At 42.7% G+C, this 286,089-nt stretch overlaps 10 protein-coding genes and 1 non-coding gene across 20 annotated transcripts in view; 2 read left to right on the forward strand and 9 right to left on the reverse strand.

Moving 5' to 3' along the window:
* The window catches only part of LOC118781774 (transcription factor SOX-6-like), a 169,655-nt gene extending 156,514 nt beyond the window's left edge, over positions 1-13,141 (reverse strand). For 4 of the 6 annotated variants that reach the window (XM_036534835.1, XM_036534834.1, XM_036534833.1 and 1 more), the window contains exon 1: positions 9,212-9,501. The gene's annotated coding sequence lies outside the window, so the exon portion shown is untranslated. Of the gene's footprint in view, positions 1-9,211; positions 9,502-10,268; positions 10,325-13,109 lie in introns of those variants that run through there. The other 2 variants (XM_036534832.1, XM_036534831.1) reach the window with 2 other exon arrangements.
* Positions 13,142-34,900: 21,759 nt separating this feature from the next.
* LOC118781655 (pleckstrin homology domain-containing family A member 7-like) lies at positions 34,901-135,534 on the reverse strand. The gene is made up of 28 exons (XM_036534663.1): positions 135,452-135,534; positions 135,272-135,348; positions 135,051-135,108; positions 75,635-75,718; positions 66,850-66,961; positions 64,117-64,221; positions 63,495-63,567; positions 62,501-62,601; positions 57,045-57,220; positions 53,086-53,574; positions 51,671-52,211; positions 49,863-49,946; positions 49,326-49,448; positions 47,845-47,898; positions 45,935-46,003; positions 44,837-44,917; positions 44,457-44,606; positions 43,621-43,722; positions 43,398-43,509; positions 42,990-43,195; positions 42,628-42,819; positions 42,416-42,533; positions 41,887-41,978; positions 41,134-41,349; positions 37,430-37,612; positions 37,039-37,172; positions 36,161-36,303; positions 34,901-34,998 (listed from the first exon to the last, which is right to left on the reverse strand). The coding sequence occupies exons 1-28, from the start codon at positions 135,532-135,534 to the stop codon at positions 34,901-34,903; spliced, it is 4,056 nt and encodes a 1,351-aa protein (XP_036390556.1).
* An 11,781-nt stretch (positions 135,535-147,315) lies between these two features.
* Positions 147,316-151,284, reverse strand: ppp1r15b (protein phosphatase 1, regulatory subunit 15B). The gene is made up of 3 exons (XM_036535382.1): positions 150,903-151,284; positions 148,955-150,459; positions 147,316-148,107 (listed from the first exon to the last, which is right to left on the reverse strand). The coding sequence occupies exons 1-3, from the start codon at positions 151,066-151,068 to the stop codon at positions 147,877-147,879; spliced, it is 1,902 nt and encodes a 633-aa protein (XP_036391275.1). The 5' UTR covers positions 151,069-151,284; the 3' UTR covers positions 147,316-147,876.
* Positions 151,285-155,959: 4,675 nt separating this feature from the next.
* On the reverse strand, positions 155,960-160,173 carry LOC118781970 (40S ribosomal protein S13). Its single transcript, XM_036535148.1, has 6 exons — positions 160,089-160,173; positions 159,316-159,364; positions 159,115-159,193; positions 158,442-158,611; positions 157,890-157,990; positions 155,960-156,158 (listed from the first exon to the last, which is right to left on the reverse strand). Exons 1-6 carry the CDS (start codon positions 160,109-160,111, stop codon positions 156,125-156,127), a joined length of 456 nt encoding a protein of 151 aa, XP_036391041.1. The 5' UTR covers positions 160,112-160,173; the 3' UTR covers positions 155,960-156,124.
* LOC118782505 lies at positions 158,162-158,373 on the reverse strand. Its single transcript, XR_005005147.1, has one exon. It is a non-coding gene; the product is annotated as a small nucleolar RNA SNORA73 family (small nucleolar RNA).
* A 1,230-nt stretch (positions 160,174-161,403) lies between the features above and the next one.
* Positions 161,404-192,900, reverse strand: LOC118782064 (phosphatidylinositol 4-phosphate 3-kinase C2 domain-containing subunit alpha-like). Of its 2 annotated transcripts, none has more exons than XM_036535306.1 (33): positions 192,836-192,900; positions 184,617-185,829; positions 180,378-180,478; positions 179,474-179,634; positions 176,626-176,746; positions 175,464-175,575; positions 175,309-175,388; positions 175,130-175,193; positions 174,694-174,840; positions 174,424-174,457; positions 174,054-174,273; positions 172,362-172,484; positions 172,047-172,214; positions 171,774-171,882; positions 171,277-171,419; positions 170,342-170,530; positions 169,694-169,787; positions 169,220-169,314; positions 168,824-169,004; positions 168,565-168,669; positions 168,187-168,279; positions 167,491-167,620; positions 167,093-167,229; positions 166,594-166,763; positions 166,083-166,239; positions 165,826-165,935; positions 164,978-165,185; positions 164,637-164,761; positions 164,421-164,538; positions 164,206-164,287; positions 163,949-164,058; positions 163,737-163,862; positions 161,404-162,320 (listed from the first exon to the last, which is right to left on the reverse strand). In XM_036535306.1, the coding sequence occupies exons 2-33, from the start codon at positions 185,730-185,732 to the stop codon at positions 162,138-162,140; spliced, it is 5,112 nt and encodes a 1,703-aa protein (XP_036391199.1). In that variant the 5' UTR covers positions 185,733-185,829; positions 192,836-192,900; the 3' UTR covers positions 161,404-162,137. The 2 variants fall into 2 exon arrangements, with proteins under 2 accessions (XP_036391199.1, XP_036391200.1); XM_036535307.1 differs by lacking the exon at positions 192,836-192,900 and adding an exon at positions 186,565-186,610.
* A 2,434-nt stretch (positions 192,901-195,334) lies between these two features.
* nucb2b (nucleobindin 2b) lies at positions 195,335-202,991 on the forward strand. Its single transcript, XM_036534940.1, has 13 exons — positions 195,335-195,468; positions 196,855-196,995; positions 197,700-197,807; positions 197,919-198,051; positions 198,589-198,692; positions 199,319-199,504; positions 199,848-199,938; positions 200,062-200,120; positions 200,220-200,312; positions 200,476-200,565; positions 200,743-200,913; positions 202,194-202,254; positions 202,532-202,991. The coding sequence occupies exons 2-13, from the start codon at positions 196,855-196,857 to the stop codon at positions 202,627-202,629; spliced, it is 1,335 nt and encodes a 444-aa protein (XP_036390833.1). The 5' UTR covers positions 195,335-195,468; the 3' UTR covers positions 202,630-202,991.
* Positions 202,992-204,466: 1,475 nt separating this feature from the next.
* si:dkey-10o6.2 (uncharacterized protein LOC100124608 homolog) lies at positions 204,467-209,176 on the reverse strand. The gene is made up of 8 exons (XM_036534941.1): positions 209,089-209,176; positions 208,214-208,392; positions 207,815-207,939; positions 207,636-207,702; positions 207,211-207,367; positions 206,210-206,355; positions 205,140-205,250; positions 204,467-204,903 (listed from the first exon to the last, which is right to left on the reverse strand). Exons 1-8 carry the CDS (start codon positions 209,153-209,155, stop codon positions 204,724-204,726), a joined length of 1,032 nt encoding a protein of 343 aa, XP_036390834.1. The 5' UTR covers positions 209,156-209,176; the 3' UTR covers positions 204,467-204,723.
* A 451-nt stretch (positions 209,177-209,627) lies between these two features.
* On the reverse strand, positions 209,628-221,357 carry nat10 (N-acetyltransferase 10). 2 transcript variants are annotated; one of them, XM_036534908.1, is made up of 29 exons: positions 221,315-221,357; positions 220,733-220,869; positions 220,526-220,617; positions 220,197-220,368; positions 219,958-220,080; positions 219,596-219,657; positions 219,261-219,375; positions 218,905-219,012; positions 218,483-218,616; positions 218,290-218,383; positions 218,047-218,145; positions 217,360-217,496; positions 217,146-217,270; positions 216,738-216,888; positions 216,452-216,548; positions 216,193-216,309; positions 215,992-216,093; positions 215,443-215,517; positions 215,130-215,246; positions 214,720-214,853; positions 214,551-214,599; positions 214,237-214,333; positions 214,021-214,131; positions 213,761-213,933; positions 213,523-213,642; positions 212,936-213,034; positions 212,448-212,521; positions 212,058-212,138; positions 209,628-210,083 (listed from the first exon to the last, which is right to left on the reverse strand). In XM_036534908.1, the coding sequence occupies exons 2-29, from the start codon at positions 220,844-220,846 to the stop codon at positions 209,975-209,977; spliced, it is 3,081 nt and encodes a 1,026-aa protein (XP_036390801.1). In that variant the 5' UTR covers positions 220,847-220,869; positions 221,315-221,357; the 3' UTR covers positions 209,628-209,974. The 2 variants fall into 2 exon arrangements, with proteins under 2 accessions (XP_036390801.1, XP_036390800.1); XM_036534907.1 differs by lacking the exon at positions 221,315-221,357 and adding an exon at positions 221,194-221,302.
* A 3,763-nt stretch (positions 221,358-225,120) lies between these two features.
* caprin1b (cell cycle associated protein 1b) lies at positions 225,121-241,808 on the reverse strand. Of its 3 annotated transcripts, none has more exons than XM_036535346.1 (19): positions 241,728-241,808; positions 239,362-239,541; positions 236,604-236,666; positions 236,378-236,464; positions 235,757-235,995; positions 233,356-233,438; positions 231,888-232,037; positions 231,749-231,801; positions 231,486-231,566; positions 231,188-231,364; positions 230,984-231,092; positions 230,654-230,715; positions 230,438-230,548; positions 230,071-230,217; positions 229,266-229,419; positions 227,999-228,187; positions 227,668-227,774; positions 227,204-227,264; positions 225,121-225,253 (listed from the first exon to the last, which is right to left on the reverse strand). In XM_036535346.1, the coding sequence occupies exons 1-19, from the start codon at positions 241,734-241,736 to the stop codon at positions 225,189-225,191; spliced, it is 2,127 nt and encodes a 708-aa protein (XP_036391239.1). In that variant the 5' UTR covers positions 241,737-241,808; the 3' UTR covers positions 225,121-225,188. The 3 variants fall into 3 exon arrangements, with proteins under 3 accessions (XP_036391239.1, XP_036391240.1, XP_036391241.1); XM_036535347.1 differs by lacking the exon at positions 241,728-241,808 and adding an exon at positions 240,935-241,212; XM_036535348.1 differs by lacking the exon at positions 241,728-241,808 and adding an exon at positions 239,736-240,219.
* Positions 241,809-246,565: 4,757 nt separating this feature from the next.
* On the forward strand, positions 246,566-248,445 carry lmo2 (LIM domain only 2 (rhombotin-like 1)). The gene is made up of 3 exons (XM_036535336.1): positions 246,566-246,762; positions 247,680-247,895; positions 248,095-248,445. Exons 1-3 carry the CDS (start codon positions 246,722-246,724, stop codon positions 248,312-248,314), a joined length of 477 nt encoding a protein of 158 aa, XP_036391229.1. The 5' UTR covers positions 246,566-246,721; the 3' UTR covers positions 248,315-248,445.
* Positions 248,446-286,089: the final 37,644 nt, after the last annotated feature.

Below are 286,089 nucleotides of genomic sequence, written 5' to 3' on the forward strand. Positions count from 1 at the left end.
ACACACACACACACACACGCTTTATCCCACAGGAGACTGGCCTGCTTAGTCACAACTTTGGAGCATATTTTACATCTCACATCAGATTACGCTGACAGACACCAGCAGAGCTGTCAGGTTCCCTTCACTGGCTAATTTCGAATCTCTGCATGTTTTCAGCAACCAAGAGACTCCCAGTTTGTGAGAGAGAGAGAGAGAGAGAGAGAGAGGGTCTTTAGGTGAAAATAAATCCTTTCTGCTCCGAAGTGCTGAATTATCAGAGCGCTTGTTGCTGAAATGCAATACTAAAGCAGTGGTCGGCTGGGCTGGATGGTTAGCGGGTGGACTTTGTCGCTAAAAAGGAGACCTCAAAGTAACATCGTCTAGAGCTGAGCCATGACTGCGGATCTCCTAGTACCCCAGCCGTTCCTTTACAGTATCTGAATCTTCATTCCACGCTCACAATAGAACTGTATCAACTACGATCTTTAAGTACACCTAACAATGCAAAAACAGCTGCACTAGCTAAGCCACTCAGTGAGGTATAGAATTAAGTGAATCATCATAGGCCATACAAAAAGTCAGAACACCAATCAGGCTTTTTTATTTTTGAACACTGCTTAAATTTTATGTTTCATAAATGGTTAAAAAAGGATTGATGTTACATCCCTCAAGTCTCCTGATATTTTTGATATGCCAGACACTAAATATGATTATTGCTTGTTGGTGAAAGCCATACCATTCTTCACCTCCCTGTTGAATGCCACAGTTTGAGGTTATGTTGACCAAAATTATCTCTGGACATCATTGTCCAAACAGAGTCTGACTCTGGAGTGACCAAAGCTCAGTGCATGTTTTTTGACACCTGAAAAAATAAGATACACACATGTCAGTTTCCAGTGTGAAATTTTCACAGCATGTACTTGTGTTAAGCCCTTGGCAATGCCCATCTCAAGAGAAGGGACTGTCTGAAAAACCAGAGAGATCACAAGGAGAGAGTCACTCCAGAGGCTTTGTCTTTGAGCGGCACTGAGACCCACGCTAGAGTAATCTTGTTTCCCATTCTCTCACAAGACCCAACGGTACATCTTCAGAGCCACAGAATTCAGAAAGGACAAGGCCTGCAAACCACTCGACATCCAGCCAACAAGGCAATGCTGAACCTTTTCTTTCTAGCTCTGAAGCAAGGTCATTATAAAAATTGGTAGTATGGACAGTTTTGGGTAAACTACAGAACTGTCAGTATCAAAGCTTCTAAGTGTTCATGTAATGAGGAAATCATTGTCATCACTGTAGTGCTCTTATTTATTCCCATAATAAATAAATTGTCATACCCTGAGAGCAGGGTATGACAAATCTTACTTTTATAGACAGTAATCACAAAAGGGATACAAAAACATAAGCCATAGCGAGAGGTTAGCAAAAGAAAACTTACTTTGTCTTGAATTGGTTTTGGCCAAGAGACAAACTCCACAGAGGAGCGTGGAGTGGCATAAACATTTGGACAAAATTATAAGTGTATTTGGAGAGGCATGCAGGAGTCAACCGCCTGCACGCCGTTCGAGATCCTGACAGCCCTCCCCATTGGCGCGCTCGCACGCGCTCCAAACCGCTGCATTTTAATTACCGCGTGGCTGCACGCTGGGGCTCTTTGATATGGAAATAGACCCCGTCATCTTCATATTCACCACAAGATCTTCATCTCACTCGTAAGGACAATGGGGCAACACTAATTCCTACACCTGATTGCGCTGATTACAGCAAGGCAAAAGTGAACCGTGTCAAAAACATATGACAACCAAGGATCCGCGCATTTATTTTAAATTGTGAATATTCTCTGCATGTGTAAAAAATAATTACAAATTCAAAAATTGTGTGGATGTGTGTGGTAATCTGTGGTTGTGTGTGGCAATGTGTGAGAAGCAGTAAGATCCAATCTGAGGCTGCATCCCTTGTATTTTGGGCATAGATATATTCTCTGGATCATGGGAAAAAATTGCATTGCATTTTAATTATTTCTGCTGTCTTACTCAAACAATTTTAAGTAGTGTGTACCATATAGCCAGGCAAAAAATGGACATTACATCTATTCTTTTCATTCTCTGGAATTGCCCTGCTAATGTCATCTTAATAGGTCCATACCTATGCATGCATAACACAGTCACATACCCAGTTAATGTAGAACATATGCAATGCATGGACCTTTCATTGAGATATATACTCCAGTATACACACTACACTGTGGTGATCATTACACTGTGGAATGTCCAACATTAAAGCAACATGCTTATTATATATTATCTGTAATTGTTAAAAAAATGGCACCCTTATAACTGTTTTACGTTAAAGTTGTCACATATTACACATTGAGTTACAACCATGTACAGTAATACTATATTTACGCATTACTGAAGCATCACATCACCCACCAAACTGACTGTACTCATCCCTTTCAGTTGCTCTATACCATGCAGTGGGGCTCAGGTGTGGGAGCTTTTCTCAATGTTGAGAAAAGGTTATGCTCTCCATTTAAAAAATGGAACACAAGAATTACATGTTCAATGTTCTGTTCTTAGAAAAGGGGAAATCTAGTTCCAAGGTTGTAAAGGAAAAAAAAAACATGAATTCTGTTAAAAAGAAACAATATATCCCAGCTTGCATTGCGATTAAAAGATTCCCCAAACTGTGAGGATTTTATTCACTTGGTCACCAAGTGGGCTGAAAATGAGACTTGTTTTGCTCCCTTTGTTTCCCTGACTCCCCTGTCACATTTATAGAATGGGGAAGGTGTTGTGCAGAGGGGAGCTGGAAGATAAAACGCAATACAACATTCAGTGGTGTGAGCAGGGGTCAGCTATGTCATGTGTGGACTCAATCAGGTTGACTGTATTTCTTATCAAAATGTTCAGATTCATTTTGTGTAAAATACTTACCATAAGTACCATAAGACCACAGGCACAATATATGCTACATACAGACAGCAATAAATAATGCAGCATGTTTACAAATTACACCAGCTAGTTGACTATAAAGTGTGAATGACAGTTAGAAATAGGTCATTTGAATATTCCATTGCTGAATTGAGTGACACTGTAAAAAACACAGAACAGGCCATGGTTCAAACTAAGTGTCCATGTAAATACTGTTTTAAACAATCACTGCTGGCCTACATGACATGAAACTTTAAATAAAGTGAACCAGCTTTATCATACAGATATTTCAGCTTGCTGCTAGAATAACCCTGACAATTTGGCATTTAAATTAATCCTGGCTACACTGCTAATTTTATGTTTGAAGTCTAGACACATCCCTTAAATCCTGTTTTCATTTTTCAGAATAAAATAGAAGGAAACAAACTAGATGTATAGCTGCTACACTCCCCCCTCTATGGGTCTCTGTGTAAAACAATAAAAGAAAGTCTTGAAAATTACATATTCTTTATCAAGAGTCAGTTACAAAGTTCCAGGTAACAGGCCAAGCAATTTTTGATACAGCAGAGCCGGACACAATGCTTGAAAACTTTAATGATGAAACTCTCTATCCAATAACTTCTGCTGGGTTGACTCTGGAATTTCCATATGCTGTTCATTCCATTGGCCAATTACAGATGAATCTGAATGAAGAGCACCTTGTAAATGTCATGTCCAGCCATTCATTTAGTTGCCGTGCTTCATTTTCGGTGTATTGGGGCTGCCAGTGTGAATAAGGCCCATTGCAGTGTGAAGAATATGCCAGTGCTGTACATTCAGGCTTTCTTCTACCAATAGACTGCAGTTTGCTGCAGCTAAAAAAGCTAAATTAAATCGTCTATTTGTACAACAGAAGTCCGTCAGTTGATTTATTAACCTATTTCAAATGGTTACACAGTAAATGCATACAAAATCAACTTAATGTTCTGTCCAATAAAAGCATTGCATTTGTGTCTATATCTTCTTAAGACTGCTACACAACCAATGCCCCCATTGTCTACAGCCAAAGTCTCAGATAAACCTCTGGCTTCATCAATATTTCAAAGTGAAGTTGCACTTCGGGGTGACAATGACTCTGACTCAGTGGCCTAATTTCTCCTTAGCAGCACAAGTGACGTTTAGTCAGATTGGTTAATTGGTTCATCAAATAACACATTTATATCCAGAGCTCCAGGAGATGTGCAGCAATGGGGCCATGGGGTGCATCAGCATCCAGAATGCTGGAAAGTGGTGAGCACACTTTGAGGGTTCCTGTGCAACAAAGCTCTTATTTTTCACTATCTACAATTTGTAACTGGCCACCACTTGCATGATACAACGTGCTAAATTCAGCACAGTGTCCCAGATAAGAGTTGAAGGAATACACTTAGCATGTTGGCTGTTATTTGACACTCTGGTTATTAAAAAAAACACTGCATGTTGCACAGCATAAGTTTTTCCCCTTCTCTTCAATTAGCCTCAGATGGACCTGACAGCTTGTCTTACCGGATGTATATAAAGCAAATACACGCAAGTGAACAATAAAACCTTCACTGGACACTTACAGGAAAGGGGTCTGAGTTACCTGATTCCGCTGCACCACTGGGTAGAATATTGACACTACAATTGCACTAAGATCAAAAGGCTTAAATAATATATTTTGGCAAGCTCAAGAGATTGCCGATCATCACAAAAGGAAGTTGCCAAATAAACATGTTGCCATTGGTTTTGATCATTGTTGAAATATTCTGTGGCGTATTAGCAAACACTAATAAAGACAGATGTCAAAACATGTGTTCCCCTATTTATTATCCCTGCCGCCCTCCCTCGCTTCTGTCGCTCCCCTTTACCTTTACCAGACCTGCTGTTGTTTACCTCCTCTCATCTTGTTTATCATTAGGAATCTGTCTGTTTGCACTCCAGTAATCCTCGAATGGGACAAGGGCGAAATCAAACTGCAACCCGCATGTCAACTGCACTGCTTACTCTGACCATTCATTTGAGGTGTGATGTGGTTTTTGCACCACCTTTCCCCCCTATTGTCACATCCATTATTTTTTAATCAAATAAACACAAGGTGCAACCAGAATTAAACAATATTTGCAAAACTGACAACAAACATCCATTGCTGTTTTCTTAGGGTGCTGAGTGGCAAAATGAGCAACAGGGATTTCAGTGAAATGATAATCCAAATAATGTGAAGAGAAAATGAAAATACAGGTGTGGTTAAGACAAATTAGTGGCGGGGAATCTGGGCCCTTCCTTTGGGACTCAACATGGCTGGGGGAAACTCAGGCACATGCAGCCACAGAAATGTGCTGGCGGTCCTCAAATGTCAGAGGATTTAAACAACCCAAACGATTCCTGTGTCTCATTACTTTGCTTCTGTTGGTTCATTAATATAAAATGCACTTGTTTACATTCATTTAGTGTTCCCCACAGTGATTTGATGCATACTAAAAATAGGTTAATAACTATGTAACAATCAACACTTTAGCGTTAAAATTTTAGCGTTAAAATCTCTATAACTGTAGCCCAACATGCCTTTACTGTTAAACTACTAAGACAACAGTAGTTGTCTTAGTAGGATGCCATCTTACATACAGCTTTTTCTCCTGGTTCCTGGTCTTGGAAGGACTGTACCGAAAAATAAACTTGCATGTGATATGCTGCTTACAATGTGATTTTGATGAAAAATATTCTATTTGGCAAGAAAATTTGCTAAAAACAAAATGGTAACCAGAGAGGGAGGCTACAGCTTTACTTAATTTGTCTCTAAGTCCTGAAAAGCATTTTCACTGACAACACCAAAAGCAATAGTGCCGACTAGCTGAACTGTCGGGAAGAGGGACTGCTAATTATGGTTTACTAATTTACAATAAAGCAACAACGGCTTCTTCAGATTTGTCCATTACATAGGAAAATGTCTTTAATTTTCTCATTATGTATATGATATAAGATTAAGATGCATGGTGACATGGCTTTAACCATTCGACCCAGATTTCCTGATTGCATCTACTTTTCCTGCTTTTTTTTTTAATCAGTATTTCTAACTACAGCAATGTACACCTTAAAAACGAATAGTGCAATCTTGAAAAGGTGACAGCCACAAGACTCACAGGTCATTGCAAATTAGTTTTCTAATACTGTATCTGTAATTATCATACCATGTGGAAAAAAACATACACATACAAAATCCATCACACTTGATGTGTTATGACCTATATATAATTGCTTGCTTTCAAAGACGAGAAGATGTATTAGGGTATAAAGAATTGTATAGTATATAGCATATATAAAACTGTACAGTATATATAAAAATGCATATACATACATATACATATATACATATAATAAAAGTACATATAAATATATACATACATATCAATTACCAATTGAAAGAAAATTATTCAGGTTCATTTAACATGTGAATTTTACACTGATAATACATTCTGCTGATGCCGGTCAGGCACGGCAGGTCCCAGGAGAAGTCATCAACATTCAATTAGCTTAAAAACAGGCATAAAACCAACCCGGGCTCCCCACCTGGTATGGCTCATTGCCATGTATGATATGCTAAGCATAAAATATTTGACAAAATATCAAAACATGCTGATTAAGTCCAACAATGGCTTGACATGAAATAAAACACTACCTGTTATCTTGCTGTGATCTTGAACAACACAATTCGTCAACAGTTTAAACCTCACTACATTGCTGTGTACCTAACATTTAACAAGAACCTCAGCTGCAGTACAGGAAACTTTGTAGTCTGGCATTCCATAGATCACTACATTTAACAGGCAAAGCACACTGAAAATTTTATCATATGAAAAAAATCCGCATTTGATAACAGCTGAAAATGTATCTGTTGTTTTCTTTTGGTCGGACTTTTTTCCCAGTAAATCAAGTCATAATTGTGACCACATGGCTGCCAAATATGTTTGCTTCAATAAAGCACAAAGTATAAACTTTTAGCAGCGTTTAACATAAACAGTCTTATATTATTCCACCTCAAAATACATCATTGAACTGAATTACCCGACACGTGTCTTCGAATGAATGAATAACTGTATAAATGATAGCAAAATTATTACATATTAATATAACGCATTGTGTGTAGATAGCGATTCGTTTTTAATTTTGTAGTAATAAACTACGTCTCTGGGCAAGTTTTGTTATATTAAAATGATCGCTTTTAGATTTGTTTGTTTATTGTCAGGAGGGTTCTTAACATGACAAAATGAAAGATCCCGTTAAAAAGTTAAAGTTTCACAATCAACAAACACACGGCTCATTGGTCTCGAGTTGCAATAAGGGATCTATTTAGAAAAGTTAGCCACCGAGCAGCCTGTGGAGCATGCGGTTTCAGTATGCCAAAATGTTCTCCTAAATCTCTGAATTTACTGGCACCACATGCGGCAGCGAGTCGATATCTCTTATGTCCGGACTCAGTTCGGAAATACACTTTACTCCAGCAAAACCACAAGTTCCTCCACATATCCACGTGCAGATAACACTGAGACAGCGGTGGCGGATTGCACATGTGCACGCTCAAAACTAATAATTTAATACAGAGGTTTTAATATCTTAATTTCTACAAAGTACATCAAAGCAGTTCCCTTTAAGTTTCATAAACACTAGGCGGAAGACTCACATAACGCATGTATTTCAGTAAGGCGTTCAACTGAATAGAGCGAAATAATTTAAATTTCAACATTCAGTGTGGTAATTCTGTCTGCTGCGAAACCACAGAACAGAAAGGACGAGTGAAAGTTTTCTGGCTGCACAGCTCTCTAAGATTAACGTATTTTGTAACATAAAGGTTTATTTTGGGGAAACATTGTGGTAAATATTACATTATAACTCAACCATTTCTCTGTTTACACTTTATTACCACGGTGAACTCAGTCTAATTAAACAACAGAACAAGAAAGTAACAGAATAAGTGATAAGTAAAGAACGGGTTAGGCAGTACAATCAGGTTAATGTCATCCCTTATGCAGAATGCGAGGTAAAGCGATTGTCCACTGCCTATCAAAACACCGCTTCAATCCACTGTTGTAGACTCTGTTCCAGTAGCTGAGAGTGAATAAAGTCCTTCTATTGAAATCCCAGACAGTGCACTGTATCCCTGTATAGCAATCGGGACAATGTGCTGAATTGGCAGTCTAATTATAAATGTGCCATTTGGACTTGCATTGGGCTCCGGTGCCACCTTACCTTATGAGGGAACTTCTACTCAGAGCTAACAGCAACTGTTCAAAACAAAATACCATTAGGGGATCAAACTTCACCCCAACAGTGGGACAAGCCAGAGGATTGTTTTTCAGACAGCCTCTCTCACTTAAGACAAGAATGTAGGCCTATTATAAGACACTCCGTTATTATTACAAACTGGACACAATTAAAAAAAGAACAGAGAAAAGTTAAGCTGTGTTTAATTAAGGTTCAGAATCCGCCTATTGGTTAGGAACAATGAGCCTATTGTCTTTTTTAAAGGTTTGGTAAAAATATAATCGGAGGCACACATAATTTGATATTGATACGGGTTGTAGAAAGAAATACATACCAGCGGCTAATTATGTCCAGGAATCCCACCATATAAATATTCTCAACTTGATATTTTTATAATTTACATTTCGTCTTTATCTATTTTATAACTTGATAATATAGGCTTATATTAATTGAAGTCTTCGGCAGCACACAAGGTTTCTTATTAAAATGTTATCGCTGCACATGCAGCGTTCAAGTGCAAGCTTTATCTGAAAAAGTGTGTGTCAAGTTTAGGGAAACACCCTTAAAATTATGAGCTATCTGCGTTCACCAGGCAAAGTTCCCCAGAACTGCGTCCTCTGAATACCCTCACACACAAAATCGTCTTTTTGGTTCTTCAAGCATCACCCAAACGCACTACCTTAAGAAAATGATCAACCAAATGAAAGTACTCGGACTCAGAAGGAACGGTTTTAGAATAGTCTCAAAAATGAGACGGAAAATGTAGCCTACAGCACAATCAAAAACAGATTCACTGTTTTCTTATATATCTATATTTCTCTCAAATGTATTAGAATTTAGAGGGTTATATTTATCTTTAATCAGCCTATGGTCTAAATGCTAAGCAATGCGTAAGATTCGGTTGTTTCATAATTACCAGTATAATGTAAAGCCTTAGTCCAGAATAAGGTTCAATAAATTTTCTATTTATCTTTAAAACACTTAGGCTAATGATGCCCAAACCCGACACCGGTTATTAAATGATTTCAGCGGAGTGCAAGACTTACTTTGTCAAGTTTCCTCTTTCCCGCACTGTACACCGTCTTGTCAGATAGTGAAGGAAGCCTTGTTTGTCCAGGTTGTGTATTGTCTCTCAATGGATCAGCCTTTGGATGAGGGGTTATTTTAATTTATGCCTTATGCATTCTTTTAAGGTCAATTTTCGTGACCTCCAGCGAAAGTTCAGTGCACGAGGATTCCCAGGCTATTACGACAGGGAAACAAAACTCCCACTTTTGTTGTGATTCTGAAAAAATTGTATAAATCTAACTCAAAACACTAACATCGTCAATTTTAAACCTCAACCCACTTAAATTAAAGGATGAATCGCACTCTTACTTTTATATAAACTCTTTAAAGCCCCAAACGATCTTACACGGAGTTGGATACCTAGCAATAGCCTACGTACGTCATCGTCAATGAATAGTACCGCTCTGTGGACAAAAGTGAAACTGCTTCCCATGGAAACAAGACATACAGAAAGCCGCATGACTACTAAACCAAGGCAATACTGTAGCAAGGTAACTTTTGTAAGATAGTCGATGTTGCCTGGACATTGTCAACATAATACATATGCAGCACGCAGCGCAAACGCCTTTTAAAAAAAGCCTTTTTACCAAGGATCATTGTGTCCTCTGAATGAACGAAATGTCTAAACTAAAAAACACGAGCTGCGTCTGAGAGTAACACAGAAAACCAAAACAAATGCACATGCATCAAACTTCCGTACAATTTAATAAAAGTATCTGTATAAATCAGTGAAAACGAGAAATCGACTCAACTAAACCGCGAGACAAGTTCAAACGCATCGACGTGTTACTTTAATCCTCGTGGAAACGTCTCTCGTGAAAATATCGCAATTAATACCAAAACAACGGAGTTCCCCAAACAAAACACAACCCCCTGGTATCGTCCCGTTTTAACTGTCAAGTTCTAAAGGAAGAGAAAGCGTATAGATGATGGATATGCTTACTGATGGCAAAGACTATTACCACGAAGCAAAAAATCAACAAAAATACTGACGAAAGTGCAAGATGAAAGAACAGGTTTAAATCACACTGTTACCTTAACGTTGCCAGTCTGACAAATGCAAACGGTGGTCCTCGGGGTATCCCGTCCCGGTTTTTGTAGCTAATTAAAAAATGACTACTGCTATTTAGAAAAAAATAAACTAACGACTTCTGGTGTTTCCACGGGCCATGGAGAGGGAATCCCGTTCTTTTGGGGAAGTTCAACTGTCAGAACTGCAAGCAGTTTTTGCTGTGATCTATTATTTTGTTTCTCTTCTTGTTCCTTAGAATCAAGTGAAGGCGATGGTTAGTGCTGTCAATCTTGGCAATCAATGTGAGCGGCCATGTCGCAAGTATTCAAAGCATTTCCCGTCGTGCAACATCAGAAAGTGAGTGGTCAGGGCATTGATCTGAGGAAAGCAAAGAGGCAGGGCTCCCCCTCCCAGACAAGACAGGGAAGAAAGAGAGCGCGAGGCAGCGAGAGAAGGAAGAGTGCTGAGTATGGAAGAGAGTGAGTGTAAGTCAAAGAGAGAAGGAGAGAGAGAGAGAGGGAGAGTGAGAGAGGGAGAGAGAGAGAGAGACAAAAGACGAGGGGCGATAGCTGGAAGCGGATATATATCGAGCGAAAATAAGGCCAAATTACATGGAAAAATAATAACGCAACAAAACGGCTGACTTAAAAGCTGCATCCGAATAAGACATGCTTTCTGATGAGGTTCTCACACATATTTAAGGCATACTGATACTTTAGCGAGTAAAGATTTTGGCTGATAAAGTTAACAAGGTTGTGCTCAGTAAGCCTGCCGTGCTCGTATCAATCACGTAGTAAACAGAATAGAATGAATACAGTAGAATAAACATGTTCCCTATAAACTACGAAAAAGAATAAACCTCAAACGCGCCGTAAATTTGATAAACGGCACGTGTAGAGAATTTTCGACCCTTAGGTAACATTATGCATGACACAAGGGGTAGTATCAGACAACACAGCATCCTTTAAAATAAATGGCTGAAGAATGTGCAACGATTGGTGAAAGTGGAAGCTTGAGATATTTTGCACACACTGGACGCCTGTACATTGCAACGGATTAACAGCAAAGCTATAAAAAGCCCCTTCACGTCCTTACGTGAGCCTTGACAACGGTTGCATGTGGGAACAGGACGGTGCAATTTAGACCATCTGATGATAACAAGCCACAGCCAGCTGCACAATTCAACTAGACGATGCAATAAGAGACACCGTGGTAAAGGATTAGTCTACATATACAAGAAACAAGTTTATTCCTGCAGTAGTCAATTGACAGTGAATTGAACATATGAACAGACTGAAGGGTTTGCACCGAATGATCTTCGATAACGACATATACTGTTGCAAACTTTTTCAACGTTTGAAACTCGTAACTTTGAATATTCATAAAAGTTAGTTGTCCTTAGAATGCACGAAGAAACGAATACGCGTAAAAACAAGGACTGTACAAGTTATCTCGCTGATATTGACTTCTGTGTGATATTCACCTAGTGATTACTGATTTAACATAGTGAAGCTTTTAAAAATTATATACACAACGTTAAAACATTTGTTATTGCTAAAATAATTAAGGATATAAATACATTTGTGCCACTTCCTTTATTGCATTGGGTAGTAAATTGCAGTACTTGAGTGAACATCCTGGGGCAATGCCTAGGAGTACAATCAAGTATTGTTTAGTCTAATGTAATTCAATAGCATGTTTGAAACCACAAATGTCACATTATTGGCGTAATATATAGTCGGACTTAACACTGTGAACACACAACGAAGTACATTCAACGTAAAGATGATACCATCGATATGAGCGATCTAAGTAAATATCAAGTATTTTAAAATCTTGGAACTGGAGATCATTCTCAGTCCAGCTGACAGCTCTGTTGTACCTTATGGCCAACAGTGCATATAACTTTAATAACACGTTTACTCTTTGTCATGGCGATCTCAAAAACCGATGTTAATACGTTATAGGCTATTCATTGCGACTTCATTACGTTTGAGTTGTAATGGAAAGATGTACGTTTTAATGTCAACGTTTAGCGTCTGACACATTCGGTGCAATGTAACGTCAAAAGACAGGTAATCCGGATCCGGACATAAAGATTATCCGGAATGACACTTGTCTTCTACCCTATAAAAAGATGAACATGCTTGAAATGAATATAAATGCTTGCGAGCGAAAGTCATATAGTAACTCGTCAATGTATATTAGACCCATTCAAGTATGGTGAATTAATTTGAAACAGTATCACGATTAGCATTAAGGACATGTAGATAACGGTGACAAACATTCTATAATAACGTCAACAATTAAGTTTCTTGAATCAATTTGTAGTGTGCAGTTACATTTCTTCACACGTCTGTCAAAGTCCGGTTAATCACAGGTTGCAGCTCAATCAGAAAAGATTAAAAGCTGATTTCAGTAATCTCATACATTAAACACCTCTTAAATAACACTGAATTATGTATTTGGTACAAAGACACCGGTATTTGTGTTGTAAAATTGTCCCTCACTAAACTGAAAATAATTTTTTAAAACAACCGTTTTCACATGTTTGATGTCATCCTCAGATCTATAAAACTAAGCCTGATTTATGTTCAGATCAGTTCAGCAAGAACTTTGAGGCCTTATGACTACACTTTAAATGTAAATAAGTTACTAAGGAGGAAACACAAGAAACGATCTGAAGCCAGAAAACGTCTCATTCTCTTTGGAAATAAAGGCAAGTCAGAAAGATTTTAGTTTCTTATCATAAGTACATGTCAGAAATTATAACACCATCCACCTAAATTTAAACAATTTGTATAAACATAAATGAAAACAATCTATTCATTGAGTTTTTGCTGATTATAAAATGTTGTACTTACAATGACAGGGCAAGCTGCAGTAGGAAATGCTGTTTGTTAAGAGTGAAACAAGGCTATAGAAACAGGAGAGAGAGAGAGAGAGAGAGAGAGAGAGAGAGAGAGAGAGAGAGAGAAACAGGGGGTGAGAGAGAAACAGGGGGTGAGAGAGAAGAGAATGAAGGAGAGAGGGAGGGAGAGAGAGGGAGTGCCAGCATACTCCTTCACAACATGTCATCACATCTGCCTGGCTCTTGTCTGTCTTTCATTTTCACATTCCCTTTGTTCCTGAGATAATCATATCCAAACGTCATATCTTTGTCCTGACAGTCAAGTCTGCACCAAAGAGATTAATAATTAAAACATAAAACGCAATAAACCCCTTACACTTAGAAGTTGGTGTACATATATATATATATATATATATATATATATATATATATATATATATATATATATATATAACATTTTTTCTTCGAGTTGTCAGAAGGGGGTATTGTAACTATTAGTTTATTGAGAAACGCAGCAAAATGAACCTGTTCTTGGGCAAAATGAATGAAGCAAAAAGTTATACTGGGAGGTGAACAGATGGAGTAAGTCTGAATCGAACTGAATCGCAACTTCAATGAAAATATTAACTTCTTTATGGATGTAGCAAAGCGTTCTCGCAACATCATATGATGGAGGGTTTGTCTGACCATATATTCCCTACACGGTTTAAATCCAGGTTTTAAAGCTGCGAAATATAAACCTTCATGAAGACCAGCTCTTTTTCTGCTTCTCCTACCAGTAGTGTGTTTTTTTAGTGTGCTGTAATGCGCTTTTACACAGGAGTACGCCGCGCGTGAGGCACACATCCTAATATCGACTCCTGGGACGCAAGAATTTACTCAGGTAAGATGTATTAAATACATATTGTTTAAAACTGATCAACCAGATGTCACTGATAAAGATTACCTGGTGGAACTAACCTCTGAAAATGACAACTGACGAATGCTGGTTGCAGGCGATTTGAAAGTAAAGCAGTGCGATAGCCTGCATTTTCAAAGTATTATTGCGCTGTATCGATTAAATAAAATTACATCCCCGAGCATGTTTGGTTTCTCTGAACAAATATAGATTATATGGGTTATACACTGAATATGTAATTTAATAATGTATTCTTAAAGGTGCTTATAAAATGCTTTGTTATCCCAATCTATTGCGTGTAGATCTGTCGCAATACCTCAGGAAAATCGCCGCTGTAAACCCCTAAACGTGGACAGGTATATTACTGACAAGGTGTACTTCTCCAGTTCAGTGCGTGCCTCACACGCCACCCTTCGATGAACTTGAGAATTACCATTCTTGCGTTTATCTAATCGAGGAGATACTATTGTGGGTAATTACATACCGTGTAATACGGGTTTAATTAGTGAGAGAAATTGTGCATTTAACGCAGATTATTTACCGTTTTCGCAGTTTCGCAGCTACCTGTGCTTTTATATATTTAATACAATGAAGTTAATCTTTGTTAGCAAAGCAAATAGAACAGGCATCGTGGAGGCATCGTATCAATGATCTAAACATTTTAAATGAAACTATGTAAAAGAAATTCAAAGGCAATGGCCAACACATGAATAAAGGCTACAGGCTGAACATTCAAATATGTGTCAGGAGAGTCAGTCTCAGGTTCAATATAAATACACACTGACTTACAGTAACCCTACGCTGTAAATTCTTAAGATATCAAAAATACATGTATGTATACTTAATACATTCGTAGCTGAAATGTAATTCAGTACACTTTCTGTGTGAAGAACGTATAGCGCTGTGTGATGCAGAAAACAAGAATATCATTCGGATACTATTCCTTTGAATTTGATTATGGTTTGACAGAAGCTGTGGATAATATAATATGGTGTGCTCAGGTTCGATCACCTATGTTAGGAAGGACAGTACACCACTGGTACGTGTCACTACGAAAATTGGCATCGGAAAACTAAGTGAGGTTCAGACAATGGGGTGCCAATTGTTGCATTGATTGTTGATACTGTCCAGAATGGTTCACTCTCGTATTTTTTGTGAGTTGCTAGTATGCAGTTGTATTGAATTCCACTAGTACTTCGGTTACTGGCTACTATCTTTTCAGAGCTTGCAAAAAGTTCCATTTATTCCTCAGTTATTCATATTTATTCAATAAAGGGTGCGATTCATTTAATATTTTTGAGTCGTTCAGGACTTTGGTCGGATGTTGGATGACTCATTCTAAATATGCTTAGATGCTTATCGCTTAGATGACGACCCATTCCATGTGTCACACTAAGTATGTATAATCATATTCTTATATGTATGCGAGATAATTGAGAACATTCACCTACATTATATTAGAGATTAACTACTTATGGGGATAGGTTACTATTCGCTTGGTTCGAATGTTTAATTCTGAGTTTAGTGAAGAACTGCACTGAAAATTACAGTCCAGCTGAAGGTTCATTTGTTGAAAAAGATTTTCACGTAAAAGGTAAAAAATACCCTTTTGTTGCATGATCTAATATTTGAAGAACCATATTCATGAAATTGAGAATGTTTATTCCCCGGTAAAAACAAACCGCACGTTAAAATGGGTTTTAGGAAAAGATAAAAACGAGTCAAACGAGTCAAATGCCTTTTAATGTACTTTCATGTCAACCAGCTGACACTCGGAGTTGTATAATAAAACATTTATGTGCGGCCTTTTGAAAATTATTTTAGAGACATTTTCCTTGCTTTGGAAAAAAAAAACTTTCGATGATTCCAATTGACCCCACCCTTTTAGCACAGTAAATGAATAAAAAATCGATGACGCCTGGATTACTGAAATGATCCGCCTACATCACCTCACTTATTTTAAATTCTGTACCGTTTTCAGAAAGTAGGTTTGTCTAAATGATGTGAAGTATCTTCTATGCCTCTTAAATTATATTTAAAAACTGAATGTAAGGTAAAAGGAACAAATTATAATATAGTTAGAAGCAAAAGTCCAGTGTTTTGATCGTGACTGTCAAACATTAACAAGAAAATAAATGTATGGCGATTGTGTCGTGGGAGATGGATAGACCAAAATTACTAACAATGAAAGTTACTTAAGCATTCATCGATAACATCCATTCATTCAGATTGCATTTTTAATGAATATGACATTGTATGCAAGGTATGGTGATCGATTTTCAGCAAATAAAACACTGCTTTACCCACGACATCGTTTATGAATATTATAAATTCTCTGCTATAATCAGTGCTTTTTGCTCCATGTTCTTGAACAAAGACGCATGTGCTCGCGAGTTACAACATTTCCCCAAGTCCCCAGACCTACTAATACGATAAAAATGAGGAGGGCGCATGTACAGAGGTTCTCTGCATCACAAGACCTTAGTACAGCCTGAGTTAGGAGGAAATAACATTCGAAGTAACCACTGCATTTCTGAAAATAATAAACAACTGATTTCGATGCGATGTGGGTCTATTCATTCATGAAGGCTTAAACAGTATACCAACAGTATATCTTTGCATTTTATTTTATTTTATTATTATTATTATTATTATTATTGTATCTATTTGTCTTTACAGAGTTTAGCTGGAAGTTGGCTTTGACACGAGTGTACAAACAAAGTTCTTAGTAGAGGTAGAGCAAAATGATTTAAAAGCAGAACAAGCACATTAAAGAGGCTTTTTGTCTCTTTTCCACACCATGATTTATTTTTTATGAACTTGGGGGTTCAGACTATATTCATAACTTATACATTTTTTTATCACTGCTTTGCTGTGAATGTGAAAATGAAAGCCATACATCAGTGATGGTGATTTAATGATGTATCTTCCACTCTTCAAGTCTTCCAGAGTGTTTGTCTTTCATATCACTGTGCTTACATAGTCTTTTTTAGGCAATTCAAATTCAATTAAAAAGGCTGTGTCTGCAAATAAACAGCCAAACTACTAGCAGGCCCTTTTTTTAAAGAACGCATCAGTCCAGCCTTGGAGGGAAATGGCAGCTTAGATCGAATTTGCATATCGTGAGTTGCTTTGATGCATCTTAAAATGCAAGTCTACTCAATAAATATTTAAAAGGAAAGTGCATGAAAATCCACATTTTTGTTACATTAAATTAACATGTGTTCTTGTTTCATTCTGAATGTTTAATTAGGAAACACAACGGTGTCAGAAAAATATGGAGATGGTCACGTGACTGGTTGTGATTAGGAGGCCAGCAAGCAGTCTTTTACAACAGATTTTACTGCCAAGTATATGTCTTTGACTTAGATATATCATTCTTTGCAAGGAAACAAACCCATACTGTATGTGTGTGTGTGTGTGTGCATGTAGATGTAGATATAGATTCTAGTAACTACAGTGGCATCTTGAGTTCTTTTCCATTAATATGTTAAATCAATGAGATCCGTGGAGATACATCTGTAAAACATGGTTAAATATAATTCAAATATAGGAAAACAAGTGATATCACATCCATTACTCAGCAGGTCAGACTGAGCAATGACCATCACCCTGGGTATGGCATGAGTAAGACATTTCTGTTGTTCCAGTACTTCTAAATCGATGACAGAAAATGCATGGCATGTTAGAGAGACAGTTTTAGTGTTAGTGTTTGCATTTCAGTTGAGCTCATCAAACAGGGAAACCAAACCTCAAAGTTAAAACAGTTGAAGGAACAGACATAGTGCACAGTTAAGACAATAATCACATAGCTATGAAGTAAATTTAGCATCTGTGAACAGGAAAATAAAATGTCAAATTACTTTCTGTCAGCAGACCCCAGTGCAAGCTGTCACAAAGTAATCTTGAAATTCAGATTCCATCTTTAGGGTCTTTTAACATTGCAAAGAAGACTTGTAAAGAGAGAAAATGACAAACTGCAGGCTATTATGTGGCAGGAAACAGGAGAGGGGATCATTTTAACTGCTAGTGGCAGGAAAACCAATTCATTATGACATTTTGTGTCGCTTTCAAGACCTTTAAGCATTTTAATTATAGATAATTGCTTCAGGGGAGGGACATGTGTGCAGTATGTTTCATCTTTGAAATAAAATTATGATCGGAAAAAACAATTGCCTGCGTGAGGCTACAGGGGCTGTAACGTGGCCATTTGTGTTTCTCATTATACATGTTTACTAAACTAGCTAGTACTGTCTTTTGAGCTACTGACAGTTTAGCTGTGGATGCTTTGGTGTGCTACACAGAACACTCCCCAGACAGCTTAGCTTTTCCACAACAGGTATACTATACTTCACAGTAGTGAGCCTGGTTGCACATTTTCTACAACAGTAAAAGGTACACCAGTGTGTGCTGTCATTCAAATAAAATGTAAACAGAAAGCTATTGCAATATTTGTGCTCTTTGGTATTTAGTGCGAGTAGCATTTTAGAGGGATGCTACACAAAAACCATTATCAGAGAAAAGGCACAAACTCTCTGGTTCACTGAAAGTGTATTGGTTCTCACATACAATTTTACATAACAAGATATTCATACATTTTATTTACCTGACCATTTTTTTATCATTTTCTCCTTAAATGCAGCTGACATGAAAGGAGTGAAGGAAATTTCTTATCATTCATTTCCTTGCTAAGTGCCTGCACTTGTCAGTGCGGATGTATTTTACTCTCAAATAACAGTGGGTGAGTGAAGTGAATTTCATTTCTGGAGTGCCATAGAAAAATATGTATTTATGCTTTCACCAACATTAAAATGTGAGCTTATAAAAATTGCCCTCCTCTTGACTTAACCACAATCCTTCAAAAATGTAGGAAAATAAATGAAATACTCCATTACTGTGCATTTGGCAAGGTGTTGAATGCTGAAATATGAACAAGGGTAAACTTAGCTGTGTTCAGAAAGTCATAGTGCATTTATGAGCATAGTGCTAATTGCTAATTACACTGTGTAACAAATCTTTACTTTTTTTGTTCCTGGGTAGTAAGTGTTATTTCCTAATTGCTTATGCTTAAAAAGTATAGAAAATAGCTATTATTCCCTTCAAACTTTGCTTTTGTGACCAGCACAGTCATATTTTGAAATTTACCTATTTCCAATGGTAAAACGGGCGAATTTGCACATTTTCATTCACATAATGTCAGAAAAAAACAACATATGAATCAAAATGAACATGTATTTATACTAAAGTTATACAAAAGTGACCACAAAAGATTTAGAAGTGAGTAGTTTTTCGAGACTTACAATTATACTGTAAATCACTTCCACGAATCAGCAACCAAATATAGTCTCCCATCATGTTCTCGTTATATGCTCCCTGGTAGCAGTGTTCAAAGTCCAGTATATCCTGGTGGAAGTGCTCGCCTTGCTCCTCCGAGTACCCATGCTATCCCAACCAAAAAGACCTCAACGACTTGATCAGAGATCTTGTTTTCACAAAGTCCAATGCTGAGCTTTTGACGTCTAGGCTCAAGTAGTGGTACTTGTTAGATAAAAGTGTGCAAGTCGCAGATTAGAGATCACCAGATCACCTAGCTTTTTCCAGCTTCTTCACCCGTCAAGATGTGCTCTGCTTCTGCCACAATGTGACCAGTCTGTTTGAGGCAATTGGAATTGCCTGTAACCCGAATGAGTGTCTCCTCTTCATTGACAGCTCATCCAGGAGCCTCAAAGCCGTGCTGCTCCATAACGGGAACAAGTACCCTTCTCTTCCCCTGGCTCACTCGGTGCACCTCAAAGAGGAATACAACAGAGTCAAGACCTTGCTAGATGCCTTGAAGTATAATGAGTATGGCTGGGGGGTCATCGGAGACTTCAAAATGGTGGCATTCCTGATGGGTCTCCATGGCGGTTTTAACAAGTTTCGCTGCTATCTTTGCCTTTGGGACAGTAGGGACACAGCGGAGCACTACCACAGGCGATACTGGCCACAGCGAACCGAGTTCTCTGTGGGGAGGAACAACGTCAAGTGGGAGCCACTGGTGGACCCCCGGAAGGTGTTGTTGCCACCACTGCACATAAAATTGGGTCTTATGAAACAATTTGGCACAGCTCTAGAGAAGGAGTTTGCAGCCTTCAAGTATCTTCATGACTTCTTCCCTAAGCTGTCTGAGGCAAAGGTCAAAGCCGATGTCTTCATCGGACCACAGATGAAGAAGATCCTTGAGTGCAAGGAATTCCCCAAGAAGCTCACTAGGACAGAGAAAGCAGCTTGAGACAGCTTTGTCGCAGTGGTCCGGGAATTCCTGGCCAATCACAAGGCCGAAAACTATGTGGAGCTGGTAGAGACTCTGGTGAAGAACTACGGCAAAATGGGCTGCAGGATGTCCCTCAAAGAACATAGCCTTGACACTCATCTTGATAAATTCAAGGAGAAAATGGGAGCGTACTTGGAGGAGCAAGGTAAGCGCTTCCACCAGGATATACTGGACTTTGAACACTGCTACCAGGGAGCGTATAACGAGAACATGATGGGAGGCTATATTTGGTTGCTGATTCGTGGAAGTGATTTACAGTATAATCGTAAGTCTCGAAAAACTACTCACTTCTTAATCTTTTGTGGTCACTTTTGTATAACTTTAGTATAAATACATGTTCATTTTGATTCATATGTTGTTTTTTTTCTGACATTATGTGAATGAAAATGTGCAAACTTGCCCATTTTCCCATTGGAAATAGGTAAATTTCAAAATATCACTGTCCAGGAACAAAAATTGTGTTACATAGTGAACATATTATGATTTACATACAAATGCATTACATTCATAAAAAACTTCTTTTCTGACTGACTTTTCAACAACCAAAAATGTATGGTGAGAACAACACTCCACTCCTCATAATCTCAATGTAATCTCTACATTTTTGTTGTTATGTAAACAAAAATGCATTTGAGTGGCATATATCCAGGATATGAAATGTCCCGTTCAGGATTTCTGATTTGTTAATAAGCTATGCTTATATACTGAAGTATATTTTTAAGTGTGGGCCCTTAGATTTAAGTACTCTTATATGTGTAATTTAAAATGTTACACGCAAGTGTGAATTCAGAAAGCAATGTAAAGCAAGTGATTGCCAAGCATTGTGTTTTTAGCCTTGTGAATATCCTGCTAAAATAGATATGGTATGTTTAAATTCTCACTGGGCCAAGAAGTTTAGTAAAGTCATAGTGAGAAGTCAATCTCTCTCCCTCTCACAAACAAATGCACAAAAACATGAACACACTCTGGCCCACGGGATCAGGGATCTCTGTATTAACCCATTCAGAATGCACTGCAGCCAGAATCATTACTGTTAATTTTTAATGAAAATTTTGTTATGTAATTAACTGAATCATCATTTGCATACATGCTAATTATCCTAATCCCATTTGGAAATGTAAAGTGGGACACTGTGTTCTCATTAGTTGGCCTAAACTTCCTACTTGTTACTCTAAATTTCATCAAAGTTTAGTTGGGATCTAATAAATCCTTTTAAGCTAACAGGGAAAGTCTACTTAATTAAGTCTATTAAAGTGTTAAATACATGTTATTCATAATTACATAATAGAGAAACCTCCACAATTAGACTTTGATTGTGAGTTAATTTTGGTAATACATTCATCACTTAATTTAAAATAATCTGCATATTATATAATATTAATGAACCAAAGTAATAGTTATATTTACAAAGTTCCACTATGGGGTTGTCTTTTCCAATTGCCATGTGAATTAAATTGCCACAGAGCTATATTTATAACAGAAAGTTATCTGTGTGTGTCCACATTCAAATAATAACTATACAGTGTACTGTAGATTCAGGTAGACAGGAATATAGAAAACCAAACACATAACACACTGGCAGTTCAAATAAATGGATAAATGTCCCTTGCATTTAAGATTGTGTTTTGAGAGATAATAGGGTGAGAACTTCATATTACAGTTGGATATTGCCAATACATCATCAAAAATGACAAACCATTTTACATAAATGTGAAGTATTTTCAATCTAAAACCAAGGCCTTTGGTAAATAAATAAATACATAAATGCTGAAATTAACAGTATTCTTGACAGATGAAGTCACACCTCAAAACCAAACTGTCATAGTCCAGATCTGATGATACAAAGCTGGTGATGGTGTATTAAGAAAATCACACTATATCATAGCATACTGCAACATTCATTAATAGCCATTAGAGATTTTCTGTTTCTTCCACTGGTAGCCAGAGAACGATGTGTTTCCTTCACACTGCTTGGAGCATACTCAAAGGCTCAACAAAGCTGCTTTTTCTGAACCCACTGAGAGAGACTTTGACTTTTAAGCTTCCTTTATTCAAAACAGTAAACCACAGTAAGAGAGAGAGAGTGAGTGAGGGAACAATGACCAGCCTCTCATCTCAGGTGCAGGTAAGCCTTCACCATCTGCAGTCTCCTACACAACCAGCACTCCAAACCAAAAACAACAGAGTATTCAGCACCAGCCTGCTCATTCGTCCAGGCCCCCTGTTGCCACAGAGACGCGCTGAATGATAATCTGGTGGGGCACACCACTGCAGGATCCAGATGTCCAGCAGATCCATGACAAAACCAAGAGCCAGCAAGTTGAAGAGGGAGTGTGATGGAAAGGAGCACTGTTCAAACAAAACACTGCATCCACATTGTGACCTCCAGTGTTGCCAGAGAGCAATGGTTTGTGTAGATGTTTTTGGATAGATTTGTCACATTTTAAACAGACATGTTTTATCACTAAAATCTAATTATAAGGTGATGGTTCTATATTAGTCTTTCTACTGGGGAATAAACCACTTAAACTTTACAAACAGACCCACTGTAATGTCACTCCATGTGAAATGAGACCCAATTTTGTTATCAACCTCTCAGATTTTCCTGAAAATTGGAAAATACTAATGTATACGTTTATCATGTGGAACACAGGACAAGTCCAAATTCATTTCATGAAAAATTTTGAGATTTGGTTAGATGAAGAAGTCATCATGTGTCCTTTTGTGCCTGTCCAAGTCTCCTGTAAAATAATCTCATTTTAAATCTACACAAGATGCAGTCACTACTTTAATGTCATGGTGAAGACCCTGGTGTGCTTGATTGTCAACGGACTGTACAAGTTCTCTCTGGATCTTTGTGAACTCAAGCTGCAGTCCAAATGCACAAAACATGTGAATCTCTATCCATGTCCTCTTGAGAAATATGGCAAGTTCCCCCTGTTGCTGTTGAAAGGTCTGTGTTTGTCAAGACTTGGTTTAGACATGTCACAAGGATATCATCAGTGCTTGGATATGAGAAAGAATGAGCTGGTCCAGCTGGATGGATTTCACTTCTGATGTGTTCTGGAAGATGTCCAGTACTCAGCCAATGCACCATTTTGCATCATATTCTTCTGTGACAAAACCCCTGATGTGTTCAAAAGCTGCCTTTTCTGGGCCAACAGTGGTCACCCAGGCAAACTTCCATTGAAAACTTTGATTCCAAGCTATTAAGGCCTTGCTTGCAGCACAGTTTTTGACACTGGGACATATGTATGTAACTTTTGGGTTCCTGTGATTGTTTTTCAGCCATCCAGTCTGCCCTTGTCACATCAATCTTCACAGGCTTTCGCTCTGGAATATATGTATGCTATTATGGGTGTTGGATTCTCTTTTCCAAAGTTAAAGAGTCTTTTTGGTGTTATGATTTGTTTGGTTTAAGGCCTCTGGGACTTGTCTTTTTTGCTTCAGTTCTCTTCTCAGTTCCCTAACACATGCATTTTTGCCAAGAGATGTGGCAAACAACTGCCACTCTGCCTGGATGCCTGGATGCCAAAATCCTCTTTGTGGTGACACAAATTTGTGGTAACACAAGTTTTTACAGTTTACAAGCTGCAAGTAAAGGCCTGTTCAAATAGCTTGGAATCCTAGTTTGCCTGGGTGGCCACTGGTTGCCTAGAAAAGGCAGCTTTTGAAAACATCAGGGGTTTGCCACAGTAGAATGTGATGGAAAATGGTGGCTTGGTTGTGTACTAGAGATTTTCTAGAACACACTGGAGGTAAGTCTGAGCTTCCTCCATGTAGCAAGTCCATCTGACTCATTCCCATAATGACCTTCTTCCTTTCACCTCTGCTGATAACCCCTCTTGTCACACAATGTACATTCATTTGACAGTCCTAGTCCCTCCTGCTCAGTTAGAGGCAGCATGACATACAGCTCCAATGAGCGTAGACATCCACTTCACCGAGACCTGTTGTATTCCTTTAACAGCACAGAGCAAAGTTTATTCCTCTAGGCCAGTGGTTCTCAATCCTACTCCTGGACACCCCCCTAGCATATCTTCTATCTGTCTTTGCTCCAAATGCACCTTATTGAAATGACTAACATGCTCTTGATTAAATCAGGTGTGCTCAGCTAATCAAAAGTGCCACTGATGAGTTCAGTCAGGTAGGTAGAGCAGGGAAAGATGGAAAACGTGCAGAGCAGGGGGGCCCCAGGAGCAGGATTGAGAATCAGTGCTCTAGGCATATACACGCGTCACTCAACCATATCATGTTGTAAACTGGGCTGCTGTGGATGCTGATGTCAAACATATGACAACATCCTGTAATGTGTGCCATATTTAGTCATTCATTGTTGGGATAAAAGAATTAAATTTAGGATGACATTTTTTTGGTTAAGAAAGGTCCTTCTTTTCAACCAATAGGGAACTGGTCTGGAGAATTCCGGAGAATTATGTTATATATATAAATATATATATATATATATATATATATATATATATATATATATATATATATATATATATATGTAACTATATATGTATACATACATATATAGTTACAAATATATATATTTCTGGCCATCTTCAGATGCAGACTGAAGACCCACCTCTTTAGACTCAGTTCCTCCTAAATCCCCACCCACTAACACCTGCTACTTGAATTCCTTCTTCTACTTGCCGTTTAGTGTAGCATTACAATGCGTTTTGGATTCTGTGATCTTGTGATTGTGATGTATGGTAGTGTTTGTACTTGGCTTGCCTTAGTTGATGTCCCTTAGGCTGTCTAGTCAAGTAATCACAAGTTAACTTAGGGTAGGGCTTGAATAGTGTTATGCTCACACTGGTCTGGGAGGGTTGCTATTAGTCTGGTCTGTAACTGTTGCTCATTCAACTTGAATGGACACATTTCTGTTCTTTTGTGTTGGAAGTCACTCAGTCACTCAGTTCCGAGCATCTGCTAACTGAATGAAATGTAATGTAATGTAATGTAATGCATGTAATTACAAGTTTTGTGCCCACCAGTAAAAACACACATAAAACCATTGAGCAGTAAGCTACCTTTAAGTTTAAATGTTTTTGCAGAAATGTCATAAATGAAGTAAATGTAAATCTGTTAAATAATTATTAAAGATTAAATAAGATTCATCTTTTATTTTGGTGTTTCAGAGGAAAGGACCCAAATAACAACTTAAGATGAAGAAAGGAAGGGGATCTTCCAGGACTTTTCGTTGATTTCCATGATTGCCTAGTAATACGTTGCATGTTATAAAGCATGCATAACCCCTATGATAAGTAGTAAATAAGAAAAAAGACTTAAGTCTTTAGAAATTAGTGACCGGTGGACATAAAAGTATGGAGTAGTACACGATTATTTTGGTAATTTAGAGTCAGAAGTTAAATATGCTGTCATTATTCATTGCTTATCCACTGGTGAAAACATAAAAAAATCATTCAGTTGCTCATTTCAAGTGTTTTTGTGAACCTTTTTGTTTTTCTTGTCAGCTGCCAACCACAACATAGAGTGCTGTTAAGTAATGAGAATGAATGCTTATCTTCCAGAAGACACATCTTGTCTTGAAAACATTAACAAGCAATGCTAGTTAGCAGCAGTGTCAGAGATGCAGTTGTCCCTGCTGACAAAAAAGAAGGGCAGGCTGGAATACAGAATTTGGTGGTGAAAGACATTTATATAACTTCAAGTATTTTTCCAGGTACAAAAAAATTTATAATGTTGAACATAGCCACTCATTCATACAACCCCACAGAGTAATCATCCTCTGCTGTATCATTGCTGACAGTTTGGAAGGAAATGTGACAGAACTGCAGTATAAGTCCCACATATGCTAACTTGCTTGCCAACAATACACAGGTTTTCTGAAGTGCAATTTCAGTGTCTAACTTGAAATTCTGCTCACTGTCTGTTCTATCCAGCAGTGGATTCCCTCAATGGGAACCTAGAGCTCAGCAAAGATGAGACAAGTTCTTGCACCTGATGGGCAAAAGGGGGAATAAAATATTTGTCTATTTGTCTTTTGTCTCCGAGCCCTGGAGTTCACATCATTCGCGGCACTTTCCCTGAGGTGGCATTGTAGATGTTAACGTGGGCACAGCATCCAAATTGATGGTGAGCCTTATTAAATGTGCTCATTAATGTTTCATTCCCAGTTTCTCAGACACGGCAAGAAATTGAGGCTTGCAATCTGCATTCACGGCCTTAAGACTGGGCTTGGCGTTAATTTTAAATGAGAGGTGCCGCTACAAGGCTTCCAAAGTTAAATTAATTGTTAGATCTAACAATAAGCCCAAGGACATGTGTTTCATTTATGTATACAAAAAGTCAAATCTCTGAAGGTATTCTTAATGGCTACCGTTTACTGAACATAAAAGGAGAGTGCACAAAAAAATTCTGCCTTAAACACAATAGTTTAAAAGCATGTATTCTTAGTCATCTGTGTCTGGGACTACTACTATTTTAGCCACACAAGCATTTGGTACTGATATGAAGCCACCAGGTCACTTCATGAGGAAAACGGATGAGTTGATGTAAGTTAATTCTGACTGTCAATCTTCTTGTGTTGATGAAATATAACACTTCAGACATTCCAATACACACAGTGATAGTTACGCCACATTGGACCCCCTGCCAGTAGGGATCACAAATCAACCTGGTACCTGGGGACAGGTAAGATTCTCTCACCCATCTGTTTTTGGAAAGTTCTTTAAGCAGCTACATAGTGTTTGCACAGAATCTGAAGAAACACTTTCAAAGAGCGTTCAATGGTTCGGCACAGTCCTCTTCAATAATTAAACACCAGCACGGCTCTTGTTAAAAAATGTACATTGATGATGAAAGAGCATTTGAGAATCAAAGCACTTTTTGTATCGGGTCCCTCTCCTTCCATTCAGCGAATGCACAATTGGAGCAAAAAATAATTATCAGGATGCCTGTGATGAAGGAATATGATTCAGAGACAAAACACTCTCTCTGCACTCAAAACTAAATATTATGGGTGGGTTTCTGTGTAGTAAACAAGGAGTGAGCTATCAGAACCACAGCTTGCATTGCAGGCAAATGAGCCATGCGATTTTGATTTTCACAATTATTATCATATAGGTAATAACAAGGTTTATGCTGTGGGCTAAAACAGCCTCATCAACAATGGTTCATCATTTTCATGTAGCACCAGCTGCACTTGAAGTTAATAATGCTAATTGTATTCTGTCTATGATGCGAATCAGCAACTGGACTTCTGCTTTCAGGGCAAAACGGGTCCTTTTTTTGGTATTTTCACAAAAGTAGCTAATGTAGACCTAACTGTGGGCCTTAAAGGAATCCTGTAGTTTGGCCTTGAATTACAGATTCAGGGTAGTGTTTCTCTTTTGGTGTGATACCAGAGCTCAACTGTGTTTACCCATGAGGTTGTTTGTGTTTGTCATTGGTTTGGAAGGGGTTTTATTTCGGTGCAATGGCTAATCCAGCAGGGGCAGGGGAGGAAGAGGAGAACCGTTCTGAGCTGGAGCCTGGGCCTGAACAGGAAGCACAGGCAGGAATGCAAGGCAAGAGATTCAGTGAGGTGAGTGGAGCCTGCACTCCAGAGGCCGCTAGGGCAAACCACGGTCCACCTCTCAATGTCGGGTGTCTTGATTAGGAGGTGCCCCCATGAAAGGGAGCAAAGGAACATCTCTTCCTTTCCACAGCTCTGAAAGGTGGCATGTGCACCTCACATCATGAAGGGACAAAAAGGTCTTTAGATCTAGCTGATAAAATGGGCTACTGTGAAATTTATGGTTGAGAAGAATTTATGATTTATGACCATTCTTCTCAACCATAACCATTATGTTTCCTCCTCTCCCATCCCACACCACAAGAGCTGTGTAAGTGGACTTTAGTTGCCACTCTCTGGATTATACATTGCTAGGTCAGGTTGTACAGTAAATGCAATGTCCAGAACCATGCTTTCAACCACTGGTCCTATAGAGCAGCTCTCAGTGAGGGGAACAATTGATCCCAATGCCTGATTAGTGGAACCATAAATTATACAGGTACCTGATGGGGATATTATTTTGATAATGACAGGGCTGACCACAGACTCCGCTGGGCAAACTCCTTATTCAGCATGATCACTTTAGATCCCTCCTACTTCTAAATTCCCACTTCAGCACTAATTTGTGAGTGTGGAAATGCAGTGAAAGTCTTGCTGCTTACCCCCTTTTGCTTACACTGATCTGTGATCAGTGAACAGTCACTGAACAGCCTATCTACCAAGATGATTGTTCAGGGAGAATGGGGAAGGTGAGAAGTTTAGAATGCTGTAGACATTGTTATTATTATTCAAAATAAATGTATTGATTGAACTGGTAGATGCCCTAGTCCAGGGCAACTTGGAAATCAACCATAAGAAGACTAGTCAGGGGCATAGCAACAATTAGCTTTGTGCTACCTATAGCATAATTCTCAAATATAAGTATAATATATAAGTAAAATATATTAATGCAAATGTAAGTGATAAACAATGCAGGGAGACAGATTAAACATGTTGCTAAGCACAATAACTCCCATGGTGCATCATGGTTACTGGTACACTTGTTGATTTTATGTTGCACTCCCCCATTGACACAGCGTCTCAGCTAAAGAGCATGTGAGTACTGAACAGAGAAATCCACAAGCCAGTATGGAATCAAAAGACAAGATGTCCTTGCAGCACCGGAGCCTGTGTATCAGGAGCCTCAGCTACACAGACAGCAAGAAGGACAAGAGCTTTGAAATCCAATTTGTAATGTCCTTACTCACATTAAAAATTACTTGATTGTCCTGCCATGATTATTGGCTGTATGTACATTTAGTCTTGGACATGTCCCCCAGCGATTTACAGTCAGCTCTCTTCATTGTAAGATTAAATAAGGGCTTGTTCTTTTAATGTTTCAGTAATGAGTAAACTGGCTTGCATTCTTAAAGGTAATTATTTCCCTAGTGCCTAACTATTTAGGCCTGTGTCTCAGTTGGGAAAACAGGAAACTATGTATACAGTATATGTATACACTGATGAGCCAAAACATTATGACCACTCACAGGTGAACCGAATAACGTTGATCATCTCCAAACAAGGGCACATGTCAAGGTCTGGGTAGATTAGATGGTAAGCGAACAATCAGTTCTCGTAGTCAACGTGTTGGATCCAGGTGAAATGGGCAGGAGTAAAGACCTGAGCAACTTTGACAAGGGCCAAATTGTTATGGCCAGACGACTGGGTCAGAGTATCTCTGAAACAGCAAGGCTTGTGGGGTGCTCCCAGTCAGCAGTGGTGGGTACCTACCGACAGTGGTCTGAGGAGGAACAAACCACAAACTGGCGACAGGGTGTTGGGCGCCTAAGGTTCATTGATGCACAAGGGCAAGGAAGGCTATCCCCTCTGGTCCTTTCTGTGGCACAAGTCACAGAAAATTTTAATGATGGTTACGGTAGGAATGTGTCATAACACACAATGCATCACACCCTGCTGCATATGGGGCTGTGTAGCCACAGACCGGTCAGAGTGCCCATGATGACCCCTGTCCACCGTCGAAAACGCCGGCAATGGGCGCCCGAGCGTCGGAACTGGACCTTGGAGCAGTGGAAGAAGGTCGCCTGGTCTGATGAGTCCTGTTTTCTTTTAGATCACGTGGATGGCCGTGTACATGTGCACCATTTACCCGGGGAACTGATGGCACCAGGACGCACTGTGGGAAGACGGCAAGCTGGTGGGGAGTGTGATGCTCTGGGCAACGTTCTCCTGGGAAACCCTGGGTCCGGCCATTCATGTGGACATCAGTTTCACATGTGCCACCTACCTAAACATTGTTGCAGACAGGTACACCCCTTCCTGGCAATGGTATTCCCTGATGGTAGTGGCCTCTTTAAGCAGGATAATGCGCCCTGCCACACTGCACACATTGTTCAGGAATGGTTTGAGGAACATGATGAAGTGTTCAAGGTGTTGCCCTGGCCTCCCAATTCTCCAGATCTCAATCCGATTGAGCATCTGTGGGATGTGCTGGACTGACAAGTCTGATCCACGGCGGCTCCACATCGCAACTTACAGGACTTGAAGGATCTGCTGCTATTGTTTTGCTGCCAGATACCACAGGGCACCTTCATGGGTCTTGTAGTACATGCCTCGGCAGGTCAGCACTGTTTTGGCAGCACCAACAGCATATTAGGCAGGTGGTCATAATGTTTTGGCTCATCAGTGTATGTTGTTCTTAAAAGCCATTTCTAGAATGAGTGGAAAAGCATTTTGTAAAGGATTAATGCGCCTAGTGTTCATTACATACAACAGAAAAGGATGGAATTAGCATAATAGGCCTTTTGCATTCTCTTTGAAGTCCAGAAAGGAGAATAACAAACGTATACGAGCTACCAGCCAAATATCAATAAATGGATAAACCACAACTCTCCAAGGACAATACTTGGTGAATTCTGAAAAGGGAGGAAAAAATGCCCATTTATAGGAAAATGAGTAAAATAAGATGGTATGAATTCTCACAATTGTACCACCCAGACTGATTAGAGCAAAAAGGATATCAACCCTGCCTTACTCTTACGAAGCAGACAGAGCAAGAGAAGACACATGAGAAGGGGTGGTGAGGAGCCTACCTCTGTGTGGGCTCTAATGCACAAAATTTTAGGGACCTGAATGCATAATTAATCTAGAATCAAAGTTAAAGACCTAATGTGGGTAGGCTGGTGTGTGTACATGCAGTACATGTTTGTTCAGGTAGTATGTTTCAAGGACCTTAAATTTGTTCTCAGTGTCATACTTCCTCTGTGTGTGATATTATACCTGAATTGTACAACAACTGTGGTGGTTTGTTACAAGAGCTAGGTAAAATATGTTATTTATTCCTTGTTGCAAATATACCAACAATGATTACCATGCCTTCACGGTGGGAGATGCAGAAATAATTATAACTTCTTAAAACAAAAAAAGAACTTCTTAAAAAAAAAAAAAAAACATTTCAAGCTTTTTAACTGCCCCCTCTACCACCTTTTTGGTAACAACAGATCAACTCTTTTGACAGTAGTCTAGTCCACTAAAGTTAGACTTGCTTTTTGGTATGGGATGCAAAGAGGACAAAGCAATCAATAGAGATGTTAAAAGAGAATCCTTGAAGCTGTGATGACTGCACAATTTGTATTTCCTTTGTACCTACTGGGTTACTATGGAGAAAAGGTTACCCTAGAGGGAAGAGGGAAAAAAAATATTTTTTAAAAATTTAATATTGCCTCAAAATATTTGCAGTAAAAACTCTTTAAAAAAAAAAACAGTAAACCAAGCACAATCTATAACTGTCTCTTCAGAATTATTTTGATTCAAGTTGTTTTTGACTGCGTTTCAAATGTTTTGGCCAGAGTCGATTGCTGACATGGATGTGAAACACATTCAAACTCAGGCTTTTCTTCCTTTCCATTTAGTGTAATTCCCTGTGAATGATGAGATGAAGTCCCATCCAAATACACAGTCATCCGAAACACTCAGTTCTAACTCCGAGAAATCCAATCAAATATGACACCACACAAATCTGTCAATATAAAAGGTCAGTAACGCACAGAATACACAGAGATTTACATTTATACATTTTTAACAGTGACATAAAATTAAGAAGGTTGAATCTATACTCCCATTTATAATATTCCAAAAACCACTAAAAACATAAAGCTCTTCCCCTGGTAGCCAAACTCCATTCAACCATTGCAGCGCTACTGACAAGCATTATGGTGAACAGCACATCTCTTCACTGAATCAAACACAACACATTTAATTCAGATTTAATGTCTTTATTTATTTGTTATCTGAAAAAGTTGGTATCCCTCTACACAAGTCATATACAATTGTTTACAAAGTGTCAAATTCATAGAATAACTTCTATATTCCCTTTCAAGGCCAGATTTGTGGTTTGAGGACATTATGTACTATGACAAAATACTTGATGAGGCAATGGTTGATTGATGTCTGGTTAATATTTTTAATATTTACATATTTTAAAAAAATCACATCATGTATGTTTACTTTGCAATGTGTTTTCCAGATATATTAAAAATTAAAAGTTTTTAATATGATCAATTTTGTAAGCAAAAATAAAATTCATATGGCAAGCTAAGACGAGGATTCAACTGGCAGTGTGAATTACACAAAAATAATGTATTTATGTGATTTGGTGCTAGAATATCATTGTGTTTTGAAAAAAATACAATCAATATCTGTTGCAAAATATTCCGTACCTCTTAATATCTTCACTCCTGCAGTCATGTATTACATTAGAATTTCACTGAATTAAAATTTCCCTCAAGATTCAGTTCTCACTGCAAATCATTCTCATTGTGAGTAAACTCCATAAGCATTGCAAACCATCACTATGAAACAGTGTGTATTAAAAGTGCAGCAGCATGTATAAAACATTTTCTAGTACAATATTAACATTGTTAGACACTTTTTAGTTAATATTTTCAAGGCTGCCTCCACTGCAAAGATTTCAATTCCATTTACAAAATAAACCTCATTTTAGATCTACTAAAAAGCATTAGAAAATGAGTCTTACATTTAGCACTAAATACTGAGCAATGAAAGATCCACATTACATGGTTTTTAATATGTAAGCCAAACAAAGCACTTCTGTCTTCAAGAATTCAGGTCTTTGTCACTCTTCAGCTTGTGATAGCACTTCAGTATTGTGTTCAGACACAGCTTTGGCTGAGGGAGAAATGCCACAGTAAACAAGGGGTCAGGGGTCAGAGGTCAGCATATCATAGCACACAGCATACCTTCATGGTAACAGCATGTAGGCACTGGATAGAGATGAGCTTCATATATGGGCAGCATGCATTTTATTCTCAATGGGAGAAATATGTTTGACTAGGTAACTATATGCATGACAGGACTGCAGTATGAACTCTGTTCATAAGGTCTGATAAGTAAAAGAATTAAATTGGATTTTGTGTCACATTTTCATACTGCAAGAAAATGTAGGCTAGATTTTTGTCTATTTCCCATACCTGTATTCATTTTATTTGATAAGACCTTACAATTGTGAAGAATGTTAGCTGTATGTCCACAATCATCAAACTGTGTATATCACAGGATGTTTAAAATCAAAGTTAAATCTAAAAAATTCTATTTAGCTCACTTTCTCACAAAGCATTCATCTAACCTTCTCTAATGTTTTATGATTAAGGCCTAATGTCCCAACTTGGAAAATGTACTGTGACAGAATTCATTCACAAGCTTCAAGGCAAGAATAGTTCTTGATCATAAAGAGTAAACACAGTGGGATAAGCAGAGAGGAAATCGGGAAACAAAACAACAAAGGCAACTCCTAAAGAATGGTTTGTTGAGCTTCTGTAGAGTGCCTTAATGCATTCAAGTTTGAAGGTAAATAGTGCCCCTAACTTGTATCCAGATAGATTTGATTAAATAGGCCTGTCAGTGGTTTATGTAGGCACACAAATAGACCAATGAAAGCTTTAACCAAGATTTAATTCAAATCCTCAAATTTGTCCTTGACACATGTATCAATATATCTTTGAATATTTGTGGCTTGTTTTCATTTCTGAATCCATGAACCCCAAAAACGTGCTATCCTTCCATTATTCTTGTGATTGCCTGATATCTACACTCATAGAAGGGCAAACACAGAAAAGAGGAAAGCTGGCAAGGATTAGAGATAGACTGTGATGCTATGCAGCAGAGGAAAGACCAATGTGCAGACACGCAGACACACATACACCTGAAGATGACTTTCTTAGCAGCAAACACACTCATAGCAAAAACTAAAGGATTAAGCCACGTTCAATTTAGTGATCACTAAGCCCCCCCAAAGGTACACCCCTAAGACAACCCTAGGGACATCACTTGGAGGAGTCACAGTGATTGTGTAAATGAGTGAGTGGCAGGAGGCAATGATAGTTTAATCAGGCAGCTGGCATTAGTGGTTTGAGTCAATCTCATCCCATTTCAAAGCCTAGTCAAAATTTTCAATAGATGTATGCCTGTGTTCTTTAATGACTGAAAATTATGACTGTTAATAATCTTTGCCTGTGTGGATTTGAATTCCTCTCTCTTGCTCTCTTTCTTTCTCTCTCTCTCTCTCTAGCTTCAAGCTTTTAAATTGAATTACACTAACAATGCCTGCATGGGAGGGGTCAGTCCCATTCGCAGTGCACAGCTGGTGGAGTAATTACCATTTTGGAATGCAGCTGTGATATCTGTTTCTCAGTCTAGGTGTGGAAGCGAGGGGGTGCCACTCTTTGTTAATTAGACACAATGCAAAAAGGAAACATTCCCTGTCTCTTTCATTCACTTGTTCTTCTTTTTTCCCCCCAGTGTTGGCACCATAACAAAACCAATTTGCACACAATTCACACTGCCTGGTTAACTTGAAAGTAATGATAGGATGCCATTTGCTTTGCTTACAGTCCTTTTGTCTAAATTAGCCTTTTAAAATCACAATTTTGCAATGAGCATGGCAGTGGTGAGGTGCAAAGCGTTAGCACAAAGATGTTAGAACAATTAGCCAAGCTCCAAGCACATTAGCTGCATAACATAAGCAGTTAGTCCTTACTTTGTTTACACTTATTAGACAAACGTGTAGTGAAATCCATTGCTCAGAGGTGGGTGGGGTGCCATAGCAACAGGAGAAGTGGGGGTGGTGGGATCATACACCTGCCGTGATGCTGAGAGGGGTGGGGGGGGGGGGCACACAGGAACACAGTGCCATTAGTTGGGGTAGGGGTAGGGAGGAGACATACAGCTACAAGAGGGCAGTAAACCTGCAAATTGGCTTGTGTCCCACCTCTGCAGAATGTACCTTCTGGCCTACCAGCATACTGCCCACTGACAGACATAATGACAACGCGTACTTCATACATATGCTGGTTGGCTGTGGCCTGATCAACTGCTGTTTCTCCACTTTATTTATTTGCAGAGAGTTGGCTTCCACTCTCACATGCACCCATGAATTTAATACATGAACCAGTCAGGCTTTCTTGATCGTTTGTTTCATGTAAATGTTTGGCTTTTTTTTTTCTTTTTGAAGCAGAAATACATTATTATTATTACTACGACTGCTGATGCTGTTGAATTGGAGTCAGTCACATCACAATGATTTGAATATAAATGGGTGTGACAGAAACTGTAGAAGCAGCTGTTCTCTGCAACTCCTCTGTCTGGATGCAGGAGGAGCAAGCCTTGCTCTCTCTTTGCATGGGAAAGATGAAAAGTACTCTGGTTGTCTTTCATGCCCAGTTCAGAAACCTGTTCAAAGAGCAGTTACAGGATGTCAGAGCTGGCCAGAGCAGATTTTAACAGGCCAATGATCACTCCTGAAAACGACCTCATCAAGATATTCCTCCCAGTCCAAGTTTTGACACAGCTTGCAATTAGGGTTGCCTTTACACACAAGATCCCCACTAATAAGGAATAATGTGGAGTTATTAAGGGATGGGGATCCTGGTAACTTCTTGGCACATTTTGCTTCTAAATCCAGAGCTCATCAAAGGGAGCTGCTTTCCCTTTATCATGTCTGCAGCTAACTTAGAGCTGTCAGCCCGACGCCAGAGAATTGAATGATATTGTCAGACACACCTTTTTAAATGAGTAATTTCAGAGGGTTTTCTTGTTTTAGCTATGCTCTCTGATAGCCTGCATGGAATGGAGCTATCAGTAACTATTGATGTGAACAAAGGAAGAGAAATTAGCATTTACCTATGAACAGAGATGGCTGACAGGACATCTTTCCAGGTGTATTACTTCTCTGTGGACAATCCTGACAAAGTGTGGTAAAGTGAAGCAGGAGCAGCCACAATACAGTGGACAGGTGAGGGACTATTATTTTACCTGCCACCTCCCTGCTCCTCTGCGAGGCCTCCGAAGCCAGAGCCTGGGACATGGTGATGATCCGCTCCTGCTCCTGCAGGGCTGAGTCCAGGTCTGAGAAATCTGGTGTATCCAGGGCAATGGGTGGCTGCATGTTCTGAACACTGAGATGCACACACACACACACACACAAACGCGTACACACACACACACGTACACACACATGCACACACACACACACACATACACACATACACACACAAACGCGTACACACACATGCACACGCGCACACACAGAAACACACATGCACACACGCACACACACACACACACACACACACACGCACACATACACACACACACACATGCACACGCACACACACAGAAACACGCACACACACAGAAACACACATGCACACACGCACACACAAACACAAATGCGTACACACACACATGCACACGCACACACACAGAAACACACAGGCACACACACACACACACACACACACACACACACACACACACACACACACACACACACACACACGCACACACAAATGCACACACAAAGGTCAGTCTCTGGAGTCCCCAGTGCTGAGGAAAATATCACTGGGATTTTTCTCAGATTTATTGCCAGTAAAGCTCTACCTGTATATAGCTAAACAGAGGACAGTAGACCCAGCTTGCCGCTTTAGTTCAAAATTAGGTCTTTCTCCAGCTGCCTCTGTGACTTTGAACTCTTCAGAGGAAACTTAGTACCTGTTTCATACATAATATTTGTATAATCTCAGTTTGTAAGACAGAGTGTGTAAAACCAACCAATTTATTACTTGGCTTTGGACCATAGTCTGTATAGAATGTCTCTATCTCATGGCACTGTCAGTGGACCAGGGCAGTACCTGGACCGAGCCAGCACGCTCTTTATTTGCTCTGCTTTCCTCTGCCGTGCCTCTCTCTCCTCCTGGCTGAGTGGCTCCTCTGGCTCTATGTCCACGTAGCGCTCTGGGATGGACACCTTCTCAGGTGGGGAGAGCTGTGAGGACACAGCCAAGAACATACAAATCAGCTCCAAGCACTCTGGAAACTGTGCAGCATGCCACTTATTCTGTTTTTGAGTGCACTTTTCTCATACATTTAAAAATGCCTCTGCTGACTCAAGTCTGACAAAGCGAACAGGTAAACTGGCCCAAAGTAAAAGGAACATAAGAGAAAGGACTCATTTCTTTCTCAGTCTACCACATTGGAGGGCTTTTCAAGAAGAGACTTGACGTTATAAAATGCTGAGTTCACCTCGCGGCTGAGATCTAGGTCATAGTCCAGGGGCTCCAGTTCTGGCTCCTGCACAGGCGTGGCCTGAGCGGTCAGCCACTCATCAGACCAGGGCCGTGGGGTCTCCACATACTGGACGGGCCGCTCCTCTCCGGGCACCGCTTGCTCCAGCAGCTGCAAATCAAAGGCCTGCTCTCGCCTCCACTGGCAGGGGGGCACAGAAACACAGCAGGGTCACTCCACCTCCACACTTAGCCTGCTCAGACACAATGTTGCTGCAACATTCTGAGAATGTCTTGTGGTGAAGGAAGCTGCAATTTGTGCTCTCTATGTAATTGGTCAGATCCTAAAAGCTGGATTCCAGCAGCATACAGATAAGGGTCCTAATCTGGCCTGTCCTCTAGGTATGAGTTACGTGGGAATGCCTGAGAAGCCACTGGCTTGGCTTCTGTCCCTTTCTAAGCAGGATATGAGAGCACCCTTCTAGACCTGTCAATCAGGTTTCCCAGCTCTGTTCAAAATCACTACCGCTCTCAGAACTGCAGAAAACGCTGCAGTTCAGCCAATATAGTGCTAGGTTAAATCATGCAGTGCAGTGACAGGCTGGAACAAAACACTCCTGACATTGAGGCCTTCTGTGCTTCTATGTCCAGTCTGGTCACTCTTCTCTCCAGGGTTAGTATTATGGTCAATAGGAGCCGGGCAACACTGTGGCCTGCAGTGTCACATACAGTCCACTTGAAGGCAACCCAGAGTCATGTCACCACCACTAACATTCATTCTTACAAGGCTAGTGAGATCCAACAAAAAGGCTGCTCTATGATTTTTTTTATATGTAAAGCTGATGTAAAATACAGAGATGAACCGAAGAGCAAAGTCACTAAGCAATGTAGTGCCCTCACAATCACAGCTGCTGAAAGGCACAGCACCCAAGTGCCAACCCTGAAGATGTGTGTGTGTGTGTGTGCTTGTGTGTGTGTCTCAGATCCTAGGCACAGACAGTTAAGATTACTACTGTGTGTTCTATTTAATTAGAAAACTACAACTTTTAATTAAAACAATACTTTCTCAGGAAGAACTTGCCCTGTGCAAGCTACAGTATAAAATATTCATCTCAGACACAACATTCCCATATGACATGAGAGGCAGGTGTAAATCACATGAACGTATGCATGAGCTGGTATAAATATACAGTCCTCGGTATATTTAAAGCAACTGAGATCCATGGACTAGAACACATAAGCACTGAATATCTGGGGTAGCCTGTCTTAGCACAGAGAGTCTGCAGAACCCCCAGATATGCATTGCCTGTACATGTGTTTATCCTCAGATGCCATTTCCAGAGTCAAGAATATATAGCATTTGTATATTAAATTACAAATGTGGCACATGTTAGCTCAACCATCCATAACAAAGCACATCAATGCACATGCAGACAGACACAGACCACAAACACATGTGACACACACACAAGAACACACACATACACATACACAGACACACGCACACTCACATACACGCAAATGCAGCAATCACGTCTTCCCCATTTTATGGCAAACCAGGCACAGTGATTGGAGTGTGAACTGTGGAGTCTCCCAAATGTGAGCATGCATTACTCCAACAGGCAGGGTCAAACTAAGGTGAGTGAAAACACGATCCATATCCAAATGATCCCAGGCATCATTGTGCTTACACAACAAAACGACTACACACTACAAGGGGGCACCATGTATACATATTCATAAAACACCAACAATGAAGAAGGCGGCCAGCATTTCTTTATTAGCAAATTGTTTTATTTATTTCTTAAGTGCAAACCTCTACATTAAAAAAACTGAAGTTTTGAGTTGTCCAGTTGATATTCAATTTGCAGAGTAATGGAAAATTAGTTGTCTTTTCAAACTGTTAATCACCGTATGCAGTCAGGATCATTAGTAGCAAGTTCCAGGAAGTGAAACACTACAGACTCTGCTGACGCTACAGGCAGTTCACAAATAATTCATTCCTCTGTATAGCACTGTATACAAAGCCATTCCCCCCTCTGCTCCGGTAACTTTCCTGTGACCATCGCCAAATAGATGAAACAGGGTAACGTGCTCATATATAACCTCCATTATGGCAAATGCTAAGCAGAAAAAAAGAGTTTCTCAATGGAAAACACAGTACGAACTCATGTAGCAAATTGTATGAAAGAGCTTGATTAAAAAACAAAGATACAGTTGTGTGCGTTTTTTAACAGTGTGACACTAAGTGTGTGAAAAGGGATTGTGCATTATGAACAGACACATATCATTTATTCCGGGCAATCGGTGTGCTTTTCTCCAGCTACAAGAAGAAGCCAGCAAAGGGAGTACACTGTGTTCTCCTGTATTGGTATCTTTAAGAATACACACATAAAAAAGTCAAACTGAAGGCACTGCAGTCACAGAACTACATCTGAGCAACACAATGAGGCCTGGTGAGAGTGGGATCTGGTTAGAGGTTACCACTGCTTGCTCTGATTACTACAGGCAGAGGGTTAGAGTGGCTGGGAATGGTGACTATGTGGGATGAACAACTGGGAAAGTGGAGACCCTGCACCGTGGTTTAGGGTGAGGGGGGATGAGGGCTCTGCGTGAGGAGGCCCACAGCAGCAGGGAGAGGCACAGCTGACGCTCATGTGGTGCTGTCAGGAGGCCTCAGAGTGTTAAGGACATGTTGCGATAATGTTTCCTCTGAGCTGGGGAAAAAAAGGAGAGGGATGGGTATGAGGAGAAGGGCCAGGGTGGAGTGGAGCACCTGAGGTGCACAAATCACCCTCCAGGTCACTGGCACTGCCAGCCCACAGCAGCCAGGATGACTTACAGACACAGTGGGGGCATGTTATATTCAGAATAACAAGCATGTCACACATCCATCACCCAGCCAAGCCCATCTGAGATGGACCGGTATGGCAGGCTTTGCTCCTGTTACACCAGTATCCAAGTGCTAATACAGAGCACTGATTTACTGGCTAAAATGTGTTTCAGCACAGGAAGTTAGGAAGCAGCAATAGCAGTGGTGTCATCTGGATCACATGGATGGGGCTATCCTGTACTCCATTCATGACAACTCATAACATGACAACTATATCATGACTGTTACATTTTCTGGTGAGGGCATCATACAAAAATGTGTCAACGTACAAATGATCTTTGTTGTTTCTGAACCTTCCCATACTGTCGACCTGCTCAATTTGGGTTGTTAGAGTGAGGTAAATCACACAATTCAAATTATACTTCCCACTATATATCAAATTTATATAAAATATAGCTCTACAAACGCAGTTTGAAAATAGCATTCAGTGATTTTATAAATAGCAATGTACATTGTTTTGTTTCTTTTTCCTTGTGATGAAAAGAAAAGCAAGGTTGAACAAGGCTGAAAGCCCCTTCCTCTTCTATTTGCAATACATTCAAGAGTCTTTCAAAGACATGAGATAACATACAGTTTGCCCTGCATTTACACAGTACCCAACTCCACTCACGCTACAGCTAACACACTTCACGAGCCCACTTACCTGCAGCACCAGCTAGCTAAGTTCTACCCATAACGTGTTAAAAACCATTGTGCTGTTGTAACCAATTACACCGGACGCATTAACTCAATTAATATGTTACGTCATTTAAACTCGGGAAGGTGCTCTGGTCTTCTGGTCTATGTCTAGAAGAAGGTGTTAGTTTTTTTTTTTGGCAGTTCTAACGTACTGAGCCCAGGTCTGCTGAGAGGGGCCGGGAGGTGGAGGAGGAGGCACGGGAAGAGGTGGAGTGGCGCTCGCCCTGACTCAGGGTTCTCTTGCGCTCTCGCACCAGCGCCTTCTGGTGCCTCTTCATGCGCTCCAGCTGCTCCTCAGCACTCATTCGGCCTCTCTGTGGCTGTGGCTCCCCAGAGTACAGCCGCTCCAAGGCACTCTTTGGTCTTTCCTGAGAGGACCGGGGGCGGCACCACGGGGACGAAAGGAGGGAGAAGAAAAGGAGGTGCAGAAAGGGTGAGAGAGGAGAATGAGAGAACAGAGGAGAGAAAGGAATGGGAAAGTGGGACAGAAGAAGGAAAAAAGAGAAAGAAAAAAGAACAGCCATAGTAAGAAGAAGCAAGAGAGGAGAGAGGGATGGTTTAAAACCGTCCCTCTGGTTAATTCATGTGTTTCTCATTTGAAGACAGCGTAAAAGGCAAAAGATCCACTGGGTGTGTTCTAAACCCCCATGGTAACATTAAAGCAGTAATCCATTAACATGCCAAATTCTCACACACTCAGAAGTGCTGAGGAGCTGGTTTTTGGGCTCAGCGTTTTGTCCTGAGCGCTGCATAATATTAGTTTCTGTTAGCTCTTCACATGACCAAAGGTTTGGAGTGAGTTTCAGACAGGCCACACCATGAGCATGTGCTGCTGCCTTTGTTCTGCATCTGCAACAGACTTCAAGCACTCCTTTTGGTTGCTCTGGATTTGTTCACAGCAATACCTTCAGGCCAGAAGCAGTGACTCCTCTTCTGAGAGTAACATATGACGAAATGTTTGAGGACTGGTTCAGTCCAGAAGTTGAGCCAGCCAGTCCTGAGTTAAAGTCAGAAAATGAAAGTCATTTGCCCCAACTTTGCACCAAGCTGCAATGAACTGCAGATACAGTGTGTACAGAGTGAATTTGCATACTGAAATTTGTCTACATTCTTACTTTTTGTCTTTTTTTACATTTGTTTATCACACAGTCTTTTTTATCCATAGTGACTCATATATATATAGCTTATAATTTTTACATATCCATTTATGCTGCTGCATATTTGCAGAGGGAATTCAAGTTCAGTACATTTCCCAAGGTTACAACAGCAGTGCCATCCCTGGGAATTGAACTAGCAACCTTTGGCCCATGAGCTGTGCTCCTTACCACTGTGTCAGGCTGCCATCTCTTCACAGCATGCAATATTTAGCTTACCCAGTGGAGTAAAATGACACAAAGAAGAAGCAGTGTTGATGCTGGGGGTGTGGTCCCTTACCTCTGCTTGGTAAGGTCTGGTAGCTGCTGTCGGGCCCCATGGCCCCCACATACAGCTGACCAGGCCGGTTCCCCAGACCCAACAACTCAGGCTCGCTCAGGCACGACCGCAGCTCCATCTGGGACAGAGGAACAGAGGCTCGGTCAGCGCACTGCTGAACAGAGCTGTCATAATCTGGCTCCGATTGCCTTAGCCCAGCACACTGCACAGACCCTGTAGTCGCCGTTGATGCTGTGGCCGATTTCCCTGTCGCGCTTCCTCTCATCTGACTGGCGCTTCAGGCCCCGCACAGATGTGTGTCGGATGACTGACGCCTCCTTGGGCAGGGGGGGCACAGCAGGGGGTTGCTCTTCAGGACTGTAGAGCTGGGGGAGGGGCGGTCTGGGAGGGGCATCATCCTCTTCCTGCAGCCAGTACACAAATAGCCACAACGCGCTAATCCAATACAACTATGGAAGCTCATTTCTGCTCAGAAGACCAGGGAACAGCTTTTCTCAATGAATTGATTTGTTTCCCACTGCAGTTGGGGTATTCTTACACTGACAATTTTACTAGAGATTTTATCCCCACTCACCCACTTTGGCACAGACTTCTGGTGTGTGGGTACTTGGAGGGCCTGGGCTGGCTGCTGTAGGGGCTGCTGGGAAGGCCGGCTGTCTGGGGCTGGCTGTCTGGGGCTGAGGTGCGGGCTGCGCTGGGCAGGCCTCGTCTCTGCAACAGACGTACTCGCCAACAGAGAAGGCACCACGGACAAGGACACTGAAGGCACGAGTTTCCTCTCTAGACATACACATGCCCATACACACACACACACACACACACACACACGTGAATACTATATACTATATACACTATACAATGTATACACTGTAATATACTACTATAGTGCAACATCCCTGTGTCTAAAGAAAGAGGACATGTGCTGCTATGCGTGCCTACACTCCTAACATCCTGTGCAGGTACAGGTAAAGCCCCTTCTCACCTGGGTTCTTCACAGAGTCTATGGTGATTTCATAGTTGGCTTTGCTGGAGCTGAGTCCTGCCATCACATCCTCAATTCTCCACAGCTCTCTCCTGGTCAGAGCTTTGTCCTGCTGGAGGGACAACAGAGGCAGTAGATAAGCCTCAGTACATCACAATGTCCAGGTTGCTTACAGGTGATCTGAGAATTTAGGCTTTCAGATGTGAGTGAGGTCTGTTCTTACCTGAGAGAGGATGCTTCTGGTCATCTGTTCCTGCAAGGCGTCTCTCAGCTGGACCAAATCCATCTCCAGTCGGCCATACTCATCCCAGGCCTTCTCCATCTCCTGCAGGACACAATGCAACACAACACATCTCTTCAGTCACACTGTAAAAGCTATGCATAGCCAACTGAGAGCTGCACCTCAAACCTACACACAACACTAACACAATCCTGTCTGGATTACAGTATTATATAAAGTTGGTCATTCACTGTAACGAGTCATCAGATGTTTTAGTACAGTGAATATTCCTGTTGTCAGGAAGTGGCATGTAAAAAGGGAATACACTACTTGGGTTATTTACTTAATGAAGCACTAATCATCAAATCAGGGCTGGACATCACATCTGAGTACAGTCTGTGTTAGGTGGTGATTTTAGTATGAAATAACCAGCTAATGTTTGACACAAAGGAAACAGGTACAAGTATAGCCTGTACATGTACTGTCACAGTAGAAACACTGCTTTCATGCAGCCCCTAAGAACCAGATGCCCCAATTATCAGCCTATCAATCGATCAAGGGTTGAGAGGTAGCTGTGGTCTTTCCTTGAATGTAAAACATATACATTCATTTCAGTTTTACCAAACTGTATACAGTCTGTTGCACCATAAGACCTACTGTAACCCACTATAAGACATATTGGCAAATTTAAAATTACATAATAATAATATTAATAACAACAACAATAATAATAGAAGAAGAAGAGTAATAAGAAATGCAAAATATCACTGAAACACTGCATGACAAGTGTTAAATTCTGGCATGGTGACCCATCTGGAGCAGGGTTAGGTAGGGCTCACCGTGGAGACCCGGGAGAGCTCGGCCCGGATGTGCACCACATCCTCCTGCAGCAGCCTCTGCTGGTAGGCGATCTTTTCAGCATGGGTCGGCTGGTCCCGGTACTGCTCCATCTGCTGGTGGGACACGTCCAGCACCGACTCCAGCTTGTCCTGGACGGGGGTAGGGGAACAGGTCACATGCAGACAAGCACAGCCCATCACAGCACCTCAGCAACCTCAAAACACTCCTCACTCTTAGCATTTAATACATTTACCCCAGATGACTCCCAGAGTCGTCTTAATTTGCAGTCAGCAGACGAGGAGACATCATCAGGATAACCACTGTTATCAGTGTGTATAAGTGTGTGTAAGTGTGTATCAGAGGAATGCACTGTCTGTACCTTGTCCTCCTTCAGTGTGCGCATCCTTGTCTCTAGCTCTTGAAGAATCTTGTCTTGTTCACACAACCTGCTCAGCTTTACCTGTTACAGGACACAAAGCACAAAGCCCAGGCTTGGCCCATTAATATGTTTGTACTTCAGACAACATATTCTGTTGTAAATAATTCATAAGGTAACTGTTTTCCCTTTTGAGTTAAAAGCACCTGTGTATCACGCCCCCTTGTGGTTCATTAGCTGGTAATTATGTAAATATGAAACATCCCACCTTTTCTTCTCCTTGGAAACCCCTCAGCTGTTTTGTAGTAGATAATTAATTACATGCTTTGAAGATCTAATAATGCTAAAGATCTGTGTTTTCAAGTGTGCATTGATGGCCTTCGCTCTCACTGGATGTTACAGAAATGTTTCCTATTTTTCCAAACAAAAAAGGAGTTAAATTTGTTTAAAAACAAAACCCAGATCAAGACAGAAAAAAATGCCTCAGCGCCTCACTGTGTCGCTTACAGACTTTCACACACATCAAGTTTTTTCTTTTTTCTTCTCAGCTCGAGTTATCCTTCTGTTAAATGAATAATTAAGTTGTTTTTATTTTGCTGCAGTAATATTGTTGTTTTAATGACATCAAATATTCATCATCCAGACAAATAAACCAGCAATCTTATAAATTGTTAAACTGGAACAATGTTAATGATGAAAAGCCAGAGCTCTCAACTTATTTACCTCTGATAACGTGCAAAAAAGGCAAAGTTTTTCAAAATCAAACTGAAAAATTTAAGATCTCAAAATATAAAATCCCATTGCATGTATTTTTCTCTTTAAATTGAAAGCTGGCAAGAAAAGCCCTCGTCAACTGTCTCTCAATCGCTCAATCCTCTGTTCAATGTCTGATGCTCTCTGTCCCTAAAGTATCTCTGTTTATGCTTGTTTGGTTTTTGGCTGATGTTTACAACTGTAACCATAGATAAAACCTGAATCCTCGCTTTTGGCAAAGCCCTTTGTGAAAAGAAAAAAACAAATGATATTTATCTCCAAGAGTGTATCTATTGGGTGTGAGCGTATCTATTGGGTAAGCACGGTAAGCAAGAATTTCATACTTACATCCACGTCACTTTCGGCAATTCTGAGCGGTTTTGCTGATCTGTCTTTTAAAGTTTCCCGTCCTGTTACCTAAAAAGTGCCGACATATAAAAATGCACAAGTGTTTCTTTCTGTATTTGGCTAAATAAATGACCAAGCACACAGTATAATCATAATATACAGCAAATATATAGTCTCACATCCCTTTTGAAATCAGCTACATCTGATCATGTATAAAAATCAATCTTCCTGACAATCTTCACATGGTGAAAACAAAAAAAAAACTTAGAATACTAAGAAAATAATACTGAGAAAACTATTCACAACATACAAAAAAATATTTTAAGAAGCTGCATGAATTTTTAATATGCGAACATCTTTCAGTTTTGGGAAAGCATGAAAGACTCATAACAACATAGCAGCTATTTTCCTAGAAAGGCCTCAACACTTTTGATGACTGCTTTAAAATGAACCCTGCAAGAAGAACACAACAAAATACAGCAATGGCCTCTCCTTAAAATACTCCCAGTTACAGCTGTTACTCTGAGAACACCAAGGGAAATTTCACAGGAGTCAGGGAGCATGGCAGGCCAATTAGTAATGTGGTGCCCAGACAGACAAGCCATTTCCACTGGGATATATCAAGGAGGCCTACCCAATGGTGTTTATGGTTCGCATTACACCATCAAACATTTACCAGCAAAACAAAAAAGGTTCACAATTTATGTCAAAGCCTTGCACATGCACTGGAGCATACTCTAAGAATGATAGCCAGAGCAAACTGCCACTCGACCACACGTTGGAACAGTACAATGTTATGCACAGAGAGCGGGCCCAGTGCCCACACAAAGCTCTGTCGCTGTTCTGAAACGGGCACACCTCACACGGTTATGGGGCTGGAGGGCAACGCATCACGTTTTCTCAAGAAAGCAATGGAATGGTCACACGTCGTATGCACAATCCTTACGTTAAGACTGGACCGAAAACCTTGAGTGGTCGTTTGTAACACATTGTGAACCAAGAGGATCAATGGTTCAATACTTTTGATCTGTTTCAGATGGAAATAGAAAAGGTCTAGTTACAGACTGTATGTAAACTGTTTGTAACCCCACAACAAACAGAATGCTCCTTAAAGTATGAGGTGTTTTCCTTTCACATTACTTACTGTTCAAATGCTTTATGCTCTTCACATACATTGTAATAGAAGCATACTACTGCAGTACTAAGCAGCATTATTTCTGAAATGAACAGCTCTGCAAACCTAAAGGAGAAGCTGGCATTTTCTGTAGGCTTTTGCAGCAGTTCTATGTGGAAAGAACCACCAGACAGCTCTCCTAGCAGTTCTTCCCTGATGGGTCATAGGAGCATGTACCATGCTCTACAACTTGTAGCTCTGAACTTCAACTCCCATCACCACCATTGCTTACTAAACCCGCCCATTGGTATTTGCACAGTGATCAAAACTATTGTGCTTTGATCTGCAACATTGCCACTGGCCACAAAATTAAGCCATGCAGTCTGTGCTGAGGTAAATCTAGTTCACCAGCGAACACTGTACACCCAAAGTGCTACAGTTTGAGAGTTGATCCTGAAAACTTTGACTTTGTCAAATCACTTTGTAACATCATAACATGCTTTCGCTATGCTTACATCCCATCTAAGATCAACTTAATACATAAACTAAAAAATTTAACAGGCAAGGTGGTTTCAAATACATCATAGTACCTAAAACATGTTAATACACAGCAATTCCACTTGTTTAGCAATATTAATGAATAACATTCAATCCTGTGGGATTATCAGTGAGCTAAAGCAGATCTTAGTGCAAAGAGGAGGAGAAAAGGCAGACAAAGTAGACCGAAAGGAGTAGACAAAAAAGGAGGAGGAGAGGAAGAGGAGGAGGATTGAAGTTCAGGTTTGCCAGGTCCCACCTTCAAGTCTAGATACTCCAGGTCCTTCTTCAGTTGCATGTATGTATCATCGGCCTTCAGGTGGGTTGTAGAGAGACAGATCAGATGAAACCAAGCAGCAAAGAACGCTAGCAGAGTGCTACCTGATGCTCACAGATTATCTGCTATACTACCAGCACTCACACTCTTGAGGAATGATCAAGCATACAAGCTGAGCATGGAATGATTGTGGACTATGTTCATTTTGTTATTTGTTATCATTATGGAATTGTTTTACTGCAATCATACAACTGCCAGGTTAAGGATAAGAAAATACCTGTGAAAAAAATCAAATGAATTGATTTGGTTTACCTGCAAAATCAAACCAATTATAATTGTCAGAAAAGATGAAGACCCAGCATTAGAAATTTATGGAGAAAGAATAACATTTTTTCACTGGAAGTTCGTTTTAGCAGGACAGGTTCCAGGTATATTCCAGGATTAAAATAATTCCACTGAAACTGCAAACACAACACTGTCACATCTTCCCTTTTTCAGTTTCCTGAAGAAGCAATCCATTTTCTGTCCCTTTAACAACGTCATCACTAACGTTACAACAGCTTGAGTCAGTGACTGAATGCGAAGGACACTTCCTAGTGCCACTGTGGCCCACAGGCTTTAGAATACTGTGTTGTTGAGGCATGAGGCTTTTCAAGGGGAGGGACTAGCCTTGGTGTCTGTATAATCAATTTGAATACTTGACATACAACACTTTTGAGACAGGTGTCTTAATTAGTTCAGAGCCTAAACTGAGTACATGCTTGATGCAAGCTGTGGCTGTATTATATACAAAAAAACTATATTTTTTGTATTCAACCATCCCTTGAAACATTTCACTGACTCTTTGACTGACCCAATGACTCTCTCAAAAGTAACAAAAGTACCTCTATCTCACCACTAGGTGGTGAGAAGATACTGAAAAGGGGATTGGCCTATGTAGTCAGAGTCTCTGAACATTGTTTGCTTTGCTCTTGTTTCTGAATCTGCCAACACATGATTCAAACAAAAAAAAAATAATGCAGAATAATGCAGAGAGAGTTTAACTTTTGTCATGGACCAGCCATTTAAGAGATGCTGGCAAAAGTGCAATCCATAAAGGCAGCAGGTTGGGGGTCATAGACTTAAATCAGCAAGTTTGAAGCAAATGATAATGGGCAAAAAAAAAAACAAAAACAAAAAAATCTATTTAACAAAGAGCAAAATGCAAGATGCACAGGACAGTCACAGAGTACACACAGGGTGGCATGTCTAAATCTGCAGTTCAGGCTGGTCTGAAGGTGAAATAAGCTATGGAGGCTAACTGCATATCTCATGCTAGCGCACAGCACCACACCATGACAACTACAAGGGGGCATGACCAACACCAGCACAGTCACAGTCTATATTGATGGTACTGAGCAGGCAGGCCCACGATGCGCTTACAGTGAAAGGGGCGGGGTTATGGGTGGGGACGGGGCCCTGACCTGGAGGCGGGCCCCAGAGGGGCCGTTGTGCTGTTGAAGGTGGGCTAGTGCATCACTGCGCACACTGGCCATCCTGGCCTGGTGTCTCCTGAGCTGAATGAGGAGCAGGGTCAACTCCTCGGGCTGCAGGCCGGAGGGGAGGAGGGGGGCAGAGAGAGGAGTGTTCATTCACTTCCTGCAGCCTCCCACAGGGTTGGAGCCAGAGGGTGGGAGCCCTTTGCACCACCAGGGCAGGCCTGGGACAGTGCAGTCACCTTGGTCTCATTAAAATTCAAGCCTTCTGTCTCATGATGCCACCCCATTCTCCATAAAATGCACCTCAGATTAGAACGGTAGTGATAACCAGAGGGCTCCTTTATTGACACCTCATACAATTCAATCCTGCAGTTTATAGGGCATGCAAAGGCATTTTGCACTGAGCACAAAAATACATACAGTACATCCTGCTTGGACAAATCGTCTTTATCATGTTTTACTGCAGTATTACACTCCACTCTATAACATGTGGGAAAAGGACAAAACTGACAGTTTTCTTACCGTTTTACCATGCAAACTGGGTGCACTGACTGTGTGTGTGATGTAGCCAATGGGTGGCATTGAGCGCCTCTCTATATGAGCGGTCTGTAGAGAAAACACAATGGGATACATCACTCATCTGACAGCTTCATTTACATGTTATTATACTAAGCTATTCCAAATATTAAATTATCAGCATTAAAAGAAATACATAAAAAGTTATTGTGGAGTTATTGCGTTCCTTATGGCATTAACACTTAAACATGCTATTACAGCTTAACACATATCAATTATATCTTAAGTATGGATCAATGAATATCTGATGTTAATCCTAAAGGTAGTGTTTGTTTGAACATACCATTCTATGATATAGAATGACCTACTTATTTAGCCCTTGCACTTGGCATATTGGTACATTCTATGTACATCCAACAAAACACTAAACCTAGGTTTCACCATTTGAAAGAATAATTCTTTGTTTCATGGGGACCACACACTGATATGTCAAAGGACATATCAGTGTGTGGTCCCCATGTTAGGAGACAATGTTTCAAAGTCCAATTTAAACTGTGAATGCAGTATGAATATCAATACATTTATAGCAGAACTCTTAATATTCAAATCAGTAGCAGAGACGTGCAGCTCAAGTTTTAATCGCCACAAGGCTTTGTGTGTAACGGACATTTTTTCTTTACATACAGAATCACTAGAGTAGGGCTATTGACGAGCCTTAAAAGGACGCAAACAACAAGAGATTTAATTAGTTACACATAAATTATACGAAACCGGCTTTCTTAAAATAACATTTGTTTGCTACCAGCGAGAGGAGCACAACAAGCCCTCCCAGTGTTATTCCCACGGCTCCCTTTTTTGCTGTATAATAGGTTTTTTATTTAAATGTGAGATCAGAGGATATGGGCTGTTGCTGATAGTTGCGAAAGACGCTGTTCTTAAGGGTGCTAAGTGGCCCGTGGCGGCTTCAATCAACCCCCCCTGCTACGCTCTTTAATGATATCCCGTGGAGGAGCAGAGGGTACACCATAAAATATACACATGACAAGACAAATCACCACCCTCAAAAGCATCCACATACACCAAAACAAAGTTGCTCTGAAGACTCAAGTAATTGCCATAAACCCCAGCTGTTCAGACTGACTAACAGGCAGTGGGTTCAGTCATGACTGTGCCCTGTATCCTTTACGAGACCCTTCATCATAAATCCGCTTTTGTGAACAACACGCTTCCCTCTGTAAGACGTCTGTGTGCCAGCATGCTGTTTGGCTTCTCTTTGGGGAGCACTGTAATTAGTAGGATTAGTTTGACAGTGACTGTGCTGGACAGATGAGTTATGCAGAGAGGGGATACTGACACTTTGTGTACTTATATGTGGCTACGTAGTTGGCCAAACACTGTGAATGACGAGGGTGGTGCAGAGCTGTAAAACTGGGCCTTTTTCATGTGTTTGTGCGGAGGGGGTTGGCAGGAGAACCAGCCGTCTGTGTGCTCAGCCATGAGGAAAGGCAGGCCAGGATGGGGCAGCAGTGGGGATCTGACACACTGCACCACCTGGTGTGCAGGCACCGGGTGGGGACCGTGTGAATCCCACTCCATCCAAGACACATCTCAAAGGCAGGGACGAGAGAAAGTGCAGCGGGACAGCTTCTCACAAACCACTCTTCCCATGAAGGGCTTTCCCTTCAGCAGGCTCTCCCATGATCCCCCTCCACATCCACATCTGTTGCTAATCCACTTCAGTGGTGACCTTCGACCTGTTCCCTTGCTACACAGTAGACCTGCTTTTCTCATGACTGCATGTCTGTGCTCCTTACCTTGGAGGGCTGGGAGCGTATCCGCCGGGGGGAGGTGGTGGCAGGGACGTCCGCTGCTGGCTTCTCTTCGTGTGGCCGCACAGTCACCCGCTCTGCAGGTGTGTGCGGCCTGCGTGGGGACAGGGTCTTGTGCGGGGGTCCAGGCGGGGGGATGTCAGAAGGTGATGGTGGCACCGAGATCGAGCGGGGCACCTCCAGCGTGACCCTGAAGGAAGGCGAGTCGGCATAGTCTGCAGCTGCAGCAGCGAAGATGGGTGCGGTGGGGCTGCCATGCCGATACTGCTGCCTCTGCTGCCACTCGTACAGCTGCCACACCATGCCCTCCTTGGTGGCCATGCGCTCGCCTGTTGACATGCGGAAGTGGCTGAGTCGATCGTGAGCATACTTGTAGTCGCTGGGCAGGTTTCGGGGAGCTGGCGGGGAGCTTCCGCCGGACGGGTGGCGGGAGGTCTTTGGCAACGACTGGTAGGCCTCTACTGCGCTGAGTTTGGGCTGCAAGGGGGGGGTCCGCCGAGGGAGGGTGTGCTCCGAGGAGGGAAGACTGAAATTACAACAGGGATGATTTTAAATGGACATTAGGCTGTTCAAGTTTTACTGTTTACTGCTAGCCTTGCTGTATCATAAATATCAATCATTCAAACCTCCTGAAAGTTCTAAAAGACTGCATATAGTATGGTAAAGTGTTGGTGAGAGTTCCTCTATATGTGTTGTGCATGTCTTTTTTTGTGTCAGCTGATAAAAAAATTCTGATACACTGTTCGACTGAATTTAAGAGAGACATTGGGAGAATTTTACATTTTCATGCAATTGCCAGTAGAGGGAACTGTTTACAAGTCTTACACACAAAGTATTGTTTGGAAATAGAAACTACAATCTACCTTTTGGCCATGTCTGGGAACAGTTCCAATTCTAAGGTCAAAATTGTGAGACAATCATAAATGCCAAGTTGAATAAATAACTACACGTGCTATATTTGCTGTTATTTGTCAGGAGACGTTCAGATTTTTAATTATTCCTCAAATATCTGCCAGCAATGTTCCATATGGGGTCAGAGTGTAGAATCCTGTGCCATAACCTGTACCCTGCACAGGTGCCTAAGTGAGTGTAATCTATAGTCCTAACAATGAAGATATGGGCTGAGTTATGTGTGTGGGTGTGTGTGGTGGCTGGGATATGATGAAATGTGATGTGTATGTTTGCCTTTGTATATGTGTGCGTTATGCATTAGCTATGGAGAAATGTGTTGAGCATGATGTGTGTGTTAAGTGTGATGTGCACGTGCGTGTGTGTGTGAGAATGTGTGTTTTGGGGGGGGATGTGTACGTGTGTGTGTGCAAGCGTGCATGTGTGCGTGGTGGTGGTCATGTGTGACAGCCTCATGAGCGACCGTGCTCTCTCGCTGCCGCAGTACTCACCTCCTGGAGTCCCCCTTCTGTACCTTCACCCAGTGCTCCACCTGCGCCAGGGCGCTTTTCCTCTGCACCTGCCTCTCTGCCTCACTGCGCTGTGCGGGGTCCCTCCTATACACTGGATTTCCGTTCTGCTCGGGAGGCAGGCCGTTTCTGTGTGTGGGCGGGGCGGAGGGGGCTCGCGAGGGGGTAGCCGAGTCGGGAGAGAGGGCGTCTGCCTCCACCTCAGCCACCACCACACCGGAAGGTGGCTTGGCCTCACCCTGGGCGTCTGGAGTTTCCTTACGAAAGACGTCCTGCTCCTCATCCGCAGGCTCTGTGTGGATTTCCTCACTCCCCTCCAAGGCCACAGGCTCGTTCCCTAGCTGGTGCAGGTCCTCAGGCTGGGAGGGGCTCTTGCCACAGCTGTTGACGTGATTGGGCTGCAGGACTGCCTGTTGTTCCAAGCTCTCCGCCTCTACTGACTTTTCAGACGTCTCTGATTTTTCAGACTCTCTGCAAGAAAGTAAGTAAATGATCATCAGAGCTACTCTATTTTAATCATCATATCCCACAACATATGGGGACCCAGAATTATCCAACACCAGTTGTCCTGTTCTCTCTGACTGAGAACTGCTGACATCATTAAGTGCATTCAGTCCATGAAGCAGCATTCCATTTGAAACAAAGCTTTTCTCTTTTTTAGACAGCTATTGCTCACAGTATAAAATCCTCACATGGTCATTCAGTAGGTTGAGATAGTATTTCAGTGAAACACGGGGCTTAAATGGCATTGAGCTCTGAATAATAAGTAGCTAGACTGTTCAATAAACCAGCAGCATTCCCAAATGTGATTTTTCACTTGAGTAAAAGTGAAACTGAACTAAAATGGCATGACTCATTACCGCATTCGTCACTGAAGACTGAAATGGAAAAGAAAAAAAAACAAGCCAACAGGGAGATTCTCACAAATTTCACTCCCATATATTACCAGGAAGTGCAGAAAGAGGTAGAGAGCTGAACAGACAGCATGTGAATCAAAAACGACAGCAATTTCTCCTTCAACAAACAGCTCAGGGCAGCCCATTCATTCTAGAATTGGCATTTTTTCCCTGATGCAGAGATTGATCATTTCTTCACATTCACAAATTTATGAGCCTTTCCTGTACTTTAAGACAATTTACTGGAGCAATACTTCCACAGTTTCCTTAGAAATTACATTGGAGGCTTTAGTAGAAATCAGACATGCGTTTCTGAGACTTCTGCCCCTCTTTTGACAGGCGAAAACATTCCACCAGCCTGGAGATATTTCTGCACTAATAAACTGTGTACAGAAGTGTTGTGGAAAATCTCATACATGTGCTGATATTACGAAACCATTGAGTCCTCAGAAACCATATGTATGTGACAGAGCAGATACGTTTCCCCTGGAATTAAACTGTCCCCTCTGCCGTTCTTCCAGTTAAAAAACGAAATTACCGAGGTGACAGCCCATCGCATTTACACATCACCATAATGGGCTCCCCAGCTCATTAGTCTCATTTCAATAGGGCTGTAGCATTCTCATTTTCTGGCATTTTAAACAGGCAGGGAACCTGAAAGAAAAACTCAGTTCACTGTATCCAATTCAAAGGCAACAGGCCCTATGCAGTATCATGTGCGGATACCAACGAGGAGTGCAAGACTGACGCGAGAAGAAGTTGCCATCGCCCCTGCCCACGCACAGCGAAACAAGGGGCCATAGGATGCCTGCAGTCAGCTGGCATGCATAATTAAGTGAAAGTGATTGTTTTAAACCGGGCTGCATTTCCTATGGGACTGCGGCACTTCCTGTAGACAGTACAGGGATGGATGCGGCCCCCAGCAGAAGCACTACAGCGCAGCGCCCGCCTCTAGATGGGGCCTCTTAATTAAGATCAGATCTGGAGCTCCACTCAGCGGGGTGGCTTTGGCAACACTGGCCCAGGCCCTGCAGGATGACTGATGACTCCAGCATGCGGGGCTCTGGCTGCTTCACACCCCCTCCACCTCTGCCACTTTCACCCTGCCAGGAGCTTCAGCTGAAACTGCAGACACTCAGGGCTGAGGCGGCACTGAGGCAGACCACAGCGTAGCCTACACAACAATGCTCTCCACACAGGAGACAACAAAACTCAAGGAAATTCACAAGCTTTTCTCAATAAAAGCTACAATCAGGTCAATGCAGCTATGACCAGTGAAACAACAGTTACAGGGGTTAAAATATGCAGTATAAACACACAGGAAAAAAGCTGAGAAAACTGAAACAAAGACTTAATGGACAAAATCCTTCTCAAGTCCAAACTGAAACACAAAGTTACCTGATCTGTGTCATTTTCTGTTCCTTACCTCTGTCCCAAGTTCAGTTTCCGCTGGTTAGGAGCTTGCTGGGTGAAGGATGGTGCACCATCAGAGACAACCCTGCCCCAGTCCTGCCCACGAGGCCCTGCTGCTATTTGAACTGAACCTAGGTCAATCGCACTGGTGCGGAGACCCACACATGGACCTGGCAGTCCCCACGATGCTCAGCTGCTGGCACAGCCCAATTAGTGCGTCCCAGCCAAGTACAGTACGCTCAATGACCGCCTCTCACTTCACTATTCCCGCTCTCTTAGTATCAGTTGGTCCCAACACTCTGGAGGGGAGGAGATGAGAGGGACAACGCAGAGTTTGGGAGCATCCTGCTTCGGGTCATTCCACTTGTAAGTGGAAAGGACGCAGCTGGAGCACTAAGAACGCCGTCACGGGGAGAAACGATGCATTGTTCCAGGGCTGCTGGGAGTGCAGACTGGCCAAAAGCAGCTGTGGAGCGAAACAACTACACTCTCACTCTAACAACGCCCTCCAGAGTGAATCAACTACACTCTAATTCTGAAACAACACTTTCCAGTGAAACAACTACTCTCTCACTCTGTATCAGTACTCTCCCTCTACCCTCTATTAATACCCATCACTGTGGATGAACTACACTGAAGCTATATCAATATCATCTATCCTTCCACTTTGTATCAGCTACATTAAACCTGCATCAATATCATACACTTCTTAACAGTAAAACAACCTCCATTTTCTCTGTAATTCTCCTCTTTTCTTCTTCTCTCTAGCCAGGCTGTTTGTATTGTCTGTGTAACAGAGAAGCCAGCACACTGCATCTGTGTTTACCCTGTGCCATTGTGCCAGGGTGGGGGAAGGGGAGCTGTGGGCAACGTCAGGCTGGTACAATGGGGGCAGGCTGGCAGCAGCAGAGGAGCGCTCTGTCAGCGAACGTTTGTCCCCCCCACTGCACCATGTGATCCGCACACTGCAGCAAAAATCACACGTCAGACTGGGACGCACTGCTCAGTGACATCATGCCAATGCAGGACACATCCATATACGCGCACACGCACGCACGCACACACGCACACACGCACACACTCACACACACACACACACACACACACACACACACACACACACACACACACACACACAAATGCATCTACAATAACACAAGCACACATTCACACAAATACATGTGCACACAGCTTCGCTAAAAAACACAATGAAATCAGTGAAAACTGAGGAACTTAAAAGGTCACTGAAATTCCAGCATGGAAATGTCACATTCAGACATTCCCCTCAGCAGACTGCCACAACCCTGCTTTCCATTTCACCCGTTTGTGCATTCTCCAATTTTGTGTAATTCCTCCCCAAGGCAGTGATTCACCCACTCTGTGGTCTGATTCACTCTCTTCATTCTCTCAACCAGCTCCACCTCTATGCACGTCTCGATTCATTTTGACTGCCTGCAATAAAACGGAGGTAACTGGAGCAGAAGATGAACGTGAATCAAAGTTCATTAGGAAAAAGAGAGAGGGGCCAAACATGGCCAGCGTACATGAAGGCAGAGGACTGAATCTCAGCCTTGTAGCCCAGGACATGGTGCCCAAACCCCTGGGAGCCGGATGGAGGGTGGGGACACTGACCTCTTGGTGCCATGGGTCTGCATGAGCGCGGCCTGGTTCATGGCGCGCACCCAGCCGTTCATGTCCTCCTGCGTGTCAGCGCTGAAGAAGTAGGTCCTCATGCCGCTGTGCTCGGCCTGCGAGCCAATCACAGAGTTCTTATTGTAAATGTAGGAGCGCATCCCCGTGTGGCAGGCCTGTGGAGAGTACACAGAGATGTCAGCGCCGGGGGTATGGCACACCCAAGCATGTCGCTGTGGCTTTGCTAATGAAGACACAGCTCCAAATAAGCCACTGTAATATAAGCTGCAAAGCACCATAATGTAGCCTTCATGGTCACTATAAAGGTTTAACAAGAGTCATGCTTCTGGGAGATGTAATTAAGACCCAAATGAATATCCCTCTCAATAATGAAGCAGTCCATGCAATCGCCTCCAGCTGAAACTTATGCGGTCTGCTGCAGATTAGTCAAGCCAGTTCTCTGCTTTATCTTTTCACATTTTTGAGAGATACACAAGTTTTTGAATGGAATGGCATACACCCGCAGAATATCAATGCAATGTAATTAACCCTAATTCTTCATTAAGTTGGTTCATAAAAAATTTGTTCACACCAATTAGCTTCACGATAAAATATACCTGATTCCATAATGCTCAACCCTAGTGTATTACAAATACCTAGTGATATTCTTCATTTTTGTTTCATTACTAATTCAAAACCCATTTTCTGCAAAAGACATTCAACAAAGAATACAGCTTATGAGTATTACTGTATACCTCACACACTCTCGCACACACACACACACACACACACACACACACACACACACACACTCTCACACACACACACACACACACACACACACACACACACTCTCACACACACACACTCTCTCTCACTCACACACACACACACACACACACACACACACACACACACTCTCACACACACACACACACACTCCTATGCGGACATCACACCCCATGTTTACAGAATTTTACCTGAAAGCCTCTTACCTTGTTCCACTAGCTTTAAAGGTCAGAGTAATTGGCTCTATGGTTAAATGGCCCTCATCTCCCTTCTGTCCCCCTAAATCTGCTGTCAGGCCTGGTGGCTACAGCAGGGTTAATCTATCTTACTGCAATGCACCGACAGCATGACAGTCAGCCAGCAAATCGCAGCCCAGCTAAGCTATTTCACAGTTTCCACACCCATCTCCCATCATTCCCTCTGTCTCTGTGGACACCCTGCCATGTCCAAAAGCACATTTCAATTCTCCACCTAATGAAAAACAAAAGATAATAATCTGTTGTATTAAACATATTTCATTCTGTAATATGATTTAATCTCCTAAATGAGCAAAGTCAGTCACAGTCTAGTCACTGCATTTGTGCCAGAGGTGATAACAGTCCTACCCCTGATCTCGCTGGACTGTGGGACTTACAATTGCTGTTGTGTTGGTTTTTAAGGCCACTTAATCTTTCACTGGTCCAGGCATGATCTCAACACCCGCTTCCCCTGGGAAAGTGCTGAGCTGGGCATTCAACACATAAACACACTTGGCCATAGTCCACATCCACACGTGCTGTTCAACTACACAAGGTTGCATGCGCACGCGCACGCACGCGCACACACACACACACACACACACACACACACACACACACACACACACACACACACACACATACAGCAAACACATACAACCACATGTACATAAAGATGTTTACACATACAAAAACAAATAAATAGCAATACACTGATACAAACACACACACACAAATGAATCACAGTGAAAGTATGAGTGCATGACCATTCATCACTCCTGACCACAAGCTTCTCTTTTCAAGATAAGCGGAGCTGGAGAGCAGACCTGCACTTAAATCAGAGCTGTGAGCACATGGAGAAGCAAATCAAGTGAACAGGGAAGACCAACAATAGCTGCAGTCTTTCTCTCGCCTCAGCCAGTGAGGCTTTCACAGCTCTATTTTAAGGCACATGTGACATTAGCTTTTAGTATTCAGGTATTCCCCCACATTAGCCCTTTGTATTTCCTCGGATACTGAGGAAGTCAGCACCTAAAAGGAGCTTTGTGAAGAGGTGGGACCAAGTGTTAATAGACATTAAGATGTTAAGCGCCCAAAGCCATCCACAGTCAAACAAACTAGAGCTGCCTTTCACAAAACACTCACACCCAAGATCCACAGAACTGCGAATATAGAACTAATCCCCATCTTCTGTATGTTCTATAAATATTCACCACCCATGTATCATAAAAGCCATCTACTTCTCATTTGAAGTAACTGAATGGCACTAAAATGGCAAAATTAGTTAAAAATGACCACAAGTTTCTCACTGTGTTCCAAACAAAAGAAATATATACAATAAAACTGTATATATCTGTACTTTTTGCCATGTTTGGAATCAGTAAAATATCAAGACAAAAAAAAAACAACAAACGATGCTTTTAATGTTGAAAGCAACTGTGGTAAGAATGAATAAAAGAAAATACCTATTCATGCATGGAGGTGCCTGTGCGTTTCAGGAAGGCCTTTCTGGAGGAACAGGCTCGCTCCCACAGCGCACCAGAGCAGTGCGCCCCCGGGGGTCAAAGGGAGGCCGACCGACCAATAGGAACGAGAGAAGGACAAAGAGTTGAGCAAACACACAGAGAGGCTCATCACCAGCTCGCTCGCAAACAAAGTCACATTCCGTGGCTCTGCCCGGGTGTCTAACTCTGGGAATGTTAGTGAAATGAATGGCTGGACTGTTAGCACCCACGGAGATGGCACACTGGCAGGCACACAGCAACGCTGGCAAGCACTGCACACTGACGGCACTGGCACGCAACTACACACGAGGGCGGAGAGGTTTGAAAGCTGGGAGGGAGGAGAAGGAGGAGGAGGTGGCAGGGTGTGTGCACTGTGCATAGCTGCAGGTGCTAAAGTGGAGGGGCTGTGTGCATCACCTTTGTCTGTCCCCCGTTTTCTTGTGATGGATGGATTCCCTTACACAGGGGCTGGAGAAACAAGGCATCCTCTGTGCTCCTACCCTCCTCTTTCTCCCCCCTCCTCAAACGTTCAGGCGGCAGGACACAGAGCAGCCGAGGGTCTGCGTGCCGTCCGTTCGGTAAGCCATTTCTCTGATGAGGGATTAGGGAACTGAACCTGACTACAGTGGCAGTGCAGACCTTTCCTGCCCCGAATCGCTGTGCACATTTTAATTCTAAACTTGTCAAAGCCACTGTGAACGACTCACACAATGCAGTAAGCAAAGAGTGAGAAATTAACATTCGCAAGCAACAAAACAGCCTACAGAGGGAGGATGACTATTGAACTTATGTCTGAAAAATAACCAGCACAGGTACTAACTATTCTCTGCAATCTCGACAAAACAGAAGAATTTGCCAGGTGCCTGAGGTAATAAGGACCTCTGTGATAGCATCCGGATAATTAACACTACATTACTGAGTTGTGCAGTCTCTCACCTACCTATGACATACACTGCAGAGTGTGGAGGAGAAAGGACACTGATGTATAATTCATTTGCCCAGTGGCACCGCTGTCATACAAATTCAATGAGATGAAATTTGAGCACAGTAACTTGGAAATGATACGACACCGTGGCCCACAGGGGGACATAAAAGAATATGAAATGACTGGCAGAGAGTGCCCCCCCAGGCCACTACATCAAAAATCCACCACATACTGTTCCCTGTAAGAGATACTCTTTCACAACTGAGGATGTAGATAAATACTGTAAATGCCATGCCTTTGTTTCAGTTGAGAAGAAACATTCCTCCCGTTCTTCAAATAACAACAGTGTGGATGCAGGAATGTTTTGACGGGGGTGCATGGCAAATACACTGAATGTTTGCTGCTATTGGTTCATTTACTGGAAAATGAATTCTATGAAGACATAATACAACTTGGGTCAAATGTCTGTAAGCATCTAGCCTCAGTGCAAACTACGTTAATAGAGCAGGGAAAATTCTTCCAATCCATTCTAGACTCCAGTCAGCCACATTCTGGGCAGTGGGATAATGAGGAGAGGTATTAAAACTTTCAGAAACTGGAGGCAAAGGCAGAAATGGGGTGGATGAGGAGACCGGATATGACTTTAAGGGATAACATCACCACACTCACTGACAGGGAGTGACAGCTGTGGTCCTATAGGACACTATTGTATGGACCGGTACTGCTAGGTGTGGCTTTCCCACCACCCCGGGGTGTAGAAATAGATTTATATGAGGTTCAGGAAGTGGAACATCAGAATGAAGCTCAACACATGAGTGAATGACCGCTGAAGTGCACTGGGTGAGGGCTGGATGATGCACAGGGCCATGCAGCAGGACCACTAGAGTATCAGGCTTACAATGGGGTGAGAGGACTGATGACATGTCAGTTTGTGTGACAGGCAGAGAACAGGCCGTCTTTAATAACAACACTGCTTGCATTCATTAATAACATGCTCCCACTTGGCGGAGCACCCCCAGAAAATCAATGCTCATCGTTCAGCCATTAGTCAGTTAACACTCAATAACTCAATAACCAGCATCCAGCTCATCCATCAGACAGTGGAAGGAAGAATTATTAGAACATTATTCATCAATTAAAGAAAGACAAGAGCCATGCACACTGTTGAGTGAAGTGTTGCTCATCTTCCTCTTTGGGCATTGAGGCCATTATTCAGGTCTCATCTCAAAACAAACAGGTGTGTTTAGAAAGTTTTATTCTCACTTTGACATCAAGTCTGCTCACTGTGTGTCTATTAAAACCTCCATTCCTATACACAGTATGAGATACATGCTGAGTCTCATCACTGAGCCCAGGGACACTGTCTCTATCAAACCCCTTCTTTGCAGATATAAATCCAGGTAGACCAAACTGTACCCAGACCAGTTTTGCCATAAAATTTCTTTAATGATGCCTCTGACTGCCTGCCCAGTGCGGGGTTTGGGTGGAATGAGAAAGGGCTACAATCTAATGGAACAGAGAACAGACACAGGCCTCCTCTGCAGTGGCAGCTGAGCAATCAAGGCAGGGTGAGATGCAGTGCAGCACTGGCTCCACCATGCCACTCCTCCATCCATCAACAGTGACAGCAGGCTGCACCACGTGGCACCACACACCCACAGAGATGGTAGTAACTTTAGCAGATCAGACCACATATGTGGCTGCTGCTTCCCACCACAACACTGTCATCAGTGTATTCACTTTCCAAAACACACTGACTTGTGAAGAGGACAACAAAGACACCCATAACCCTATTATGTGTAACACTTCCATAACATGTAAATCGAATTTACAACTTATGTATTACTTCTTTACAATTCATGTTTGACTCATTTATGAGTCCACAAAACATGTTTAAATTCCACATAAATGGTGTGGTCTCAGCTGGAGATATTTCTTGGTAATGTCAGTGGGAGGTGCAGACATACGCATTTCCTGTAGAGGTGCTGTTCAAGGCCTTACCTTGAAGGCGTACTTGCGGCTGATGTGGTCTTCGGGCTCCACCGGAGAGATGACGTAGCTGGGCAGAGGAATGCTGCCCAGTACTGTCTCCTCCCGGCTGTCTGCGTGGGCACAGCGAACATGCACATCACCCACTGCCCTGCTGCCCCGCTGTGCCATCTCGCCCCACCCAGCACATAATATCTTAATGCATTCACACTTTTATAAATAGCAGGGCAAATCTCGGGTCTGTTTGATTTGTTGCTGCTTCTGGAGGGGAAATGTTCATGTGAAAGAGCAGAGAGATGGTGGATTAAAGTGAAATGGGTGAGATATAATTCAAGGGTCTTTCAAGGAGACATTCTCCATATGGTGCCAGCACTTTTATCTATTCAGCAGGGTGGCCAACGGACGACTGGCATCGCATGCCGGACAAGTCATAAAATGACGATGGATTACATCTCATTATGACACGTTTGGGGATGATGGAGGGGAATTTGGGATGCCTGCACCCTCATTCCAGGACACTGTTTTGAATAGAGGGAGAATAGACAAGGCCACACATACAGTACTATGCTGCCCCAAAGACATCCGATTAAGGGCATTATGGAATAATCTCTTACTATGAGCCGGGTAGCGTGATTCCATTCTTAATTTACACATACTCACACATAACGTAGTACTGATATTGCAGAAACCTTATGAGAATGTTAAGCACTGATGGGGTAATTATGTCACCACGCAGGGGGACACAGGGTGGTCTTGACCCTGACTGTCTTAGTATAGCTGGTTTCCTGATGTGCAGTTTTGTAAAATTTTACACACAAGCGATCACTGTCATCCTAGAAAAGCCTAGCAAATAAAGGACAGAAGACGTTATAGGTTGCTTATGCCTAATCATACAGCAGTTGAGTTTGTGCATTGACACAAATACAGTCAAGAGGAGGGGGGCAGAGCTATTTTGGCACACTCGGACTGCAGCAATCCTTTCAGTGCAGCAAGCTGCAGTGCTCACCTTTATAATAAAACAGGCAGTAATCTGACAGCACAAACCACTTGCGCTTCCAAAGCCTCATTCCAGAGCTGTCCTGAAAGTGAACATACGCATACATTATTGGCATTTTTGGCATCTACATTATACATACACATATACATATGCACATTTAACCCATTTTCCAGCCACTGCCTTTGATTTTTTAATGTCAGTCAGATTCATCAGATAATGTCATCTAGATTTAAAAGGACAGACTTAAAAGCAGACTCAGAATAGGTCAAGTGAATCACTGACTGAATTTGTCCATTTCAATTTTTTCCTCATTACCTGCATGGCAGGTCTGCATTCATCACTTGTCCTGAACGAGAGCACTTCCTCTCTTTGTGATCGGTGCATGTGATGCTACAGGTGGTGGGGGTGCCTTTAGAAAAAGACATGTTTCTCCACCAACTTTCCTTACCACCCCTTAACAGCCAGCTGAATATTGTTCATACGCCAAAACTCTTCAATTCGTCAGCAACTTAGGTGGTGACCAGAATGTCTGAACACCAGAAGTCCTTAACCCCTCAGCAACTTCACTACTGACCTCCTTAACACTAGAACTTGACACTGACTGTCATGAGTTGCCAGCAAGGAGCCTCACCTGTTTGTAGAGCCATCCCCTCACCACCACCGGCACGTTGAGGTTCCTTTTAATGGCATGGTCCCGCTTGCCAAAGCTGTGCACCTTTCCGCTGGACCTGGAGCCCTGCGGCACATAAACAACCTGCTGATAATGAGGACATCTTATTTAGTTACTGCCCATTAACACGTCGCATCTGCAGGGTAGCCCATTGGCAGGACTGGCCATTAATCACTGTCAGTGGTGGCTGGCACCGCCAGGCATAAATCCATTCTGCCCATTCGCGCATGCCAACACTCTGATACACCTCATCAACTACACCCTCTCCCTCTGTACATCAGAGGCTTGCACTAATGTATCAGCAGTGAACAGTACTGTATGTCTAAAGCTTTTCAGCTGCTTGTGTCCCAGAGTGACAGGCAGCCTGAGTCTGATGCTGGACTCCCAGTGATGGCACATTCACACTTGCACTGGTGTTTGTTTTGCACCACAGCACTTCTCCTTTCATCGGTTGATTAAGCTGTTATTTAATCTAGACAACGAATGGGGGATCAAAGCAGATTAAATTAACTTTGATCCATGTGGAAGTGAAGGCCGCAATAACATTGGCATCACACTTATGTCATGGCAGTTGAAGAAGTATCACTAATATAGAGCCACAGCACAAAGTGAATAAAACCTTATGCTCATCTCCCCCTCTTCTCTCTGCATCCCACAGGTGAATAAAACACAAAGCACTGTTCACAATATGGCTCATGCAGTCGTGGAACTGTTACATCCAGATTAATCCTATTGTCATCACCTAGGGCCATTACAGGCTGGTTTGTGGTACAGTCAGTGAAGCTTATCTAAAGCTGGCAGAAAAGCAAATTCTAATTATGAGAACTAAAAAAAAATGCATGCTTATTATTTGGAAATCTGCAAATTACTTGCTGGGCTTTGGATGCACTGTAAAGAGGTTTCTCTCATTTATTCAACTAAGTTGTGCTGAGTGCACTGCGGAAACCAACACCACACCAATGCACAAGAGCCCCTGATCTCAACAAATTCTGCTTCCTCAGCAAAGAAGAAAGATCCACTGCATTTGCCACCACAGAAATGGATGCAGGCCAAAAGTCTATAGAAGGAAAGCAATTATAGGATGTTTTCTTTTGCATTTGCACCCTTGGATTTCCTTCTCTGGAATCAGTTGCAATGAAGCAAAAAATCTTTTGGAGTTTCACCAGACATTCATCCGGTACACAAATCACTGCCCGGAGTGATTGGTTAATTTTTCAGGTAATCACACTAAGCTTGTAGGTATGCTCCATCATGGCTTGTTCTTTCTAGGTGGCCAATTCTATACATGTACAAAAAGAAATGCATTACAAAAAGAGATTAAGTCACTCTGTGTAAATTGCTGGATTGTGTGAATAGACAATGATTCATTTGAGAAAACAAATGGTTCCATAAGAATCAGAAAAGTAATAAAATAACAGCAAGATAAAGATGGGTGTTATTAAAATCAGTGCTGCATAAAGCATTATATTAGCCCTCTGGGCATGAAATGACAGGCACATTTAATTGCTGTTACTTGAGAGCGGCCTATGGTGAAAAGCTAGTTACTGAATGGTAATGAACGACAGGAAATGACTGATGTGCTGTCATCTAGCTCCATCCCATTTCCTCAGAATCAGAAGACGTTTGTTCATGGGGTGGACATTTGGCCGTTGTGCGGAGTGCCGAGCGATCTGTACTCCAGAGAGCTCATGTGACCCTAAAGCCATGGTGTCAATCACAGACACAGGCTCAGGTCCCACCGCTGCAAAGGATGCGCTACCATCAGCCCATATTATACCCCTGGATTGTGCATTAAAGTGGGCAAACACACAAGGGAACCTCCACTACTGGTCAGGTGGACCATTCCTCTTGTTCATGGGGCTGATGAGGCAGAGCTGGAGAAAGGAAGGGGACTGGGGGCAGCTCACCAAGGGGGAGGCAATGCAGGTGCAACAAATCAGGATGGGTTTCTTAAGCAAAATGAGTATTGAATGTACCCCACCCATGTCTTGCAGGGGGTCAGAGTTTGCTTCTATGAGGATTGGAACACTAGAGAAGACTCAGATACACAGAAATGCACACCATGGACTGACCAGCATAAACCACACACACTGCATGGTACTAAACACTCAGAGTTGCAACATAGGCATGTCACATTAAATAAAGGAGAGGTGAGCTCTGAAACCACAACATGGTCTACAGGTACACCCATGCTTTCCTAGTGAATGACAGGCAGTTCTTCTGGGTAGGTCTGGTGCTGTGAAACCTGCCCAGCACTGACCCTCTGGGGCACAGCTTAATTGAATTTGTAGTTTAGTCCCATCTCCCACTGTAGTGGAGGTTTAATGGAACTTCTCAGAGCTGGACATATACTACAGAACCCACCCACCCAGAACAGCCCCCTGGCAATTCATCAAAGTCCCATCAATCTGACTCAGCTAAAATGCATTACGCCACCAAACCAGAGGAAAGCGAGGGAAAACCCACCTGCTTTAATGAAAGTGTTTATCAGGGCGTAAAACTGCTTCGCCAACAAGAACTGATTGTCACCCATTACCCTTGGAAATTATAACTCCCATTTCATTGAAGGCTAGATGCTTCACGGCACACAGAATAAAGAAATTGCCCTAAAGGGCCAATGAAATGCACCGAAGGCAGGCTGTGAGGAGTCTCAGGCTTTCATACCTTCCAGAGACAGTCGCTGGCTTTCCTCACCTTTGTCGCCGGGGCAGTGTCCACGGTGGAGGTGGTGACAGCCGTGGAGGACTCACTGACCATGCTAGAGGGCCGCTGCTCGGGCTGTGGTTTGGACATCTGGGAATTGAGCCTGCAAAGGGATGACAGCAACAGTGATGTTGCGGAGGGCACTCATGGTCCTATGCCGGTGCTCGTTCCAAGGTCCCCTCCTTTCCACCTGCTGCCTATACAGTGAATCAGGCAGAGCCTCGTACAGAAACGTCTGATAAATACCCTCACACAATGGATACATATGCCTGCAGGTGCCTAGTGTTCCCTAGACACTGGCTTTTTGTGTCAGCCACTGCTGCAGCACTTGCCTGATACTGCTCCTGGGCAAACAGGCAATGGCAGGAACAGTATGAGGCATGTCTGTTTCATAAAAGAGAATGTTCTGTAATATGAACAGCTTCCCCTGACAGTCTGTATGAACACAGTAAAGGGAGGCATGGGGACAGACAGCTGCAGGTGAGCTCCTTTTTCTGGCTATCGAATAACCACAGATTAGTGACCTCATCCAAAGCACCCACTCAAAATGGAGGCATGGTCCAGCAGCACTACCACCCATCACACACTGAACCTGAGCTTGTACCCCACCTTCGGCCTCCAGGCTGTTGTGAGACCAACGCCGTGTCTGCATGAGCTTACGCAAGCCAGTCATTACCAGGGGGACACACTGTTTCCACCCGAATGAAAAGGGAATGGAAATGAGATTGATTTCCTGTTTCTCAGAGAAAGTGACTAAAACAGACAAACAGCTCAGCCCTTCCCATCAAGGTGTCTGGAGGTGCAACTTCAAAAGGCAACAACTCACCCGAGCGTTCCTGGAAAGAGCTCAGAGAGGAAGAGACAGAGATGAAGGATGAGTGTGACCCTGTTAGATTTTCACTTGACAAGCTTTCTGATCTACTGCAGTGGAACGCGGCTTTCCCCCAGGAGGGTCACTCTCCTGTTTTTGCACACCTTTAGTCCATCTCACTGTGTTATGCTGTGCGCTGTGAGTGTCTACTGTCCTTTTCCACATTGAGACCCCCGAACCACAGAAGGCCATTAATTACATGTTGAAGAGGACCTAGATCACTTCGTCCCAGGTAAAGCCTGCCCCTGACCTCCCTACGGATTAGCCCCAGAAGCTGTCTCATAGCAAACTGTGGAATGCATGACTGTGATGTCAGACATTCCATGATAAAAGCCACTGCAAGCATGTGGGCTGGGGATGGGGGTCTGAAGAACATTCTGAAGAGCCTGTAAGCACACACACAGCAATGCAGTATTCTTACACACTTTGCAAAGGTCTGCCCATCCCTTTCCTCTCTGCAATCCCAGGATTGAAAACTTATCGAGCATCTCAAGTTCAAGCCCTTAAATAATAGATTAATGACTTAATGTTTGACAAAACACCTATCTGAGCGCCTTTCTCAGTGAGAGTGCTCCTCTTGCTAATTGGCTTGGAAAGTAGTATTCTGACAAAGGGCTACACCTTACACTGCAACATGATGTACTAAAGCTCATAAAAGTTTGCCTCAATGCACCAGTTCAGATGCAGGTCGTATGGAAATCACCAACAATTGACTTCATTATATCGTAATGCATTAATGTACCTGGCAGGTGTCCTTTCCACGGTGACTTTTCAACAAAGTATCAATATATACACCTGGAAAATTATCTATCCAAAGTTTAGAATGGCAGTCCCCCTCTGATAATTGAATCAGCAACCTTAGCCACTACACCACGCTGTTGCTCAACGGCTTCTGGCCTCGCACGTAATGACCTTCAAACACCTTCACTGTAACACAAGTAAGAGACACAGAGAGGATCTGGAAGAAGGTCTACAGTGCATCTGGGACATAGGCCAGCGCTACACAGCCATTCATAAGCCAGGCCTGGAGAGCAGAGACGCACACTGAATCACAGTGAAGGTCTACAGCCCTCAGCAAGAAGTCCCTCCTCACAGAGCAGGAGCAGCTGGGACTCCGTCTGGCTGGGTGAGGGGCACTAGCTGGCTGTTACCACTTGGCTGAGAGTGCCAGTCCAGGACATAGCATAAAAACTCAGCATGCGGAGCATGCAGAGATAGCCTTTCATACAGCCCTGCAGCAGAGTGTCACTTTGTCAAACTGCCAAGTCCCCACTATGTCCCGAGAGGGGGGCACTGGCCTTCCAGAAAAATGCTGGCATAAAAGTCACCATGGTTTAATGTGAATGGAATGATCATCACTGTGTTAATATGGATACAGTCATCACCACTGTATTAAAATGAACTGGATGCTCATCCCTGTGTTAATATGATTAGAATGAATTGTCACCGCATTAATACAAGTGGGATGACTATTGCTGCAGCAAACTGAGCTGTTCCTATGCATTCAGGTCCATGGGGTTGGAACAAATGCAGATAGCGGCAGCTTTTCCAGCTACAATGCTTCATCTCACAGTTTCTGTTGTTGTATGAGGGCCAGTATATTCTACAATAAATATGATAAATAAACCCCTTACTATCCTGTATTTTCTGTAGTATATTTTCCCTGTATTCTGTATTCTGCATGTTGCAAGACACATCACCTAATCATTGATTAGGACTGAAAGCATTCCCCATCTAATCTCCACCACAGCATTTTCCTTTGAAACAATTGTGTTTTGCTCCTTAAACCACAAAATGAAATTCAGACAGCAAGCTCACATAATCCACACACAAATAATCTCATGCACCGTAATTTGCCGAACAGTACTCTCACTGCCAGTGTGGTGACGACATGCACTGGGAACAAAGTGAGGGCATGGGAGAGGTCACATATCTGGGTCACCAAGTGTCCCAGCTCTTCACTGTTCTATCCCTCATTATAAACAAGGGGCACATCACTCACGCGCAGAAACATCTACCTCAACACAGACTCATCATAGTACATATAATTGCTTACATAGTAGACCCTACAATAGTGCATTTGTTTACAAAATATTTCCTTTCAGACTATGGCCACTCTGGCTATTTGGGGTTCTATCAGAACCGTATTTACTGATGAACAGGCCTCTGTTAAACTCCATTGAAACCTGTACTATGACACCAGAGGGTTAAATCTGAGGGCCTGCAGCTGGCTCCTGCAGACAGATTAACATTATGACCTTTGACCTTTGTGTTGACACATATTCCACACAGTGCTTGGCAGATAAAACATACAAGCTGGAAGTGTTTAAAAGGCACCGAAAGGTCTGATAACAATTACCAGCAACTTTCAGTTCGACAGCTTATCTCTTTTGCAGTTTATGGCATTGACTCTTGAGGACAGGTTTAGAACAGTAGAACTAGCTGCCTGCAGTACTGTATTTGCTGACAAACACAAACAGTCTGTTGGAACCGAAACAAAAATCACTGCCTTTTGGGACTTCATCTTTAAAACAGCTGTCTCCGGGCGACCATGGGCCTGTCATTTAACAGAATGATGATTCCCAACACCTGTCGGAAGAACGGTGGAGCGCGTTGGTTCCACAAAAACAACCAAGCGGCTGGGAGCGCAGCGCGGTTCATTACGACTGTTCAATGGTCCCCAGTCCATGGGCAGAGCATGGGTGCCCTAAGGGGTACTTCCGTCACAGCTCCAGCGGATTGTGGCGCCCAGACAACCGCGGCGGGCAGTGAAGCATGGCAGGGCGGAGGAGTAGCTCTGAGGAGCATCTGTCACATGGAGGAGGAGAGGGATGCGTAGCAGAGCTGCTGTGTTTGGGTCAGGATAACACACCTCAGTGAAACGAGCTTCAGTGGGCATGTGTCTCCGTGGGGGGTACAGATGAACTGAGACCCCTTGCCTCTGCGTACAAAGGATCCAAAACATTCCTTCCCGCATGCGGAAAATTACTCCAAGCCCTCCAAACCTTTCCAAAAACCTGTGTCAACAAAACCTGTTGTTGGAACCAGTGGCTCTGTTGGTAGATAAAATGAGTAATTCCTTTCCATTGCAGAGTCCAACACACACACAAACACACACACACACACACACACACACACACACACACACGCACGTGCACACACTCACACACACACACACACACACATACACACACACGCACATGCGCACACTCACACACACACACAGATACACACACATACAGATACGCACACGCACACACAAACACACACACACACACACCTACAAACACGCAAACACACATGCAAAAACACAAAGCTACACACATACAGATACACACACCTACAAACACACACACAGAAACACACACCAAAAAACACACACACACAGATACACACACCTATAAAAACACACACACACAGAAACACACACCTACAAACACAAACACACATACATACACACACAGATACAGACACCTACAAACACACACACACACAGAAACACACACCTACAAACACAAACACACACACATACACACACACAGACACACACACCTACACACAGACACACACACACGCAAAAACACACACCTACACACACACAGACACACACACCTACACACAGACACACACACACACACACACAAAACACACAGTAACTGAAAACAGCTTGAAGACCTCACCCCAGTGAGCATAGTTCCACACAGCAAACCCGGGCAGGTTCTCCTTCAGACAGCCATGCCATTTCACAGTGCAGTCACTTAAAACCAAGCACAGACACCAGCCCTTGCATTGTTCTGCCACAGCAATAAAGAGCACTTGATTGGTGTTTTTTCCTGTGGAACACCAGGGCCTTCCTGTGTGGTGTAGGGCGGTGAGGGGTCAGAGGGCCAGGACAGACTAGGACAGTACAGGGAAAGCTCTGTCAAACAATGGCACAAAAGTCCTGAGTGCATCGCTCCTCCAGAAAGGAGATAGCCTGGCCATTTAGCTGTGCTCCATGTAACTGAAACTGACTGGAATATGTGAGATGGTGAGAGACACATGCATGCATTTGGCTTGGAATTTATTCATTAGAATTTATTCTGAATTGAAGGAACTGATCTGGAGAAGGAATTGATTTTAAGTAATTGATCCAGAGAGAAATGAATTGAAGGAGGTGATGTCGAGAGGATGCACTTGACTGTCAGACTTGACCCCAATTTAGTATTTAGGGGAACTGGAATTGAATCTGAATTGAACAAATTGATCAGGGGAGGGAATTAAATTGAAGGAATTTACATGGAAAAGGAGCTGAGTTATAGATGAGTTTGTGAAACTGAGCTCCTAACTTTGTCCAGTGAAAGGTGAGCTATGGAAGGTTTACTTATTCTGAGAAAAGGAGCCAGTTGAATGATCAACCAGGCCACGGTGCTCTGATCAATATGACAGTCAATACCACATTCCTGCTAAAAGACCACTACGTCTTTGTGGCAAAGCAGACTGTCATGGCAATTAATGAATCAATGTGGCCTTTTTCATTCCGATGCTGAAGCAGAGCAGTGGACTAATTTAGAGGTCATGGTGACAGCTTCTACTTTTTCAAGTATGTTAAACTATCAGTCACCAATTACAGCTTCTCTATCTGGTCACCTCCTGCACCCATAACCATTTACTGTGTGGATTTACTTTCTCCAATAAAATTCAAATCAAATTTCTTTCAATTTCTCCTTCAGCATACATCTGGGCAGAATGATCTGCAACATTTCCCACTTGTGAAATTCAGGGACAGTAGGGCATCATGACAAAAACTGCTACAGTATGCTTACAAAATGTGGTTGTCAGCTTTCACTTATGTTTTCCTGTTTGTGGATGTACCAAATACTTTTCTTCTCCCTGTGATCGGTAGTAAAATGTGATTTGGTGGGAAATTATGAGAGACAGAGACTGTTATTTTAGAAAAGCAGAATAAGTCTTAAAAGGACTTACATCACTTCATTTCAAAGGGTTTTTCCTCTCATGAAGGAAACATTAAAGGAAACATTTCTTAGGTACAACTCACAATGATTGGAGCTACAGCTACACACTCTATGTATATGAAGTTAATCAATGAAAGTGAGGTGATATTAGATATTACTGAAGACAGCTGGGGTAGTGTAAAATAGGTTTAAATTTTAAAAGAAAAGACCAATAGTGGAAAGCCTATATGTCTACACCACTGATGTAAATAGTTTAAAGACTTCAGTGTTGATTGAGGTAATTTATCATACTATGTGTTTAGAGAGAATGTTGTCTATTAAAGGGTTAAGTGTCTGTTATTGTTCATCATAAATAAACATACTTGGTTATTAAATAGCCTCATGAAAAACACTGAACATAGAAAAAGTCTTTTAAAAACATTTGATTCTTAAGTATATGAAAAATGATACTGATGAAATATGTTTTTCAGGGAAAAAACAATAAACATATAAAAAACGAGGCTCTTTATAGATAACATAAATACCGCACTGTTCTTGGCAGTACTGAGTGTAACCTGTCCCGGCTCAAACAGTCCCTTCCCTGTTCCCTGGCTTTGGTAGAACACTGTGGCCTGGTCACCTCATCTAACTGCTGTGAGCACCACTCCATATATCTACAGAAGCATATCTTCCAGGAGGAAGCCTGCTCTCTCACTCTGTATCCAGCTAACTCCCAGGTGTTTGAAATCCACACTGCCACTGCCATGGCAACGGCAAGCAACAGCTTGGCCTTGCTGGCGGCCGGCAATCCGTGCGAAAGGGAGTCATCGAATCGCTCACATGGTTTTCCAAGAGATCACCAGACACTGCAGCTGTCGGAGGGAGGCAATATCCATGGCAAGGGAACAGCAGGGGGATGCTGGGGGGACAGAGGAAGGGGGGGTGAACAGAGAAAAAAGTAAAAATAGAAATGGACAACAGCCGTCTGAAACTTGAGAGTGCCATTAAGGCTTACTTTTGGATACTCTTTGCCGTTCAAACCGCAAACATTTGTATCCTTAAAATCTTTCCCCCTCTGTGAGTAACGAGGCAGAACTGGGGTTTCAGGTTCTTACTGATGTGCTGGAAGATGATGACTCTTTCACCCACTGTAACAAGCCTTGCGCCCCCCTGACCGCTGGGAAATGGGTAGCACACTGCAGATGCCTTGGCAGAAGACACAGCGGTCACTTCTTGTTAAGAAGTACAGCGATGGGTCATTTCTCCCGGGAGGTCTGGGAGATGTGTGCTCAATGAGCCTCCTTCCCATTGGCTGCAGTTCTGATACAGCCCCATGCACACACAAGGCTGCTAATGAGCAATATCCATCAGGACCTGGCAGGAATATTTGGCTGCCTGTCACCTGCCTGTGAGAAATTGGCTTGATGGGGCTCTGTGATATTCACTCTAGGGCCCACCAGTCATAGTCTACATCTTTTATATTTGTTCAGAATGATTTCATTCTGGTGGGTGGCCTTTTTTAGGTTTTATCTCATTCTTTAAATGAAAGAGCAAATTCTGCTAATTTCTTTCAGCATACAACAATGTGATTAAAAAACTAAATATTAAAACTGACTGTTCCAATGGGACGATGCATAACGATAAGGTGACATCAGTCTAAGTGAGAGATTTGCAAGCTCACTGATCTTTTGTCTTCCATTTAGAGAATAGCTGAGCAGGAACTGCTGAGAGAGGGAGTTAAAAGCGTGAGGTCTAAGCCTCGAACCCCCAGGTGTCCTGGGACCTCCCAGTGGATCAGCTCAGAGCGAGGAATAAAGGAGGGATGAGATGAGAGGAGATGGAGAGAGCTGTGCTAGGGAGACAGTCACACTCACACCTTTGAATTCGCCCCTGAATCAGGAAGGAAACAGAAGATCTATAAACACGAGCCCCACTCGGCCTCAGAGCAGCCATCAGCTTCCGTATCTTCCTCCTGAATTTAAGGACATTAAAGGCATTTAAACTGTTGGGAATACGGGGGCTCTGAAAGTATGGAGGGGAGGAATTAAGCACCCCTCTCAGCTGGGCTGGCAGAGCTCAACAGCCTTCCTGTATTGCATTAAAGATAATACATATTACATCTAATATTTTTATCATTCTTATACACAGCTATATATATGCCATCCACATTGAGTTTATTGCAGAGGGGTACAACAGCAGTGCATCTCCCTCGACACAAAGCTGTACATTTTGGCTTCAAAGCCAGCTCCTTAACTACTATGTCTCACATGCATTGTTCCACTTGGAAAACTTTCCATTGGTACAGGCGGCATCTGCTGGCGCTGTAATTTGATCCTGTCCCAAGGGAGATGGGCAGACTGCACCCCTGCCACTCCCTTCCCCATCCTACCCTCCCACTCCCGGGCTCAGACACAGCATATCCATGCTCCCCAAGGTACTAAACTGGCACCCTAAGAGTTAAAAAAACATCTCTTAAATTGAAGCTGTCGATTAAAACTCCATATAACACCACATTAATGGAATGACTCTAAAAATAATAACTATAACTAACATAAACCTGTCTTTGGACATTATGGGCTGATGGACTGCCTACATGTGGCCCTGAGATCAAAGACATTTGTGAATGACAGCTTCAATTCATTGCTGTGACTTCAATTACTGTAATCACCCGCCATAAAAACACAACAGCCTGGGACTTGATGCAGCTATTGTGATTCAAGAACACCATGAATCAATCCATGTTCATTTATTGGAGAAAGGCCATCTTCATTTATTAACATTTATTCATGCTCCTGAGCCAGTGGTGAAATGTCTCATTGGGGGGAACCAGTGCTTTCCACCTCTTTTTTCCAATCTATGCATCTTGGACACTGATACACTAACTGTCCCATTCCATGTTCGACAAACAACCAGCAACACACACACAGATGCTCATCAGCAGAGACAACTGAAAGGGAAGCTGGGCACTCACAGTTCCTGAAGGTTGAAGTCCGTGTTTTCGGGGGAAACCTGTCCTGTTACGGGGTGCTGAAATGCCGTCGTTCTCTGGTTATGGCTGAAGGAGTGATAGAGAGGGGGAAGAGAGGGGGGAAAGGGAGGTTGGTGGCATGGTGGGGGAGATCAAAAAAAAAAGGCAGAACAAAATTAGTGTCCCAGCATCAATCATTCCTGATTCGTCATTCCGGCTCCACGTCCTGCACTTTGCCATGGGGTAGGAATTCTGCAGGAGTGCACCAAGTTTCAAGACTTCCTATGACTTTCCCAGAGCCGTGCAGAATGCAGGGGGGCTGCAGCTGCCTGGCCAAGCAGCTCTCGTGTTGTTTCATACCAAGTGGAGGGCTCAGTAGCGGTGCGCTCCTGTGGTAGGACTCAGGACTTTATCGATTTCAACTATGCTGCACCATCCGCTGCGTTAAACTGGGGCATTAACACGCTGTACTGTGTCTGGGATAAAGAGGAGGTACTGGGGAACTGTTGTCTTTATATAACTGTAAAAAATACAACAATGTCCCTCTTTTTCCATGACCCTGTGCACTATTTCTGCAAAACTTGCCTAACAGCTACATGGACAAACTTACAAACCAGTGGACAGTTAAAAGTTAAGGAACCATGCCTTATAGTCTGCTTGTTTCTGAACAGCCAACTTACAGTGCTAATCAGTGCAAAAATTACAGTGCTAAAACTTACAGTGCATCCGTATTCATGCATGAAATTGCAGCATAAGACAAGTGGTGGTGGTAACAACAGGCTTTGATTCTGCACAGAGTTAGTTCTTAATTCAAAGCATCACACACAGCACCACCCCAGGCTATGTCACCTTAACGTCACCTTACAGGAACAGCTTTACTCTATCTGTCCTGTTAAACTGGCTTTTTCATTTCAAATTCACACATCTGCTCTTGTTCCTGTCTGGGTTGAAACTAACTCAGTGTGACACGTATATGTTTGCTTCCTTGTTAGCAGAGTGAAAAGCACTCCACTCTATAGGCTTGACTGAGAAACTCATCGGAGTGATGTATCTTTTATGCAAATACATATCAGCTCTGCTGTGAATCACTGATCTGGACAATGGCACCTTGCAAACAGAAAATGTGCACAGGTATCTTTATACAACTCCATGTCTCACAATAGTTTCAGTGAATAAGAATTCTACATAGACAAAATAGACACAACTGAAATAAGTAGTAAAGTAATAGTCACCCTCTCCAAGATACAGCCCTGGTTCAAATCATCCCAGATTACCTGAGGATGCTTTAAAGGGTTATGTCCAAGCATGCAGCCAAAATGTAGTTTATGGGTGGTTTGGAAAACATTTCACATGTACTGGAAACACTGGTGTGGCCCCCCTTAGAGCCTCATCCCATTACCATTTCAAATGTGGCTCTCTGTAAACTGGGCTGTGTTTCAAGTAAAAATACAGGTAAACATGCATCTAAAATCCTATCCTGCATCACATGTGACCCTAAACTATGTTACATGGTCTGTCTGGGGGTGACTTGGACTTTATGTGTGTCAGTGTAGCACAGAGGTGGCCAAACCTCTCCTGGAGAGCCACTTGTCCTGCATGTTTTAGATCTCTCCCTGCTCAAACACAGCTGATAAAAATGATCAGTTTGTTATTCAGCAGCTTCAGGAGTTCATAACGAGTTGATCATTTGAATCAGCTGTGTTGGAGCAGGGAGAGATCTAACACATGCAGGACAAGTGGCTCTCCAGGAGAGGTTTGGCCACCCCTGGTGAAAGCATTTCATCCAGATTGAAAGGTGTGTGATAATCGAATGAGCTCCATGTATATAGCAATGCCACAGGAATGGGATGATGGGACACCTCAGGCATCTTAACTCCTGGACAAGTGCTGTTCTCGCAACGTCCAGTCAAATTCAACAGCGAGTGCAAAATATTACACCAATTCAGTCACCATGAAGACAGCTTATGATCCAACATGGTCAGCACCTCTGAAGAGCTGTTGGACAAGCAGAAGTAACAGACACAGGCTCATTGATCTAGCAGACATCCAACTGAAAGGGCTGAACACTGAAGTCTGGGCACAGTTGTCAGCCTTTAGGGGCTGGGACATCTTCATTGCATTGTCCAATAGATATCCCCTGCATCTCTGATGTAATATTTGGCAACAAGCTCTCAACATGAATAGATTAGTATTTTCTTTGTTTGAATCGATCTTCCAAAGAAACACCACTTCCTGGGGGAGATGAACATACTGTGGCAGGTAGCACCTTCAGATCTCTCAGAGTAAATATCAACATGGATGAAGGCAGGTGCGTTAGTGTGAGTAAAGGATAAAAAATTTAAATACCCAACTTCAAACAACTTCACCAACACAAAAACCAACTACACAATCGCTGAGCATTTGGAAAGAGAATAGCTTCTGAGAACTACATTATGCAATGGTCCTTTTCTTCCTTCAAGAAAGATATTAACAAAAGATGGGACTTGGGCAAACTCCATTTCCACACCTCATTGTGGAATTCACAATGTCATATTTTTAGTTGATACCAAACTTCAGTTCTAGTATGACAAATCAAATTTCCAAGCCCTGAATGAAGAGGCTCCTTTCTGTGAATGGCAGAACAATATAAAAATAGAGTACCCATCAGGCATTCCTTCCTGTGCTCAGAATGGGCCCCACAGCACAGGCTCTAAAATATACTGTCCTGCACAATATGCTCCCTGCCCCACAACACCAAACTGAGCTTCACTTTTACTGCTGTGCAGGTGCTGGACCATCAGGGCAATTGGTATATCCATGCAATCAGCTTAGGGTGACATCCCAGCTCCACTGCACCCCACTGTTCAGCAGTGTTAAAACGTGACCGCTCTCTTTCCTAGAGATTAGATTCTGCTGACATTTGCTGTTTCAGAAGCCTCTGCACAACAAGGCTTTTTCCTTCACAAAAACTCACACTAATCTTTCATGCAGAGGTAGGACCGCAGTTTAAGAGCTACTTGTGCAACAACTTTGAAATGCATATTAAACACTAACTGCCCCTTGAGACAGAGAGCGCACAAAATGCAAAAAGTTCATGCCGACAATTAGTCTATAATCCAAAGTAATAAAGCCCCATGTTTTAACAAGCTGGTATGCTGCTCTTGATGAATAGGCAGAAGAAGTTTGAGAAGAGGGGAAAAAAAGTCTTGCTATTGACTCTTGTCATGGTTGTCAAAAGCGCCATTTGAATATCTCAAGGCATAATAATATCATCTATAATCTATAATGTTGAGTAGTCCACGCAAAAACATGCAAATAATAAGTACTTTTTACTTTATATGTATAAGTGGGTTAAAAGTAATCTGAATGTATGCATGAATGCATGAGTGTGTATATGTATGTATTCATGTATGCATGCATATATGAATGTATCCACAAATCTTACATTGCTGAGGCAGCACAAGTGAAGATATTCACAGGGATAGACCAACAGTGGATATTTAAATAAACACATAAGATCGTTGAGGATCAGATCATTTAATAAGTGAGACCCTTGTCTTACACAAGAACACAAATGATAAATCTACAACGAGCTACAACTGATAACACCGGTGAATATGGATATTTACCACTGAAACAGAGCGGATATCAGAGCCCTTAACAAGGGTATTACTGTGTCGCTGCAGTTTCACTACACTCACTCTGGCCTTGGAGTTTCCTCTGGTTCATCTCAAAATGACTTCATTGTCCAATGGGAATAACCACCTCAGCTTTATTGCCTCCACCAAGCCCAGCCTGCCCGTGTAAGGCATGGCATTCACCTACATTGAGGGGAGGTCATGGTTAGACTCCTGAATTCTCCACTGGCACATCAGGCTCAGTAAACACGGCAGGCAGCGTGGTGACAGGGCGGTGCCCTGTGTCCCTGCCCCCAACCCTGCTCCACCATGCGGGGGTGTGAGGGGGAATTGAACCTATGGCATCTGGTGCATGGATGGACTTCTCTGCAGAATCAAGAAGTGTCATGTGCATAGGACATTCTCCACGGCTGCCAGGCGATGCAGTTTGTTAAAAGTCAATGCTTCAAATGCTAAAAAAGGCAAGGAGTGGGGAAGACAGGATGAGGTCTGAAACCTATCCCCTCCCCCTTCTGACCTCTGCAGACCTCCACAGACCTCCAGGACATCTGACGGAAAGCAGCATCTCCATGAAGGGGCCTCAGCACAGTAGTGAACCTCCACCCTGACCCAGTTAGGACACAAACTGACAGGCAGCTCTTTGAACATCTCTGTGTTTACAGGCAGATCCACTCCAGTTCAGCAGGGAAACCTAAGAGCTACCTGTGTGGCTCTCATGCAGGGAGAGGACTGATTAAACTTCCTTTTGAGTGTAACCACAGGCAACAAATGCCCCAGTGGAGAACTCTGACAAGGAACACAGCTGCACAGGATTCCAGAGGTCTACATGCCTCTTCAGACAGAGCCAGTGATGACCATAACAGCAGCACAGTCATCTTGATAAAGGAAGCATTTGAACTGAGATACAAGTACAAAAAGACATTTCACCCTTGAAGTATATTCATATGTGGCTGAGGTCACACCACCATCAGAATGTGTGTGTGTGTGTTTTTTTTTTTTTTTTTTTATGAGGAATGGCACAGAATTTGATACATCGCTTCACATGAAAAGATTTATAGCTGCAAGTTCTCAAAAGGTCAACCAGCGCAACACAAACATCAGAGTGCTGTCACAGCGCCGTAAGAGTTCACATGCACACACGGTGCTGATAACAGCATAGCCATTTGCACTGCTACTGATTTGCAGTTGCTTTCCCCTCCATTGGCAATTACAAATCTGCGTGCTTTAGCTCTTTTGTCTCTATCACGTCACTTCCAAACTACGTGACATGGAATTTACTGGATTGCAATGTCCAGTAACATGTCCAAGTGCAACAGTAACAAAGAGCCAAAGTGCTGTTTGTTATGCACCATTTCATTCGCACAGGGAATCATTACCATCCATGTCTGGCATTATTCTGAAAAGAATAATTGGTTGCAGTTAGCTGCCTCTTTGTTTCAACTCCTCATGGACAATGGGGCATACTACATTCATTATTTCCACCATTACTTCTTATGTCAATTGCACAGACATGCATGCACAAACATTTCTGGTTTGTGTCAGAGCCAAGGACAAGGCTATAATGAATATAACTGTCCCAAGTGTTTACACACTGTGCAAAATGTTAAACCAGCAGAGCTTTGAGGTTAGACCATGTCCTGTCAGCACTAGCACTGTGGTCGGCCCTGAACACAGACACCTGGTGCTCTATAACCCCACAGCAGCAGCCTGTCTGACCACAGTGGTTTAGGGTCAGTAATAGAGAGTAGATCCACAGGATGCAGAGCTACAGCTAAACCCTCAAGCTGGTGCACTGCACCGTGGGATTCCTCAGACATTCCCGAGTGACAGCGACCGCTTAGGGGTTACACAAACATGTCTGCCACTACAGGGGTCACCCCAACTGCCACATGCTGAGCCTGGCATAAACATATTGTTACACAACCCAAGCGTTCCTCCTTGGTTCTCTGGGATAAGGAGTAACACCTGAATCAGAAAATATTGCCCCATCCTCAAAACCCATTCACCCAGTTATTTTTTTTTTCTTGGTGATGAAGATGGACTGATATAATGGAGATCCATCTCCAAAACCAAATTTTTCCTGTGACAATTCCAATTCATGACAGTCCGTTGCGTTTCCATTGTAGCACTGGCAATTTTTGCACTTTGTTGGGTGGTCTGCTAGAGTAATTGTGAACTCTTGCCCTTGTGTGGCCAAAAACAGTGAGCAGCTAGTAATCTCACCAAACTCAGCAATTAGTTTAAAGTCATTGGATAAAAATTAGTGCAGAAGACATCAGACTATAATGCAATGAGAAATTTTTTAACCCAGTGAAAACTGCCCATTAGTGTGAACAGCTTTGTATAGCTTTTTATCAGCACCCACACTCAATCTTTGCCTTTCTGAGCTACAGCCAATGCTTTTTATCTGGGATTAGACTAGATTGTGAAACCTTTCTCACTGCTGCGAAGAACAGCTCCTGAAACAAAGCTCTGGGTTCACAAACATGGCTGTTCCCTACTCCCGCTCGTACGAGATACAGCAGCAGCGATTTCTCACAGTCCAAGGTGCGCCCACTGCGCTGCACCAAATGCCATGGAGAACAACGGACTCATGGTAATCCTTTTTCAAGTGTGCACGCTAAATCCCAGTGGCGAGGTGCAATCTAGCTGAGTCTAAGCCTTTGCCATGTCAAGGCACGGGCAGCAAACATGCTGCCTTTCTATCAATGCCACTGGGAAACTCAATAACTGCACAACACCTTTCCTGTTGCCACTCCATGAAATCTCTAAGGCCCAAACTCTCTCCACTCCTGCACTGTCATACTGAGAAGAGCAGCCCAACATTTACCTGTCTCTACAGAGCAGATGATCCTTTCTCCCCTGGCTCTACTTCCCTGGTCTTCATGATCCCTCTGGCTTCAGTAGAGAAAAGGGGTGCCAGAGCAGGAGCAGGTTGAGGAATAGAGGAGAGGGAGAAATGCAATCTTTCCACCGCTTCTCTACGGCTGCTCCTGTCCCCGTTGGAGCGCCTGCCTGAAAATTCCCTTGCAGTGAAGTGTTGGGTGGTGACGCCCAGATCTCACTTTCAGCTCCCAGCTCAGGAGCTCAGGGGAATGGCATGGAGTTTATCTCTCTCTCTCTCTCTCTCTCTCTCTCAACTGTGCGACACTTTAACAACAAACTCAAGCCCTGCCCTGAAGGGTAGAACCAACAGCCGCAGAGCCTGAGAGTGGAGTCATTTCTCACCTATTTACATCCAAGGCAAACATTTTTCACTCCCCCCCCCCCATTCTCTGGGGCTGTTTCAACACTGAAAGCACACTACCTTCCAAAAGACCAGTCAGCTCTTTTCAATTCTTAACTTGGTCCCCTTTAACATTTGTTCATATAGTAACATAGTCACAGCACAGTTTTTGGCTACGCTGTTGTTCAAGCAACCCTTGAACATTCATTTAACAGGAAGGTGTGAGATGGCTTTGACATTGGGTTCCCATTACAGGCATCCTGGCTCCTAATTGATGAGGCTGCGGGCTATGCGCATGTGCTCTCTCGACACCCATATTTTTATGGGGAATGTCTCTCTCTTGTGAACACTAGAGCAATGGGCCCATGCCTCCTCTTATTCGGGTACAACAGCTCAGGTCGCACGTCTTAAATTATCACTTCACTGACAGCCAGAGCCAGGTTACACTCCAAACACTAATCCACTTGTGAGCGGAGACTAACTGGAGTGTTATACAGAAGAGTAGAAAACACCAACAACTCTAGAGTCAATGCTGACTCTGGTATGAAATGAGTGCACTTCAGGGCCAATACCTACATTCTATACTGTAGTCACACTGCTTAATTAGGAAACTTCGACAGGCAGAGATTAAAATAACGGTCTAAAGTGTTTCGGCAAGATGTACTTGGATCAGGCTGGAAGGCTGCCTGTGGCCTGACAGACAGCAGCTGCACTGCTTTTTGGTGATATTCACCAGCTTTTGTGCCTAAATGAAAAGTGAGAATAAAAAGTGAGAAAAAAAATGAATTTCCCATTTTGCTGACTTTTTCATCCCACCTTTTTGCTTCTGCATTGTCTGTGTATTAATGTGCTGCTGAAACATTCAGGAGAGTGTGATATTTATTTCCCCTCATGATTATTTCAATGGTTCATTAGGTTCCGCTGATGCCCATGAGGGTGGCTAAATGATCTTGGATTGCATGTTTGAGAGCATACCAGGGCATACATGGTAGACGGGTGGATTTATACCAGGGTATCTGGGATGGCCTGACTACATTACTAGCAAGAAGAGAGCTATTGATTTAATTAATGCAACATTCCAGAATTCCCAGATACAGCAAGGGAATGCTAATCCAGTGGAAACTGCTGTAGATGGAGCAGAATGAAGCTCGTCGTCTTGTGAGCCACATCCCACGCTACTGCAATGCCTGGTACTCATTTTGATAGCAACAGTAAAGACACCCACATTAAAGGAGTTCATAACAGGGGCACTTTGATACATAAATTAATGTATAAACCCCTCAGCACCACTTTCAATGCAAGAGGATACTAAAAGACTAAAAGTAAAGTTCCATTAGAAGCAGTCTGTCTTCCTACATGATGCACTGCGACGAGGCGGCAGCATGGAAACTGTGCTCATACCCAAGATATTAGTTCTATCCTAACACCTGTGTGTTCAGTTTGGAATTAGCACAGCAAAGACATTCATTACATTTCTACTATGGCCAGCTCTGTTCTTTATAGTTGTGTTTTATAAGATGGTGCCATTAGTATAATGAGAAAGGAGTAATTTCAGTAATTGGCTGAGAACTGATACTATATCTGACAACCATCCACATACTAGGTTTATTCTGAGCAGAGATCATTTGTTAATGCTGCCAAGAAATCTTCAGTGGAATTACATACAGATCAGTAGGGAAGAAGATTTTTGGAGAACTTATGTGTTATAACAATAAGCCCATGTGTGTAGTAACTGCAGACACACTGCAGTAACTGCCAGCAAAAATACTTCCACAGCTGATGCACTGCAGGCAACATTCATTACCGCAGGAAGGTGGGCATGGAAATTTGTTTTTATCACCAGAGCTGAGTTGTAATCACTGTTTATTCAGTATATTAGCTTTCTGACGAGTCTAAATGGTTGTATGTCATATTTAGAACCAAACAAATTGGTGTAATTACAGTAACTGTAGACAATGCAATTTATGCCTGCTGTATTTGTTTACATGGGAAGGTCATAATCTTTAATGAATGGATGACAGCTACTGACATAATGGTCAACAACCTTCCCTGTTACTTCTTCTTTAGGTTACGCATAAAGAACAGATGACCACACTAAGTAGTTCAATTCCATTTCCAAAAGACATTCTGGAACAGTCAGTCCACGAAGGTAAATGCTGAGGCATAAATCGTAGTTTTTCTCATGTATGCCTATGGCATGGCCTAATCTCCTTGCCCATTTGGAATGGAGGGGGAAGTGGAAATGAGCGCATTTATCTGTGCAGACCTGCTGTGTGCAGTCGTGCTGTCCTGCCCTGGCCTTGCAACAGAAATTACTTTAATGATGGTTATTAACCAACCAGATTGGGTAAAGCCCATTAGATAGATAAGCAAGAGCCACTAGGAAGAACACTTGTCCATTTCTACATTATTGGTTAGCTCAAGCAGACAATGGAGCTATTTCTGACATATCTTTTTCATTTTTTTGACATAATCACAGAAAATGAGAGAACAAGGCATCTTTTCGTTCCATTAACACCACAATCAGGCAGTTATTTGGCTAAATTAAAAACATTTCTACATACCAAAATACAAAGCCATGCTTCATTTTCATCTTCATATTTTCCATATATTCTCCCATCCCCATGGGGTTTAGCTTTGGAAATTTGCCATCCTTAATAACTGATGCTCAAGACGCAATGGTGGCGAGTCTCAATGAAAAAGAAAAAGAAAAAACAAACTCTGGACAATGTAATCTCCAGCACACCCTGGATTCGGGTCAGTGGCATTACTTTATCTGCTGAACAATCCAACCTCTCCAGCTGCCCTCTTTTGCATTACTGAGAGCACCTTCCCCAGAACATGAGCGCTGTCCAACTGCTGTACTGACAGCATCTTCCCCAGAACATGAGCGCTGTCCAAATGCTGAACAGACAGCACCTTCTCCAGAACATGAGCGCTGTCCAAATGCTGTACTGACAGCACCTTCTCCAGAACATGAGCGCTGTCCCAATTGCTGTACTGACAGCATCTTCCCCAGAACATGAGCGCTGTCTAACTGCTGTACTGACAGCATCTTCCCCAGAACATGAGCGCTGTCCAAATGTTGTACTGACAGCATCTTCCCCAGAACATGAGCGCTGTCCAATTGCTGTACAGACAGCACCTTCTCCAGAACATGAGCGCTGTCTGCTCTCTAGCCCTTCATCACTTGGCCTGTGGAGCACAAGGTCATGGCACAACAAAGAGCCTCTGAATAGTGTTATGGACAATGACAGTAGCTCATCTTCCGTTTCTATGTTTCATCCTGGCTCTGACACAACGGCATCCAGAGTGTGGGGCACACAATATGGCACTGCTGACAGGCCAGCATGGCCATCTCGGAGAACAGCACCCCAAGCACGTCTGTGCTCCTGGCGATGAAAAACCCTTGACAATGCAATGCTGCAATGCCTGTCATAAAGAGGACTGATGTGGTCTTGGCTGAAATGCACAGGAGATTGACTAAAATGTTACACACATGGACTCGTAAGGCAGAGGCATGCAGGCAGGGCTCTGATTAGTGCAGAATGAATAGAAAGGGTCCTGAGACAGTGCTGAGCGATTCGGCTGGACATGGAGCGGCTGCCTTTGTTCTCCAGGTTTGGCAGCAGCTGCACTAAAATAGAACCGCTCCCAATGAAAACGTCACCACCCCTCTGGTGGGAATGCATAGTCAGAGCATATGCAGATTCCAAGCATGGCAGCCTGTCATGTCAACACCGCGCAAAGCACGCGTCTGTGAAAACAGCTCCAGGAGATCGCCGACCTGCATGCCGCGGTCTGCTTCAGCTGGCTGCGCCAAAAAAGGGAACAATAAATACCAAAACACAGAGTAAAATCCTATTAGCGATTTGTCAGGGCTTGTGAGCATGTTATTGGAGAAAACACATTGTTTTACAGCCCCCAGCGCTAACATTAGAGCCCTGGTCCTGTGGCATGGACATTTGTGAGGGTGATTTACCTTCAGGGCCCTGTTCCCTGCCTCAGCAGTCAGGCCCACTTTAATGTGAGAAATTTAGCTGACTGAAACGCTGAATGCCCAGCCACACTCAAGCCTCTGAACTGTATCTCCTGCTGACTGAACATATTGTGACTAGGACAGGTGTCACAAAGTGTGCAGTTGGGTCTCAATAGCACTACTGTCAGGCTCCAGACACAGACCTGGTATACTGGACTATAACATGTTAAATAAACAAAAACACAGGCTGGAAGTATTTGGAATAAATAAAATGACTGCTGATTTCGAGTCATACCACTTACCTGCAATATTTTTTTTCAGACATGTAGGCAGATACTAATCTAGATTACACATACTGTGTATTATTGCTTTCAACGTTTCAAGAGGAATGGGAACAACATCATAAAGGCTGTATCCTATGTAGGTCCATTTACACTAAATCACCCTAAGACCGGCAATATCTTAGACACAGAGTGAACTGCTTGGACACAAACCCTACCTTGATTAAACTATGATCAAACTTTGAAAAAATCGTTAGTAAATGTAGCACAGGGCAGAGGGATGCAGTACAAATTAACTGATGCCACTGACCAATGCAATTCTGTTTGATTCACTGTAATTATCTTGATGAGTCTGCGGGAACAGATTGGCTATTAGCCACAGCCATCGGTCAGACAATAAAAATATTTGCATTAGCATAAACAGTTGTGATGGAGTAAGGTCTTTATGCAATGGGGATGAAAACATGCTGAGTGGCGTTAAGAGGCTCATAATAGCTGAGCAGAATAACACACAGTCTCTGGGAGCCAGGTCATCCATTCGCTGCAAATGAGCTTTTTCCATTTGGGCTATGGGGGGGGAGACAAGACTGGGAGAGCACCACATAAAGAATGGATTCACCAATTGCTGCTGTTACATACCTCCTATACAAAGGCTAAATAATGCTTTTGTATGTTTGGTTTGATTGACACATAAAGGGTGAGGCAAAATTTGATGATTTTTTGAATATTTGTGTGTGTGTGTGTGTGTGTGTTTGCGTACGTGCACATGTTTACACACACACATCTTCAGAGCTGGTTGAGGGTCACATAGCTGTGGAGATCACAGCTCATCAGAACACTTTCACTTGTAAATCCACTCCTACAAATATGATGGGAGGAGCTTATATAAGGGCCAGGTGAACCAGCTGAGGGCACACTTAGCTTCATGCTATGCAAGCACAAAGCTTTAGGACAAATAGGTCATGCTTTCACCTGCTGCACCACACTTGGATTCAAGTCATGCACCTAGTAAAGAGCAGGTATAGAATGTCATTTTAACAATCATTTGCATGCTATACTTGCTAATAAAAATACAACAATGGCACATTTAGCGTGCAGTTTTCACAACAAATGGGCATTTAGTTGGGAAAGAATGATATGAACTAAAACAATCCACTGGCTATTCACACAGACACTGAGCTGATTGAGAGGGACCAGCTCCTTAGAAAAAGCCTACATAAACTCATAGATGAGCTCCCATCTGAGTTAAGAGGACAGATCTCACATGAATGGTGTTGGAACGGTATCACTTTCCTCATGGACATTGACTGCACAAGTTTCATTCAAATGTGTGCACTTCAAAATATAGTGGGAAACATGATTAACATGTTCATGTTGCTGCAACAGATCAGACATGCAAATATATTAACATCTAGCAGCAGTACTTTCAACTTTTCAGCTTCATCACATAGCTTGTACAAACAGTTTATGCAGCTTAAAAGTCAGAATGCTAACTTTCATGGTCATGTCTGAGATTAATCTGCATACTTCATGCAGGACACAGACTGTAACTGCATTGACCTGTAAGGGCAACAGTGAGCTGACTGAGCTACTCCAGAGCCCCTGCACACTCCCCTCTTTAAGGGGCTCTCGACTCTCTGTCTGCCACTTAAACCTGTTCACTTTAGCAGAAAACAGCACCACCTCAGGAGTTCTAGGTGTAATTTTTTTCAGGTTAGCTGTCAGGCCTGTCTCGTAGATGAAGGTGAGCCTTGACTGGTGTGCCTTGCATCCAGCTAATTGGATGTGAAGACAGCAGCAAGCTTCTGTTGCATTTTTATTTCCTCTAATTTAGTCAACTCAAAATTGGTTCTGCCAATTCTCTTGCTTCACTTTCTTGCCACCAGAAATTGCTGTTTCTAGTGATCCTGAGATAGCCTTTCTGAGGAATTAAATGACCTATCAAACTGCAGTTCCAGTGATGAATGATATCAACTTGACCATTAGGACTGGGTATTAGCACAGATGCCCCGATTCGATTCGATTCTGATTCACAAGCTAACGATTTGATTCAATCCGATTTGATTCGATTCCGATTCAATATCGATTTGGGAATGAGATATGAAACACTATATACCAGTTTTCCATATTTGGAGAGATGTTTAAAAAGCTCTAAAGGGAACACAAATTTACAAATGCAGAGTCACTGGAAATTGTGAAACTCACTAAAGAACAGTCATGCGCTGCTTAACGTCCATTCGGACAACGTCAATTCGCATACGTCCGTAATCCCATAAAGTTATAATAAAGTTTAAAAATCCCGATCGCAGAACGGGACGTAGCGGACGTAACCGGACGTAGTAAAGGCAACGCTTCCCGCACGCAACACGTCTATTTCATGCCTCATGGAAATAAAGCAATTGCGCTGCCAGGCGTATAATAGTACACTATATAGTATACCATATAATACATATGTCCTGATAGTCATAATAAACGCCTATGCTAATGTCTTATGTATGCTATATACTGTACTGTACTTTCTATCGTTATTTTAATGTGAACTTTGCATACTTACAATTAAGACGTTTACCGTATAACAGTGTATCCTATGCTTCGACTCGTAAACAGCAGCATCCAATCTCGTGCCTATTCCATATAGGTTTGCTAAGTATATAGCATGGTGTTTGCACAACATCCAAATCACATAACGTCCGAATTCACAGAACGTATCGTGGATGTTAAAAAAATCTTTTTATTGGAGGAACACGTGGGTATAGTTCCTTAAAAACAAAACCAACCCGTATCATTGCCTACTTATTAATGACACGAAGCAGCAATGTGTTTGCATCAGTTAGCTCGGGGAAAGCTGGTTTGTAAGGTAGCTACAATGACTGACAAAACGTAGCTGACTGCCAGTAGCAACTTAGCAATTATGAACGTTTTCTTGCTAGCCTAATATGAACAACTAGCTAGTTAGGTAGCGAGGTAGTGGTTGGGCGCTGTATTAAAGTTAAAGCTAAAAAGTTGTGACTGCAATGCACATATATATGAATATGTATACCAGGCATCTTCACGATTTCGGAAACCCTTCTCCATGCATCTTTTTATTTATATCTCTGTACGTATCAAGAGACAAATTGTAGAGTATGGGGAAACCCGACACTGCCACGATAAGCTTCTTCTCCATGTCTGACTGGAACCAAAATGTTGGACCATTTGTTTCAGCAACATGTGTCACGATGCCTTCGACATCTAATGGGGGGACTAGTAATTGCCTTTAATGCCACAGTTAGGCTATGTCATTTTTGCCCGTCTATTTAATTCTCTGGCTATATTTAACCATTTCGGAAATGAACCCAGAAAACCGGAAAAGTGCATATTAGCCTAAAAGATCGATCCATAAATTTTACAGATGGATATCGAACCGGCCGAAATAAATAAACAAAAAAACGATTAATCGAGGAAACGATGTTTTTGCATACCCCTATTGTCTATTATGAATACTTATAATTTAACTAGTTTTGTACAAATGGACAAAAGAAAGTGCTGATGTGGGCTGATAGTAGGCCTAACAGCTCTCGCTTACTACTAAGGGGTTTGGTCAGGATCTGGAAACCAATGACATTAGAAAACTCATAATATCAATTATCTATCATTAGTGGTCTTAAGCAAGGCAAAAGGTGTTGCTGACCATGCCTGTTTAGTGTTACTAAGCAAACAAGTCCTGTACTTAAGATACCCACAAAGTTACTTATGTTATTAACTGAAGATTTAGATTACTAAGACATAAAGTTTTAAATGTGGAAGGACAGAAACAGCTGGCATCTATTAACAGTCCCTCTACACGCAGTATCCAGTACAGAATAAACCCATCAGAGTTCCAAGGATACTCTTTGCTCTCAGGTTTAATCATATAGCCTCGGATGGTAAACAGTAGATCTTTTTTGACAGACATACTTATCCAAGTAGTTAAAGGTCAAACTCCTTTGAAACTCCATGTGGTAAAATATGGTGAAAAAATACACTTGGTTAACAACAAATCTTAAAACAGCTACAGGAAGAATTATTTTCAGACATTGTTCAGAGGAAATTTGATCATTGCACATTTATATCTCCCCTTTCACTTGATTGGGTGATTATCAGAGAACTCAAAAGAAGTCCAACTCCTCACATGAACAGAGGAGTTTTGTCAGGCAACCAACTAGAGCACAGATAATTAAAGCAACACAGTGGAAGCTCCTCCCACTGAAATTCTATGGAAGCTCTTCCCATGTATACTCTTGAAGGACCTTTCTCCAATTCCAGGGTGGAAAACAGTCAGGCATGTAATTGGTAGACAGGGAGGACAGGACTGGATAAAAAGGGAGAAGTCCAATATCACAGCAGCCCTGGACTGTAGTAGGCACATGGACCACTTGATTCTCCTTCTACTTAAACACTATAGTGTACACCCCTAATCACACAGTAGCAGGGCCTTGCAGGGTAACAGGGTCTGCATACTTTAGCAGACATAGTCTCTACTCGCTGTCCTCACAGGCTGATAATGTCAGATGACACTAATTATTCATAATAAAGTAAGAAAAGTACTACAGTTCCATGAACAGCAGATCCTTAAATAATACTGAACATGCCTTGACCTCTCCTCAACACATATTTTGTTTTCTGTTCCAAATTATAAGAATTCTTCCATTTTAGGAGACAGAAAAGCTTGACAAATATGCTGGATTTCAGAGAGGCACTGGAGGATTTGAGGAGATGGAAACTAAATAGCAAGGTCAAAGACCTATAGCAGATAAAGGCTATGTTTTGAAACAAAGGGACTCTCATTCCATTGAAGGGATCAATGGAAGAGAGGATTAATGACAACCTGAGGACAAGGCTCATCTCTGTCAGTGGGAACAACTCACAGAACACCTAAAATAAATTGAACAACAAATGAGACAAAAGAAAGCAGAGCATGGTCCCAATACTGTGACAGCAGAGAGGGATGTCACTCTGACATCGTTCATCTCAGATGAGACTTGAAGGAGACAGAATTCTGCAATCTTGAAAGGGCATTACCCATTTCATTGTGTAAGAATGGAAAAGAGTAAAATCAGTTCACAGATAGTGAGTGCTGATATTAATCTTCAGATGTAAAAGGCTTCCTCTGTTTTTCCTGCAGGGCTCATAGGGGAGTTGGTCATGTTTGAAGTAAATGCTGAGGGGCTAAGATCTTGAAAAAACAAGCTCCATCTCCATGAATGGTTGTTTTCTATTCCGAATACACAGTCGTCTTGGCACAGGCTGGTAGACTGAACACTAAACCAACACATCATGTTCTCCCAATATTACCACCCCACTTGCTGGGTGGGCTCCCGCACCTGCCCCTCATCCCCCCTCTCTGTCCATTAACAATCAGTGTGACACTGACCAGTGACATGCAATGTGTAAATCAAGCTTTTATTGTCTATTTCAGGTTGTTCTCACTTGCATTCAGCTCTACACTGTTGCTGCCACTTGTTGCCAATTTGATAAAACGGGTCAACACGCCAATCAATTCAACATCCCTCTGCACTGCTTAGTTGAAGAGGGATGCCCATCTATGGTCAAATGAAACCTCTCAGCTCAAGGTAAATTCCAAACTGTCCAAAAAAGGCAGTAATCCATCCTGAAAACCATATATTTGGGCTTAATTTTACATAAACTTCATAAACGATACAATTTCTGTTATGATCAGCATCAGAAACCTTAGCCAGTAAGCATACTTTTGTTTTGTTCCAGTCTGTTAAATTATTAAATCAGCATCTGGGCTATAAGTAAGCCGTAAGGTTCACGGATGGACTGAGCACCAGGTATTGAAGGTGGAATTTCATGAAATTGATCAAGTGATACACTATAGCCACTTTGTTTAATGTGGCAATATTTGTTGTTGTTGTTATTGTGTTTAAATGTTATGTTTTTGTTATATATGTCTGTTATCTATGTGAAACTTTTGATGCCATGGGATGCAAGACAAATTTCAGAACAATCTGACAATAAAGTGAAATCTTAATCTTAATCTTAATCTTAATACCGAAACACAGACATTACTGTTATCATGAGTATTGCTATCTTAGGTTGTAAGAATTAAAGAAACCCAGGTAGCATTAGTGTTACAATGAGTACCACTACCTAGGTATTGTAAGAATACTGTAACCCAGAAAAGTAACTACAGTGCTACATTTTACACCTGTTTATCCGTTCCACCTCACAGGAGGGGTGATGTGCAATAACAGTCATAATGTATCAATTTGCTGCACCGAATCACAGGTTAACAAGAGTTGAAGCATTCTGGACAGGAAATTTTAGTGCAGATGAGAGGTGAGGCATGTCAAGGACTGTAGGGGTATACCACTGTGTATCTTAGCAAGATTGAGCTGGGCTGCCAGCAAAGTAGGACCAGAAGTTCAGATAAATTAGAGACAGGAGATGCATTTCGCCTCTGCACTAATACTCATAATGACATGCACGAGGCAGTACCTTGCCAATAACATCACCAGTAAAGGGTGGCCGATTTTCACAGAGCCAAATGGTAGGAGATGATACAGAGTGTGACACCACCATACACACTGCCATTCTTCTGCACTGCTCCGAGCTTGCATTTGCACTGACTTCATCCTGCACTGACTTTCCTGTTTCTACCAAAGTTGAAAATGAAGCACTACACAAACCCAGGAGATCTGTGAAAACACCACCCGTCAACTGCCTGTTGGTTTAACAATGCAAATTCACTCAAGAGTGCGGAAAACAATATAAATCAAAAACCATGTAAATTGCAGCAAAAGGAGTAAATATAACTGGGTTAGTAAGCAGGTGTAATATACTGTAATTCACATATATACAATAAATTCACATATTTCCAAATCAATGCTTCAAAGTGCTCTATTACGTTAACAACTGTATTTGTAAGTGACAGTAAAATTTATTTCAATAAAGCATTTGATAACAGTAATGCTGACAGACATCTTATCACAAGTAAAAGAACAGGTAATGAGATATAGTAGTTTGCTAGGTTATAGGAAAATTAACTTGCAACCCAGCACTGTGTAACATTCAACACCAAATTCAAAACATATGCATTACCAGTGGTCAATTATCTTCTGCCACAAACTAATTATATGAATGTAGTCAGGTTTAATTCCATTACAAAAGTATAAAACAGCACTCATTCAAGCAATGCCCTCATTTTGCCCTGCTATTTGTCACAAGCAGATATTGTATTTTCCACATCAGGAAGAAAAAATGTTTTGGAAGAGGTGTTGAACATTTTAAGACTAATTCTGTAGGACTCTTCTCTCCCTTTGACTAGCATGTTAGTTTCTACTAATATTGTCTTCTGTTTGTGTTATTGCACTAAATTCTAAAAATAAGCACACATTTACAAATCCTACATGGACTGCAGTTTCTATGTTAGCTTTGAATCCTATCCCAAGTACAGTATGTCGGGTAACTCTGTGAGATCACATGCACACAGTAACTATGGCAAAAATATGAGTACAAACTGGTGAGATACAGATAGTGACATATAGTATCTTTACAGGGACAAAATTATTTTGCAACATTTGTAACCTCAAATATTTGTAATCAACCTAATTCACCAAAATAAAGATCTAATCAGTAACTAACACAGAGTATGCGTCAAAGTCCAGACTATTTTACTGCCTGGAGTCAGTGGTTTAAACACTGTTACTCAAAATATGCAGGTTCCACTTTATCCTGCAATAATTTATGACATGCAACATTTCAAATGTAAAATGTATTCTCTCAAATCACCCCAAAACAAACCTCTGATCAGAAATGTAAAAAATCTTTTTATTACAATGACAACAAAGGACATTTATCATTCACAACAATCAACTCCCTTTCCACGCACTCTGGCTCACAAAAAGAAATTATCAGAGACAGAGTAGCAGTGTGGCATAGTGTTAAGGAGCAGGGCTTAAAAGCAAAAGGTTTCTGGTTTGATTCCCCACTGGGGCACTGCTATTGTACCCTTGGGTAAGGTACAGTAGTACAGTACTACTAAATAATCATAAATGCATAAAACTGTAACCTATGTAAGTTGCTCTGGATGAGAGCATCTGCTAAATGATAATAATGTAACATAATGTAACCTGTATTACAAGTGACTTGCTACCATTTAACTAGCTGCCACTCACTTCCTAGCAATTGCCTTTCACCTCTCACACATCCCTATTCTTCAAAGCATCCTTGACAGGGGGGTCTGGATTGGTTACTCCAAAGTGTTGCACAGCTACAGCCACCAGTGTAGTATATTTTTGTCCCAAATAGATGGTGTTTTACACCTGACTGCAATGATTATAAAGAAAGTACACTGAAACTTCAGTAAACACATCCCACACACACACACACACACACACACACACACACACACACACACACACACACACACACACACACACACACAGAGTTCAGTTCTCATGCCCTGATGAGATGCTCTGCTGTGCAGCCACTCTGCAGGATGTAACTAAAAGACAGGCAATGGCATAGTCTGAAGCCGTTTTTGCATATAAACTCCGGACAATGTCCGGAGTTGCCCTTTCACACATGCAGCACACAACAGGAGATCATCCGTGTCAGATGCGTTCTCACCTATTGGAAATATTCTGGTTTGGTTTAGATGAGGGACGGTGCCTGGGTAGAGCATGCAGGAAGCAGGACATGACGCAAAAAGTACGCTGCAGAAATCGCAGTGGCTGTATTCGAAACCGCCTACTGCATACTCTGTACTGCGTACTACACAAGTATATACTGTATTCTACATGCTATTTTTCAGTGTAGTACCCAGTATGCGATGACTAATCATTACATTTGTAGTATGTTACATTGTCGTGTGAAATAATTGCGAGTTTAGAAACGTCCAGATTTTCTCATGGTATTTTCCAGTTAGACGCCACTTGCATTCTCACGAGTGAAAAGTATTGACGAGTTCATGAAAACCATTCGCGAGTGGTTTTCAGGTGTTTTCTTTTCAATGTCTTACCTTTCGGTGGTATGGGTACATAATGTGGCACGGAGGAGGAGAAGGCAAACATAGCTAATGTACTTTTGGGTAGCCTATAAAAAAATCCGACTTAGCCATCCAAATGGTGCTACCAGTACACATAATTTATTATTAATTATACATTTATCATAACAGGAAGGTTTTTATAAGTTTTTATTCTCCACTATGTAATGTTAGGTCACAAGTTCACCTATTTCACTATACCTATCACTATTACTTACAGCTTAGCTAGCTACTAAGACAGGTTTTGGCAGTATAGCTATACCTATCTCTTTAATGATCATTGGACTCAAAATAATATGTATTTGGACATATCCACAATATCAAGGAAAGAGTGGAAAGCAACATATAGGCAAGCAGAAAAGAGTATGGAGCAGATGTTTGTATTCTTCCGGTTTAGCACCAGTTGAAACGTCATCAACGCTCGCTGTGAATTCTCCGGAAAATGACCTGCTCTATTCACACATGGACTCAATCCGACATTAGACGGACTTTGTACTGGGGAGCTGGCAGAGTGAAGTCCATCTCATGTCCAGTCTGACTGATTTGGACATTTGCGTTCTCACATACAGCTCTTCTGGGTAATGGCTAGATAAGTTCTGGCTTTCAGTGCATGTCTGAAAGGGGCTTAAAATGGCCAGCCAATCAGAAGGGGTCCGAGTACCTTGGTTGCCAGAGGGGGATAAGGTGGCTCCACTCCCCACTCTGAGAATGCTCCGGGACACACATTGCCACAGCTATCTCTGATTTTTTCGTGTCTATGAGTACAAACTGATAATAATGACAACAATGACAACACATGCAAATAGGGGAAATAAACACGAAGATATTTACAGTGCAGATCACACTGATCACATTCAATGAAAAAACACCTCAAAGAGCTGGAATGCAGATTAAAACACTTCAAAAGCCTTTTTTTGTGCCTCCCATGCTGAGAGCAAACGTTCATTGATGTCATTGGCTCCTCTCTTGGATGTCTGTCAAAGAACACTAACCACAGGTACAGTCTATGGGGCATGTGACTTCCTTTGACCTTCCTGATGATTCATTGAGAGGCCAAACCAAAGTGTACAGGGCAGCAAAGCAATCCAATTTCAAACTTCAAATCCAGTCATTTCTTATGAAGAAAGGAAGCCATGCCCAGCTGGTTGCATTAAGTTGAGATAATCTGCAAATCCGCTGCGCTGCACGGTAGGGGGACCATCAAAACCTGATAAGTCAAAACAAAGCATTTGTATTCACGTCACTGCCCGCTGGCCGCTAAAGCAGCAAAAGTGAAATTATCCATGCGGTTCTAGACTTCAGCTGCACTGGGAGGAAGTATTACCATTGACAAGCCGCAGCAGGTCAGACAGAATTCCAGCCTGACCTCATTCAAGCAGTGTGCACAGCCCATCCTGCCGGGTCTCTCACTAATCCTCGTTGTGGGTGGGGAGGTGATCAAGTCCCTCTATAACCTCCAGCACCAGCCGCCTTACCCAATGAAGTGATTAATCAGCATTAGAGCCCAAACTAGGGTTGCATGCATGCTCAGGCCCCTGCCCCGTCAGCTTAAATGTACCCAAATTAAATGGCAATTTAACCCCCAACTGAGACCACGCCTGCTTCAGACTGGCTCAGTGGAGAAGTAACTGTCAGCACAAAGGCATCGAAAGGCTTTGCTTCAAAGACCATCAAGTCTCTTCCAACAGGGACATTCTAGCAGCAGATAACTGATCAAGGACCCATTTGCTGATCGCTTCATTGGTCCCACATTCAAACTGCTCATATGAGGATCACAGGCAATATAAATATATAAAAAGCAGCTGCTTGCTGTGATGTGTCACAATGATGGTGCTTTCTTATCTACAGTTAGAGACTGTCCTGCAAAGCTGACAGGCACAAAGTTAAACACATTCTTACAGCTGCAGAAAGCCCACCAGAGATCTGCCCCCCTCCAAGAGCAACTTCACTGGCAGTAAGAAAAGGAATGTTTGGAATAATACATTAGGTGGGGCAAGTGCCAACACACAGGACGTGACTGGAATCCCCCACCTGATTCCTGCAGGAAGATTTTGGAGAGGGAGGGGCTGAGCTGCAGCTGGCTTTGACGTGAACAGTACGTCACCACCTCAGATTACACTCCAACGGCAGCTTTTGTTTTCTACCAGTTATTCACCTGCAGCTTTATGACTCACTGCCTGCCACAAAGTAAACATCAAAAGGCTCAGTCATATCTGGGGAGTTCCAGCAGGAAATCAAAAGAGGAGCCCTGGTCATACAGGAAGCCATGCAGCCATTAAAGGTCAGACACCTCCCACTTACCATCCTCTATAACTCAGTTAATGAGATCTCCCAGGTCGTCAGATGCTGATCAACATGGTGTGAGCTTTTATTTTTCACTAGAGAGAGTCAGTTTCATTTCCATGGCTTGAGTTGTCCGATGCAGTCTTGCCTAAATGACAACAGTATTGGGTTGAGATGAAAGAAAGCTGCTTAAAACAATAAACCAAAAAGTTTGGCATTTGTGTTCTGCCCTTCAGAAACCATGCAAGACTGGCTCTGTAAATTCAGACTTGCAGTTAAACTGTATTATTGCACAAACTCTGCAGACATAACACTGTATGAAGTGGAAAAATAAATAATTCCTGGCATCTTAGAGGACTAAAAAGAACTGAATTGTTTCTTTCCATTATGCAGGCTGTGAGTTGGAATAATAAAGCTGGAAACAATGCGCCATTCTTTTCAAATATTTGAAATCTTGAATTCAAGCCACCCACAGGAGATTCTCAAGTTAATCAGCCCATTAACATTCTATTCTCTTGTTATTTACCCCCACAATCTATGCTGGGGCATAAAAGCATTCTGATTTACTCCTGTTTACCCTTTGCAAATGGAGATTATTAACATGCATCTTTTTCTGTGTGCATGCACACACACACACACACACACACACACACACACACACAAACACACACATATACATGGACACACACACACACACACACACAGTAAGTATCTCATCTCAAAGCATTTAGGTTGTTCTCTGCGGTGATCTCTTTTCATCCCATAAGATTATACTTGTTTTTCACTTCTCTGAAGACTCTTACAAGGACGACCGTCTTATGTGGGGGTGGATGGTGATTGGGATTCTGTGCGATTCAGTTCAAATGATTCCATTGTGGGGTCCTTAACTGTGCATACAGATGCATCAGACTGTGAAGATGAACCCTGCCTCCACCACAAAAGAAGAACCATTCACACCTGGAGCTAAAGAAGATTCATGTCAAACAGCATGATCAAATAATGCCACACTTTGGCACACACAAAAATTATGCTGGTGACTGAAGTTAGATAAGGAGATGTTAGATAAGTGCAGTTCCTTAGCAGCCACATTGATATTCACACCAACATTGAACAGGGGCATGTTGGTGAGAGACCTGCCCCAGGAGTGCTGCACATCCAATTTCCTACTCCCCAAAGCGACTGAGAAAAAATATCAACTCCTGCACCGCTGCACAGACCACATCAGCTACCAAGGGCTCATGAGTGATCACAGCCCCCCCCCCCCCCCCCCCCCATATGTCAAATCACATACACCTTTCATATTGGCGGCTTTCCTCTGTCACAAACCTCCCCCTTGATGCTATCTTTGTAAGTGACAAACCATATCAGATGCCATGATCTCACAGCCCCAATTCTCAGAGCAGACAGTAGGAGGCTTTACTTTGCCATTACCCTTTGTAGAGAAGTTATCGTTCAGATTTCAACAGATGTGCAGTTTATTAGTACACGGAACAACGTTTGGAGAGGTGACAACAGGTACAGGGCAGGTCTTCATGGTGAGACCTGAGGAGGTCTGCACAGACTCTAGGATATTACAGCAAATGTGTACAGTCCATAAAGCCTCAATAAAACATATTCCAAGGCACACAATATGAAACCTTTTTTACTCTTTCTATAATTTAGATGATTAAGAAATATGAGAAAATAGAACACAAATTTTATAGGACATGAAAAACGCTCCCTACTGTACCTTTTTCGGTTAAATCCCAGGCAAGAATATGTAGCATTACTTATGCAGCTGTTCAGCATCTTCGTACTTCTCAGGCTCATGTTATTTTTAAGAATGGATGACCGGTAAACGCCACAATATTCTTCAGACAGGCTATTGTCTCCACTGGTCATAAAACGGAGATATCAGAAAGACACTAAGCATGTCAGAGAGCAGACCACCACCTGTCAGACTGAGTCAGACAAGAATAGAGGAATGTCTGCCACACAACCACACACACGCAAACACAAATGCACACACACATGCGCTCTCACTCAAATCACTCATGTTCACATCTGCATTATCTGCTTGATCTTTGATCCTCTCAATCTTCTGACAGCAGGAATAAATGAAACATGATTCCACCACAAATTGCATGTCAAACCAAAGTGATGCCAGCTATGGATGCTTCACAAAATTTTGTTTTTGAGCCTTAAATAGTCAGGGAGGTGATGACTTAATCAGTGTTAACAAGTAACAATGGATTCATAAAGGCATGGTTACAACTTTCTACATAAACACCATTTCAAGAAGATTTTCCAAATTTACAAAAAATAAACACGAAATCTTACATTACATCCATATGCTTTAGCTGTTTATCTAACCTTAATGGCTAAAACACAACAGAGTGATCAATTAAAGATCAGTTGCTGGAACCAGTTCCAATGAAATATATCTCATAAATGCAGCTGTTTAAAACATAAGTGGAAAGGAGAGGTTAATACAGAAGATTATGCATGTTCTTGTATTTTTACAATTTTAAAAGAAATATATCTTTTTACCAATGGTGGGGAAGTCTAAAACTAAAGTCACGCTCACCAGAGCAACAAACTTAATATCTTCATATTCATCAATATGATATGATAATAATATCATCATATTGCTGAGGCTCCAACTTTAAATATACAGCAGTGACCACAGAGCACACTCTCTTGCCAATGCACTGACCTGCTAAATTAGAGTTTCTGTGGCACCCTTCACAGAAAACAAGAGATAAATTTACTGTTCTGCATCATCAAGCTCCTTGCTTCTGGTATAAAGTACATGCACCAACTGGGAGATAGGGTCATTACAATGCTAGAGTATACAATCCACTGAAGAGAAAGCCAGAGGGTGTTCATCATGTAGGACTGGCACTCCTCACACGAGTCATTTAAACAACTATTTAACATTCTCACATTGTACCTTCATCAATAATTTAACATGCAAAGGCATTCATGTTGAAGCTGAAAATCAGCTTTCGGCCAGAGCTGTGGAATGGATTGGAATTGTTGGAATTTTTTTTTTGTATTTTTTCCCCCTTCTTCCCCTTTTTGCAGAGAAATGTTGATGAGGGGTACTGTGTATCTTCACAATGGTGCACATGGGCCTCAGCGACATTGCTCAAGCCAGAGGGAATTTCTGTCTCTCTAAAGTGCCACTGCAGCTTCCCTGCCTCTGTCATTCAGTCTATATCTCCTGAAACCATTTATATTCCACAGAGTGCTATCTGTCATGTGTCCACCCTCTGCATCAAAAAGCACAGCCAAGTGCAACAAAAAAGAAAACACTGGAAATGACAATGGAGGCATTCTTAAGATGCTACCTTCCTAAGCTCAGATGCTTTCCTTCAGAATATATAAACACAATAATGAAACAGAAATGTGGAAAGACTACAAAGCTATTATGGCTATATCATCCTAAAGCATGTAAGACTAATATGAATAGGGTTATCCTCTTCCATCGTTGTTAATCCCCTTCTGAATTGCATGTCTGAGCCGTCATATCAACAGCAACAGATCACATCACATTCACGGAGAGCACAATGAAGATAAGAAGGAGTTCAGTAACAATCTGCTTCTACAATACCCCTGCTGAGAAACACGCTCAATCCATTTACAGCACTGAGCTTCTGTCCCTTCTGCCAGCTTAAACAGCTACTCATGTCAGGCAATACTAGCCTTGTGATATAAAGTGACCAATTTACAGTTTCTCATTTTTCACTAGGAGCATTTGGATATTGCCTTTGCTACCCCCTGATTACAGAAAAGTCAGTCAGAGGAATGAGGTGAAAGCAAAGGCAGGGGTGTAGCTGTTGGACTAGGGGACGAATGGGAGGGGAATGTGTGTAATGAGGGATTCCATCTGTTGAGGGGGGTCCCACTAGAACAGAGCAGAGACTGGACCATCTCCAGTGCTGCCACAGAGATGCTAATTGAACAGCATCTTTGAAAATCACAGTAATGTTGCCACTGAATGTCTACACTAAAAAAGACAAATGACAGCCACTTTATTGAGAGGGCTTCAGACAATTTATACTTCACTCACAGTGAGCAATACTGAGAGATAGATAGATAGATAGATAGAGAGAGAGAGAGAGAGAGAAATTGGGGAGACTTTTCCGTGCCCAAGAGGGTATATTGTGGCTGTAACAGTTGTTTTCTCCTCCACACACACACATACATGGACACACACCCACACACACTCCATTACTGCAGCCCCCCTCAGGTGAGGAGAGGATGGGACCAAAGTGAAAACGCAAACAGATCTTTATGACTGTGCAGTAGCACGGTCCTCTCCCTCCTGCAGCAGTGACTGAGTCAGCTCTTTGAGAGGTTGTCCAATCCGCTAATCCTCCGGGAGCGGCCGTCCGGATCAGCGCTCCTCTCCTGCAGAGTTTGCTGCACCCCACAAACAGGGGGGAAGGATGTGATGAGATCTTCCCGAGGGAATTCAGACTGAAGAGCAGCTCCTACCCTCCTCTCACTCCGTTAGGCAACTGATCACAATCACGGGCCCAAAATGCCATGCAACCTGAACGTGGGGCAGTTGGCTCTGTTCACATGACCCGTCCTTCACTGATCTGTAGAAAATGATTTCTTGAGCTATTAACTTTGTGCCAGTTACAAGGTTGTTTTTCTTTAGAAGCACTTTGTGTAAAAACACAGCACTTTATTGGCTGCTGTCCTCCTGAACAGGTCTTTCTTCAGTTCCCTCCATCACAGATTTGACCAGCAATCAATAAATGCTGTGATAGATGTGAATGCTGTGTAGTGCACATAACACACATATGAGGTAAATTCTAGGTAGCAAAACATCCATTCTCTTTTAGATACTATCAGTTTTATTTGACTGATGTTAGTCAAAGTTATTCAAGGTGTTTTTATAGCAGTAGAGCTGTATTCACTCTGTCCACTACAGCCTCAGATAATTCAACTGATCACATACTGACTGAGCAAGCATGGGTCATTAGCTAATGCTAGTAGAGAGCTCCTTTAGCAACACTCGCTACTTTTGGTAACAACACAGTCATATATATATATACATGAAACAGATGTGTTGTTGTATAATCAAAAGCATAGTCAAAGAATTTGTATAGTCTGTAGTGAAAATAAATAATACATGTAATAATAAGTAATAAGTAATAAAGTGCATAATAGTCTCACTCAAATATGCTGTCTAGGACAAATGTGGTTGCACTCTGAATTATGTCCACTCATTGAAAATTCTTTATGGAAAGAACAGCACTATGTAAGCCATCCAAAGGTGTGCTGAGAACTTCCACTGCAACACTTTGCCAGTACGATAGCAAGCCCAAAAAAGAAAGACTATATTGCCCATAAAAGCACAGGCAGCGTGACAATAGATGACCATGTGTTAGGGTGGTAGGTCTTATGAATATTCCTCAATCCGACAACAGCAGCTGCAATGCAGACTGCATTACTGTGGTCTCCTGTGCTTGGCCATATTAATATTAACTGGAGGAGAAAAGCAGGTTTACAGAGACATGGTGACACAACAGATATTGGAATTACTAGATTTGTGGGGGGTGGGTTAGCAATTCTCTCTCCACAGGAGGTATAATATCATTACAATGTTGATATAAAAGCAGGTCACATCTGCTATGCTGTGATAAATGCTATTATCTAATCACTGCCACACAGGAGAGAGAGGTCAGAGCTGTTGATATCATGATAACTAGCAGTTCAGTGTGGCTGTACTGGCATGTTGCAACAGCATGTGAGAGAATCTCTCTAATGTTTCCACAGAAAAACGAAGAGTTCTACAGAAAGCCACTGCACCTGAAAGATTTACTATTGCGTGGTTCTTCCTGGAATGCACAACCTTTCCAAGAAACCCCAGTCATATGTAATCTTTAAAGGGAAGCTATGGGAGTATTTTGTCATAGTCAGCCTGTTGCTGGAGTGGTTTTGCCCTCTGTATAATGGATCTAAACATGATCTGATATTCCTGCTGGTGGCTCAGTAGAGGTAGTATCCTGAATTCGGGCTAAACAGAGTACATGGCAGAGTACTCTCCCAGGGCGTGTAGACAAACGGCTTTGATCTTGCACTTGGCTGAGCTCTACCTTTTCACAGGCTGTAGGTGCTGGACAACCTTAATCTGATGGTCACCAGGATCAAATCTATAGCAGAGTGGTGCACCACAAGGGCACGCAGGTTACCGTGGAGCTCAGCGGTCACACCAATGCTCTATACCACACAGGATCACTTGTGCCATGACAGTGAAAAAACTCATGTTCCCTTTCGGATGAGACTAAATAGTGGAAAATGTACCACTGAATATCTGCAGTGCCGCTGTCAAGTCCTTTCAGAACCGATGGGCACTCTCCCTGGTTTCCATTATCAAGACGGGGACAGCCGTTCTCGAACTGCATACCACTGTTTGGCATTGTTAATATGCCAGTGCTTGCCTATGTCTGCGATGAATCTGTAAACATTGTAAAACAGTGTGCAAACAAGTGAAGCAGAACACTGAAACTGTGTCACTAGTGAAATGCATGCTCCCCAAGCCCAAAGACAGGACAGTGGTCTGTGTAGTGCTCAGAGGCGTGGTAAGGACCATCTGTCCTCTGGCCCAGCTGTGTCCGGGAAGCGGGGGCAGAACTGAAACAAAAGTGCACATTCCAGCGCTGGGCCGGGCTGTCCTGTCTTGGGAGTGGGAGTGTGTGCTCCACGCGCATACGCACAGAGAAACACACATGCACACGCATACACACATGCACACACACACACCCACACACCCACGTGCACACACAAATGCCTGCACACACACACGCACACGCACACACACGCTCCATTCACTGAACAGAAGAGCACAATGAGAAGTGTCTCTGTGCCCTAAAAAGAAACTGTATGACCTCAATCAGCTCTCTGCATTGAAATTAAGATATTACAGCCCTAACGACACAACAAGACTTTGGCAAACAGAGGAAACTTCCATGCTTCCTGTGTGATCAGTGCAGCAGTCAGTGTAAAGCCTGGACCCTCTCCTCTGTGTAAACAAGCATTACAGCGCAGAAACAAAGACTCAACAGCTAGTTTCCAGCAAAACCAGACATTGTCTAAGTGTGCCCTGCAACAAGCTCACCGCTCTTAGGATATTTTCTACCCTTGACAACAGATCTAAGATCATTCTGCACACTCTCAATCGTAGCCCCTACCATTCTGTGCAACAATTTCATTCTCATCTCAGATCAGTTTCTGAGGCCAAAAAAGTTTTGGCACTGGCTAGTCCCAATAGGAAAGTAGTGTGACACTGCCAGACAGAGTGAACAGCAGCACAGTCCACTCTCCATAACCTCTGACAGGTGAGTTTCTTGCAGCCACCTTTCCTCGAAACACTGCTGCAGTGCCTTCAGCTGCAAGAGCAGACAGAACAGAAATGGCACCATGGCACTGGAGGCTTCGGTGACACAGGGTAAGATCACACAGCGAGGCAAATGGATGTATACACACCTGTATGGCCCGTGGTAGAAGGGGTGTCCGGGATGAGGTAAGTGGTTGGAGTAGCCCGGCTGGCCCCACATGGTCGAAACAGGTCTGTAATCCACTCAGTTGCGGTTTGGCTGTGGACATGCACTGAGGTGCTGGCGCTTCATTTAAAAAAAGCTTCCCGCTCTCCAGATCTCCCACAGAGAGAGAGAGAGAGAGAGAGAGAGAGAGAGAGAGGGGGGGGGGGGGGAGAGAGGTGGGAGTGGGGAAGGACAGAAATGGCGAGAGATTGGGGGAACAGATGACAAGAGAGAAGGGTCAGAAGGGAGAAAGAGAGGAAGAGAGAGAGAGAGAGAAAGAGAGAAAGAGAGAGAGAGAGAGAGACAGAGAGGAGGGAAGGAGGGCTAACGTGATGCCCACACCTGCTGCAATCCACCTGAAACACACATCTCACTCTCACCCAGGCACAACCGGGGTGAGTCAGGCCCTCTCTAGCATCACACCAGCACTCCAGAAGAATCCAAACACAACACAGACAGAACAAGTGCAACAGCAGCAGGGGGCGGTCTCCTGTCTCCTGCCTTTGCTCTCTCTGGTGAGTCTTTCCCAGGCTCCCAAACTCAGCAGCCTCATCACACAACAGCTCTTCCTTTGCCTCTGCCGGACGCCCTCTCTGCTCTGTCCTCTCTGAGCGCGTGCAGAGAGACGCAGCTCCGCCTGCTCTGCTAGCACGATACGCAGCACTGGGAGGGAGAGAGGGAGGCAGGGGGTGAGCAAGAGAGAGAGGGAGAGGGAGGGAGAGTGAGACCGAGAGAGAGAATAGGAGAGAACGGGAGAGGAAGCGAGAGACGGAGGGGGACCTTCTGCTGAGTGCTGGCCGCGCTCCAAGCGGCTGCAAGACTGATTGCGGGCTGCGCAAATCCCTGCTATCAAGTAAAGAAGAGCAGAACTGCAGGTGAGGGAGGATTCCTGCCCCAGGAAAGGGGTTCCCAAGGGGGTGTCAATCAAGTACTGCTGACCTCTGCGACTGCTCCCCCTCCCACTTCACTCCACACATTCTCCACACTGTTTCTATATGCTGAGAGGCACCAGAACCGCAATCCGCTCATTACCACATCCCCTGGGTTCCAGTGTCAGTGTTTAAAAGGAAACAATCTTTAGTAATGTACATTTTGTATGGGCCTGGCAGTATCTAGGTCTTAGTGCACACGTGTACAGAGAAAAAAACATTAAACATAGAGACAAGGAGGAAGGTAAACAAAGCAACCATATATCAACAGATAAACGCCATGATCGCCATGATCATTACCAACAGTATAAAACTCAGTTCCTAGAAGGCAGAGTGTATGCTTTATTTTAGGCACAACCAAGACTCTGGACATTATTTATTCAATGAACTAATCAGTCATACACCTTTACACTTGCACATGTATGACCATCAAATATGCTGCATCATATCCAAAAAATATAGTCAGAAAATAAAAAAAAATAATGACTGGTTAATTAAATAATTAACCCAGAGTCCATGCAGTCGTCCAGAAGCTGAGCGTGCACCACCCAAAGGGGCGGAGCACTAATTGGAAGCACTAAGATGTGTCACGTTGAGCACAGCATGCTCAGGTCCAGGCTGTCATCAACCACAATGGTCCATTCCACCACGCTCTCGCCTGCCTCCAGAGCTTGCTGACACACCAGACGAGTCGCACAGCCGCCCCCCGAAACAGACGCTTCATTCACAGCCAATTAGACGTTCTGATGCAGCCCTCCCTAAAGTTGCCATGCTAACAAGCCTTGTAAAATATGGTATGCCTTTGGAGACAATTTTTTGCCTGCCATAATGAGACTGCTTTCACCTAACTGGTTGTGAATGGCTTTCACATGGCTTTCTTGCATTCACATTCCTGCGTTCCTATGGAAGGGTCAGACAGAACGGATCCACTGACGCACCTGTCTCAGAATGCAGGAAGCTCAATTTCGGACGAGGTTTCATCATTTCATTGAAAAGCATTGAGAATCTCCAAGAGTGTCTGCTGCCTCTCATTTTATTTTAATATTTAACACCTTCTTAATTTGGAATCACAGCCCTCCAACATACAGAAACGCTGCGTCCCTCATTCATGCACTTCACAAGAGCCAGGCAATACAACCCTATAAGGCTTGCACATCTAACTGATGCCAGCACTTCACCATAGCTTCACACATCACACATCAGCTCACACCCATACATGGTTCTGAAGGTGAGACAGGAGGGGATGAGATCATATCTGTTGGCTCCCTTAACGGTGCCACAGTTTGAATTCCTCTGCTGACAACAGCTGTCAAGCTCATCTCAAGGTGACATCCTTCCCGATATTTTAGGAATGTCCTAAAACCAGGGGCCCTCATTCTTTGCACAACCGTTACAGCTTGATTCCCTTTGTATATCCCTGTTGCTGTGTCCTTCCTCCTCACTGGAGGTAGAATTCTGAACAAATTTGGCAAGGCTGTTGAGAGGCTGCGGGGGTGTGCCCTCATGCCCACCTAGATTCATGTGAGTGATCTCATGCAAAATCCTATTCCCGATCCAAAATCCCATTCCTATCACGGAGCATGATGTTAAAAACCAGCCACCTTTGTGTATGGGAAAACTGCTGCTCAAACAACACAAAGGCCCACACATAAGCTACCATTGCTGTTGTTGTACCAGAAGGGGAGGAGACAGGGATTGCAGCAAAATAGGTGCAAGAAAACGTGGCCTGTTATTGTGCATGTGAGCACAGCTCAGGCCCAGTCTGTCTCAGTGGGCCTGCTGAACTAGATATTTGAATCCACACTCAGTGCCTCACTATAAATACTCTCTAGGCCAGACATTTCACTGGAGCGAGGCTCTGTTGCTCAATGCCAAACACACATACATTCATTATTTTTACTCCAGGATGGTTCGTATGAGTCCTCATGGACCAGCTTAGTACAGTTATCTCTTTGCTTAAAACACACACTTACCACATAAACGCTATCAGCTTTATTTCTGTCTTGCACAACTGCATATTCTCATAGCAGAGAATATCACAGTAATTACTGCTGACAATACCATCCACTGTCACAGTATCTTTTGTAATTAAAATTATAGAGTTGGGTGCTGATGTGGTTTCCATATTAGCGCAAGTCAGACCTCACCATTTGAATGTACTTTTTTCATTAGCATCACATAAATGTAATGAGGCTCATTTGTCAGCAGCACAATTTTCATCTTTTCAAGTGTCTAGCATCAATCTCAGAGGAAGGGCAGAAATAAATTACCTCAGAGGAATTTGATTATCCTATAATCAGACTTCATCCTCATTTCATCAAACGATATTGCATAGAAATGTACTAGCGGTGAATACCGGTGCAGTTTATCACAGAAAACCTGTTGCTGCATCCTTTAGAGAAATTCAAAGTGCTCACTCACCTCCCTTCTTCCTAAGACCAGCATAACTAATTAGGGTGCTTTGTGGGGTAACAGCTCACAAAATAATAATCATTTAAAAATTTCTCTGTGACACACGGATCAAAGAATAACCTTTGCCCTCAGTGAGGATTAGTGACCAAAGCACACATTTCTTTTACGTTTCCTTCTCTCTTTGAGAGCATGTTAATGTATGAAAGTTTACACTAAATAAATAAAGTTTATTAGTAGTAAAATGGAAAACAGTTCCGTAAAAAAACTGGCCTTACTGCTAGCACTCAACCTCCATTCAGTCTGAGAGAGTGCCTTGTCCGATTTCATGATTTCACCAAAAAAAAAAGAATGATTTCATGGCCATGTTCAAAATTCACAGATGTGGCTATTACTGTCTCCGTACAATAGGGAAGCAAAGTAATTTAATCCAAAACAGAAAGTGGGTTCAAATGTCAATGTGACACAAATATGACTATTAGAACTTAATAACCCAAGAAAAACATTACATTACAGCTGCTTAGCAGGTGCCCTTATCCAGAGTGACTTACACAGGTTACATTTTCACGTGTTATCCGTTTACACAGCTGGATATTCACTGAGGCAATTTAGGTTAAGCAACCTACCCAAGGGTGCAACAGCTCAGGAATAGAACCAGCAACCTTCAGGTCATGAACCCTGCTTCCTACCACGGCTCCACACAGCTGCCCAACAGAGATGCAATAAGCTTGCTACAGAGAACAACAATGGTTTGCAATCTACAGTGCTGTAAGTGGACTGACTGGCAAGGCCATGGTACAATAAACCAATATTTGACAGGCTGCTCTTTTGGGGTGATAAAGGAGACATTTAAACCAGCCATCCAAAACCTATTCTATTACAGGCACACTATTGACATACTCAGATAAATTATGCAACATTTAAGAAACACAAATGAACCCAGCAAGAAAAAAAAAATGAATGTCCATTTTCCTTCAGAGCTTTTAATCGCATTAAACACACAGATACATGCCAAAGTTGAAGAACACAAAATCTCCTCAAATTCTACTCAAAGGGCATCAAGGACCAAAAAGGGGTGACTGGAATGCCCACTGGCTTCACAGAGGCATTGTGTTGGTACCATCCCCTGTCACTCCACAACACAGTAATCGGGATGACCTATGCATTCAGAATGCATGACATGCATGTTAGCATGGTGAGCGCTTGACAGGCATGGCAGTATTACTGTAGCCCGATGCCAGTACCCAGCTCTTGCCTTCAATGGGAGAGAGGCTCACATGTGCTCTCTCCGCAGAGAAAGCCTGCGCTCCCATCTGGATAGCATCCAGCCACACAGAAAAAGAGCCCTTGATCAAATACCCCCTGCACTGACATCCATCAACCCATGACAGTGGTGAGCCAGCTGAGAGGGGCGCTTTTAAGGGTAGTGCATTGAAAGCGTGCAAAAGCCGGCTCAAAGACCAGAGAATTCACCCAACACGTGGTGCCAGGGTGCCGCAGACCTCTTCAAGTACCATACACATGCTTTACCAAAGCACACAAATATGCATGTCGGCACACATAGACACATAATTACAAATGCATTACATAATTTCTGCATGCATGCAGAAAACATACACAATGAGCACAAACACATGCATGCACATTTCGTAGCCTGTATTAATTCAGCGTCTTCTGTTACATTTTTGCATGCATTGCACACCTTAGCAGCTACATTCCACAATTCCACAGAAGTAAACATGTGCATGTTTGAAAAGGGGCCAGGTCCATAGAATTCCATCAGTCATAACCACAGCTATCAATCGCAATCACACCCAATTCAACATTCAATGTGTTACTGAATGTCCTCCAAGAGCTATTGATTAAACGAAGCACTCTTGTGGATTGCTAATTAATAACATCTAAATAAATTTACTGAATACAGTCTAGATTACAGGGCATACAATAAGCTATTGCCTCAGGAAGCTGAACCAATGGAACAGATATTCAACAGCTTCTACTTCTCGTAAATTGGCAGTGTCCCATTACAGCTAAGCCATAGGTTTCACTTTCACTGGTTCACAACCTCATGCTTACCTGCGTCTCAAGCCACTAGTCAAGCTTTGCAGTCGATTCATTAAACAAAAGGAATAAAAAGGAAGAGAAAATTGGCCTGGCTTTGGCTTCTCCTTGGCGGGTTGTCCTTCCTGTGAGGAGGACCCAGGCTGACACTCTGGAGAGGAGGCACAAGTGTGTCACAGCTTCTCCGCTACCCTGACTCAGCCAGCACTTGGCACTTTGTGACAGGTCTTCACTCTGTCCCACAGGCTCTGCCCCAGACCCCCCCCCCCCCCCCTCCGGACGAGCTAGCCCCGCTGCAGTGCACCGTTCTGCTGCCTTATGTGCCAAATGGTCCTGGCCTGAGCCGGCCCTCTGTGCCCACAAAGGAAACAAACAAGAGCCTTGATAAGATTTATTAAAGCTGGGGCTCAAGCTCCTCTCACCCACACCCTGTGTCCCCCCCCCCCCCCCCCCCCCCCCCCCCCCCCCCCTCCCCGCGCCTGTGGGCCCGATCGCGATTTTGAGCAGCCTATCGCATTACGCGTCCAGGGTAGGGCGTACAGTGGTGTCCTGAAAGACTTTTTTTTTTTTTGCTATTTCAGCCCACACACACGCTGAGCGAGTCACACAACGCAACCCTGTCAGCACCTTCTTTCTCAGTTTCTCTCCCTCCCTATCTCCCCCTCTCTCTCTCTCCTTACCACTCTCCCACTCCATCTCTCTATCCCTGGCCCCTCCCCCTTTCCCCTGCAGTGAGGTGCTGCTTCTTGGGCTAACTGAAAGCTCGTCCTTGAAAAAAGAGGGAGGAAGGGGTCCCAAGCTTGCCCGGCAGCCCGGCTATAATCCCCCCACCGCCCCCTGGGCCCTGTCTCTCAGGTTACAGCAGCTCCACAGCCGTCTTCGCTGGGTCCCGTTGAATCAGCACCAAGCGGTGACCTTGCTTTCCCTGCTGCGTCTAACACTCTTCTACCTTTCGTACTCTGCCTCAGGACAAACTGATACTACATCTGCAAAGCACAGGAAAAAGAGGAGGCTCCTTTCATCACACCAGACCCATTCCCAAATTCACACTCAGTAAATTCAGCTGCATGATACAAAATGGCCACGAAACATGTTTTAAATAAACACTCATGAAAGTATAAACCCATGAAAGTATTAGCATGAATTAAAATCTGTTAAATTACAGTATGAAAGTACTAATTATTCAAAACATATAAAATAATCTAACCTAAATAATAGAATAGAATTATCTAAACCCTCTTCAAACAACTCCACAGAAAAAAGTAACACTAGTACTACGCAAAGTGACATTTTGGTATGAAGACTGCCTGAGAACACTCATGGCTCAGGATAGCAGCTGTATGTCTACTACCTTTCCAGTTAGCCCAGGATTTATGATATCATTACAGCACTGACAGTCTGCATGGCCAATATAACGCTACGGGAAGATAACCTTTTAACTGAAATGCTAAACAAGCCATGGAAATGGCCTTATAACTCATAACTAAAGTGACATATACCAAAAAGCCATTCAGCATTCCTATCTGAAACCCCACCCCCCCCAGTTACATTCCTTACTTAATGGAAAACCTCTGGCCAGTGAAAGAGGTGTTAGGTGGTTAACCCACAGGCCACCTAAATATTGATACTATTTACAGATTTCTTAAGAGAACCTTGTTTAATTGCCAGCTCTTCACATCCAAAGGTGCGTCATTTGTAGTACCATTTAAGATTCCACTGCAATTGAGGTAATATTACAAGCACCTGTACAACAGAAGGATGCTTTCCACCTGATTCACGATTTTATAATAGAAACACATTTACAGGTTGTTTTTAATGTGTGGTGCACATGCTTAAAATACCTTAGGTCTGAAAATGATTTCACTTTAATAAAAAATGTGATATTCAGCCATGACTGACAGCTGACAAAAATGTAACAGAGCAGATGGCATGAAGCCACACATCTGTAAGTTAACATATGACCTGTGCCCTGGCTGACAGACAGCAGGAACAGAATTCTGACCTGCAGTACAACAGAGGGGTGATGTTCTCAGTAATACAGCTTTAGTTCACATTTTTACACACTAGGATTCTCTACTGTAGTGCTGCAAAGGTATTTACAGTTCTCTGGGTGTGTTGCTTTCTTATTCCCACTTTAATGTGTATGCTCCTGGTGTTACGCACTGAATGTTCTCTAATTTGTATGTTGCCCTGGGTAACCACGCCTATAAAATGAATGAATGCAAATGTAAACGGGGTGTTGAATGTGGACATACAGTATGAGAACCAACAGCAGTCTCTGGTGGCAGGGCCACACAGCTGCACAGCTGCACCCACAGGCTCCTGAAACTGAAAAGGGACAAAACTAGTTCCCCTGTTATTGTGCTGAGAGAAGGACCAGCGGTGCTGGACGTCCGGTCCAGTTTGCCAGTACAGCACTGTTATGTTTCCACTGTAGCAGATCAGTCTGCTACTTTGTATAAGTTGGAGGACACCAGGTGTCAGTGGGCCGTGGGTTTATACTGTTGAAAACCACTTATGGCAACATCAACAGTCGAAGAGAAAGGGGTTTATGAAGCCGTTACCTTCTTTTGGTTTATATTTATACTTCTGAAAGAAAGTGATGCAGTAACTGCTCAAAGAGGATATTGGTGAGCAGAAAGTCAAAGAAAGAAAGATTTCTACACAATTTCTAACTTTCAACTTTCTTTTCTGAGGGAAAATAGTTCAGAGAATTCTCAAGCTTTGGCTTTGTAACACTGTGCCTGTGCAAAATAATAGAAACAAAAACAAATTGCTTTTGTTTGTGTTTATCCTGTGACCTAATGATGCCTGCTTAGTGGGACCAGAGCAATAATGCTGGAAAATCCAAAGAGGACTGGATGCTTGTCCTACAACCTGGAGAGATTTTGGGGCTGGCATGTTAGTACAAAAGGATAAAGGATGGACTACTAGCAAGAACTTGGCAGGGGCAGAGCTGTGATTCATCAACAGACAGAGATCTACTATCCTCTCTCTTTCCGCAAATATTTCACCAGGCTCTGATGTACACCAAGGCACCACTGCCATGACCGAAACCATGGGCACTGCTCCCCACATTGTTTCTGCTGTAAACAAAGTGTGGAATAACATCTGCAGTACCAATGAAATTACGACCACATGCCCCAACTCACTGATTAGCCCCATGAACTGAAGTGACCAATACTTCCATCACATCTTGTCTGACCATCACTAACCCGTCATATGAGACAAAATGTGACCTGGCACAACCTTGGCTCTGAATCAGAGGAGCTCCCTGAGGAAGAAACTAGGAAGACAGAAAGCTTAAACTGATTTTATGAACCTATCTCTGACTGATTTTCATTATTAATAATTTATCTTTCAAACACTTGCCAGTGTGAGTCAGGATTGGTAAAATATCGCAGCATTACAAGACAGTTGCGCATTATTGGGTAATTTTGATTATAACAAAGAAGCTGAAGTTAAGTTTTGTTTTTCATTATAACCAAAATGAGCTTGTGTGAGCTTCACAAAGGGAAAGCTGTTGTAGCTACAATAGCTGGAAAGAGGTAGCAGCTGCTCATGGATGATCTGTGTGTATAAGTGCATGCTCATTTGTTGTTCATAAAACTGAAAAAGAAATTCAGGATGTGAGTGGAAGGCAAAGTCCCTGTCTCTGATTCTGAGTTTTACAATGCTCACATATTCTTTATACTGACAGCTTGACATCACAGCTCTGCTATTTCAGTTTGTTGAACTGAAAATGGCACCAGAAAGCCACATACAGCACAGCTTTAACTAGCACATTCAGTGCTTTCACAGCTCCCGTTGCAGACTGATATTCAAAATCAAAGGAGACACAGTTTAAGGTACTTCACCCAAATCTGTCTGGTGAAAGTCATGCGGAACTAAACATAGACGCTGTACATCTAGCGACACAGTCCTCAAAAACACTGCTATCAATTTCTTTGTGTAAATTATAAATTAAGGAATTAAGACTGCATATAAAACACAGGGTTCTTTCCCATTCTGTGAGTTGTATATCTGCATTTTCTCCCAGGTGAATACAACTAAAAGACAAAATTGATCACTAAAAAAGCAGCATATTCAAAATCTTTTACAGAACCTCTGAATTCTAACATGAATAAACAACACACTAAGCACAAATGCAAAGCTAATGAAAAAGAAATGAGCAAAGTTCACACATGATTGTTGTCTCTGTGCTCTGCAGTGGTGCAAAGCAATGAAACACCTTTAGAACACACTGATTTTGAATGGCACTACAGCACAGTATATCAGCAAGACTACCGCAGACATTTTCACAGTCCAGGGACTGACCATGTAAATGGAAATATCTGGTAGCAGGAGTCCATACAGGCAACAAACAGCACCTGCAAGGCAGGTCCACATGCATGCCGAGACAGAGGGTTCAACACACGCAACCTCTGTGTGGACACCCTTTGAGGTTAGGGATAACCCTCACCCTGATGGTATTATGTCTGACTCGGTACATCTGTCTGTCCGCCTGAGTCAAGTACGTCATATGTTGACCACTAGATGGAGCCTGAACTAAACAAGTTGAAACTAAGGGGAGATGGTCCATAATCTCCATAAACTGCACTTCTTACAGTTGAAATATTATACTCATTGCAACACATAGCAAGCACTCAGTCAGCCTCCCAGACCAACACCTCCCCCCAACTTACATTCTTTATATATGACATTACTATATAATTACAGACTTCATGGGCAGTATACACAAAAGCATACATTGTATTTTAACTGACATGCTAAAAAAGAGATGAAAATGGCCTTATACACTTAAGTGTGTAACCTACACCATAAATGCCACCTAGCAACACAGACTGAAGGTTCCCACAGTTACATTCCTTGCTTGCCAGGCTGTACTTGACAGCAGTTCTCCAGATTTCAGGTTATTAAGAGCCAGGCCCCACTGCAGCAGGACATGAGATTTTCAGGCTCAGAGCATTCCCCGGAGCACTATGACACATGCACCTGTCAGAGATAACAGCACCAGGACTTACTCTGGGACACCTAGAATTATGCTAATAACTCATGTTTTCCACCAGAGATAAATCAATTTAAGACATAAACACCATTCTGTAATTTTCAGGTGAAGAAAAGTTCAGTACAGGCTGCATTCCACAAAGTTGGAGTGCTTTTCCCATGACACTCAAAGTTTCCAATAGCACTATTTAAGGTGGAATATTAGAGGGAGAAAGGCACTGGTGTGAGAGATGTTGTCTGTTACAGCTGGCATTCCACCTGGCTGTATCAGAGGGTGCGGCTGACCTGGGCTTACGGTTCTTCCAGTTACAAAGAGGCCCACCTTAGGCCCAATCTGCCTGACTGAACATGCATTTTTGTTCTTTAGTTGAATATTTTGAATAAAGTTTGTTTGTGTGTCTTGATTGCAGCAAAAAAATAAAAAGTCAGACTGAGGGTGTAATGGTTTCGACCGACCCTTAGCTAAGTTTCTTACTGCAATATTTATTTTGAATGAGCAGAGACACAATAGAGTTATAGAAAACTTTATTCGCTGTCCAGTATCCCTGTGTAATTGTACAAACAGAAAAATTAAGCCCTCTGTTTGAGTCCCAAAGAAGGAACTAGGTGATCGCCGGCTGTCTTGTTTTATTTCCCATCGCCATCACTGCAGACAGAGCCATGGTATTTAAAAATGGTCTCGCACAATGAGATGTGCTGAAATAGCACACCTCATTGTAATCCGCATTTCTCTCCATTCCACCCCTCTGTCTCCGTAAGTTTCCCTTTGATCTGTCTTGCATCTCTATACAGCTTATAATAGGGCCCACTACAGGTCCTCGCCCCTTCTGCAACAAGCCATTGGCTCTGCCCCTCTGACAGAACAAACTGGTTTCATTCTGGCAGGTCCCCTTGTCACTCTGTTTTCGACAACCTGGAACCCGCTTAGGTGCCAACAAGCTACTCGCATAGCTTTGTTGGTGCACTGAAGGACTTGTAACACCTCACCCCACTCCCATCAGTGGGTTCAGCATTTATCATTCTAGTGGATACGAGTTTCAATAGTACAGCTGGCGACTACTAAAATGAGTGAACAGGTGGAAAAAAGAATGAGACACACTGTTTTTTATTCGATTTAATGTGACACCCACTCACATTTTGCATATGTAACCCAAGAAAATTACAGTGGGTGACAAGTCAAACTCCTGAATTTAAACTAAAGGCATTCAGACAACACATTCTTCAAATGCTATGCACTGAGTTGCCATCACCAATTTTATTCACTTTACCAGATACATTTGGAGTGGTGACTCTCGTATTTCTCTTGGGCCTGACATGCTGGATTTGGCTCCTCTCTTTTAAGCTCCAAAGGAATACAAGCACTTCCATTCTGATCAGTGTTTCACAAACCAAAATGCTGATTATGTGGATCTCATAAGGGTGTTGCACTTGGAAAATCCCTCCTTCTATCTGCTGAGCAAGCTTGTGCCCTAAAACAATGAGACATGTATTGCAAATAACATTCACCATGTCTAACACTTGTGTTTGCATTGATTTCAACAATGTATTAAACCCAGATGAGCTCAAGTACTCCCAGGGGAATTGACAGCTTACCTTGGAGATATTCAAACCCGTGTTTGAACACCAGTGCTGCAGATTGCTGCCAAATGCAAGCATAGGGCCTAAGAGTCTCCTGCCCTTCCTTACTCTGCCTGAGTTAAACAGAACTCAAGAGCCCAAAAGTAGAAAAGGAGAACAAAACAACTACAACTGAGCCAAAGAAATTAAAGACTGAATGAAAGAGTAGATCTGCTCTTTACCCCTGAAAGTGCTCCCACATTGTGCCTGTGCCCATACCAGGGTTAAAAAAATGAGAACACAAAGCCCAACACAAAGGCAAAATGTGTTCAGGCACCAGCCCATTTCAGACATCAATATGGGATTGAATAGGCGCCGTGGGGTATGAGAGGCTCTATGCCCGGCTGTTCCAAAGCGTACCAGCCAGGTCAGGAGGTTTCTGTCACAGTCTGAATCACATAATCACACACTTTGAAACCAAATGTGGAAAATTGTGGCAGAAAATGCCTTGCTATTCAGCATTATAATTTTTTGCTGGAAGCAAAGCAGGTTTATCTCACTTTGACTTGATCATAACTCATTCATTATATGTCCCTTTGTAATCAGTGGCACAGGCTCTCTCTAAGAAGTACCACGGTGAAACCAGAGGCTCCATTAATGACTGCCAGCAGACTGCAGTAGAGATATACTACTGATAGCTGGCCAAGGAAGCACTAAACACTGCAGTAAAGCTTCCATATGCATTTAGTCACTGTGTTCAGTGAACAAAGCGGTCAACAAGCTACTGAATAATTATGTACAAACCCAGTTGAGCACTACATGTATTCTTATTGAGCTAAGATGGTTTTAAGAACTTAGTAGATGCTTATCTTGTGTCTACATTATAAATTCTACATATTCATGCTCCTAAAGATATTTCAGCAAAAGACATATAACCACCTATATGCTCTATGATAATCTATAATCACAAAGGTTACGATGAGGCGCAAATCAAGCCAAATTTTGAAACACTTGTGTGTTAAAGATATTTGCTTTCATTTCACTGTGTAGTGTCTCCCTGTCAAAAGAAATATATAAATACATAAATAAATCAATGCATTTAGGGCTCCTCCTCTCTTTTGTGTTTTCTCTCGTTTACGATAACATAGACCAGACTGATGCTGTGAATAAAACATGCATGACGTAACACAATGCAACAGCAATACTCTTCCTTATACATGCCTCCTACAGATTGATGGCCAGCATCCCACCAAAACAGAATTATTTATATTGTCTACAAGCCTGTTCAACCAACATTCAGAAATGGCATCAATAAAACATCTCAAGCCTGGCCTCATTTTTCTGGAAAGCATACCTGTCGATTCCTGTGGTGGCCTGGTCGGGCAGCTGCCTGGCAGTCTGGACTCTAACCAGCACCTGCTCGTGACCTGGGTCCTGTTCTTTGGCGCGCCCCAAGGGCAGACAAGTGCAGCAGGTGCCCATTCTGCCACCAGCATCGCCACTGCCTTCACAGTCAGACCAGCTCTGCTCAACCCCTCTCTTGTTAGGCTGTCCCATCCTGTTGAGCGCACATGATTACGAGATGCTCGTCGCAGGGCGCGAATGTTAATGTATTCATGGGAAGGCGGCAGGGGGTTAAATATCGCACGTCGCGCAGTTGCTGGTGGAATGCCTACTATGTCCCACTGGGAGACATAGCCGCCCACTGTGCCAGCCCCTCAATCCCTCCTTTGTTTTTTCTCCTGCATTCAGGGTATTGTCACACCCCTGTAGCCTCTCCCACCCCCACGTTTTATTTTTATGAAGCAAAATAATGTGTCCGCATGTCTGGAATGTCTGTCAAAGTACACGTGGTACTGGTGCAATGATTCTCATCCCTAGATATTGTTTTTTAATACCTTGGCTTTGGAAGCCCCAAATATTTTGGTTGCCACACAGAGTGAGAACATGTATTCTTGCCTGCTTGGAAGGGTGGGACATTAGCATAGCAGTAAAATAGGACACTTTGCCCATAAAATGGAGACTGCTCCATCTCCAAGACTATTGCTAAGTCATTGTTAATGCCCCTACATACAACAATCATCCTTCATTCAGGCATGCAGTGAAGATCAGAGTGTCCATGGCTCACCTGCTGGAGTCATGACAAACGGTACCATTAGCTCCCTGGACAAGCAGCCTGGGTCTTAAGCGTGTTGATTTAATGCTGTCTCTTGTCAAAGAGCTGTGTCATGTGGTTGCCAAGTTCACAGGTTTGATTTCCACCAACAGCCCCAGTTTCAGGCACCTGGGATGGCAGTTGACTAAGGACTGGGTTTAACAAATGGAGCTTCCAGGAGGAAAAAAGAAATTTAATGCAACAGGTTGCAAATTCCCAGAAAGCTCCCTTCAGCCACCATGTGCCATAGTGATTACACACAGCACACAGCCCCCACGCAACAGGAAATCTACTGAGTCATGTCACAGTGGCAGTCTGCCTCTGCCTGACAGAAAACAAGGCGTAATCACTTTATCCAACACTAACTTCACAGAGGGGTAGCACTGGAAAACAAGGGGAGGTCTGAGTCAACTGCTTTGCACCTGATGTTAAAGGTGCACCTGCTGCACCACTGGGTGTGACACCGTCTCTAGCTGAATGGGAATCCATTTACTTGCTTCTAGCCTCAAAGCATACAAAACCACCTAGGACATCTCCAAAAGAGAAATTTCTGTGAAAAAATGAAACAATGAGCAATCTAGGAAATGGATTTGTCCTCACTGCAGAGCTAACATTGATGGAAAGAATACCGCCAATCCTTAGGGTACAAATAAGGCAAAGCATTTCTCCAGATACCCGCCACCATCAAGCAGGGGAGAGCGGAGGTGGACTCCCAGGGACAGAGGAGCAGGTTTGCTGATTGGAACCTTCTGCTGGTGAGGGAAAGGTTGCACACCATTTGTAAGGCCTGCCAATGAGTCAAGCAGGGCAGACAAAAGGGTAGACAGGACCGTCTCAGAATGAGTAATGCCAAAAGAGGTCACTCTGTAAACAGACAGCAGAGGGAATTGGAATAGCGGCCTTTACACGGAGGATGGCAGATTCTATCAGGCCACTCAGACAGCACCTCAGGGCAAACAGACACAAATCCCTGAGAGAGAGGGAGTGAGGGGGAGAGGAAGAGACAGGGAGAGAGACAGAGGGAGAGGGAAGAGAAAAATAGAGAAGGAGGCAGACAGAAAGAGAAGGTGACAGAGAGACAAAGATAGACAGAGACAGAGAGAAGAGATAAGACATTATCTCTGAAGAGGTTATCCATGCTCCTCCTCTCCCTGATAGCTCATCCTGCTCTGTGGGAATGGCGTCTGTAAGTCTGCCACATTCGCTGACTCCACACCTCAGCAGGTGAGTCTGCGCGGCCCATCGTGAGTGCACCAGTGCCAGTGTGAGACTTACTCAGTGTGTAGACTGAGCATGTGCAGAATACCAACAGCACAGAGCATGAAAGGGGATGCCAATGTGCGGCTGGCCTCATGGGGCACCCTGTCATCTGTCCTTACTTACGGAAGGGCCTGTCTGAGTTTTACCTTCTCTTCTGCTGAAGGAGATGGGAAATTCACCCAGGACATGTAGGAAGGAAGAAACAGCTCAGAGGAAACCTGGGCTCCAACCAGGGGGGTCTCCTGTGCTTTTGGTATTCAGCTGAATGCTCCTGGTCATGCTCATTTCTTTCAGCCTCAGGTCTCAAATCTAATCAATCCCCATCGGCTCCACAGTCCTTGAAATACAGGAGTAAAAGAGGTAATTCAATACAGACCAGCCAGACAATCCCACATGGAGGGGACCCCCACATTCTCCGTCGGAGGTCATTATAGTCCAGTTGCTATTCGGCTTCATAAGGAATCTGTTCAGATTCAGTCAAAGGCACTTGGTGCTGTTCTTCTCTTGAACCCTTTCACTGAAAAAAGTTAGGAATGTAGTGCACTGTTTTAGATCTGTGCCAAAAAACAGAATGGGTTATTCCTGAGTGAGGTTACACTCAAGAAAGCCATTGTGTGGAGAAACAATTAGAACAGTTAGCTTTTCCACCATCTCCCACTTCACACATTTCAAGTCATGTAATCCACATGCTCAGTTCATCATTAGCGCAATCAAGTCAGCCTAATGAAAAAAAGCCAGCAACTGATGGACTGTACAGATTCTTTAAAAAAATATAACTTCAAAAACAACTCTCCTGTTCTGACCCACTGAACTGGCTCACAACATTTCTCTTACCTTCCATGTTTGCCAGTCACAAAAGGTATGGCAGTTTTAAAAGTTCATTCACTCACTCAACTCCAGAAATCTCCCCTGCTGATGGTGAGCCACACACAGTGCACAACAGCCTCCTCACACTTGTCTCAACTCTCTTGCAGTGTATGGAGGGAGACTGCAGCACACTGTTAAATTTTAAAATGCTGTTTTTTAAACTTTAAATTTTTTAAACTTTAAATTTTTAAATTTTTTTAAACACTTAAATATAAATAGGTCTGTCAGACACCTTTCCTTCTTGTACTCTCATTTCTCATTTTGTCATGCATAAATGACCTTTGTGGAGCAGATATTAATTCAGCAGTTTGCAATCAGCTGCAATACTAAGGGGTCTATTAAAGCAAGCAGACTGGTGGAAACTCAACGGACTGGCAGTTCGTCAGAACACATCAGCATTAAGGACGGGCATATTCCATCTTCCCACACAGTCCCAATGGGTCCTCCTGCTGAGACAGCAGAAGAACTAACTGAGTGCTCTGGAACAGTAGGGTTGGTTTTAGGGTTGATTTTGCAGTTCCTTCCTTTCATTTTAGAATAGAAGATGAATTTAAAAACAAGACAAATTACCACTAATTCCAATACATTCTTCCAAGACTTTGCCAAAAATTTGGACCGTACATTTCTGTTTCAGTAACCGATATCATGCTGTGTAATAGAGAGGGTTTTTCTTAATCAGCTTCACCACTACTACCTCCTTATCATTTTGGATATCATCATGTCTAAATATTTACAAATTTAATTTCCATAAAATGAGCTAAGTCGAAACGAGTCAAACCAAGGACTAACTACAGCTCTGTTGTGTACTCTGTTTATATTTACTCTTCAGCAAGGAAGTTCCAGTGAAATCCCTCCACCATGCATACAGAGGTCACTATCACCCCACATGTCACTGGCATAACCGATTGGCTCAGGAATGCCCAATGAATGTTCAGGTTTGTACGTGAACAATCTTGGTAAGACAGTTCATTTATAACTACCTTACGGTACTAAACATCTGGACTAGCTGGCTTGACGCTATAGAGCCCCAAGTGACATGGTTGAATACTGTGACAAATGTCTGATGATGGAATTAAGTTATGGACACACCCTTTCCACAATGGGGGGGGGGGGGGGGGGGGCACATAATGAAGGTCAAGTGTCACGCAGCTAGGAGCCCTGTAAAGAAAAGCTACAGAGTAGTTTAGCCTATCTTGATGGCTTGTGCAATTCAAACGAGCAAAAAACACAGTCGGATGAGCTCTGCCTGCAAAAACAACACTTCATTAGTAGAACCATGAGATTACTGCTCCCAGCGTGCTGCACTGTCTGATCTCCATTTAAACCATTTTGCTTGCACACTTCTGCAAAATCTTGCAGTTAATTAACTCATTGTGCCTAGATAACAGCCAGATCAGAGGGCAGAGAGCACACAAAACCAATTAGAGGTACAGAGGGGAGAGCCGAGAAAACAGGGTCGCCTCAATAGACACTGGAACCGAGTATTTTAGAGTGACTGAGCTGATTTGCACAGTGTCAATACCAAAGAAAGGGTGCATGGTAAAGCAGGGAGGAGAAGCAGCCTGTGTAAGGCTACTGTCCTTTGGAAACCTGGTACATCCACCTTCAGTCCGGGAGGCTCTGAACACACAGAGATGTTATTTTCTCAGCAGGACAGCATTATACCTCAGTGAGATTATATCTGCTTTGAAGGAGGTACAGAGTTCCACAGCAGGGTGATTTCTCAGTCTCTTCACTCGCAGGCTTGAGTAAGAAAACATTTTTTACTCAAACTCCACAGCTGGTGGTGAATAACATACACATCTCTTTGTTTCCAACTTGACTTTAAACTAAATTTATTTCAGCTGGGACTAAATACCTTTAGCCACAAATACCACATTGTTCTTATCAATAGTAATGATACTATTGATAAGAATGTGCTTGATATTGTACTTGACACTGACAGTTTTGAGCTCATTTGAATCTATCATAATTTTGAGGTTTCCATGAGATGCCTATGAACAAAGTGAATTTGGGGAAAGAAAATACCTCTAAATGTTTTTGTACTGTGCCTGAAAAGGAGACCTTATCTAATCCGGGCAGACACAAAGCAGCCCCGGTTTCCACTGGCACAGATGTAAATGGCTGTGGTTTTACTACAGCAGCACTGTTCAAACAATCCCATCATTGTGTCCGCTCCCCACGTTTCCCGCGACAACAGCAGCAGGCTGTTGTCAGGGCAGCGGCATGTGGACACAGTCCCTTAACGGCCTTCCTAAAATGTGCTGGGCTGACTATTGGGGCCTTCTGTAATTTGAAGGGAAAGGCACTGCGCCCCCTAGTGATGGCAGCCTATATGGGACATAGGGGTATGACCATGTACACCTGAAGTATCCATCTGATGGACAAAGACTAACTGAAACAAAATGAGATTTGAAAAGGTGGGGCAGTGTTGTGTGGTTATTGTGGAAGCTGCACTTGTAACCAGGCAGTTGCAGGCTGTAACCCTTGGTGATGCACAGAGGTTGTCATACTACTTTTTGGGGGAAAAATAAATTATATTCCTTGAAGAATATCCCACAAAATAAAATGTAATTGTTCAGCGCAGTGAGAATGAGTCTCCTTGAATTAAGGCATCTGAAAGCATATAAATAATGCAGTGTAATGAAGACTATATTTTCATTATGAATTCCCCCAGCCACAGCAATGATGACAGCCCACCCTTCCATTGTGTGGTGTTCTCTACTTCTTAACCGCTGCTCTTCATAAAATATTGACCAGCAGCAGCAAAAAATAGTGGTCTGTCTTTCAGCCCACTGGAGAACCACAAACCCTGCCATGCGATCAATATGGATCCACTCCCCAAAGCGGCCCAAACAGGAAGGTGTGCAGACAGGAGCTGACAGAGCAGGAGAGGCATGTGTGCTCTGATATGATCTCCACCGGCATCACTTTCACCATCCCCACTACCTCCTGACACAATAACTGCTGCCATCACCAGACTTGCTGTGTAACCAACAGTGGCAGGATATCCACAGCATGGGCAACCAGCTCTTCCCTTTAATCTTCACGCCCCTTGGCAAAGTGGGCCCTGGGGGAGCTCCTGTCACTTCGCGTCTCTCTGGTTTCCCAGAGTCTGATGGCTCAGACAGATGTTAACAACCTTGTAGTCTCCTGTTTATGTTTCACACGGAATTCAGTGTAAAATGAGCCAGTTCCATGGAATGCAGTGGACTCAGCATCACAACATGTCTGCACAGCGTAGCAGACACCCACAGCAGTAGGTTCAGAATAAACAGGGGTTAAATGAAGTATTCCAACACAAAAACACATTTATTTCATGCATCTAACCTTTGACAGGAAACCCTTTTTCATATAGGGATCTGCACAATGATATTAAACTCATACACAACCCATCTGCTCCTCATTCACTCATTTACTACAGTGCAGAGATCACCTGATTGGATAACTGTGTACAATCAATCCTTCCATCACACAAAGGTAATACAAATATTTGGCACATTCTTGGCCAGCGGTATGTACGATCTGATCTGCTACGCGCCTCCACCAAGAAGTACCCTAAACTAACTTTACGCTGAAAAAAGCAACAACTTCAGCAGACAGGAATGGTCCCCAGGAGGCTATGATTCAGAGAAAACACACTTCTTGGTTTGTATCTCAAGGACAAGCCAAATGTTTCTCCCCTTCTTCCCGGTGCATGAAACATAAAATATTCACGTTGAAGCGGTTTATGCATTCTGGTGCTATATGTTGATTTATTTCTGCTCTTTAAGCGAGGACAGCAGCTGAATACAAAGGAACCCTCTCCTACTCTACCAAGTTACACAAAAAAGTGAAATCCAGGCAAAATAAAATGAGTGTAATTTATAACACTGTATGATACTGCTTCGGCCATGCGACAGCTGGGAAGATCATTAACCCTAAACAGCCACACTCAATAGTGTGGTTTCAATAGTTAAACAGTGGGAAAAGACTTGAAAATCTCAGGTCAGGTGCGCGCATACACACACACACGCACAGTGTTCTTTGTTTAACTTTTACTGCGTGAATGCAGGAATGACAATGATTCCAGCATCTGTCCATGCTTTCTTTCTGAGTTGTTCTGTGGGATGTGAACTCTCCTGTTCTTCCATTTACTGGCAGTGTTGCTAACTAACAAAGAGACAATGTTCTATGCCAGCAAGCAAGATCAAAACAGGAACCTTAAAGCCATTGGAAGCAACAAATAACTAATTATTTTTGTGCCTCTGACATTCAGGCCTTGGCATATCTCTGAGCTGCACTGTTGTTTCCCTGAAGACTGCGAGTTCCATACAATGACCCCCTTGATATGGCCATCTATAAAAGTGTCAGTCGGGAGAAGTTTCTGAAATCATTTTCATTGACCTTTAGAGCCTTCCTTTACCATAGCACTGTCCTGTTGGTTCTGTTTACCAGTCCCCAAGCTGGACGAATAGTGTGCCTTGCACAACTGCTTGAATGAATTAGTCCCTCGTAAAGTGTCACTATTAAAATGCAAAGCAGGGAGCAGGGAAGAAATGTACCCTGACATCACAACACATGAAATGGTCAATAAAGCAAAGGCTGGGTAAATGTAGGAGTGCATTTCACTCAGGCATACACATTATCTGAGGCCAATTTTTCCATGTCTGGTCCTTCTGCATCTGGCTACAGGCAGGTGCAGATTATATATGGACAAGATTTTCAGCTCAAAGTGCTTCAAATTGAAAGTTCTGTCTGGCGTTGTTGAACCAACACATATTCTTTCCTCTGTTTACTGGCTCATTATGAACATTCTTTGAAGGGCGTAATCAAAAGTGTAACATCCATAGCATCCATAATAAAGCAGACAGCAGCAGAACCTCCTGTTACCAGCTAGTCCCTCCTACAGAGGGAAGTAAGGGGGATAGATGGAACACAGGAGCTGAATATCTGGTCATAATATGTGGATTATCTACTTTATCTTTGTTTCCAAACAGTGTACTGGTGGGCCAGCTGGGGCAAACTGATGTCCTGACTCTGTGGTCATTAAAAATCCCATACTTAATTCTCGCAAAGAGCAGGGGGTTCCCTGCTGTCCTGGCTAAATTCCCAATCAGGCTCTTTCAATCTGGAGATCTAATAATCCCCCAATTTAACTGGCTAGATAATTCCCTCCCTCTCTACCTCATCTGACCTCACTGTAAAAGTGCTTTAATAAGCTTGAAAGGTTCTACATAAACTCAATTAATTATAATATTAATAATAATAATAATAGTTGTTGTAGTAGTTGTTGTTCTTATCAACAACAACATTACACATCAAAGCTCTGCTATGCGTTAGGCCCTTCCTATTCCCTGGGCTGTTGCTTGGAGATGTGATCCATGGATGACAGCTACCACTGGTCTCCAGTATGACTCTTGTATGATAGACCAACGCCGTACTATGACATCAGAAAGCTTTCCAATCTCCTGCTTCAAAATCATTTAAAAAGAAACACTATTCTCAGGTAGTTTACAATTAGCCACTGAGCCACTGTAACAGCCCTGCTAGGATTTACCAATGGCATCTTACCAGATCATGACAGTGGACATTTAACCGTACCACATCCTCTATATCTCACTAAAGCATCTGCTATCACAAGTCAGAGTGAACTGCTCTGTCAATTCATTGGTTGGTCTGGTACTTTGGTTTTTGATTCAGGTCCTATCATGCAACCTGGCATGCATTCATACCCACATCTGCCACCACATTCAAACCAGTCACTGTTTGTGTATTTATCACTTATGTATTAGAGTGTACTTAAAACAGCTGGCCACGTAACACATTTTTATTTTGATGACACACAGCTGAATCTTTGTTTCAGCAGTTTGTCTGCACTCCTCCACCCTCACTGCTTAGGTTTCTCAATGTTAGAAAGTCCAGGACCCAGCCCAAGATTATGCATTATGCATAACACACTTCATTTAGGAAAAAATTTACTGATCTACCGTCAACGGCTGTCAGCAAACTAAACTAAACTGGGAAATCATGTAATCAAAAAAAAAAAATTAAAAACCAACCCCTGGCTCAAATTCAACTATCATTTCCAAATGTACACCTGCAGTTTCATTTTTTCATGTTGGAAATCTGGTAAATGGCAAACACCTGAAGGCTGGCAGTTCTATCTTTAATGTCACTCACGCCTTTGTTACTCATGTATTCACTTTGGAACCCCATCTGTGGAGGACTCTGTCTAAAGCCACTTTAATTCAATTACAGTCCTTACTAAACACAGCTGCTTGCCTTCCTCTCCAAGGCCATGTTGCCGTGCAACAACATCCCCTTTTGACACCAACCGCACTGCCTTATAGCCCCTCTACCTTCACAGTAAAATTAACCTAGAAAGTCAATATACTAGCCTGCTAACCGGTTTAGGACATGACTGCCTCAACTGTTTGTAATGAAGCCTTTATTTTCCAGGATGTTCTCCTCTAGAATGCATAAATTACAAGACCAATCAGGCTTTCTGGAAGCCATCTTTGAGGTCCAACATGTCCTGGACAATACATAAGTATACATCATACTATATTTTATTGTATTTCATATCATCCTAGATATTTTCAAATAAATGCTGGGCCTTCTATAACTTTTTCTTTTAACAGCCTATAACAGGATAGTATACCCCATACACATTAGATCACTCAGATACATTCAGTTCAGTCAAACATATCTCTATGCTCATTCTAGAATCACAGGAGTGATGAGTACACACGTGCTTATTTTTCAAGACTAAGCATAATTGTTATGTACATTTACATTTAGGAACAGAGATTTGTAATTTATTTGCGCAAAAACTGGCAACCAATGGAGAGAGATGTGTAGAGTATTTTGACTGGTTATGGACAAGCAGGAGCATGCTGTTTGAACTGGAGGGACCTGATGGCACATGTGTGGTTTCTTAGCAGTCTGGGATGGGGACATCATCATGTTATCAAGGGGAATGGATAGATTCCTTAGGGGAGAGGATGTGACAGGTATATATAGTACAGTTTTAGAGTTGTATCAAGATTGAGTCTGAAATGACTGACCATCCAACTCAAAATGCCATTGAGGCAAGCTTCGATACATGTTACACGGTATGGTATGGGCAATCACAGAGCCAGAACATATTTAGAGAAATAAAATTACAAAGTTAACATCACACTGCAATACCAGTGTTTCCCACACATAAGACTTTACTTGGACGGGCTGCCCAGGTATATTAACGGCCGCCAAAGTATATTTGGCGATTTTACCATTTTTTATTTTTTAGCCGTCCGCGAGAACGACGCCATCCGCAATTGATTATTGCTCATCGCTGACCTTTCTCAGTGTAACCAATGATTTCACAGTGTGACGTACTGGAACATGGGCGACACGGCAACTATGATGCGTTGGTAGCTACAAGACTCAAGAGTGTATTCAGCACACGTAATTTCACCATTGCGCAACATTCAGGAAAGTTGTCCTGGCTAAATATAAGAAAGATTAAGATTAAGTGCTCTGACAAACTGTGCCATTTTTTGACAACTAAAGAGTGTTTTATTCTTAATTTTTTTTTTACTTTGTCTTACTCTTTCCCTGTGGGTCGATGGAGGGGAGGGTTGGGGGTTGGATCTGTGAAATATGTGAAATTAAAAGAAATATTCACTAAATCTAAATATTGAGTTAAAGGTCACACGTATTTGTTGTTTGTCACATGTAGTAGACCATTTGTGTGTCAGCAGGTAATGCGGCCCTTTCTGCGGGCTACCACCACAAGTATATTTCAGACCTGTGGGAAACACTGAATACCATTCCTGAATACCTGAAGACTGCACTTAGATGAACATATGCATCTAATCCCACCAATTATCTTTTATCGAACCCTAAATGATTCCACTACATTTATTCATTCATGCATTTCAGGATTTGGAGAGAGGAGAATTATTTTTTCAATACACAGCCACAGAAAGCTAATATGACCTCGTTCCCCCAGTCTTTTCTTCTGCAATTGATTTTTGCCCTGTCTTAAAAACATAGGCTGTCACTGTGCCAATGACTGCCTCCCACTCACAAGACTCTGATAAATCCACAACGCTCAGTAGGCCACATTTCTGGTGAGCAGAGGTAACATGGCATGATTCCACTGATAAATCGGTGTAAAAATACACTCCCCAGACTTGGGCTGACATAAACTAAACAAAATGCCTCCCAAGCAAATCAACATCTCCATCCACTTCCTGGTAAGCAGGAATATTCTTGCCTGAAGCTGCAAAGGGGATTCAGAGCACAAGGAAATGACAAGGCTCATATTACAGATCCGCTTAGATTGAGTGATAACTATCAGTATCTCACACAGACAGCTCAATTCAACACTCATCAAACAAAAACAGCGCCAGCCTCAAGCCTACTAAGGAGCCACTAGGGGCCAGTACTCAATTTCCCAGCACTCCAGCCTGGGAAAGGTAAAGGAACATGCTGTGGGTGAAAGCATCACCGTCACTTTTGTCTGCATGACTGGCATGATTCAGTAGTGCCAGTCCTGGCAGGCGTGTCACTTGTACTCACCTTTGCAGACAGAAACTGGCAGACGTACCTGAATGCCATTTCCAAGGACAGACTAATGACTGCATAATACGTGGCTCAGCCCGCCTTCATGTCCTGAAGCAGTAGTGTCTCCAGAACTTCCTTCTTCTCTGTTACTTTTGCATGTGATCAGCCAAAAAACAGAGTTAAAGTTTGTTTTGGTTGTGGACAGTACCTCACTTTTTGTCCCCTGGACCCCATCTATAGGTATGGGCTTTGTTCTCCTTTTCCCAATGTGCAGTACAAACTTTGTGTTACACTGTGAGGGGGCTCCAGTTACATTGAACTCTGACCCACAAACGAGGGCTTTCATTTACACCGCACACCTGTTGACTCCCACCTGCAGACACTCATTCACATGTGTCCTACAGAGAGAGCTAGGCATTTGTGTGATGTCTGTCTGCCACAGATTTTTGAGCAATGGTTTAGAACCCTCCCCCTACCCTACCCAATCCCCGGGCCCCCACCCACCTGAGCACACTCCCAGACGGGTACTACCCATCTCAGGAAGCAAGAAAAAAGGGGCCGGGGAGCATGTCGTGCCATCTGCAGCACTGCCGAGAGCGTCCCGCACCTTAGCAGAGCTACAGTTAAGAAGCCGACCCACCAGAGCTGACATTCCCGCGGTGGTTTATCTCATTGTTTGCCTGATTGATCTTCTGGATTTGAGCTGCGTCTGTCTGTGTGCACATTAGAATGCTCAGTGTGCTCCCAGAGCCTCACTGGAGCCCATCTGCTGCGTGCCCACTGCCACTCAGCTTATTCCCTTAAATAAATAACAGCTATCAGATTCTGCACAGAGTCGCACACATAGCTTATTACTGTCAGCTTGGACAAATATTTCAGCTCATAATCAACACAGATTGGCATAAATCAGGCTTCCACAAACAGGAGCAGTTTGACACAGCAAAAATCAAAAGTCTGGTCTACAAGCTGGACAAAGAAACAGCAAACATAATGATTACACTTATACATTTTTGCACCGATTCCTCCATACTCAAGGAAAGCACAAAACGCAGCTTCCCAGACAAGAGATCACACTCTGTCTGTGATTCACAACAGAGAAGGGTGCACATGGTCACACAGTGTGTCTCCTGTCACACACAAGACTCCAAATGGAATCACCATGTGCCAGAGTGGAGGGAGAGACCTCTGGAGTGCTGCTGGGAGTGAGCAGAATTACAATTAGAGGCTTTCTAAATTTCTGGCATGAACGGCCTTTCTTTTCCACAATTATCTGGGCAAAGTGAGCAAGGCAGATTATTGATAATGATATTGAGTTTGCCTACACAGCAAACAAACATGTAGTACAGGATACATACTTTTCAAACTGGAAAGGGCCTTCTGATTTAAGTCTACCCTACAAAGTCAAAATGGTTCAACCTCAAGGTGTTGCATTCCAGTGACAGAATGACTTCTTTGACATATGGTTCAGCCCCTAAATGGCTTCATCTTTTTCCACCTGTCCCCACCCTTGCATATAACATAGCATGGAATGTGGTAGGCCAAATTCAGTAGCATGACCCTTTCCAGACAGCAGTAGCTTGACTCATGACATCAGCAGGGCAGGGCTGCTTTGGGAACCAACCAGTACTCGATACTTGATTGGTTGTTTCTGAAATTATATTACTTTATTGGCTTGCAGACACCGCCAAAATGTATCATGGGAAGAATCCTGACAGATGTAACCTCACACCTGTGGCCCTCTTCTTGACACCTGAGAGAGGTATTCTGGCATAGTGGACCCTTCCTGCAGGAAATTTTGTGAGGCCTTTTGTGAACAGTACAATGTCACTCCACAGGAGGAACAGGGTAGGAGGGGCAGACATTCTTTAAGTGCCAAGGGGTGTTGAAGGTGACAAACAATAATAATAGCAACAAGGGGGCAGCTGTCCCCTGGTCATTTCCATGTGGAGCTGGAAATGACCACATGTGACATATGATGAAAAAACCTTATAGTCTGACCACACTGTAAGATAATGTCAGATATAGGGGGCAGGCTGCATCTCAGCACATAACTCGCTAAGACAAGAAAAAACATTCCCTTTTGCCAGGCATCTGAACTCTACATTTAATTTGTTACACAGGCATACTTAAAGAGCTGCGTCTTGTCTTTCTTCTACAAGTTTCAGTTTTATGTACCTATTATGCAGGAAAGCACTACAAAATAAAACATTCCAAACACTGACCATAAAAATCCACTGACACTAATTTGTAACAATTAAAACACCAGTACATCACTTAGCTAGTATGCTCTGCTCATTACACACTGCAAAACATATCTGAGCAGGAGTGCCACCTCAGATCATTTTCAAACAAAAGGTGCTCACAGAAAGTCTATGCTTCTCTGGTGAACAACATTTTACAGGCATGTCATTTGTACTCCTGTCATTTCCTCCGTCACAGCTATATAATAGTAAAATCCATTACCAACAGTAAGGAGCAAGGACATGCACAAAGCAGTGTAAAATTATATGGAAGTATAATCATTCCAGGGACGTGCCTCAATATTTTCATCTGTCAACTGTATTTCATACATCTGACTATCTTTTGTGTTAACTGACAAATGTCATTCAAGCGGACTTCACTCTTATGGGTATGTTACTTATTTTTTGATTTGAAACCTGATATTTCTTAAATATTTATCTTGAACCGAGCATAATCCATTGTTTTTGTCTGCCTCCAGTACTCACAATGCAATGTGAAGCTGGTGCTCACAAATTCTGTGTCTGCCTTTTAGAACAAGGCAAGAACTTCAGTATAGTGGGCACAAACTCCACTTCTACAAACTAAGACATACACCAACTTAGCACGAAAAAAGAGTATATATACAAATCAGCTATGTGGTTGGAGTCACTGTGTTTTGATGTGATCAAGAATAATTAATATAAATATTTCCATTTCAAGCAGCATACAGTAGATGCATACTTGTAGCTAAATACATAGTAGACAGGTAGCACTGTATTAGCCAGTCGCTTCATAACTGCAAAAAGCAACAAAAAACAAATCAAGGTCTTGCACGGTGGTAGCAGTGTTTGATGAACAATGGCTTGGATAGTGTGAAGTCCCACTGTAAGACTGCAGTACATCTCACAGTGAGAGTGGAAAATTGCAGAGAACTCCCGCAATGTCATCATGACTAAATTGTTACATTTCCTGCATACCTGTCTGTGTAAAACTTCAAATCTGATAGATGACCAAACCCAAATCAAAGCTCCAGAGACGGTCTCCTGATGACAGGGGTAGGGTAAAAGTCCACTCTGTCAGGCTTGCAGAGTCAGCTAGTTTTTGTTTCACCTCATGTTTTATGTTTGAACAAAGCCATTTTTGATACAAAGCCACCAGTGCTTAGTGTTCCTGGTTTACATCTGTTTCCGACTGAAGGGTACCTCTAAACCCAACAGGACTGGCCCTGCAAACCTCAAAATGCTCTTGAATTACACAGAGTTCTCTTCAACAAGCACAACAAAACTGTGGTGTTCCTTAACCCAAGGCTCAGTGCTGGGGTGTTCTCCAACTGCACATTATCTTATAGGATAAACAAGTGAACACTCCACCTTTCCAGCTCTGAGTCAGAAGCATTTGGCTGATATCAATTCACCACAAAGACAGAGGACATCAGTGACCATAACAATGAACATCAGGAGGTCATGCATCAACTCATAACATATGAATGCCTTTGTATATCTGTGCTGTAAGGTCATTCATCCAACTATGTTCAAGTCAGGTAAACCCACTTCCTGACACCACTGACTGTACAAGTGAAAATTGTCACAACTCTCCAAAGCCCTGTCCAAAGCCCTTTTGTTGTTTCTGTTTGAAAAACTGAGGTAGACACCTATAGAGTCTTGATCTCACTCACAGTCTTTAGAAGCCATATCTAGGGTATGAAACATGTTGCATGAGAGCAAATCAACAAAAGACCCACTTTACCTTACATATTTGGCTCTCAGAAAATAAGGAGAAAACTGAAAACAGCTGAAGTTTTTTGAATATTCTTGTTACATGTAAGTTTGTGCCAAATGTAAGATCAAAAAGACACGCACGTTTTACAGTAAATATCTGTAATATGTAGCTAGCAGAACAACAAATTTTAGGAAAACCCCTTGTTTCGGGATTAAATAGATGTATCAGTCATATAGGATTGGCAGTTTGAGCACTGTAACAAGATCAGTCACAGAATGAGAAGCGCATGAATTGCCCATACCACAGCCCAATATGTAAACAGTCATTGAATACATGCAGCCGTTTAACCACCAGCTGCATTCACGTGGGTGTGCAAACTACAACTGCAGTCGGACTTTGGACCGCAATTCACACGGAGCACAGACGAGGAAAAAAAAAAAAAAAACAAGGTCTTACAATGTCAGCAACGGAACAATGTAAAAAGCTGTTCAACACACTGTATGATAACTGCAATCGATACTGTAAAACAGAAAGTGGTCACGTTAAGTTGATTAAAAGGTCAGCCCCACTACCTTTAATACTATTTACTACTCCACGTTAATGCATCTTGACTTACGACCGGGAGCCATATATAGCCTAAAGGTAAGGCAGCCTGCAGCGCTGGGGACCCAGCGACTCGTGGCTTAACTGATACATTTCGATATTTCATACACACTCTACACCACACATTAGAAAGGCTACTTACTTTATGAAGTAGCTAGCCCCCTGTGCCGTGAAACCCTCTTCCCATCCCCGTGGTAAATCTACAGCGCAAAAACAATAAACACAGCATGTGTATTTCATAACATGAAGATCGTTCCTGAAACTTTCCGTTTCCTTTCTGTAACAGTATGTACGCTGAAAAACAGCGTTTCAGTTTCACGCTAACATTTGTTTTAAGTTTTTGTTTGTACTAAATACGCGTACCTGACCGTATCATGTGGCCAGAGTTGACAGGTTCACCGGTGCGCGGATGGAGCCAAGTAGTGCTGTGAGTTTCATCACTGAAAGAAAGGCGAAACACCTGTTACCGAAACAAGAAACGCATAAAGAACTCCCTAAAAGCGGTCCGACTCCGGAGCACACTAAACTAAAGCGCACGCTCACTTGATGAAAAACACCCTGCCATCTCTGCAGACTCCGTAGGACCAGTGGGCAGGTAGAGTGTCCCGCCCGAGCGGAGCCGCCATGATCCCTGTTTGAAGTACTATTTCATTCTCCTCTCCGTGGAGTCTCCAGGGAATCCGACGGAGTCCAATAATCACCGCTAGGGCTACATAGCTATTAAAGGGGAAAACCAAACTGGGAAGCAGAGCAGGGAGTCAGGTTTTCTTAGCCGACAGAAAAAGCGGACCTGGAGCTTGAATGGAATTTAAAATTTGAGGAAGACTTAAGGCATGGAAATATTGCTGTTTTCATTCATGGACGTTGAGCAAATTTTGGTGTAATTTGACCACTTCAAATGTTATTTGGTATAGAACTATCTCCAAAAAAAAAAACTTTTTGCCCACATAGTGATTTGAAATGGGTATGGAGAGCTTGTGGAAATCCTCAGATTTGCACAGTTCTTTGAAGTTGGCCCTGTGTGTAAGTTTTTCTTTATTTTATTTTTAAGATGGATATTCAATTTATCTACATTCATGCAACTCGGTCATTTGATTAATGCCAACACATGTACAATATCTACATTTTCACAGTAATAAAAATAATGGAATATAATTCACAACACACACTATTACATGTAAAGTGGGTGGGTGGAACACTGAAAGCAGGATAATGGAACACTGGATCAATTCCAAGCATTGAGGGCATTGTTTTAGATGCTGTTAGTGATGCTATTAATTCACTTCCGTAAAACCCAAAGTGACTGAACTTATGCAGCTTAACAGCTAACAGCTACTTCAGTGTGCATTAAATGCTGCCTCTAATATTAATAGATTAAATCCAATAAAAGAATGCCTCTCACATATGAATAGTTTTTGTTTTTTATGTTTGTAAAATTATTGAATTTCTCAGCTATTGGTTCAATTTTCTATAATAGTGATACATATGTACATGTCAAAGATGTGTCAGAAGTTACAGTGTAGCCATGAAATCATGTATCAGGGATAATAAATCCAGCAAATTCACTAGAATTACAAGAACTGACACAAAAGCTGTGAAGTGTTTTATTTAAAATTTAGCTAATTAATTTTTCACCTCTGTAGAAATGCACTGAAAATTAAGCTAAGAGTTTATATTTTACATATTCAACCTCAGAAAACAGAAATCAGCATCTGACCCAACTTAAAGAACAACAAATATCACGACTTGCCTAGATTAGAGCACCTGTATCTGAAACAGGGCTGTCAGAAAGGACAGTTCAGGGTCCAGCTATGGTGAAAAGGAAAAAGAGAGAAGGATTTTGTTTTTCTCCCTTTTCTCTCACTGTGGAATCACCAATTGCACATTAGGCTCACCCACTGCAGAAATGAGTGAAATCCTTTGACACACATGCACACTATCTGGTGCCACCAAGGAGAACTTGGCTGATCTACCCACCCCTCTCCTCAGCAGAATGAAGACAATTTGTTCCTCTGCTGTGGGTCCTGGTAATTTTTGGCAAATTAGTCAGTTTCAAATTCCTGGGCATCTACATCTATGATGACCTCACTTGGACACTTAACACCACCCAACTGGTCAAAAAGGCACAACAGCGGCTGTATTTGAGGAGGCTGAGGAAATTTGGCATGTCACCACAGATCCTCAGCAACTTCTACAGCTGCATCATTGAAAGCATCTTGACCAGCTTCATCATGGTGTGGTATGGGAGTACCACTGAAATGGACCATAAGAGTCTGCAGAGAGTGGTAAAGACTGCTGAAAGGATTGTTAAGACACCGCTACCCTCTCTGCAGGACATCTATCATCGAAGAGTCCACAAAAGAGCCTGCTCCTTTGTCAGGGACTACACCCACCCCCAGTGCGAACTGTTCACACTTCTACCCTCTGGCAAGAGGTACAGAAGTGTGAAATGCAGAACATCCAGACTAAGGAACAGCTTCTATCCAACAGCCATCAGACTCTTAAATGGGTCAAATACACAAATACACACCTCCCCAGCCTAGCCCATGCATACATTCACACATACACACCCACACCGCAACCAACTATGCAATGGAATGGAACTGACATTGCATCAACATTGCACGTCCTACTCTGCACTGATTTCCTCTTTGCACATTTAATGTATATATCCTTTTTTTTTCTTACACTCTCTAACCTTTTTATATATTTTCTTTCTTAAATTCTTGTGTTTTCTTACCTAATTGTACCTCTTACTCTTAACGGCATTCATAAGTGGAAGGCAAAGGAAGAATTTCATTATACAGGGAACTTGTTTCTTTACTGTGCATATGACAATAAACTTTGAACTTTGAACTAGTCTTGGAACAAGTGCCTTAACTGTGCAGGCTAACTGTGGCTGCATTCAGATATTTATCTGACAGTAAGATTAGGATTCTGATTAGAATTGTAACAATTTCATAGGTGTAGGTGGACATTCCGTAACAACCACAATGACAACATGTTGTCACCCCTGGTGAAAGCCTGAAATTAGTTTCAGGGAAAGGGTGGGATCAGATATGATTTTATAAAAAATTCTGTACGTTCCTTAAGAAATTGCTTTGGCAGTATTACTTCTCACAGGTGGAATTCCAATAAAGAACCTTTCTGTGTATTGACTTTGCATGTTTTTTTAGGGTGCATAAAGAGCAACATCTGAAGCAGTTGAAAAGGAGAGAGCCAATCACGTCCCATATTCAACTAGCATCTGAGGACTGAGTTTGTCACAGGGACAATTCAAACATCCCATCAGCTTCTCGTCAGTGTATCCAAAAACACCTCCTAAAACACATGTGTCAAAACATCAGAGCTGTGGTATTTTTGTAGCTGCACTTTTTTTCTATGCCTGCCCTGTTGTCTTCTTTGAAAATTATTATCTTTGTGGTCACAAATAAGCATGCACCTCTGTAGAACAGCTGACTTCCTGAGATAGTCTCATAGGGTAAACAAAATGCTGGACCTAATTATAGATAACAGCTCATGCTGAGTAGTTTGTCTGGAAGTATGAGGCCATGAAGTGATTAAGTAGTGAGGTGGGAACTAATGCTTCAACATTTCTGCGTGTTTCTACTTGACCACAAAGGGAAAACACCACACACAGAATGCAAGGATCTCACGCAATCTGTAACAGCAACAACCCTTGTTGTTGAGGTGATCTAAGCTAACAGTTGACATCTCATCACATTTAAATGACAAAAATCAATTTGTCCTCATCCTCACACATCCATTCTTTCCTAAATCCTTGACTCTGTTTATGAGTCTGTCATTCGCTTCTACAACAACAGGTGTGGATTTTAAAAAAGTTATATTTCATTAACAGTCAATACTGCTTTCCACACTACCCTTGTGGTTGCCATGCACCTTCTTCCAAGCTTTACAGTTGCCCAGCTCTATTCATTTTCTATGTTTGTGTTGCATTGCTTGCCAATTTTTAGCTTGACTGGGTAGTCATCCATCAGTGCTCATGGACAGACTTGCAGAGCCACCCCAAAATCATTTGTGTTGCATGATTTTGCCATGAACATGCAATGAGAAAGCCACAGCTAACATAAACAAATTGCCACAGGTGTGTCTGGTTTGGGAGAGACATAATTGGTTTCCTCCTTTTTCTGAGCATGAATGGTAAGCCTCAGGGGGAACACTTTTTAACTTCCCCTCGCCGGTCAGTCACGGCCGGGAGGCATTGGGTTTCAGTGGGTTCAGAGTGTCTACAACAACAAAAAAGGCCTGACATGGCAGATTCTGGCCAAGGGCAGAGCAAGGTTACAACAACTGAAAAGTAAAGAAAGCAACAGCCGTGACAGCCCACCCACCAAAGAACAACAGCGTTCAAAGCCCCTCTTCTCAAGATCAAGATCAAGATTATGGCAATATTTTATTGCCATTTGTACAGGTACAGGACAGTACAGGTACATTGGAATTCTTGTGCGTAACTCACTGAGTCAGCTTTTATGAAAACAGGCAAAGAAAGGCAATTAAAAGAGCATCATAAAAAATAAGTAATAAATACACCTGAGATAAAAAAAATACACACTATGAATATCTGACATCTCCAAATGGATGTCATCCCACCATCTAAAGCTGAACCTCAGAAAAACAGAACTGCTCTTCATCCCAGCCGGCCCTCCCCCCCTGCATGACCTTTCCATCACCGTCGATGGCACCACAATACCATCCTCTCAGTCAGCAAAGAGCTTGGGCGTCATCCTCGACAGCAACCTGGACTTCAAGGAGTACATTGCTTGCACATCACGGGCCTGCCGATTCCTCCTCCACAACATCAGGAGGATTCGTCCGTTCCTGACAACATACGCGACACAGCTCCTTATCCAGGCCACAGTTCTCCCTCGACTGGACTGCTGCAACACTCTCCTCGCAGGCCTCCCAGCCTGCACCACCCAGCCTCTCTAGCTCATCCAGAATGCAGCTGCCCGACTGATCTTCAACCTCCCCAAATTCTCCCATGTTACTCCCCTGCTGAAATCCCTCCACTGGCTTCCTGTCGCTGGATCAGGATCAGGAATCTGGATCAGATTCAAGACCCTGACCCTTGCCTTCTTTGCAATCAACAGGACAGCCCCTGCCTACCTCCAAGAACTCATCCAGCCCTACACACCAGCCCGACCCCTGCGGTCAGCAGCAACTGGATGCTACGCTCATTGCATGGTCAAGGCAGGAGGTGCTCGTTCTGCCAGACATCGGCGTTTCACCTACATCGCTCCCCAGTGGTGGAACGAACTCCCTGTCCTGCTACGGACAGCTCCTTCACCCCATTCCTTCAGACGGGGCCTGAAGACGCACCTCTTCAGACTCTACCTGAACTGACCCAGCACACAATTGCTGACCCCCCAATCAGTGCTGTCGTAAATTGCTGTGCTTTTTTTTTTTTTTTTAAATTGTGCTTTTTAAATTGTTTCTTGTTGCCACCTTTACCCTGACGCTCATTGCGCCGTTTGAAGTTGTTGAAGTTTGCTGTTTGAAGGTATATCATATTAGTTGCCCTATAGGCTGTAATTGTACAAATCTGATAGTACTGTGTCCTCAAACAGACCTTGCTCTCAGCTGAGAACTGTCTCATTGTGGAACTGTACACATCCTGTCCCCGTACTGTCGCTATACTTACTGTATGCACTTTTGTAAGTCGCTTTGGATAAAAGCCTCTGCTAAATAAATAAATGTAAATGTAAATGTAAATACACACTATATAAGAATACACAGTATGAATTATTGCACAATAAATTATTGCACTATTGAATTGAATTATTGCACAAACCAAAAACAAACCAATTGATTGGGAAAAACTCTGTATGACAGAGACCCGGAGAGGAGAGGGGGTGAGGTAGTTGAATACTAAATCCCAGTCTGTAAGGTTTAAGAGTGAGTTCTATGTAACATAACTCATCACAAATGTTGGTCCTGTACACAGCTGCACCAAAGAAACAACTTGACTTGTTCCTCAACTGATTAATCAGCATTCATAAAGAGACAATAATCAGGAGCAAAGACAGGGTGGTATCCATCTTATGGAGATGATGAACTTAGTACAGAGGAGATGTCTGCCAAGTCAGACAGAGAGCTACAGTGCATTTGAATAAGGCTTACACAGCATCCAATGAAATCACTTTGTTGCCTGAGGCCTCTCATAAATGTAATGTGCAGCGCAACACACAGCTAATAGCAAATTGTGACCTCTTTTCACAAGCGTAGGGAAAAGAGATATATGTAACGGATGGCCAATGTATCCAATCTTCATTACTCATCCCTTGGTCTAACCACCCCCTCTTTTAGGACACCCAAAATGAACTTTTGCAATCACCATTTGCTTTTTTATGCTCCCTGAAATCTATATCACAGCACTTTTCCCTCTCTTAATGAATACTGCATTTAGAGTTATTTGATTCATGAGTAGAATGCAACACAGCATTTCTAAAAACGCTTGCTGATCAAATTAGGTTCAATATGTGTTTTTTAATCAACCAGGGGTGGTGTGTAAGCTATATTCTTTTTTGCGTGGGAGGCGCTTTATGAGTTGGAAGTTGTTATTCTTTCTCGCAAGAAAAAAACGCTCCCATAATGCCCCTGTCACTGCAAAAAAGGTGCTGGGAACATCAAACACACAACCATGTCATAAATATTTGATCACCAAATCCCTTTGGAGGTGAAGAACTGGTGTGGCATCCTGTGGGGGTGCGAGACCTCTGTGCTTTTTTTTTACAGCATCACACATCAATCATCAACTGAGGGAGCTGGATATGGAGGTGCTGTCACTGCCAAAAGGGGTTTGCATCAGGTAGCTTCTAAAACAAATACACTGAAGCTTCCAAAGTGTTTTCACACCAAACCAGTCCTACTGAAAGCAAACACACCTGACATGGCAAATGATGGGTGCAGGTAGCAGGAACTATTAGAATATAGCCTACTATAGAATGCTGTGTTAGGATGCATGCGGTAAATGACTGACAGTTCGACACAATGCACATTGCCCCTCCTCTGGCCCTCAACGTACAAAGCTGTACTTTTAGACCCCTTCACTATAACACACTGCTCTTAGGGTAGACCATTTGATCCTTTATCTTCCAAGAATGCTGTATTATTTAGCATTATAAATTCTTTGCACATGCCCTCCATCCCCTGTAACTAAAGAGAGCCATTGAATGTCTCTGAGCATTTCTGGCTTTCCATTAGGGAATATTCATCTATTAGAAGAGAAGAAAAAGAGCATGAAAAAAGGCAGACAAACAGCTGGCTTACAAAGGCTTTAGATATCTATAAATACAGATCCATGACTGCATTTGAATGTATTAGGACTCAGGTGCAAATCATTCAATGAAGCATATCCAGCCTACCTGGGTCTTGATTTCATCCAAATGCATCCAATTAGCACATCATTAGAGCTCAATAATGGCTGTTGTCTGTGACACACATGGCTGAATGCATAAACTGCACTCTGCAATCTCCTTCCACACCAACAACAGCACAGTGGTGTGGCCTTTTGCTTACCTGCCAGAATAGAATGTGGGCAGTGACTAGAGTTGACCTATGAGAATCTGACCTCCAGGGGGCGCCAATCCAGCGCATCAGCAGGAGCAGTGTGTGCAGAATTTCCAGTACAAATTCCATAAACAGAAAACAAAGTGCTGCAACTTCCCAAATGTCAAGCTTTGAACATTTATTATTGATTTTACATACCAGGGGGCTGGGGTCTGTTCCATTGAGCATTTAGTTTTTTTATCCCTCTATTAGCTGCTTTTTAAATCTTTAGCTAATCGTTTGTGGAGTGCACTCTACAAATACCTTATTGATTAAATGAGGTGAATTGCTCCGGTTCCATTTCATTTGGTCTTACAAACAGGTGTTGGACCTCTCCCTGTCTGTGCCTGTACTGTTTGTGTTTATTCATGCCCCCAAATTAAATTAGTCAACTCAACAAATAATAGCTGAAATGCGGAAGGCACCGAAGTTCTTTCTCCTGATCTTAAGCCTTAAAGCCTTAAAGATCACTGTCACCAGCATTTATATCATCTCATTTTCAAGTTAACCTCCCGGTCACAAGCTCTACAGCAAATCGAGAAAGAAAATTATCCAAAGCCTGGCATCTCCAGGCCTGCAACGCCTCTATGGAGTGTATGCAGTGTGCTATGCCAACTGAAAGCAGGGTGTGTGACTTGGGGCTCCCAGGAAGAAGCGCTTTGACATTCCTGGACACACTGCTATGGGACAGAGCCTGTGTCACTGTTTTTTGGGTGTCAGACACCTCCGCAGACTGCTCCACCACCTGCATTTTGACACCTTTCCCTCCTCCATCCCCAGCAGCCCCTGCAGGGGCATCAATACGGCTCACAATCGAGGTTCTGTGGATAGACAGAACAAGCAGGATGCCGCATTGCTGAATAATCATGCAGAGGCCTTTCAAAATTTCTCTGCTCTTAATTGACCCCCTCCCACGGCTGTCCCCCCACCTGTCTGGTCCCTGATGCGCAGCGCTGCGCAGGTCTGCAGCAAGGGCTGCCAGGGGCTCGTATTGCTGCAAGGTGACTCAATGTTAACAGCCCAGGCAGAACAGGCACTGCAGGAATAGATGCACAGTCAACCGTGTGCATCCCTCTGTCCAATCACACAGATCAGTTAGATACAGTACCCCGGAACCCTCACACATGCGCCGTGATGCTGTAATCGGAGACCTGCGGCAGTTTCTCCCTCTCAGCTCTTTATAAAGAAAAGGTCCCATCCCAGAGGTCTCTCTCTCTCTCTCTCTCTCACACACACACACACACACACACACACACACACACACAGACACACACACACACAGTCACACATCACGCACTTTCCCATCACAAGATTCCCCATTGTCAGTTATGTAAATGCAGAGTAAATAATGCATGCCTCTGCTCCCGGAAAGTGCTTGCATAACAATGAAATCACCAGGCAGGCCGGGAGGAACTTTTTTATTCCCATCTGAGTGAATGACTCAAAACACAGTTTCTGCTTTAATTAGACACTCAACAGTCAGACAGGGCAGCTAGCGCAGGCACTCACAAGTAAAACCCACTGTATCTGTCATAAAGCCTAACACAACTCTCTCTGGCTGTTTTTAACCAACAGTGAAACTTGATACTGATGTATGATGGGATGGTAACTGGGTGCACTTGGACATTACGGCAGACGTACAAGAGGTTTGGCGGGCGTCTCCTAAATAATTCAGAGTGCACCACCATGGCAGCAAGCAGCACTGGCGGACCCAGGAGAGACACACAGCATGGCGCGCATTAAATCCAAGGTGTTGCATAATTAACCAATGATTTGCCTGGCATAAACCCCAGTTCAGGCCTAATATGGTGACTTCTTTTGTCTCTAATATCGTTGTGTGAAGCCATTTACATGTCATGTTTCAATTTACATTGAGTTATTTAATTCTGTGATACACAGAGCCCAGACAGATTTCAAAAACTACCACCACATCCTAAAGGTCTGGCTTGATATGTGTATGCCTTCTTGTAGGACAGTGTGCCGAATAGGCCACTGCAAAGAGGTTTCTATGGCATCCCCAGGAAAACAAAACAGAAGCCAGGGTATTGTACACTGGTCTAGCCTCAAAGAGATAATGGGAATTTGTTTACATTACTAGAACTTATTATGGAGTTATTTAAATAACTGTTTCTGTTTTTGATGGGTTATTTTTAGAGGTGTAGGGTTAAACCAGCCTTCTAAGGGCAGCAAGTCGTCAAAAATCTCATTCAAATACTGCCCTCTTCTGGTAGATTTTTGCATCAGTCTCTCATGCCACTGTAAAATGTGCATTTGGTGTGTTATCAGCCATGAGAAAAGCATCATTCTGTTTTATTCTAATTAAAATTCAATGATATTATTGGTGTGACAATAACACTGAAAATCTAAAACCATGTTGCCCTATTTCTAGCAAGCAGAACTGGTTGAAAGTTTGAAATCTGGGTGGGGCACAATTAAACACCCTTAAACCAGGTGCTTGAACTGTGATCCCTTCCTAAATTTCATATACGTACTGTATATATGGAAGTGAATGAAATAACAATGGGTGAAACTGACATCTGGATTAGGTTGTCATGTCAATAGGCAACCTAATTCCATTTTTGATAGATATGGTCATGAAACTATTGCCTTACATTATATTGCATTAAAACACTAATTTTTAAAAACCTTTACCCAGCAATGAATGCAATTAATTGTTTATAATTTCTATTTGTGTTTATACTTTTAATTATGTTGAATGTTAAATTATGTTAAATGAGATCAGTTTTGAATAGCATAAAAAATGAACTATTATTATTAAATTGAATGTCCAGTACAGAATAGTAGTGTATCTGAGAAAGGTTTTGTCATTCAATTATGTCCATTTATTTCTGTGCCTTAATGATGGGGAAAACTACGTCAGAGGTTATGAGCTGACTGTAGTAGCAGCCTATGTGTCATTCATTATTTTAATTTATTGTCTCCATCACATTATCTGCGCTCAGGCTCTCAAATCTCTCATTGTGAAAAAGTTTCCTCTTTATGAAGAATGAAAAAGAGAATGAACTGCATGTATGTGGCACTGCCAAAAGAGTTCGATTACAGCACCCACTTGTACACCTGATTCTACCAGTCACAAATAATTTAAAGTGGAATTACTTAGCCAGTTAAACTAGGAGAAGACTAAATGTTAGAATAGACAGAGCCAGGTGATTTCATCCAGGGTAGTGTAGAACACCCCCCAACTCTTTCATGGAAATCATGGAAGTTAAATCAACTACAGTGAGTTGGGACAGCTGCTGTAAACCCCACCCCAAAAGTTGTTTTTTTTTTCCTGAAAGCAACCTGTTGGAACACCCAAACACCCTGTGGTTTTCCCTGCACCAGCTCCATCTGACTGTCAGACACAATACCTGCTCCTCTATTGCATCACACTGCACCAGCAAGTTAACTACCCCTCTCGAGGCCTCCCCCTCCTCTGGACTCCTGGATCTGAAGCACACCTGGATGGCCCCACCACGCTCATCACAACGAGGCCTGCTGCAATCACCTGCAATCCTTTCATCGCTGCACAACGTTGCCGGGAGACCAGGGCCACCTGGGCCAATAGTGTCCCACAGGATAAAGATAAACGCAACACCTCCCTGTTCTAAGTGCTCCTCTTCTCTCCATGAATACTGCTGAATTACCCATATATTAAAGGGGAAGCCAAGTGTACCTATGTACCAATGAAACCAGACTCAGAGCCAGACTTTTTTGATCAGGAAATTCTTATAAACCATTTAAGGGGGCAGAAAGTTTTCTATAAATTTATCAAATTGTAACAATAACATGAATCACTTAGATCAAGATTGTCTTGATCTGACCAACAGCTTTACAACATTCTTTTTCTGGACCAGAACAGAGAAAAAGCCTGCACAAAATACTACACCAACAGCTGCCTTGCCTCAATCAGCCATCACCTTTCTCTCTCCACTGTCTCATTGAGGCAAGATTAACAAGAACATGTCACATAATCAGCTGACCTTCAGTGAGCCAGCTGTCCAAACAACGGCCCCCACGTCAGGTGAATTATCGCAATTCACATCACAGGTTGCTCACCTTTACACCATCCAATTTGCCGTGTGCACAGCTCCCGAGGTGCCAGTGGGAATCATAATTGATTACTCCTCTGAAGAGAGTATTTCATCATGCTCTGTTTTTAACCCTTGACTTACACAATGCCGGCAGGGCTGGGACTCCCTGAGGTGTCACCAGCCGCCTCTGCGGGGACATGGAGGCATGGTGAACTCCTGTGATCACCTGTGATCCTGTTTCCCAATAACGTAAAGCCCGCTTCATCCACTACACTGTGACCCCACCCATGTCTTATTCCTTGCTTAGACTTAACAGACCCCTCCTGAAGAGGAGACAAAAATGAAGTAGATTATACAGTACTACCGCACACTGCAGCCAAGATCTATTACAGATCCAGGTAAATAAATACAGGAATTACTGTGCTACAAAAGAAATGGCATGCCAAGTGGTACTGTATGAGTACATATAATTTTATGAATGTGAAGCAACTCTGGACTGTCAAGCTGGAAAACTGTCAAGCTGATCTTGTGACCACTGCTCAAAGATAAGTCATGAGCAGTAGCAGTGGAACACAGTGAAGACTTTAACCTTGAATCACCGTCATCACATACTAATGACTCAATTCATATCAACATTTATGTGACTTATGTTAGTTATCCTCCCTACATCAGTTACCAAAAACAGATACGATGCACATAACTAGATTTGACTGAGCCGGAAGTGACACTGGGTGATTTCTGAAAGGGTACAGTGGGAAAGGTCCATGTCCAAAGGTTTGCATTTTGACCTAATTTTGCATTTTAAGAAATCCATAGTGGGGCTTCATGCAGAAGTGGCCCATGTCCCGCAGCTCCTACAAACCCCAGCAGTCAAACGCTGGAGGCCGATGGGCTCTGGTCTGAAAAACAATCTTTATTAATGAACACCTAACAGAGGAGATGCCATGACTAACTGGAGCAGCCCATTCTCCTCTGCCTTCAGCACACCACTATTTATGCATTGACAAAAGTGCAACAGATCTTCAAGACAAATCACTTCAATGTGTACCTGTAAGGTTCTACAAAAAATAGATCCAAAAATATTCAGGTATTAAAACACAAAAATAGAAGCTTATCAAATGGCATATAATGTACAATGCTATTTCTATAATGAGTATAAAAGTGCATGATATGTATGTACAAATCTATAAATAATTTAGGTTATAATATCAGTGCAACTGCCATGTGTGATGAGCACACCAGTGAGGTACAGGATGTCTTGAGGCTACATCAGACTCTGATTGGCCCAGAATCTCCTTGTGATGCATCTGACCCAATCAGAACCGAATCCCTTAATTGTTGATTGGACAGTCTGTCTTTTCACATTCATGAATTGAGAACAGGGACAGCGTTCTGCTGGTTGCAGATATAGTCCAGGATCCTCTCTCTGTGTAATGGGTGGAAGCAGTAGCCAATGGCCTGCTCTGTCTCCTCGATCCTCCGCTGGAAGCGGACCCTGTCCCGAGCAAGCTCCTCCCACAGGCCCTTCCGTGCAGCCTGCATAGCAAAGGACCAGGTGTGCATAGTGTGGACCTGGACAATCGGAGAAAACCGCACCTGAAACACAGAGAGGCACAGGCATCAGTCCCAGATTCTACCTCTGTATGAAGCCAGACTTAACCAGCCAGCTATCAGCTGCCACTCCTGCCATGTGAGCACAATCAGCACCACTCAAACTTATCCACAGAAACCAGATCATATCTGTTCTCGTTTTCAAGCTGCTGCAGACATGAAAATTTACTTTCAGTGCAACCCTGTTGCAGTCATACACTCTTGGCTGCTTACAGGCTGTATGTCTTACAGTAGTTTTGAGTCACCCTAACATACACTCACGTAGAGAGGCCCTGCATTCTCAGAGCAGCAGGCATGATAGTAAAACTGCAAAATACAAAGGCAAATTTCAATATAGTTGCTCATGATGCATCTGCGCTGACTCACAAGTCACATGAGTCAGCTACTCATGACAGCCGATGTTGTTGCTGCTTACCAACGCTAAATAATAGCTTGACTCAGCACCCAAACCAACAGAGCATGTGTTTCAGAAACATGCTGTCATGGAGGAATGCCTATTGATCTTCATTTAAATTAAATCAGAATGTGAATAAAGTTAGCCTAACAGGTCTATTTTCATTATATCGTACTTATGAAACCCATTTCAGAGCTGTGTTAGCCTGCTTGGTAAAGCATACCTTACAACCAACGTCAGAGTTGGTGAGGTAATCTAAAAGAAGCAGGACTCATCTATCACAAGACCATGAAAGACAAGCTGTGCTTGTCATGTTGTGTAAACAGTAACAGTGCCTGCCCTTTCACACTCACAACTACTGTTAGTTTCATAGACAGGTTACAACCTCAAAAATAGTTAACTATGTGGTGAGGAGACATTACTAAAGATTGTACTAACCTTTTTAACAACAGCTTTGTCCTCTGTTTGGACAACTGCCGCAAGAACACTGCCTGACTTCTTCCATGTAGTAAGTCTGGGCCGGTCCACGGATGTTTGGTGACAGTAGTGTTTAAAGTGTCTCTTTGGCAAAGCTGGTTTTGAGCGCCTGTTTTTTTTTGGTGCTCTGGCTACTGTGTTGAAGCTCTTCTCAAAGGCAGAGGGGCTGGTCAGAAGTGGGGCTGCAGGGGAGCTCCGGAGACAGGCCCTGAAGTGCAGAGGATGATAGGGGTCAGCACTCTGAGAGAAAGAGTTCCACAATTCCTCCTCTACCTCTGAACCAGACGGCCCATCACTCTCTTCACCTCCAGTGCAAGAGTCTAGTGTGTTCATGCTCCCCTCAGGTACGCAATCCAGCTCAGAGGGCCTCACTCCAGTTGACGCATGGTCATCAGCTGCCGCCTTTTTGAGAATGGAGCTGATGGCACAGGCAGTGAAGTGTAGGGGGTCATAGGGGTCCGCTGGGTTGGCAAACAGCTCCCAGAGTTTGTCATTTTCATCATCCTCCTCAGCACCAGAGCCATCAGAACTGTCCCAGTCACTCTCGCTCTCTAACTGAGGCTGGCGGAAGTCCAGACAGTACTTTTTGAGCGGTGTGTTCTGCTGGCCTTCCTCTGCAGAGCTGCCAACAGAATCAGACTCCAAGCCATCGCTATTGTCCCCATCCTGTGCAGCCTCCTTCTTGGAGGAGGTAGAGATGCAAGCAGAGAAACTGAGGGGGTTGTATGGGTCAGATGATTTACTAAATGACTCCCACAAGGCCTGATTCACCTCGCTACTAAATTCCTCTCCAGCTCCTTCATCATCATCATCATCATCCTCCCAGACAGATTCCTCCCATTCTTTAGCAGGCTTACACTCGATGACAGGCTTGATCACTTCCACACCTTCGCTAGCATCAGACGAATTTGTAAAAGACTCCCAAAAGGCATGACTCTCCTCGCTGCTAAATTCCTCTCCATTTCCTTCATCATCACCCTCCCAGACAGATTCCTCACACTTTTCAGCAGGCTTACACTCGGTGACAGGCTGAATGACTTCCACACCTTTACCAGCATCACAACACACCTCGTCTTTGTTGTTGCTTTCATCAGCAAGAAACACTTCCCAGTCGCCAGCTCCGCTAGATTTCCAGGTGGGGTGATGCCCTAAACAGAGATCCTCCTCGCTGTCGGAGAAACCTTCCTTCGTGCGAATGACAAAATCGTCTACCAGGCTGAAGCACAAGTCCTCAGCCCGCAGACTGGATAACAGAGCACCGGCGTGAGAGCTTCCAGCGTATGAATTCACACCACGGTTCGACAGTGGTTTTGAGCCCGGAACAAACACACTATTGTTGCTGTCAAACAAAGAGGTGAGGATAAAGGATTCGGCTGGATTTCCCGCTGTGCTAACGTGCTGAACGTGATGATGTCCAGTCTCGTCTGTGATTCTCACGTGTACTTCCAGTCTGAACATCTGGAAAACTGCAGTGCAGGGAACCATTGATAAACAAAAAAGAAAAACAACAATTAAAATTGCACACTGTTACCTGATACAGTGAGATTTAAATGTATGTACACAACATGCAATAGTTATAAGCGAAAGCACGTATGAATAATTTTGATTCCCCATCCAGAAAATGTCAGCCCTAGAACAGTTCATTTTTTCACAAAATTGTAACTGTTGGAGTAAGCCTGTTGCGCCTCGTCTATAACTTCGCGCAATAATGCAGACTACTAGCGAGCGCTAGCGGCATTGATTTTAAAATACGCGGATGGAAACCAACTGAAGCCAGTGCATCCGGAGAAGCGTTTTACTGTTTCCGAATCATCTGTGGTTTCTAAGCACAAGATAGTAATTCTTAAGATGGGTATAGTTAAACTGGTTTCTCTTCATATGCGCAACTGGTGTTAAAAGAAGTTCTTACCTGCCATGAAGCTGTAATAAACAACATGAACCAGCAATTGTAAATGTTCCCATAGTATGTTCAATATTTGCCTTGTCCAAGGTAAGATCAACGTCGTACTGTCTTCAGACCGTTGTACCGCGGTTTTAACTGACGTCCGTTCAGGACTTCTCATAATTGTATCCATATTTAGCGATCGAAATCACCAGAAAATTCACTCGTATTCTGAGTATCTAAATGTATGACAAGAATTTCGTTACTTTCCTTTACTATCACTTGTGTCTGAATACAAAGAGACTTCATTTTCAGCTGCGACGAAACACGGAAGCAGTTTCCGAAAATATATTCAGAATTCTCCTCGATGTGCCACTGACTGCTCCATTTTTGGACAGAAAAGAAGCGAACTCCACGTCTTCACTAGAAAAAGTGGGTAGTAGAATAGTACGGGTGCACCGTTATATAATCACCAGAAGCAAAAACAAACTACGCCTAGTTCAACTGTGTTCATTTGATTAGACTAGTGTCATGTCACTCATATGCAAGACCCTCCTTGTACTTGAAAAAGCACATGCCTACTACGTCTTTCCGTGACGCTTGAAAAGAAGTTCCCTGGGAAATTACGAGAAACAGTAGTACAGTTAAGTAGAAAAAAAACGAAGTGAACACTGAATTCATCATGATATATTGTTGCTGCAACACGATACAGAGGATGTGTAACATGGTATAGCAGAGTGTATTTCATCAGCTGTGAAACGAGCGGCCTGTGTTCTAGATCAGGTTAGTTTCGATAGCCAATTAGGGTTAGCAACATTGTTTTCAGCTAATAGTCTCGTTTTCTTGTGCTTCGAAAGTATAGTTCGTAGCTTTTTATACCGTTTTCTAAGCGGCATTAGTGTGTTCGTTGCATGTTAATTAATTTTATTGTTTTGATAATTAGCTTCAAGTTTAGTCAGAGGCTGATCGAGCAGCTCATTATTAGAGTGGCTGCCATAGTAATTAAGAGGTGCGTTTAAGTAGCAGAGTAACGCTATAGCGGCAGCCTCAGCTGGACGACGACAAGGGAGTCTGTCTGCGGCAGTCCATCGAGAGAGAAACATCAGGGTGAGCGATGTGCCATGCATCATCCAATCCCTGTGATTGTCTCCTGCAGACGACACAATCATCAACGCTGTCCTCATCGGTCTCGAAACCTTGTCTACACATTGTTGACTTCCGTTGACAACCTGCCTGTAGCCGGAGGCTTGTGGAACTGTCGGCCTGCTACCAGAAAGGCTGGCTCAATCACGGCATATGCCCCTCTCCAGTTCCTTTCACTACAGACATGGATCACCCCAGACAACGTTGCAACCCCTGCAGCCCTCTCTGCCGCATACTCATTCTCCCACATTCCCTGACCCTCTGGCTGGGGTGGTGGGACTTGGCTTCTCATATTCCAGGGATGGAAATTCTCTGTTCTCCCTCTCTCATCTCTCAATGTCCTCTTTTGAATTTTATGTCGTTGCTATTACTAACCCCTCTAGAATGTGTATTGTTGTTGTTTACAGACCACCTGCCCCCCTGGGAGATTTTCTCAAGGAGCTGGATATTCTCCTCAGCTACTTCCCAGAGGATGGCACCCCCCTGATCCTACTGGGGGACTTCAAAATTCACCTAGAGAACAGAACGTGGAAGTGGAGAAAATCCAGCTCCTCCGCCAATCTGCTGAACTACCAAGCACTCCTCTCTACCTTTTCTGCGGGTGTGACATCAGATAAGGCTTCCTTATATGAATCTAAAATTCAAAACTCACTTTCTAATCCGTGCAGACTATTTTCTACTTTCTATCCTCATCACCTCAACCCCCTTTTATCTCTCTGCGGATGACTTCGCGGATCATTTCACCCTTAAGATTGTAAACATTTGTAACTCCCTCCAGTCCCCACAGCCTTCATCTTTCACCTCTTCCTCTTTTTCCTCCTTCCCACTCGCCACTCCTCCCCTTTCTAAATTCTCCCCTCTTTCAGAGGCTGATGTCGCGCAGCTCCTTACATCATATCAACCTACTATCTGTGCTCTGGATCCCATTCCTTCACCTCTCCGACAGACCATCACCCCAAGTCTTCTTCCATTCATCATGAGTCTGATGAATCAGTCACTTTCCACGGGCAGTGTGCCAGCAGCCACGAGTCACACCTCTGCTGAAGAAAAGGACTCTGGACCCATCTGCTGTCCAGAACTATTGACTGGTCTCTCTCCTTCCCTCTCTGTCTAAAATGCTTGAATGAGCTGTGCATAACCAGCTATCCTCCGTGCTCACCCAGAACAACCTTCTTGATCCTTTTCAGTCTGGTTTCAGGGCTGGTCCTTCCACAGAGACTGCCCTATTCTTCATTGCTGAGACTTTTCAAACAGCCAGAGCTTCTTCCCACTCCTCAGTCTTGATTCTTCTAGACCTTTCTCCAGCCGTTGACACAGTGGGCCACTCTCTACTTCTATCAACCCTAGCTACGTTCGGGATTAGTGACACCGCTCTCCTTTGGGTTAAATCCTACCTCTCTGGACACTTCTTCAGGATGTCCTGGAGGGGTGGGTTGTCCAGACCCCACAGCCTGTCCCTCAAAGCTCTGTACTCTGCCCCCTCCTCTTCTCCCTTTACATGCAATTTCTTGACTTTGTCATCTCCTCCCATGGTTTTTTATATAATTTATATGACAATGACATGCAACCCTTCCTGTTGTTTCCGCTGTCTGACACATAGGTTTCTGCAAGCCTTTCAGCTTTTCCTGAAAGGCATTTCACAGTGGATGGTGAACCTGGCTAAAACTGAGATGCTCTTCATCTCATCCAAGTCCTCCCCGTTTCAAGAGTTCTCCCTCAGCCAAGACTCTACAAGCCTTACAACCAACAGCGCTGTCAATAATCTTGGTGTAATGCTTGATAGCCCACTGTCCTTCTCCTCTCAGGTGACATTGGTGAGCCAGGCTTGCAGATTCTTCCTCTACACCATCCAAAGGATCTGCCCCTATCTCATTACATGTTCAACACAGCTCCTAGTTCAGGCCCTGGTCCTCTCACACCTGGGCTACTGCAACTCCCTGCAACACTAATCCAAAATGCAGCTGCACAACTTGTCTACAATCGTCCTAAACATAGTCAATTTACTCTCCTCCTCACTTCACTAGCTTCCTGCATCCATGCCCGTAACCAGCTATGAGGTCACCGAGGGCCGGACCTCGGTAAGTGTTTTAGAGCTAAAAATAAAATTTGAAGCTATATACAACTGGATAAAAAATCATTGGTTGAGAACCTCTCCTCCGAGACGAGCACATGCTTAATTCAGTTTAGGACTGTTATTTAGTGACCACTGTGTGTGAGAGTTGTGAGAGAGGGTGCAAGCGCAGCCCCTTGCATCATCAGCACTTCCACTGACAGCAGCAATTGGAATTTACGCACGTTGGTAGCAGCAGGTGGGTTGTGTGTGAACTGCCAGCATATCATTTGGTAAGACAAAGCAATGATCGTTATGCTGTTATCTGTAAGAAACATTCAAAACAGTAACCTGGTACAGTGTCTGGAGTAAAGGCAATTGAAACACGTTAAATATGCGTACTCTGGCCCTGATGAAGGCTAGGCTATTTCTTTCATATTATCAGGCTAGCTAACGTTTCACACAATGCCATTGATTAAAAAACAGCTTATGTAGGCGACGGTATCAATAATAGGCCTACAAAACATTTCAAAGCCAAATTTGGAAATGAATATAAGTGTATAATGACATTAGCTTGTAATGGTGTTACTCTCAAGCATTTTTATTTTATATTTATAACTAGCTAAGGTTTCTATGTATGTTATGTTTGTATGTGTTATTTTGACAAAACCTAAACACCCCCCCCTTGAACAACAACACTGACAAAACCTAAACCGCACCTCTTCAGATTGCATCTTGATTCTGCTTCTATCCCCACTCCCTAACACCTGCTGCTGCTTGCATTTGATGTTAATTTTGTGTAGTATTATGGATTTGTGTCCAAGAAACTGTTGCATCATAGTACACTTGGCTTTTGTCAGAGTGCACAAGTTAAGTTGTGGTAGGGCTTGAATTGTGTTATGCTCACACTCAATGGTCTGGGAGTGTTAGCCTGGTCTGACACTGTTGCTCATTTAAATTGAATGGACACATTTATGTTCCATTTTGATGAAAGTCACTCTGGATAAGTACATGCATTTGGCACACAATGTAATATTGGGCAAGTTGTGTCAAAAAAAAAAAAAGCCTTGGGGCCTTAGATCTGACCATGGCCAGCATTAGCAAATGCAACCCTATCTCACCAAGTGTAGACACTCTGGACTAGTTATGCCATCCCTGAAGATACCAAGTCAAACTGGTAATTTGAACAGGGCAGCAAACCAACTTGCGTGATAGTGACACTAGGTGACACCAGCTAATGAGTGACCAGGTATTATATAAACAATGTCTACATATGGATTTTGAATGATTCTGAACTGACATGCTTAACATGACCAAGCTGTCTCTCTCTCTCACACACACACACACACACACACACACACCCTCAGTAGCTTAACACAAAGCTATTGGTACCCAACAGTGAAATAAGGTACAACAATCAGTGCTATGCCAGATTGGGTACAAAGTTGATTGCAATGCCCTTCAGTATAATGCAGTCAGAGTTGGGATCTGTTCCCTTTCAAGTCAAAAAAAGGAACTGAAATTCAATAGAAAATAAATTGAGGGCCATTAATTCATGAAATGAATTTCAACTCATTCTCCTCAATTGAATAAACTTAAGTTGACCCCAAATCACTGCATATGTACTGGTATTTTCCTCCCTGTAGACATGAAAAGCAGGCAGATCTCTTTGCCAGATATCTACAGAACACTAAGGAAAATGAAAGCATTCAAAGCAATGACCAATAATTTGACACTCACCAGCATTATTCCAACTGCAGACGGAGGATGAAAGTGATTCGGTTATGGAGTCTGCCTACAATTACTCCCACCCCACCAGAGTATAATATCAAAACAGAAATCAGCTGTAGCTGTGCCAGCAGCAAAATACAACACATGCAATCAGACATTCTATCATGTAGTTTATTACTGACTCAGTTTTACATTTTTAAAGTTTAATAAAAAAAAAAAAATCCACAAAGTCCAATGCATTGAGTAACTGAGGACTTTAGTTTCCCATTGTCCAGGACACATGAAGAGCTTCAACCAAAAGTTAATTTATCCAAACTGATGACAATTATGCTACCAGAGCAGAGGCTGTGGATGATTCGCTGTGGAGGGAAAGAAAACTGCATTAGTAGACCAAAGGCACAGAACATCAATTCTTCAGTTTGGGCCACAGCTGCCAAATTCCAACCCATTTAATCCTTACTGGACTGGCACAAGTATTTATTCATAAGACAGTTGGATAAAATTATGCAGAACAGCCAATACCATAAGAGGTTCTAAATTTGAATTTACAAGCTGAACGTTTCCTGCATGTATAGAAAGTGTACCATACCACATGAATTTCAGTCCTTAACCATATTTACTAACTGGAGGCATTAGGTCAGACTGTATGAAGACGATGGTTGGCACAATACAGCCACAGCCACACAGCACAACTATTCAATGGCTCTTATTTATCTACAGACTTGAATTTAGCTTGAGGTTGTTTCAGGCATATGCTAACTAATAAAGATGAAAACCTCATTCAAAAATACATCTTTTGATGAATGGTTACTAGGACTAATTTAGTGAGGGCAGTTGCTTGCTGGGGAGTACAAGTCTGCTTCATTTGAAGAAAGGCATCCATGGTAGCATTACGAGATCCAACAAACCCATAACTCGCTCAAATTAATTCAAATGCTACCCACATTGGGCATACATGTATTGACACAAGTTGTAGAAATCTGTGGTGATTTAAAAAGTATCAAATTCTCTGGTGCTCTCTAAACTTGTGCACTTGGCAGCATCACTATCTCCAGCCATAAACGTCACCATGACAACAATGCAACGTTTCAGCAGAGAATTTCTAAATATCACAAGCTCTGGTTTAACAAAAGTTAAAGTTAGGGCACATTTGGAATATGAACAGGGTCGTTGTGAATAGGTTATCTGCTACACTATGTTCAACAACACTAATAATTTATTGATCGAGAAAATGTATTTCAAAATAGAAAACGTTACAGCTCATAACGAAGTAACATGGCTTTTAACATTAACATTAGCTATGCTAGCTAGCTAACTAACTTAACAAGACAAGTCTTCATCCAGAGAGCCAACGTGCCACCTCTACAGATGCTTGAGCATAAATGTGCTCCCATGCCAGGCAAGGTCCGGTTTGCAAATGTTGCAGTTCACAACCTTCTTGGCAGAGTTAACCCTTTCGCGCGTATGCTCACACCGGTGTGATTAGCCGTTTAGGGCATACATGCTAAAACCGGTGCAATTAGAAAAACTATCTAGCCAATTTTAGCTGAGGAAACAGCGATTTAAAATTAAAAATATAGCAAATGCTAACTGAAAACTGAGAAGCTTAACGCTGATGGAAACAAAGAACAATGTAATACACACACTACAAGGATTAAGAGTGAAATGCTGCCACACTTGAGGTCTTTGGTTGTGACGGTGTTGCCATCTATTCACTCCAGTAAAGCAACATAGCTTAGGCTATATGTCTGATTCCGAGTCAGCACGAAAAACACACGCGATGACATCACCAACTAATCAACAATTAAATTCGTTGGCAACTAATTTGGTCATCGATTTGAGTCGACTATGTCGATTATTCATTGCACCCCTGCTATGAAATGTGCCTTGCCATGAAGACCCATCAACCCTTTGAGAACGTTTGAAGTCAATGGCATTTTTTAAATCTCATACCCCTGTACCATGAATCCAGCTGTTTAACGTCATTTCAGAAGGTCACACCAGGTTCAGAGCACCTTACAACTCAGACATGCAACCACCAGACAAATACCAAGTGTGAACAGGATCCATCCCACAAGCCAGATACATACTACTTCCAGTTGGGTGGGAGCACTCTCTTGGTCTTGTAGTAACGGGCCAGTCTGTGGATCCTGCTCTCAATAAGAATCAGACGGAATTTGGCATCTTTGTCCTGCAAAAGAACGATTTGGTTTGCCTTTTGAATAAAGGCACCAATGGAGCCCACTGTGCTGCATCCTGTCAGATTTCGGAAGCACTCTGAACAGAAAGGGCTTTGCAGGATATGGATGGGAACCTTGACAGAAAAGTGAGCAGCAGAACAAAACATGCTCACATAATAGGAAAATGCATTGCATGGTTTACCTCCCAAGTCATAACCCAAGGGCTCTGGGAAGGTGTAGGAATATACAAGATGCTGCCCTTATTAGCCCAAAGGCTAAAGAATAAACTCTCCAACACTGTGGAACAGGACCATGCTTCAGTGTTTCTGTGCTGCACTCCCATAAGCCATATGGACAGAGCCACATGAGAAACCTCACAGGATGCCTTCATTTGACTTTGACTTCAACTTCTCAAGGCATCACACTCAGGTACCATCCCCACCACCATTTGGGTCACTTTACCTTCCTGTTCCTTTCCAAGTGCTTCCTCACAGCAACTGCCTTCTTGATCAGATGATACAGGTCCTCTGGGAGATCAGGGGCCAGACCCTTAGATTTGAGGATCCTTAGGATTTTGTTTCCAGTGACAAAGCGTACCTGGGCAACACCATGGGAGTCCCTCAGGATCACACCTTAAAGTCAAAAGGGACAGCAGCTCTGAGCATTTCAATTCATTAATAAAGAAATGATAAACTTCTAGAATGCATGTTTCTGCCAACTACATTACATCATTTAGCAGACAGTCTTACCCAGACTGACTTACAAATAATCACTATGCTAAGAGTAGACATTGTTCACTGACAATGTTCAACAGTGAAGGGTTGGCACAGTGCAGCCACTGCTCAAGTAGTGTTTGTGCCATATTGGGAACCTTGGTTTCCTTTAAGAACAAAAACTATGAAATGTGGTGGCCAGGATGGCATGTGAATCCTCTGAGAAACAACTCTGAAAAGATTCAGGTTGGGATAACTGCCATCAATCATTTAACAATACATTGTAAAGTTCAGCTGACAAAGTGAATTTGAACAGGAAAGTGCCCGAAGTTCTAATGTTCCGGCAAGGGCCCATAATGTGTAGCCATACTCCCTGACCTCTGAAATTGTCAACCACTAGTCACCCCTCCAGACAAACTCACCAATCTGGGATGGGGTGAGCCCCTTCTTGGCCAGTTTGAAGATTTGTTCTTTGACATCGTCAGAAGTCAGTTTCAGCCACTGTATGCAATTAAAGAAAGTTAGGGCATGGAGAAGCAGTCATTCATGAAATGATATTATTCCTGCTCCAGTCGAGCAGTCAGATCTCAAACCCGAAGATGAAATTCATTCACAGTACTTACTGTGGGTACACTGCGTCTGTATGGTAGCGCAGACTGGGACAAGCCCTTTCTAGAAACAAACACCATATATTCAGTTCCATCACTGTAACTGCACTGGCCAACCACCAAAATCAATACTTCATGGCCAATAATATTTACATACACTGCGGCACACAAATGTAGTAACATCTGGTTTCCTGAAACGGGGTCAGTTATTTCGCTAGCTACCTGGATGAACATCGTGGAAATATTACGCCATTTCGCTGCACTCCACTGACAGAAGTGACGGCTAGCTCTGACGTGTTGGGCTACCATACCTTAAGCAAGCGTCTCCAGACACTATGAAAAGCAATCCATATACTGAAGTGCGTCGCAAGTCGTTGTACACATAATAAATGACACAGCTTCACCTAATTGTTTCTCTGCTGAACAGCACAGCAACATTAAACAAATTCTGCTAACTACAACTAACGCACGCAATGATATTCTCGTGGTGCAGCTAGCTAGGCAAGGTGTGACCCAAGAATGTGCATCTTTCACATAAGGTTAACTCCGTAAGACTAAAGCTAGCTAACGTGTCAGTAGCTAGTGAGCTAGGAAGCTGTACAGGAGAATCATACACGCGGCCATACTGTGTTAAATTCCATACTGTGCAAGGAGCGGCTCTGTACCAGCAAACGGGCGGCTACCAATTTTACATAGCACAGTACCGTATATATTAACATGCTTCGGAACGAACGTTTTGGGCAGGTTAATAAAACTCAAGCTTTTTACAACCTGAATTGCAAACTTACCCGGGAGCGTGCATACGACCCATGGTGACGTTATAGAGGAAGAAATGTTGGCCGATTTCAGTTTGCCAAGGGACTAACGTCCACGCATGCGCTGTCAGGATCTCTCGAGAAGATGATGGTAAGTTACAGCAAAGATGTACCCCCACAACTGTTGTAGTCTACGTTAGGACCCTGCATTGTAAAACCAAGCTTCAGAACACCACCTCCTTCACAAAATAAAGCTAGGGCTGGCGAATAAAATAAGGACGGAGGGAAGGCATCATTGTCTCGCTCTTGATAAATAGCATGCCAATAGACTAACAGCCGTTTCCTACAGTCTTTCAACTTAAATGGGGTATAAAAACCTGCCCTTAGCTTGCCTCAAATCCTGCATGTCAGGACCAACTTTTCAAATGTGCGGAGCCCAAGATACAATATATGCCTATATAGTTAATTCATTAATATGCAACACCCACCAAACCATTCCACCGATTCATTAAAGCCATATCAGTCGTCAGTTCAATTAACAGGTCAATCAAATGTAATCAGAGAGCCCAGCTGGAACAAAAACTAGCACACTTTCAGGGCTGCCTGGACCAGAGTTGGGAAACACCGCTGTAGGCGATGGTGCGGGGAAACGACTGGCAGGAGACAAGTACAGTGTAGAAGACGTTTTCACTTTTCATCTCTTGGGAACATCTATTGTTTACTGTCAGGCTTCCTCACCTCGTGTAGCTATTACAGCACAACACCTACATTAATACCATTACTCCGTTTATTAATGTATGCTACTGATAAGGACGCTTAAGAAAGCTTGAGCTCAAACGTTTGCCGGCACACTTTTCACAGGAGCACTTTTTGCTCCTTCGCACATTCAGTAAGTTGATGACCCCCGTGTGTATGTGTTATAGGCTACTATATTGTGTACGATGTGAGGCATATGGTTGTCATTTCTGTAAAATTGTAGTTCACAAGCTGGAGGCATAATTGCAATGCCCACTCATGTAGTCACACACAGAAATTGGAGAGGTCTGAAATACTTATCTCTTTTTTTCCCTCATAATGCATCAAGGATGTGTTGAATAATCTTGATAAGTATTGCTTTTTATGCCGAACTCCTATTACGGCAATAATATATTCAGTCCTACAACAGATCTTTTCAAAAACATTTAATTCACTATAAGCTTACAGTACACACCCAATTCATTACGGTTAAGATAACCAATTTAAAAATAAATAACTGGCAATATGTATATAAATTCAGCATGTTTTTTTTTTTTTTACAGTCATTAAAAGTAAGAATGAAATCACTATTTCATAGTGTGAGTGATGCAGATTTTAGAAGTTTCCTCTTTCATAGATTCAAGAAAACAAGTAATTCCTCAAAAAAATTTAGTTGTTCTGTTTATCTGTGCAGAAGCAGCATCTGAGCTAGCTTTGAACATTTAAGCAATATTGCTGTTCCCTTGAGTCAAAATGCAACAACAATACAGACTTATATATAACAAACATCACAATGTATATGGGGAAAAGAATCAAATCAGACCATTACAACACATCATAGTTTGGACATTTTAAAGTCAGCTTGATGAACAACTTCATGAAATCCAGTACTCTGCACTCAGGGTAAGGTTTTCATCAGGATAGCGCATTCAATGAAACATACTGTAATTAATGCCAACAAGAAAAACAAAATTGTGGTGAACTCAAACAAGGCACCCCCATTTTGTCATCTGAAGGATTTTTTTTCTCCATTCTTTTGGCGCAGGAGTAAGGACACAACCCCTTTTTTTTTCATCCGGTATGGCCTCAACCTGCCTTTGCAGCTGTCACCATCACATGGGATTTTACTTCTTTATGTTTATGCATGTAGAAATATTCTGTAGAAATCAGCTGCTTTAAACATGTATGAGATTTTATGCATGTTTATAAATACATACATACAGTATTGTTTTGGTCCTCTAGTGTCAAATTTACAAAACGCAGAAGGAACTTTATGAGTGTTCAACAAAAGAAGAGGAGTGGTGAGTTTGAGGAAAGGTGTCAGGGGGTCCCCTTGCTGTGCAAAGTCTAAAAGTATGGGACAGCAGTGAGCTTGTACCACTTGACAGTGTCTTTGCTGAGGTCAAAGTCCTTTAAACTGAGGATGAGCCCACCCAGACAGCAGTTTTCCCTCAGAGGCTCAACACTGAGCACGCTCAGTTGCAGCTCCCTCTGGCTCAGAGTCTCCTTGCTGTAGCCACTGTATACCAGCTGTGGAACAGTAAGAAACAGTGGTGGTCAGCATGAAACAAGGTGACTGCTTCCGACTGGAATATAATCTGGTTCACATGTTGAAACTGGTCATATGTACTGTGAAAATGCAGTATAGGTATTCCCATATAATCCACAGGTCTTAAAGCAACAAAATTTTCTGAGCCCGAAATGTTGTTTTTATTTGTTTATTTATTTATTATTATTATTATTTTTTAATTAATTTATTATTTTTTTTGGGGGGGGGGGTGTAACGAAATGGGACGCGCATGCATTTCATGTTACCACAGCAGCTTTAATTCAAAATTGTAAAAAAAATACATTAATGTAATTTGTATTACCATGCTCAAATTAAAAGTGCTTTCTTGCTGTTATAACTTTGTCCAAGTCATCATCATAGAATTGGACCAAGACATTGAAAATTCTGTCTATGTTGCGGTTTGTGGACTCGTCAACGTTCAGTGAAAGCATCTGTTTTGACAGCTTGTGCGCTAAACATTGCCTAATGTGACAGCCAATGTCGTGAGTGGATAGGTAGCTGGCTTGTGTATCTGACACGCTAAGTTTGGAGAGTGCAGTTCTGTCCTGTGATGTTTTGCACAGGTCACCTAGCGCTGGCGCTATCGTGAAAGACAGGTCATGTTCCACTTTAAATGCAGACTTTATGATTGCACACGCAGTCTTGGATGGATGAAGCGGCAGCAGCTACAGTGGCCACAGCTCCTGGCAACGTTGATGTATAACGTAGAGCCCGAACAGCTGCTTTGTGTGAGGGATCTGTATCATGCCGAGACAATACCATTTGCCGCTTGTCCAATACTGTATTTTTTTCGAACACATGGTAAAAAGCAGCTGCCGGGCTCGTTTAATTTGTGACAACATAAGCCAAACGTTTGTCCGTCATTACCGTTTTCATCTAACCAAGCCTATCCCCATTTATTTTTCACCCCCTGTTCTATTGTGCTTGTGTCTGTGCCAACCTTCACAAGTTTCCCCCTCATGCTCCATCTATTTGAATTCATGCAGTAATCAACTGATACAGTCCCTGCAAATGCTTCCTGGCACCACTTCACAGAAAGTTGAAACTAGTTGCCTTTGTTTTTAATAAAATTGCGTTCTGGTCTGGTAATATCAGAGCCCGTATACGCTAGTAATAATTTATTGCCTGATCTAAAATCTCTGCACGCCGGATTTCTGGTGCGGGGCCGGAGGTCTTTAACCCATGAATCCAGTACTTTTGATCCATAGTTGGAAAAACATTTTACAGCTCCCGTTTCTTAAAATTGCTTAAAGTTGTCTATAATTGAGTTGTACTGTCCTACACCAAATGAACTTCACAGAAATTCATGTTAAAATGAGGGCCTGGTGTTTCATTGAGCAATGTTGTAATTGGTGAGGAAAACATGACTGACTCACCATTTCATTAAAAGTGGGGTTCCTGGTCTTCCTGGCAATCTTTGTTTTGCGCTTAGAGGTTTTGTGGGGGTCAGGAAGCAGATAGGTTTTCACATAGGGGTTTGGGTCTGCTCCATCATCTGACACCTGGTCAAGAGTGTGAAAGGATATCAAGCAACCCAGCAGTACTTGGGCAGGTGCTGGGTTATGAGGCCGTAGGCCACAGCACTCACCAGGTCCTTAATGTGCATCACCATGATGAAGAGTGTGCTGTTCCTATAGGACACTGACAGCTTCACCTCGCCTTCCACCTTTCCTGTCATGGGGCTCTGCAGTGTCGCTTCTGTTGGGGAGTCAGTTTCCTTTAGCTGGCACTTCTTATCCTTTACACACCATATAATATTATACAGTATTCACTGATGTAGTGTAAATCCTCATTTCTACACCGTCCTGTGCTTGTATAGGAGGAGAAAGGTTTCAAGGCACCCACCTGGAGGCTTTGACATTCCATCAATCCCTTCCGTCCTGTCATCTCTTGCAATTGGATGAAAGAAGGTATACACCAGGTCACACTGAGGAAGGAACACAAAGAGGCAAAGGAACTAAAGCACTGCAAAAATGGCACTTTCTGGAAATGGACCCTTTTTGGCAGTTTGTAACACAAGCAGCTAAAAAGCAGTTTAGACCCAGAGTATTGCCAGTCACCTGGGTTACTTCAGTGGAGCTCCTCATCAGGTTGTGGATGTAGTTGTTGAGCTCCACCTTCCTCTTGGCTGCCACATCCTTAACATGGGTCCTTCCCAGCACCATCTTGTTAGGGAATCTGTGGAGGAGAGAGGGGGGAGAAGTTACCTTGGGGCCACCAGAAATGGCGACAGCCTCCATCTACACAGAGCTTCAGGGAGAACCACTGCTCCATACCCAGGCAACTTCCACAGTGGGAAAAGAATGGTTAGCTTGTTGTGCAGCTCCTGGAACTCATCAAAGGTTCGGAACACAAACTGGGCCTCACTCTGGCCTTCCCTCTGGACTCTCACCACGTATGTCTGTGGGAAGAAAAGGAGAGGGCATATACTTTTTTATATATGTATCATTCACACTCACACTCCATGCGAAACCCACAGTCAACAACACTAGTAAATATTAGCCATCAAGCATTTTAGCTATGTTCTTATTGTTAATATCCAGCTCTCTATATGGTGCACTCAGAGTACTGCTTTCTGGGGTTGAAACTGTTGTAATGCACTAGTTTCAGGGCTCACATAGTGTTTTTCAGGATTATATCTCTTCTGGAAGGTGAAGATGGAGGTGTCACGGATACGCCCATCCTGCTTGAGTGTGTAGGTTTTAGGGGAGAAGGACAGGATGGGTTCATCGTTGGAGGGCAAGCCAGAGAAACGTAGTTGGGCCAGGTTGTGGATGAAGAAGTTAAACTTGGTAGCCATGCTGCCCAGACTGGACTCAATCAACCTGGGACAGAGAGGGGATGCAAAACCCATCAAGAGCAGGCCTGGATCAGTATCATCTTTTTGCCCAAAAATGTCTTGGGTGAGAATTAAGCCTGGATTAAATGATCCAGGATCAGTCCTTTGGGGTATTATTGACCTGGGGCCTGTTCATGCAGACTTGTGTGGAGTGCAGCCATCTGTCGTATGTTCGTAATATTTGCATTTAAATTTTGCCACAGTACACATTCTTAACCACTATGACTTACAAGGCAAGATCACAAAAGTGAAGTGACTGAAGTCACATGAACAACTGTACATACAGAACACATCATGTGTCAGTCCATCTCACAGGCCACTGTTACAGGGCTAAAATAAAAGTGATTTAGGGTTTAATGTTGAAAAAGATAATGGCTTATTAGTATGTAAGCTTCAAGGACAGTAAAGGGTAATGTCTTCACTGATGCTTATAAAATCTATCTGCACATGATCTAAAAACCTTACGTTAAGTAACGTGAATAAGTTTACTTATGTGTTTCACAAGCCACTCCAATCCTTTTAAACCTGAGTGACACAGTCCTTCAGAACATTCACATAATAATCATCATCAACTTAATTACATTGTTGTCAACCATAAAATCAACACTTAAACTGCATAGCTCTACCTCGTGAAGAAAACTGTAGCTTCTGCATCTGTGGTTTCGGGCTGGAGGGCATCGTATACGTATTTCAGGTCCTGAGCGCCTGTGAGCTCTGGCAAACCTGATGATGTCATCTATCAATCACACACAGAGGCACATACACACATACACACACACACAAACACAGACACATGCAGACACACACAAGAAGAGCAAATTGCATTAAAAACCCCGTAGAGCCCAGTGCCCAGTTACCACACTTAAGCGAGGCCCAGCCTCACCAGAGAGAGCAGGTTGAGGAAGAGGCCGGCGTGCTTGCGGATCAGGTTGTAGGACTGAGAGCACAGGTCAATAAAGAGCTGAAAGCGGCTGGTGGGCCTCTCCCCACCATTGATGACATAGGCCATGTCTGAGGTCAGCACAAACGGGGCACGATCCCTGAGACACATGGACACATAGGGAAGGTATGGTATGAGCAATGGTAAACAGCTTTGACTCTAAGGGCAGAAGGACACCTACACTTGAAACATTTCAAACCAGAGGAAATGTGTGGTTAGTTTTACCAAACTCTTATTAGTCATGTGACTGCTTTCCATTTGGATTTCTTTTTGAAGGATTTATGTTTTTACATACAAGCAACTCCAATAGTTATCATAATCACAAAAAATAATAGCTAAATTATCAACAATTCTTCCAATGTCAATCTTGGATGCCTCTAAAAACACAAGCACACTACTTCTTCATACTACTGTTGATACCTACAAGTCAGTAAGAGACAGAGGCTTATGTTACCTTTTGAGGCTGCCAAACATCTGCGAGTGGCCCAGAAACTTGCCAAAGTCAATGTGGAACATGTGGCCACTGGAGCGCAGCATGATGTTGTCATTGTGACGATCACAGATGCCCAGCACATAGGTGGCCACGCAGCAGCCTGCGCAGGAGTAGATGAAATTCTCCAATGCCTGCAGGGCAATGCACAGGGCTGTCATCTACGCCCTCTAACTCATAAATTAGACAAAATATATACAAGGACAAGACTGGCATATCCGTCCCAATTCAGGAACAGACCCACAATGCTTCAAATAGTTGAGTTTTGGAACATCAGTAGCTTAAGTCAGTTTTTTCTATAAACAGATCCTTGACTTGGTCAATGAGAATCTTCCTAAGAGCGGAATTTGAAACGGTGTTTTGTAAAACTGTATAAGACTGTGTAAGACTTGGCTGCTCAACTGATTAAGAGAAAATTCAGAAAACGAGATGAACTACTTTTAGTCCAGTGGGGCCTCCTCACCTTCTCATACTCCTCCTCTGTGGGGTTGTACTTGCGCAGCCACTCCGCTAGGGGCTTGTCCTTAAAGGAGCCTGTTACCCCGTACTCCACTTGGATCTTCCTCAAGGTGTCAGAGGCTGGGACCAACTCCACCATGCCTCCAGGAGAAAAAAATATTACAAAACCTGTGCTATCTCTGTCGCAGTTGGACATAAAGGATTTGGAACCTCTTTCTTACCTCTGTCTTGGCTGGATCATATAAGGGGACCAAAACCCCTCACCTACCTCTGTCTATGGTAAATTTAATGGGATGAGATCCTCAACCCTACCTCTATCTCTGTTGGCCCTAAACAGATTAGTACCTGTTCCAAATGTCTGTCCCTATGTTGGCTGCAGTGACATTGACCACTTATCCTTACCTTTGTCTTTGCCGGTAGAGATGCATTTGAAGTTGACAATACGCAGGTCCAGTCCCTCCTGCAGCCAAATCCGGTCCATGATACGGATCATCTGCAGTGCCAGCATGTCCTGCCTCAGGTCCTCCCCCACCTGTCACTCACACACAGGACACACCCACCCCATTAGCAATTCCCACTAGAGCCACCACACACTGGTCCCTACCCGCTAGTCGAGACATATATTTGTTAGGTTACAATTGAATCTTGGTGAAAAAATCTCCCTGTGTTTTTTGTAACATTTGTTTTTTGATTTAAAAATCATCATAAAAATGTGTAAATACTTCAAGCTGATCTAAACAAAGAAAATTCACTGTGAAAGGTCCAGGTGTAATTTCACATCATTGCCACCAGATGGAGCATGTAGCACTGACAAATGGGTTCACTCTTATTTTCCCCAGCACACTTGGGATAAGGTTTACCGCTTATCAAAAGTCAATGATTACGTGAACATTGAAATATAACTCAAAGAAGTCCTCAAGGGGTGTAAATTAAAAATAAATGATGTGATTACATAAAATGCATTGAGCTACCATACACTAGATTACCTGATCTTTCTCAGACCAACAGACAATTGCCAACTAATTTTTATTTATAGATGATTTTTAATTAGGTTTGTATTTTCAGTTCCAAATTATTAGTACAGTGAATAAGTCTGACCTTGAACATAATGTTTATCTCTTCTCCAAGGGGGTCAGCATTCACCAATGTGATCTTCAGAGGAACAGCATTGGAATTGAAGAAGGAACAGGCCTATATCCACAGACAAAAGAGCTTAATATAAGACGTTTATTTGCTAATAAATGTGTTTGGCTCAAACATCCTGCAACAAAATTGAGCATCTGACAGTCCCAGATTAGGGCCAAACATTTACAAACATCGACTCACTTCTGTGAGAACCTTAGCCTGATTACTGACTTGGCAGGAAACAGTAATTTTCAATATCAGAAAACCACTAGAACCTGAGGCAGAAGGCTGTTAAATTTGAGGTAAATTTGATGGACCTCATAGCTCCCATAGGGGAAGGGCCCACCTTACCTTCATGTTCAGCTCCTTGGCCACCAGGCTAGGGCTGAGAGGCAGTCGGCAGCTGTGCCTCTGGAAGAAGGACTGCACTCTCCCCAAGCCTTCCTGGAGGACAGCCTGAGGCAAAAAGGCACAACACATCAGCCTTCAGAACCAATCAATGTGCAAATCCCCAGAAACAGGGAGCGCTGGGTGCATGGGTTCTGCCGAAGTGCATTTATTCAGTGCATCCACTATCCACTAACTCAGGTGCAGACCCCCCTCTTCTCACCTGTCGGGAAGATCCACTGGCCTGGCGCACCTTCTCAGCCAGTGCTCCCAGCAGCTGCACCAACTCTGTCTGTTTATCCAGCTCAGCCCGCAGCCCTGCCCCACATAGGCACAGCAGCGCCCCCAGGATGCTCTCATAGCGCGGCCCGAAACATGGGTCCTGCACTGCGTCCCGCAGCAGCCTGGGATGGCACAGCACAGGTTCAGGGACACATGCAAGTGGATGACCACATACAGCACTGTGGCTAAGAGGTCCATACATTCTCAACTGCTACCCTGCATTTAACCATTGAACTCTGACATAAGGGGTATGGAAATATTTACTCATCAATAAAGGTAATACATTGTTTTAATGTACTGTTGACTATACATACTGTGTCTATGTATGAGGACCTACCAGTTCAGGTAATGGGCTATGTTAATGTTCCCTTGAGCTCGAGACAGCAGAAGCATCACTAAGGCATTCTTCAAGTGGCATTCAAATTTCACCGCCTGCAAAAGAACATTTCCTTGCTCAGACATCGGAGAGTGGAACTGACTCTTTTGAATGCTCTGAGAATCTCATGCATATGTGCGGCATGTCTGAGAAGCAACGTTCCACTATACTGCAAGTGCTGATGACATTCACCTCAACCATTGCAAGACAATCTACTCTTTACCATGTTCGAAAAACAACTTTACGATGCACTGCTTGGGTTAGATTTTTAGATACATCTGGACATGTGACTGCAGTCTGTTTTTTACACGACACTTGACCAAAATCCCCAGTTACAAAACTGTGATTGGAGCACCATCCCTGGTACTGCAAATTAAAAGCATCTCCATCCTGTTCTGCATCAGCCACAGTCTCCTGTGAGAGCCCAGGGTTTACCTGCACCAGCTGGGGCAGGTAGTCCGCCAGCTCGTCATCACTACTCCTCTCAATCCAGCTCACAGCCACTCCCCGCACCTCCGTGTCAGCAAACCTGCATCAGGACACCCTTCATCAGCTCTAGCTAGCTAGACCTGTCCCTCTTCTGTCACAAGCTACAGACCCTGTGCCCCGAGAGGCCCTGACTGCTTTACACATACTGTCCTCTCCACTTTTTTAGGATCATAGTATGGCATGGTCTTAAGGAGCAGCGGCCTGGTAACCCTAAGGCTGCCAGTTCAATTCTCAGGCAGGCCACTGCTGTTACGTACTTGGGTGACATAATTAAACCAAATTGGCACATTAAATATCCAGCTGTATTCATGCGTTCAGCACAAAACGTGTGGATGAGTGAGAAACAGAGTTTTGTTCTCATGTGCTGCACAGAAATCACAGCAGACTGAAGTTGCCTTCACAATAAATCATTTTCAGCTGAGCCATGCTGTTTGCGTGGCATACAGCACTTATCATAGCAATGATTCCCACAATGGTGCTACATTAGTAATACAGCTGTATGCCTAACCCTGTTGAATGCACTTTTTATAAGTTGCTCTGAATAAGAGGGTCTGCTAAATGAATGGATGTAAAATGTAGCCATGCATGACATACTTGGAGTCGAGCAGCTCCAGGGCGGACACGGGGGGCAGGGGGGGCCAGTTGTGCAGAAGGGCGTGGATCTCCGCCATGCTTCCCCAGTCCCAGCTGGGGGCACTAGCCAGGACCTTGGGCAGGCTGTGCTTGTAGGCCCGGCAGTACTGCCGCTTGTCCCAGAGAAACAGCCGGTCAGCCCTTGTCACTCTGGGGAAGAGCATGTTGGGTAACATTCAGGCAGGTGGCTGCAGTCAGGCCACTTCCTGTAGCTAGTCTGCTCCGTCTGCCTGGGCTTGTAATGCAGACAGACAAACTTGTAAAAAGAGAGGCCTATAAAACAGGTCTAACTGAGTGAAAGATGAGAAGGAGAAAATGAGCAACACCCCCTAAAAGTGGTCTGCTGAGGCTAGAAACAGACTTAGACTGGAAGAGCCGCTCAGCCCGCTCAGTAGTTCTAATGCTCCACACTGTGGTGGTGGGCTTTGAAATGCACCTGAAGCAAAATCTGCTGCCTCAATTTGCATTCCTGCCCTTATCTTTTCTATATCTCTCAAGAAAGCTATAAATTCAGGATGTCAATAATGGAACCCAAAACTTGACCGCTGTAAAGGGAAGTGTCTTTTGCAACATCAGAGACTATTACACCATTATCATGCATTCACTTAAAACACATTGTAGTTCTAGACATAATCACTTCATGACATTGATGACATGTTGTCAGTGTTAATGTTAAATGTTTTACAGAAAGGTACAACTTACATTTTAGAGAATATTTATCCGCCTCTTGAGGAAGCTTTTCTATTTTGTAAAACCCCATTTAGAGTTTCGGGTTTTGCTCAGCACTGCGCAGGGGAATTACATGTGAACTGAACATTAATAATCGATTCCCTGATGATCTTGCTGTAACCCACCCAGCTCCCTGGTGTGGCCTGTTTGCCTGTGGGGAAGCATACCCAAACATGGAGACCCTGCTGCAAAGCTTCTCCACACGCCTCTTCAGGTCAGGGTCCAGTGGCTCCAGGGACTGTGGGTCAGGGCAGCTGACCGGCTGGGGGCCCACGTACAGGATGTCTACTGCTGGGTTTGGGAAGTCGACCTGTGGGGAAGGAATGGGGTCGCTTTACATAGTTCTAGAGGCCTTGAGCCCCACATAACATGAGGCCCCACAGATGTTGAAGATGATGATGTTCTAATATTTATATAGCACAGCATACAGTACCACACACTGCTACTTTGATATTGTGACTGCTCCTGGTTGTTCTTTTCTATCAAGATGACCAAGTCTAAACTAGTTGCCTTAATGTCCAATTGGATTCAAATGCGGTGATTCTGTGTGTTAAGTGTTTCACCCTGTGCTTCATCTTCAAGCTGTAAGCTCTGAGTAAACAAGCATAAAGGTGTCAAAGCATAAATCTGGTAGTGATGGTGGAAGTGGAGCTACCCAGCACACCTGCAGGATGGTTCTCTCCACCTGGCTCCTCCTTCTGCTAGGTGCAATAGTTGAGACAGATGGAGGGGGTGGCCACAGGCTGAGCAGCTTGGTCCCCCGCGCCAGCACGCTAAAACATAAGCACGCCTCAGATGCCAACACCAGCCCAGACTATCTGCTGTAGGGTTAGGCCTGCTGCTCTAGTGAGCAGGAACATGGATATTTGTACATAATACAGTTCCACCTGAACTCTGTAACCATATTATTAGCTTGTGCGAAAAGATCAAGATTTACCCCTGGAAGTCAAAGATGGGCATGGACACTCTGCCCAGCAGCTCAGGCGCTTTGCGTGGCTTGTGTGAGTCGGGTGAGCCACTAGTGCTCTGGTTCAGGATCCCATAAAGGGAGAGGCTCAGCATGGACTCCAGGGGCAGGAGGGCCACCGCAATGGGAAAGTGCATCCTGGGAAGAAAGGTAAATTGCTGGAATGCTAACGAGAGTTTTTTTTGGGAGGCTCACTCTCCAAAAAAGCACAACAGCTCTGCATGCAGAGTGCTTAGAGGTAAATCACCCCCTGTTATTGATTGACGGCAAAATCAAATAACTTACAGTTCATCCCACTTAATGTGGTAAAAGAAGCTCTTGTATGCTCCCACTTTCTTGCTCTGGATGGGCTTGAACAGATTCCTTCCGTTGTGTGTCAGAGCACACATTAGATAGTACTTCTCATAACTAAAAGGAAACAGAAAAAAGGAAACGGAACAACTCCATGACATTTTTATTTTTCAGTAAGTCGTAGGGATGGACACTGAATTGCATACACGATTAAGAGAGACCAGACAGCCAGGTGACAACACTTGTTAATATTTATTCATGTAAATGAAATTGTTAGACGTATCTCGCCATTGCAGATTGCTGGTTCATGAAGCATCGCTTGTGCACTGCTGCAGTGTGGTGCACTGTCACTAAAGATAGATTCCAGATGGCACTTAATTACATGTCACTAATGGTTGGGCAGCACAGCAGGGGCTTGTTAGGTCGACCCCATTTGGTTGCACTTTTGGTGCTCTGCTGGTGCCACACTGGAGAATTTCTCATTTCCTGATTTATAAATAGCATTTCAATAATGCCTGAGGTTCCCTGGCTGGAGGCTAAAGCCTATTATTAACTGCTTTCTTACATTTTCAACAGAACTCTGGCATGTGATCAATAGGTCCCAATCCTGGACCAATCTGTCTGGGCTGCTGACACAAATTGTGGCAGCTTTTTGGGCTGCACGTTTGCTTCCTGAAATAGAATACTCTGTAACTTTCCACCCTGAACACTGGCTCCTTTCACCTCTCAATAAAGAGACTTATCTTCATTTACATTCTTGACAAATCAGACTGGAGTGTTGACCAAGATAATGTGGCAAAACACAGTAATGTAGGGGGTATATCTCGGTCATGCCATTGGATAAGGTGGCAGGACATTCTCAGGACAAAGTGGAGGAAGCAAAGACACTTGCCAAAGCATCAGCCCCAATGAATGTGCAGCTCTAGGCAGAGTCCTTCTTAAGAGACATTTACAGCACAGATTAAATTGGTAGTCTGCAACTGGGCAACAATTCTGACTACAGTTAGCTTTGGCGCCATTGACATGTGGCATTGTGGCATTGTGTAGCATGTGGCATTACCAAATAACAGTCAGACCAAGTACAGAGCACTAATCATATCAAACGCATCAGTGGTCTTCATTAGCGTCAGTGCTGGGCCCAGTACATTACTGCAAATGACCCCTCTGTACACAGGGGGCAGTGGTGAAGTCAGAGTCATGCTGGATGCATGCAGGTGTGGACATAAGAGCTGAGCAGGTAAACGGGGCGGGGGGCATATTCAATATATGCTCATCTTACAGGTTACATCCATTATGCTTTTTAGTGCCATAGAAGTCACTGTCAACATGTTTTTGCTGGGTCACATTTTCAAGATTATTAATCTTATTAGCGGTGCACTGCTATGTTTGAGTAAGAAACTGAAATATTTCTTTTTTCATTACTGTTGAATCATGTGATCTGAACTGGCTGTAAGTGCCAAGGGCACTGGCCCATGCAGTATTTATTTCCAGTAACTGTTCCTGTTTTTAATTATCAATCAATACGTTGCCAGCTACACTTTTAACTTAAGCAATTACACACTCTCCAGACTAATTAATCAAATGTCAACATGGTTCCCAAAAGGAGTCTATAACACTGAACAGAGTCTCAGAGCCTGGCCTCAGCTGTGTTCCAGTGAGGTTTTGCCTGCTGCACTGAGCACGTACCTGCTGACCCAAGCACTGGCAATGCCATGAACAGCGAAAAGGGTGAACTGCAGGTGCTCCGTGGTGCCTGAGGCCTCCTTGCTGCTGCGTCCCTCTTCTGTGGGCTCACACTTTGTCTTCTGGGTGACCACAGGGCAGAAGGTGCGGAGGTAGAGCTTCACCAGGTCATACATGGCAGTGGTAAGGCCACCCAAGCTCTCCTCCATGGGGCTGACGTAGCCTGGAGGGTGGTGAAAGGGCAAGGAGAGTTGGCTCATATGACCAAAAGAAAACGGGGCTTACTTCTTTAAAGGATGACAAACTACCTCAAAAACAAAAATACTCTTTAAATAAAATTGTCCAACAGCAAAAAGAGATTGTGGGCACTCACCAACCATAGCAGCACCTGAGGATTCAGAACCAGCCTATAAAACAATAACACATCATTACATTAGAGTGTGAAATGCAACATTAATGTTCCATCATTCCTTGCACACATCCTCAGTATCACCTCTGTCAGTTCTTGCAAACTCCTGTACTTGTTCACAGGACAGATTAATGGGGTGCACTTGTGTCTCTTTGTATAAGGATGCCAGGTGAGCTGTTAAGCACCTCAACAAAAAACACCAGAGGCAGGAGTGAGAAGGTGAGCCTGGCTCACCTCCAGGGACTTGGTCTTGGGCAAGTTGGCTGAGTGCTTGACCCTTTTCACAGCCTCTGTGATTGCTGCTGTCTCCACTTCATCCAGCATGCTGCAGAAATTCTTCACAGCATGGATAACTCGATCCACAGTTTTGTACTCGGTGCTCTACAGAATGAAAGTGTAGCACCATCACTCACTGATGACCAACATATAACACACCCATCCACCCTTTCTGTTCTGCATTTCAGTAATTCTAGAAAATATTAAATCTAATCAGGTAACATAAGAAAATACAGAAATGTTCACCCATAGAGCCTGAATACTTTGTTAAACATAACATCCTGTCTTATCCTTCCCTTCAAGCTTAAAGGACAAATGTCAGGCCATATTCAGGTAACGAGCATCCTCTTATATGCAAAAAGAACCTTTTTGCACATAAGACAGAGAAGCCCACCTCATTCTGAAGGCAGATGTTGACTTGATTGTGATAAACTTCGAGAAAGTTGATAAGGCACTGTCTGCAAATGCACACACAAACAAACACACACACATACAAAAAAGTCAGACCTCTCTGCCCACATTTGACCTCAGACCTTTAAAGACCATGACACACAGGACGGCCCATGTTGCTACCTGGTGACAGTCTCCTTAAAAGGCCTCTCCACCTGGTGCAGGTACCTCTCCAAATCAATGAGGGAAGAGTCATCTTCAGCCTGTGTGTACACACAAAGAACACTGTCGCACTGTGGCAGCCGGTCAGCAGTGGAGGGGATGGCAACATTACTTACAGTACGTGCCAGGTCCTTATGGATGAAGGTCTGGCACAGCAGCTGGAGCTTGATCTCCATCTCCCACTTCCTGCAGTTCTGGACGTATTCATGACTGCCCAGGCTGTATTTACTGAGAGGAAAAGAGTTCAGCTGGAGATGGTATAGGGCAGTAAAATGCATTCCTTTACTTATGTGCTTACCAGATGTCCTTATCAGGGGATAATTACTTTGCTCAACGTTTTTCATGTGCGGTTTCACATGTTAGATGTAAGTTGTCTCAACAGCAGGATTTTTTTACTGGATTAATGGAGGTAAATCACATTCAGCTAGAGTACATTAGGGCATGCAAATAAAGAATCCAGTAATCTGATCATCTCCCTGCATCCTGCCCCAGTGGAGAGGTCATTAAAAGACCAAATGTCAGAAAGTTGTAGGTTTGAGTACCGGGTGCGACATTCTGGTTTGTATCCTTTAGCATGGTACGGGTACTCAATGCCTTGTCAATGTCCAGTAGTATGAGTAGGTATCACTAATTTCCCCAACACTGTAAAAGTCCAGGCACAGGTTAAGCAATGAAGTGTAAGAGAGAAGGAGGATGACCATAATGTAATCGTCACTTGAAATGGTGCGGAATGCCTCCATATTTGTTACTCCCAATGTCTCTCAGTGAGTGAGTACACTGGGATGGAGAAAAAAACATCCGTTTCTACAAATTCCAAAATTCCTTGTGTGATTGCCAAAGTCAAGCAAAACAATGAAAACACACACACAGACAAAACAACACATCAGGGACTGAACAAGATTACAGCACTCAAGAAGCATTCACAGCACATGAATTCAAAACAGAACGTGTTGCCAGGAGTGATGAGTCTGACAAAAGACCTGCTTTTACTCACTTCAATGCCTTTTCGACTAAAAGCAATATTCCCCCTTGGTTTGGCTGTATCGTTGAAATGGAAAAGAGGTAACATTTTCCTGCACTAAGACAAACAGTCCTCTACATGAAAAATGTACAGGGTGAGAAAACAGCAATGTATCTAATCTGTTTTTTTCTCGGCGTTCAATCTCCTTTCCTCTTCACTGAAGGCATGTTGATCTAAGAAGGGACAGGGCCAATGGGGCTAAGTTCTATCATTCTTTGTGCTCAGGTGTAATGAGGGGAGGGGACAGTGATACGTACTTCTGAAGAACTTCCTCCTGGCCACAGACTTTGAGGATGTAGCTGCCAATGTCAACCTGGTTCAAGTCGTCATGAACCCAGCACAGAGCCTGCATGATCAGCAGCTCCACTGGGGAGCTCACTGACAGTGGGAGAAGGGGTAAGAGAAATGAGGAGAGAAGAGAGAGAGAAAAAGGGAGGGAACAAGATTAAGGTTACTGACAGAAAGGCAGGGAGGGGTAACATGGGCTGGAAACACCATGATTCTGTCTACTGAGTGTGAAGCTATGCAAAGTCTCTCCGATGCCTTACTCATCTGCCCAAATTTCTCATACACATGACTTTTACTACAGCCTAAGCCATTTCACCAGGATCAAGACTAATGAAGTGTTTTCCATAGAGTACACTACATATGAAGGCTAAGAATTCATGGTGGAGATGCAGTCAAATGAATGTGCAATGACAGTTCAATGTTAGTTCATGTATCAATTTGAAAGCCATCCACAGACATTGTTACGGTTATGGAGCACAACCAGGAATCCTGATGTAGAGATACAGAGAACTTTTTACCTTTTCTTGTATGCTTTCACTAAAAGCCTGGACCTGGACTGATTCTTCCAACACTCCCATCTCTGTTTCTTGTAACTACATTTAATACCAACCCTCGGACCACCCGTGAAATCAGCAATAACAGTTACCCCACCCAGTCCTGGAATGGGGCTTACAGCTGGGGTTGGGGCCTGCCTGCATGACTTCTTATTTCCAAAGTGATGAAAAAAACACTGGCTAAAATAATGGGGGGAGCAACAATTTTGCTTCCATAAGGTGGTGCTGAGGACAAGCACAGGTTTGTAAACATGAAAGAGGCAACTCTTCAGGGTCCATGCTGAGCTTCTCCATCCCTGTGATTTCAACATTACACAAAGTGTTGAATAGCCAGATATCACACATGGAGGTTTACAGCTTGGCGTTGGGGAGAAAAGTCCTGAGGACAGATGCCATCCCAGGTGATAGTGGGGGGGGGGGGGGTCACAATACCACTGAAACAGTTCCAAGTGTACACTAACCAATGCCCACATCACTGGGGGCTCACATCCAATCAAATACCAGATGAGGCTACAGCAGGCCTGGGCAAGGGGGTAGAACAGAATGTAAGAGCTGCATGAATCAGACAAACAAAAAAATGTCAAACAATGCAACTTGTTTTCCTTCCTATACTTGTGGGCAGTGGAGGAAGGGAATGCGGGTGGTGTTGCTGCTTTTCCTGCAGGACTTGTTTAGACGGCTGTGGGAATGGAGAGGCCTGTCTGTGATCTGCAGGGCACTGGACTAAACTCAGTTCATGCAGAGGAGATTAAAAGATTCCCCATGCTGTAAAACCTGGCCAGCTGCCCAAGTACCATTTTTGCCAAGCAAGAGCATGCTTGGATTTAATAGCATAACACTTGTGGTTAAGCATTTAGAGGGGCTTAAATAAACTATGAATAATCTGTTTTGTTTTTTTTTTTTTCCCAAAACAGAGCCACCTCTCAAATGACTTCGAAACAGGATGGCTTAAGAGGAAAACCTACAGTACCAGCAAATGTCAGTTCTCAGTCAAAGTCTCAAAGGGAAGACCAAAGATCAACAAATCATGACCAAAACTTAGAACTGTGCCACTTCATTGCAGAGAAAAGTGTGACAGAGATTAGAATGTTGCAGTATGGCAAACTTCTCTGAGAACTGACGGCTATTGTTCTACATGTGTATACATGACCTTGGGTTTCCATTGTGTCAAGTCTCAGAGTCTGAACATGAACTGCGTCAACAAGGGTGAACTGGGAACAAGCACTCTTGACTATCCTGAGAAGGGTAATGTAACTTGAAGTTGCCTGAGCATGCTTTAGGAAGTGGTTGGGCCTCAGAGTCCATTCACATAAAGAGACAACCGGCGGCTGTGCTCCCCAGACAATAATGGCATCCATACGTGAGGAGAGTCAGGCCTCTATTAGATAACAGGGCTCTTCACTGTGGTGCATGTGGGGGTGGGGTGCACAGTGCTGTCTAAAAACCACACATTCTTTAGGGTCCGCGGGGCCCATCCTGGAGAGAGATCAGGGAAGCTGGAATATGTGCACAGTTGGCTTGTTCACAACAAAGGCAAGACTGATTTCCTGCCAGGCCAAGTGCAGAGAGAACCCCAGAAATGCTAGGCTATGTCCACACCCTGGGCCTTTCCTGGGAATCCCCAAGTATTCTGCGAGGTCTCAGAGTGACCACACAGTCCGGACAGGGTGGCCTCGGGCCCCGTCTTTGTACTGGCAGGCTGGTGCATGAGAGACCCCGATGGATTCGACAAATTGCACAGGGCCTCTGGCTGACTCTCACCACACGTCAGTCGTGTGGAACATGGCGTGCTTGCCAAAAATGCGTGAACCGTTCCAAATGCTACTTCTTAATCCACGCTCTCTGTCTCTATGCCGATCTACCATCCAGCCACCTTGTGGCTTTGACAGTTGTGTCCTACATTTTTATGCCTTCTTTTTCAAAACATGTCATATTTCATCAAAGCTTACTCTGAAGAGGCACACAGACTCCCAAATTTAATGTGTCCCTACATGGTGCTTGGAAAAGGCCAAATGGCATTTGATGTGTTTCAGTAACAAACTCAGGACCAAATAGTTCTACTGGAGGCTTTCCCAAGCCAGCCTCAAAGTGATGGCAGCTTGTACTGGAACAACTTGACAGCACATATGACGAGACTGGCTAAAAAGACATCGCAAACCCAAGTGCAGTATGAATTCTATGCAGCAATTCCAAATAAATAAGCCCTTCAGCATGGCTGGAATTTCGCCTCTACCACTGTGAGGACAACTATTCAGACCCTTACCATCACAGGTGAAAGTGACAGGCTCCTGGGAGTCTGAGATCTCAATCGACACCTTCACACCGCTGCTGTTGTCACTGTTCATGTCCCTCTGGGGGATGACAGGGCTCAGTACATACCCAGAGTTGGTGACGAGGTCACTGTGAGGGAACTTTGACCTCAGCCTGAAAAAATAGCAAGGAATGACAGGTTTCATGAATTAACAAGAAAAGAAGAGCAGATTACTAGCATGACATCACTGTTCATGCCTTCACTCAACTGTGTGAACTTACAGTTGGGTGCATGTGTAAGAAAATCAGTAAATCCAAGGAAAGTATTATATGTCCAACTTTTGTCCCTGAGGTTAATTTTCAAATATCTACCTCTATTCACTCAATAAAAATTCAAGCCCCACTTTGGTAAGCATGCCAAAGGATATTGAAATGAGACTGACCCTCCTCTCAGATCAGGTGCATTGCCAATGTCTACTGAGTACTTTATCTGGAACAACCATATGGTATAGTGGTAAGGAACAGGTCACAAAACTCACAGACTGGAAGTTTGGTTCATTGCTTTTTACCCTTGAAGAAGGTACCTAACCTGAATTGCTTCAGTCAACATCCAGCTGTATAAATGGATGATAAGAAATCTATGTAAGTTGCTGCAGATAAGGGTGTCTGCTGAGCAGACAATGTAATGCTTTTTGACATCTAATTTGCTCCTGAACAGCAAGCATGAGTTTACAGACAATATGTGTCATCTTGGAGCTGAGCCCTGTCAGGGTTAAGACACTGCTCTGATCACAGTGCAACCCGCACCTGACGCAGTTCAGCTAGGATATGGTGATGGCCCATCGCCGTATGGGATGGGTGACCCCCATCGCCATAAGACCGGGTGTGAACCCATACAGTTGCAGCAGCCAGCTTACATTGCAACATCTTTGCAGAAGGTAACCACCTCTTGATTCTGGGCCTCCGCTTCTCGCAGGGTGTCGGACTTCATCAATTTTTTCCCTTCTCCCTTGTCATGCTGGAGAGCAACGAGACAAAACAGCGGGCACAGTTGAGCAAGCATTCACATTTACCGCACTGGCAGGCCTCCGCATGACAGACAGCTGCTTCCAACACAGTGAAATGAACAGACAGACAGAGCACAACAGAACACCATGTTCTTTTCACTACTAGGGGCATGCCTCCTAATAAACACAAAATACAAACAACTACCATTTTCTCATCAGTATCAAAATGTAGAAAAGGGTGTAATTACACTGCATAGCTTGTTAAAATCACAGCCATGATTTAGAGTTAGACATTTGGGCTGCTTCTTGGAAGGGGGATATCAACAATATGCTTGGTATGTAATCATTACTTCCTGTCATGAAGAGGCTGTGGATTATGTGTCAACTGCTGCTTTCATTGCAGAGGTCTGTAGCAGAATGTGCTTCAACACACATAACAGTAAGATGTGACAGAATTGAAATAATATGAAAAATCTGTTCAAATGACAGATTGTTCTGCATTTGCAGCAAAGTTTTTCATGCAAATATTGCTGCAAAAGAGCTCTTCATTACCTCGCATACAGGATCATGGCTTATCAAGACCCAGTGTGTGGCTTTTAGTAAACTAATCAGTGCTGTCATGCCTTCACTGTCATACCTTGAGGAAAGAACACAGTTTATGACAAATACAACTTATCGCCATGAGACCGGTGATTTCCCATTCTTTAAACTATGCATTTCCTTTGACAGAGTTACATGTAGTTTTGCTCAACACATGTACACTGAACTGTATGCTGTTTTTTTTATGAAATGTAAATGTGTGTTTTTTGTTAGCATGTATTTGTGTAGTACCTGCCAAGAAACTGCTGCCTGAGCCTCCTATAGTGGACACAAGGCAATTTCCTGATTGTAGAATACACCACAATAAATGAAGTGAGCAAGTAATTTGATTTCCAGTCATAAAATCCTCTTGGCAATATATCAAGTATCATAAATGAATATCAGTACAGAAGTACCATTTCAGAAAAATACTAACTACATCAAAATATGCTACAAAATGTGAAGTACATCAACAGACAGCTAAGGGGAGACAATTGGGTTAGCCATTTCTGTGGTTGCATGGCGATACTGAATAAGAACACACTTGTTTATGAAACTACATGCACCCACTCTCTGCAGTGACTGCAGTGCAGTGTAGTAGGACAGAGCTTCTGTTACTTGATTCTGTGGTGAATGCCTTTTAATGGGCAAAGAAACTGCATGAGATGGAGGGGAGTGCACAAATTATTCATCTCATTTAATTTGATCTGAGGCACCACAGTGATGGATGCCCTAAGGGGACACCGTGCAAGGTAACACAATCATTAGCATAAATTTGCAGTTCCTAAAACAGTTTTGCATTTCTGTGAATGAATTTTAACATTGCATGTGTTATGTTTGAAGGCGGTCTCTTTTCATGTGCAACAATGGCCAAGCTGGGGAGCTGACAAATTTTTTAACACACAATATACCCTGTCAATGAGGACACGTTTGAATATACTTTACCCTGCACCTACTACTTCTGTAGATTCCCTTTTTCACATGGCTATGAAGAACCTTTATTGTGATGCTGCTGTAAAACAGCAACTCTATCTGGCTATTCAGTTACCTCCAGGCTTGAATGTGTTTAACAGTTCACACCCATTTGCAGTCAGATGATTTTTAACATGAGAACTCATGAGTCAAGTGGCATTTTCAATAGATGTTCTTTTGAACCATTACTTTAGATCACACTCTGAAGTCACTAAAAGTCAATGTCTTTTAGGATTTTGGCATCAGGATTTTTCATTGTAAAAGAAACAATAATGTTATGGACTCCAGCATTTACATTACAAAACTACAATAATGATTTATTATATTCTGAAAGATGGCTTAATTTAGCTGGTTACATTTAAACCATCTGAAGAAAAAAGCTATCTCTGATGTACAATGTGACTATGTGCTTGAACTGAACATTAATTTCTGTGCTGAATCATGTTCATTGTTGCAACGTTCAGGAAAAATCAAAATTTGCAAAATTTGAAGTTACCTGACTGCTTCAGTATTTTGGTAAAAAATTATTGGAGCTCAATTTAAAATTCTTCATCTTAATGTACTCAAATTCTCTGTTTTCTTATGTTGAGTGTTTGAGCACTGCAAATGTTTGCCAGTGCAAACCCAGATGCTGCTATACTGAACTCCTACTTGTAAGAGTACTTACCAAAGGAAGTTTCTCTGTTGAATCAGAGGACTGAACACCAGCTCTATTCTAATATAACCTCAGCCACTGCGCATCTGGCAAGCGAGGCTGGCGAATTATGAACAACATCCATGTGGATATTTTTAGCTGTACCTTCATTACTCAAACGCTAAATTAGGCAGATTTCATCTCAGGAGCACAAAGGTGTTGATGACTTTTAGGTGGCGCCCACATTGGCTGTAATCAAGCACCATTAAGATAAGGGAGTCCTATTTCCATGCCATACAAAGATAGACTGCTGATAAAGAAGGCAGTCTAAGTGGGTTTATCAGCCATGGAGAATGCCTCCTTGTCAAACATTTTGAGGGCTTAGAATATTAATGCAATGCTACATATGACTAAACAATTGCTGTGGGCCACCTACACAGGTGAGAGTATTACCAACTATTGCACTTGTTTCTTACATTTTACGCTTGTGAAAAGAACAAGGACACCTATGCGAGTAATCCCCCTCACTACAACCAGTGTCACTCCATCCCTCCACTACCTTGTGTAAAATACATTACAACCTTCATTTTATAGGAATCCATCTTTTTCCCTTCTCCCATAGGCAATTATTTGACAAAGTTTCACCCAAATCTAAATCTTTTTCAGTTATGCCATATTCAGACAAAACAGAAAACTGACAAACACAAAGAGATGATCACAAACTCCCCACTGTGTACAATGGTTGTAGAGGGAATGACAGTGCTTATGCTCTCTCAAGGTGAGAGGAGATCCATACCAGTAGGATATTTAGTGTCCCCACCTGTAAGTGCACCAGGCGAAACAGTGAGCCTGGCTTTTCACCCACACCCTCCCTCTCTCCATTCACTGTGCGCTTCCATGGTAATGACAACCTGCCCTCATCTGCTCTCTCAGCTGATCAGATAAAAGCCTTTGGGACTCAGGGGTGCCGTTTGGACTTGCTCTCACCAACAAACTCAATGCTACCCAGCAAGGTGGGGTTGGGGGTTGTGCAGACGCATAGCTCCATAACCATAATGCTGCATGGCATGACTTTGCTTAAGTGTTATGGAGAAATTTTAGCCAAAGTAAAGATGTAAGACCTTTGTGTTTTTCACTGTGCACAAATATTCCAAAGCATACTGGGCCGTTCTGTTTTTTTTTTTTTTCAATATTAGGAATGAAACGTTTACAACTCAAGGACCAAGGTAAATCATTTCTAATTATGTGAGGTTATTTTTTGTTTTGTTTTGTTTTTGTGGAGTCTCAGCTCCTATACACGAATTCTGTAAGTGCATGAAAACAGCTGATTACGACATGGAACAGCACAATGTAACAGGAAGTGGTCTATCTGGGAAACACGAACACCCTGGTGAAGTGGAGCTCTCCCTCCTCATGAGAACATCTCTTTTTTTTGAATTGGGGGTGTGGAGTGGGAGGTGAAAGTTGTAGTATCATACCCACCCACCACAGATGAATGCAAGATAAATTAGAAGTAGCAAAGAAGCAGACTAAAAGATCCATTTTAAGGAAGGAAATTCGTTGCAGGACTAACATAGCTTTGAGTTGCTTGCCCTGGTCATGAATACACTTTATATTAATACAGAGACACACCCTCTTTAAGCTCTCATTATCATAGATGACAATGACAGCACAATGTCATTTCCTCTGGCAGATAGGAAGCGGGGTTGTGGGAGAGTGACATTACAGAGAAGAGTGCCAAGATTTTGGAGGACTGCCACATGCAAAAATGTCTGTTCTTATACCCTGAAGATTTACTGAAAAGGCATAATGAAGACACATAAAATATACATCTGTTTTCTACTGCATCAAGAAATCCATGGGTGACTGCATTAGTTTATTGAGGATAAGCATCATTGCTCCTGTCATGCACATAAACAGAGGGTCAAAAACTGAAAATGATGTATCTGAACGGTGGAGAGTACCTGGTTGTTCTGGCTGTGCTGTGAAGACATGGTGGGGATGTTGACAGAATGGCTTCTAGTCACACCCGCCCCAGCTGAAGCCCTCCTAGGAAGTGATGTGGACGAATGCTGGCTCCTCTCCTGAACAGGGGGGCTCCCGCCGCCTCCATCCTCGACCTCATCCAGCAGCACAGCATCCCAGGGGTCCCCCGCTGGCCCACCCTCCACTGGCTCCCAGGATGGGGGTTCCTGGCTGTCTGCCTTGGGCTTACTGAGTGGGTCCAAGTCCAGCCACTCCATCCTGCTGGCGCCGGTGGGCTCCGAGGCCAGGGGCTCATGCGCCAGGGACTTGATTGCAGCTGACTCAGAGTCAGCGCTGGTAGACCTCCCGTTCTTCAAGTACTCTGAGGTGCTGGCTATCTTGTCAAAGAGCTTGGCCATCTCTGGGGAAACAGCAGGCTGGGGGAAGACCAGGGGGGAGGTGGGTGGCAGGGGGCTGAAGGCCATGAAGGGGGCCTGTGTGGGCAGGCTGAGGAAGAAGTGCTCCGGGACTCTGAATGGCACCATGCCCTGAGAGAAACCATTCTGGAAAGAGCATGGCTGTTTGGGGAAAGGTGCTGAAGGGAAGACCGGGGCCTGTGGATGAGTGGGGGTAGGCAGGGTGGAGCCAGAAGGGGTCCAAGGGCCTCTTTGGAGGGGAGAGGCTGTGAATGTCTGGCTCCCCGGATAGGAGGCACTCAAGCTGCACCCCAATAAGGGGGAAGGCCTCGTTGCTTTACTGGCGGCAGCAAAATCGTCCAGCAGTAGCTTCTCCAGCTCCTCCTTGGTGAGCTTTTCCACATCGATGTCCCTGAACACATCGCTCTCCCCCCTCTTCTTGGCCTCTGACTCTGGGAAGACAATAAGGTCCCTCTCGGGCTTACTGGTGGAAGATGGCCTCTGGGTTTCGCTGGTGAGGAGCTTAGCAGCTGACGACAACACAGGGAGCGAGTTCCTCTTCTCTCTCTGAAGCCTGGCCAGGGCCTCAGCCTCCATGCGCAGGGCCTCCTCCTTTCCCACAGTTCCCTTGGTCCCGCCTGCTCCCAGTGTGGATGACACGTCTGGCTTGAACCCATTTCCAGTGGTTATCTGGGCCATGGCGTCAGCTAGCAGGTGCCATGTATACAGGGAGGCGGTTCGAGCGTCAATGTGAGGGTCAGCTCAGTCAGCTCGTCAGTAGACCAAGTTCAAGCGTCTGTCAGGAAGAAACAACACAAATTTGATGAGCTCAGAACATGAGAGTTCAACCAGCTCATTCCACATCACTTATTTACATGGTCATCACCTTTGACACTCCACTGACACCACTATTTTTAGTGTCTGTCAATATTAGATTGTGTTGATTCACAATAAACACATTTCCCAAAGAAACCCAGGGAAAGAGTAAACGTGTACACATTACCTTACTCCTTCAGAATAATTACGCTGTATACAGTCTTGTTAAAGGAGTGGAGACTTTCCTTGCTGCATGAAATGGATACTATTCCATGTCTGAAAACTGAATGACATCCATCTGAAGGCCTTACAACCTCTGTTTGCAGCAGCTCATACATTCACTGCCATACATATTGCTCCCCAGTAAACTGGCAGGAGAAGATATTGTTCTCTTTCCCCAATACAATGGGAGCACACACTAAAATTGAAAGCAATTTCAAGATGGATAGTTTCAGGAATCAATACCATCCACACTCCCCGCAGAACAGATGGGTGGTGAGAAATAAAACAGGCCAAAGTCAGGCCTGCAAAAAGCCACAGCGAAAAAGTGCAAGTTGAGCATGTTTTTGCACAAATCCTGGCAACAGCAGGAGGTCATGCTTTTTTTAAATTCACCAATAGAATAGAAAGGGGGTCTTGTACAAACAAAATGCCAATAAATCTGGCTGTGAATAAAAGGCCTGGGCTTTGTGAAGAGGAAGGGGAAAGAACAAACCTCGGGATTTACAGCTCACTTCCGCACTCCAGACAGGGACAGTCGATCTGATCCAGTCTCCTGATTATGCCTGCATGGGGCTTACGGTGCAGACTGTGATGAGGGATACACATTTAACAAAGGCCTTCCCTGCAATCTGATATTCAATTCAGGAACAAGCAATGGCAAATATAGCTGCAAGCAGCGATGAGGGGGCCAAGCAGTCCAGCAGGGCAGAGTCGCCATGGCAACTTGATCTGGTCATGTTAAAAGCATGGCTGTAAGCACTGATAGCAAGTTTTATGTCAATTGACCAAAGATTGGGTGTAACTGAGATATGAGCTCACGTTCACGTTCTGTTTGGGTCATTTGCCTTTGATTTGGCTGTAAAGGATGAATGTTTTTGAAAATCAAAAATGCATCAGAGAACTTTTTTGAGGGTTGGTCTGAAGATTTTTAAACATGATCAAGTCCAATATGGCAGCCACATCAATTAAGTTGAGATAACAGGTTGTCATGTCTCAGCTTTGGGATTTAGCAAGGTATCAGCATACATAAGAATCAGGTTTTTTAAGCGAAATACATCAAGTTAATAGCAGAGACAAATTTTTGCTTATTTCAGTGCCCCCCAGTGGTCAAATGACAAAAAAAAATTAGCACAACCTCAGGAAGGGGTCCCGAGTCCATCTACCAAGTTTGGTGTCAACACATCAAACAGTTGTTGAGATATGACCTCGCTTCCTGTTTGGTGGCTTTGCCGCCGATTTCGATTGGCTGTAACGGACAAACGGTTTTGAAAATCAAAAATCCATCTGATAACTTTTGTGAGGCTTGCTCCAAAGATCATCTGTGCCAAATGTGGTGGAGATTCGACAAAATGTGTGGCCTGTGAAAAAATTTGAAACCTTTTGAAGAAATCCAATAGGGCAGCCACATCAATAAGGCTGACTTGACAAGTTGCCATGTCTTGGCCTTGGGACCTCCAACAGTATCACCAGACACAAGAATCATTTTTTAAAGCAAACACATCAACAGTCATTAGCTGAAATGCATTTTTGCTTATTGCAGCGCCCCCAGTGGTCAAATGACGCAATTTCTTTTGCACAACCTCGGGAAGGGGTCCCGAGTCAATCTACCAAGTTTGGTGTCAACACATCAAACAGTTGCTGAGATATGACCTTTCTTCCTGTTTGATGGCTTTGCCGTCGATTTTGATTGGCTGTAACGGACAAACGGTTTTGAAAACCAAAAATCCATATGATAACTTTTTTTAGGCTTGGTCTGAAGATCACATGTAGCAAATTTAGTGAAAATTGGACAAACTTTGTGGCTTGTGAAAATTTTAAAACTTTTTCATAAAATCATGGCAGAAAATCTAACATGGCGGAAATTGACATCGTGGGGTGCGTTGAACGCTTGATCCAAGGAATCCAACGATACCTCATTTTTGAAAATCGGGCATACGGTTCAAATTCCTTCGTACTTGCTCACAGCACTCTGAAACAAACTCTGAACTATAAAAAAGTGATGGGTGATTTTCTTGATGCAAGCCCTGTCACTTGTGTGGGTCAGCCCAGAAAGCTTGCTTGAGAAAACCCTCTTTCAGCATGATGACAAAGGTTAACACTGACTGGAACTGTTCAAAGACTGCTGAAAAGGTGGGTGTGAAGTAAGCAGACCTCAAAAGCGGCTTGTTCAGAAGCAGCATGGTGACACTGAAACCTCTGAGGGCTGGCCCCCACAGCCCACGCTGAGAAGTGACAGCGTGCAGACATTTATAGTATCTCCAGTATTCTTGAGGTGACTTCATCAAGCATGGTTCACAGTGTAAGTTACCACTGTACTTTCCTTTTTAAATCTTTGAAGCCTCTCAAAACTTTCCAAAGTGAAAGATTCTAACCCACACAATGAAAACGAGCTCATTGGAACGCCTATGTCAAATCCATGCCTGGATGAGAGGGTGAACACCAGTTGGCTGCCAGCATATATTAGCAAGCCATGTCCTGTCATCAGGCCCTTGCACATTACATAAGCAGCTAATGCCAGTTCTTGATTCAGCACATATCAGTGGCACATATCTCATGGTTTCAGTCATGGCTGCCAGACAGAGGAAGAGGTGTTGGTGTTATCATCATGTGGACAGCAGTCTGTGGCTTCAGCCCTCCCCCCCAGCTGTAGCGTAGCATTGCATTGCAGCTGTTCCCCCTGGTGATGACTCCTACCAAGCGGCCATCCTGTCTTCCCAGGCAGTGAGTCAGAGCCGAGTTTCCCGAAAATCACAGCATTCTCCCGTGCTTCCTCTGTGGCACAAGCATGCCTCAGACTACCCGATGAGTGCTGCAGATCCTGGCATGCAAAGCAGCCAGACTGGCCTCTTGATAACACTATCTGCACATGTGTGGGGGTGGGTGGTGGGGACACCACTGGCCCAAAAGCAGGAAGGAATCCAGCAGTGGTAAGAGATGCTCCCAAATGCTTAATCACACATCACATTCATGCAGTCGCAAGCGTTGACTGGCAGGCTCCCAGCACTGGAGAATAAAGGCTCTTTCTGCACACCTCTGAGGCTGGTGGCCAGGATTCAAATAATACAATAGAAGAGTCTTTATAAAGCTTATGGCAGGCCTTTGAAAGACTATGTGAACCCCACAATTTTTGAGCCCCAAGGGTGCTCCAAGGGTGGGGAGCTTACAAAAAAGGAAAGAGGAACAAGCAAGCAAGGGTGGCAAGACATGACTGTCCTCTGCATTACCCCCACTCAATGCACCTACCAGAGTGGGGATATTATACAGAACTTATGAGGCAGTGCGAGCTGATTCTGTTAGTAAAGAGACTGCTTCCCCATCCAAAAGACTGAGACCAAGCTTTCTCCAAGAGAGATAAACCCAGACAATAAAAAAAACCTAGAGGAACTGTTGGACTTCCTATTAAAGCACCAAGCTAGATTCAGCCTAACCACCATTCAAAATTCTTTTGATCAAGTATAAGGAAGAATGGTGACATTTACATCAAATAAACACAAGTCAGAAGATTGTAACCTATTATACATGGTTCTGCAAAAGTCCTAGATGCATTAAGGAGTTAAACACAATGATGTATTATTTTCTCACGTGTAACAGGCTCAATTTGCGCTGCGTCCTACTTAAAGCACTGCTAGAATCATAGAGCTTGCTACCAGCTTTACTGGTGAACCTAACATGAAACGAGTAGAGCAAGAGAGCGTAGCCTTCAACGATGTATCCAGCGTCCACGAACTGGCACAACTGTTAACTGTTTGTTTTTTTTTTTTTTGTTTTTTTTGTCATAGCAACAAGTCTGCCAAATATATATGCACAAATTAAAACGACAAACAATGACAAAAATAAATATACGTGTACTTGACATGAAACAAGTACAGGACCGTGAGCATGCAGTCTATTAATCAACAATGTAAGTTAGCTAACGTTCACGCTGGCATGAAAAGAAAATAAAGGAACACATTAGCTCCCAGCTGCTTCAAGCCATGTAGACTCCTTTAGTTAACCGCGCAATACGCCAAATAACCAACGGAAAAAAATCAATAACAAACACTTTTTAAAACAATACATATGATTTATGTTATAAACATTGTATTATATGTATACGGACATAAAATATTAATGTTTCTATATCATTTGGACACTGGCAAAAAATAATGCTGTAAGACAATGTCCTATCGAGAGGGCTTCACTGACGACCTACCACACTGGGCACACCGCTGCAATCTACCCCAGATGCCAAAACCAGCCAATAAGAACACATTCACATTCTTAAATTAACGTGGGATAACGAAAACAAAATGGTCTTGGACAAGGGCCTAAACCAACTCCATATAGACAAGAAGATCATTCTGGAATTGTGTTAACGTTACTGCATTTAGAAGGAAAAATACTGAGTGAAATTGCTCGCCTAACTCGATTTTTGAGTAGTAGCCTGTCTTAAAGGAAGAACATTTACATAGGTTATCACTCCAAAAGATCTAAAGAGACAAACCCAGGACTGGAAAAATCAAAAAAGGTCATTCTTGCAATAAAAGAGAGTGCACCTATAAGAAAACATCTGTAAAAGCAAGAATACACAAAACAAGTTTTCTGGTTCCTCACGCATCAGAGTATAAAAATGCAAAACGTCAGACTTGCACAGCAGTGCAACTGCAGTGAAACATTCTTGGAATTTTTCTTGTCCTGCACTGAAATGTCCAAGATATCAACAAATATGGCTCCAATTTTTCTTTTAGTTTATTTAAAATCATTCAAACAAATCACAGAAAGTGAGTCAGTGATTTAGATTAATGTTGGAGACTGATCTTAAGCAGGAGCTTCAACTTAAAATGCTAAGATTATTCATTCAAAGACTTTTGTTTTCAATACAAGGAATAAACATTTTCCCCCAAGGATGCATGTTTGATACTCTGAGCTCCAAGCAGGTGCTGATATGAGAGGAAGAACACTTAAGTTCTAGACTACTGTCCTAAAAAAAAAAACCAAGTGAAAGTTACACAGATTCAATGAACCTGCAGCTGATCCAAGTACAAAAGGGTCTCTAAGCTAGCAAATGACTCGGTTATTCATACAGTTGGATTTTAAAGATATAATTGTGCTCTGCTTGCCTTTTATTTTGCCACACTTAAATCTTAGGCAGAGCTTCCTGTTGTTCTGGGAGATTACAAGGCTGTAGAGGTAAACAGAAAAAAATCTCCGCCTCCAAATAAACTGATACATTCTGTATTGCACACTTGCTCAAACAGTGCTTTGGAAACAAAGGGAGTTTGTGCAGGGTGCAGTAAAACAGGGACATCTCTAAGGACCCCTAAATAACATTACCCAGCATGCTTTGGAATGGAAAGAAAGGTTTATAATCATAAAGCTTAGCTTCACTGAGCCTGTGCCATCCTGTATTTCTTTAACTTCAGCCTGATTAACTTTAAAGATGTTAGTAAACTGGACATGGAACCTCAAATCCAGTTGAGATTGTAAACAGGAAAAATGTGTAGGTTAGATAAAAGATGATGCAAACCCTCTACTCTGTAAGACAATACACACCTTCACATATCTTTAGGCTGGAAAGGCCATCTTTAGTACTTCACGGAAATACAAAATAAAATCATGATAATCAGAAGCTGTGCCAATTACTAATAAACCAAGTAGCCCACACGGTTTCAAAATGTTTTTTTTTTTAACTTTCTAACACCTTAACTGAGTCAGCAGAGAAATGGCTGTACTTCAGTGACAGAGAGGAGGAACACACACACACATCAGAAATGACATGCATGCCAAACACATCTTTGCTACCCATTAAAAACAATAAATATGACAGCCAGATGGGGACCACATAGTAGTAACTATCTAGACCAAGACAGGCAAGGTCTCCAAGCAATCCCACAAGAGACTGCTGATGCCCCTGGCAATAAAATACCATAATTACTGTAGCATATGAGTTGAAGCATTTGAAAAACAAGCCCTTGTTCCCCATTTAAAAGAAATATTTTTTGCTTTATTGTTTTTAAAGATACATTTAATTCTGTGCAAGGAAGAGTTGGATGGGCAACTGCTTTACAGTTATACTGGACAAAATTTAGAGATACTCTTTCTGTGAAGTTTACTAATATATATGCTGTGTGTGCGTGTCTTGCATAATTTCATTAAAATAGAGACTATCAACGCCAGTAATTTTATAAACAAAGAGAAATGATAAATGTAGGCACAGTGCTTTGGAATTTTTGAGAAATAATTAAGAATATTTTTTAAAAAATTAACTGCTGTAATGCTACCTAAGCATATTCAAAGTATTCTAAGATACATAAATCAACATTTCATCGGTCTTAATTAGCTATCAATCTCAAACTATGTAACGGAATCTTCCACATAATCTACATGCACCTATTCGAAAAACCGCGCATATAGCTATCTACAAATAATTACCCACCAAAGTTGGAATCAGTTTTGCCTATCGGATCACAATTAAATAAATTCAAGAGAAAATAAGGTAAATAATATATTCTCTGTGTGTTCGATGCCATCCATGTGCAGGTTCATGGACTGGTTAAGGATGCCCAGGTCCCGTTTCTCTAACCGTCTCCAACTTTAACAACAGTTGACAGAATAATTTAATCTATCAGATGAGACATGCCGACAAAGTACAGTTCAACAAGGAAAGCGAGCAAGTATTTCCTAAACAAGACCTGAAAAGACCACGCACATGTCCTAAACGCGTTTGGCTTGCTGTCTAAACTTTTGCACGACAAAATATTCAAAGAATTAGAAATTATCCCCACCTTTCAAACTCGGCGATTTCTGTAGCCATTTTCCTGCTGTTAGAAATCTATCCATTTACTTTCACAGAAACAACGTCAGTTCCTGTCTTTAAGCACTTGCTTTCAACCCCGTCAGGCAGAATACAGGTCGACAGTGACACACAGTGACTGCTTGGAATAGCGCAGCATGGATCTCTTGCAGAAATATAGCCTACTCTATCGGGTTTCTCTCCTCGCGTCCTTTTTAAATTATCATACGTGATCGAATGTCCCTGAAAAATTAAGAGTAATTTTAACGGTTACGACTGCATAAGAAAGTACTTCATGCTACCATTAACTGCTATCATAAATGTCGTGACCATGATGCTACCAGCATCACGAACTTTTTTTTTTTCCTCCAGGCGAGACGTGTTTTTATTGGCCATATATGCCAGTTAAATGTCCACACAAAGCTCGAATTCCCATTTTGAAAATACATTTGAGCGAGAAAATACAGTGATTCTGAACAAATTGTGTTGACAACCCAACTTAGATAAGCCATTGTCTTTCCTAAGTTTATAATGGAGATTTTTATAGTATAGAGATACTCCAGTGGTGACATGAGACGTGTTAAGCAGGGTTCTGCGATATGCTCACCGAGTATTACAAACAAGGTATGTGATGAAAAACAATGTTGCCATCACATCGAGAGTGAAGTCAATCCTCTGATATCTTGTCACTTTTGTATCCTAACTCAAACTAGTACTCACGAAGCAGGAAAAAAACCCAGAAAAATGCTTAATCATAATACTCTTGGTTTGTGACTATCCCTTCATTATCAAATGGACAAAAACGTATTATACTGACACAAGTAACTGTGCAAATGAAAGTGGTCTCGATTTTACGTTGTCGTTTATATTACACAGCTTCCATGTCAACACAAAAACACTCGAATGCTTTACCAACACAATGATGGAAATTATATTTTTCTGGCAATCAACTAACTTATTTATGGCAGCGACAGTGTAAAAATGACACACTGCATATACAATTTTATGATATTTTATTCCAACATTATGTGTTACAGACATAATGTATGATCTGTAACACACAAAAGATCCATATAACCTTAAGAAAACAAAAAGACCAGACTACAAATCTAATACCTATGGAAAATTTGGCCGACTCAACACCCACTGGATTAATTATTGAACGGATAAGAAAAAAAAAAAAAAAAAAAAAACACTGAGTGTACATTTACACATGACTAATTTACATAGCTTTTACTGGGTATGCATAGTGGGATAAAGGGATGCATATAATAAATGTGTTTTGAATTTCGTATTTCTTTGGAGAAAATTTTAGTGCATGCATCAAATAATAGCATTGCACATAATTTGGCTGCTTGTCCAGATCTGCCCACTGACGAGCTCAGGACCAGGCCAAACAAGTCAGTAGCCACCAAAGCTGCTATTGTTAAGACATATATTCATAGTAGGGCGTCGAGTTGATACGCCCGTCTGTGCATAACAATTTCAACCTGCTCACCACACCCATTTATTTAGCCCTGTCTAATTCTATAATACCATGTCATGAGGTGTTTGTGGTGGCTGATCATGAGGCATTCAGTGTAGACCAAGCTCTGAAGATACAGTCGGCAGAAGTAAATACGGGATTTTGAAGCATATGTAAGGTCGTCCTGACATGCAGTAATGTACACTGAGCTGTAGTATTAAACAATTGTGACTTGATTGTTCACACAAGTGTGTTGGACCCACTTCCTCTGACTGTATCTTAGACCCCCTTCATAACTGTGATGTCTTGTTCCGTTAATGTGTAGTTTTATACGTGGTAGTTTTACTACAGGCTATGTGAAAGCTTTCTGTCTATAATGGCGTAATTAGTAGCGCACATTGTGTTGTATTGTGTATACCAACTACGCACTTGTGATCTGAGCACCGCGGCACTGACGCACATCCGAATATGGTTAGTAGTGTCCTATTTGTACCAACATTTCATCCCACTTTATTGGTTGAACTTTGTAAGCCGCTCTGGAAAGGAACGCCCCCTAAATTATGAAAAAGTAATGTAAATCATTGTTGCTGGGCACATGACTGTTACCCTTTCACAGCACGCAGAACTACCTGATGAAATGTATGGAATACATTTTAGCGTTTAGTGGAAGAAGTAGGCAGTTTAGATTAACACAGTTTTGCGGAAGCAAACGCAAAATGCAGTTGCTGCATATTATGTGCCGAAAGTAAATGCATTCCGTATTAATTACTACCTACCCTAAAACGCTTGTCTAACTGTTCACTGACATCACATCTCTTGCTGGTTCATATGAACGCCACGTACATTTCGCTGCAACGCACCTTGATAGGGGAAATGGGCTTGCGAAGGGTATGAATGACACCATCACTGTTCAATAGAATCGCTACATGAATATTGAAGTAAGAATGGAGGAACAACCCTGCCCAATTAGCGTTGTCAAGGGCGGGGTGTTTTTGTGGTAGTCATCTCTTGGGCTGGATGTAGGTAGGAAGGAGTACGGTTGAGAATAACAACTAAACAGAAGCTTCCCTCTGATGAAGCGAGACTAGAGTGAATGAAAGGATCGAGTAAAGAACAGCGGAGGAGACTTAAAATAGTTTGACAGCTAGCCATCCAACAAAGTAAGTATAGATTTTGTTTGCTTTTATTTGCATATTGTTTACTATCTAAGTGCATGTGAACTTTTTATGACTTGCTTGCATCTGATGATGCTGTCAAGAAACCTTTTCGCTAGCTTGGACAGCTAGCAAACAGAAGGTTTCTTCGCGCTGGCTAGACACGCAAGAGAACATTTTAGCTTGTTAGCTAGCTTTGTTAACTGAGCTACATGAGGGGTATATATATTTCTTTGTAGCTAGATAATGATTGGCAGCACAATATCTAGACTACCTTCATAGCTTGCTGTATCACTGCATGTAAAAATTAGCCAAAGGATTGACAGCTATGATATGGCAAGGCTATTGAAGATTTTTCAAGACTGATTGTGCATTGCAAACAATTTGTTGATTACCCTAGCTAATGTTAGTTACCTGAGTTTGACAGGTTGATCACAACGATCACCATCATCTATGAGTGAAAAGGGAGCAAAGGCGAATATCCAACATCGTACATTGACTGGAAGATTGTTCTAAAGATTGTGAGCAGTAAAACAGTAGCCAGCTAATACTTGGCTTAACGTAACTATATGAGCCTGTTAACTAACCCTAAGCCGTCAAAGTCGGAGACAACTATTTTGCCAGCTAGCTAACAAAAAGCTTTTAGCTAGATATATGCATAATATGCAGCCAATGAAATGTAATTAGACTGAACATTCTCACAAACAAGTTGATTAAACGCATACAATCATCTGCCGCATAAATGTTTGACAACCCACGTATAACTAGCTAACTGGTAGCTAGAAGCTAACGATTAATCAACAGCAGTGTTTGGGTTATGACCTGTATCTTTCATTGATGCATCCCTTTTTCCTCATTCACATGAGTGAAATATAATCAACATGCACGCGGAGTATGATTAAAACTCAGCATATAACCAATATTTTAAAGGGTTCGGTGACGTTTTCTTGAATCTTGCACGATTACCTCGGTAACTACATTCTATTATGTATTTAGTAGACACCTTATTCAGAGTCACTTTTCAGGGTGTTAGAAAAAGCATGCACGTGCCGAATACAAATGCCAAATAATCTTAAGTGTCGTAAAACAAGTAGCATATCCCACAAATACATACAAGGGAACAGAGCTAATACAATACAATATAAACACATAATAAAAATAAGGAAATGAAACTATCCCTACAACTGTCAATACGATTTTAACAGAAATACCTCAACCAATTGTGAATCTACCATTTGAATATCTATACCTCCTTTAAGATAAGCAGTGTATTATTCCCATTCTAGCTAGCAGTTCCGGTCGAGGTAGAGTCTGAAGAGACACCCCTCCATAAATTAACGGTAGGTGGCGCGTGAAGTAAAAACGCCGGTCTTGTTTGTCGTTGTTTTCCAGATGTGGTGGAGCGGGGGCCACTGTCACCGCTGCTTAGTGCTGGTGAGCCTATTTATCTGCTCAGAGGCAGTGCCTATCAGTGTGGACAAAACGAAAGTAAAGCTTCCGGAGGAGAAGGTCCAGGAGCCGCCACAGAGCGTGGTGAGTGCTGTGGGTTGAAGTGAAAGAGCCGGAGGCGTAGACATTCGCCAAAGGGCGTTCCTCGGCTGCAGACAACACATCGCAGTCGGCAGGCAGAAGTTGTAAGAGGCTTAAGTTACTCAAGGATAGTAACTTAAGCGCAGGGCAGATACCATATGTCTCCGGCGATAATTGGTTGTTTACTCCTGTAAGCAAAGCTTTCCCAGGTGCAATATCTTCCAGAGAAAATTTCTCTAGAACGGCAACAGAATACAATTTTGGAATTACCACAGAAACTAGGTTGAAATATGTCCCAGTTTGTTTAATGGCAGGTACAGAGGAGTTATGGGTTCCTGGCAGTTTTGATACACACTTCCTAGGTTGCTGCAAGGTTGTTGTATAAATAGTCCTCTCATGCTTAAACAAAAAGAGCGATACTGAGACGCCCACTGATGCATGAGAAGAGATTTGGAAGTGAATGAGTTTATTGTCATGACATCCATTTTCAGAAGCATATAAAAATTTCTTGCAGGGATGAACATACCTAGCATTGGTAGCAGTCACGTTATAATATGAAGACCTCTCTTGCTCAGGTGAGAAGAGGCACATCAAGAGTACATTCACTTATGGATGAAAAGAGATTTGGAAGTGAATGAGTTTATTATCATGATCACCAACTTTCGTCCACTTTGGTATGTGGATGTAATCTGGGGTCTTTGCACTAGGACACTGGACTGCACTATGACCGTTACCTCAGGGAAGTCATTGATTTTCTGGAAAAAGATCAACATTTCAGAGAAAAGCTCCACAACACAGACATGGAGGACATAAAGGTACCGCAACAGCTGTTTTCCTGCTGTTATTTCTACTTGTGAACATTGTCAAAACCATGTAAGTAAAATGATGTTCGGAATTTGTGATTGCTAAATCCATGTTCCAAACAGCAAGGGAAGCTAGCCAAAGAGCTAGACTTTGTTAGTCACCATGTGAGGACGAAACTGGATGAGTTGAAAAGGCAAGAGGTGAGCCGACTACGGACATTGATCAAAGCCAAGCAAGACCTTGAAGGAGGGAAAGGTATGCAAATGAAAAGCAAAACGCTCTGTCTGTATGGCAAGAGTGTCTCCCTCCCACTGTCATCCTGTCCCACTCCACCTCTCTGAATCAGGGGGTCAAAAGGATAGCCACATTCTCGTAATGGTGTAGGTCAAATTATCCATCGACATTACAGAAATTAAAAGCTGTGTTGTGTATTAAAAAGGACATTTAAAAATATAAAGTGTGGAGTTTAATAGGGAATCACATGCCGCCTCTGAGACACCACAAGCTCTGTGTATTTTTGCACTTCATTGTGTTTGAGCAGCTGAACCATGAGGTAAAATTTGAGGTCTCAGGTGCTGTTTAAATAGTGTTTCATCAGTAATTGGCAGGATTTCAGCGCTGCTGTTAGATGTGTGAGCTCACAGTGCAAAATTTTTTTTGACACTGTTTACATGTCTGTGTCTTGCATAACTGTTACACCTAGCTGCTGGCCAAGGGAGACATCTAAATCAAATGTGACCCCATGGTAGCATATGCGTCTACTGCAACCTGCTCCCTCTGAATCCTTTTCAGATATGGCCGTGGACCACCAGGCTCTCCTCAAACAGTTTGAATACCTGAATCACATGAACCCACACACCTTTGAAGTGGAGGACCTGGATAGACTGATTAGATCGGTAAGCTCTCACCTATAGTAGATACCAACATGAATACTTCACTGTTGAGTACTGAAAAGTATTTACTCTTTGTAATAAAGGAGAGTTTTCCTCTGTAGACTTGAATGCAAGAACGCAATCAGTCCAATTTACCAAACCCTGGTCAGGGAAGGCTGGTTTGCAAGAGGTAAATTATAAATCCAGTTTTTAAATGTTTTACTCCAGTTAAACAAATTATTGAATAAACACAGGTTAAATGCAGATTCCAAAACAGACTGTATGGTTTGCCTAGTAAAAGCTATACAAAATTATTTTGAGTTGATTACCATTAGGTCTGGTCTTTGCTGTTGTATGACTGTCTGAATACACCAGACCAACATGCATAATGAATTTGGTGAAGGAAATTATTGAATAAGTGGTCCATTACAACTTTATTTATTGGGTGTATTTTCTGTACCAAATAGTCAATTCTTTGGTAAACCAGAGAAAGTAACTAATTATGAATATTTCTTAACCCTCCAGAATTGTGTCAGGGTACTTCACACACAGGTCATGTGACACAGGCAGTATGGAAAGCAAATTGGGAGACCTGTCTGTTTGTGACTGGGGTCATAACAGACACAGTCTTTCTGTGTTTTCACACATAGGCAACGAGCGATTTGGAGAACTACGACAAGGAGCGCCATGAGGAGTTCAAGCGCTATGAGATGATGAAGGAGCATGAGCGAAGGGAGCACCTGAAGACGCTGGATGAGGAAGGCAGGAAGAAGGAGGAGGAGCATTACGAGGAGATGAAGAAGAAGCACGCTGACCACCCCAAAATCAACCACCCGGTAAGGCCTGGAGCAGGCATACCGGGCAACTTCACTTTGTCTTTACTTGAATGGAGAGAACCTGGAATCTGAACATGTCTAAGAAAGACTGCAGAATGTGCATGACCTTACTTTGGCACTTTAAATCCCACTTGTACACAAAGTTGTGTGCATTGGAGAGGCATTGGACATGATTATTGGCTCCTGATTGGGTGTAAATCGCATTTGCCCTCACCAACTTGTGGTCACATCATAAAATCTGAGCTAAGGTGGAGACACAGAAAGGTGAGGTCCAGAGTAAGAGGTTTCTCAGCATGCTTCAGCTGCCTCAAACTTCAAATCCCACTATCCTTCTCCCTTACAGGGCAGTCAGGACCAGCTGAAAGAGGTGTGGGAGGAGGCTGATGGTCTTGACCCTGATGACTTTGACCCAAAGACCTTCTTCAACCTGCATGGTAGCCATTAGACACATCTATTGGAATATCAGACATACTTGTATACAAGCACTTTTGCCATGTTGTCCAAGGCCAGCTAAAGAAAAAGGAGCATAATATATCTAACTTGTCTTGCCTTTGCAGACACCAATGGTGATGGCTTCTTTGATGAACAGGAGCTGGAGGCACTGTTTACCAAGGAGGTACACGATATATACCTCTACAATTTAACTCTCCATAAATAAGAAAGATTGTAATCATGATGGTTAAAAAATGACACAATTTTATGTCTCTGGTCATAGCTGGAGAAGATCTACGACCCCACCAATGAGGAAGACGACATGGTCGAGATGGAGGAGGAGAGACTGCGCATGAGGGAGCATGTCATGAATGAGGTAGGTGCTTCTGGGTTTGCTTCCATCAGTTCTTGGACAGAATCATGTTCTTTCAAGAATGTAGTGCTGTCACTGGGAGAAAGAAAACATTTTAACAGATGGCTTGGCTCATCTAGTGCATTTTTTAAAAGCAAACTATTTTCTGTTCACTGTCTTCCTTCAGGTTGACAGCAACAAAGACAGGCTGGTCTCTTTAGACGAGTTCCTGGTTGCCACAAAAAAGAAGGAATTTCTAGAGCCAGAAAGCTGGGAGGTAAGGTATATTTCTTCATAATGATAGTTGTCATAATCATCAAGAATATTTTCAGCTTTTTGGTCTAGATAAAACAAATGGCATGCATGCAGCTTCAGTGCAAACCTTCCTCAAACTCAGATAGGGAGAAAAGAGCTTGTCTAACTAAAAAAAAACTGGTGTGGAATTTTCTGATAGACTCTTGAACAAAACCAAGCATATACCGAGGAGGAGATGAGGGAATTTGAAGAGCATCTGGCCAGGGAGGAGAAGGACCTGAATCAGAAATCAGTGGACCTTCAAAAACAGAAGGAAGAGCTGGAGAGGCAACAGGAGCAGCTGAATGCACAGAAACTGGAACTTCAGCAGGTAGGAAACCAGGAGTCAATCCAAGGCCACAAAACAGGACAGGGTTAGTTTTTCAACAAGCATGTTATAATGAACAACCACCACAAATTCACCTGTGCATAATGGATTTTACAGTACAGGGAAACTAAGTACTGTAGTACAGTATAATATATCTATCATATTTGTGAACTGATGTACTAGCACTCTCCTGACTGTTGAAAGGAATTACAGCATTCTGCTCCAGAATGTGTATGCCACCAGGCATGATCTAATGAATAGCTGCGGCATTCCCAAAGGGCTTGAGATCATAGATACCCCAACAGGATGGTTCACACCTCTGCCAACACCTTAACAATTTGGTCAAGCGAGGTGGCAAACAATAATAGAATGGGACCAGGAGTGGGCAGCCAAGAACTATCTCAGACGAAGGGGTATCTGGGCTTATTCAAACAATGCTGCATATATGAGAATTAGTCTGAATGTTTGGGGTTCACTCCGACACCGCTGAACCCGAAGTCTGTGTTTTTCACATGCTTCGATACTGTTTTCTACTGGATTAAAGACTTTCATTTCAACACGCATTCGTCTTCTCCATCCTTTTTTTTTCTTACAGTTAACACAAAGTTCTTTCTTCCACTGTTAAACCTAAAGAGCTCCTGGCAAGAGAAGTGCTCAAGTATATTTATTAATAGCAAGACCATTTCTTGTTACGTTCAGATTTCATTCACTCTTTCAGAAATATCAGTCCATTTCTGATTAATATAATGAATATTTGTGCCTACATTGCTCATTAGCAGAGACTGAAAAGAGTGGAATAATGACAGTTATAGAATGTCAGACATAGCTCTGTTAGGCCTTTCCTAGTCTCCATATGCCCAGTCTTGATTTAGGTAAAAGAATCATCATAAGTATTTGCCAGAACCTGACAAGGCCACAAGACATCCAGAACTGGCAAACTCTACTAATGTTCTCATAATGTTTTTGAAATGTAAAGAAAACTAGGCCATGTGTGTGTCACATGTATGACATGGAAAACAATGTTTTCCCTTATATAAGTGGATCTTCAGGCAAAGAATTATTCAGTTAGACATATCTTACATAAATATGGGTATGAAATTGCTCCAGGGGTTGAAGAGATTAGATTAAATTGCATGTCTCCCATCATGCTTTGAAACATGTGACTGAGTGAATCTTCCAGGTTTAAGATTGGGGTCGTCTTATTAAAGCAGGCCCAATAAAAGACCTGCAATTATTCATGGATTTGGCTGTGACCACCTCTCTGTACTTCTTTTTTGCTCCAGGCAGTGGAACATATGGAAAGGTTAAAAACTCAAAAAGTAGAGCCTCCTGTAGAGGTTCAAGGTGAGTCGAAGCTTTTATTGCTTTTACTGAACTTCATGTCACTGGTATGGAAAGCATAGTTCCAAAGGACAAGTATTGAGAGCAGAGAAGAGCTAATGTGCATGATGTTTCAACTGAATATTTTATCATAAATTAAAACATTTTGCATCCATTGCCAGTTTAAATCTTTAAGGCCGGTGATATAGGCGTATACACAATGCTAACATCCTCCGTAGCTGTTAATAAAGTGAAGTGAATTAGATGTGTCTGTTCTGAAATGGTCAACCTGTGTGTTCAGTTCTCGACTCAGATGGAGGAAACGCTGCCCCAGTGCCACCTAGCAACAGCCAGCCTCTACCCCCGGGCCACTTGCAGGAGACGCCCACGCACTCATAGCTGACAAAACTGCATGTGTGTGTGGAACCACAGCCCCGGTGCCACACATGCATGCATACCTGCAATAACCAGCAAACCAATCAAAATAGAGATTTCATTGTGCCCCTCCTCCAGTCACAGCCTGTCAATTTCATGCTTGCCATTGGAAAAGTGGGCAACACCAGCTGATCACTGAGAACCAAGATGCTTTGGACCAGTGGTTCTATTACCAGTTCATGCTGGGTTGTGCACTATATGCATAAAAATACGCACAGTCCCTTCTGGGCAATGCTGTCATTATATGCTGGTTCCTGAAAATGTGTTTTAATTTTTGTCTTTTTATTTCAAGAGTATCCCCATTATTCTCCCAGCTATGATTGTGAGCTAAATGTGCAATGCCATAGTTAAATATTGGATGGTTTGATTTAGATGATGATAGCTTTCAAAAGCACTGTCAAATGAAAATTATACTAAGATCTAAGAGTGCAGGTATGTGAACTGAAGTACCATTAAGGTGTATTGCTGTAAGTTACAGCATGCCTCTAAGTTTTAACATAATTTGTGTTGGGAGATGACAAATGAGGTTTGCCCTTTAAAAAAACAATGCTCTGCAAAATCATGTTCAGAAATATAAATCAACAACGAAACCAAGTATCCACTTTTTCTGAGCAAAAAACATGTTGAGAAAGATAGGTGTAAAGCAATTTTTTTAAATTTGAAAACCTTTTATTGCACATTTTTGTGGGATTTTCAGTGTCGTGTACATGATTTTTTTGATCTTCGCCTCGTTTGTAGTTCTGTGACCCACAATATATTAAAACTCTGTCTATTTATATTTCAAACTGTTTTTTTCTGGAAGAAAAAAATCTATTGAGAGGTAAGAGAATCTTTAGTTCACAAGATGCAAACTGGCTCAGGCTCTTTCAGAACAACACTATTCTACAATTCCAGCAAAGAACAGCGGTGTAATTGCAATGACTGGATCTGCACAAAAGTACAACATGCTTTTTGGCAGTCTTCAGTTAGTGAGGTAATAAAGGATGCTGTAATGTGGAAGTCACATGTCACATTTTTAAAAGAATATATGCTTCAACGGCAGTTAAATTGACTTGGTCCTGCTACACAGGTTTATTTATGTTGGACAAATTAGACAAATGATACATTGTCTTTATTTTACTTCAGGTGAACTCAAACTGTATAGAATAATGATTCCATGCTAATGGGGTAACAGATGTGGCTAAATATTGAAAGGAATTATGAATATAAAGTACAAACATGGGGTAGATTTACTATGTACAGCAGTGCTCAGATGGGTAATTGTGTGATGATTGAAGTAAAGGACCAAAATGCCCCCCATTTTTTATTGTTTTATTTTATGGATATTTTTAGATTTAATGAAGAGGGCCATCTTTGTGATGTAGGTAACATGCTTGGGGAAACTCTGCTGTGGTAGACAAAAATTCATTGGTCACCTGTCTTTTGATATCTTTGAAACCACGCAGTGTTGATGTACCTGCTTTTAGCTCACCAGCTCTTTTTAAAAACACAGTGGTGTGCAGAGGACTAGGATGGAGATGAGAACTAACTAATGCCAGGCACAACATCCTCTACCTCTCTGCTCTGGGGCTGTTCTTCCCACAGTAAAATGTGGCAAAGTTGGTGTAAAAGATCTTATCTGTTGCACTGTTTCAATAGAAGCCATCAGATGAAGCGTGCCAAATCGAATGTACATGAAATTACCCCGTACAGTTTCTGTAATAGGCAAGATTTTTGTATCATTTTGTCAATCTCCTCTTTGTTTACCATTTACCTGGAAAAAAAATCAAAATGGCTGTACTTTGTTCAATGGAAGATAAAGTAATCAAGACTTGCCCCTCTTTTTTGTTTGTCTTTACTGATTCCAGCAGAGAAACACCTTGTATTACAGTTTACACATTTAATTCTGCCAAGTAATCATTACACTCCATAGAATACTAGAGACAGAACAATTACATTTACATGTAGTGTGAATCATCTGAGATACCTGTTCCATTACAGTTTGTGCAGATTGCTGCTTAAAATCTTCCACTGGTTAAAGGTTCCTCAGATAAAATCCTGCTTATGAAAAGGAAAGGTCTACTTTCTTCCATACGACTCATTGAAGCGCTCGAGGAGGTAGTCCACAGACTTGATTGGAGGATATTTGTCTGATCCATCACAGCATGTAATGATGGCATCATCATCTGGCTGCACAAAGAAGGCCACAGACTGTCGAGTGCTCATGTCACCAGCAGGGGGCAGAAGAACCCTGTGGATCTAACAGTAAAACGTGAAAGACCAATTTCATTTCAGGTCAGACCATATTCTTGAGGAAAGAAATGTCATATTTACCACCATAATATAAAGGGGAAAGGTAAAATTCAGATTTCTAGAGATGTTCTCATATTGTTTATGCCGGGTAATAAATTTCTTTAATTGCAGGTAAGGTGGGTAAGATATAATATGACAGCTACATAAAGGATGTCATGGTAGTCAGATGTCGGCCGCCTCACCGCGGATATGAAGATGTCACCGGTCCATCTCTGCATCATGTCTGCGATGTTGATCAGGACGGTGCCTGGAATGCTAGGCGCTGATATGTACTCCCCAGAGCGACTCAGTACCTGGTGGAGAGAGAAGTGAAAAGAGAATCACCCCCTACTGGAAGCAAAACTTACAGAATTATAGATCCAAGACAGCACATACACTTAATACTACACCAAAGGCACTTTCACACTGAGCTCATTAGATTGTTTTGATTAGAACGACAGAGCAGTTCAGTTTGTTTGGAGGTATACATGAGAAGGTGACAGTGACATAACTGCATCAGTATGCAACTGATACAGAAAGGTGGTCTTGGTCCATTTGGAACAGAAGCAGGTGTGCCTGCAATTTTTGTACACTAGTTTTTTTTCAGCTGCCTGTCTCATGTGTTGTTCCTAGAATCATTTCCAAAAGGGCAGTGTCTTCTATGGACAGACACAGCTTTTCAGTATTTTCTCTTTTTACAGATGTTATTTGATGAATGCACCAAACAGCACACACAGGAAAAGCAAGAAAGCACTAAGAGGGTCATATTTTCTGAATCATACCAGGAGATTCTCCAGAGAACATCTACTGTATGTAAACAGCAAGCAAACAAGACAATCAAAATTAAAAGGTGGTAAACTGCAATCAATCACATGTATCACATGTATCACATGCAACAGCAAGTGAAATATAAAAGGAACTTGTGAATTTAAGTTTGATGAAGTGAACCCACAATGAAAACAATAGTTTGTTTAAAAGTGCAGCTGATACAAATCAGTTACAACTGAACTTGCTGTGAAAGGGCCCTGAAGCTACAGCTTGAATTCTTGGCTCCACAGTACAGAAAGATGCAGCCAACACAGCAGACTCCACACAACACACATATTGTGACTGAGTGTCAGACACCAGACCACACTGCAAACTACAGACTGTACAATGACAGAGCTCTAGCCCACACTGAAGTAGTGATCCTACTCCAGACTAGCCCAAGATGAAGACACCTTAGGTGTACATGGAGGAGGACCTTTCCCTCTCTCTTATCTCTGGCAGTTACCTGCAGTCCACCCTCTGTGCTCTGGAAGACTAGGGTGATGGTGCCATAGTCAGAGTGCTCTCCACAGCGCAGCTGTCCCTCCTTCACTGAGTCCGTCTGCACTGGGGGGTAGTACAGAGCCCGTAGGGTGCTACCATTCTTCTCACCTGTGCAACAGTACGCTGCTAAAATACACAGTACTACTCCACACCACTCAAACATGGGTAACACAGCACTGCAGTCATACAGTAAAAAAATGGGGGTTGTGCTCATGGGAGCAAAAAACCCCAGAGACTGTGAGCCATCGCCAGCTTTTTTGAAGACCCTTAATTCTTCAACAGTGCTATTCAATTACAGTACTTACATATGTTAAACAATAAGGGCTTATATCAGCTTGTATTAAGGTAAACAGGCTTTTAGACCACTGCATACCTTGTTAAATTGAACTAAGGAGGCCCTCTACTGCCCAGTGGCAGGAGGGTGCCAGCAAGATTGAGTAAAACCAAGTACATCTGAGTGAGATAAATTTTTTGTTTTAAAACATATGGACTACATGGTTTCACATGGGAAATCAGAATTCATGGGGGCAACAAACTGTGCATTCCAATTATTGCTTGCGGCACTGAACTGCCTCAGTCAGCATAGGTCAAACACAGTTGATGATAAGCATGAAGTCTGACCAAGGTTCCATGAGGACAGTACACAGTACAGATTGTTCATGTTGGCAACAACATCATACTGTGGTTAATCTTGCACCGACAGAAGTCACACTAGGCCGTGGACGATTAAAGTACATCTCTGAGGGGTCCGGACTGCAATCACCACAGTGTGTAAACAATTATATAAAGCAAATGGGAACAGAACAAAATGTACCTTAAATGTATAGTCTGACATACAGCAAGTGAAATTGGGCTGTCTCTGTTTTATCCCTGAGTCTCTGTGTTCTACAGTCAGAGTGAGCAGAGCTGTACTTACACCCTATGTGTCTGGGCTATAGTGGGAGTAAATGGAGATTTACTTACATCCAATGAGCCTGTGTTTGCTAAGAAAGACCTCTGGGTCCAGTCCCAGGCTGAGAGCCATTACCCGCAATACACGGAGAGAGAGGTCTTTACAGCACAGGAAGAAGGACACCTGCACCTCCCGGAAACCAACCAACACATCCTCTGAGGGCCACTTCTATCATAATAACAGAAATGAAAACCTTTCAAAAGAAATGTCTCAAACTGTAACAATACCACCACATTTTCTAACCATGAAGTACATATAAATGCACCTAATGATCTCTGGATGCAGTAACAGTACACATATATTATGAAAAGTGAGTGATCCAAAATTTGCACTAGTTGTGAACAGTATTTGCATGGGCAGAAATATTCAAAATAAAGACATAATAATAATGATAATAATAATAATAATACTTATTATTAGTATTACAGTTGGTTACCACGTCAGGATGTAAGGAGGTAGTATTGAAGGCCTCTTTCAAGTCTCCAGCCCGAAGGGGATTTAACCTGTAGAAACAAAAGACAGCAACTGTGACAGCCTCTGGGTGCATGAAGAGTACTAATCAAGACTAAAGCGATCTGCATGAGGACCACATGCTCCACATTGTCAAACAGATACCTCTCTGTTTCAGAGGATACCCAGCCGTGGTTTGGATTATCTGGAAAGCTGCTCCTCTTGAATGGTGCCTTCACATCATCTGGTAGAAGGAAGAATTTCTTCGAGATGTCCATAACTTTATCCACCTAATAAATGAAAATCACAAATGATGATAACAGATATATGGTACAGATTTTGGAATTTTAGAAATTGAGGGTGGAAAGCTAGAATATCTTTGCCCCATAAACTAAGCTCAAGTGAGTAAAACCTCAATTGTTTGTTGTATCAAAAGCCAGAAAACGGTGCAATTAATCATATTAGCATCCTACTACTATAAGCTTAATTAAGGTACAGTGTAAACCAGACATTAAAAGATAACCAACACTAGGGAAAAAACTGTTTACACTGCGTTTAACTTGCCTCTTGTTGAGTGATGCCCGTATTCTTCAAATACACAAACCCAACTTCGGTGAAGGCTGCTTTCAGATCCTTGCATAAGACATTCATTTTCTCATCAGCAACGCTATCCACTCCAATTTTGTATACTTCAAAATCAACCACGGGTATCTTCATTGTAGACCTCCTGTAGTTAAAAGAACCTTTGAGAGAAAAAAGTCGAAAAAATAGTTGGAATAGTTGAAACAAAATTGTGTCCAGCCAATACTCAGAAATACGATAACTCAACAAGTGTTGGCTACAACATAAAGCAAGTAAATGTGCTTTATGAAAAGGAAAGAAGTTTCTTCTACACAGATAATTGTCCGAGCCTGCATTCGGGTCAGTGCTATCACCTCTGCAAAAACGCACGGACGATGAGTCGTTCACCCAAAACTAATTGTGTGCCAGAAAACATCACAAGGCTGGAAGATGTAATCCAGATTGTGTATATTTAGTTTTTCAGATGTATCAGATGAAGAACTAAAACGTTTCCAGCGAGCTCTCCCCGCATTTGCTTTGCTCCGTTATGGCTACATCAAGTTTGTACCACAGTTTGTTCACTTATTATCTCTAGGAGGAACGAACACTTACTGTAGTCTTGTGTGACCCAGGAAATATTAAGAACTTTAGAAATACTTTTAAGTCGTTCTATTTTAATCGGACAAACCCAAACATGTCAATTATCTACCTGTAAGGCAAGCAAAGATCAGATAGATTCAAATTAACCTATTAGAACCTATTAAATAACCCCCCCCCCCCCCCCCCCCCAAAAAAAAAAAAAAAAAAAAAAACAATTAGTTCTGCATACGTGACAGTTCATACAAATTAATTCATTTTATATCTACATCGATACTCACTGGGTGGAAATGTGTCCAGAAACTTTCTGGTTGCAAGCACCAAGCTTTCTATACTCAGGGTTTGCATTTTTACTTCACATCATCACCAGCTTGCAGCTCCTCCTTTCATAAAGTATTGCTGGGCGTCCAATCAGAATGCTATTGTACGATTTCGCCCGATACCAGAGGCCAGACAGTCAAATTCTTCAGTCATGCGTTTTCTTTAGATGAGGTTTTCTGTAATGCAAATGTGCAGATAATACTTTTTAAACCAGGTTCATGATGGGAATTCAAGCGCTGTCGGAGTGTGGTGCACGTAAACATACATGTGACCATAATATTAACTGCAGATGTGGTCTTCGCGATTCCGTTTAATTTATTGAGAATTAGCAAACTGAGCGCAGGCAGGTTTCACTATACGATTGCCGTTGAAACATAGCCGTGACAACTGAAAACGTATTAGTCTCCATAAGGATTTAGTGTTCACATGATGGACCCAAATACACTGAGCAGCTAACCCAAGAGTAATACCATTACACACACACACAAGATTAGGAGGTACAAAAATCAAACAATTTATTCTGTCAGCCTTCAAGGCTATTTTACATAGAATTTTGGGTCAGAGGGAGTTTGTTACTTTTAAAAAACGTAAAATAAAGAAAAAACACACAGTCAATTAAATCCAAATTTTCATCTTCTACAGGTGAGAGCATGCAGACGTCCACTGATCTCGGTCTGGGACTCTCTGTGAAACTGAGGACATCTACAAACAAAGCAGCTTAAGTGGGCTCCTGTGATCAAAAATGAGTCAGAGGATAGGGCCATCCTTGAGAGGGCGACACACTGGGATCCACCTTCTTTTGTCAGGTCTGTGCTATAAACTACATATGGCTTCAGGGCGAGGTGCTTATTTGCCAAATTTGCCCTTTTTGTCATTCTTGCCCTTTTTCTTGAGTTTCTTGTTCGGCCACTGCTCCCCTTTGTTGCTTCCACTCTCCAGTTTCCGCTTCTTGTCACTGTGAAGAACAGCAGGTGAGGAGTGAGGGGACATTTTAGCTTAACATTTATATATGTTTATAGTTTTTAAGCTCTTCTTTTGTACACCTTCTAACCCTCTTAACAGTCCTTATTTACAGTATGAGCAAACTATAACGTGATCAACAAGGCAGTATATGAAAATCCTTGAAATATTCAAGCCATGCAGTTTGCATCATGTGAAATGTTAAAACTAGTTGCCTTTGCTGAACATCAGAAATGCCTTGAATTTGAGAAATGATGCTAAATCATAAAATGTTCACCAACTTTAGCATAAAATTATTTTAGGATCATCTGATTGGCTGCAGCTTTACTCATCTTTTGGTGGTAAGGCCAGACCCAGAACCCACTATCTTTCCATCACCTTCCCCTGGCTTTTAGCTGACTTTTCTCCCTAAATAGCTGGCTGTTGAGTTGGTGTGTAGCTTAAGACATAAGCCTGCTTTCATTTAGGATGTTGTAACCCATTTGTCTAACAATGTTGTAATGTCAGCCATGATTGATTTGGTTCTGGTTCTAGAGAATTGAAATGTGTTGATAATTTGACCTCACTTTGTTATATTCCAAAATCTCCATATGAGTTTTACATATATGGGTTAAACAAGTCCACTGGAGAAAAGGTTCGCATAGAGTAAACTGGTGTAATTTAACTGCTGTACAAAGTGGACCCCCTCTGAAACCAATATAACTGTGAAAAGTTCAACATGGCATTACTGAATGTAAGATCACTTGCAAATAAAACTTTAACTGTAAATGATCTTAGAAAATAGCATAAAATGTGTTTTTTTTGTTAACATATACTGAGCTGGGTACTCATCCTGCAGTCTCTAATAATGGCCTCCCCTTAAAATTAGTTTTTGAAAATCAGATAAGGAAAGGTCAGAGAGTACATGGATAATCAATTATTTATACCAGCACCTATAACTGCAAACACTTTTGAATATCTGTTGTTGGTGATCAGCTATTATCCTGCTGTCTACATTGTAACCTTTTGTAGTCCACTCACACATTGTTCAGAGCCAATTGTGTTCCACTGCTTTGGCATATTCTCAAGGTTATAGTCTAGCAATAAGGAACAGTTGCCACATCACTATACATTATGGCCACATCTTCTCTATGATAGCAACAGAGCCTGCTTCAATTCAGAAGATCCCTGGTCCTAAAACTTTTAAGTGACTGGTATATATATACCTTAGGTGATGGTCCAACTAAACTGAAGAAAAAATGTTTATGTGTAATAATGTATGGCAAATGTTAATGTAAACTAAAGAGCGCTTTTTCTCCTAAATTATCCATTGGACAACACTGTTATTCACCACATAAGCAGATTATCTCAAAATCTTTTAGTATGTGAACCACAAATGACAGTGTGCTCAAAGCCATTCTTTTGATATGTCTCTATTATAATCTTCAAATGCTGTTAAGAAGTTCATAATTTGACACCACTCTTAAGGGTCACATGCCTTGGCGGCCATACTGCATAACACTTAAATCTGGGCAAGGCAGACACTTAAATACTTAAATCTAGTTAAATCTGGCTGAAAGCCATTCCTCATGGTCTCCTACTTCCGTGACCTTCAGAACTTGTGAAGAGCTTCATAATGTGAGACCCCTGTTACTGCAAATGACATGTTAGCTTACAGAAAATTGCTACTGCAATATTAATGATGACAGCTTATATATATATATTTTATGGATATATATATATATATATATATATATATATATATATATATATATATTTTTTTTTTTTTTTAATGGAGATATATATATATATATATATCTCCATAAAAAAAAAATATATATATATATATATATATCCATAAAAGCTGTTTCTAACAGTTTCTCACAGAGGTAGTACACCATCTGATACTAATCTGTCATTGGCCCCACTTCACTGCTGCAAAAAGCTGATGCCACTATAAAGTCTAACAATTGCAGCACATGGGTCTCACCTCTTTATGCTGACGATGGCTGTGTGACCAGCTTTCTTCAACACCTGGTCCCATTCCTCATCATCTCCTCGGATCATATACCTGCAAAACAGAGAAAGGAGGAATTTATTGTAATTAGAGGAATTATATTGCTGCCATGGAATGGTGATATCTGAATGAGGAGGTGGTATGGGTCTACAAAAACTATGATGCTAACAAAACTATTTGTTTAATATGAGAGAGACCAGAGAGATCTGTGGCCTAAAATATAAATATAGTGACCCCTCTCTCAAAGTGTGCCTGCTATCTCAGGAAATGTGCCTGCAAGTTACAATTGAGATCTCAAAGCACAGAAAAAAAAGATTGTCAATCTACTGCTGGCACACAAGACTTTTTTCAGATTATCCTTACTGTGTGAGGTCCATCTCTTTGATCTGCTCCATTTCCTTCTTGTGCTTCTCCTGGAACTCTTTAGCTGCTTCATCCTGAAGCAAGACCAACGGGAAGAGATTCACATTTTCCTTTTCATTATATTTGGGGTAACCCTTTCTGTGAAAGGTTCTACTTAAAAAAACTACAAATTGACTTCATAAGTACTATATGATGCCTTCATTAACACTGCTTCAACATTTATAAACAATCAACTGACATTGACAGACAGTGTATGAAATGTTACCAAACATGTCAAGAGTGAACTTATCAGGACATACTAAATTAGATGTGAGGGTAACTTAACTTTCCTCTTGCCATGGATGGCGCTGCACAACACTGTCTAGAATTTTGTCATCTGACACATGCATATATGAGTGCTCATGCAGTGCTTATCAGTGCATTATGCAGGGCTTATGAAAGCTTTAATGAATTGTTATTCCAACCCATTTAAATGCAGTGACCCATACCAGATCCTCATTTAGTGTTCGGACAGTTGGCTCCATGGCAATGTCTTTGGATGCCACCATCTCGGCTTCAACTGCCTTCTCTTGAATGCTGTTAAAGTACTGCAATGGGAAATAAAAGCAACACAGGCACTAATATCAAGATGATGATTTTAAATGATGGAGGAGTCTTGGAAGGTTTGCTCTGAATCAAATCACAAACAAGCAAGAGGTATATTTCAGCTTAAGTTGATCATCACCAAAATGATTTTAACTTCCCAAAATACTGACTTGAAAGCACACAATATGCTCTTCCAGTGTTAACATTTTTGCTCCTTTAATAAACAGTGTGTGTGGTAATTTGTCTTTATTAATGCAGGAATAATTAATATAATCAACATTTTATTACCAGCATTTATTTTAACATAAATAAATGATCACATGAAGAGCACTTCAATTTCCTCAATCGTCACTAAATTTAAGAGCTAAGTGACTAACATGAGTATCCTAGCTCTGTTTATGTCGGTGTCCATGCAAGGGTGATTGTGTGCGTGTGACAGTATGTGTATGTACATGTATGATTGTGTGCAACAGCATTCTTTCCCCCTCACCTGCACCACCTTGCGTATGAGGCGGTTAAACAGTCCCATGAGCTGGCTACTGGGGAGCTCAATCTCCTTCTCCAGCTGGTCCACTGTCTTGTGCTGCAGCCCAACACCCAGCAGTAGAGCCTGAGGCAAACAGGGTTCATGTTCAAAGCAGCATTCCTACAACACCCACCCCACTCCAACACATCTGAAGCCACCGTGCTACAGTACCATCAAATCCACAGGTGTTTGGGTCACTTACACTCTGTGCAGCAGAGAGAGAGATGTCCCCTAGCTGCTTGAGATAGAACATTCTGGACATGGAGGGGATCATGTCCATGATGAGGTGGTAGTCCACCATGTTTCTGGAGTACATCTCCAAACGCTTGAGGTCATAGGGGGTGAAGTGAGTAGCCAGCTCTGAGCTTGTGAGTGCTGGGGTAGAGACAGACAGGAGTCTGGGTCAGACAGGTTGGACAAGGTGGATTGTGGGTCCCTGCAAGGGGCATGGTGGGTACTGACCTGGCTGGGTGTCCTGCTTGGCATTCTTGTTTTGCAGGATGTTGAGGGCCAGGCTTGGGGGAAATCTGCTGAACTGGTATGACAGCAGAGACAGAAAGCGTCGGCGGAAGTCTAGGGGACAAAATACAGTTCTCAGTTTGAGTGATGTCACAGATCCAGCAAGGATACAGAATTCCATAAGAGGGTCAGAGCGGGTGTGGGGCAAGGGGGCCTCACCTTTCCAGAAGGCAAAGAGCCACTGCCCCTGCTCTGAGGCCTCCTCTGTGTTCAGCTCCTTCAGCATCACACACGAGTGCTCCCCCGTCAGGTCATTCTGGGAAATGCAACAACACAGGACAGTCAACAGAAGGCCTTCACATGCAAGCAATCTGCTGCAAGGCAGGCAACATGAGAGTGTCAAACTTTATAATGCAAAGCACATTCCTCTGTATCTCACAAACGGACATCAACTCCCACACTACCTTTCTGACATGACTCAGGTGAACATGCACTGCAGGGATGAATTGGGAGATGGAAAAAAAGCAACTTACCGGGGTCTGTCTTAAATAGACAGGAACAAATCCAGCTCGCTTCCAGAACCTACAAAGTAAAAAGGACCCTGGTGAGCAGCAGCAGTTCTATTCATGACATTCACTGGAGACAGGCCAAGTTTGTACAGCATACAACGTAGGGCCCCTGGGCAGATCCTAGGAATCTCACCTGAGCAGCTGGGGTGTCAGACCATAGGACACGCCCAGGTAGTCCAGCTTCTCGGCTGGCCTCTCATTCAGCCTCAGAAGCAGCGGGGGCAGGTCCTTCCTGGGCGCCACCACTTCCTCTAGCAGACTGACCGCCTGCAGCATACACATACACACACACACATACACACATACACACACACATACACACACAAAAAATGCCTTTCACATGCAACTAAAGGACACTTACACTACACTACAGAGCCAACTCATTCCCTCACAGAAAACTCTCAGACACAACCCAGAGGGCCTGGCTACACAGTGTAATTAATATTTAAATATGGGACACAGTAACTTGAATAATGCTGTAGAATTAATATCTGTTTCAGTGGCTCCAAGACCAAGGCAGAGATTACCTCTGCATGACCTTACCTCACTGCTAACAGGAGTAATCTCACTAGCTGTGGTCTGAGCTGTCTCCTCTAGGCAGGGAAACTGACCCTCGTAGTACAACTGCAGCAGCTGGAGAGCTCGTGACCCATAGCCCATCTACAACATGGGGACGGGCCAGCAGTCAACACACAAAAAAACACCATCACTTCCTTCTCTACGAAGTAATAAATTCTGGAAGATCACAGTGATTGGCAATTTGATTCTGACCGTGCGAGCTCACATTTAAGAGAGTGAAATGGAGCTGCAGTACAGTACATATTTCAGTTTCAGTAAAGGTGTGGAGAGAGCTTACCCCTTGATAGTCTGGATTCACTGCGATGCGCACCACTCTTCCTCCAGACAGACTGCCAAACTCAGGGTCTTGGAACTACAGAAAGAGCACAGACAGACTGTCCGACAAGATCTCCACCAGCAGCCCACAGGACTTAGCAGTACATGCTGTGCTGCTTTCTGTGGAAAAAACCTTCCACACCCACTACTGTAAGGAATTAGTCCCCTAATCACCGACAGCATCTCCTGTGCATGAGCACATCTCTCGACATAAACAAGCCTCTGAAGGATCATTGATCCACTGGAGTGGCACTGCACAGTAACACAGCAGCACGCCTTGGACTTGTGACCATCTGGTAGTGAGTTCAAACTCCAGATGGGGCAATACTGTTATATGCTTAAACAAGGCAGCTCTGCAGGTGCACAATATGTCACATGCCAGTTACCCTGGTTGAGGGAATCTGCAAATCAAATAAAATGAAATTTCATAGGTTCAGTCATAAACATTAGCAAAGGTGGAAGCTGAACCATGCTAGCAGGCTCCCAACAACAGTGGTGTGATGTGCCGTACTTGTTCCGAAATGGTCCAGGGGATGAGGTCCCCAGAGGCCTTCTTCCCACGGGACAGGCTGTTCATGATGGACTGGCGTGAAATCTCCCCCTCAAGACACACCTAGAGACAGGATGAGATTTAAGAGGGCCAAGTTGAGTACCTACAGGCCTATGTCATTTTGGGCCTGACACATGTTCACATGCTGAATGCAGACCTCACCTGTATGACTGCTAGGACCTCTGGCAAGGAATTCTGGGTAGGTAGAACAGGGGGCAGCAGGCAGAAGAGGTGGTGTGCTGGGGCATCAGAGAGCATCTGGAGATCATTGGGTGAGTTCTGAAACCAAAACAGAAAGTGATGAAAAAACTCCAGGTTTCACACTATGGAAAAAGCACAGGAGTCATCTTTAGATAAGTAATTTTACAGGCATGACAAACAAGGAGAGGAATTACCAAACTCCCTTGATACCAGCACTTACCTTGTAATGTGAAGCCACATATAGAGCCATAAGCCTCTGCAGGAATGCCTCAGAGGCCTTGTGGTAGCAGAACAATGTATCCCTGTTCACATAATATCTACAGCACGGGGCGCTAAGGACACAACAGCAACTGAAAGATAAAAGACTTGAATTGAACTGAGCCAGTTGGTAATAATTTTACAGAAACTGTGAGAGGTGTAATGTGTAAGGGAACAGTCACATTTTAAAACCACGTCAGAGGAATATGGCAGAGTGCTGTCCTAAGGGAACGGACTCTGGAGGATACAGGTCACAGGTCTGGGGAAGGGGGCAGCCAGAGATAATCCTGGGGATGCTCAGGCAGTCGAGGCACAGCAAGTTGTTCAGCCACTTCTCCACTGGGTCCCCAGGGGCGTACCGGATCGACTCCTGGAGGGATACCTCGTGAAGGGAGCGTGCTGCAACAACAGAAGAACCATCAGATGGGGCACCACAGCCAGTCAGAGAAGCGTACACCTGATGTGCTCATTTGCTAACATGTACACACGACACGCTGCACTCACCTACGCACACACTCACTGACACACAGACAATGGTGCATGCACACTGTTGCACACTGCAACACAAAGTGACAAAGGCAGCTTTCTCATGGACACCAGCGGCACTGGAGCACACAGCTGGAGCTCTGCGCAGAGTGCAGGGACGTGCCAGGTACCTGTGGCCAGACGGGCAGTGTTGGTGCCCTTGTTTTCAGCGGACAGGCTCTGTTGGCTGTCTGCACTCTGCTGTCTCAGCTGCTGGATAAGCTTGAGCGACAGTGAGCGCCCTGTGCCCTCGTACCTGTGAGAGGTGGGACCACAGGTTAATCACACAGGCACCTGGACTCTCATGGCAGAAAGAGCAGTCAGTGTCAGTCCAGCACTACTGACCCATTGATGGTGGAGGACATGAACACCAGGTAGGGGCCCAGCAGCTTCTTCACCAGAGGCAGGGGGATGGCCGCTGCCTCATCAATCGCAAGTAGCTCTGCCTGGCCCAGCTTCACTGAGTCAGCAGGGTGGATGTACTGAGAGTCAGAAGTCAAAAGTCAAAGTTTGCTTGAGCTCACCCTGCTATTGGACACCTCACTGACAATCTGCCTCTCCCCCGTCTCTCCACTTGTGGTTTAACCATCCTAACATCCTTAGTTTCCTGCCAAACCTGTGAACATTTTGTTGGTTCTTTAATATCTGCAGATTGCCTTAAAAGTGATCGATGGATAGTAAGGGAACATTCATAATTCATTTCTGTAAACTGAAAGTGTGCACATTGATGAATGTTAAAACTGAGAACAGTAAGACGGGATTAGAATACTCCATTTTGTTGCTCATGGTGAATAAAATGTGTTATCCTCAGTAGGAAAATGCACCGATTCTCTTAATGATCCTCAACAATTCAGTGTGCAGCAGATGACAACACTGAGTCATTGACAACATCAGGGGAAAAGGGTGAAACTAATATGTTCTGTTCTGCATAGAAACTGAAAACAACACACCAGCCTCAACACAAAACCAAAAGTAGAGGCCACAATTATGGGCTGCTGCTGCCATGGAAACAACAGAGAAAATGCTGCCTACCTGAATAGTCTGACGATGCTCTTTGAAAATGTTAACTCTCACAACCGCCTTGTTAAACTCAGGATTCAAGGACTGGATGATTTCATAGTCCAGGTGCTCCTGTGCAAGGAAATTTCACATTGAGTGCTCTGATGAAGAAATGCACTTTAAACAAAACAAACACTTTAATCATTTAACAAAATATAATGTGGAAAAAGGGAGAATGAGACATGATGAGTGATTACATCAAAACACACCGCTCACCTGGTACTGAAGAGCATCAAAGCCCTTGAAAATGAATTCGAACAATGTGTGGAGGTTATCCGGGCTGGGGGATGTCACAAAGATATTAGAGTAGCTGTGGAAAAAGCAAAGGGGATTACATCAACAACAAGCAGATGATTTAGTGAGCTGACATCTTCTGTGGTGGACGGTGGTGATGGAGAAGGAACCGTACCCAAATGCCACAGCCCCAGCGATGGCCATGCCCAGGGCAGCTGACTTGCCCCGTCCACGAGCAGCGGTAAGAGCCACTGTGCTCCGCAGGGTCTTCTCAGAGATAGCCTCGATGAACTTTAGCACAGCCTTTGCCTGGAGCACAGAGGCCATCAGTCACAGGCCAAATAACAGGTCTTGTTTGTCAAGATCAGTGCTGTGCAGATTCAGAGATCTTTATAAAACATGTATGGGCTGAAGCTGTGGGCTCAGTAAGAAGCATGGGCAATCCTGATGATTCAAAAATCAGTGCATAAAGTACAGCACAGACTATAAGCACAGCCTCCTGATCACAGATCACAGTCACTGTACTGTGGAACTGGCAGCCACCAATCTCATGACACAAAGAAGGGCGGTGCATCTGCAGAGAGGAGGTGTTCTGACCTGGTCCAGAGTCTTACAGCTGTCCACTAACACTCCTACAGGCTGGGTGTCCTGAAGAGACTCCTTCAGCTCTTTGAGCTCCAGCTCCTGTGGAGACAAGCTGTCCTCCTGCACTCACACAAAATAAAGGTGAATCATAGGTAATTACACACACATAGGAACAGCTACTCATAGCACGCAAAATAACATGGATGTAGTAGTTAAATTACTGCTAGGCATGACCATAACAATGTTTCATTCTGCTTTGATTAAGTGTCCGCAAAGACCAAAATGCAAAGTTGCACAGAAATGAAAAGAAGTTATACACGGAACCTGTTGTCAAGTAGTGTTGCTGGTCTGGGACTTGACAACCCTACCTGTGTCTTAGGAGGGACTGGCTTGATATTAGCAATGTGGCTAGAGATGGGCAGGACGTTGAGCTGATCATCAATAACAACACATGACTTGCAGGAGGACAGAGACAAGATAAACCTGGAGAACAGATGAAAAGAAGTTGCATGAGTGATGACATAAATTGACCTCCACTCAGATCCAAACATCTCCCACCCCAGTCCATTTCAATCACTTTATTCTCCAGTTAATGTGTGCTGTCCTTAGACTTCATACCAGTCACCATTCTTAAATATCAATTAGTAAATTGTTGCCTTGCCTTGAATTGCCTTGATTTCACAACAGTGTGCAATCAACCTACCTCTCATTGAACCTCCCAACAACATCCTGATGTGCCTCGGTCCTATAACGAGAATGGACATCCTGGGGGGGGCACAGATTACATTACATTATTTAGCAAACACTCTTACCCAGAGCGACTTACACAGGTTTCAGTTCTTTACAAAGTTATCCATTTAAACAGCTGGATATTTAACTGAGGGAATTTTTTGAGTTAAGTACCTTGCCCAAGGGTACAGCAGCAGTGCCCCTTTCGGTTACTGCTCCTTACCCACTATGCTACGCTGCTGCCCGCAGATAGATAACAATGTTATCAACACAGTTCTCTAAAGTATTCCGCTACTACCATGGCATTACTTCGAGCTGACAGAAAAAGGACCATACCATTGTCATTGTATACAGCTGTTTGAGTGAGTTCATGGTTCTCAGCAAAATCACCACAATACCCCCTCCTTCCACAGTCTCGATGGTTCGCGCCAGGAGATTGGGAGTCACGGCCTCAAAGTCCTGAAGAAAAAAAAAAAATTCAGAGAGCTCAAGGTTGTGAGATGAATGAGAAGGGGAAAACACTGGTCAAAGCAAGGTGTGCAACTTGATGTACTGCTTCTGAGCCAGCTAATCACCTGCAGGATGCACATGCCGTAGGTGTTCCCCAAGATCTTGTGCGTCTCATTGTAGTAGCAATAGCGGATGTTGGTGGCAGCAATGAACAGTTCAAAAGGGTCATCCTGCTTCAGGTTGAGGGTGCCTGTCTTGATCTTCTTCTGCAACTGCCTCATTCTCTTTTTGCGGTGACTGTTTGTGAGTGAGGACAGATAGACAGAAAGCATGATACTCATCTCACCTATTTAAGTCTTTCAAAATGCAAGGTCCCACCGATTCATTTGGTACATACACTCTTCTCTTTGTGTGAGTGATTGAGATGACAAAACCCTCTTTAATTTTAAATTACCTGCTGAATCCCAGCTCTTTCTTATAACACCACAGGACCGAAGGTCGGGCTTTAACTGTGGCTTTGGACAGCATATGATGTAGGATAACCACCTGAAGACAAAGTTAAAATGGGCGTTAAGGGTGCACCTTTAAATTTCTGTTACAGTTAAGTGATGTTAAATTCCACGACCAATATTTCAAATCTCTAACTGCACAGAGGTCTCACCTGGTCTCTGCCGTGATCGCCGACAACCACAAATAGTGTACGGTGGTGCTGCACCACGCCATTCTCAATCTGGACGCGGATACGATTGTCCACCTTCTTACGAAACGTTGACATTTTGCTGATCACAGTGCCACCGGCTATACAGGACGTGAGAAATACCGACAACTTTACATGCAGTAATGGGACTCCCACCGGCGCAAACTGGTTAGATAGTTGGCAAGGTTACTCGTACTAGAATTCTCTTGCTCGCATACAGATATAAATCTTTGTGAAAGAAGCAGCATATATATGTAGCTGCTAGCTAGTTAGCTTGTTAGCTAGCTTTCTATCATAATTACTGGCTAATTTTTAAAGTGGATAGTGCTGCCACGGTGCAACAGCATCACCATGCATCCATTTTATGTATTTCATACATAAAAAAAAAACTTAATGCATCATACTGTGTACCTTATTAAACATACCTCACTTTGCCATCCACCGAAATACGCAGATGTTCCAGAAATACTGTCCAAACACGTGGATGTCCTCCTTCTCCCAAATAACTACAGTAAGTTAAACTACGAACCTCAACAGCTCACTTACCTCACGTGGAGACACATCATTTTTACGACTCCATGGGATGAAGGACCCGGAAGGACCTACGCTACGCTGTCTGAAGCGAATGCCTGAATGAAAACTTCAGCTAGCGTTGCATAGTGTGTTTTTACAGGTCTGTTTTGTCTTTCGTGAGACATGCTCAGAGTTATACACTGTTACCTATTTTTGTAGCTTGCTTAATTGGTTTTTACGTTAAAATGCAGGCGTGTTTATTGTATGGTTATTTCAGGTGTAAACAAAAGATCTTCTGGACAACGACGTGATCTTGCCAGATTTTATTCAGATTTATCCATTCAGTAAGAGTCTTTCGCTTTTTGGACTGACATAGATGATACTGTACAGTTGACGAAAATGCATAAATTGTGAAATGAACAAGGTGGAAACGAAATAATACAAAGCCACTCTGTGGGGGAAAAAAAGACAGTCATAGTCATATGTAGATGTATCTTTTCAGAATACAATCGCAACATAAAAATAGTGTTCGGTTGAACGAAAAAAAAAAAACAAACAAACAAAATAACACATAAAACATCTGGAGTTTTGTGTACCGATGCCTCGACGCCTTTGCAATCAACCAGCCAAATAACCCTTTTTGCATTTTAAACCTTGCGGTGGGCCTTCACGAATTAAAACGATGTACTGCCTTGACATTCCTCCCTGAAGACAGGATTCGGGACTGTATGAGCTCCAGGAGTCAGATGACGAAAAGAGAGAGCAGGCAGGCTGATCATTACACTGCATTCGATTAGTAAGCGCTCTTAGAGTGACTTCCAATGTAACTGAACAGCCGTTTATGCACCAAGGGTTGTCAGACCAGGCATCATTCTAAATTATGAGTCCTAAGTCTTTCACTGTGGGAGGAGAGGCAGAAAAAAAAAAAAAAAACACTGGCCTACACCTTGCACGAAAATTTATTAGTGATTCTTCAAGGGGTTTTATGGCAGGCTTCAGACACATTCAACTGTGCTGCAGGTACTGTGCTTAAGTGCAGACCAAAAAAAATGTTTTCTCCTATTCCTCACAGCTGCCGTATGCTGAGTTTTTAAACCTTAACACCCATTAGTACATGGCCCTGTAGCCCTTGGTACATTTCAAAAGCCCACTGGGTGTCATCCCATACTCCAAAACAGTGACATGTTCTAAAGTTACACTATGGGGCGTGCAATGATAGCAAATGAACTCATGGAGACAAAAATCAAATCAATATGACAACTTCCCATTCAGGATATATATGAATAATATGCCTTGATTCAGGGAGCGTTTGTATGAGCATGTGTTTGTGTGAGCAGCAAAAATGTAGACAGGATGGATTTTGAATTCACTTTATAGTTCAAACAAATAGGTTTATTTTTACAAAACACATTTTATTAACCTGTTAACACCACAAGATGGACAGATCAGAATTATCTACCTCAAATGCCAGCAGTTACAACAAGGGATTCCAAGTGGGATTGATCTGAACAGCTATCAAGAGGATGGTGGGGAGCAGTGACACTGACTGGACCAAGACTACCATAACCACTTGTTCATAAACGCATAGCATGCTGGCCACACTTTCACATGGGATGTACATAAATTAAAACATTTCACCAGGTCCCAAACATTCCATAGTGCAGTTTATAATGTTAAAAACACATACATGTAACCTGGCAGTTCTCTGTGCTAATAGAAGCAGGCAACCCTGCACCCATGTTTATTACTGGAACTAGCCAGTATCGATTATTTAACACATGTCATTACTGCCAAAATCACAACATCCTCCTTAAGTTATGCATTAAATTTAATGTTACTTTACATATTCAGTCTATTAGCAAAAGCCATGGAAAGCATTCAATAAATCAGTCTTCTCTCACCTTGGCATTACATCAAAATCTTAAAAATCCCTAAGTAAAATTAAAATGAAATGGAACTGAATAGATGACATTGGTTTGATTTTTAAAAAAAATAATTTGTGAATACAACGTTTCATTTTGAGTTCAGTGATGAAAAGGCCTGAGACTTAGGAAGGACCCAAAGGAAGTCACATATACATACACAAGAGACAAAAGCAACTGGTTTGCAACTCATTACATTGTCCTTGCAATAAAAGTAATGACATTGGACTGGGATGTCATTGCAAATGGTTAAAAACCCATAGTGAAGGGAATTCCAGTTGTACAGCGCTGTGCTCTGTCAAAAGGGACCTTCAGAGTTTTTTTCTTCCCAAAAAAGACAAATTGTTATGCACACATTTATTTTGGACATAAAAGGCAGAAAAAAACATTGTAAAGAAATGTAAACATACAAAGTGCTAAATGACTGAACAATACAATTAATCCACAGAAATGAACAGTACATCTGTGCATTGATACTTTAGGAATTTCACATTAAGTCAAGTGGGAGGATTATGAGACTGACACACATTTGATTGTCCCAAACAATGCCATTTGCACTGATTGAACTGTAAACAGACACCCTCCCTTGATGCAGCATATAATGCAGATAATTATGATAGGAATACACTGACTGGAAAATCATCATCCAATCCAAGACCACATAACACTATGCATTTATAAGGGCTTCTCAGCTCTGGCCTGGCAGGACCCCCAGTTCCCCTGACACCAAAAAGATGTTGAGGCAAACCATTTGGTAGTAAGACAAATCATGGTCAGTTGAACATGGAGAAATACCTGCTTTACCAGAACATGAAATATGCAGTCATTGCAGTCCTCCAGAACCATGGCTGACAAATCCGCTTGTATGCAATTTTTTCTTTCTTTAAAGAAATAACAGTCATATACTGAGCAGGGCATGGACTGAATGCTGTAGCAAACAGGGCGCTTTCATTCAGCCTCTCACTGCTGATCTCCATTTAACTGCCAGCAGCTGTTCAAGAATGCAACCACATCAACAAGAATGGGAGCCAACACAGTTCAAGTCATGTTGCAAGCACACCGAAGGAGGGATTAGTCCTCCAACAATGTATAATACCAGAAAACAGACAGCATTTATACTCTACTTTAAGACACTACAAATAGCCACATGGGAATTAAGTGGCAGTGGTGAAAACACATGGAAGCAGAGGATCTATTCAGTGCATCAATTTGATCATTTGAACTGCATGTAAAAAGTGTAGGCTCTTTTTCTGTTTGTTTTAAAGAATGGACCTTTCTCAAGATTCAGTCCCTTCTACTTAACTTACTGCAAGTAGCTAGAAATGGGAAAAGTGCTGTCAAAACCATCAAAGACAGACTTGCGCTAAACTGTGCAATTTTAAGACCCCTTTCAACCAATTCTACTACACAAATGTGGCTTGGTAAACAATTTACAGTACAGTATAGATGTCACATTCTAATACCAGGACTTTAGCAGTAAACTAATGCAGTGCTGGCAATGGCTTTCTTCATAGCATCACCACTGAGGGGCAGAGGGAGAGGGATGGAACGGTGACAAAACAATTAGCGCTTTTTAGTTTGATTAAACTTTGGTGCCCCATTACCCACCACTTCTCATGAATGCTCTCTTTAAACTAGATGAGCCATCAGCAAAGGCACACATTTTCCTGCTTGATTAATAAGGCTATACAACAGCAAAGGACAGTGTGAAAGCTTTGGACTGCAAAGACAGACAACCTTGAGAGGGATATGGCTTCACACACTTCACGCTTGCCTTCACACCCCCCCCCCCCCCACCACCACCACCACCAGCTCCCACAACCCAGTAGATAACATAAGGACATTCAGATCTGAGGCAACAGCTGGAAATGCAACAGAGCAGAGGATGGTGGGGAAGTCGGGGGGGGGGGGGGGGGGGGAAGTGCCTGGTGTTGGGTGCAGCAGAGGGTACTGGATAGCCATTGGTGCTTTGAGGGAAATGTGGGTTAGTTGGCCTGCTGCGCTGTCATATGGGACATCCCCCTGTTGGATCTGAATGGTCCCCCTCGACCTGAAACCCAACAAGAGACAAGGTTTTAGACTGCAGGCAAAGTACTACATCCAAACTGTGTGGCCCTAAAATCCTGCTTCTTGGTTCTCACAGAACAGGTTCACATAAAATTCTTTGCTATTCCACAGAATGACCCAAAATGGAGGACATTTTTTATGAGCACAACTTGAAGTCATATGATCCATACAGTGAATTATTGTAGCTACATACTACATGGATAATGTTAAAAATCTAAGAACAGCCCACACATACACCTACACCAAGAACTGGATAAAAGTCTTCAGATGGAAAAAGAAAAATGCAGACCCAGAAACACTGTCTGACCTCCAGAGATGGAGGTGGATCCAAATGTGTTGTAATTGAATGGTAGGTGTCACACTAAAGGTGCTTTATAGACAATATTCTAAGAGAACATATGAAATTCAACTTTGGAGCACTACTGATAGATCAGACTTGTAGGACTTGTGCTTTTATAAATTATGCAGTCTTGTTTGAAGAACAGGAAAAGAAAACATTTTGATGCAGTACACATTAAAGGCTGGAAGCCTTCTATGAGAAATAAAAATATTCATAGATCACTTAAAAATGATTACACTTGCAACTGAACAAAAGGCAGGCAGTAAGACACAAACACATCAGACAGCTAATAACCATCATATCAAGTTATCACCACACCCACAGGAAGTGGGAGTTACTGATGGTAGAATTTTTAACAGAAGCCCAAGCAAGGAATAACCATTTCAAAGAAATCAAAAAATTGAATTTGATCCAATGTGCAGTTGCCTCATCCCTCAGAACTGGAACTTTGAGAGTGAGAAAGTCTACATACAATATGCCAGTGTTTTAGTGAATGCACTTGCCAGATTTTAGCTTGGTTGCTATAGTTTTAAAATGGAAATTAACCCAACCAATACTACAGCACAGAAAGGCTTACAGTTTTAAATGGGCAATTATTTTGCAGCATTTCAGAGAAACTGTTTCAGATTACTAGAGGCAAAGCTGTATAGGATCATGTGTATCAGGGAGGTTGGATGTGGTCAGAGGAGTGCAGATCTGTTGTCTAAGGAATTTCACCCAGTTGACTTGGGATTAGTTCTGAAGTAGAAAAAGTAATGTTATTCAAATCCAGTCCCCCACCTCAGGTTTACATGCATCAAAGCTACAATGGCCACAACAAGCAATCCCCAGTAGAGAGGTTCACTCTCTCCTCTCCCACATCACAGTGGAGTACAGGCTAGAGCAACGGAAGAGGAAACAGGGAAGCAGGCACACTCTGTTCCAGCAAAGCCCTGTGCCCCCTGGGAAAGATGCCAGCTTCAGGGGTGCAGGATCTTACTGCAACTTTTTGGCACAAACAGGGCCCCCAAAAAGTGAAACCAGAACAATGAAAAGAAACTAGCAGCAGACAGCAGTTAATGCAACACATCTTTATTGAAACTTTCTCTCATGAGGCAACATCAATTTACAAACTGAGGAAATGGGAGTTTTTAAAGTTACAAAACAAAAAGCTTTTAGAGTTAACGAAGTGGTGATAACCGAAAGGAAAAAAAAAAAGGGGTAGTTAAAAAAAAAAAAAAAACGAATATACTCCCAAGGAATTGGACCAGCAGTGGCAGGTTTTTTTTTTGCATTTCATTTTATACAAAAAATAAATTAATGAAAATCTTTCAAGTTTACAGGAATAGCTATTTGTTTCAAACACAGGCTTGCTTAAATCTTGACGCTGACAGCTTCAGCTCGACACGTTTCGATCCCTTGAAACATTTAACAAGATTCTGTTAAATAATGTAAAAGCAAGACATAATTTGATCCAAAACAGAAAAAATGGCAGTAAAAATACCACTGATGAGAAAAAAAAAAAATTAAAGGGCTGGGGCAAACGCATTCAAGAAAATGTTCTATGTGGCCTAAATCCACAAGCCTTTTAGGATCGCATCACTTGAGAATTACCTCGAGAGCAACCTCGAGGTCCCTGGCCAGCTCCACGCTTGTAGTTCTGTTGGTACCCATCCTAGGGAGACACAGCAAACATTACTGACAGAGACAAAGACTTCTGGTCAGCAGCGATCCTATGCAGCTTTTCTTCTTCCGGTACACAATGCAAGTATAAGACACAGGTCACACCAGTGGTTCTACTGGGGTGTTTGACAGTCTCTTGTGATCTCCGAGTATATGCTTCATCACACACTCTAAGTTACTGACCAAGTGCATGACTCTGTCCTTGACCAGACCTTTCTGTGAAACAGCTCTAATGGGTTTCTCTGCCAGAACTGCAGCAAAGGACAACAGCAACAAAACAGTGTAAACCTGACAGAAAAACATCTAATACATAGGACTAAACTATAATTCTACCATCCATTTGATAGGATTTCACTTATAGGTGGTTATGTGCCTATGTGGCTGACAGACATTACCCGCTGGTAGCTGTTGTTGGAGTAGTCGCGAGGTGTGCTGAACTGGGGCTGTCCATAACCAGTGTTGGGAGTGCTGGAGAAAGGAGGGCGGTAACCATCATATCCACCTGGAAAACAGGATTAATTACATTATTGGTATTTAGCAGAGCATCCTGCTCCTTAACCACTATGCTAAGCATTCAGAACAGCATTTCATCCTGTTCTGCTTTCTACCACCATGTACCAACTCATTACCACAAACACACAACACCAAAGACACAGACCATCTGTGAGCATAACTCTTCCCCCAAACACCAAGAGGAATATTGGAGGCACAGTGGTGTTTGCGCACCTCTGAACCCGTTGGAGGATCCTCTGTAGCCACTGAGCATGCCGCGGGAGTTCCTGGGCCCACCACGGGGCATGGCCCTGCTGTTGTAGAAGGACTGCCCTGGCCTGCTGAAGCCAGAGCCCTGCTGTGGGGACTGGTGGCTCCCTGTGCTGGATATGGTTTGGTCTTGTGCATGGAAGGCACCGACAACTGGGGAGCAATGGAGAGGTGCCAAGGTTAGAGGCTTCCATACAACTGCACCAGTGGTGGCTGGTGAGCTGGAAACAGGGGAGACTGAAACATTACCTTTAAATCTATCATTCCTTTCAACCTGTTCCCCTTTATCCTCCTTGATTAACAATAATTGCTGTGCTGTTTCACGAGCATAATCATTTACTCTATTTACGCATTGGTGTCAATTATTCTGTGAATTATTTGTTTTATCATCTTCCTTGATTAACAATAAAGGGGAACAGGTTGAGAGTAATGATAGATTTAAAGGTAATGTTTCAGCCTCCCCTGTTTCCAGCTCACCAGCCGCCACTGAACTGTATAACGCACAACCTCCTGGCACTAGCTACACTCATACCCCTCCCTAACACAGACAACAACGCCCAAGACCAACTCTGCCACCCCTGTTCAGAAATTCAAAAAAAGAATCTAATGAATGGTGCTCAGTCATGTCTTCTGACAAAAATAACCAGGAGCCCACAGAACAAAATAGTCGTAGATTTGTTGGCTGCGCTTCCTCTTCTTGCTACTCTCAGGCACCCTGCAATTCATCACCTATGAGCTATTCAGGTAAAGTTAACGATCCCATTTCTACAATTACAAAGTAAGAACAGCTACAACTCTACTTTGGGAATAGTACCGCAATTCTGAGATATTATAACAGATGTCCGTTGAGGAAATACAGAGACACACTCTTACTCACTTTTCTCTAAAATGGCTTATTTCCCCATCAATGATGTTTTCATCAAAACGACCAAGTCCATTATATACAACTGTATTCCTTTCCACATTTAATATACTGTAATGTAAAAGTAAAGCTCCAAGTAGTTTGACCTGACTTGTCTTAGCAGGCCAATTCCTCCTGTCCAGTTTCCATTTCCTATTCAGCACTGGTGGTCCCCAGCGGCCGGATGACCCCCACCCTCCTCTGCAGTGTACTTGCGACAGTATTCACACGACCGCTGAACAGAGCAATCTTGGGCTCCAGGAGGAAAAAGGGCCAATGTTTCAGATCTCTTCAGTGGCTACCCTCTCCCCAGTCTCCAGCCCGTCTCACCAGACTGCAGCTGCTCCTGCTGCATATCAGGCTGGTCCACCACGTGCTGTGTCTGGCTGCCGAAGCCTTGGCTATAGCTGCTCTGGTACTGGCTGGGCTGCTTCAAGGAGTCTGCCTCATTGGCCGGTGGAACAGGGGCATTCAGATTGAACACCTGGGACAAAGACAAGTAGAGCACAGTTTTCATTTCAGACAGATATCTGCTGAGTGCTGCATTTGTTGTCTTAACCTCTTTTACAATAAGGTTATGCCAGCATAAAACTGGATAAGAGACATTTCTAGACACTGTTCTGAACAAATCTGAGGCTGAAAGCAGGTCCACAAAACATTAGCCCCTCTCAGTACATAAAAAATGGTAAATGCAGTTAAATCTGCAGTAAATTAACTGCCCAGACAGGGTTTGAGTTTGCACATGCTATCAGGCACACCACAGAAACAACCAATGACTCAGTCCGTGCAGCTAGTTTATGATCTTAGGACATAAAACATATCAGTTACACCCCATAACAACAAATAATGTCTGTTCATACTGGCCTTGCAGTTAAACATTAAAAACAATGAGTAAATAAGACCATTTACCAGGAGCTTCCTGGGAAAACAATAGAGACCCGACAAAGACTATTGGGGGGGGGGGGGCACTTTATTTCGCCATGTATTTTTAGAGACAGTTACAATTGTTACTTTGGGGCAACAGTTCACTCAGTGAATGAATAAGGGAGGGATGCTGTCGTTTCTCTGGCCAGTCTGTTACAACCAAATCCCTCTTAACTTTCCCAGTGGAGAAGGCAGCCTGGCTGGTATCTACCGTCTGCATGGACTGGAAGGGGGCTGCGTTGACATTGATGCCGCTGCTATGTATGGGCTTGGACACAGGCTGGAACACCTGGGGCTGTGAGACGGTGGGCAGGGATGAGGAGGCAGGGGGCTGCTCTGACGACAGGGCCATGGAAGCCTGGGGACCCAAATACTTCGTTAACAGTCTCATATCGCCAACACTGTCTCTAACAGACACACATACACAGAAACCCGGGGAACATACACATCACTACCACCATCTTCCCCTCACACACAAACACTGCACTGAGCACTTATAACCCAAAACACATCCAGAACAAATTACCATGCGGCAGTGTTGCGTGCTAGGTTGAATGTAGGTAGGAAGAAATGCTCACCTGAATGGGGTCAATGGGGTCTGTCTGAGGTCGGGGGTCTGTAGTGTGTGAGGTCTGATAAAGAGGTGGTGTAGAGGAGAATGCTTCAGGTGTGGGAGAAGCCATGGGAACCTCAAAGAAGAAGGAGGTGTTAGGACACCTATTTCAGCCAGTGTTGACTTAAACGGACATCACATCCAAGAATATGAAAATCAAGGGTATAAAGTTAAGACTTACATGTGTAGATTCTGGTTGTACAGGAACAGTACTGGGTTGTGTCAGTCGGGAGTCCGGGTGAACTGCACAGGAACATTTTAATGTTTGAACCACTGCAGATCTTGCCACATGTCATGTCATCATTAAGGCTATTAGCAAACCCTCTACTGGTAGGTAAATTAATCATGCCCTTTGACCTAACAATGAATTTAACTGGAAAATGATTGAATTTAACCATTTATATTACAGAGTATAAACAGAAAGTATGACAAAACATCTCCAGCTCTAACTGCATAACTGTGCAGTGCGACTTCTGGAGAGGCAATGGAGCCCACAGGGGAGCAGCCTGACCTGGAGGGCACACCATCTGTGGAAGGTCCACGTTCTGAGCGGCTTTCATGGGCTGAGCAGAAACGATGGCAGGGTCCAAGGTCTGGCTGTCAAACTCCAGCATGGAGTCCTGAGGAGCACATCAATTGGCACAGACTGTCAACATCAGAGCACCTCTCAGCAGGAGTGGAAAGGGTCTTTGGGCAGAAACAGCCAGGTGCCCACCTGCATGAAGTTGTAAGGCCCCTGCATTTGTGCCATGAGGTCCTGCACTGCCTGCTTCCTGACCACAGGGTCTACAGGAGATACAGAGGCCACAGGGTTCAATGGGTGGGGCTCAGAGGACACAGGGGGAGGGGCTGATTGGGTGGGCAGTTGATGCTGCTGGACGGCACTGACCACCTGTAGGACAAAGCAAATAGTCACTGCCATGACAAGGCTGCAGCCTCCTATCACTCAAGAAGAAAACCATTCACAACCACCAAAGAGAATTGTGCATTAGAGAGATCAGAGAGATGCATACCTCTGTTTCCGTGCTCCAGTCATCTCTTTGTTCTTTGTCACTGCTGTAGGAGACTTCTGGAATGAACTGTCTGTTTACGAACTGCAATAGGTGGAAACCATCAGGTTCAAAATATTTACTAACAAACTGGGATCATGTGCAACACACTGCTACCATTGATATCTAAGAGGCGCACTTTCACAGCAAAGTAAATCAAGGTCACTACAGTGGATGCTTAACTTCAATAATCTGCCATGCACAAGGTGACAATTTACAATCCTTACCTCTGTGGCTTCTACTTCAATTGACTCTGTGTATTCTTCAGTAGCTTCACTTTCTGTAAAAAAGACATTTGAAATGCCCTGAGACAGAAAGTTTCTAAAGTGGTGATGTTTGCTGCAGGTGAAACGAGTATCCCTTTACCTGGCTGCGTGGGCCGCTCCTCTGCCTCGGGCGACTGAGCTGCCACCAGCTGCTGCTCCTCCTGCTCACAAACTCCGTTCTGGTGGGTGTGGGCTTTGTCAAAGTACCCACTCTGTAGCACCTTATCAAGCATCTCCTTCAGGGCTTTGTCTGGAGAGACAGACCGAGCACCAAGCATATTTCTCCTATGTCTCACATGTCCAAGGCCAGAAAGGAAAGGTCCCAAAACAAAAATAGGCATGAGGCAGAAGCAGCCTGAACAGACAGCTAAAAGCACCTAGGATGGGTCTATGGGGAAATACAACCCAAGTGTCACGTACAACAATTTGTAAAAAAAAAAGCATTTGTAAATATGCTCTATTAATGCCTCAAGACATTCTGTGTGTGTGCTCCTTAATAGTCTTCCCAGGACTCATTTCCATGCTAAATCCCAAGGAAACTTGTTCCAATTCGATTTAATCATAACAACCAAAAGGTAAACTATTGCTCTCTGTGGTAAACATATCGGCTCCTTTATTTCTTACAAATGCTTCTCTTCTTGTAATCAACTTCTGTTGTGACACGCATGTTCTTGATGGAGTCTAATTCATACTCTGTTTCTGCTGAGAAGAATGAAAAAACAGCAAATAGCTCAGTAGCTAAAAGCTAATAAAAGTGAATTCAACAACTAGTATGATACCCTCATTTCACTGAGAGCCTAGGCTTTTCTTAGCCTCACTGGGCCACTGCTGGTCACCTGGGCAGTTTCAATCACTGGGCCCTGTGCCAGCCCTGCCCCAGGCCAGCAGCCAACAACCATTTATTGACTGAATGTATTCATATTCTGGGTTGCCACATGATCACCTGCTATCCCCAGAACATGAAAAGGTGGATGACAGCGCCCGACACTGCTACTGCCTACATGCTTCCAGAGAATGCTGGAAGTGTGGGGCTCTGAGGCGAGGGCTCTTTGGGCTGCCCGCTGAGGGGAGGAAACTGGCGGGGAGCCCCGCTGCTGACTCAGGAGAGGCCGTCTGTATTCAGCCTGCCAGCAGAATGCAGTACTTTTGTCCCGCTGGGCCCCAGGTTTTAAATGCACCAACCACTCTCCCAAATCTGAAAAGGGCTGCTTGGCATGCCTCTTCTCCAGAAGTCATGGTCATGGACACTGGTATGCAGTCACCAAACTCAGTTAGCTCAGTGAAGTCTTTTTCTAAAAACATTCTAACTTGCCCAGCCACAGGCCATTTCCGCTATTTGACAAATAAGTCAAAAGACAGTCAGACTTGAATAATTCATGTCCTTTCCACTTTTGAAGGGCAACTGAGAAAGTCCTGTGATTAAAAGTCCAATTATGGATCTAGTTTTCTTGCTCCTAGTCATGATGGAATTCAAACCACAAAATGCCATTGGTTTCACACACACTGTGCGTGAGCTCAGAGCCAGCGGATGGCTGTAGGTGATGTGAATCTTTGCGCTCCTCACTTACATGTGGTTCCTGCCACTGCCTTGTCTTTCCCCTCCAGGAGCTCCAGGAAGTGTTGGGACACCTGCTCATACTGCTCAGCCAGCCTGAAAGTGTGACAAGTGAGGAGGGAAGCACAAGTCATGAGTCATAAGCCATTTTTCTACAACTGCTACAACTTCAAATTTAACAGGTATACTGGTTAAATATTTGACTTTATGGTAGATCACAACTAATGTCTCATGATACAAATACCCATCATGCATGGTTAGCCAATTTCCTAATAGCTACAGCTATGGGGGAATACATATCATAATTATAATTATTTTTACACTGATTTACTTGAAGAGGCTTGTAAGTAAACAAGGAAACTGAGCTGTTACACCTGAGGCATTCTGACTTCTATTCCCAGAATATGACATGGGACTATAAAATCAGAAGATTGTTTTCATACAAAGTGGTAAACTAATGAAAAAATGATATCACCACCCATTACCAACCAATAACCAACACTCAAAGAAATGTTCGACCAAAAGCCAACTGGCTGAGGTGACTGCCGTTTCCGAGGTATTTCAACGGTATATCAACAGATTCCCAATGCTGTAATGCAGCCCAATGAATGGAACTTATATCTAAGTTCTAATCAAAATGATATATACTCCTTCTGTATACTTCCTATGCTACACACATGACAAAAATGCAGAACGACTGGCATATGAAATTCAGCTCGGGGTTCCAAACTGAATGTGCAACATTTAGTGATCTTTAGACAAGGAAAAACCCTACTTATTGAACAGCTTCAAAAAAATTAGCAAACACCCTTCAACTACTACTAGAAAGCTATTTGTAATGACTGTCCTCAGCAAAACAATGGCACAAAAACTAAGACCCTTCACAGATACTGACAAGCAAGAATTTTATGATCAATGGCATTACATATTGTTTGATGTCATTTATATGACTACAGGGTTTAAAGTAACAATTTTTTCTGAGCCTGAAATGTTTTTGTTTTTTTTGGGGGGGGCTGGACAAAATGGGACGCACGCACATTTAGTTACCACAACTCGTAATGCTACCATGGATGGCTTTCTTCAAATGAAGCAGACTTGTACTCCCCAGCAAGCAACTGCCCTCACTGAATTAATCCTAGTAACCATTCATCAAAAGATGTATTTTTGAATGAAGTTTTCATCTTTATTGTTAGTTAGCATATGCCTAAAACAAGCTTAAGCTAAATTTAAGTCTATAGATAAATAAAAGCCATTGAATAATTGTGTGATTCATAATCCGAATAGTCGATTATTCGTTCCAATAATCGATAGATTATTTGACTATCAAAATGGTCCTTAATTACTAGCATATAGGGCTGCAATTATTTTATTGCCTGATCTAAAATCTCTGCACGCCAGATTTCCGGCATGGGGCCGAAGATCTTTAATCCATGTGACTAAATACCCCTGTTGCATGGCATACATTTACATAATAGAATGAATAATAAAAATACACCACCATAAGGGTGCATTCAAGAACAATGAACAGGTTTATTCTGGTGCCATTCTGGTTTCTTTACATTAGCTATGAGCCTCGGCAATGGATTGCGCCTTTCCATTTGTTAAGAAGACTGTTTAATGCAACTCTTTTCTCCATTAAAGACAATTCTCTTTTGAGCTTCTATACACCCTCATGTCTAACACAGTATTGCAGTGATCGTGCCCATCAGAACAGTCCAGCCTCACTTTGAGGACAGAACTTTGAGCAATGTAACGTGCTGCTGTGGTCTGGAGAGACGGCTTTGGTCTTCACCACTTCACCACCCCCACTACTCACCATCACAATATAAAGTACAGAAGGTCTGGATAGCAGCTCATTATGATATAATGTTCTGCAAAGTATAATGTGCATACATGACTACAATTTGAAACCAAAGCCATAACTACGTTGAAGATTGGCATTTCACAGATTGAAAGAGACAGCAATGTCAATTTAACTTGATTTGCATGACATACAGTCAAAGGAACGCACAGAGGAACGTCCGTAACAGCCAATTCTACATTAAATTACAAACTACCACATATGTTCCACATATGTTGGGGTTGTTAGGGTGGTTATCACTATCTAGGCATCACAAATTTTTACTAACCAATTACCATGTCAAGTAAGTACTCGCATCTAAATGCATGAGACTTCAAAAAGGGAACATTATGTATATCTGATGCTGACAATGGTCTAGCTACCAAAACATTGGCCAACTTCCATTATTAAAGATGAAGTTCTATAAGGACGTTTCTCTTTTGTATAGTTCATGCACACACTCTCCCAGGTTCACAGACTTAAGTTGTAAGGTATGTGAACGAGTTATGACCACAAGATTCAAAAAGCAACCAGTGCATTCTGAGGTTAAAGGAGCCTAAGCGTGTTCCCTGACCTGACATTTTGGTCCCTCTCTGGCATCACCAGCTTGTAGAAGTCACTGAGGACAGCGAGGTCAGCATCTGTAAGCAGAGGAGAGCCACTGACGCCGTGCTTCAGCTCCTGCCGCACGCTGTCCTCCCCCAGCCTCTCTAGGAGGAACTGCAGCTCCAGCACCATCTTCAGCCGCTTCTGCTCTGCCTCCTCCCTCTGCAGCTGCTCCCGCCGTGCCGCCTTCTTTACTGTCTTCTGGATCTGTGTGGGGATAGAGACAGGCAGGGCTGCGTCACTGGAAATGCCATGCTTTGGCCCACTACGACCATTGGCACACTGACTGGCGCTGTCAAACAAAAGACACAGGCGCAGCCTGTGACACCGCAATGACAGAGGCATAAATAGCTACTCTTAAACAATGCTCCTGTCTGCTGCAGAATGAAAAACACATGACCAGCACATTCTGAGAGCAAGTTGTAGAAAACAAGTAATTTGGACTCTACAGAACCCAAAGGAAATAGGAGCTGACTTTATCCATGAGAATTACACAAGGGAGCAGTGAAGCCTTCCTGCAAATCGAAGGGGGGAAGGGGTGGGGGGTGAATATGACTTTCAAAAAAATTATTTCCATTTCTTTACTCACATCTTGACCCAGAGCCAGGAAGCTCTTCTGCAGCTCCCGAGCAAACTCTAGGTTATTTGCCACTTCCTGAAACTTGGACAAGGCCTCCTACAGAAGAACAGGAGGAAAAAACAAAATCACCATGTGAAGGACATCTACATTTATTACAATAGAAGAAGCAACATTGAAAGTAATTCAGAGGTCAAGATTGGATAGTAAAATTACTTCCATGCATTTCTACACTCACCAGCTGATCCTGGTTGAGATGCTCTCCCTTGTTCTTCTTCGCCTGGTAATCATCCAGTTTGCTCTGTTGGAACAGTGCATCATTACTGGTTCAGTGGAAAAGGAGTCATCTGTCCTATTTTGCCAGGTGTCAGTTGCAAATGTCTGGACATTTATCCTCATTTTAGAGTCTCTTCCATTTTGAAATTGGTATAGTTTTCTAGCATGTCAAACAGTAAGAACAGAAAGACCACCCTATTGCAGATGCAGTATTAGTCTGAGTATATGAAGTCCTACTCATAATGTACCATACTCATAAGAGGTATAGCCAGGCACTACGATTTGGCTTTCTGTGTCCTGGAGTTGTCACATTGTAGCACGGTCAGTGTCCAACTGAAAATGTGAATTCTCTGTTCACTGCAAATCCACTGAGGGCAGACTGAGCACCTCCAGCTACAAGAGGATTACCTCATCAACAGCTTATAGTTTCAGGTGGGGGGACAACCCAGAAGGGGGAAAAAAATCAGTCTGGAATCTAAACCCGTGATGCAGAAAAAAAAAAAATTACTGTACAATTACTGAACTGCATAAAGCTGGCTTTATGAATAATCACCAAAATCTACTACAGGCAAATACTGGGAAGATAAACATTTTCAGTACTCAAACACTGACCCAGATCTAGTGAACATGTGCATAACCAAGACTGAACAGTTTAGAAGTCCCAATGATTATCAATGATTACCAGCTCAGTGACAGTTTATATTTGCACTTCTGCATCAATACATACTTTCTTTAAATATTCCACTTTAGACACATCACTAAGTTCTGGAAACTCTTTCCTGTAGCTACATCACCCAAAACAAACATTTTGGATGTGGTCTACTAAGTGACAATACTAACCCCAAACTAAGGAATGACTGGAATGACACACTCAAATACTCCTCCCTGAACACTGCAATAAAAGATTAATCTTTTTCTGTTACAGAATGGATTGAAACAGGAGATGCAAACAAAGCATTGAATGACAATGCTTCCTCTCAGGAGGATTGATCAAAGAAATGCTTCCAGTTAAGACATTGTGCACATACTTTCAGTTTGAGAATATGTCAGAACAGGTAGCACAAAGATGTGTGTTGGGGCAACTGAAATGGCTTTAAGTATATGACAAGGAACAAATGCAACTAAATATTACACATCTTTGCCTGTTCATTTTCAACTTGCCCTGTTGGGACTCTAGGAAATGCCTCCTCGGATCTTTACATTTTCACTCTAGAATAGCTACGCTGTCATAGCTTTATATTCTCACGCGTTATTTAGAGGAACATTAAGTCAATACGTCGTAAAATGTCTCAAAAGAAGCGATGACATGCACCTGTTAGAAATAAGACGCAATTTAACCCCACTGTATAGACCATTGTCAGCTACCGATTGTTGCGGCAAGAAAGTGATTTTTTTCCATAGCAAGGCTACAATACGGATTCCGTCTGAAAGGCAAGAGAGCTGAATGCGTATCAGACTTAAACGATTTTGACACTATATTTTCAAAACATCACCAAACAACTTGGTTAACTTAGTTAGCCTTTTCAAGTAGTGATACTCACTCGTCCGCCATATTAATTCCACACCATGCTTCTCTTCGCCACCCAACCTCCTTATACTACTTGGCCATCATAATCCATTCAGAAAACAAATGCACAAACCCAATGCGGCATTTTTCCGCATGGTCGGGGTGAACGTATCGACATTAAATACTGAGGCTAGCAAACGAATCTAAAAACACAGCGTTGTTCTCTAAAAAGCACGCTCACTGGCTAGCTAGTTAAACGGTAAACAAAAGAAATCAAACAAGAACCTGATATCAAGACCCACATACGGATCGTTTTACGACCAACACAAACCTACAATTATCTTGATAATACAGAACGGTGTTCCGTCTAATAGTACTTTAAAAGAAAAGGGTAGCTTATTAGCTAAGTGAATTTGGCCAACTCAGCTAGCTTGCTAGCTAAACCGACTTGACTAGCATGCTATATAAATATCCGAACACCCCAAGAATTCAAGACCTGGCTGACCGTGTTTTTACAGGAGGTTTATTCATGCTTTATGATCATTAATTATTGGCTGGCTTCAAAAGAATACTAACCGGCATCTTCGATTTCTAGCAAACTAGCTGACGTTAACAACTGGGGTAGAAGCTAGCTCGCTAGCTGCAATGAACACAAAGGCCTTTATAAACCTGAAGCAACTAGCTAGTCACTTAACGAATTCTAAAAATTAAACGATGTTGGAGCTTAGTTCTGTGAGTACAAGTATTCCCCTTATTTTCATTGATATGTTTCAGTAACTTATTCTCTTCTGTAGATCTAACTGTGCTGTTCATGCTGTCCAGGAACACAAAACAAAATAACCCAGAACTAGTGACATCAGTTACCCCTTCGTTTCCTCTCAACAGCGGTGGTAAGTTTCACTAGCTTGCCTCAAAGGCCTAACCATCACATCCACTACCAGCAAGGTGAGGTCACCCGACACTAAACGCATGCCTATGCAGCAAAATTCCCTGCAGTTTCAAGAACGGAACGGGTCTTAGGTGAGGGTACATGCTCTCAAGTGTGAAAAATGGATGAGAACATCCTGATTTATCACACATCCTTTCACATGCCTTACAATTATATAAGGCAGCCATTCACCGCAGTTTGCCAACCAGAGACCTACACCACTGAGCAGAAATAAGGCATGCACCTGTTCCAAAGGAACAGCGATACACTGCAAGGGCATTTTACCTTTTTCTTTTCCATGTTGCGAACCTTCTTATCGATGACTCCCAACACTTGCTTCATGGCTTCAGTCTGGGCTGCAGAAGATTGACCACTGATGGTAAACTGACCCAATGATCCAGGAGCGGACCCCATGTCCGGGCTTGAGGACTGAACAGTCCTGTTGCCAATCATCGCTGAGGGCATCTGTGGACAAGTGAGTGATAAGTGACCATAAGAAAAAATGTTAACGTTGTACAAGAACAGCAACAGCCAAGTCTACGCAAGTCCAACGTACATTTCACCGTTTGTGGCATTGTCAACACTTGTCTGAATAAACCATATTTTGATTCTAAAGACAAAGTCCATGATGAGGTTGTGAAATGGTTATTTTTGTTTACTTTTGTAAACAGCTTCCCAGGCAGCGATTAGAAGGAAGTGCCATGACGTTAAATCTTTGCACATGGCGTCTGCTGTGGCTCGATGTTGAGGATGACTACAACTTCGGACTTTCATCCCGTATATCGGCGAGGATGAAAGCATGGGGCCGTCTCCCTCACTGGATACTGCTGCAGCGGTCGGCATGGAGCAAAACTATTCCTCAAGCAATATGATAGAATAAAGGGACATTGTTTAGGTGCGGATCACGAACACATCAGTAGCGGCAATAAACATCAAACGCGAATGTATGGAGCTACAAAGCTAATTATACCATTTATCTTGCTCCCCCACCCCCATTTGAACCCTTTCAAGATTTCACATGACAGGCTTCCGAACAATCATTGTTCTCCACCTGGCTAGCCAGCTGTCTAAGGTTACCACAAAAACGTAAACGACAAATCACATACGAGCGACAAGCTGGTCAATTAGCCAGCTAAGTTAACTACAAAAGCTATTCTCAAAGTTAATGTTAGTTGGCCTGTTGGCTGCTAGGATGAAAATGATTAGCTAGCTATGTTCGTCCTTGACGTGATTAAAAATGCCAAGTGTGAACCCTTCAAACGTAGATTTCCCATCCCGGCCTGGGTCGATGGAGGTAACATTAACTCACCAGCCAACTCACTAATGGTATCAGGAAACGCAGCTAGCGACGCGTAGGCACCATGGGAATTTGAGGTAACATAACTTTATGTAGTCATCACACAGTGAGCACTTTTTAAACGGTTACAAAAATATTTGTCAAAGGTGGCATTTTGTTGATGACAAATTATCCTTGAATAGTACAATCCTGGCGGAAGCCGCAATTTGTAATAAGTGTTCTTGAACATTTTTTTTGCCAAATGATGGCCGATGGTTGAAGTTTGGACGTTAGCTTACAGTCAGTGGGTAGCTAATGTTAGCCAAATAACGGAACCTCCCTAACCCCCTGTACTTGCTAGTTTAACTAGCTATCAAACTAGCTCGCAAAATTAGAAGCGGAAACACCATAGCCTACCTAGCATGCCGCTTTTAAATAACCATCTGAACTACTTGGATACAATTTAACATCGAGCGTCAACTTCACCATTTTCTGCAGTTACCATCTACCTAGTATAACTAGTTCACTGCCAATTACCTCTGGGGTATCACAGCTGATGACGGCTTTTCTATATTTGCTTACCTTCAGGCTCTATAAATCCACCAAGGAGGAGAATATCTGATGGACGTTTAAAATCGTCTAAGCCTGGACGCGATTTATCTTCTTTTTCAATTTATATGGGATCCGCCCGCCGGCCTCACCGACAACTGAGAGAGACCAACCAGAGCGGTGACACTTTATATGGAGGAAGGCCCCTTTTACAGCCGTCCTAGTTATGCCTGAGTTCATGTCGGGAGACATCTCTACAGCGGATACCACAAATCTTTTCCAAGCTTCATATAGGAGTTAGTTAGATATTACAGTTTTCGTTATTCTTGACACAGTAAAACTGGTCATTTAGCTGAACTAACAAGTAATAGTTAGCAAGATAGCGAAACTGTAGCTAACTGCGCTAACTAGTTACTGTGTGCAAGCTAAACTTGCAAATGCATTGTCAATCATTACAACTGTTGGAGATGCTGAAGAAGGCTGTTCAATCAACTGCTTCCTTACTAATGTATGTAGTTAGTCTGACCATCTAGTTATGTTGCACATTTGCCTACAGTCTTACAAAGACGAAATAACAGCCTTTTTTAAAGATAACTAAAGTAGCGGTTTTTGAAATTTGGTTTTATATCGTAGTCATTTCGATGCAGCATATCAGATTGTAGACTTCCATCATAGTTACACCACAGCTTGCTAACGTTAGCCAGTCTACGTTAGGTGCTTCACCTAGAAGTTGAGTGAAAAAATTCACAATTAGTGTTACTGAGGACAAAAAGTTAAAGGATGTACATAGGCCAGTTTTTCATTAGCAAATACACGTTCGGTTTACCTTCCTCATTATGTGGCTTGCAACTCTTTCGCAAACGTGAGAATCGCTGTTCGATGAAGCGAGAAATCCACAAGCACGCTGTTTGTGCTCTCCACAGAAATAAGGACCAGGTGATTGCGAATGATGACGTCATTCCCGTGATTATGGCGCATCGCCGTGATGGACACTCAAAAAAAACCCAAAAAAACAACCCCCCATCACATTCAAGGTTCGTTTTTTATTAAGGAAAATATTTCTTAGCAATACAATTTTCTAGGGTTGCACAGCTCATCTTTGTGTCACGTAAATTACATGTTATAAATAAGACTTTAATCTTAATGTGTTATTCCATTGATTGGCGAAGTCGTAAGGTACTGTCAGGTATTATTAATGATAAAATAGGCTGTAGTCTCAGCAACGGGTTAGTTACACCTAACACTTTAAGTCAGAAGGGGGCAGTAAAAGTTTATTGAACCAAGGTGGTAAGTGTTATGCCATGAAGATAATCCTTTTTTTCTGGACAAATTGAGCTACTGAGGTCACTGTGTCAGTGCCCGTTTGGTCTATATGCTGTCTGCAAAAAAAAAACACTGTGGATATTTTTTGAAATTTGGCAGAATCAAACACAAATGTTTCTGAGTAGTTCCATTCTCCAGAACTACAGGGGAGGACTGAAAAGGAGCCAATAACAGCTCTTCATTAAATCAAACAGGAAGCAGTGCCCTTGCTATTGCTGTGTCTGAGCCTACTCTATCAGAAAGTCAGGCTGAGCAGGCCTCTTCTAAGGGGAAATGGGTCTGTGAATGTAATCAACCTGAGAATAATGAGTCCTCCAGTGAGAAAAGCAACAGATTAGCCCTTAATTAGCAGTAAACAAGCTGTGGGTATACCAGAATGGATGCTGTGGAGGTATCACCATGAACCTTGTGTTTTCATTCTTTCATTCTCATTTCTGGAAACATGGCTGGACATTCCACACAATGGGAAACAACAAGCTGTCCAAAGCTAATAAACAAAGGAGAGTGAAACCATACTACCCTTTGATAAACAGAGCTAGAAAGTGAGCAAAATTGGACCTCATTGTAGCTACACACAGCCTACAGGGAAGAACAAGACAAGGGACATAGTTCTGAGAGGACTGTAGATGATAACCTTGTCCAGGCCTGCGTTTAACCTCAGCTGCCACTGTCCATGCAGTCTGTTACCCCATCTTACATCTGATACAATCGCATAAATGACCAACAGCCAAAACAGGAAGTTCAGATTGTTATGTCACACAAAAATGTTCTATATCTAAAACCGCCTATTTTTTCGTGTCCTGGTGTGGGTCATGGGAAAAGTAAATCATAGGTATTATGGCAAGATATGCAGCTTAATATACATTTTTGCCCATTCATCATTTCAGAAAAGACCATTTACAGTATACAGGAAGAATAAGAATTTAGCATATGCATCTTAGACATTCTGACAAACCTCAGAGAAAATAAGTTAATGGGACTATTAGATTTACAGAAATGGTAGGACAGATACTTCAAAGGACTCTGCAAGTGTAAACTGCACAGTGGGCCCCATGAGAGAGCTGGGCATGAGTGTTCCCAGCAAACCCATATCAGTCATATCATACCACATATGTGGTTGTCATATTTGGAAAATGTGATATCATTCATTAACCACAATGTTGGAGAAGGAGGCCCATGGACCCACAAAACAAGAGGTCTAGCTCACACTTTGCCTGCTGCTCAGAAACATTAATCCTTGCCTCTGAGCTGTACCTGAGGTAAGGGTTAGTATTCTGGGACAGAAAAACTGTGTTTCATAGAGGTAGGTGCTATGTGTCACAGCTAGCTAAGATGTTCCCTGCTACTGATAACTGGTTCAGGATTGGGGGAAAATATGCTATCAACAACTTTTACAACCTGTCAGCTATGTAGAGAGTGTACCTCCCTGTCCCTGAAATTGTCCTCAATGATTTACCTTGTGCTATTCAACACCATACAAAGACTAAGAGTTTTGAATCTTTCTTTTACCAGAAACGAATGCCTGATTTCAACAGAGAGATTGCATGTGGAAAATCATTTTAGAAATCTGAGAAACTCATCACTTGTGCTGTATATTTTTTCCCTCTGCACTTTCACTGAGAAAAGTCTCCTTCTTTGTAGTGATGTGGTGTTGTGTCTCCTCTAGTGGGCAGAATGGAGGATAAACCAGACTCTGAGTGGGGATTACCCCAGTGTGTGAATTCAGAACACTACAGTTTGTGATGGAGAGCCTTGAGGTTTCTGTGGTGCTCACCCTGCCGCAATCTTTCCTCCTATCACCTTGAGCCATCTGGAGCCGGTTGGCCTATCAGGGCCCAGTGGGACAGCAAAGTGGTCACAGGAAGTCAGGACGGCACAGCAGGAGCTGCCCCCTGACAGCCTCATCTGCTCTCACTTCCTGTTCATCCCCAGTTCCCATATGTCTTTACTGACACCAACTGTTGAGGCTACAATGGCCATATCTGGGTAATGGCCTCAACACTGAGACTTAATTCCATTTGCTATATGTTCTAGTCTACTGAGCAATAACAAAAACTGCACCCCCATATTTGCAATCTATCATCAAACCATACATTCCTGCAAGACCACTTTGCTCTGTTACCTCTGATCAAGTAATAGTCACCTCCTGGAAGGTTCACTTGTTACATTCATGTGTTTTATCTGCCCTTACCCCATAATGGTGAAATAGGCTCCCCTTAACTGTAGGAACCACTGTCCATTTTTCCTCACAGATTCTAAATATGAGCCCAGCATGGGCTTACTGGTAACACATTGTAGGGATACAAACCTGTGGAGATTAAAAAACATATATATTGGTGTGATCCTGGTTTTGGAACTTGATCAATGTCACTTCACCGCCAGGCCTGTGGTTTTATCTCATAGTTCAGTCCAACTGCAGCCCCTGCCCTCTTCACAACAGTGACCCCAGGGCCTTTCGCAGGAGATAATTGGGGGGGGGGGGGGGGGTCTTCTAACCACTGTGGTCATGGGAGGTGTGTGCAGAGGTAAGGAGGAGCTCAGGTGTGGAGAGAATCACTGCGATGTCCCTCTTGGCTGGCCACAAGGCCTCCTATCCTGTCTCCCACAATCATTTGCCTCCGTTGAAATTACATTTACATTTATTTATTTAGCAGACACTTTTATCCAAAGCGACGTACAAAAGTGCATACAGTAAGTATAGCAACAGTATGGGGACAGGATGTGTACAGTTCCACAATGAGACAGTAGTTCTCAGCTGAGAGCAAGGTCTGTTTGAGGACACAGTACTATCCAATTTGTACAACTAGAGGGTATAGGGCAACTAATAAGCTACAACTTCAAACTTCAAACAGCATCTCACAGCAAATTAAACTATACAATTATACAATTGGTACTGGAAGATGTTTTAGAACTTTACAACTCTTTGGACTTCCATTATCATTCTAAAAACAGTGCGAAGTTGAATAATGGATACTTCAAGGACATACTTACTAATGTAATCAGGTGTTGTATAGAATCATGCTCTCCTTACACACACACAAGCTTGCACTTGGGTGCACATGCATGCATGCATGAACACACACATCTGAGATGTGCAGTGAAGCTGAACACACTACCAGCACATGTGCACATAGCCAAGCTGCCACAAAGACAACCTCCAATTTCACCCTGTCATACTGCGTGGGTGTAATGAGGGAAGAAACTGCAGGCCTCAGAATATACCTCAGAAAGTTGGTAAGGCTATAAGTCTTAATTGGTCCCCCAGGGATGTGGTGGCATCAACATGTATATAGGTACATATGTAAATAACCTTTATAACATGTTTGTGCATGGCTATCCTGCAGAACAGATACCGTTTCTGTCAACAACATTTCATAGTGTAGTTTCAATACACTACGATGCAACATGTTTCATTATGTCATGCTATCGAGTTAAAACGCTGAGCATATCCAACAGAAACCTTAATTTCTAAGCTATTTCTGCTACGATGGTAGAAGTTTCCATTTTCTCCACTAAAATGTTGGCGTGGGCTAAACCACTTCAGAGGCATATTGCGCATGATATCCTTAATACGCTGTGAATGAGAGGCACCCATACTCTATAAAAATATGAAATTGGAGAGGATGCAGAAAAATGTATGGTGCAGCAACAAAAGACGACAGGAATCCTAAACCAATGCCACTTCCCAAATGTACGTCGTCATCGCACGTTAAATCAGTTAACCTTAAGATTACAATTTGGAAATCTTGCACACATAAAAATGAAAATATCTGAATGGTTATCCCTTTCTTTATCCCTTTGCATGCATACCTTTGGGGCTCCACACCAGCTTTCGCTGTCTCTTTAAAAGCTATTTCCTTCAATTGTCAAGTGGTCGCAAGGAGGAAAGAGGAAACGATACCCGAAACCGAGGAGACGAGCTATTTAAAAATACCGTATTACACGTTTGGTGTAGATACCGAGTAACCTACCCCGCGGACAGCCAGAGCTCAAATCAGGGACAAGAAGAAAGGACACCAAAAGATTCAGCATCTTTATCATTCTACCACGTGAATTGTGCAATTAATACTTGATATAGTCTCTATTGTGGACGACCGATACACAATTACGCAGCAGACAGCAAAATTACTGTTTTAGGCGTCTAAACGTTCTCCAGGAAATAGTATAATGCGAATTTCCGCCGAGTATTGAAAAAGGCTCATTAAGCTCCACATTATTACACGGCACGAATTACATTTATTGCTTCATGAAGAATCGAAAATGAACTCCGCAACCGCCGGACCTGTATAGCCATAATCTACAGTGGTAGTTGAACAGGTGCACTGGATCTGTTTAATTCATCTAGGAATCTTGCATGCTTACCTATAAATTTACGAAACGATGCAGAACCAGTCCAAGATTTGTATGTTAGGTCTCACGAAGAGCTGGATTTAGAGAGGCTTTGTGTATTAAGTGTTTGATGCCATCCTCGTTGTGGAGAAAAAGGAACATCTTGGAATGTCATCCACAATCGAGAGGAAGAGCTTGGAAGCTACCGAGTGAGTGCTCCTATTTAGAATGTAGCGGATTAACCGATGTTTTCCTTTGTAAATCAGTATTTTATTATTTTTTATTTATAAAACAGATCACATCAGTGGTGGCACTGGTCATAGACAAAAAGTAGTATTATGTACTTGCGGCTACCTATCGCGTCATTATGTATACGAATGCTGTTAAATATTTTTAAGAAGTTGAAGAATTTATCTCGAAAAGTATGCAAACGCAGTCACTTTTTATTCAGCGCAAGAACACTTGCCAGGCAGCTACTAATACATTTAACCATATAAAACGCAATTTATGTGAAACACAGGAAAACAAACCCTCTTGGTATGCACAAACCCGGTAGGCTATTTCAAAATTAGGCTGTACTTCATCGTCGTTGTGCTGGTAGCCTGTAAGATACGGTGTTGCACTTGATACCGACAGTCAGCTACTAGACCTGGCTATGAAACATTTTTACTGAACTGCGTATTCAAATTGTTTTGCCTTCATTTAATTTCGCAGTTGTCCAAAAGTTACCTTAAGCGGTTAACCAAATAATTTCTGTCGACACACTGGAGTGTGCACGGTATTTTAGACTTATTCCCAACGTACTTTGGGAAACGATCAAAGACTATAGCTCATGTATTTTGTCAGCTAGTTTCGGAATTCATTTCCTTCCAACGTGATAATTTTTGCTCTTGAAGCCTCGGTGGCATGGTCTGCTCATCCCTGTGTGTTGTGCATTTATGTGCGACGCTGTCCTCCTGTGGTGTGCTGGTGCAAATGCGCAACAAACTTGAATTAGGGTTCAACACCATCATTTACAGTGGTCCATCAGCTATTCTTAAATTATCAGGGAGTTTCGGTATTTTACGAGTGTAATCCCTCTGCAATAATCACGATCCACCACATTAATCTTTCGGTGTTTGTCCAGCGAGCCGGTTGACGAAGTACTCCAGATACCCCCCTCCTTGCTGACGTGCGGCGGATGCCAGCAGAGCATCAGCGACCGCTTCTTCCTGAAGGCCATCGAGCAGTACTGGCACGAAGACTGCCTGAGCTGCGACCTGTGCGGCTGCCGGCTGGGGGAGGTGGGCCGCAGGCTCTACTACAAACTGGGCAGGAAGCTGTGCCGCAGGGACTACCTCAGGTAAACAGAGAACGCAACTAAACTGTCAGTTGTGTTGTAGCCTATTGTATAGGCAAGTAATATAAATTCTTGAAATTGTGGCAACTTTGCTAGTTAACATTTTGCTACAGCAACTTCACCGGGTCATTAAGTGTTAATGCTGACAGCTACACAATGACACCCTGGCAAATGTGAGTCTAAAGCAGTCATTGTCTTCTAGGCTCTTTGGTCAGGACGGGCTGTGTGCATCATGTGAGAAGCGGATTCGGGCCTTTGAGATGACGATGCGCGTGCGGGACAAGGTGTACCATCTGGAGTGCTTCAAGTGTGCGGCCTGCCAGAAGCACTTCTGTGTAGGGGACCGCTACCTGCTCATCAACTCAGACATTGTGTGTGAACAGGACATCTTTGAGTGGACCAAAATGAGCAACATGGCATAGGCTAGCTCTGGATCCTCTGCTCCTTCCCCCTATGGATGTCCAATGGAGGGCTGTTCTGGGACAGTGGATGGTTTACTTTTACATCTCTGGATTACTATTTTCTATGAGGATTTGTTTTATAAAGCCATAGCCTCCCCTTTTGTTGCTGTATGCAATAAGGTATTCACTGAATAGTGAAAGTTGAATGTACTGTACATATTTAAACCTTGTGAAATTGGTGACTGAACAAAATTGATGGAAAAAGAACCTGATAAAATTGTTTTGTATTTAGTTTTGTAAAGTAGTATTTTATTGTAAATTGAAAACATAACACATAAATTGACAAACAGCTCCAACATTTTGAGTTATCTTAATGGCCAAATAATACATTATTATTATTATTATTATTATTATTAGCCACTTATTGGTTATTTTATTGTCTAACACTCAACCACTCTTCCACTCTTTGTTAACCGTTTTTACATTGAAGGTGAAAAGCACCACCTAGAGGTGGTGAAGGGTCAGATGAGGACACAGTTTTTCATAAGAGCAAGGAGCAGGACTCTTTGGGTGTCTGGGTTTTTCAGGTGTAATGGTGATGGATGGATATTAAGAGATAAATGTAGGCCTCTCGAATGTTTAAACATATTTCAATTAAAATAAATCTGAACATTGTTAAATGTTTTGCATTTTAGAAAATGTTATAGCATATTGTGGAAAAAATAGTACAATCCTTGAGGTGTCATTTTACATTAGGTTGACTTAATACCTGTGTATTTATGCTGTATCTAATTAGATGCAATATGACTACTGTGTAGTATGCAGGTGTAGGATATATGGCATAAGGGCCACCTAATCCTCAATGGAGCCATGAGACCTTCCTGTATCTTCACCTTCTACCACAAGAGTTCGCCAGAGGATCATAATATATAAAAGAGGGTATCCATAAATTTATGACAGTATAGTACCACAGGCATGATGAACCCCTATGAATATCTGCAACTGATTGTCTCTGTTCTGTTAATGTCAGCCACAGTGTGCAAGTGGCCTGTGGGACACATGCGTGTCATATGCTCAGATTGTGCTGTCATAGTGGGGAAATTCACACTTAGCTGCTTCCATTAACAACCACATTCACACTGAATAATTCAATACATTCATAATGATTTAGGGGCTGGCTGCAAAACACGAACACATTAATCAGATTTGACTGCAACATCTAAAAGCCACCATTTATTATATGAAGACTTTGAACTTAACATGAAAATACAAGCGTGAGCATCTTGCTTTGTAAATTTGAGTGAGAGGTAAGCAAAATTTCAGTTATTTGAAAACCTTGAGGAGTGAGTTGTCAAACAATTTTAGAGAAGCTTAATTGCCATGGGTAGTAGTGTAGCATAGTGGTAAGTAACAGGCTTATAGTTGAAAAGTTGCTGGTTTTATTGCCCACCTGGGCACTGCTGTTGTACCCTTGGGCCAGGTAGTTAACCTAGTATTGCCTCAGTACATATTCAGCTGTATCAATGGATAAGGAAAATTGTAACCTATGGCAGTCCTAAATGACAATTATGTAATGTAATGCAATTTCACTGAGGAGATGAACAGTAGGACAGCTGACTTGAGAAGGTGCTTGAGAACAACTGCTTGAGAAGCATGGAATTACTTTACACTGACAGGGGATAGGAGGGAGATCACTGTATGTCTTGAATCCTGATTGGGCTTTCTGAAAATAACCCAAACATAGTCACATACACACATACAAATGACACATACAGGGCACCATGAAAGTCCAACAGGACAACAGCAGTCTTTCATGTGGGCTTCTTCATAAACATAACATTCTCTGAGCAGTTCTGGATTCAACCTATTCACCCTCTGACACATGTATGCCAGCATGGCCCCCTGCCACCCTCTGTGGCACCATGGGGGGTTGAGACCCTGGGGAGGGATACAGGGAGGATGGCATACTGGGTCATGAGGATGAATAACATTGGAAGACAGACAGCAGGGTTTCAAGGCAGGGGGGACTGCCCCTCTAGGCAACCCTGATCTCAGATCAAAGGAGAGAGCAGCCTAGACTGGAAGAAGGCAAAGCAGGGGGTTTGCAGTGATAACCCATACGAGCAGAGCATTGTAGAGAGTGGACAACATATGCATTCCCATAAAAAGAGATATCCAGCTCTTAAAGTAAAGACATTACTGCTGATTGTTGTATTGTGGTTACTATTATTTGGTGATTACAGTGTTTTGTACTGGAGAACAAACGTATATATATAGAACAACAACTGACATATTGTTTGGCTGTTGTAATGCAGCCCACATGTTGCTAAACAGCTCTGGCTGTGCCTGTGCCAGAAGTCGTGGGTGGGTTTTGCGCAAGTGCCTTCAGGTTGGCCTCCTTCTCCCTCTTTATATTGAATGGGATTCTTCCTCAGCCTCCCAATTTATCTACATTCCTGCGGGAGTCACCCCCTCTGGGTCTATCCACTATGGTGATCCTTCCGTGTGACAGAGAGGTGGGGCCTCTGACACAGCTACAGTGACATGGACATGTGCCAGGAACAGCGATGATGCATCCATGAAGAGCTGCATAAATGCCACCCGCAGCTATACAGTACACTATGAGATGCAATGTTCTGAAGAGGGTAATCTACTGACTGAATCATCAGGAACGTTTTAAACCCCCGTATGAGTCCTGATAATTTATGTGTTTGTTATTTTTTGGTATATCTGGCTTGGCAGAATGTCTCGTCTCTGTAATAGGTGGGCTGGGATACTAGAAACTGTGAGAGTGATTTATTGATGCAAGTCTTTATGCTTGAATGTAATACACATTACTGTAAAGACTTATGTTATGTTATTAGGAATGATGTGTAATGGTCTGCGAATCTTAGCCTCTCCCTCATCAATGTCTTGATGGTGGTTGTAACATAAGGCTTCTGCAGCTCAGGAGCCTTTCAAGAGCTTGAATTGATGAGACAGATGTCAGACAAAAGACTTAAACATTTGTTCTATGTGTCCTACTTTGCTGGACTATTTAAAGTGATGTCTCCAGAGACATAACTTTAAATCACACAAAGCGCGTCCATCACACAAAAAGTGTGCTGGAAAGTGGAGCAAACCTAAACAAAGACGAAATGAGAAAAAAACTGTTAATGTGGTCAAGATGCTTATGTGGAGAATTAAGTCAGGGCTAAAACAGCTGCCCATTAGCTCTCTTCCCTTGTGCATATCATGGGATCCATCCCAATCATGCTGCATCTCTTTCAGTGTCTACCAGCTCCTGAAGGCTTGCACTTTCAGCCAGCTCCACTTACAATCCGATAAGCCCCTTTGCCAGAACTGCAGCAAGCACTGCCATCTTTGCTTGATGTCTGCCGTGTCAGACAATTGTGTCCATGGCTGGTCTTTTTCCAGCATGTGTGTGAGGTCCCCTTGAGAAGAAAAACGTTTAAATCTGTCCTGAGTGGGAGTGTAAGGGATTAAAAGACACCAAAAAGTGCTTAGCATTTTGATTGTGAAAGGACTGCGACCACATGAGAGAGCTGGGCGAACGAGCAGGAAAACCGTGAAACAGAGGAGAGACACGTATGCCTAACAAAACTTTGCAAGACTTGATGAAGGCTTGCGAATGTAGAGATGACACCAGGACAAATGGAAGTGTACAAACCACCCCCCCCCCTACACACACACACATACACACACAATTTTGCGCCTACGCTGTGATGATTGACAGCTAAATACATGAAAAATAAATATAAATAAATATTTATATTGGACAAGATGTACAAAATGTTTTAGATATACATTCACTTTGTCTCAGCAGTGTGCAATTCTGCATAATCTGCATAATCTGCCTCAATGCCAACAATGCATTTTATATAAACAAGAAAAGACAAATGAAAGCAGTACGAGGAAGGTGGTTAATGTGCATTAACTTTCCTATGTCTTGCATCTGTAACATTTCACATGGTCATAGTGGCCACTCAACTATTCATTAGTGATGATTTTCAATTTTCCAAGGGGATGGACGACACTGGGGATGAACAATGTCCCCTTTCTGCACAAGACCTGATGCAGACACACACACGAACACATACACACAACAGTGTTAAGAGGTAGTCATCCCGACCAACTATGCCAAATCAGCTGGGAGATCTCCCATACTTACCTTCCTTTGATGAGGGACTCTGAAATGCAGTCTATTGTTCTTATGAAAACTGAAAGAAAAAAATTCTCTGGAACAACAACCTGAATTCCAGTAATACCACTGTGAGATCATTCTCACTGCAAACAGCAGATGGTGCTATTATCTGTTATATGGAGCACAAAGGATGGAGGATGGCACATCTGCACATGGGAGGAAAGGAACATTAACATAAGAGAATACAATGCAGGTAGAAAAAATAATAAGAAATGGACATGAAAATACATAAATGGTAAGTTGGGGCCTGGAACAATGATTCCACAAAATGATTAATCTGACAGTGTTGCACATGTCCTTGTTTTTACACACAGAATTTCAAATAAGGAATAGATATAGGTTAAGATAAACCAAAGGGAGATCTGTGGTCACATTTTTGTACCAAACAATCAAAAGAAAAGCACCAGAATACAATCTATTCAAATTTTGAATCACCGGTCCAAATGAAATAGCCTTCAATGCTTTGCTCACTCTCACAATCCCAGTTTGATCAATTTCTGGCTATCCAGGAGGTCTGAAATTTCTGACTTCTAAAAAGAAGAAATGGCAGCACATAGTACCACTCACTGATGTGACCAGGCTAATCATTTTCTTTCAACACATTAATTATGAGTGTTAGAGTGTTATATGTGTTAGACCCAGTCTCATCTGCAATCTGTAGTCTGAGCATTGAGCAGCTAATGTCCACCTGTGCCAGGTCTTAGTGCCTCCAGGCAAGCAGAGGCTAGAGTAGGATGGGGGATCAGGAGGGGGCCAGTGTGGCGGGTGGCTGACCTAGCGGTCTCCTCAGATGTGGGCTGGTGAATAATGACCATGCATCCTCTCAGCTCTCCCCCTGCCTGCGCACTCTGACGCTATTAAATATGTGCCATGGATTTATTACTTGGAGAAACCACAGGGGCCCCACAAACACCTCAGCTGCACCCAGCACCCGCTGCCGCACAGACAAGTAAAACAAGCAAGCAAACAGGCAAGGAAGCAAGCACTTGAATTCACAAGTTGCATAAACCACTCTTCTTTCCCTATCTCTGGCCTTGTCACTCTTTGTGCATCTCTCCTTTTCACTCTCCTCCCTCCTCTTCCTCTGCACTTTCTCTACCCCTCTCTAAATCTTTCTCTTTTCCTCCTCTCCCTCTCCAGTCTCCATTAGTTCCTGTTTTTCTATGTACTGTGTCTCTTTTTTCTGTTTGTGCCTCTGTCTCTCCCTTTCAACTCATTCCTCCTCTGTCCATCTCTCTGTCTGCACTGTTTATCCATCTTGGTCTTTCCATCTCTCTCTTTCTCACTAGCTGTCTCTCACTCCCTCTGCCTTTTTTCCCTTCAGTTTACCTCTTTCTCTCTCTCTCTCTCTCTCCCTCCCCACATGGTCTTCAGGAAGAGGCAAATCCTTGGGGTGAGTGAGGACTGCCCATAGAAACACACACAAGCAGGGTCTAAGATTACAAACTACACATTTGTGGACTGTGTATTTGAAGGCAAAATCTCTCCACCATTGAAGAATTTACATTAATAATTCATAGACAGCATTCACCGCAATGAAAACACAAAAAATGTCTCTCCATTGATAGTGCACTTATCACTATAATTTTCGAGAGCACATGGTATTCACCGCTAAGCAGGGACAGCAAGGTTTGGTTTGGGGGGTTGGCTCACTGCTTGTTTGTTATGCTACACTGCAGTTAAAACAGTAGTTTGTTTTTTGACTTACAGTGATGTATTCTAAGGCTCAAGAGGTTCAAACCTCAAATCAATTATATCCCAGTCAGAATGGCTAAAGACACCAAACCAGCAATATTATAGAATGTTTCCCTACTTTGGAAGACACAGTGACATTCTGAGCCCCACATAAATGCCCAGGAAAACCACTGATCAGTCAGCGGTAAATACGATTTATAGATAAGTTGCTGGGCAAATGACTCTTGCATGGTGATACATCAAACTGTGGTGCCGTCTGCTGCCTGCATGAATCCCAACATACTGCCCAGCCACAGGGCAGGCAGGATAACCCAGATGCGTAATTACCACAGACATCCATCAGGACACACATCCATCCATGTGCATGCTGGGATGGCAGGGGGCGGGACCCTGTGGTCGCCCTCCACACAGACTCTCACTCTCACTCTCTGACTGTCAGCATTCATGGAGATCCAAGGCGGCGTGTCCATGTGGGAGTCTTACCGTGCCAAGCCCAAAATCAAAGAGGACAATATTCCTCTCCTGCAGATGGGATTGGAAGTGAGGGCCCTAGCTGCAGCTGCGTTGGTGGGGTGGAGGGGCTGGTGAGGGGTGCAGAGGGGTCTGCTTGCCACCTGCCTAGGGCGATGGGCCATTCCATTCCTTGAGCTTCAGCAACTCCCTGCACCCTGAGAAACCCCCTGCATTTCCTGCTTATCACCCTCAATACAATGCAACATCACAGGGGGGGGGTCTAACTACAAACATCATTACAAAGGCTCTTGTAATTTCCCCCATTTGCTTTGATTTGATAAAGCACGGGGTCAATCAGCACATTGCTTATCTAGAGGAAAGTGTTGTGAGACTGAGTTTTGTTGAGCTTTGGTGCTGGAATTTTTTAGCATGTTCTTTGACATTTTACAAGAGGAATAAATGCCCTGACGATGGTCCTGTCAGACTGAAACATCTGCCAAATTTTACACTTTTTTTGGCACAATTGCAAATGGTTGTCATGTGAGAAGTATTTTTATAAATCTTTTTGGCTTTGGCATTTCTGCAGCCCTTGTGATTCTCCATATGCAGTGGGTGAGTTCCTCTATTATTGTATTAACAGTGTCATAATATAAGGAGAATGGAACAGTGCACATGGTACCTGGGGAGTGATGTGGGCTGTGAACCCAGATGTGAGAGGTAGTGGGTCCTACTCACTGCCTCTGTTCTGGCCTTCCAGTGTGGGTGGAATGTTCCTTTGCTGTGTGGTTGCCTTGTAGGCCAGCAGGTGATACAGAGCACAACCATTCATCTGGTTTGCATGGCACACCATCGGCACAGGATCCATCACTACCTGACTGTGTGGAAAGAGACATGCCCTCAAATGTACTCCCAACCAAACACCTAGCTGCAGAGATAAGAAACAAAAATAAATTTTCATCTCCAAATGTACATTCACAGTTGAGCCTGCAGCCCCACTGCAGGACTTGGACACAGAGTGGAGGAGTTCTCTCTCACTTCTTGAAAATAGAAGGAGAAAAAGCAGATAAATGGCGCTGGTAGGAGAGGAAGTGCAACCTTTGACCCTAGGTTCCTGCTCTTACCATGAATGACTGAACGTTGTTTGGAGTTATGACTACTTATATCCATGAGACGTTACACCAGGAGCTGCAGGGGTTCAATGCTGACCTGTGTCGGTCAACATAGGGAACCTGCGTGCGCTGATCTTATCCTACCCTTGAAATCTGAGCTTGGATCAAACAGGCCTGGGCACCAAGGGCATGGTGGAAAATCTTGTGGGATTCCGCACTCCTGCCTCAGGACTGGAGTCGTGTTGGGGTTCACCGATATGTGACAGCTTTGGAGCTGGGTATTTATAATTCCCTGTCAGTCAGAATCAATTTCTTCTGAGGATGTGTGTAACTCCCATGAATGCTATCACTTTACGAGGCATTGTTTAAAATTCCCTTCTACACAATATTTGCTACAATATCTGGAACAGCATAAATACATATTCATGCAGTAAGTGTGTGAGCATGTGCGTATGTGTGTATATGTGTATAGAGGTGGAGGCTACAGGTTAATGGAAATGAAGTCAATCAATGATGCAACCCCACCATCAAAAACACATCTGTCTTGATCACATCAATAGCTTTTACATGTGTTTTTTGGCCATAACTCATATTCCCTCTTAAACGATCACCATATGTACAGCAGCACTTTTGTTCCTGCAAGCAGCTGACCTGAGAACAGTGCAGAGAGATTCGCCCCACAGGCCCACTTCACAGCAGATAGAAAGCAAAGGTCCCAAATGCTCACGAGTTCAGAGCAGCATGTCAAACCCCTGCCTCCAAGTGCAAGGTATGTGACTTCAAGAGACATCTCCAAATAGCTGTGCAAACAGGTCTTAGAGGGGGCTGGTTTACAGAGCACAGGAACATCATGTATGATGGTATTGCCTCAATAAATCTAACAGAGAAAGTAGATAATGTTAAGACACCAAAACTGGCTGTATGCTCCACAAATCCTTGTGTGTAGAATAAGGTGTTCTTAACATTGATGATTCAGAGCTGGTATAATTGAGTTCATAAAAACAACCAAACATGAATAATTAAATGAAGAAAGAGATAAAAAGCAAAGATTTATGGTCTTAAAACAAATGCAACACCACAGGGGGAATTTCAATCCCATGGAGCGCAACATATGGTTTCCTTGCATTTTTATACAGATCAATACAAATAAGCTGTCAGAACATAAACCTTTCAAGTTTTAATGCGCATCCCCCATTGTCAGCATTTGTCATGTCAGAGAGTGAGCTAGAATGACACACAATGCAGACCACATCTTCAGGTTTACAGCCATATTAAGCCGGAAACTTACAGCCATAATACACTATAATATACAACATATTATTGTCATTATAACTATCAACATCCCTCTCACAGGAGTGAAATATTTGGTTAAACTATATTGCAACACAATTAAAACCTTCAGAAGATAAAATTGATACAGGCAAATTTGAGGCCTCCTCAGTGTGATTTCTTCAGTTTACAAAACCTGAAATGACAAAGTAAACTACTTTCTTGTTACAAAAATATTTTAAAAAACAGATTCCTTTCCGGCATACACACAGAACAGAGAAACAGGACAGTTATCCCCTAACAGCTAAGGCCCTATTTACACTTGGTTTTAAAATGCGTCTTGGGCGATTGGATCACAAGTGGACAGCCGAGACACATCGCCTTTAACACCTGTTTCTAACAAGGTGTCCAGCTGACCACTTGTGTTCAGATTTCGTTACTGCCTACGTCATCCTGCCTACGTCCTTGTCGGGGACACATCAGGACGCATTAGCATTTACACTACAAAAGATATGTGGTCAAATGACTACTCGACCTACTCGGCAAGTGGTTTGAGTGATCAGATCACAATGCGTCTTGGTGGTCGTTTACACTTGTATTTAGAACTGTCCTCTTGTGATCTGATCGCCCAAGAAGCATTTTAAAACCAAGTGTAAACGGGGCCTTAAATGGTGATCTTCTCATTCATCACTAAGTGTCAAGAAAAAAAGAAGTGAAAAGAAGTTAACTTGTTTAAATATTGCTTTCTGATGAAAGTCTGATCAAATGATTTAAGTCACTGATGAACAAGCAGCAGGTGAAGACCAGTGAGAAACAGAGAAGGGCTTAGTGGTTTAGATTTTTATAGATTGATGAACAGGCAACATGTGACCAGTTAGAACCACAGAAGGCTCTGAAAGCTTGGAGAGAAGTCCTTAGCCCCATGCTCCCTCTGTTCCCAGTGCTGTTTTTGAAGATGATTTCAGAGAAGCCCCTGAGCACAGCTCTCTTCTCATCAAGAACTATGCTCTACCAGTATGCTCTCCCCAGTACAGGGACCTGAATCCATTGGACAAAACTGGACACAAGCCAAAAGAATTGGGAATTATTACTGGTGAGCACAACTTATGGATCTGAATAAAGGGCCACACTCAAAGTGTGTTCTAGTCCAAATCTGCTTCAAAGATTTTTTTTCAGTACAGATCTATTCACTGAGCTCTTAGATGAAAATCTACCAACTCGCATACATTCACGGGCTAGACCAAACCCTTTCTGGTGACCACATTAAAGAGGGGAACAAAGCACAACAAATTGCACTGCTGTCTCTGACCCCTGTAGCAGGCTTGCTATCTTACGGGGTCAATGATTGCATCTGAGCAGTTTGACAGCTGAGTCTATCCACTCTGAGGATTAAATCCATTTGTATTAACCAAAGTGAGAAGCGATCAGCAGATAAAGCAAATGGATGTCTCAGCAATACAGGTAAAATGAGAAACACATTCAGTGGTTGTTTTTGCTGCTGCTGATGGTATCAGACAAAGAGGACCTTGCAGAATGAAATATGCAGGTTGGTCTATCAATCTGCAGTTCTCAAGGTGTCCCAATGTTAACAGCCCTGGCCTGATTCTCCATAAATGACAATTTTGTATAGCCACAACGCATGTTAATTTCAACCTGTAAACACAAGTTGCTGGACTAAAATTTGCCTAGGCTTCACTTTAGTCAACTCAACTGGAAAATCTTGACTTGCCAGAAATCTACATGCCATATAAAGCATTACGACATGTAACTCCATTCTTCAGAATGTGCACCTAAGAGGACTGCCTTTATGTTATTCTGTTTATGTGCTGTGACTAAATCTTACTCTAAACAATATCAGAAAACAATGAAGGTTCTCTGAAAATACAAAGGAAACAGGTTACAGTGAAAATGTGGGAACTATCAAACCTAGAGATACCACAGCACTTACAGCCTAAGCTTCTCAACTGCTGTGAATAGCTTTCCTTAAATTGATGACCTATTACTTAGTCTCAGGGAAGATTCACACAAGGGGCGCCTGGGAAAGGAATAAAGTGAATATAAAATAGCATGTGCCTGTGAGTGTGCGTGAGAGAGAAACAGTTCTGCAATCAAAGTGCTGCAGAAACAGATAAAATTCACTGGCATGCCATGAATCCTGAGGGCAGTAAAAGAGGCTTGGTCTGTTTCCACAGCAAACCAAAGATTGTGAATAGTGCAAGGTGACATGGCAAGAGAGCTACCAAGAAACAGCACCAGCTGTGCCACTGGCCAGTAATGACCAGGAGTAAACAGTGCAGGAACAAACTGGTTTCATTTCACTGGGGAGGGCTGGGAGCAGAGGTTCCTCATTTCATACTCTGAGGCACTCTGTGATTCATTAGGCTCCTGTGAGTTGCTCAGATTACAGAGTAGCTATCATCATCTAGTGCCCACTCCACTGTAGTGCACTTTGGGATGTGTTGAGCAAAAATTAGCCATTGGCTGCATGTAAGTGTATCAGAGAATTGCATTTATCTTGCCTCAGGGTCCTGTGTGAATTCAGAGGTTGATGTGATGAAAAAAGCCTACTATACAATTAGTGATTCCAGAAACACTGTTGCATAAAGGAGAAAAAAAAACATTTAAAAAAGATTTTAAAACCCTTTACACAGGCTCAATTTTGGGATTCTTCTACTCCAGAAAGGGAAGGGCGTGGCACCACAACTTAGCCCCACCTCTAGGCTTCCCCACACATCCCTGCACAGAAACCAATGACTCTGGCGGCAGACCTCACAAACATCCATCTTGGCCTTAAAAGTCCCCCTTTACATACTTAGATGAAATTAAAAGAAGAAAAAAAGCTTAAGACAAATAAGTTCTCCTCCCACTCAAACTGAAACTGAAGAGGCATTGATTTCTGTGGCTTTTTTCTTTTTCCACCGCCTTTAAATGCACAGCTGTCTTCCGCGACATCTTGAAAGACTCTGGAAGAAAGGCAGGCACACACACTCACACACACACATGCACGCAGACACACACAAGGAGAGGAGTCCTGATCATTCCAAGCACATCCCTACCTGCTGATGGGATGATCTATATTAGAGTGTATGCATGTGTACAGTTTAATGAGTAGTGCCAAGCCGCACGCAGAGACATGAGTGAAGTAGACGTCTCCTTTGAAAGCCCTTTCCGTGACTGTGGTGTGTTCCTGATCTCGAGACCCTGATGATGTCTCTGTCAGTGTGTGGTTGGGATAACAGGCTTGTGCTTTAGGACTCTGGCGTCGGTCATAATTACCTCGGAAGGCAACTTCAATAACAGGACCGAACTTAATTAAATCAAAGGAGCTGCATTTTGTTATTCTGAACAACAGTGGTGCGCCCTCTCCTCCCTGCCCTGGGCAGATGCAGGGCAGTCTCCCTCCACCTGGCCACAGTCAGCCCATGTCAGTCACGCAGATTGGGATGGTGATAGGGATGTCGTCTGCGAATATGGGCCTCTGTGGTTGATCTGGGGTCAGTAGCAATAATAAGTCTGAAGACTGAATGAATGCTGTATATGCAGTGTTGGTGTACATTAGCCTGTGTGCATGTGTGTTTAGTGTATGCATACATGTGTGTGTGAGCACATGTGTGTGTTTGTGTGTGTGTGTGTGTGTGTGTGTGTGTGCGTGTGTGTGTGTGTGTGTGTGTGTGTGTGTGTGTGTATCTGTGAGTGTGTGTGTGCCCATGCTGAAACTGCTGTGCAACATCAGAGGCTCTCTATGCCATTATGTAGTTAGAGCTCATTTACAGTGCTGTTGCTGCTGCTGTGACTGTGCATTCATTGTGGGGGAAAATGCCCTGTATAACATCAGGTGGGAAAAAAGTAATGCTTTGCAAAGGAGTGTGGCATTTCTTCCTCTGTTTATGCCTTCAAACTCCATGGTGCCACTGGAGGCTGAGTAGGTTCAGGTCCCTAACCAGGATCACAAATCTCACCATACAAAACCTACCAACTGGGATGTTACAATGATCCAATGCAGTGATAAATCATCTTGTCTGCCCAGGGGTGGCGGTTTTGCCAAAGTTCAAATGAACACATGTTCAAAACAATCCTCTCAGTATGCATTTATAAAACAATTAATTTAAGTTTCTTGCTTTAATAAGACCTTAATTTGGTCCTGATGTTGTAAAAGCTTATATAAATGCCATCCAAATACAAGACAACAGGCTACGCGTATCATTTTCACAACTACATGTAATGTATTTTTTTCTTAGAGGATGCATATATGAAGAAATAGCTGGCATAAATCTCATTTCAGTTTTGTTTGACCGGCAAAACATAGTCATATAGCATAGACAACCAAAACAAGACAATCATTGTGAAATAGCCTAAATTTTCAACAAAAGACTGGAGATGATGACTCTGTACTGTACTTTTGTTTTTATTTTCTAAATTGCTATCTGGATGAAAAAAGGATATGGCCATCATAAAGCTCAAGGGAAATTTATTGAGACATACTGAGAAGCCACAGGTCATGACTGTGGACTTACAGAGGCTTGGATGATGAATGTCCAGACTCACCATGGATGGAATGCAAATGGGGTGGTTTTCTGCAGGTACGTATCATACACTTTGATACCACTCTTCCCAGATTTCCAGTGAATAGTATTGTTCAAAGGTCAAAGGTTCCCTCCATTCTGCTTCTGTGAGGTCATGCTCACAATCATTTTCAGAAGTGAAAAAGTAGTCATTATGAAAAAAAGTCTGTACTTCAGCCTTGCTGTACATTTGCACACACTTTTTTCTGTGTTACCACAAAATATAGATGAAGACTGTAATCATCGAGGATATGTCCTGTAATTGAGCAGCCACATTCATATTTTTTGTGTGCTTGCCTGAAGGACAAAAGAGTTCTGTGTGAGACATTGCAACATTCCTGAAATTGGTTAAAGAAGGCACATCCATGGGAGAGTGGGGCGTCTGCTCTGTGAGGAGGAGGGGTTGGGGGGTCAAGATGGGGGGACATTCAAGTCTGGAGAGGAACAGATTGGGAACAAAACTGCACTCACAACAGCCTGCTCCAGATAGCATGGTTTGCATTACTGCAGAAATAAATTCACTTTTTGTTCCTTGACAGATCTGCCCACCCCCCCCCCCCCCCCCCCCCCAAAAACATCCTGGGTTTGCTTTGTTCACTCCTTAAGGCATTATGGGTGTGATTCCAGATCTACTTCTCAACATATAAGCATGCACCCCACCATGTGTTTTTGACACACATGCATTATGCATGGAGGAAGTATGACAACATGGCCATGAAAACACTGTCAGAAAAAAATAATCGACACTGGCATCATGATGTAAATGTAAATGCATAGTAATTCCCTTTTCATACAAGGTGTCTGTTTTGGCCCCTATGTGGGAGAATGAGGTTCCATTGTAATAATGGTCTGAACAACAGAGTCCCTGCCCATTTCCCAGTGCAGATGTGAGATCCACCTCTTCAGATTGCATCCTGCCTTTCCAAATCCTTAGCTCATTTCCTTAGCACAAATGCAATGATTGTGCAACAGGCTATGACACTATCCTAAGGATTTTCCATACAGCACTACTGATAGAATGGTTTGACACGCTGTAACTTTTTTCTTAGGTTTTGGAGGTTCTCTTGATTGTACAGTACTGGTTATACACTGTTACTTGTTACTACTTACACTGTTTAAATGTGTTCCTGGTATTTTTTACATTTGCACTGTTCATATTTTCAATTGCACCTTGCTTGATCAGCTTTCCATGAAAATAGTGAGAAGGAAATCATGGGTCTTTATATGCATGCCTTGTTTACTTGGATAATGGTTTCAATAAGGATTGCCTTTGTCATGACAGAATAGGACAGAGAAAGTGACAGGTACTTCAGGTACACATATTAAGGAGGAAACATGAAATCATCCCACAAAATTCCTTCTGCTGAGACACCATATACACACTATAAGACTGAACCAATTCACCATCCCCCTGATTCCACATTTCATACACCTTTAATGTATTTTTGAGATTACAACTTGCATTTTGTATTGTTACATTGGTACAAAAAAATTATTTTGGCAGTTGGCCACACGACAGTCTCCAAAAATAAATCTGAAACCATTTATTGGGAAAATGTGATGGATTCTCATCTAGCTTATTAGACAGGCATCACAGGGCTGTTTTCTCAAACACAATAAAAACACAGGGTCAAAGTGCCCCATAGCAAGGCCCCTGAGGAAACTGAAAATCAAATGTATGGGATTAAAAATAGTTCCACACAACAGAGCCTGGAGGGGATACTCTCACTGGTGCATGCAGAGGTCAGCTGATGTGCCAGCTACTAAAGGGAGAGTGGAGGCTGTCAGTAATGTAAACACAGCATTTCCTCTCTTTTCCAGTCATGGAGCAACCTTCCAAAAATATTGGAGTCTTCCCTCCCCTAGGGACCATTTCTGGTTTATCCATCCCTTTTTCTTGTAATGTCATTCCTACTCTCTCAGACTGGAGCTGAGGTACATTAGAACACTGTTACCTGAACCTGGATCAGTTGTTGGGAGCAGCGAGCACCCCAATCAAAATCAAGCAGAGGATGTGAGAGCTTGCTTCCTGCAGGCCAGATGGGCCATGGAGGGTAAGACCAAGGTGGGACCAGAGATGTAAACAGTGTGCCAGTGGTGTGACCGAAACTGCTTGGACTCACTGAAAATCCATCACGGGAATGAGACCAGTGTTTTCTTTTTATTGCAGATTTAATCCCTCCACAATCCTTCCTGACAGTGCAATAACAGCTCCCTCCCTTTGTTTGGTGCAGTGATCCTAGTTCATGCTCAGGCACGCTGGATCCACTTTGCTATGTGGTTTGGGCCTCTGCAAAGGTGGAAACAATTGTTCCTCGCAATGTAAACTCAATCAGTGGGGCAGTGGTGAGCCATTATGAGATTTCATTTTTCCCACGGCAATAAGCAGCTCATGCTCTCCACTGCTGACTGAAGCTCAGAACAGCACCAGCAGTGAAGAATGCTTAGAAACAGACTGACAGCAGCTTTGACAGCCTCTGACCCTAATGCTCCTTCATGTAAAATGGGGTGGCTTTTTTGAACTCCCCTTGATGCAAGGGTGAATCACAATCTCACTTTTTAGGAGAAGCCGAGGAATAGCAGGGGGTTACTATAAAATTAGATTTCAGTCACTGAGAAAAAAACGTTAATTGATATGATGTTTGTTACACACTTACAGTTTATTGTGAAACTAGGATTTCTTTTTCTGTCCCCATGTTGACTAAATAATCCCTCTTTCAATTTTTTTTTTTTTTGCATTGTAGAGGTTCAGAAACCTCTAGAGCGAGAAGAAGGCCCAATTAAAACACACAGATCCCTTCATTATAAAATAGGTGCAGATGTTGCAGTGTCTGAGATAATTTTAGAGCGCAGGTGAGTGATGGGAAATGACAAGACTTGGCATGCCAAGGTTTGTTTCACCTCACTTTCCCCTTAACTGGGCTTCCCATGCAAAGACTGTGTCTGATCAGCCTGACACAGCGGGCTGGGCCAGCAGCAGGACACAGGATCCGGTTCTACATCCACATAAAGTGTTCCGTGATCTGCTTAGTATCTCCTTGAGAATTGGTTAATGGCACATCTAACTGCACAGACAGCCCTGGCTCTGAAATCTGGCAAGATGGGCGTGTGCTTATTGAAAGAAGATGACAGCCAGTAGAACTTTGTAAAACAGATAATGCAGCCTGTTGAGGAGTATCGATTGCAGTGTCGATTTTTTTCTGCCATCTTTCATTGTCTAAAACAAGATGACACTAATACAGCATGATCACACAGAAACAAAGTTCTTAGATTCTTGTCTTCACATTAACAGAGAAATTCAGAGCTGGGACCCTAAAAAAGGATGTAATGTTTACACTGACAATCAGCTTGAAAACCTGTGAAAGACATGTTATTCCGTGCAAATGGATCTTGCTCTCCCTATAGGAATACACATCATTTCTAGGATTGTGCTTTAAAACACATGTAAAATTTATGTCCATTTCCATGTCACATCCCTAACTACGCCTATACATTTACAGGTTAGAGAAATGACTCCAAGAAATCTGTGAGATTTTATTACTACAGCTTCAGACTTTCAGCCTAATACAATCCATGATCCATTAATTTTCCTCTGAGCTCTGTCACTGTCTTATGTCACAGCAAGCAGCAAATCTTCACCATTAAAACAAATAAAGTGAGAAAAGATTCACTAGGAAAGTGGTTTAGCATCCAATCACCGTGACAGTTGGGTGTGTAACCCTTGAACTGACAATCCTCTAACACACACCCTTTTGCCAGTCAGTGTTCTGGACTAGAATTGAGTAGTTGTAAGGTCAAAGCTGAATCCTGTTCAGGCGAATGAGTCTGCGTTTATTTACCCTCCAAAACCGGGGAGTGCACCCGTTGGAGAGAGAGGGAGACAGAGAGAACAAGATGAGTCACAAATGCCCTGCAGGACAAAAAGAATGTGTTTTCTCTTGGGACTGGGGAGACATGGTGTTCTTACCATAATTTTGACCATCACGGCCAGCGTTTGAAGTTTCTCTGTGTTACCACATTCTCCCTCGTTTTCCCATGAATGCAAAATGCTCACTCACCCCTCAACCCCACCCTTCCACTCGCTTGTTTAATTTTTAATATGACTGCAATTGACCACAACAAGATTTTTGAGGCCCGGCCTTCATCCCTCCAAAAATCCCTCCGAACGTGTGTAGCTTTGGAATTCCTGTCTGCCATCTCAACCGTGAAACCTTCCTGCCCTTCCCCGGCACTGCACGGAGAGCAATTTTCCTCAAGTTGAGCTTCCCAAAGCTGCCTCACCTGGAACCAATCTGAAACACAATCGAAATGTCCTGCTTTGAAAGCCCCATCCTTCCTTTTCTAGAGGCTCCCCTGGTAGCCCATACAACACTGGAAATAGTCCTTTTGTGATCTTCGCTGAAACAAAAGGGGAGAGAGATGGGAGGCGAGTATCCTAGCTAACAAAGAAAATTATGCAGATGTCTCAGAAACAAAGCTCAGACACACTGCTGTTTTCCTGGGAGGGAAAGAAATTTGGCTCTGCTTTGGCCAAATGCCACGAACAACCCCTTTTTTCACATGGTATATTGAAGATAGTTTTGCTTGGTTTCCCCTTGGTGATAATATTTGGAGACAATGCTTTCTGTGATATAAAGGTTCATTGGATGGAGTGTCCGTTTGCTTGTTGTGCTTAGCCTGCCCTCACTACCTGCTTCTCCTGGCCACACCACTCTTCCGCCTGAGTGGAAGTTCCACAGGAGATGAGTGGTTAAACCATAATGGCTGTCCATTGAGAAGCCCTGGGGGATTTGATCCTGAGTCAACATGCCAGACCCCATTTCCTCTTCTTTCCCTTTCTTCCCCTTGCCATTCCCTCCTAGTCTGGGCCACAGCCTTGTAGGGGCGGTGCTGTGGGCATGAGCAGAGCTGTGGTGGACCCATAGAGCCCCAAGCTATTAACGATTCCCCTCACAGCAATTCCCCAGCAAACGATTCCCTTCATTCTCAGCCTCAAACCATAAACAGACTAAGGAGGAACCCAAAACTATCCAAATTCAGTAATTATTTCCTCTATGAGAGCAAAACACAATAGACAAGCAAACTGGAGGCCACATGACCTGACCTGACCTGCGATAACAAGGGGGCTAAAGTGGAAGCACTTAATGGAAACTACACTATATGTCTTATACCCCTTTTCCACTGCAGAGCTGGAAACAGGCTGGATCACTGCAGGTTCCCAGTATACTTCCATTATCTTTTGTGCTGAGCAGATTTGTGTCAATTCCATGCTCTAGCAATACCAGTTCTGGCCTACCTACAAATGAGCTGTGGTCAATGTTGTCCAACAATGTAAGTTTTATTTCTGTTGGTGCAGATGTCAAAAGCTGACGAGAAACATGAAGGTGAAGGGTGCACGCCACCATCATTGAATACAACACATACCAGAGAAAGATGAACAGTTACTGTAATACAAGAAAACGCTCAGCCTTGGACTCCTGGAAGTCAAGGGAATCATGTTGATCTGGGCAGGAGCCAGCATTTGAAGTGGCACTGTGTGCTGCAGTTCAGGTTGCGTAAAGTGGAATGGAAATACAATCAGGCTACACTATTTTGGCCAGCTTCGGTTGCAGCTCCCCAAAGTTGCTTCAACCTCCAACCTGCAGTAGAAAAGCAGTATTTGAGGGTCAATGGTAAATCTAAGCAGTAGACCTTTTTACAGCATGAGAGAAGTGGATTCCTCATGCTTCACTGCTGCCACTAACCTCTTTCACAATGTACAGAACTCACTACATAAAGAGTGGAAGACCAATAGCAATCACAAAATGTGCTTCCAGCAAAAGTTGTGTTTATGCCTCACCCTGTGAGGATGACCCATATATTGCACTGCTGAATAAAACAGCTATAGAGGGGAAGACGCCTCTGTGCATTGTCACACCAGAATTCCGTCCACGAGACATTTCATGAAAATAACAGTGACTTCGTTCTTCGGGAGCCGGTGCCATGGAGAGGGATATTTACTGCCCGCTCCATGTGATTTTAATTGAGTGATTAGTGATAATTCAATAAGTGATTGAAGGGCGGAGCACATGAGTTTGAGGCGTAAAGTAAAAGAGCGTGGCTGAGAGGGTCCTTTGTCCCTGACCCCAGTCACAGTCACTACCTTTAAGTGCGAGTCACAAGCCCTGATCAGCACGTGGCCAGCGCCCCCCTCTGGACCCCAGCACCACCCTCATCCACCCCAGTTTAGCCAGGCCACACACGGTCCAGCATTGTTCTCATTAACTCCATGTTAAACCATCACATGCCGCAGCCTGTCAGATCAAGGCCTTTAACCATGGCCTCTGACACACATGGCTCAAAGCCACGTTGGTCTAGTATTGGGTTAAACTTTGTCCATGCTTTGATGATGGTGATCATTGTTGCCTTTCAAACGTGGTCCTGTGCCATCCACAATGTCTGATTTATGTGGTGCTGACATTTCAACCATCAGCCAAGTGTAAGTCAAAAGCCTGTACCACAGTCTGGTGATGACAGAACTGTTGTGACTCCACAGATTTCAGCTCCAGAAAAAACAGGTCCTCTCAATTATTATTAAAGTGTAAGAACTAATCCATCTCACCCCAGACACACACTCTACCGCAGCACATTTATGAAGTTGTCACTGCGACACAAAACCATTTAATATGAATCCATCCAGACCTATTCTGGTCTGTCAGGGTTCAGTTTTAAAGGATCTCCCTGCCATTACAACAGAAGTAGCATGTAGGGTGTGTTATACATTTTAACAGCTATGCAGTCAAAAGGTTCCATAAATAACATCAAGTTTGCTAACTTTCAAGTCAGATCAAAAAGACGAGTGTGGCTGAGGCCATTAAAACAGCTTCACATTGACTGTAAGTAATATGGGTTTTTGGGAATTTAAGTAATGCGGAGTTAAACGCCAGTCAAAGACCTGAGACCTGTCAACCTGTTTTGTTTAGGAATCTCCATAACAGTGTGTAAAGTCATGCTGCTGCAAGGTCTGTGTCTGGCTCTGTGACAGGGGCCACATATTGCGCAGGCTAGACAGACATCAGACAGAGCCTTACTGCCCTGTGTTCTGATAACATCAACAAAGGGAGAAGACTTCCCCTCCTACTTCTCTTGCAGAATCTGACCTTTGACATCTGCACACAGCCTGACCTTGCATCTTTCACTGCCCCTTGATCACCGCGATAGGCCCAGCCAAGTCAGCTATCCCTGTAGTCCCCATGTCCATCCTGATGCTGTCAAACAGAAGTTACTAGATATTCTTCTAGCAGAACACGTTTCTGGATTGCAGTCCAGGTTATAGTTCCATGTGATGAATACCCAAGGAGGGCCTTCCCAAGTGCAGCTAGCTGGAAGCTGGAAGGGCAGACAGACTGGAGAGGTTTTTTTTTTGATAGGCCGTAAAGTTTTATTTCCAATCACTGTTACTGACTCCCGAGCAGGAAGCAGGGCTTATTCCTACAGCTGGCACAAAGCAGAACCGAATGAAGGGACTTAACTCCACACCACATGTTGCTTTTATTCACTCCCTATGAGCTCACTGTGTGCGATGTGCCATCACTGTAAAGTAAAAAAAAAAAAACACCGCAGCTCCCTGGCAGCCCTATACTTCACAGAATACCCCTGCTATTAAAACAACAAACACAGTATTTCAGACCATACGAGAAACGGCCTGTAAAGATGCACATAAAATGCACAATTCAATGTTCAGGGTGCAGTTCTTAGGAATGGTTAGGCAACTGGCTGCCAGGCTCAAATCTAGGGTGGAACGTTGGTATTCTGGCAATGTAACCTAAGTTACTACAGCAAATATTCAGCTGCAGGGGTGGGCACAGTGTACGATAAGGCAAAGCTTGACAGGTCTACTTGGGGAAGGGCCTCTGGCAAGCAAAGGGTGGGAGGGAGGGAAAATTCAGAAATAATCATTAGCAGCATCACAGCCATGCTGAGGGCTGTCAGATCCTCTGTAGCTGTGCCAAATTGAGCCCCCATTGTTCACCAGCAAGCTTGCTTGGCTTCAGGCACTGTAAGAAACACCCCTCTGACTGCGCACTGCCCCCCGGTTTCCTCCTTCCCTTAAAACCAGCACCATGCACCCCACCTCATCCTTTCAGCCAGCGGAAGTTATAATACACCAAGGATAATGGATTTTTCTTCCCTTTTTGCCGCAAGGCCCCATGTTAATTCAATTAATTGTTTGATATTGTCCATGCAATGTCCAATGATGGTCATATTTCAATTTTCAGAGGACAGGAAGTGGGCCTGGAGTGGCGCTTCCTTTCAGACTGTGGGGGGTGAAAGGGCTGCTAAATGAAGTCAGAGATCCCCTGGAGATTTAATGTTTAAGGGATGCAGTCTACTTTAATCCTCATGAAACCATTAATTGTATTTTAGAACAATTGCAAATTATCTCCAAAGGGACAAATATCTCTGTCAAAAAGAGGAAATTTTCTCTTGATAATCTTGAATAATCTTAATAATCTAAAAATACATCCCCTCACAAAAACCTTACTGAGCTATTTCTGATCCAGCAAGTGCAAATGACAAAGACACAAAAAGGAGCAGGATAATAAAACTGTGAAATGGGCCTTTAAAATGACCTCAGAGGTCATGGCCATGGCTCCTGCTACGGCGAGAAAACCAGTTTGAATGGATGCCCATCACTGTTCTAGAGGACCAGATGCTCTTTGGAAAACAGAAGTTAAGAGTCATTAATTACCTTTGTCATGACAAAGCAGCTAACGTGTGGACTCAATGACAGGCCACTTAGATAATCTTTTTTTTGGGGGGGGGGTTACAGAAAGGAGCAGGAGTGCTTTTGCTACTTTGAAGATCAGACTCGCTCACACATGTCCTTCTGGCTGCAGCCTCCAAAAACCAGAAGACAGTATCTCATGAAGGTCAGTACATTACCTCACTGACAGCATTCAGTTCTAACCATGGCAGTCTCTGAGCACCTACATATTCCTGATGGGAACCTCCATTCTGTTAATAAAACCACACCTTAAATGGCCATATGATCAGCCAAAAAGATAGATTACAAGCTTCAAGGTGCTTTGTCCAACCCTTTAATCACTCACTGGTTTTTGGCTACTGTGATGGAATTTTGGTCTTCTACCAACACACGCTAAGCATATCTATGGCATAACAGTTTGAAAAATGGTGAGCCCTGGATTAAGATCAAGTCATGAGTAGTCTGAAAATTGATTTCAAAACCTGTTAATGACATCACCTCATGGATTCTGTGACAAAAGCTTAATTAGATGCTGAGGAGCCTTAATCCATCTCACTACAAAATAATTTTCTGCTTTGCAGAGGTTGCTTGCCATCTAGAATTAAAAGCTGACAGATTCTATCCTAATGCAATCTGTGTCCCATATTACAAGTTAGATACCAGTTTTAAATTGTCCTTTATAAAGAGAATGAGTTCACTTATTCCAATGCCAGTGGCATTGCCAGCTTCTGATTCCCTGTTCTGAAGCGTTTGACACAGCTTAACGGGTCTAACAGCACCTCAATACAAGATGAAAAGGAATAAAATGACATGGCAAACCCTAGTCATTCACAAGACACTTATCAGCACATATAAGGTGCAGCACAACATGCCTTAATCCATGTGCAGCCCACAGCAAATCATCTTCAATCCCTGAAATAATGCAACTCCAGACTAAATATAAAACTTGGACGCTCTTTGCCGACCCTTACATAAGATAATGCAATTGCGCTTCTGCCGTAATTCTTGTTGAAAACTTGGCACTGTGTTCACTAACTCGTTGAGCTCTCTCTCCCCTCCCTATTGTTGTGTAGGAAATATGGCAGATGCATGATCAATTGAGGCTTCAGACAGCAAAGTTTTCTTGCCTTGCAGTTGTAATTTATTAAATTTGTCAGCAAGGATCAGACAAGGAGAAATTGGCCAGAAGCAGGCATGTGCAGCTGTGTGGGCAAATGTTAGCCTATGGCAGGAGGTGGAGAGATGATAGATAGGGGACCCCAAGGGCCAGTCCTTGGGTCCTTCATTCTACTGCCATTTCAATGAATGAGCTGTGAAGACAAGACAACATCTTCTGCCAAGCAAGTGTCCTACCAAATTGAATAAGGAACATGACTCTGATTAGGGAGTAGTTTGAAAGAGCTTCTTTATTGTCTCTCTGAGGACATTCCAAGCCATTTAGACGGGTGAGTGGTGCTCTCTGTTTTCTGCTTGGTGCGACCTCCGCCCCAGAGGTCAGCCAAATCACAATACCTGACAGTGCTACTTAGGCAGCTGGGAGGCTGTCCACCCATACCAACAGTATGGACTTCTTGCGTGTATAAACAAGTGCAGCCAGAGAAAGGTCAGCTGACTTAGGGCACGGATTCTGAAATATTTGTTTGTGGCGTGGCGAATTTCTACCCTGAGCACGTCAGATCACTGTTTATCTCTTCTGACTTTCTCTGAAACACAGCTTATCTTCTGACATTCAGAGTCACAGAGGAATTCATGTTACCAAGAGGAAAATACACAAACAGTAAGCATTTGTGAAGACCAAAATGTTGCATTTTTGCCTGACAAAGAGCACTGTTGCATTTGGGACATCGTTACAGGTTTTTCGTAGCCGGTCAGATTGGTTGGCCATGCTAGCATTTCTAGTAGGACTAATCATAAAATACACGAGGAGCCACAGTCCTATAGCACCAATGACTTTATAGTCTCATGAATCTTCAAAATTAGGTAACTGAGGACTGAAGTGGGTTCAGATGAGTGGGGAGGTGACATGCACATCCCAAGTAGAGACCAGAGCTTCTGGCCTTTCCAGGTCAGCTTTCTCACAGATGGGCAGAAGTCCCCTGGTCCTGCATGTTTTGATAGGTGATGTGGATGCCCTGGAGTGACGTCTGGCACACACCTGCTAATGGGAAACCCCTTCTCTCCTATTGGAATGGAGGACAGACCAAGCCCCTAGTGTCTCAGAAGACACAGGATTGGGTGAAAGAGGATACTCACCAAGCTCCGGGCATCTTGGAGCACTGCATGGCCACTGCTGAAGTATTCTGAGGCAACCCCTCTCTTGCTGTATGTAAAGAGGTGCTGATTCACACTGAAATAGTGAAGCTGGCTCTTCATCCGAGGAAGAGGAAGTTGGGCCCTCCCCCTGAGTCCAGTCGCCTGCTCCCAGCATGCTTCGGGAACGCCGGCGGGAGACCTGCTGAGATCTGAATCTGGCTTCTCCCACGCCAGGTTTGTTTTGCAGCCAGATGAAAACTCTCCCACAGAGCTGGGACTCAGACCAAGGGGAATTCCTCCATGGACAGGAAGAGGAGCTGAAGAGTTGCTGACAGCCTTGGTGCCAGTGGCAAAAGTAGTTGCAACCAAATGTTTCCATCCTAGAACATCATGGGTTTGAGATGCTGTTACAAATGTAAGCAACCAGGCTAGATAAGCAGTCAGCGCTTGCTTCAGCAAGAGTTTTGTCATGAAGCTGAAAGGTTTTTCTTTGACCATGATGCTAATGATTTCAGAGCATAAATATGGGATCTCAGAGGTGTTCAAGGTCCACATCAGAGCAAAACAAAGTCCAACATTTTTATGATGTAGTTGCAGACCTGATATACATTTTTCACAGTTTGGGCCATAGAGTTGGTAAAGATGAAAACTGCATAGGAGAGAGAAAGACTTTGCCCACAACTTTCTTTTGTTGGGCTAACAACTCTGTTGATCTGTTGAGCAGAGTCTTTACCATATGTATAGGCAGGCCAGGGATTTATTGGACTGCAGGTGACAGAAGTGACCCTAAGTCCCTATGCAGACCCTTTCTCCATGCAGACCCTCTAATTGTGGTTGTCAGGGTGAAGCACTAGTGGAAGCATGTCCCAGGTTGCTCACAGAACTGTGAAGGGTGTCCCAGTCTCCATCAATCTCAACTATCTAAGTCAGAAAACTCTCAGAAACACCTCAGCTGTTCCTATGGGCACAATGAGAACTGGGGACTGGTTGCAGTGGTTGAACAGAGAGAATGATGGGTTTGATGAAGAGGCAATAGATACAGCTACATGGCCCTAAACCAAAAAAAAAAATACAGTAAGGGGAGCATCAAAAGTCTTACTGCCCAGGCAGAACAAGAAATACCATTGCATTACAAAGAGCTTTAATGTGGGTTTTATGAAGTAAACAGCGCCACCATGAATAAAGCATGAAAAGAAATCTATTAAATGTGCTGCTTGATTTGCATGATGAAGGCATTCAGATCAAGCCCTCTGATTCACACCCATCTGATTTGTCTATAAATGCTTTTGCTGGAATAGCCACTCCCATAAGGCACAATAAATGGACAAAGATAGAGAAATCACACCACCTTGAAAGCACTGATTAATGTATTAATAGCCTAACTACTGCGGCTTTACTGAAATCAAACAAATAACACAATTCTCTATATGTGCATCTGATGCTGTTATATGCTTTTTAAAACCCTCTAACATTAGGAATGCTTCTCCTTATAGAAACACTGTACTAGGATTAAAGGTACCTCTTTAAAACCACTGTACCATTCATTTCACACATACTGCATCCCCCACCTCTTTGCAAGAATGCAGTGTTCTGCGTGAAAACCCATGTAAAATAGGAATGCCCATAAAATGCCTTTTCTTCTGTTTCTATTTTTCCAAATAAAATGGCACAGAATTCTCCTTGTCTCTGTGATGTTCCAGTAAGGAAGCTAATTCAGGACTGTGAACCCCGGAAGCCAAAAACATCCAACAGGAGACAAGCGGTGAGTCAGAGAATCCTAGAGTGCATTGGCACTGGCCAATTTCAATCAACAGCTACTCTATTTTAACAATAAATAACAAATAACAATTTATTTAGTGTTCTCACAATTTTTCAGATGTAATAATGGCTCATATGTGGGTCATTTAATTCACCCTCCTTTTCTGTTTCATTTTTAATGAGCAAAATCTACCTGGCTGAAACTTTTTGTTTCCAAATGCTTTCTTGTCAGTGTGGAAAAGGCAGCATTTTTCAGATTTTACAGGACTGCACTGTCAGAGCACAGTAATGTAAACGTAGAATAAAATAATTGTCAGGGCTGAAAGATGGAAGCTCAGCAAGACAGCATTCCTGTGGAAGAGCAGAATCAAAACATTTCACAGAAGATCTTGTCTTGTACAATCAAAAGCTGTTTTATGCATTGCAGGAAAAAGAAATCAAAGTTGTCCTGGAAGTGAATCTGAATGTTTGTGCCTAATGTTGAATTCTAGGCTGGATCAAAGATGGATCCCCAGGCTTATATTCTACAAAGATGGCTTTTTTTCAGTTCAGATTGTTTAAATTAAAGACAGACCTCTTAATTTCAGATGGGTTTCTCAAGCATACAGTCTACAACACAAGGCTATTATATAACATCTAATTGCTCTCTGTGTTACCATTAAGAGGGAAAGCGGCCACATAACACAAAAAACAAGTGAATGAAATGGCACTTTAAAGGGCAATTTAAAGTTCGCCGAGAAGAAGATGCATCGTTAAACAGTTTGAGGCTTCACACAAGCATAAGATATTTTCTGTGGAAAAATAAGTCACTGGATTTTACTTCCTAATGAAACAAAACATTGACATAATGTAGCAATATAATATATTCAGAATCCTGTTCATGGGGCACAAGACAACCCATGTTCCCTGATGTTCATTATTGCTCTGAAAAAGGGAATTATCACAAACTGTTGATCTGAAAAATTCCTCTGGGAACGTCTTCCAATACTCTAAATAAGGCAAAAATCTGAGCAGCCCAGTTTGGACAAGGACCCATACATACAGTTGACTGGTCTATCACTCATTGCAGACCCCTTGTATTACTGAATGCTACCATGCATAAATGATCACTCGTCGTTGGGTGTAAGCAATAAATATAAATTCTATAGAATTTATCTAATCCTGCCACAGATGTCATAGCCAAGGGAGTTTTGTTCAACAGTTAAGACAAAAAAGTGAAATTCCTCTGTCAGATACCCCAGCACTGAAGGCTTTTTATTCAGACTGGATTTAGACTGCAGGGCCAGAAATGGTCTGCTCCAGACCAGTCAATCTCTCTCTGTTTGATCTTCTTTAAGAAAATATTTAATTAAATTATGATTGCATGCCCTGAGGGGAGAGGCTGACCCGCATGATAAGGGGAACCCTGGTGGAATGTTTCCACTTGATGTGGAATTTGAGAGTGGATAGGTGGGTGGTGAGTCTAGGGGGCAAAGGAAGGGCAGAGACCAAAAGAGAAAGTGAGACCTGCCTTGCCTGCCTGCCTGGGGGCGAACAGGTGACTGGGCTCTCAGAGGTGGCAACTTGCTGTGCATCTGGGGAGTGGGTGTGGCAGTGGAGACTAACACTGTGTGGTGGTAATTAAGTTCCTGCCCAATTGGGGGAAAGGGAGAGGTAGGGATGGTGGTGAGGTGAGCAGGGCACTTCATAAATGTTGGTGTAGAAATTCCATGTCACAGCAGAGACAGCAGTCGCCTCACATCGACTGTCTCCTCGGTGGAGGCAGCCTGCCTACACTGGACTGCGTGAGACCCCTCCTTTCCCCATCCTCAGACAATCACGTCAGGACCAGCCCAGCATCCACCACAACACCCCCTCAACACAGTCCACAGGCTCTGCATGGCACAATGATCTCCCATGCTAACTGCCTCCTGCTGAGGCAGCTCAATCCACACCCCTGTTGTGATAATTAGAGCTGCTACATTCAAAGGGGAGGCGGTGTCCTTGCCAACGCATCAGACACATGCCCTGCCAAGCTAGGCACCCTCTCTTTTCCATGCTCATATCTAACACACACAGTCCCTGGGTAAGATACTGTTAAATGGCTGACAGTTTAAAGGGGGAGCTCTGATCTGCCAGCAGTCAGCTGGCGACATTGTCTTTTGCTACAGCGGAGTAAACAGTGAGTGAGTGAATCTGGACACTGTCATTCCACACTGATTTACTGCGCATTATGCCCAGCCTTGTTTGTTGACTCTAAAATTCAGTCAGACATTTTTGTGGGCACACTACAGACCAGAAAAGTTGACTCAGCACCAGCAAAGAGGACTTGTGACCCATAAAGGACAAAGGATGGTACTAGAGGCTCTTCAGCCAACAATGAGATAACAATGCTTATGACATCCTGAAATGAGCAGAGGGTCACACCCCCTGCCCTTTGACCTCTTGTGAGTGGGTATATTCCCATGGCCAGGCTGGACTCCAGCAGCTATGTCCTCAGGAGCCCTGTGGACAGGGGGTCAAAAGTCACCAGCAACGATAGTGCGGCCTTCACTGCAAGTCCTACCATTCCCCACAACCAAAACACTGGAGGGGGGAGTGACTGCTCAGTCTGTCCGCCCCAGACCCGACCCTTCAAACCCTGCATTGCCAATCTCACCGCCCTCCTCTAGATTAAAAGCCCCAGGATCATGCCCCTCCTTAGAAAAACACTGGTGGGGTCATGGGTCAGCCCATGAGATCACACAGAGCTTTCATCCTGGAGAAGCTCATTTACAGGGAATGTGGCTTGGTCCCTGTCTGGGGTGGCCAACTCTGTTTTCCGAGGCTGAACTCCTGTTTCAGGTCCATGTTGCACTGATCTGGCTTGTTTTGCATGTCCCCCTGTATCTGATGTGCATTGAGTCTGCACTGCCATAGGAAGATGCTGCTAGGTCACCCTACAGGCAGGTTTTCAGTTACAGTCCAAACACAGAGAGGAATTGTATCAAAAAAAGACAAAGGGCAGATGGATCACATTGTTGTTGGAATTTGTTGCACTCAGCTTAGGCTGTGTTTGATCATTTAGTTAGCCTGGTTAATTTGGTGAGATACATATTCTAACACTTGTGTGTTAGTGTGGTCTCCCTCTCCCTCTAAAGTGAAATTATTGTGTCTCTCTGCTTAAGACAACTGCGGGCCTTTCCCAGAATTCAAAGCAGCGTGTGAGGCCACAGAAACTGCCTGCAGCAAGGAGTTTGATGGTACTTTCGAGATACTATTGACTTGAAATATGCCTCGTTTTACAGTCTTCAGAGATAAATAAAAAGGCAACAGTGCATAGATGGTACAGCAAAGAGCCAAATCTATAACTCTCAACTTCACATTGAGGATTCAGAGCCAACTTTTTCACAGCTCAATCCACAAGGGACCCATTCAGACAGAACTCTTTAAACAAACCCTATGGTACATTATAGTGTGTCTGCTGGAGCCTGAGATCGTGGGGGTGGGCCCTCAATCATGACAGATGTCGCTTGAACATCTTCCCATGCTTGTAGCAATGCTTGATGCCAGTGACAGAGCCAGGCTGAGATGTGGGGTGAGGGATGTACAAATCACGCAACTGGGGGCAACCAAAACTTCAACAGAGGATCAATGCGAGTTATCCATACTGCTCTAATGGGCTGAGATTCCAGGAATCCCATCTGATTATTCTGTAACTTCACACAATGCTGGTAGTTTTCTTTTGTCTGAAAAATGCACAGGGAAGTGGAAGAGAGGGGCATTGGTGTGGGTTAAGAGATGGCCAGTCAGAGCCCATGGGTCTGGGCCAGGCACTCCTCTGAGCCCTGGATGGGATTTCAAAGCTGAGAACAGGCGAGTGCGGTTGGCCCTTGTGTGCTTGTGTTTTCCTATTAGTGGTTTCATATTGTTGAGAGGCATTTCCAGAATACCAGTCATGGCACAAAGATGTTTTCCCATCCATTTAGAAAACTAAAAAGAGAAATTTCCCAGATAAGGAGGGATACAGGGAAAAGATGCAACAGATTGATTTAGTCCACAAGAGAACCATTCCCACTCCATCCATCTCTCAGTGCTGGAAGTTCCTACTCAAGAACGGGAAGTCATTTTTTGCAGATGCTGCAAGAAAGGGTTATTGGCATTTTGGCATTCTGTTATTGCTGCAGATGTCTTTTAATTATATGTAATCCCAATGTGTCAGTGAATTTAGTTGAACCAGATAATCAATGAAAAACAAAGCTTTTTGTAGAAGTATTTTCCCCAGACCAAAAACTCAATAAGATAAGCCACTCTTATCTAAGCAGGATAAATTTATTGTTTTAATTATCAATAAATCCAATGTTTATTGAAACGAATACTCAAATACTTCATCATTTACCTTGCAGGAGAATGTCTTGGCACCTCAGGAAATAGTAAGTGAAGACAGAATTATGCTGGTTCCTTGCCATTCATGTTTGCATTCACAAACAATATACTGTATGGGCAAGCAAATACAAAGCCAGCCCAACACAAACTAACTAAAAATAAGCCTTGCAAGTCATTTTGACTTGTAACTAATTGTCCTTACAAGCAATCCCATATGGCATTCAGATGCAGCAGCCCCAGCAGAGCAGATAGGAAACTGCACACTCTGAGAGGAACCAATCCATCCTTCACTGTCTCCCTTGCACTTTGTAAAAAGTAAATTCAAACATCACATTAAACACACAGGCAGTACTTAGCCAATAGCTCCGTGCGGTAACATACACATACCATTGTAGTTGTGGAAGAGTGGCCTCATTCTCCAATACACTGCGGTGTAAATTTGTTTTCATGAAAGGCTCTCTCTAAACTTCATTTTAATTTAATTGGGCTATTAGATTGTTTGGACATGAGACCAGACTGAATTAAATTCAATTAAATGTTGAGATTTTTTCCCCGTTTGAGAAAAAAAAAACAACAAAAGACAAATGTGGAATGCAAGAAACAGGGCCAGAGTTAATCTAAAATCTGATTTGATTACATTTAACTACAATAAAAGCAATTATTGTGTAATTCTTTGTTTCTCTTACAAATGCTCAAACAACGTCTGCAGATGCACTCACAGCAGTGGTGTGAAATAGGGTATTTTTGTGTTTTCCTTTCAGATTTTATGCCAGATATAAACCTATATTTAGAACCCCCCACTCCAACCACCACCAAACCCTCCTCCTTAGAGCGCTTTTCTGGCATGTTTGAGTATGACAATATGAATTTCATTGAACTTATCCACTGGTACACATGCATTCCATCTTCGTTTACTAAAAAATAATAATAACACTTGAACATATTCATGACTCAAAGCAAAGGACAAATCATATAACGGTTAGACTGAATCAAGGCCTTGCCTAAGATAATCTGTTTCGAGGCTTCCCTCCTTCTTAGCAAATTGGTAAAACCTTACATTTATTCATGTATATTTAATTTTTCAGTTTTTTTTCAGACCTTTATGTGTGGAAGAAGAGTCAAATCTACATCTACTGAAATTAATTTGGATGGCAATTTACTGAAGCAAACAGGTATTGGCATTTATAGGGCAACTTATACATTACTAACCCGCCTGGCAGCTGTCTATAAAAAAGTACCCCTAGTTAAGATGCTATTCGTGATACATGTGCTTTACTGTAAAAGCATATAACATCAAAGCCAAAGCATAAAGTTTACCATAAACACAAATCTCACCACTCATATTCATAATGGAATCTTCATTTAATTAACATCCAAATACCAGTCTTAAAAATTTAAATTTTATAAACCACATGTGGGGGGGGGGGGGGGGGGGGGGAATTATATCTGAGGATTTGGTCATTTTTTAAGAATGATTATATCTGAGAGACTTGATAGCAGAAGAAACAGACCAGGCATAAATAAAAGGTTAGAAGAAGGACAAAGGTAGCTGGAGCTGTACTTCTTCCACTGCTGAAACTTTATTTTTTCATATTGGGAGAGGGTAAAAGAGGCCTGTGTTCTGTTTGCAAATTGCAAGCATTTGGCTTCCAATTAGCTGTCCTTGAGAGTGAATCTTGATTCTAAAAAAAAGAACATTCAAAGGATTGCTTTTCATTCTGTTGCTGTATGTTGACCCTTGCCTGCCCCTCATGGTGGCCTCTTAGATTCTTTAAAAACATCTTTAAACATTGGGCCATTCTACCTAGAATGCCCTGGGATTGCTCAACCAGCTCCCTCTGTTTCTACAGAACATGAACATCGACAAAGTCTTAGATGAAACAGGCACCGCGGTGATCTCTGCTTGTGTTCAGATGGACCATAAGTGCAGAAAACATTTGTGCGAATCATCAGCACCATCTGCACCGCCCATGTCTCTCACATCTGGCTTTTTCCAGCGGCATTAATAAAATTGCAGGACATATGAATAATTTATTCAGAATACATTGCTGCCTCGGTTGCTGCCTGCAATCCATTTGCACTGCATTAACAGTGGGAGGCACTCTGCTGCCAATGAATCCATGATGGCCTGAAAGGAGAAGCTGGCACTTTCACAGCAGAGAGTCACTGAAGAGACTGGACCTGCAATAAAGCATGCTTCCATAACTGCCTTTTCTCTAAAACAGTCTTTGTGTTTTATTAAAATACTGAATTTCTTGAACTCTAACCAGATGAACCCCTTTTCTGGAGGAGCCTTTCAAAATGAACCCCTTCCCAAAAGGAAATCACAATGGATAGGTGTTTGTCCTTTAACAGTTGTGGTTTTGATGTCTGCATGACATCTCAGTAACACTGTGGTAATCTACTTAATGAAAACACAAAGCACAGAGAGTGGCTAAATGTCTGTGATACTATCTTTAACAGACACACATTAATAGATTTAAAATACTTTCTCTGAGGTTACAAATATCCATGTTTGTAAAAATAATAAAAATAATGAATTCATCAGTACACTTGAGGAAAGCTCTTGGAGAGTGATTTAATCATAGGTTGCCATCACCAGTCTTCATCAGCTCATAGTGAAGGCGTGAACAGTTGTCAGTGTGAACAGATAAAGGTTAACAAGATTTTTCAAATTTTCCATTTACAGATTACACCAATTGGATAATTGGTGAGTCAGTTCATTCTTCAAAGTACTTGTAAACTCTTTAAAAAATAAAGTTAACTATACCAAAGCAATGGGTCTTGGAAGAGAATACTGTAACAAATCAATATAACAATAAATACAAAAATAAATAATGATTTTTCCAAGGACTGAACTGTATTACAGGACACCCCTCTGTACCCATAGCCCCCAACCCAAAGAAACAGGATGACTGCTTTAAAAGCTAAATTATAGTGGAGCAAATCAATGTGCATACGTGGCTGCCAAACTATGTGAAGCATTAATTATTTACATACCAGTGGCTGATTGTTAAATGCTTGCAGTATGATTGATTGCATTTGTTATTCCATGTCTCTGCATTCCAGATAATCCTGGTGTCTTTATTTTGCACCAAAGTTTGGAAAGGTCCATTGGGGGGGGGGGGGGGGGGCTGTTCCTGGGACTGCTGGGCAGTAATACCCACCACAGTCTCTCAGCTGGATGGCAAGAGAACGGCACACCTCCTGTATGCTTTCCCTCAGACAGCAGCATGGAGGAGATTCAGCATGTGGTACAATGCTACCCTCTGCACCTTACCTTCTATGCTCCTTGTGCAGGGTCCCCCCCCACCATCTCTCAAATCCAAACCCCTATCCCCCTGCCCCACATCACTAAGGGAAGAATGCTGAGATCGAGAATTTACATGTAGGACGCATTTTATTCAAACCCTAATAGATTTTCATGTTAGCACCAGCCCTGGTCCTGAAACAAGTTCCCTAGATCCCCAAGCTGTGGAGTATAGCAGAGGGCTGGCGGCCATGGGGGAGGAGGGGGGGGCTAGGCATGAATTAACAACTAAACAACTAGTAGCTGCCAGTTGCCAGTTCCCATGCATCCTCTCAGCCTGCAGTCTCATGCAACTCCTCTGATCTCTTCACTCTAATGCATTCATATTATGTGCAGCAAAATGTCCTTTAACAGGTTACATTAAGGAGGGGAAGATTGGAGACATAAAATGCTGTGTCTGTGTGTTTGTCCATTTATTCACCTAAGAAGGGTTAAATCCCTGTTGATCAAAAAAAGCGGTAGAGAAAAAGAGGGAAGCGACCAGTTTTTGTCTCCCTGCTTAGTCCTGTTTATTAAGTTAAAGATCAGTACAACCGCTGGCTCTTATTTCCCCGCTCCTCTCTGTTTAATTTGATCAGAAAATCTGCTGACGCAGTCTGCTCCAGGCTCATGTGAAACTAATTTCAGCTACACATAAAAATCTGGGACTAAGCTACAGATAGGCATGGTGAGAGCTCATCCTCGCCGAGTTTTGCCAACCCCCCCAACACACACACACACACACAAACAAACAATGCAAAAGCATGGCCAATGGGACAGGAAAGGGGGCACTTCCCATCTGAAGGGTCAGGGGTCAGGAGTCCCTGACTCGTGCCAGGGGAGACAAGCCCACAGCATAATGCTATGTGTCACAATTCGTGCAATCAGAACCATGGATTGGTCTCTGTGACAGAGACTTACCATCTGCAAATCACAGTGCATTGTGGGCAGTGCCATAAGCCATATTCTCTCTGATATCTACATGTTGATACCAATGCATGTGAAAGCCTTCTACAGTATTTATATTCAAAAAAAAAATCATATTTAAACAGTGCACTCTTCCCATCACATGCGCATGAGAGGACCGACTTCCTGTGTCTACATTAGCAAGTCTTCTTCACAGACATGGATTCCAATTGTTTGATAACTGTGCTTGTGTGGTCAGGGAAAGTGTTCCAAAATTCCCAAAAGTCTATTCCAATGCACCATGCTCACAGTAAAAAATATGCATCTGAAGTAATTCTGTAACACAGGACTAAGTCATTTCAGACATGGATTTATTGCATTACTGTTATTTATGTGCTTGGCAGACACCTTTATCTAGGATGAATCACACAGCTCACATTTCACTTATTGTTCATTTCTACAGCTGGATATCTCCTGAAGCTCACTGAGGCTGTTTCAGCTGGGATTAAACACCACAACCTTGTGGGTAAAGGCCCTATTTCAATATCAGTGCGTCACATCTCAACAAAAGGTCATGTGAAAATAAAAGCTAAAAAATGACACCCTAAAACCATGGGATCTGCCATGAATTACTTCTATCTTTATGATGTCACAGAATATAGACTGTTTGTTGAAGTTCAGTTGGTATTCTGTGAATTCCAAGCATTCTTGAGTTTAATCTGGCTGGCATAGCTACAGAGGGGACATGTCCAACACCACCATGTCCAACTCATACTGGCATGAAAACTAGTACTTTATTTTCCCTTTTTCTTCTTTACAGAGAACAACAAAAGCAACAGAAAAATGTCAAGGATGGTAAAAACCTCAGACAGGCTATTTTTTTTTTTCAAAAAATATCTCATGGGTTTATTCGGTATCATATGTCCTGTGACTGTTCTTCAGTTCCATTATAAAAATATTAAAAATATGGCCACATGCTTCTGTCTTTCCCTTGACCCTGCTTATTGGTGCCAGGGGCAAATGGCATTTTTATTTCCTGTAAAGGGGGCCCAACCTTTACCATGACATTGGACTCCTTTGGAACTGGCCTGAGTCCCTTCCCTGACTGGCTCCTGCCCCCACCCCATTGCTGGGTCACGCATCAGCCCAAACAGATGCAGATCCCTCTCTCCTCTGTTCTTCCTCCAGGGCTTACTCGAGAATGGAGTGGACTGACTATTTATTTTGTCTTCCTTTTCCTCTTTCAAACACAGAAAGTGGTTTGTTAAAGGTTTTTTTTTAAAGCACCCCAATTGAAGGTGCACCACACACTAATAAAAACCACAAGAGACTGTCATGTCCAGGGAGGTCCATCCTAGCCAAGTGTCATCTATACCTGGATGTAGTCCCTCCTCGAGAAGGAAGCAGCCGTCAGTGGTCCTTTTGAAAATCGCCCTTGTTTAAAATGTCATGCTTGAATGAACTACAGGCCGGCTATATTCGGCCCCTTTCTTGTTATAGTGGTGTGTTTTTTGTTAGCTGCAGGGCCCTTAATGGCAATGTTCAGTGGCCTGAGCAAAATAAACCAGGAGTTGTAACTTTAGACTCAACCAGCATGTTTAAGTGTTCCATGACTCAAATAAATAGTCAAATATAACTTCAAAAATCATTTGCCATTTGAAACCAGGAGGAAAGTCAGGTCACATATCTAAATTTTCCTTTTTTTACCTAGACAAACTATGCTGAAAAATACTGTCTTTAATTACACCCTCATTATTTTTCTTACCTCACATTTGACCAAACCCAAACCATATTGGAATAAAATGTACAAAACTGGTAACAATCTTTCAACTTTACTTCTTTAAACTCCAGGAAAGAAAATGTGCTTCAAACTGGCACAAGATAACTGCTAAACCATTGAGAAATTACACAGTGTACACAATAAAATGACACCATAGTACATTCCTGTACATTCCAATATATTCCTAAATTACTTTGACAACTAACCATGAACTAGCAAGAGCAATTTCACAGGTTAAAAAGTTTTTCTTTACTTTTTGAAATGTCTAGTCTACTATATGGGAGGCTCCTCTGTCTTTACTCAGCACGGCCACTGATGTAGCTGAGTGCCATACCTGCCACATGCCAATGCCAACTATGGGAATTGAGCAAAAACTACTTTGTGTGGGAGTGAGAGGTCCTCCTCAGAAACACATAATCATTTTTTTCCGATTGGTAGTGAGTGTGCTGACAGACACAGAGCTTGAGTTTTGTAAACCACTCAGGACTTGGCAGTGATTTCGGAGTTATTTGGTGCTGTCCTCTGGCCACTGAAACAGCCTTAAAAGGTAACTGAAATTGAGGACCAAAAATTCTAATTTCACACAGAATGAGTGTGCATGACATCCTACACACACACACACACACACACACACACACACACACACACACACACACTTCTAGATATGTGTGCCACATCTCATTTTAGGAGGCTGGACACAACTGAGACAGTGAGAGGGCACAAAGCCTGTCTGTGTCCTGACAGATTGACAGGAGTAAAGTACGTCCGTGACAAGTTGCTTCACTGCGCTGCCTGTCCTCGTGTCAGTGAGAGCCAGAGGCGGCAGATCAGATTGATCATAACACACTGACTAAGAATGGCAGGGGAAGTCATGCTTTGTTGTGCTCAAATAAGACTTGTTAAATCTGTAACAACTCTTTTATGTTGACATAAAGGATCCTAAAACGAACAGCTTGTCTTCCTCCTGTTAGCATTGGTGAACAATGGGTCCAATTCTTGCCTCCTTGCCATGGCTTGTTATTGCAGTCAAAGGGCAGCATAAAAGGGCTTTGCCACAGGCTTTTTCTCCCAATGGCCAGCTCTGTGTCTCAGACCATGAAGCGGGTGGGTGTCTCATCCATATCCTTGTTTTTTTAATACCAAAGTACACAAATAGCCAACCCTTCCATCTGCCGAATATCAGCCCTGCCTGGGCACCAGCAAACAGGAACAGCATTCCTAACTGACATCTCATGATGAAGCAAAGGCAATGAATGTGGAGGAAATTAGGGATTTTATAAAAGATCTCTTCCCCTATTTTTATTATTTCCAAAAACGGAAACCCATATAGTTGACTATTGACTGTAGACTGTATGGTTGGTCATATTTTTGGATTTTTTTGGATTTTTGGACGCATTTTTTCTGGTGCCATGTTTCCCAACTCTTGGT

This window comes from Megalops cyprinoides, chromosome 8 (genome assembly GCF_013368585.1).
Source record: "Megalops cyprinoides isolate fMegCyp1 chromosome 8, fMegCyp1.pri, whole genome shotgun sequence".
Taxonomy (NCBI): Eukaryota; Metazoa; Chordata; class Actinopteri; order Elopiformes; family Megalopidae; genus Megalops; species Megalops cyprinoides.

What these genes read in the sequence shown, in the direction of transcription:
- LOC118781970 (XM_036535148.1), bottom strand. Translation starts at nt 160,111, where the DNA reads ATGGGTCGTATGCACGCTCCCGG. An exon ending in GCTCACCCCATCCCAGATTG is followed by an intron (nt 158,612 to 159,114) that starts GTGAGTTTGTCT and finishes TTTGACTTTAAG; the next exon opens with GTGTGATCCTGAGGGACTCC. An exon ending in ACTTGGAAAGGAACAGGAAG is followed by an intron (nt 157,991 to 158,441) that starts GTAAAGTGACCC and finishes GTTCTTTTGCAG; the next exon opens with GACAAAGATGCCAAATTCCG.
- ppp1r15b (XM_036535382.1), bottom strand. Translation starts at nt 151,068, where the DNA reads ATGGATACAATTATGAGAAGTCCTGAACGGACGTCAGTTAAAACCGCG. An exon ending in TTATTACAGCTTCATGGCAG is followed by an intron (nt 150,460 to 150,902) that starts GTAAGAACTTCT and finishes CCTGCACTGCAG; the next exon opens with TTTTCCAGATGTTCAGACTG. An exon ending in ACAAAGCTGTTGTTAAAAAG is followed by an intron (nt 148,108 to 148,954) that starts GTTAGTACAATC and finishes TCTGTGTTTCAG; the next exon opens with GTGCGGTTTTCTCCGATTGT.
- si:dkey-10o6.2 (XM_036534941.1), bottom strand. Translation starts at nt 209,155, where the DNA reads ATGCAAACCCTGAGTATAGAAAGCTTGGTGCTTGCAACCAGAAAGTTT. An exon ending in GTATCCTCTGAAACAGAGAG is followed by an intron (nt 207,703 to 207,814) that starts GTATCTGTTTGA and finishes TTGTTTCTACAG; the next exon opens with GTTAAATCCCCTTCGGGCTG. An exon ending in CCTCCTTACATCCTGACGTG is followed by an intron (nt 207,368 to 207,635) that starts GTAACCAACTGT and finishes TTATTATGATAG; the next exon opens with AAGTGGCCCTCAGAGGATGT.
- lmo2 (XM_036535336.1), top strand. Translation starts at nt 246,722, where the DNA reads ATGTCATCCACAATCGAGAGGAAGAGCTTGGAAGCTACCGA. An exon ending in AAGAGCTTGGAAGCTACCGA is followed by an intron (nt 246,763 to 247,679) that starts GTGAGTGCTCCT and finishes GTGTTTGTCCAG; the next exon opens with CGAGCCGGTTGACGAAGTAC. An exon ending in TGCCGCAGGGACTACCTCAG is followed by an intron (nt 247,896 to 248,094) that starts GTAAACAGAGAA and finishes ATTGTCTTCTAG; the next exon opens with GCTCTTTGGTCAGGACGGGC.
- nucb2b (XM_036534940.1), top strand. Translation starts at nt 196,855, where the DNA reads ATGTGGTGGAGCGGGGGCCACTGTCACCGCTGCTTAGTGCTGGTGAGC. An exon ending in TGGATAGACTGATTAGATCG is followed by an intron (nt 198,693 to 199,318) that starts GTAAGCTCTCAC and finishes TTTCACACATAG; the next exon opens with GCAACGAGCGATTTGGAGAA. An exon ending in GCCTCCTGTAGAGGTTCAAG is followed by an intron (nt 202,255 to 202,531) that starts GTGAGTCGAAGC and finishes CTGTGTGTTCAG; the next exon opens with TTCTCGACTCAGATGGAGGA.
- caprin1b (XM_036535346.1), bottom strand. An exon ending in GGCCTTACAACTTCATGCAG is followed by an intron (nt 231,093 to 231,187) that starts GTGGGCACCTGG and finishes TGTGCTCCTCAG; the next exon opens with GACTCCATGCTGGAGTTTGA. An exon ending in ACCTCGAGGTTGCTCTCGAG is followed by an intron (nt 225,254 to 227,203) that starts GTAATTCTCAAG and finishes GTTGGGTTTCAG; the next exon opens with GTCGAGGGGGACCATTCAGA.
- LOC118782064 (XM_036535306.1), bottom strand. Translation starts at nt 185,732, where the DNA reads ATGGCCCAGATAACCACTGGAAATGGGTTCAAGCCAGACGTGTCATCC. An exon ending in ATAGCCCATTACCTGAACTG is followed by an intron (nt 169,005 to 169,219) that starts GTAGGTCCTCAT and finishes GTGCCATCCCAG; the next exon opens with GCTGCTGCGGGACGCAGTGC. An exon ending in ATGTTTGGCAGCCTCAAAAG is followed by an intron (nt 166,240 to 166,593) that starts GTAACATAAGCC and finishes CATGTGTCTCAG; the next exon opens with GGATCGTGCCCCGTTTGTGC.
- LOC118781655 (XM_036534663.1), bottom strand. Translation starts at nt 135,534, where the DNA reads ATGGCGGCTCCGCTCGGGCGGGACACTCTACCTGCCCACTGGTCCTAC. An exon ending in GACTTCAACCTTCAGGAACT is followed by an intron (nt 66,962 to 75,634) that starts GTGAGTGCCCAG and finishes ATCCCTTTGCAG; the next exon opens with GCTCAATTCCCAGATGTCCA. An exon ending in TACGCTCCCAGCCCTCCAAG is followed by an intron (nt 49,947 to 51,670) that starts GTAAGGAGCACA and finishes TTTTCTCTACAG; the next exon opens with ACCGCTCATATAGAGAGGCG.
- nat10 (XM_036534908.1), bottom strand. Translation starts at nt 220,846, where the DNA reads ATGTCAACGTTTCGTAAGAAGGTGGACAATCGTATCCGCGTCCAGATT. An exon ending in ATGTGGCTTCACATTACAAG is followed by an intron (nt 216,310 to 216,451) that starts GTAAGTGCTGGT and finishes TTTTGGTTTCAG; the next exon opens with AACTCACCCAATGATCTCCA. An exon ending in CCTGGACCATTTCGGAACAA is followed by an intron (nt 215,518 to 215,991) that starts GTACGGCACATC and finishes CTCTTTCTGTAG; the next exon opens with TTCCAAGACCCTGAGTTTGG.